This window comes from Tenrec ecaudatus, chromosome 13, assembly GCF_050624435.1.
Source record: "Tenrec ecaudatus isolate mTenEca1 chromosome 13, mTenEca1.hap1, whole genome shotgun sequence".
NCBI classification, from domain to species: Eukaryota; Metazoa; Chordata; class Mammalia; order Afrosoricida; family Tenrecidae; genus Tenrec; species Tenrec ecaudatus.
In genome coordinates, this window is record NC_134542.1 from 129,091,041 (window position 1) to 129,379,398 (window position 288,358).

The window sequence follows — 288,358 nt, forward strand, 5'->3', positions numbered from 1 at the left end:
AAGCTTGTCCTCAAATAGGAAGTCCTGTTCTTACCAAGTCACTTCATTAGGACCTAATTCAGAATTCATACCACTCCACAGTTCAGTCATATCAAGCTGTGTTGTACAATTGCTACCACAATCAGTTTCCGAGCATTTTTTTCCTTCTTGAATCCTTTGATGTCGGTTTCCCATTACCCTCCTCCCCTGCTGCCCCTACCCAAGTGCTCCCAGGAACTCTCAATAACTGATAGTTATTGTCTCTATAGAGTTGTTCATCCTGGATTTCATATACCGAAAAAACACAGATACATAACAGAGGATCAATAACATTACCAACAATAACAAAATATAGCAGAGCTAAGCCCCAGTTTGGAAAAATAAAAAAAACCTTGAAAATATTCAAAAGCACATCAAAATCAAAGTGTATCCAAAGGGAATACGAAGGCTTTAACCATTCGTCTCTCCGATGCTCTGATAATCAGAGAGGGGGGGGAATCACTAGGGACTTATTCCCTGTATAGATCCCACTGTCATTTGTAGCCTTCTGTAAACCAGACTTTCACAATTTCAGCTCTGATACCATTCTCTTCTTTGGATTTGAACTGTATCTTTTCCACCCCTTGAATCACAGATGTTGATGTGTTCTTCCATGCGGGATTAGTTGACGTCTGACTTATATGGCTGCTTATATGAAAACCAGCCTTCCAACCCCCATTTGCTATTCTTTCTGATAGCCGGGAACATCCAATTTCTTCCCAATAAGAGGTCAAGACAGCACCATTTTTTCACACATTACTAATCCCAGTTTCACATAACCAGTGGGGTTGCTTACTAATTGCCTTTATCTAAAGGGAAAATGTAAGTCTAGTAGCTTTGTGGCTGGAGATGGTCTTCCAGCTTGGCGCCTGCCTGCTAGACTTTTATCCTCTTGCACAAACTGGGGTGTGGGTGGGTGGGTGCTTGCTTCCTTACTGATTACATTTTAAATAGATGACTCTCAAGGATTTAAGGAAACATCTCTAGGTTTTCAGACAGGCCAGACTTTTATTTAGCCTTTTGTGAGGGCTTCTCAAAGGAAGTGTGTTAGACAGGGTTCTCTAGAGAGACAAACCAGATTGCTAGTAATTATATATAAATATATTTATAAAGATAGATATATAATACAAGAAATGAACCATTAAATTATGTACAGATAGATAATACAAGAAATTAACAGTTAAATTATAAAGCAGTGAGACACTAGCAGTCCTTTAAGGCTTGAGAGCCGCCAGTTGCCACTCCTCTTCTGTAGAGAGAGCTGGGCTATATATATCCAGGCAGCAAACAGCAAGGCAGGTCCCCAACTGTCATCAACTGTTGGTCACAAGCGCCAGAGATGAACATTCCAATCGTGTGGGCTTAAAGGGACCTCAACTTACAGCGACACAGTCCACAGGCTAGGCATCCCACAGGTAGTGTACCCCTTTAAATTGAGGCACAGAACAAGCAAGGTGAGGCTCACCAAGCCATTTATCCCTCTGCCCTTCAGTTAATCCTATTTGTGTTTATCGGCCAGGCTGGCACAATAAACTATCGCAGGAAGCAAGGGAAAAATTTACAATGGCAAAGTTCCGTAGGTAAATACTGTAAGAAAAAAATGAAGGGAGAAAGTTTCCCATTTTTTCACTAGAGAAATGGTAAATATGTTTGTTTTTCTAAAAATGGCATCGTGTCAGACCTCCTCATCTGGCTTCACAAGAGGGAAGAAGAATCAAGATCAACATTGGCCCAAAGATCCTTCCTGTGAAGCAGAGGTCAGACACACCACTTCCTCCTTCCAATTGTTTTACTAACTTTGATACCAACCAACCCTTTCGGGGTACTCTCTCTTTCCCAGCTGGGTATGATCATTCATTGCAATGGCCAACAGAACTCATAGGAAATTCTCATGATCCTGAGTTTATTAAGGAAGTAACTAAAGTCAAACAATCACTGCCATCAAATCGATGCTGACTTATAGTGACTCTAGAGAGTTTCAGAGAAAGAGCATCTTTATAGAAGCAGACAACCTCATCTTTCTCTGAATGTGTGGCTGGTGGGTTTGAACCACTACCTTTGAGGTTAGCAGCCTAGTGTCTATCCCATAGCACAACCAAGGTTCCTTTAGGGAAGAAACACTTGGAAGTAACAGGAGTAACTCAGCATACAGCTCATTCAGTGTAGCTGCCAATAGGTCCTCTCAGCCTGGGCACTCCTGTCCTGTGTGAGCTCTCTTTCTTGACCTGAACTACTTGGGCAAATATTACAAAGTTCTTTAGCTCTGATCATAGGTGATCAGAAACACCTCAGTTCACCAGGCATGCTCTGTGCCACCTTCCTTTAGGGGCCCGGTAGCCCTTCGACTGTTTTGTGCTGGTTGCCTAGTTCCTCGGTCACTGTTTCTCTGCCTTGCTTGCCTCTGGCAGTCTCACTATATCTCCAGTGTTACCCCTCTCCATTGGCCTGGTCAAGTTCTCCACACAGGATCCCAGAATCCCCAAATGTGCTCAGCTCCCAGCTCGTCTTCTTTATGGTAAAAGGATCCCCTCCAATCTCTGGGGTTGGCTCACTGTATGCCCAGTGGGGTAGCAAAAGTGACCAGTCCCCATCAAGGTTTCCATACATCTTTTTAGCATAATCCCACTCCATAGGATTCCATGCACCTTATTTGCATTAGCAGATCGTCTAATCCCTTGGTTGGCCACAAACACCTTATTTGCATAGTCTCACCCCATCATGTTATAGGTGATAGTAGACCATGACTAGAAGGGCCACACAGAAGCAATGTGTTGCTGTGTTGATTTGTGTTTATCCCTGCAGGGTTGAAGGCCAGGCTCAGGTCCACAAGAGTTAAGAAGACTAGACTTTTTCACTGGGCTTGGTTGTGCTGTGGGGAACCAGGGATTCTCATTCTCCCTCCCAAGCAAGTGGAGGATCTCTCTCCCATCCTACATGGAAATTGCTGTGCCCACAGAAACAGACCACCTGATGTAGCCACTGACATCAGTGGAATGGCCAGACTGGGAAACTGGAGGGAGGGCTCCCTTGTGAGCCCTTGGGGACAGTTTCCTGGGAAATACTCAGAAATGGGTGATAGGATTAGAGCTGGATTACTGGTGTAAAGGTTGGTGGCTCCGACCTACCCAGCAATGCTGAAGGACTGATCATCTGCTTCTGTGGAGGTTACAGCCAAGAGAATCCTATGGTGTGAGGTTTGCCCTGTAGCACCTGGGACTGCCATGAGTTGGAATTGACTCAATGGCACTGTATTTTTTCTTTGGCTTGGGGATTGGTGAACAGGTGGGCTTTGAGAAAGAGTGCATTTCTGTGTACTTGGGTTTTAATGATTTAAGTCTGAACACTGAGAGGGCTGGTTTTGGGGGCCGCAGAGCGGTGGGCTGTGAGAACCACATACCCTGACCCATTTCTTGCTCAGATATTGGCCCTTCAAACCTTAGTGGTCCAGAACGACTCACCTAGCTCAATATGATAGTGACAGAGGTTTGATGAGAACCAGCCAGGGCTAGGAGGCTTCTGACACTGCAAGGTCTTCGGGTTCTCTGACTACATGCTTCTTGCTCACCTTAGGGTTCTGGTGTTTTTTTCTGAGGCAACATTGACTTTGGAATTTGATGAAAAGGAGGGGGATATGGGCTGCAATGGTCTGGACTACCAATGGCAGGTAGGGCTGTAAGGATGTAAGAAGAGTTGGTTAACAGATTGGAGATGTGTCTTATTAGTTCTTGAAGGGACTTAAAAAGATAGGGCGCTAAAAGTAACAGCAAGCAAATAATTACCAGCGTTCCTTTTAGCAGGACATATGGCATTTTGGGAACTAAGGGGTGGTTGCTGCATTGCCTCAGCAGCGACTTTGGATTTCTTGGCCATGGTTTTTAATACTTTGACTTTTTCTTAACCATTTCTGACTCACTGATATAGTAGCGACACTTTTCTCCTAGAAACATGCACGTACTTTCTTTGTCATCTGTTAACAGGTCTAATGCACGACGGCTTTGAAGAGTTGCCTGTGCCAGGGATGTAAGCTGTCCAGTGTAAGGAGGTGAGAGACTCTGGGGTCAAGTCCATGACTCGCTGGAGTTGTTTGTTAAAGTTCTGTGTTTGGAGCATGTTGTGCTCTAATGCCTCACTGGAAATCTCTGCTGCCACCAGAGAGGAGGCAACACTGAGGCTTACCAGAACAGGTAAGAATACAGTCCTGCAGTCAAGGGGAACAGAACTAGTTTTAAAATTTTACAGCCATTTGAACTCTGTCTATACCTGGTGAGTTGCGGTACTACGGCAACTGGGAGACAGGGGTGTGGTGTAGAGATATCAACATTGTAACAGCACTCTTGTGCTATCACGCTAGGGAGGCTAGAGAGACAGAGATGGATTAGGAAGTCCTGCTATGGGAAAACTTACACATTTAGTTAAAGTTCGATTGCACTAAAATCTACACAGTTCCATTGCATTTAAAGAATTGTCCAGGTAACAATTATATTCTGTCTGCAAACTCCATGCAGAGAAAAGCTGTCAACATTCTGATTTGTGAAGTAACAGGCTATCATTGGGCAGTGACAAGGAGAGGGTGGGAGAGGGGTGGGGCTGGCCTGAGTTAGTTAGGCTGCGGGCAACCTTGTCCCCGTATTACTGGGGAACCACCAGCTGGAAGTTTTTCACATTTATCACACTGTAATTTCTCTCTTACAATGAACGCATTTACCTTTCCTTTCTCATTGACTTCTCAGCAAACAGCTCTCTGTAAACTTCCAAGCTTTTTCACATTCTGGCACAGCCATACATTCTATAGCAAGCTTTTCAACCTTTCTTTCTGACTATTGGCAACTTACTCTGACCTTCTGAAACTTACTGTCTCCATCTAAACTTAAAACAATCACTGAATGTGAGAACTGTATTAACTAAGTGTTAGCAAAGGGTTAAAGGTCTGCTGGGAGTCACCTTTTCTGCATCGCATAAAGGCTGCTGTGACCACCTGCAGGGAGTTTAGTGGTTTAGCTATAAAGGAGAAGTTGGGGATCTAATGTCTGAAAAATCCACAAAGCCAAGAAAGCAAAGTATCTGCTCAGCCGAAGTTGGTGGTTGGAGGTTTTTTACTACCTGGCATCTTTCTAGAGTTAAACCCTGAGTGGTGGGGGTGAGGCACAGGCCTAAGTAGCAGAATGAGATAAATGTGCTTTGGAGGAAGAGAGATGTTAAAGGAGTTGGGCTGTGTTTGCTTTAGAACTATTTTAGGAGGGGTTGCAGGTAAAGGCAAATGGGTTCTGACAAACTGGTTGACTAAAGGCCTGGAGGATGACCATCAATTTCTGTAACTGAGACCGGGAAAGGGGAAGTTGGGCCTGAGAAGGAGGAGAGGGTTTAAAAGGCAGCTCCCACATTCACCAAAAAGGAAACCAGCTTACCTGCTGTTTTGATTGTTACCCTGGGCTTGGCAGGGTGTGTGTGTGTGGGGGGGGGGGGGTGTCACTGAAGTTGCTGAGTGAGGGCCTTCTTAGTCGTCCTCAGTCTCTAGTTCCAGCAGTACCCACTGCAGGTCAGAGTTTGGAGGGACCAACCCTCTGAGGCTAGGCCGAGTGGCAGTCGCTTCTACAGTGGTCCTGCTGACCGCACAGTGGGCAGGGCTTGCTGGGTGGTTGGGGTTGTGGGCAGTGCTTAGTCCAGTGCCTTCTTTGTTGCATTTGAAACAGGATTCCAGTGGCAGCAAGTGATACTTCCTGGAGTCTTCTGACCCTTCCCTCCTGCCGGCTTTAGAGTGGCGATCAAGGCTTGGGTTTGCCAGTTACCTTTCTGGTGAGCCTGGGATTTCTGCCTGTTCCTCTCGGGCATTAAAAACTTAAAATGCCATGTTTACCAGGTCACGGATAGGAGTCTGAGGGCCATCGTCAGACTTCTTAGTTTAAATATTATGTCAAGTGAGGTTGTAAGGTTGAGTAAGGTATTGGAACTGTTTAATAAATGTGGTAGGGTCCTTTGATAAAAGACTTAGCCACTTCTTATGATGGCGATTTGGGGGCTTGGGAGGCTGTGGGTGTTGCTTCTGAGGAAGCCGAGTAGGGAGGGAGCTGTGAAGGAGGAGATAAAGTGACTCCAGAAAGTTTGAAGGGTCTGGCTCTGGGGAGGGGACAAGTGTCGGGAGCTCAGTCACTTCAGTCTTTTGGAGTTGATGGGGTAGCAGAAGGAGGTGATGGTGAGGGGCACCCAGAATATGGAGGAGGTCTTACTGGGGGTACAGACAAGGAGTCAGGGGGGCTGGATAAAGACGAAGGGGAGTACACTCAGGGGCCTGGTTAAGAGCCTGCGGTTTGTCCAGCAGAGAGGGACCTTGGATCAGAGAAAGACACAATGGAAGCCAAGGAGAGGGAGGGGGCCCAGCTTTATGGCTGGTAAAATGAAGCTTGGTCAGAGGCCTTTGTTCAGGGTGAGGAAAAGGTAGGGGGGTAGAAGATTTTAGAGAAGGCACTGCCAACCTCCAGACCCAAAGCACACAAATAAGTAGAAAAGGTTCAGAAATAACTTTTGTACATTAGTCCAGTCTGAAGGTGTAGTGACTGCCATGCCCAGAGTCAGGAGTCCTGTTATCGGCAGAAATCCCAGAAAGTAAGCACAGAGACAAAGGGCTGGGGGCCACATGAGGGAAGATAGACACAGGACACCCCTTTTGGGGAAAGGCAGTTATTTCCAGCTCCTCTTAGTACTATGGTGGGCGTATAAACTCCTTCTGAGTTGCCCCGAAACGGGGTCCCTCTGTTCCCATATGAGTTTGCTGGTCCCCAGTGTCTGGAAAGGCAAAGAGACAGAACGAACATACACAGAGAGATACTGACCAGAAGACACTCATCCAGGCAGGCTCCAGAGGTTCGAGAGGAGATGAAGGGTGGTGGACTGCATCCCAGCCAAAGCAGGCCCGGACAGCATGGGGTCCCTTGCCCCTACCCCTCCTGGGTTCCGGCACCAACTGTAAAGATAAAATGAGGCACAGGACAAGTGAGAGGTAAACTGAGGCACAGGGAGACGGACAACGATAACTAAAAGGACAAAGGGAGAGCAGAAACGGAAATACCTTTATTAGTGGGGAGCTCCTGGGCGAAGCCCCATGGTCTAGCAAGTAGTCCAGGGGAATCATGGGCTTCTCCGGGGTCTGGAGTTTTTAAAGGAAAGTGGGGAGACAGGGTTTGTGCTGCAGCAGCAAGGTTTATGGCCCAGGATGTAGTATATCAGCTATGGCAGGCAGGCAGGCCAACCGGTTCTCAGGGAGCCAGGCATTCCAATCATTGTTCTTCCGTCTTCTCATTTCAGAGGGGCAGCTGCTGACCTCTGGGAATGTGCAGGGAAGTGGGACCCTGACCTGCTTCAGCCCAGTGCTATCAGTAACCTAGCTTAACCTGAGGGCCACCATCTTGTTTTAAACTGCCTTTACCCCCTGCTAGCAGTTAGCCCCCCATTTTCCTCTTCCCTCTTCTGGCTCTCCCAACAAGGCACTTCCGAGTGTCTCCAAACCTGGCCTGCCCAACTAGCCAGGACTGTGCACTCTTATAAGACCTTGAATTAGCCCCTGCAAGTATGCCGTTCCCCTCAACGCTCTTACCTTGCCAACCTGGTAAGAGTGTAATGGCTAGAATATCCCTCCCGATGAGCCAGCCCCCTGTTTTGAACTGAGAAAAGTTTGGCATTTCTTTGTTCTGGATCCCCAGGTTTCCAGGCACCAGTCTAGTCTTGGCCCCACTGTTTAATAAAGGCTAGCCTAATTAATAAGATAGTGGTGCGTTGATCCTACCCATTTACAACACTTAAGTGCTGAGGAGGAGAGGTCTCTCTGGTGCCCGTTAGGCCCTCCTTGCAGGTCTGTCCTGAGCCCCAGGCTGTCAGCAGGTAGAAGGCCTGGCTCAGACCAATAGTGTTAGCCCAGGCTTCCGAGCTTGTTCACGATTCAGACCCCAGCACTCAACGCCACTTAACGGGTAACCCTCTTGCACATACGTGAGGTAGCCAGAATAGGGACTAAGGGGGGTTGTCTCCCCAAGGCCTGCATGGGGCAACGACAGAGGGGTTGGAAAGAAATCAGGCACCCATTGGACACCTATGGGAAGGTCCAAATTGAGTATGCTCAGACACAAGCCCCCTAAGCCCAGGTGGCAGGTCCACCTGGGCACTCAGACTAGGCCCAGCAACATGACATCACACAGGTGGGCCTAAATTCAGCCAGTAGGATCCGCTAGTGCCCTCAGCCACGCCTCCCCAGCCAGTGTGGAGGAGCGGCCCTGCCTCAACTTTCTCTCTCTTGTTCCGGTGAGTTCTGTAGGCGAGGGTGGGAGTCCATCTCACATGAGTTTGGTGCACACACCTCTGCCTCCCAGTCAGGGCCTGCCCCTGGGATTTCAGAGTGCCGCAAGGATGGGTTTGGGCTCCTGGTTCTGAATTCTTTCCACGTGTTTTTTTCGTGTTTACCTGTGAACTCCTGTGTAGTTTCCGAGCAGCCTCATGCACTTTCCTGAAACAGCGTGTTCTTTTGAGATTGTGATACTGGAAACTTCCTTTTTCCTTTTAAAAGTCCCTTGGATTACAAATGTGTTTCTGCCGCCTGAATTCTTTCAGCTGAGTGAAGCCAGAATGGAGGTGCCCTGATCCAGGAAGCTAACACATACAGAGGTATTTTGTTTGTTTATGCTTTAATAAGAAGGGAGGTGTTCTTAAGCCACAGCCTGCAATTTGAGCCACTGGGGTGAGGAGGAAGGCAGAGCTCTGCGGAGGGGGAGAGCGGACCGCTCCTTAGAGGGACCATCTGCATAAGCCACAGGAGGCCAGCAGCCCTGGGATCGCTCAGCTATGTCCCTTCACCTCAGGCAGAGAGACTGAGCCCAGAGGGACAAATTACCCTGCATTTTAAGATAGCAGGGACTTTGAATTTCAGGCCATCTGGAGAGAAGAGCGAGGAGCCCAAAGCACAGAGCCAGGTGGAAGGAATGACCCCGAGAGAAAGAAACTCCCTGAACAGAGTCAGACGTCACAGCTTCCTCTTTAGGCACCATGAGCTGGGACATCCCACTGGAAGTTGTTCCCAAGGCCACATGCCAACCATGCTCCATTTCTTGCTGACTCTGGTGAGTGTCTATCTTGTAAACCAGCCCGGTTGTGCTTTGGGAGCTGAAGAGAAGGGATCATCAAGTCCATATCTCTGCCGGGGGGACATGGATATGGACCCCTGGCTGTATGATGGATAGATATAGGCTGTAGTATGGACAGGCCAGGAAGACACAAGCCCTGAGCATCTATGAAATTCTGTTCCATAACATGTGGGCAGGAGACCATTGAATCAATCCTTGGCTAGACTTGCAGGATGGGGTCATGCCCCTAACTATCCCCCTTAAGCTAGTCCAGGGGAGTTCTTTGTCATGTCTTTTGCTAACTCTGCTTCTGATTCATTGCTGTTAAAAGAAAATTCGTATGCAAATGACCAGACCCTCCCCCAAAGAATCAGCACCTCTCACCCAGGGCATGCACCAGCCAAGAAACTAATGGGTCTGAGAATTCAAAAACTTTTAACCCAATTTCCCACCATGTTTTTTGTCAGTTTGTGGTACTTCCATGCATATAATGTCAGAGCCACCAACAATAGATAGGCTTCAGCAGAACTTCCAGACTAAGGCCCGGAAAAAGAGAGAGACAGTTTGTTTATGACTCTAGACACTGATGACGTTATGCTCAACGATGGAACATGGTCAGAATATGCGCCTTTCAAGGCCCTCAACATAAACCGGGCAAGAGCTGCATTCTCAAACTAGATCAACTTTCACTATGGGGACAGAGCAAAGCTTTAGGGACCTTCCATTGCACGACTCTAACTGAGAAGAAACAGCATTACTAATCCAAATTAGAATGCACAAAGTCTGGACCTAGGAGAGCATAAATAATGTGGACTGCATAAAAATGAATACCCTGTGGTACCGTGTGCTAAGCGTTTGGTTGCTAAGCAAAGGGTCAGCTACTTGGATTTACCAGCAAACTTCAGCAAAGCCCGAGGAAGCAGTATGATTTTTTTAAGACTGATCACTTCACCAAGCCTATGGAGCTATTCTGTAGTGGTCTATGGAGTCATTCAGAGTCACAATGGGCTCTATGGCTTTGGGGGGTTTAGTGGGCAAATGTGGATTGGTATTGATCATTATGAATTAGAAAGTCTATTGTGCTGGGGCTGCCAAATGGAAGACAAAGGGTGCTGCCATGGAAACAGCAGTCAAGAAATCAAACCACCTGCATCGGGCACGTCTGCTGCACAAGACCTCTTTAACGTGTTGAAAAGCAAGAATATCACGTTGAGGTCTAAGGTGTGCCTGACCCAAGCCATGTCATTTTCAGTTGCCTTACATGCATGTGAAAGTTGTATAAAGAAGACCAAAGGAGAATCAATGCATTTGAATTGTGGGGTTGGCAAAGAATATTGAAAGTGCGGTGGGCTGCCAGAAAATCAAATAAGTCTTGGAAGCAGTACAGCCAGAATGCTCCTTAGACACGAGTGAGAAGCTTCATCTCATGTACTTTGGATGTGCTATCAGGAGAGACCAGTCGCTGCCAAAGGATGTCATGCTTGATAAAGTAGAACGTCAGCGAAAAAGAGGCTGACCGCAAGGACATGGACGGACGCTGTGGCTGCAGCAGTGGTCTGAAACAACACCGTGAGAATGACACAGGGGAGCTGGCAGTGTTTTGTTCTGTTATGGGGTCGCTAGGAGTCAGATGCTCGATGGCATCTCACAACAATAACAATCACGTTGGGAATGACAGATGGAAAGGAATTGTGTCATGGCCTCTGTTAGTAAGAACATTTCAGCAAACACAGAGTTGTCAACAAGAAGATAATATCCGTATGCCTACAGAAAGAAAAAAAAATCAGTAGATGACACTACCTTGTAAGGAGGACTTGAAGATTAAAAACAGTCTAGATTGCAATTCAGTGTAAATGAAACAAAAACTCTCACACCTGGACCGATAAGCAACATCATGCTAAGTGAAGAAAAGATGGATGTTGTAGCAGTCCCATAATCGCCTGTCAACTTGAGTGAAGGGGTGGAGTCTAGCCTGTCAATCAGGTCATAGCCAATGATGCCTCTGTGTGGCCATGGCTTTCTCCTGAGGATTCTGGGACACACACTCTCTCTGCTTCACATTCTGTTGACAAGCCACATGAAGCTATGCTGATGGCTGCCCAGGCCCTGGAGCTGGAGGAGCCACATGAAGAGCTGTACCAGCGCGGAGATGCTTCCACAAGACTTTCCACCCTCTGGCCTGTGATCTTCCTGCTTTCAGCATCATTGCATATACTACGTGAGTCTCTAGAAGAATTTATGGACTAGTATCAGACATATGGGCTAAAGTAGGACTTATGGGCTAATATAGAACTTATGGACTTGATCTGGACTGGGCCGGGATGTTTTCTTAATGTACAGTTACTCTCGGGCATATAAAACTCTCTCTCAAAAAAACAACTCTCTTACACACATATGAGTATCTCTGGATTTGTTTCTTTAGTAAACCCAGACTAACACAGATGCTGTCCATGATGCCATCTGACTTGGATCCACAATTAATGTCCAGGAAAGCAGAAATCAAATGGCATATTCATTGGGAAAATCTGCTACAAAAGATGTCTTTAAAGACTTAAAAAATTTTTTTAAGTCTTAAAAAAATCAAAGATGCCACCTTGAAGACTAAGGCGTACTCATCCAAGTCGTGGTATTTTCAAAGGCTTCATATGGGTGGCCAATCTGGAGAACGAATATGGAAAGCAGAAGAAAATTTGATATCTTTGAATTGTGACTTTAGCAAAGAATATTAACAATTCCATGGACTGTCAGAGGAGCTAACACATCGCAGTTGGACATAAAGCCAGAATGTTCTTAGAAGAGAAGACTGTGTTTCAGGTACTTTTGCCATGTCATCAGGAAAGGCCAGCCCCTGGGAAAGGGCGTCACTGATGCTTGGTTAAGCAGAGGGTCAGTGCAAACGAGGAAGACCTTCAAGGAGCTGGGTGGACAGTGGCTTCAGCAATGGGCACAGGAAAGCCTAGGAGGACGGCGTAGGACTGGGGAATGCTGTTTTCTTGTGCATAGGATCACGATGCGTCATTACTGACTCCAGGGCCCCTCACAATAAATGCAAGCTGACCTCCCATCTGCATTTTTGCTGCAGTTGGTCCTGTCCTTGTGACAGGTCTCCTCCTCTGGCACAGCTGTCTGTCCTGGGGACTGTAAAGTCAGCTCTGGTTCTCTCTAGTCTCCAGTGCAAGGCAAGTGTCAGAATAGAGTAGATGCTCAATGAATTTTTCTCATCTGCCTGACAAAGGAGAATCAGTCTTACACAACTGATCATGCAGCAGTCTATTCTAACAAGGTTGCAACAATCTAAAAAGAAGCAAAGTGACCAAAAGCCCATGCGATTTTCCACCGGTGGGGACACTATTAATTTTTGAAATGAGTGGAATGAAAATGAATTATTTTATTAAGATAATTAATATGTGCACATGGTGCAAAATTCTAAGTGGGTAAATGAGACTCTTGTCTGTTGGCTCTTACATTTCTTTGCTCAAAGACAATTCCTGTCTTTAGGATCCTTCTAGAGCTGGCCTATGTTCTGCAAGACTATCACAAAAAGCAACAAATGCTTCACATATTACTAAACAAAGTACCTTGCTTTGTTCCCCTTAGTAATATGTCCTGGACATAGTTTCCTATCAAAGCATGCATATCTCTTGTTCTCTGTGGTGGCTGCAGAATGTTCCTTATTTTAGCCCATTTCCTTCTGATGGAGACGTAGATGGTGTGTTAGTCCAGGTTGACTAGAGAAACTAAGTCAGAGACACTCGTATGTGTGTAAAAGAGAGCTTTATATCAAAGAGCAATTGCATATTGAGGCAGCATCCCAGCCCAGTCCAGATTCAGTCTATAATTCTGATCTTAGCCCATCTGTCCTATATTAGTCTATCAATTCCTCTTTAGACTCATGCAGTGCATGCAATGAAGTCGAATGCAGGAAGATCACAGGCCAGTAGGCGGAAAGTCTTGTGGATCCAATGGCAGTGGAAGCATCTCAGGGCTCTGGCAGCCATTCGTGTGTGGCTTCGTTTGGCCAGTCAATAGGAAGGTGAAGCAGAGAGAGGTGATTGCAGAATCAACAGAGAAGTTCCCAGAATCCTCACGAGAAGGCCATGTTCACAAGAAGGGATCATCAGGCTAGACTGACAGGCTAGATTCCACTCCTTCATTCTTTCATCAAGTTGACATGAAATTGTATAACGACCACCGGTGGTTTGTTTGCTGTACTTTTATAAGTGATGCTCCAGGAGGTGCTCCAGGAGGGTTTGAATTGCTAACCTTTCAGATAGTGGCTTAGCACTTCTCCGATGGCTCCATCATGCATTTCTCTGGAGTGGCAGCTGTAGCGGTGTGCTTTCCCAACAGCGCCATAGGCACACGAGAATACTTGTTCCATGGAGGAATATTTGCAATGCGGGGAGTTAGGGAAGAGTCCAGTAAATTTGCCAATCTTCATCACTGTTGCCCAGTGCTTGGCTAGGGAGGTGTTTCCCTCGTTCTCTGACTGTGCTGTGTATGTTGATTTTTCTGAATGCGGAGTGTTTTGTGAAGAGTGTTCCTTTTAAATGTTCTTGAGGGCTTCTGTCAGCCCCTGGGTGATGCTGTCCAGAAAGAGGAGGGACCACAGGAGACCTGCCTCTGTCTGTCTGTATCCCTGCATTTACAGCTGTTTGGCCCCATGGCAAGCTCATTGCTCAGCCAACAGGAAAGAGCAGTCGCCTGAAAAATCACTCTGAAACAAACGTGTCGTCATTTGCTTTCTAGCTCCGGCCTATATTCTTCCTTCCTCCTTCCCTTCCTTGATACAGAGTCTGTATTCTTCCCGCCCATCCCTTCTTTATGGAATATTGATGGGCATCTGCTCGGGGCTAGACACTGTTTCACAGGCTTGCGGGCTTTAATGAGTGGGGAGAAAGTGGGAGGAGAGAAAGAAATCCAAACCAATAAGCACTATGAGTCGAGTCGTGGTTTGGTGGTAGAACGTCACTTTCCATGAGACAGACCTGAGCTTGACTCCCAGGTCTTGAACCTCATGCACTGCCCTCACCAAGCTGCCAGGGGAAGCTTGCGGGCCATCGTGATGGGCAACAGGAAGAAAACATCTCATGCAATTGATTTTCTTTTTAAATGAGCCTCTGAAAAACCCTGCGGATTACAACGATCCATTCCCATTCTGCCTGGGATTTCCATAATCTGGGAAGCAATTTGAGGGCTATCAGCAACCATAGGCAGACGTCAAGTCATTTCCAACACATAGCAGTGACCCTTTGTACAACAGAATGGAACACTGCCCGGTCCTGTGCCAGCCTGATAATTGTGTCCATGTTTTGAGCAGCCACTGTGTCAGCACAGCTCCTTGTCTTCCTCTTTTTGACTGACCCCTTCATTTATATTAGATGGAGGCTGGGAATATACCAAGTGATCAGCTGGCCAAGTACAGACCAAAGGAGAAACTGATTTCTGGACAGAGATTAGAAAGATACGATGGTTGAAGAACCAGTGAACCCTTATGAAAGACTTAATCATGCAGATGAGGAAATGCTTTTCTTAGCTAAAGATGTATAAACAATGTCTATAAGGAAAAGACCTAGCACAGGACTTTGTCTACATCTACCCAGGCGAGACCCACAGGAAGGGTTCTACTCCAGACCAAGGTACAAGTGCCCTGTAATGATGTTGTAACTACCTGGGAACCCTCCTTTTGCCATGCAAACTTGCAAGAATTACCTTATAATCAATCACTCACAGAGGAGCTTTAAAAAGTGTGTGGAAAAGTGAAATGAGACGATTATAGAATTTCCCATAAACCTTTTGGAGCCCCCCCCCCGCCCCCTAAGTGCATGAGACCAATTAATTTCAAACCCCCTCCTCCTGCTTCCAGTGATCCTGCCTGTGGTGATCTGAGGCTATAATTTCCAATCGCAACAGTAGATCCTGAGTTGTTTATTCTCGTCGGTGGTGGTTACATAATCTCGTGTCAACTTGAGAGTATTAAGAGTGAAGGGGTGGAGTCTAGCCTGTCAATCAGGTCACATCTTGGCGATGCCTCCTTGTGGGCATGGCCTTCGCATGAAGAGTCTGACAACCCCCTCTCTCTCCACTTTCATCTCCCTGCTGACGAGCCACTTGGAGACTGTGTGAGCCCTGTGATGGAGTCACACAACTTTGCACACACTGGCCTATGATCTTCCTGCATTCTGCACCATTGCATGTGGCTGCATGAGTCTAAAGAGAGACTTATGGACTAGTATCAGACTTATGGACTGGTACTGGACTTAACAGGCTTGATCTATACTGGGCTGGGATATTTTCCTGATATCCAATTACTCTTTGATATAAAGCTCTTTCTTATATATATGAGTGTCATTGGATTTGTTTCTCTAGTCAACCAACCTAACAAATCACCCTATAAACTGTCTCTGCAATCGGTCCATCTTAAAGTGCTGGATTTCACTTCATTGTCTCTGACTCAAGTGGTTACATGTTGGACTGTGATCTGCATAGGTGGCAGTTCAAACCACCAATAGCTCCCGAGGGAGGAAAACTAGGCTTTCTACTCTGATGAATAGTTATAGCCTGAGAAACCCCCAGGGAGTCAGCATGAGTCAACATTGACTTGATGAGTTTGGTTCTAAATTTTAAAAATAATCCTCTTTAAATTTTGATCTTAAGCAGATACTGCATCATTACTCTATGAAAGGAAAGAGATCATAAGGTCTTTTTTTTCCCTTGGGGGGAACTAAATCTCTAAAATTTGGGTTAGCAGTTGAGCACATTAACAATTTCCAGCACCCAGGAACTTTGGCACATAGTAACTACTCAGTAAAATTTAGCCGTCACCATTGTATATCTATGAGCATCGAAGGAACTGAAGATGGCGTACATTTATTTCAAGACCTGGGCCAAATGTGAAGATATCCTGATTTTATTACTTTTTCCTCCAACCTGGAATTGATCAGCCTTCCTTCAGGCCTTCCTGTACTCTGTAGTGGACACAGGGCTGTTCTGCCCAGAACCCCACTTACCATCCCCCAGATCTCCAGAGTGTTGGCTGATGATGGCTCACAGCTGCAGTCCTTTCTGAGAACTGCTTTCAACTTAAGGTACCTGCCTTCCCCTGGCCACCCCTTCTCAGGGAGCTTCCTACAACCCATGACTGATGGCTGAGAGGGATGTCATCTTGACTCAATTCCAGTTAAGGTTGATGGTTCAAGCCCACCAGCCACTCAGCAGGAAAAAGACGAGGCTGCCTGCTCCTGTTGAGATTCTAGTCTTGCAACCCCCTGGGGCAGGTTTACTCAGGCCAGTCAGGTCAGAATCGACCGATAGCAGTGGTGGGGAAGGAATGCTGGTGGCACAGGGGGTACTCGCTCAGCTGCTAACCAAAAGGTCAACAGGTGGAAGGAACCAGCTGCTCTGCTGGAGAAAGCTGTGGCGGTCTGCTTTCTGTAAAGATTACAGCCTTGGAAAGCCTACAGAGTAGTTCTTCTTCGATTCCTATGAGTCCAAATCCATTTGATGGAAGTGGGTTTGGGTTGTGTTTGGTGTGAAGGGCAAAAACAAACACAAACCAAAGACCACACCAGTATAAGACAGGACAAAGAGATCCTGGTGGTGCAGAGGTTACATGCTCAGCTGCTAATTGAAAGGTCAACAGTTCAAACCCACTGCTTTCTCTTAGGATGCGGTGATGCACTTCCTTAGAGATTTCAGCCTTTGAAACCTTGTGGGACAGTTCTGGCCTGGCCATTCTGAGTCAGAGTGGAATATTACACTGGGTGTTACATAACAGTACGGCAGTCTAGCTCTAAAGCCCCTCATTACACAGACTGAAGCCTCTGTTGGAACTTCATTCTGAGTAATGTCTCCCTTTGTTTCTGCCACTCCTTAACCATGGCAACCTCTGTCCTGCAAACCCAACCCAGGACGCACACCGAGTGCATTTCCTCTATGCTGACCTCTTTACTTGTTGCCTCCTCCAATGGAACATTCCAGAGGGAAGGTGCTATGTGTTCTTGTTACTGGTTCCTCCAGTAAGTGCCATGAAAAAATGCAGCATGCCCACGGTAAGTCCAGATGCGGTTGGAGTCCAGAGGAGAAAGCGTTAGGCGTGAGGAACGGCTTCTAATGGAGGTGACTTCTGAGTTGAGCCGAGTACTTTGACTCTGGGGAGAAGTACAAGGATCAGCATTCATTAGGAGGCAGCAGGTCCTGGGAGGATATTGATCACTTCCCAGATACCCTCACGGATACCTCTTAAACTGACAAGAGATTAACGTTGAGACAGCTGTAGGCAATGGGCTCCATCCTTGCAGAATCTGACCATAAACTGACTGAAGGCCCCAGCTGGAGTGATAGAAGGTTTGTCTGAGTGAAGAGGTGGTTCTCAGCCATATCCAGCGTCTCTCACTCCTTCCCCAACCCTGCGGAGCATAACGTGGCTCCTCACCTCCTCAAAAATGTCTCAGAAACCTTCCCCGCTATCTTTGCTGTTCCACTGGGGCCACAGCCAATGGGGAAGGTGCAGACAGATCCCTTTCAGGCAAAAAAGTTTTATCCCCAAAGCTTATCAACACAGGATTCCTTTGTTCTCTCTGACTTCCTTCACCTTCTTGTGTGACCGCATGTCTCTCTCTGTCTCTTCCTCTCTCTAGCGCTCCCTTTCTTACTTTCATCTAGTCTCTCTTGACTGTCTTCCAGTCTCCCATCACCCTGCCCCCTGACTCTCATTCCAATCTGAACACCCTGCAGATTGTTAACTGTAATAAAACTTGCTCATTAAAACCTGCACTCTGGCTCTGCTTCCTTTTATTCCTTTTATACAGTGGACCATTATCTGAGGCTCAGTTGTAAGAAGAAGGAGTGGAGAGAATGGGTGAAACATCTGGAAACATGGGTCCATGCTCAGAAGAAGTTTGGGGAGAGCAGGACAAACAAAACTGGCAGGCTTGGGGCAGAGATAAGAGTTGCAATTGGAACGACGCAGAGCGAAGGATGCCACAACTGACCGAGGGGCGGGGGCGGAGGCAGAGGGAGGAGAAAGAGAAGTCGGAAGAGCCTGTGGACAGAGACAGCTGCTGATTGAGGATGAAGGTTGCTTGGAAGTCGAGGAGACTGAGGCCAAGAGGAACCTAGACTTGGTTTGTGGGGAGCCACTGCTGAGAATGTAGAGAAATTGGAGTCCTCATCCCTTGCTGATGGGAATGCAACATGATTCTATCAGTGTAGGATACAGTTCAGTGGTTCTTCAAAAATGTAAACATTAAGCTACCATATAATTTAGCAGTTAGACTCCTAGGAATGTAATGAACCCCAAAGGCTTGAACGCAGCACCGTATAACATGCACACCGAGCGAAGTCCGCTGTAGCACTAGTCACTGTAGGTACAGGTGGAAACCATTTAAAAGCCCTGCAACAGCGAATGGTTAGACATGGGCTGTATCCCTACAGTGGAGGATTATGCCGACACAAGAGAAACAAGCCTGGAAAACATCTTGCTGAATTAAATAAGTCACAAAAGGAAACATACTGTAGGATCTCACTGACAGGAAACACCTACAATAATCTAATGCATTGAGCTCAGGTTTGAAAAGTTGGTTTTTGCCACTAAGGGAAAGAGGGAGGGGGGAAATGAGAAATTATTGTTTAGAAACTGATGAGCTTCTGTTTATCATTGCCAGAAAATCAAGTAATGGATAATTGGTGATGCCTGTACAAGATGATTGATGTCATTGGTCTCACTGAATTGTACACAGGAGCAAAGTTGTACGTCAAATATTGTGCTCCATGTTTATGGTGTAAAATAATAAGATAAATGAACAACTGGGTCGAAGTTGTGGCTGTTCATGAGATCTTGAGAACATCAGTTAGAATCTCTGATCTCTGTCTCTTCCTCTGTCAGGGTGTTTGATGTGGGGCTTCAAGGACACACAACTTGGAAATGTGTTTGGTGTAGTGCCCCACGGTGGTGAGTGCCGTCATTACAGCCAGCAGGGGAAGTGGTTTCTGGGTGGAGGGTAAGGAGCTGGGGCGAAGGTGAGGAAGTGGAGATGGAAGGGAGGGAGAAGAGATGTCTTGAACCTCAGAGGAACCTTGGGTAAGCAGGGCTTTGGGTGAGCCGAGTTTGCTGACTGAGGGAAAGGACCCAGGGTGGGGAGTGCGGAAGGCTTCAATATGAAGTGGTGGCAGGTGCCAAGCAGGAGCAAGTGCCTGCATGTCAACTGAGACCCTGCCAGCCGGGTGGTGGTGCTGGCAGAAGCAGGGTCCATCCTTGGCAGCGTAGTGAAGCTGTCTCCTCTTCGAATGAGCCTGCTTGTAGCTGTGAATTGTGATGCGACACTCGGTTTGGTCATTAAATAAATGGGATAAAGAAATAATTGGAAAATGGATCCCTGTGTGGAAGGAATAGAATTCGTTCTGTGCTATTGTATGTACCCCGCTCCCCGAATAATCTGTGGTACCCAGGAAGTAGGGGCGTCAGGCTTAGGTGTGATGAGAAACTCTGCCGTGAAAGGCACCCGAAATTACATGTGACAGAAGAGAACCTTTGTCCCTACAAAGGAGGGAAGAGAGGCCCTGCGTGTCCTCTGAGGGGGAGAAGCAGGAGGGAGGAGGACATTCACAGTGGCCTCCCGAATGTTACACATCTAGCTCTGTTGCCTTCCTTAGTCACTAATGCTCAACATCCCCTATAGAGGACACGGGAGGGGAAGGGGAGGAACGGGACCCTGCCAGGGGGTCAGGTTGAGGGTAGAACAGGAGAGTGGAGGAGGCAACTTTGTGTGAAGGGCCCCCATTTTTGTCTGCAATATTATTGATCATTTCTTGGCCTCTGTGATTTATACCCTCACCACACCTAGAGTTCCTCTGTCAGTTGTATTATCCAAGACATGGAACCAGAAGGAAGAATGAGATTTCTGGGGCAGGAGACCTGGGAAGAGTGGATGGGAAACACCCACTTCCACCTTCCCTTTGCAAGCATCCCGAGTGTGGTGTCCAAATACCAACCCAACAAGCCTCGGTGCTGCTTCTGATTGGGCCACCAGTCCCAGGTCTCACCTTTACACACCCCAGGACGTAGCTCTCCCCACCTTTGACTGCAACATGCGCCAAAGCAAGAGCTGTGCTTTCTCCTTGCTTAGAACTTCATATACACAGGCACCATGTTAGGCACCCTGCTGGTATTTAAAGTCTGTACTTTCTTTTGTTCTTATTGTTATTCTGCCACCGTCCCTGCTTTGACTTATGATACTTGGGGGACAAAACATTGCCTAGTCCTGCACTATCTTCACCATCATCCATGTGCTCGAAAACTTTATTCAATAACTACTTTCTTGGCTTGAAGGGAAACTCCATTTAAAGCGATGTGTCTCCTCCTAGCCACCACTCACCTGTTGTCAGTTTTCTGTACATTAGTGATTTGTGTGTTACTGTGATGCTGGAAGCGATGTCACCAATATTTCAAATGCCAGCAGAGTACACATCGGTGGACACACAAGATCCATAAACCCTGAAAGAAGAAAGAAGCAATCCGCTTCTGAAAAAAATGAGCTACTAAAAGAAAACCTTATGAATCACAGAGGTAGTGCCAACGATGAGCCTCCGAGGTTGGAAGTCTCTCTACATCTGGAATGAGATGATAGATAGTGAAGTTTAGCATCATCAATCAAAATAAAGGCGAGGGTCAATTGTAGAGCAGATAATCAGTCATATACAAGTCCAAGTGAAAGCTGAAGGAAATTAAAGCAAATTCACAAGACCCCACATATGCCCTTGAGTATATTCCACCTGATTTTAGAGACTATCTTAAGAAGAGATTTGAGACACTGAACTTTAATAACTGAAGACCAGTGAGTTATGAGACGACACTAAAGATAACATACATGAAGAAAGCAAAGGGACACCTGAAAAGAAAAAACAAACAAAAAACCCCAGAAAAGAGTAACCTAAGTGTCAAAAGGGACTCTGAACCTTGCTCTTGAATATACAATAGATTAAAAAGAATGAAAGAAATTATGAAATTAAAAAGCTAAGCAGAAGATTTCAAAGAGTGCTTTGGGACACACTGCATCATAATGAAGTATACAAAGACTTTGGGTTAGAAATCCTAAATGAATACATGTGGTATTTCTCAAACTGGAAGAATTGAATAAAACATTCAGACCTTGATTTGAAACATGGAAGGATTCTTTAGGCAAAATATTGAAAGATATGGCAAACATCAAAGAAGAAAGAAGAAATTCATGGAATTACCGTGTGTTCAACGTCAACAGATAGCATATGATCAAAACTTAATAGTACTGATGGAAGCAGTCACTTAGGGCATTGGGGACAAACGGAATACCAGGGAGTGACAGCACACCAGCTGAAATGTTTCAACACACCTACACAGAGCTCACTTCTCAATGCTAAGAAATTGAGACAATGGCTACCTGGCCAAAGAGATTGGTGCTCATGCTCATTCCAAATAATGGTGATTCCACAGAATGCAGAAATTATTGGACAATCCAGTTAATGTCACATGCAAGCACAATTTTGCTGACGATACTGAAAAAGCACTGGCAGCAGCTCATTCACTGGAAACTTTCAGAAAGCCAGCCAGCTCCAGGGAAGGTCGAGGAAGGAGGGATGCTACCGCGATGTTAGATAAATTTTGACTGGAAGAAGACAATACCAGAAATATCTTCATTTTTCATTGACTATGCAAAGATGTTTGGATGGATCAGGAAAAATTATGGGTAACATAGTAAAGAACGGGAATTCCAGAACACTTAATTGTATACATGAGACACCTATGCATAGCCCCAGAGACACTTGTTCTCACAGAACAGGGGACACTGCATGGGCTAAAATCAGGGAGGGGAAGGGTGTGCATTCTTCCACCAGGTTGATTCAATCCACATGGTTGGTAAATAATCTGAGGAATGGGAGTATATGAAAAAGAATGTGCTAGCAAGGTTGGAGGAAGATTCTTTAACAACCTACAATACACTGCTGACACAGCCTTGCTTGTTGAAAGAGAAGAGGACTGGAAGTACTTGCTGCTGAAGATCAAAGCCTAGCCTTCAAGCTAGGTTATACCCGAGCATAAAGAAACAACAATCCTCACAACTGGACAACCATTATGAAAAAAAAATAGTGAAGAGATTGAAGTGGGCAAGGATTTCCTTTTTCTTGAATCTATAATCAACACCCATGGATGCAATAGTCAGGAAGTCAAACAATGTATTGCATCGGCCAAATCTGCTACAAAAATATTTCTTAAAGAGTTAAAAACAAAGCTGTCACCTTGAAACCAAAGGTACACTGCCCCATGCCATGGTATTTCCAATTGCCTCATATGCATGATGGACAATATGCATATGGACAATAGACCAGAGAAGGACTGGTGCTTTTGAATGATGGTGCTGGCAAAGAATCTTAAATATAGCATGGACTTCCAGAAGAACTAACAAATCTGTGTTGGACGTACAGACAGAACACTTCATAGAAGTAAGAGTGGAAGGCACTTCTGAGGCCAGCACTGAAGCTGCAGCTTGGGAAGACGGGCATGTCTGATTTGAGTGCACAGGAGAAACGAAGAGGGATGGAGAGGGAGGGGAACACATCCTGACCCACTAAGCCCTGAGGATGATATTCCTGCTCAGAGCAGACAATGCACAGAGAGGACCTTAGGGCCCAGCCCACCACGAGATGCGACACCCCTTACTAAATCATAGCACTATGGGGGACAACACTGGAGACACAGTGCAGGAATTGTGCCCAATCTGACTCCATCACACTGGGGCAAAACACTAAGGGCATGGAACAGAGCAGCAAGGGGAGCAAAGTGATTAAATCCCCAGGGAATACCAAAAATAGACTTTGGAGACAGAGTATGGCACCCCATCAGACTCAACTGGAAAACACTTGTCAAGGCCAACAAACAGACCTTGAACTATTTATAGGCTTTTCTATTTGTGTCAGTGGCTTTCTTTTTGTTGTTATTTTCTTTTTGTTTTGTTGTTTTTCCCTTCCTTTGTTTTGTATGGATTTTCTTGTTCTTTTTTGTTGTTGTTGTACTTATTAATGTCTCTACATGTCTATCTAGATAAGATAGGTGGGATAAACAATTCGGAGATGAAAAGAATGGGACTGATGGTTCCAGGGGCAGGTATGGGAAAAGGGGAGGTGGGTGAAAGGAAGCAGGGACAAGGGAACAACAAGTGAACTAAAATCAATGGGAAGAAGGGTGTATGAGGCCTAGTGATGCTTATCAAGGGCAATGTAGCAGTAAGGAATTACTAAACCTGAATGAAGGCCGAGCATGGTGGTGGGACAAGAGGAAAGTAAAAAAGAAATAGAGGAAAGAACCAGGAGGCAAAGGACATTTACAGAGGTCTAAATACAGGCGTGTACATATGTAAATATATTTATATATAATGAGGTGAATAGATCTATGTACTCATATGTTCATGTTAAGAATTGAGGTTGCAGGTGAACATTGGGTCTCTTCTCAAGTACTCCCTCAATGCAAGAACACTTTGTTCTAATAATCCAGCATTCTGTGATGCTCACCTACCCAACACGATCACAAGACAAAATGGGTGCATAGCAAATGTGATGAAGAAAGCTGACGGTGCCCACCTATCAAAATATAGCATCTGGCGTCATAAAGGTGTGCAGATAAACAAGTGACCATCTAGCTGAGAAGCAACAGAACCCACATGGAAGAAGCACAACAACCTATGTGATTATGAAGTTTCGATGGAATCAGGTATCAGGCATCTAAGTCTCAGAACAAAATCATACACAGTGTGAGTGTGAGTGTGTGTGTGTGTGTGTGTGTGTGTGTGTGTGTGTGTGTGTGTGTGTGTAGTAGAGAACCAAAGCCCCTCTGTAGACAATTGGACATCTCTTCACAGAAGGGTCACAAGGAAGAGATGAGTCAGTCAGGGTGCAGTATAGCACCAATGAGAAATACAACTTTCCTCTAGTTTTTTAATGCTTCCTTCCCCCCACTATCATGATCCCAATTCTACCTTACAATTAGGATTAGACCAGAGCATGTACATTCCTACAGAAGAGAGCCTGAAACACAGGGAATCCAGGATAGATAAACGCCCCCAGGGCCAACAATGAGAGTAGAGGGGAAAGGTGGGGGGAGAAAGCGGAAATCGATCACAAGGATCAACATATAACCCCCTCCCAGGGGGATGAACAAGAGAAAAGTGGGTGAAGGGAGACAGAGGACGATTGTGATGGGAGATGTAAGAACCCCCAATAAAAGTATTTAATAAAAAGTTTTAAAAAGAAGAAGTAAGAATGATGAGACTTTGCCTCAGGTTCTTTGGAAATTTTGTCAGGGAGTACAAATCCTTGGCTAGAGACTTGCTTGGTAAAGCTGAGGACCAACAAAAGAGAAAGACCTGCAAGGGCAGGGATTTACACAGTGGTTTCAACAGTGAGTAGTGTTTTCACTATTGTGCACAGGGTCTCAGTGAGTCAGAATCAACTCTATGACTTCAAAGAAAGTCTGCCTCATCACTCAAAGGAGGTAGTGTTGGTTCTGTGGCAGATTTCTCACCTTCCATGGGGAGATCTGGGGCCAATTCCTGGGCAATGCACGTCATGGGCAGCTACCACCTGTCTGCAGAATGGAATAAGAAGAAAAGCCTGGCGATTTAATTTAGGAAATCTCTCTGAATTACAAAAGTTCGTTCCCCAACTGATCAGGGAATAGCGACACCTCCACTCCCCAAGGACAGATTGTTCTCCATGCAACCACCAAATAAGGAAAGGTTACACGGCTTTTGTTTCTATAACAAATGAAGACTATTGAAATTCCCTAGTCAAGTTATGTAAGGATGTTTGGTGGTGGTGGTTGTTAACTGTTGGAAGCAAAGCAACTTCCTGCAAGAGGAGGATGAAAGTTGAATTAACCAGCCCGTCGCAGAGAAAGGGCAACGTCCTACAGAGCGGATGTTCCCACGCAACCATCTCCAACCAAAGCCGGTACAAATATGCCATTGGTCGTGTAAGTAATGAATCAGTGTGCTCGGTATGTCCACTGGGAGCTTTATGTATAATAAAAAACCTGAAAGGAAAAGTACTGTTTTATAGGGTCACTCTGAGATTGAATTGACTCAAGGGCAGTGGGTTTGATTTTTGGTTTATAGCCCTCAGGTTATGCGAAGGCAGAGGGATGTGAAAGGACAGTGATTTGATGACGTAGAGGTGAAGAAGAAAAAATGAGGGAGGTGGTGTCAGCCTTTCAAGCAGGTGAGTTTGACAAAGGTTTCCAAATGGGCTTACAGATTTGATGAATGTATTAAGTGTAATGGAGAGTACTTTGAAGGTGATAATGTTTGGTAAAAAAAAATTTTTTTAAAGCAAAGCTTTGGGAAAAAAGATTCCCCCCATTTTTGGGGGGTGGTGGTGGTACCCCCTCAGATAGCATGCATCCTGGGTCATCAGGAGCTGTATAGAAACACAGTCAAAAGTGCCCAATCAGGAACATAATCCTCCCCTTGGAGGAGAATTTAGTAATATTAAGCGTTTGCCCAGAGGCAGGTTACCGCACCTGGTTTATACACCAACAGAAGAGAAAACACCTCAAAGACAGACCCAGTCCCAGTGCTCTCCCACACCCACCCCTTGCCACCTTGGGCTTGAATTTCCACCGAGACTCACTCGAAGGGCGCTTGTCAGAGTGCCTATTGATTCGAAGTGACTTTAGTACAATGTTAGATGGAAGGAACTGATGGGACTTCATTCCTCCCAACATGAGACATTGACTCCAGTTGATGTGATGCCTCACTATCAAAGCGGTTATTAAGAAGCATGAATAAAGGGTGATCTATGAGTCATGAGCATGAAGTGGGCATCCCACCTTGTTGCTTGAGAGACTGGATGAGACTACATGGCCTGAGAAGAGATGTCTGGCATTGGCTTGGGGCTCATCATTTGTATAAGTTATCTTCATCGTTGTTGGCTTATACAGCATTTACCCTTTTGTCGTTGACTGACTTTGCTCACCATAATGGTTTCCAGGTACATGCGTGTCACGAGGTGTGTGTTAGGCCGGGTTAACCAGAGAAACAACTCCAGTGACAACTGTCTATGGATAAGAAAGACCTGTGTATCAAGGGGCAATTGCACATCAAGAAAGTGTCCCAGCCCAGCACAAATCAAGCCTGCAAGGCTAGTACTAGCCCATAAGTCCCGCTTCAGACTCACACAACCACCTGCAATGATGCAGAATGCAGGAAGATCATAGGCCAGTGCACGCAAAGTCACATTGACCCAAGGTTGACGGAAACATCGCAGGGCTCCAGCAGCAAGCAGGGTGACGCGCAAGCCGGAAGGGAAAAGCAGAGAGTGGGGGAGGTTTCCTGGGTCTTCCTTAAGAGAAGGCCCCACCCTCAAGGAGGCACCCAGCATTCTAAGGCACCGGTCTGGGTTCCCAGGATATTCCCAAACCTCCTAGGTCAATTCTGTCCTCCGTCTATATGCCACTAAAGACCCTCCCCACCTAATGAGCCTAAGAGCATCCTCAGTCTCTCCTTCTCCCACCTGGTGGTCAGCCTTCCCTCTGCTCTGACGGAGAGCTGCCTCCCTCTCTGGGGAGGCTCCAGATCCACATGGCTATGGCTCAGCAGACATCTCCTGCTTCTCCCCCAATCATTTGATCCCAGTTTTTGTGACCTACACTATACTTACCTGGAGCAGATGATGTGTGGTTTATTGGCACTGGTCCAGCTCTTTGCCAGGCTGTCTAGTCCCTGGTCAGCAGATTGGAAGCCCTGCAAGCTTGAGCTTGTGCTGCTTGTTCCTACCGCAATGGACTCATGCAGTATCTGTCCTTTCATGCTTGGCTAACTTCCCTCAGCATAATGTCTTTCAGCTTCCTCCATGAGTTGAGGTATTTCATGATTTTGCTGTTTTTTAGGGACACAGAGTATTCTGATATGTACCAGAGTTTCTTTATCCAATTGTCTACTGATGGGAAGTTAGGCTGTTTCCAGGTTCTTGCTATTGTGAACTGTGCTGTGATGAACACGGGGGAGCAAATGTCTGTTCATGATCTGCTTCTTGTATCATTTGGGGATATGCCCAGTAATGGCACTGCTGGATCATATGGCAGTTCAATTGTCATCTGTTTTCGGCATCACCATATCACTTTCCACAGAGGCTATTGTTTTAAGTATCACCATATCGCCTTCCACAGTGGCTGTATGAATTACAAGTCCAGCAGCAGTGGATACGAGTTACTATCTCACCATATCCTTTGTACCATTGGTTGTTCTCAGTTTTAATTTTTTTAATGGGGCTGTAGTAATAGGCATTAGTTGGCATCTCATTGTGGTTTTGACTTGCATTTCCCAGATAGCTCATGATCTGGAGCATTTCATTGGGTGTTTCACCCTTTGTGAATCATCTGACCAAGTCTTTTGTCCACCATCGGTGTTCTTTTTGAGGGTGTATAATATTCCATTGTGGGTATGCACCAAAGTTTCTTTATCCATGCATCGATTGATTGAAATTTGGTCTGTTTCCAGCTTTTTGCTATTGTGAACTATCCCTAATGAACATGACAGGGTGTACATCAGTGTGTGCAGTGTCTCTGACTCAGCAGAGGTATTGCTGAGTCATATGGTAGTTCTAGTCCCAGTTGTCTTCGGTGGTAACATATCGCTTTCCCAGTGGACTTACATATTTACAAATTCACCAGAAGTGTATGAGTTCCAATCTCAAAAAAAAAAAAGAGTTCTAATCTCTTTACACCCTGTAAATCATTCTCCCCTGTTTTTCTGAATTGGGCTATGTAATATGATGTCTCATTGTTATTTTGATTTGTATCTCCTGGAGGACTAGCGATTGTGAGCATTTTTTCATGTGTTTATTAGCTATTTGGCCATCATTTTGGTGAACTGTTGGTTCATGCCTTCTTCCCATTTTTAAGTTGAATTACTATTACCTTTTCCTTATTGGGGTGTTGGAGAATTCTACAGATTTTTTTAGTAATTAGACTCTTGTCTACTCTACCATTGCTAAAGATATTATCCAAGTTCATGAGCTTTCCTTTTACTCTTTTGGAGTGTTTTGCTCTATTTTTGTCTTCTACTGAATTGTAGTTGGTAGTATGTAGGTGACCTGCAGTAGGGCCCTTAAATTTATCCTGGTTTCCTCATTGATGATCCTTATAGCTCTGGGATTTACATTTAGGTCTCTGATCCATCTTGAGTTCCTTTTTGTGCCTGGGGCAAGGTACAGGGCCTATTTCATTCTGCTGCAGCTTGAGAGCCAATTTTGCCAACACCATTTGTTAAGAGCTGTCTCTTTCACTTTGAATGTTTTTTTGGCCCTTGGTTGAAAATCAGTTGCATATAGGTGGATGCATTTATTTCAGGGTTTTCTATTCTGCTCTATTGGTCATTCCATCTATCATGTACCAGTACCAGATTGTTTTGATTACTGGAGCTGTGTATTAGGTTTGGGGGTCTTTTGTTTTGTTTTATAATCATAGCAATTCTAGTGAAGATGAGGCCGTATCTCCTTGTGATTTTCCTTTGCATCTCCCTATTGGATAATGACTCAAACAGAACAACCATCATGAGGTGGTTTCATTCTGTTGTACATGGGGGTGCTATTCATTGGAACCAATTTGATGACCCACCACAACAACGTCAATAGCTAATAAAATTGAATATCCTTTCCCCGGTTATTGGCCTCTTTCGTTCACTTAGAATTATCTACACACAATAAGATCAACATTTTCGCAAACAGTTCTAGGAACGTTGATAAATGCATACAGTCATGTAACTGTCCCCATAATCCAGATACCGGACAGTCTGTCACCCTCTAAATTTCCTTCTTGCCAACCTTTTCCAACTCCTAACTCAAAATCAGCAAACTACTGATTTGTTCTTATAATATTTTGTTCCTATAATTTTACCTGGAATCATACATCACGTGGTCCTTTCAAGTTCATTTCTTTCACTTACCACAACAGGTTTGAGATTCGGTGTGTTGTTCATGTATCAGAACTGTGTTTCTTTTTATTGCTGAGTACAGTTCTACTGTCTGTGTGGTTTGGGTTAAGGTTGCGTCCACCATGAACTTCCAAAAGAATAGACATGCCAGTCTCAGAAGAAATACAGCTGGGGTGATCCTTAGAAATGAGGATGGTGAGACTTGATCTTGCTTACTGTGGACTTGTTTTCAGGAAGGGAATAATCATTGGGATAGACATCATGTGTGGGTGGTAAAACGGAGGGTCAGTTAAAAGGAAACTCTTGATGAGATGGATCAACTGCAACAATGTATCAACTGCAGTAGCTGCAACAATGTATCAACTTTGATAGATGCAACAATGTATCTACTGCAATAGCTGCAACAATGTATCAACTGCAGCAACTGCAACAATGTATCAACTTTGATAGCTGCAACAATGTATCTACTTCAATAGATGCAACAATGTATCTACTGCAATAACTGCAACAATGTATCAACTTTGATAGCGGCAACAATGTATCTACTGCAATAGCTGCAACAATGTATCAACTGCAATAGCTGCAATGAGGGCTTGAACAATGAAAGCTCATGGACAATGGCTTCTTTGGTTATACATAAAGTCACCTTGCGCTGACTTGACATTAGTTACTAACACCAATAACCGCAACAGCAACCACATTCCAATATATAGCTGTAACCCTGTTTTCTTATTCATTCACCAGCTGAAGGGCATATTGAGCTGTTCCCAGTTTTTAAAATATGAATTAAAAACAAAACAAAAAATCCCTCACGGTGATCACATTGATTCTGACTCAGAGTGACTATTTAGGACAGAGTGGAATGGCCCCTGTGGGTTTCCAGGAGTGGGACGCTTGATCGTTGTAGGAAACCTAATCTTTCTCCCAAGTATGAGGACAGCCACTATCCATGTTTGCATACAGGGTTTTGATTGAACATAGTTTTTCTTTCTTTTAGGTAAATACCTAGGATTGTGATTGATGGGTCAGGTGATAAGATGATGTTTAACCTTTTAAGTAACTGCCAAACCCCTTTTCCAAAATAGCTGAAATAATTTGCTTTCCCGCAAGCACATCTTCCACCTTACCAGAACATATACCTTGGTTTGTTTGTTTATTTATTTTGTAATAAGGAGTTTGTTAACATGTAATTTGAAAATCCAAGGGAAGTGTACAAGAATTTTTTTAGAAACAGTTTTATTGGGTCATAATCCAAATATCATACAATTCAATAGTTCACATATCAAGAGGTGTTGCACAATCATTAACATAATCCATTTTAGAACATTTTCTTATTAGCTTCTCATTTCTCCCCAACATACTCCAAGAAACCCTTAATCCAGCTTTCGTCACTGTGGATTCACACATCTTGGATTTCATATACAAATAAGCATACAAAAATATAAAACAGAGTAAAAAAAGCTAACAACAATAACAAAATAAACAGAAAACCTCAGTTAGAAAGAAAACAGAAAATATTAAAAACTAAGAAATTTAAAAATTAGTCAAAAGGGAGATGAAATGATAAAGTGTTATATTTTAAGCTAGTTCATTGGTTTATTTTTTAAGTCATTCTAATAGGGTGTAGTCATATTCTGTAGCTAGTGAGCAGCAGAGGAGCCAGTGACCCCGAGCATACAGCCACTCTGCCAAGGCATACTCTGGACTCAAAGTTGATGTCACCCTACCTCTGAGAAAATTTAGCAAATAGATTTTGCCTTTGCACTTCCTTCCTTAAAACAAAGAGCTTATATTTTGTTGAGTAAATAATGAAACAGTCTTGTTGGTGTTGGAAGCAACCTAATTGCTTTTTATTTTTCATGAACTGTCTCCTATCACTACTTTAAAAGTAGGAACTTTGCGCTCCTTCATACCCTCTTGAACCCATTCACCTTCTCATCCAGGAGCAAATCTCTCCCTAAACAAGGAAAGCATGTTAGTCTGGGTAGACTAAAGAGACAAATTCATAGACACACTCATGCATGTATAGGAAAGGGCTTGAGATACATGAGCAGTTGAATATTTGGAGGAGAAATCAAACAAACATTCCATCCCCATTCAGATCAAGTTCATAAGTTCAATATTAGTCCATATGTCTGAGTAGTAACGATGAAACATACAATTTTCTTCTATTTTCCAAATTTCCTTTCTTAAATGCTTTTCCCCCTCCAGTATCATGATCCCAATTATACCTTATATAAATGGCTGAAGCACAGATAGGAACTGGAAACACAGGGAATCCAGGACAGATGAATCCCTCAGGATCAGTGGTGAGAGTGGCGATATAGGGAAGGTGGAGGAGGGTGAGGGAGAAAGGGGGAACAGATGACAAGGTCTACATATAACCTCCTCTCTGGAGCATGGACAGTGGAAAAGTGGGTGAGGGAGATGTCGGATAGTGTAAGATATGGTAAAATAATAATTATAAATTATCAAGGGGTAGGGGGAGAGGAGAGCAGGAAGGGAAGGGAAAAATGAGCTGATATCGAGGGCTCAAGTAGAAAGCAGGTGTTTTGAGAATGATGATGGCAACATATGTATGAATGTGCTGGACACAAATGATGTATGCACGGATTATGAAAAGAGTTCTATGAGCCCCTAATAAAATGATTAAAAAATAATAAAATTAAAAAATCTATAATGCTATCTTCAGACTCCTGAAGCACATGCAATGACGCCAAGTGCAGGATGATAACAGGAGGCCAGTGGTGGGAAGTCTAGTGGATCCAGTGGCATTGTAAGCATCTCAGCACTGGCAGGGGTCTCCACATGGCTTCTCCAGCTCCCAGGGCCGCATCAGGGTAGGTTCATGTGCCTTCTTCTCAGGGATATCTCAAAGGGAGTCAGCCTTATCAGTAGAAAGCCTTATCAAGAGTGAGCTGAGAGAGAGAGTGTGCCTCCAACCTCTGAGGAGGAACTACAGGAGTTCCCAGAATCCTCAGGAAAGGTCCACGCCCCTACAGAGGCCCCACTGCTATATAATGATTGACAGATTAGATTCCACCCCTTCACTGCCAATGCCCCAAACTGACAAATGATTATATAGCTACCACAGTAAGCACAGGCTCACTTGCGCTTACTTACTAATCTGTAGTGCTCAGTTTCGCATGGTTTTCTGTCACAATAAATAAACACATGTAATCCCACATGACTTGCTTGTTGAGTAATCACACTGCTCTCATCAGTGCAGAACTTGCCACTCACAGTGGTCATGGAAGCAGTGTGGCTGGGACGACAGCTAGCTCAGCGCCTCTGTGGTGACTTCTTGTGGCAAAAGAGTTTTGTTATTGAACTAGAGTGTGAAAGTCAATGGTTTCAAGATGGTGGATGAGAATGGGCCGAAAAACATTTCTCCTTGTGCTCTTTCATTCCATTGGTGTTATTGTTAGCTGCTGTTGAGTTGACCTATTGTGACCTTATGTAAAACAGAATGAGATGCTGCTTAGTCCTGCACCAGCTCTATGACCTGTTGGGAATCTGGGTATTGATTGGCCCATTTTCAGAGACAAGTCACCAGGCCTTTCTTCCTGGTCTTTCTCCATGAAAACCTGTTCAACATCATGGCCAGTTGCTGTTGTGGGCAATTGAGATCCAATACAGCTTCCTGAGAAGCCTTAGGTAGAAGATGTTTTAGACCTGGATGTGAAGAGTGTTTAGTCACTGGCTCCCACTACCACTGGTCAGAGATTGTTTTAAGGAAGGTTAAATTTTTAAAGTTTTTTTCAGGGCATCAGATGCCTGGAGCAGAAAGGAAGACACATGTAGCATAGCTGAGGTGAAGTTGCCAAGGTATACCTGGGAGCAGCAAATGCTGTATTAAAGGCAGGCCCAAAGAATGTGAAATGGGGCATGAAATATTTCCAACAGGTTAATAAAAGGAAGTTGTAAAATAAGAGTACAACAAGACACAGTTTATATAAACAGTGAAACCATCAAAATGCACCTGTTCCTCAATCACCAACTACCTTTTGATTGGACATTTCACATTTATGACAATAATAGTAAGCTTACTATCTCAATATTTTGCACAGTAACTATGTATTTCTGGCAGGATTAAATGCCAAGCTGCAAGGGGAGAGTACTGCTGGCTGCGGTGATAAAAGTATGTGTCTACTTGGCTGGGCCATGATTCTCTGTGGTGTGGTGCCTATGAGATGATGTCATCTGGAGGTTGTGTGATGATACAATTTGACAATTATGTGATAATGGTCTGATCCTCTGTTTTGCGATCTGATGTGGTCACCCTCCATTTTCGTAACATTTATTGCATGACCATGTGTTCTTTGGAACCGAACCGTGTTGATAAGCGAAGCGTGTGTTTACTAGTATATGTATTTCTGAGGCTACATATATACTTAAGTAAATCTATTTTAGAAGTTTTGGATTTATACACATTACATTTCTAGAGAAGAGATACAGATTTGCGGGAGGGCTCAGGTAAGAGAATATTCACTTTTTTTTGGTAAAGTTTTAAGTTTTTTTTTTAATCTCCTAGGCTGTGAAATATAAGATATTTCAGAAGTGACTCATTGAAGATGACTCATGATTTGGTTGCTTATTTGCCCTTCTTCTTGGGGATCAAGATAGGGGCCTCATGTGACAAGCAGGTCAAGAGGCTCCATGAGAATCCGTTTGGAATTTAGCGGCATCTCCCAGAGGTCAGGAGTCTCTGAGTGGTCCAAATGGTCCAGGAGTCCAACTACTAATCGAGTAATTGGCGGCTTCAGTCTATCCAGAGATGTCTTGGTAAAAGGACCTGGCTATCTACCTTTTGGGGTGAGAGGGGGGATCCACTATTGAAAACCCTATGGAGTACAGTTCTACACTGACACAATGAGATCTCTAGGGGTCAAAGTTGTCTTGACAGCCACTGGCTTAGCATAGGGAGTGATGATAATCTCTTCCTCAACTGAATACTGGTCCCCAAGGACCGGAGGAACTGATGCATGAGAGGATTCTTGGGTTGATGTAGCAAGGCTCCGTGCTAGTTTAGCGTAGATGATGGGTGGAGATGCTCCTTTGCTTTGTCTTTAGGGAATTCTCTCGGTATGTACGTAGATAATGATGCCAGGGAAGGAGAGACACGTTAACCTTGAGAAGCTGTGCTTTCACTGTTGGGCAAGAAAAGAAGCAAGAGTTTCTGTCCAAATGGACACCCCGGTAGCTGCCTTCTGCACCCTTAAATAAAGGTCACTCAACTGTTTTCCAGGAACTGTTTGTGGGTTAGAGATACCTTCTTGCAGAGGGAGCTCTGGGAAACGTATGATGGAGGCTCAAGACTGTAAAAGATTAGGGACCTAAGACTTTACCCCCACCCTGCTTTCTAGCCTCCTTTCCTTAGCTTCACCAGGGAGGGAGGTGGTGTGGGACCACTCCTCCTGCATTGCTTTCCCCGAGCCACCGGTTAGATCTGAGCTGGGAGAGAATAATTGGAGCTAGATGTTAGGCCGAGTTTTGATTTAGATGAACCTGTGCTTTTAAAACGGGAGAGATCAGGCTATCTCTTCCTCAACCGAATACTTGCTCCCATGAAGATTTGCAACCTCAGAAGCACACACAGAGAGAGTGTTGTGATGAGTTGGAATTGACTTGATGGCAGTGGGTTTATCAGATTCCATTGCTTGAAAATACTACTAGGATAATGATTGCCGAGTTACTGGAAATCTCTGGGACTGCCCAAGCTGGCACTCAGGACTGACTTTGGCAGAGCATAGCTGAAAAACAACGATGGGGAAAGCAATAAAGACATTTCTCATGGATGTTAATTGAGTTCTACCCCTTCAATAACTCAATTATCCTTATTTCTATTTTAAATACCATGCATAGAGAAGAAAAATTAGATAAAATCAAACAAAAAGCCCCTTTCAAAGGGAAAAATGCAAGAAATGCAGCGATAGAAAATAACCGTCCATTCCAGCTTACTGAGGCTGGGATGTCCATCTTGATGGGTTGCAGTTCATTTTTGAAGAGCTTCCAATTTTCCTAGATTCATACTTCCTACATTCTAAGTTCCGAGTATTGCTAGATTTTGTCACTTGCTTCTTCTGTCCTGGAGTTGTACGCCAGAGCAAATGAAGATCCCCAAGGCTCTGCTCTCTCAGGCCCTACTCCATTCATGCCACCATGGTTGACCCAGGAAAGGAGCCCCTCCACAATCACAGTCTGAGTGCCTAGGAGCCCAGGGGGCTCATGCTCCAGCATGCTCTCCAACGGTGTTCACTTTCCATTCATTCGGCCTTTGGTACCTGACAAGGGGTGGAAGCATTGCATGAGTTTTTCAGTGTCTATTTTCTCTGAAACGGGTAGCCAATTCCTTCTTCATGGCCCATTCTTAGTCTGGAAGTCCTGTTGACTCCTGCTCACCCTGGAGGACCTTACCAGCGTTTGCAATACCAGTGCCGTAGCCTCCAGGATCACAGCAACACACAAGCCGCACAGTAGACAAATGGACAGACAAGTGGTGGATTCATAGCACTGAGTAACCAACTAGTGGATGGGAGGAGCCATCTCTTTATAAAAGGAAATAAGGAAGGAATGACAGAGTTGGAATATCACCTAACGGAAGCAGCCCTGTGGCACTGTTGGGGAAGCATGGGACCGCTGACCTCAAGGTTGAGAGCTCAAACACACCAGCTACATTGTAGGCGGAACTTGAAGCTGTCTGTTCTCAAAAGCCCGATACAAAAAAATGACCCAGTACCTTCAGCAATCAAGTTGGGAGAGAGAGAGAGAGAGAGAGAGAGAGAGAGAGAGAGAGAGAGAGAGAGAGAGAGAGAGAAAACCATCAAGTATAAGACAATTAAAACTATTAGAGCCAGTAGCAGTGTGTAGACTTTTTGGATGTTGATTCAAGTAAACTTTAATAATTATATGACATTTGTGAGTTCAAATTGGAAATTTGAATGGTGACTAAATATTTGATGACACTAAGCAATTTATTGTTTATTTTTTAAGGCAGAATAATGGTACTCTAGTGATATTTAAAAGGAGTCCTTTTTCTTTAGGACACACTCCTAAAATATTCATATATAAAATAATGCTTGAGATTTGCTTCAAAGTAACAGAGGAGAGGAGAAATAGGTGGTGTTACCTATGAAACACAACTGGCTATGTGTTAGTTGACAGTGGTTGAAGCTAAAGGATGCAGGGAAAGGTTTTATTATATTATTCTGTTGACTTCTGTCAACTTTTCCATTAAAATGAATTAAAGACAGTTTGAGCGAGAGTTTGCAATCAGATTGATGTATCCATATCCTGATCTGTCACACTAGTTATATGTTTTGGGTAAGGTCCTTAACATTTCTGAGCTTCAGCTTGCTCATCTGTAAAATGGGGATGATAACAAGGTGTACTTCATATTGTTTTTAGTACAGATTAAGTAAGGTAGCTGTTTCCCTCCACTCTCGGCCCCTGGAAGTCTTTATTCTGATCCCACCAGCTATACCATCTGTTATGCGCCTTCTTCCTTGGAAATTCGGGCTTTCTTGAGTGGTCCCATGAAAGCTTTCTTCTCTTCCACAGTCTGGAAATGGCCATGGCCAAACTTGGAGGTGGTGTCAATGAACTTGAGGTCGATCTTCTCCAGGGCATGGTGCTTGGTCTGCACCAGCAGGGCCTTACTAAGAGTGAGCACTCGCTTCTTGGTCCCCACCACGCAGCTCTTCAGCATGACAACGTCATTGGTCACTTCCCCGTAGTGGATAAAGCCACCCAGGGGTTGATGCTGTTGTCAGAGAGATCGTAGTTGGTGGAATCTTTGTTCTTGATAAGGTAGCCCTGGCCGATCTTGTCGACATTCTCGTTGATCTCTGTGCGGTGGTGGTAGCCTTTCTGCCCAGCGCGTGCCACTGAGAACACCACCTTACCCAGCCCTTGGTGAGTCTTTTGGGGCAGCTTCTTGGTGTGTCAATGACTGGTGACCCCTTTGTAGCCTTTTGAACCGAACTTGGATTTCTGTTATTTCCTTGTTGATGGACTGTGGTAACTCATTTCAAATTATCCTCAGCAAAAATTTGTTTGTGATTTAATGGCATTGTTTGATAAATTCCACATTGTATTGGGTCACCTTTCTTTGAAATTGGGACAAATATAAATCTCTTCCAAGTAAGCTTCCAAATTTCTCAGCATACAAGAGTGAATGTTTTGAGTGTGCATTCATGTATTCAAACATCTCAATCGGTACTCTGTTAATTCCTGAGCCCTGCTTTTGACCAGTGCTGTTAGGACTTACATCTTCAGTTGCATACGTTCTTGCTCATATGCTACCTCCTGAAATGGTTGTACATTGACCATTTGTTTTGGGTATAGCGACACTGTGTTTTCTTTCCATTTTATTACGATTCTTCCTGCGTCATTCAATAGCTTACTGATAGAATCCTTCCACATTGCAACTTGTGTTCTTCCTTCCTTAAGTACTTTTAGCTTGAGAAATACCGTGATTGATTTTCATTTTCGTTTTTTCTAATTCCATAGTTTTCACATGGCATTACAATATTTGACTTTATTTTTTTAAAACCATTCTTGGGAATCTTCTGTTCAACTATGTTACTTTCGCATTTCTGCTTGCTCAAACTACTTTATGTTCAAGGGCAAGTTTCAATCTCTCCTGACGCCCATTGTGTTCTTTTCTGTCTTTCTGGGGACCTTGTCCTTTCTTCGTGTATAATGTCCTCGATATATTCCACAGCTCAACCTAGCCTTCGGTCATAAGAGAAGTCTCCAAAAGGTCTTGGGAAAATTCCATTATCTTAATTTAAAAAACAACAGTGAACTAGGTGAAGGTTCACAGTACAGATCATCAGTTTTTTTGTTCAACAATTCCAACACATTTTGTTTCAACTTCCCTAGTGTGTACCAGTCCTCTTGATGCATCATCCCATATCCTGATTTCTCCCTGTGCTTCCATTCTTCTTCCTTCCCTAACTCTGAAGTCCCTCCTTGGGTAAATGCTACCATTTTAATCTTAAATGGTTGATTATTCTTTCAAGGGCATGAGTTCAGTTCCAGACCGTGACGAAGAGCTGTAGTCTTGGGTCTCATTGGTCTTTGACCAGAAAGCTGGTCTCTTCCATGATGCAAAGTTCTGTTCCATCTTCTCACTCACTCTCTTCAGGACCTTGTGATGTGATCCTTTTCAAAGCAGTTGGTAATGGTAATCAGGCACCACCTAGTTCTTCTGCACTCATGGGTGTAGAGGTCAATGTTGACACGATTCAATCGTGCATTGTGCCAATTGTTTCCATAACTCTTTTGGATGTTGTCACTCTTCTTCCCTCTTGCCTGGGAGAGAATAATCGTTATACATTAGATATTTGTTCATGAGTTGTTAGATCACAGTTGATCCTCACCAAAGTAGGATGTGAAGCACTGTGTTTGTGAACTAAGTTAATCCAGGTGTCCCTCTGTGGCAATGGTTGTGCTGCCATGGGCTCAGAAATTCTTTCCCTCCAGGTGTTATATCTAAGACATTTTCATAACTATGCCCTGTATCCTCCACCTTATCATGAATATGCTTGCGGCCTTGGCAAGTATAGACATATAAATATCCTCTATCCAACCTGTACATTTTATGCTCCTGCTCTCCATCCCCCGCCTATTCAGTCCCAAGCATCCACCTGCGGATCACCACCATTGTGTGCCTTCCAGTATTTGCCTCTGTTGTCTTTAACTCTTGCAGTCCTTTCAGTGTCTTTCTCTGTCTCTACCTTTCATCCAGTTTAGCACTTGTCTGGTCTCTCGCCCATGATTTTCCCTCACTCCCACCCCCAGTGATCATCAAAGAATGTTTCTTTTCGTGGAAAAACCTCTTCTTGATTTTTTCATAATAGTAGTCTCATACAATATTTGTCTTTGGGGGGGCGTGACTAATTTCACTCAACATAATGCCCTCCAAGTTCATCCATGTTCTGTGGTGTTTGGTAGAACCTTGTTATTCCTTAACTTGGCACCTATTATTTCATGGTGTGAATGCACTGAAGTTGATTTCTCCACCTTCCACTACTAGCCACTTAGGTTTTTCTATGTTTTTGGTGTGACGAATGTGGATGTGTTTATGTCATGACTCTTATTTATAGTCTCTTTCATTATTAGATTTTTATTAGTTATATGGTTCTTGATGATATTATCCCAGTCAGTCACTTGTCTTTTTTAAAAAAATAAAGTCTTTTGATTACCAAAAGTTTAAAATTATCATGAAGTCCATGTACTCTTTTATCTGAAAAAAAAATTTAAAGGCTTTTTTCCTTTTTCCCTGTGGCTGTGTAGTTGGTGCCAGTTCATGGCAACTTCCTGTGTAATCAGAAAGCTTGCCTGGTCCTGAGCCATCTCCAGAACAACTGGTATTTGTGAGCCTCGTGTTGTAATCACTGGGTGCTTTGAGTGCCTTCCAAACTAGGGGACTAATTTTCTAGCACTATATTGGGCAATATTCTTTTTTATTTCAACCATTTTATTGATAAATAAATTCACATACCATACAACTCAATAGTTCAGTCTCACTGGGAAGAGTTGTACAATTATCACCAAACTCAGTTTGGAATGTTGTCTTCATTCTTGCACTCATCATTATTAGCTCCCCACTCCCCCACCACCTCCCCTGCCATAACCCCATGGGACCATGAATCCAATTACCGTCTTTAGAGTCTTCTATTTTGAATTCAGATAGAAACGTATTGGGCAATATTCAATTGGGATCACTAGGGGTTTTATGGGCTAATTTTGAGAAGAAAATTGTCGAAGCGTTCTTCCTCGTCTATTGGAGTCTGGACACTGTACTGAAACCTCTCTGCCATGAGTGATGCTGGTGGTATTTGCCATTCTGGAGGCATAGAGCCCAGCATCCCAGCGACACACAAGCCACCACAGCATGAGACTCTGACGAGAGGGAAAGGTAAGAAATGAACATCTCACAAACAGTGAGGCCTGGATGCTGCATGGTCCATCTCACAAACAGTGAGGCCTGGGTGCTGCATGGTCCTCCTCCAAGATATGTTGAGGGAAGCAGAGCCCCAGTCCAGGGGTAAGAGGAGGGTTCCATTGACTGGTGATTTGACTTGCTGGTCTATACAGCTCCATCAGGCACCTGCACAAATAAGGAGATCTGACCAAAGAAACCTCTCAGCCCAGACTGAGTTCTGAGGAGCCACCAAAGATTGACAATGGTGATGATATGACAATAGCAGATAAACAGGGGAGGAAAAAGAAGTGAGTTGTTGTGTTAGTCTGGGTAGACTAGTGAAACAAAATTTGTAGACAGTAAGTCATATGTGTATAAGAAAAAGTTTTATATAAAAGAACAATTATATATTGAGAAAAACATCCCAGCCCAATCCAGATCATTTCCATAGTCTGATATTAGCCCATATGTCAGATACCAATCTATAAATTCCTCTTCAGACCCACGAAACACATGCAATGACTTTGAATGCAGGAAGATCACAGGCCAGTGGGTGGAAGGTCTTGTGGATCCAGTGGCGTTGTAAGCATCTCAGCGCTGCCAGGGGTCTCCATGTGGTTCCTCCGGCTCCAGAGCTCTGAATCATTGACATAGCTCTAGCAGGCTTATCGTCAGTAATGTCTAGCAGAGAGCGAGTGTGTGTCCTGCCTCCAACGAGCTATGTCTCTCCATGAAGCCTCCAAATGAGGTCATCAAGCTGCGACCTGACTGACAGGCTAAACTCCACCCCTTCACTCTTAGGTCTCAAATTGACACCAGATTATGTAGTTGCCACAGTCACTAATTGGATCTGACATGCTCATTGCTCTCCCTAACAGTACGATTATTAATTAATATCTTTTAGTGAGGAAAGGAAGTGAGCTTCATGGGGTTCCATTGGCAGGTAAAAAAGTGCCCTAGGAGTGCATTGGTCAAAGTGATTGGCTTCTACCTGAAAGGTCAGTGGGAAAAGATGTGGCAATCTGCATCCAAAGATTTAGGAGCTTGGAAGCCCCATGGGACAGTTATACTCTGGCCTATATGGTCACTGTGGGTCATGATCTATTAGACGACACTAGATTTGATTTTGGTATGAACAAGCAAAATTAAAATATCATCTTGAAATATTCATTTATTTGATCATTACAACTTCTTTTAATTGATAATTTTGTGGGTGCTCTAGTTCGTGTACAGGAGCCCCAGGACAGTGCAGTGATTAACACTCTGTGCTATAATCCAAAAGTTGGAGATTTAAGTTCACACACAGGCCACTTGGAAGGAAGGCGTGGAGGTCTATTTCTGTGGAGTATATTTCTGCTTTGGCACCCATGAGGTTGCAACGTGTTGGACACAATGACAAGTGGTTTGGGGTATTTGGCTTATAGCAACTATGCATATATGAAGACGCTTCAAAAAGTTCGTGGGGAAATTTAATAGGAACATAATGGAAAATTTCTACTAACTTTTCAAAGCTCCCTTGCATTGAGGGATGTTGAGAAGTGTGCTCAGCCATGAAAGACAGGGCCTCCTTGTCCTGCACAATAGCACCCTGTATCTCTAAGATACTGATGGGGAACATCAGTATCTCCGAGATAATCAGTTCAAGAAGCAGGAAGAGGTCAATACCAGGAAATGCTCCACAGAAGAGCTGTCCTCCTGCTGCCACCAGTAAGTTGTGCAGGCCCTGAATGGCCAGAGGAGTTACCAAGCTCCTTATCTGGGAAGGGGAGCTGGAGTAGCCCCTCCCCCCACATATGTCACTTCCTTTTAGCCCTAGTATGTCACGGGATGGGAAAGGTTAGTATGCACTGTTCCAGGGAACTTGGGTAGGAGGACCTGGATGTGTGCATTGGAATTGACTGACCTAGAACTCTCAGTGACCTTGGAAGGAAGACAGAGGCAGGAGGGCAGAAGAGACCTGCACAGGACGTGATGAGTCTGGGCTTTCATGCCTCCAGATGGGATAGTCAAGCCTGGGGGCAGCAGACTTGGTCAGAGCCGGAGTCACTTACCAGGAACCTCTAAGGGTCCTTGCCTTGAATTTCTGTGAGCAGAAACTAGCAGAGAAATGGGACACATAGTTATCTGGTCCCTACTGTTACAGAAATGCCACAAATGGGTAGTGCTAAAAGAAAGCTATTTTCACATGGTTTGTTGTTGTTGCTAGGTGCCCTGACTGTGTACAACAGGTAGAAATACCGGCAGCTCCCGCATCATTTCACAAGCACAGTCATGGTTGTGCACAGAGTTGAAGCCACTGTGTCAGTCCATCCTATTCAAGGCCTCCTTCTTTTTCTCTGCCCCTCCACTTTACCAAGCGTGATGTCCTTTTCCAGGGACTGGTCACTGCTTAGAACATGTCCAGAGTACGTGAGACAAAGGCATAAAGCCCAGAATTTACAACATATATACCGTATATACTCGAATATAAGCTGGCCCAAGTATAAGCCGAGACACCTAATTATTACCTGGGAAACCAGAAAAACGGATTGACTCAAGTATAAGCCTAGGGTGGGAAATGCAGGATGTGAATTAACACAGAGACCAGAGGGGAGACACGTAGCGCAGCCACAGACACATCCTTACCAGTTCAGCCGCCTGCGTAAGTGAATCACTAGGGGTGCTTCTGCGAATTGGAGCCGTCCACGTCATAGGACAACTCTGATTGGTTAGACGTGAGTAAACAAACATTCAAAGCGCTGCAGTGTCAGTGGGGCTTTGAATGAGCAGAGGAGGAACGGCAATCAGCTGCGAGATGTTACACCTTGCTGGGGTAACACTGACCCGTGTATAAGCCGAGCTCCAGTTTTTCAGCACATAAGGCATCATCAAAAAAAAATCTTCCTATACTGAATGAAGGGGGGAGTGCAGAGTGGAGACCCAAAGCCCATTTGTCGGCCACTGGAGATCCCCTGGCAGAGGGGTCTAGGAGGAGATGAGTCAGTCAGGGTGCGATGTGGCACCGATGAAGAATACAGCTTTCCCCCAGATCCTAAATGCTTCCTCCTCCCCCTACTACCATGATCCGAATTCTACCTTGCAAAACTGGATGGGGCAGAGATTGTACACTGGTGCATATAGGAGCTGGAGGCACAGGGAATCCAGGGTGGATGATACCTTCAGGACCAGGGGGTGAGGGGTGATACTGGGAGAGTAGAGGGTGAGTGGTTTGGAAAGGGGGAACAGATTGCAAGGATCTACATGTGACCTCCTCCCTGGGGGACGGACAACAGAGAAGGGGGTGAAGGGAGACACCCGATAGGGCAAGATATGACATAATAATAATCTATAAATTATCAAGGGCTCATGAGGGAGGGGGGAGCGGGGAGGGAGGGGGAAAAAAAGAGGACCTGATGCAAAGGGCTTAAGTGGAGAGCAAATGCTTTGAAAATGATCGGGGCAAAGAATGTACGGATGTGCTTTATACAACTGATGTATGTATATGTGTGGATTGTGATAAGAATTGTATGAGCCCCTAATAAAATGTTTAAAAAACAAAACTTGGCTTATACACGAGTATATATGGTATATTGCTTTAGTGGGGTTTTTTAAATCATTTTATTGGGGGCTCATATGGCTCATATCACAAACCAGATATACATCCTTTGTACAACACATATTTCAGGGACCACAATTTATAATAGTGCATATTTTGGAAACTGTATTGGGGCGACAGGGCACAAGAGTTTTATGTGGGGGACTCAAGTAAGAATTGGGGCAGACGGCCTTCATCCCGGGAGCCATGCCTCTTCATTAACTCTTTGGAGGAAAGTGCTAGAAACATGAGTCTTGGAGCAGTTGACCCCTGCCCAGAGCCACCCCCTTCTTCACTGATGGCACTGACACTTGAACTAAGTCAAGTTCAATTTCTCATTTGACAAGCAATTCCTAATGCCCAGTGCCCAAGGCATTGGGGGTCTGAGAAAAGATCATGGGGGGATATTTGTCTCTTTTAATGTTTATTCTTGTATTTTTATGGATATCTTCTATTAATGGCACCCCCACCCCAGGCAAAACACAACAAAAATTGCTGTGATGGAATTGACCCTGACCCATGACGACAACATGAGTATAAGGTAGGGTTTTCAATGGCTCATTTTTCTGAAGTAGATGGCTGGTCATTTTTCACTCTGGGTGGCCTGGCGCCACCACCTTTCAGTGAGTGGCTGAGTGCTGACCTATTTGTGTCCCACGTTGCTGCTGTGGAGTGCCAACAAGTGGGTTATGACTCACAGTGACCCTATGCCTCACTGAACAAAATGCTGTGCCACCCGCCCAGTTGTTGCTGCCTTTGAGACCATTGTGTAGGCATATGTCAGTTCATTTTATCGAGCATCTTCTTGTTGGCTACCTCTCTACTGTACCAAGCATGATGTCTGTATCCAGGGACTAGTCTCTTGTGATAACATGTCTGACGTATGTGAGATGAATTCTTGCCAATCTTCCATCCATGGAGCATTCTGGCTGGACTGCATTCGAGATAAACTTGTTTGTTCTTTTGGAAGTCCTTGGCACGTTCACTATTTTTCATTAGTGCCATAATTTGAATGTATCAGTTCCTCATTGACTTTCTTTATTCAATGTCCAGTTTTCACATGCATATGAAACAATTGCAAATATGGCTTGGGTCAGACGTCCCTTACTTTTTGTGTCCCATAGCAAGGGATTCTCATTTTCAATTACAATATTGACCTTCTTAAAAGTAAGTGCTTAATGATAATTGATTGATATTCAAAGGCCATTGCACAAAAGGGGAAACTTCTAGAACAAGCTTGTGCTGCCTCTGGTCCCCAGTACGAGTGATCTGGGTCTAGCCCACCTCCCATCATTCCAGAACTCCTTTCTTAGGGAAAGAAGGAATGGCAAACTTTTCCAATCTCAACCAATTTTCGTAAACACCTTACTGTGGGATATAAAAAGCCTTTTCCGGCCAGATTTGTTTCCCTCAAAGATAAGCCAAACATTAGAGGCTGTTTGCCAGCACATGGTTAGAGGTCAGATGCTTAGAGATATTCTCCCTGAAGGCATCAGGTCCACTGTAGGTGGGGCGCACACCCTACTGATAAGGGTAGTAATTGTTTCCATGGAAAGCCAGAGAAGTGGTCAAACCTGCTTAGTGACTTCCAAAGTTAGGCTGCCATCCAGAATCTAGGATCCGCCCATCTTGTCACATGTGTACCCCCAATCCCTCCTCTTCCTATTGCCTGTATACCCCTAGATCATCCCTCTCTCATCACTGTATTACCTATAGCACAACCCCCTCCTGTGATGTATGTCCTTACCTGTAATTAGGGGGCTTGCACACCCCCAAAAGACATAAAACCTTGGTTAGAAATAAAGAGCTCTCTCCCTTGTAGCCTCTCTCCCTGGCTTCACCCCTCCTCCCCACCTCTTTGCTCCCTTGTCCCCTCTCCCCTTGCCCTCCCCACACAGCCCCTCTCTCCTGTCCTGCCCTCTCATCTCCCACCTCCACGTGAACCACTAAGTGGGGCTGAGGTGTCACTCAACCATGAAATGTGTCTGACTCCATTATTTCGTTCTTTCTTCTATCTCCCCTTATTTTCTACGACTTTATTATAATCTTTAGATAGCTCTACAGTACAATTGCTCCTAAAGAACCGGCAATTCATTGTGGGAGGCTAGGCTTCCCCCACACGTTGCCCCCTGACTTCCTTGCTTGTATTTGCTGTCAAGGAACTTCCTGTCTACCTGAGACTTAAGAGGGTGTTGGTTCATGAGTGAAGGACAAAGCTCAGCCCCCAGCTCCATCCTTTGACAACCACCAGAGCAGCACAGAGCAAACCAAACCAAACGGAACCAAACTAAACTCAGTGCCATCGAATTTGTTCCGACTCATGGCAATTCCATGTTCTGTACAGAATAGAACTGGAGGTCCATGGAGTTGTCTTAGTTTTAATCTGAGCAGAAGAAGACACCAGTTCTTTCTTTTGCAACCGCCACTGAGTGGGTGTGAGCATCTATTATTTAGGTTACTGTCCTTCTGGCTAGTAGTTGAGCATAAACTATCTGTGTCCCCAGGGGCCTGTCTGACAATCTGGTTTCATACAATGCCCATCCCCATTTCCAATTGCAAAGATGACCTCAGAGAAGGGAACACGTTCTTCCCCTGCTCCTCAGCCCTTTCCTGCTCCAGGCCTCTGGAAACAGCACAGAGAGATGCTCCTGGGCTGGGTGTTCAGGTTACAGGTTGTGGTAGTTATGAAATCGGTTGTCAATTTGAGAAGATTGAGAGTGAAGGGGTGGGGTCTAGGCTGCCAATAAGGCAGCAGCTTGATGACCTCATTTGGAGGTGCTAAGGAGATAAATGGCTCTCTGAAGGCAGTACAAAGGCTCACTCTTTGGCAGACATTGCAGCTGACAAGACACATGGAACTATGCTACTACCCTGAGCTGGAGGAGCCACGTGGAGACCCCTGCCGCCACTGAGATGCTTACAACGCCACTGGATCCACAAGACTCCCCACCCACTGGACTGTGATCTTCCTGCATTTGGGTCACTGCATGTGTTTTGTGAATCTGAAGAGGGCTTTATAGATTGGTATCAGACATATGAGCTAATATCAGACTTACGGACTTTATCTGGACTGGGCTGGGGTGTTTTCTCAATGTGCAATGGCTCTTGATATAAAGCTCTTTCTTATACCCATATGAGTGTCTAAGAATTTTGTGTCTTTGGTCTACCTGGACTACCACAGGTCCTGGTGTCACTGTCACCAGGCAGGTAAGGATTCTTTATGGTAAAAGGAGAAGAAACTTGGATGAACAAAATCACATATAACAAGTACATCACTCTAAATCAACTACTTTTATTTTCTTTATTTTTCCTTCCCTTATGCATACAAACGTTAAAGAATTCTAATCAAATTATGCACCGTTATATCCTGCCTTCCTCTTATCCCCCAAAAGGGCCAGAGTCCATACCCTCTCTGTGGCTCTGTCCTATGCACTCTGGTCTTCTAAGATGCTGTACGTGGTCCCCTCGTTTTGCATATGATCATGTGTCAACTTCCCCTTCACTTAAATGGGTTCTAATCTTTCATAAATATGGACATTACAATGTGCTGCCTTACTAAAGGGAGCTATTAAGGAAATTGAAAATATTGTTAAAAAAATAATGATTTTTTTTGTTCTTCTTTTTAATCTCACCCCCAAGCTTCCCTTGGTCTCTTGCTTGAGCCAATGCGCACCTCACATGATGGCCAAAGGTCACTGGATGTGGAGGGGTCAGCAGGTGAGATCCCAAATGTTGAACTGTGTCCCCCCACAAAATTACAACCTAAAAAACTCACTGCCAGCAAGTAAATTCCCACTCACAGCCACCGCGTAGGAGAGCATGAGCTGCCCTCTTGGGTCCCCGAGGCTGTAGTTTTAACAGGAGCAGACAGCTTCACCCTTTCCTCTTGGAGCAACTGGTTGGGGGTCTGAGGCCACGGACCTTGTGGTTAGCAATTCAATGTGTAATGCCCGGTACCACGAGGGCCGCTTAATTCCCTCCAAATACGAGTTGTGCATTGTGTTCCAGGAGTTCAAATATGGTTACATAAATACACTGATAGGAATTTGACAGAGATTTAAGCAAGATTCAGAAGAGGATGCAGAACGAGGGATATCATTGCTGATATCACGTCGGATGGACCTTGGCTGAAAGCAAAGAAAACCAGAAGGATGTTTGCCTTGTTTATTGATAGCTGCCTGTGTTAGACATTCATCTCTGTGGCCCAGAATAAATTATGGATAATATTGAAATGACTGGGATTTCTGTCCCATTTAATTGTGCTCACGCGGAACCTGTACATAGGACAAGAAGGAAGCAAGGGGACAGCACAGGGGTGAAAGTCGGGAAGGTCTGTGTCACCATCCTGATTTAATCGGTATGCTGAGTAACTCATCCAAGAAGCTAGACTCCATAGAGAAGAACAGGACAGCAGGATTAGAGGAAGACCCATTAACAACCGGTGGGAAACAGAAGGATTTCTCCCAAGCTGTCTCCCCCAAATAGATGCCAAACTTAGCTGCTTGCAAATGACTATACACCTGGAGGTCATCAGAAGTAGATCAAGGGTTATTCTCCCTAAGGGCTATCAGCCATCTAGAGCAAGCAGTCACCACTGTGTATCCCACAAGTAGGGCCCACTCTGCTCTGATAAGGATAGTAGTTGTCTGCGTCCTTGTAGGAGACCCCAGCGGTCAAGTCTACCCAAGGGTGGCCAAGGTTAGGCCACCATCATGACTCTAGGGTCTGCCCATCTTGTCACATTTATACCTCTAGTTCCTCCCCTTCCTATCATGTGTACAGCCCTAGGTCATCCCCTTCCTGTTACCCCTATGCTCTATGCCCTTCCTATAATGTATATGCCTATGGTACTGCCCCTTCCTGTGGCATGTGGTTACCTGTACTCATGACCCCGAAGTAGATATAACCCTTGGTCAGGAATAAACGGGGTCCTTGAGCATCCTGCCAGGTCTCCGTCCCACCTTGCCTCAGCCCACGCTGTGCGTGGACCTGGCCGGTAAGATCATGGCCATCTAGGAGGTGAACATGCGACCATGAAATGTGTGCAATTCCATGATTTGACTCTTCTATCTCTCATGCTCTCAATAACTTTAATATAATATTTATGCATCTCAACCATACAATTGTGCCTATCAAACCCGTGATTAGTGGTGGGGGCTGGTCCTTTCCCCCGCAACAACCTGAGACATATGGATTACATAACCTTATATGAATGACATAACCCTACTTACTAGAAGGCAAGATAATTTGAAGATCAAGAAATGCTGCTTTCCAGTATGGATTACACCTCACCATCGAGAAAACAAAAATCCTCATAAGTATATCCTTAGACATCATAAACAGAGAAAATATCGAGGTGGTAAGGATGCCTCTTTACTTGGATCCACTATCAATGTCCATGGAAGAAATTCAGTGTGTAACATACAGTACCCCCAGGGTCGCTTGACTTAAAAAGCAGTAAAAAAAACCAAAAAACAAATAACATACTACATTGGGCAAATCAGCTGTGAGAGACCGGTTTAACGTGCCAAGAAGCACAGATGTCACTCTGAGGACCCCGGTGCCCCTCAGCCAAGATGTATTTTCAATTTCTTCACATGTGTAGGAAAGATGGGCAACGAAGGAAGACAGAAGAATCGATGCATTTGAATGATGGCGTCGGTAAAGAGCATTCACGTCCCATGGAATATCAAGAAACGAACAAATCTGTGTTGGAAGATTAAGTGCTCCTTAAGTGGGATAGCAAGGTTTCGCCCAGAGGGCTGAGTCTCTGGTGTTAGTGATGAAGAGGAAGACTGGGCTCAACCATAGCGCCCATAGTGAAGCTAGCAAAGGACCGGGGCAGGATTTTCTTCTGTTGAACACACAATCACTATTACCCTGAGCTCACGTGAGGACATCTAACATCATCTCTGTAGATGTAATCCCATTCAGACCAGGCTTTAAAGTTATGTCAATGAGGCCATGGCATGCCCGGTGTGTTTTCAACCAAATACTTTGAAACACAAAGGAGTAGATTAGGCTGAGAAGCAAGCACAGGTGGAGAAATACTCATATCAATTCCATTCCAGGTAACGATCGCTGAAGTATCAGGAAGAGAAAGCTGAAAAGTGACAGGACCTTCCTCTGGAAATGACTTCCTACTGGTACCTTGACGTTGGACTGCTAGCCTCCGAAGCCAAATTCCTGTGCTTGAAAAGCCACCGCTTGAGGCATTTCTGTTACACAATCACCAAGTGAAGTTGAGGCCATTGCTGGCTGTACCACTTCTGAGTTGTATGAACTACATGTCCCCCATCCCAACAGGGAAAGTCACTTAGTTTTCTCCAGCCTCATTTTATCCTCATCTGTACAAAGAAAACAATCAATACTAGCCCTAAACATTTCCACCGTATTATTTATAATAGTGAAATTTTAGAAATGCACCAACTATGCCTCAGTAGAGACCCGGTTCCATGAATAATTATGCATTAAATATAAATAAAATGTGTAAAACCAGAGGCATATTGGGGGGAATACTGTGCCTCTATTAAACAGCATAAGGTTGATGTTTGTGTGCCCACAGGAGCATGAGCACAGTAAGCAGCACAACCATGAGTGATAATATGCCCAGTACTACCCCTTTGCTAAGCAAATACAATATATTAACACACACACATCCATAAGCATTCACAACAACTTATTAATGACTACAATCCCTGGGAATTGCAAAGAAGGGAGAGAAGTATGTGAGGAGTGCTTTTACACTTGATAGGGACCCTGGTCACATATTGAGTTATATATGGCGTCACTCCCTTGTGCGGGAAAGGAGGCCCCCCAACAAGTCATCACTGGTCCGGCAGGCACAATTGTACGGTGATAATAAGTAAAGATTATAGTAAAGTCATAGAGAGCATGAGAGAGAAGAGAGATTGAAGTAATGGAGTCAGACACCATTCATGGTAGCATGCTCACTTGGTGGTCCTCATGGGGAGATCCGCTTGGTGGTCCTCATGGGGAGATCCTCAAGAGTGAGAGCAGGAGAGCCCCACTTTATTACTAACCAAGGGTTATAATTATTTAGGGGGGTGTGATTACAGGTAACCACGTGGCACAGGAAAGGGCCGTTCAATAGGCAGACACATCATAGGAAGGGGATGAACTAAGGGTGTGCACATAGGAATGAGAAGGACTAGAGGTATACATGTGACAAGATGGGCGGACCCTAGATTCATGATGGTGACTTAACCTTGGTCACCCTTGGGTGGGCTTGACCTCTTTGGGGTCTCCTACAAGGAAACAGTGAACTACTATTCTTGTCAGAAGGGAGTGGGTCCTACTGGTTGTGGGATAGGCTTGCTCTAGATGGCTGATAACCCTTAGGGAGAATAACCCTTGAGCTTCTTCTGTTGACCTCCAAGTCTATAGTCATTTGCCACATGTAGCAAGCAGCTACGTTTGGGATATATTTTGGGGAGGCAACTTGGGAGAAATCTTTGTTTCCCACACTCCCCGCAAGTCTAGCAGTTCAAAACCTCCAGTTGCGGACACCCCCTTACTGAATGGTTGTAAGGAGGAGATGAGCCAGTCAGGGTACAGGGTAGCAATGATGAAACATATAACTTTCCTCTAGTTCTTAAATGCTTCTTCACCCCCAGTATCATGATCCCAATTCTGCCTTACAAATCTGGCTAGACCAGAGGATGTTCATTGGTACAGATAGCAACTGGAAACACAAGGAATCCAAGACAGATGATCCCTTCAGGACCAGTGGTGAGAGTGACGATGCTGGGAGGGTGGAGGGAAGGTGGGGTGAAAAGGGGGAACCGATTACAAGAAACTGCATATAACCTCCTCACTGGGGGATGGATAACAGAGAAGTGGGTGAGGGGAGACGTCGGACCTTGTAAGATATGACAAAATAATAATAATTTATAAATTATCAAGGGTTCATGAGGTAGGGGGAGGGGAGGGAAGGGGAAACATGAGCTGATATAAAGGGCTCAAGTAGAAGGCAAATGTTTTGAGAATGATGATGGCAACAAATGTACATATGTGCTTGACACAATGGATGTATGTATGGATTGTGATAAAAATTGTACGAGCCCCCAATAAAATGATTAAAAAAAACAAGCAAACAAGCCACCAGTTGCTCTGTGGGAGAAAGATGGAGCTTTCCACCTGATAGAGAGTTGGTTTCAGAAACCCACAGGGGCAGCTCACTCTGTCCTATAGGGTCCTTGCAAGCTGCATTCAACTCGATGGCAATGACCTTGGTTTTGGTTTCGCTGCATACTCTTGTGCCTGATTTAAATGTTTTGCAAACAATCTTGGGTTCATTTTATATTAACAATGGGGAGGGTTGATTTGGTCTTTTTGCAGAGTGCTGAAGATTAACGGGCTAGATGTGAGAGATGTCACACAGGGGTGTGCATCATTAATTACTGATACCCTTGACACTGGTTCTTTGCTCCCCTCTCCCCTGCCTCCCTGAGCCTTCTTGTCTTCTCCCAGCTCCTGGCACCTTCCCTGCCCAGCCTTTTTACTTTTTGTGGATATGGTGTGTGACAGATGTGGCCGCTTGGGAGAAGAAGACTCCGAGACTCCCTCCCTTTCTTGGCCCCTTCTCTTCCCATACACTTCCTCACTTCCTGTTCTGCCCAGATAGGACCTAACTAGAAGGTAAGTATGCCAATTCCCTGTTCTGGTCCCACCCACCTGCCTTCCATCTCCCAGAGCCCCATCCTCTGTCCCTAGGTGTCCTCTGGAATGTGCTGGCTCCTGGCCCGCAGTGAGGGCCTTTGGAGTCTTCTGCTCATCAAGAACGTGGGATTGCCTGCAGCTGTCTTGAAGCCCATTGTCTCCAGCCATGTGGGAACAGCACCTGGAGCAGCCAATGGGTCAAAGCCTTGGGGATCGGAGACATGGCATTGAGCACAGCGCTGACAGATGGAGTCATATGGGTAAACTAATTGCATTTTTTCCTGGGCATTTATAAATCTGCCAGAGCTTAATTTATATATTAATTACACTTCAAAGCTAAGTGAGAGGCTGAAACTTCTTGAGTAGTCTTTGCTTTTTATTAGGAAACATTGCATGCTCATTTGTCTTCCAAAGGAAACAGCCATTAAATCTTCCTCCCGAGAACCTTAGTGGGCCGAGCGAAGCAGAGCGCCCTGTGTGGTGACTTTATTATTTTAGGTCAGGCGTCATAGTCCACCTGGTGAGTAGACTCAACGTCATCTGATGACTCTTGCTCACCTCCCCCGTGTCACCTTCTCCACTGAAGGACAACAGTCCCCTGGCTGTGCCCCGGCCTCCACAGTCCCAGTCCCTGGGATGGCTATGTGGGTCCCTCCAGATGGAGTGGTATAGCTTAGCATGGAGGCCATAGACCTGCCCACAGAGGTGGGGCTTCTAGAGGGAACCCTGGGGGCCCAGTGGCTAAAAGCTTGTCTGTCAACCTGAAAGTTGGTAGTTGGAACCCATCAGTCACTCTGTGGGAGAAAGGAGAGTCTGCTTTTGTAAAGATTTACAGTCTTGGAACCCCTGTGGGGCAGTTGTATTCCACCCCATGGGGTTACTATGAGTCAGAATCCACTCACTGATATCGGGTAAGTCTGCTTTTGGTCTGGGCTTCCAGAAGAGCCCCAGATGGTGCAAATGATGCTGCTGAAAGCTGCTGTCTGGGGCGTTGAAGGTACAAGTTGCCCCTGGAGGCCCCTGAGGAGGAAAACCAGTGGTCTGTAAGGAATCAGCCACTGCACACCCCCAGGAGGGCAGCTCTACTCTGACGCATGGGGCTGCCATGAGAGGCAATGGCCCCCCACAGATATTTTTGATGGGGCTTCTGGGAGGGAATCCTATTCTACTCATTGGGCTGCTCTCATAAGCATATGGGGTGACAGAAAATACCTGGCTTGGATCAAGGGCACCATAATCCATAGAGTGACATCACTTCTTTGTAATACTTTTAGGAGGTCTTGGCAGCATACTTGCCCAAGGTAGACCTGTTGTTTTTTTTTTTTTTTTTTTGCCCTGATGGTTCAGGAATTGAGCAGCAGTTCTCAGCCTGTGGGTCGAGACCCCTTTGGCTTAGGGTGTCGAATGGCCCTTTCACAGTGGCCATCCGATTCATAACAGTAGCAAAATGACAGTTATGAAGTAGCAATAAAAATAATGTTATGGTTGGGGGTCACCACCACACGAGGAACTGTATTAAAGGGTCGCGACATGAGGAAGGTTGAGAACCACTGAGTTAAAGGCACCAGCTGCTCCTCCTGTCCAGATTGATGGCCTTGGGCACTGGATGGGGCAGTTCCACTCTGTCCTGTCCAGTCACTGGGGCCAGAAGCGAACTGAGAGCACTGGGTGTGGTGAGTTTTATGCAGTGGGTGCTCACTTGTTCAAATTGTCACCTGATGAGAAGTGACTGTCAATGATCCCCTTAGGAGACATGTGGATATCACAAGCACCTTAGGAAGAGGCAGGATGTGTTTGGGCACCTCGGCCAGAATGTGATCTCTGGAAGGTCAGGGCTTTCTGTTGGCTTGGTTCACGGCAGTTCAAGAACCTAGGAAAGTACCAGGTATAGACTGAAACCCAAACCAACCTCATAGCCATCGAGGCAGTGCTGGCTCACAGCGACCCCCTGTGGGTTTCTGAGCCTAACTGTTTACGGGAGTAGAAAGCTGTTTATGGGAGTAGAAAGCTTAGTCTTTTTAACTTGGAGCTGCTGGTGGTTTCTAGCTGCTGCCCATGCAGGTTCCAGCCCACCACGTAGCCGCTACGCCACCAGGGCTCCTTCCAGGTGGACGTTACATCAATAAGCTACTAGCTGAAAGACTTGCCTTTGTGATTCCTCCCAGAGGCACCTGTGAAGAAAGGCCTGGCGCTCTACCTCCAGAGAATTAGACACTGAAAACGCTGTGAATGCAATTCCTCAGTGACCTGCAAAAGGAGCAGCACCCTGAGTCAGAGTTAATGAAATGGCAGTTCTTGGTAGGAGATGGTGTTAGGGAAGTGGGCCACAACTTTTCTTCCCGGATGTCTTTTGTGCAGAAACAGATACATAGGAGGGCAAGGAGTCCCAAAGAGGCTTCATTGTGCAAAACCACACAGGGGACACAGTCACACAGAGGACAGGTGGAGCCAGGAACAGCAGACTTCTTTTTCTTCAGGAACCCACTGAGGCTACAGGGGCTGTGATGAGGACATTCTTGGCTGCAGGCCCCATCAGCTGGTTGACAAGAAATCTGCTCTTCTTGATGCCGGGGGTGAGGGTTTCCCAAGATTCCCCTTGATATGACATGCTTCACGGGGATTTTTTTATTAGTATGATTTCATTACCACGGTGAGACTTTGGGCAAGAGAGCAGGGAAATCTGGCAATGAGAGAATGACCTTTCATATTTAGGGTGCTAAATAGGATGGATGGGTGGCTGGGTGCTGCTGGATGGATGGGTGGCTGGAGATGGTGGCACAGCTGCTGAAAATTGCCAATTTCAACAGAGAGGACTACAGGCTGGCCCTAATTTGAGATCTACTGACCCCCTCCCCAGAAGTATGTGGTAGAGAGGACAACAATGAACCTACAGGTGGGGAGAGGAGCTGGCCTGACTTGGGAGCAAATAAGGAAAGAGAGAGAGGGAGGGACTAGACCCAATACTGGCACACAAAGCCCTGTGGACGACATCCCTGCACGGAGCTGCTAAGGCACAGAGAAGTTTGTCGGGCTGAAAACAGCTCAAGATGTGCTGTCCCCTCACTGGAGCCTCCCACGCCAGAGGACAATACTGGGGACACACTGTGGGGAGTGAGCCTGGTCTGACTCTCCCACAGTGGGGTGAACCAAGAAGGGGGCATAACACAGATCAGCAACAAGAACAAAGCCATGAATCCCCCGAGCAGCACCGAGAATAGACTTCAGGCTAGGGGCAGTTCTCAGGACCCCCCAGGAACAGTGGGGAGATAGTCCTAAAGATCAGCAGACAGACCTGTAAGTGTGTATGGACTTTATTTCTCTCTCCTTTTTCTTTCTCCCCTTTGATCTTTCGTTTTCTTTTTGTTTTGCCTTCATTCTTGCTGTTCTGTATAAGATAGGCATGAGAAGCAAGCCCAAGGAGAAAGTCACAGGGGGAACTCGCAGAGGAATTACTGAGAGACAATGAAGGGTGAGCATGATAGCAGGGCAGGAGGAAGGTAACATTAAAACAGAGGAAAGATCTAGGAAGCAAAGCCATTGATAGAGGTAGAAACATAGTTGTGTACATATGTAAATATATTAATTCATAAAAATGGAGGTATTGACCTGTGTACATATATGTATATGTCAATACATTGAGGAAGTGGATAAACTTTGGGTCTCTGCACAAGCCCTCCTTCAAAACAACAACGCTTTGTTCTAACAACTGGGCATTCTGTGTTGCTCACCTTCCAGACATGATCGCTGAAGACAAAGTGGGTGCATAAGCAAATGTGGTGAAGAAAGCTGTTGGTGTTCAGCTATCAAAAGATATAGCATCTGGGGTCTTATAGGGTTGAAGATGAACAAGCAACCATCTAGCTGAGAAGCAACAAAGCCCACATGGAAGAAGCACACCAGCCTGTGTGATCATGGGGTGTCAATGGGATCAAAGATCAGGCATGAAAGGCCCAAAACAAACCAAAAAAAATCATATCTATGTGAATGAGGGGGAGGGCAGAGTGGAGACTCAAAGCCCATCTGTAGACAATTGGACATCCCCTTTCAGAAGGGTCACAAGGAAGAGATGAGCCAGTCAGGGTACAGGATAGTACCAATGAAACACACAACTTTCCTCCTGTTCTTTAATGCTTCCTCCCCCCCCCCCCCCCGCCCAACTATCATGACCTAAATTCTACATAGACCAGAGCATGTACACTGGTACAGATAAGAGCTCAAAACACAGGGAATTCAGGACAGATAAACCCCTCAGGACCAATGAGAGTAGTGATGCCAGGAGGGTAAGGGAAAGTGGGGGGAGTAAGGGGAAACCACTCACAATGATTCATATATAACCCCCTCCCAGGGGGACATACAACAGAAAAGTAGGAGACAGCAATGGGGTAAGACATGAAAAAAAAATTATCAAGGGTTCATGAGGGAGGGAGGGTGGGGAGGGAGAAAAAATGAGGAGCTGATACCAAGGGCTCAAGTAGAAAGAAAATGTTTTGAAAATGATGATGGCAACATATGTACAAATGCGCTTGACACAATGGATGGATGGATGGATGGATGGATGGATGGATGGATGGATGGATGGATGCATGGATGCATGGATGCATGGATGGATTGTGATAAGAGCTGTAAGAGCCCCAGTAAAATGATTTAAAAATATATATATAGTGTCTTAGGTCTTAAGGGCTTGAAGTTAAACCAGCTCACATGGAAGAAGCACGCCAGCATGTGTGATTACAAGATGTTGACGGACCAGGTAGCAGGCATTAGAAGACCCAAAACAAATAATCATATTGCTAAGAATGAGGGTGATTGGAGTGAAAACCCCAAACCCATCTGGAGACAATTGGCCACCCTCTCACAGCAGGGTTCACAAGGACGGATCACAAGCCAGGATGCAGTACAACACTGACAACACACACAATATTGGTCTGGTTCTTTGAGGCTTCCTCATACCCCACTATCATGACCCCAGGCCTGCCTTTCAGTTCTAGGTAGACCAGAGCATGTCCACTGGTACAGACAAGAGCTCTCAATACACAGAATCGAGGACAGAGAAATTGTTCAGGAACAGAAATGGGAGTAGCAATTCTAAGAGGGTAGGGGGAAGATGGGGTGAGAAAAGGGGGAACTGATTACAATAATTGACATATAACCCCCCACCACCACCACCACCACAAGTAAAGGGGAAGAACAACAGAAACAGGGGTGAAGGGAGACAGCAGACAGTGTAAGATATGAAAACAATAACAATTTACAACTTATCAAGGTTTCGTGATCATGAGGGTGGGAATGTGGGGGAAGGAAGCAAAACAGAGGAGCTAATACTAAGAGGTCAACCAGAAAGGAAATGTTTAGAAAATGATGATGGCAACATATATGCAAATGTGTTTGATGCAATTTATGTATGAATTTTTAGAAGAGCTGTAAGAGTGCCCAATAAAACGATGAAATAATAATAATGAATAAATGAAATTGCCGATTGCAAGCTCACCCTCAGAGACGTGCGGAAGTAGATGGGGCCAATAGAATGGGACGGCTAGTTCTAAGAGAACCATTTTTATCTGTGTCGACCCCACACCCTCTTGGCAAAGTGTGGGGATCCTGGAGTCTATCTCCCTAAAATCAATGCGAAGGAGGCCTGGTGCTCTGTCAAGCAGGTACCGGACTGCTAACCACAAGGTTGGTGGTTTAAACTCACCAGCCAGCCACTCTGAGGGAGAAAGCTGGGGCTATTTGCTCCTGTAAAGCTTTATAGCCTTGGAAACTATCTATCTATCTATCTATCTATCTATCTATCTATCTAATCTATCTATCTAATCTATCTAGCTACAGCTTTAAGTTAGAATCAGCTCCATGCCGGTGGAATAAAGTTAACAGGAGGCAGTGTTGGTTCAATCCTTGCCTACCTTTCAGGACACCCAATTTTAATTCCTGGCCAAAGTGCTTCATGCACAGCCACTACCCATCTGTCCTTGGAGGTTTGAGCTTCCAAAGTAGGACAGAATAGGAAGAAGGTGAAACACTACAGATTGCAAAGGTCCAGTCCCCTCTGGTCATGGGGAAGGTGCAGGACCAGCCAGTGCTTTGCTTCCTTGTGCCTGGGGTCTCCATGAGTCAGGGATAAATCAATAGCAGCTACAACCAATATTAACGGACTCTTCCAATCACATTTTTTTTGTTATAAGAAAGAATTTAAAAATATTGATGAAAATATTAAGTAGCTGACAAAAAACAACGAAACTGTTATTTAAGATATTTCCATACTGCTTCTTTAGAATAACTGTTTTATTGGCATATCACTCGTAGATCATGGAATTCAAGAGTTCTACAATCACCACCACAATCAATTTTAGAATGTTTTCTTCATTTTTGTACTCACTGCTTTTGGCTCCCCACTTCCCCCCACCTTCCCCTGCTACATCGCCAAGGAACGATTACACCAGGTACTGACTCTATAGATTTATCTACAGTGGATTTCATATACAGAAAAATAATTTTTAAAGGCTAACAATAACAAGGTAAAACCTCAAAGATAAAAACTTTTCTCAAAGATAAAAATCTCAAATGAAAATAAATCAGAAACTATTAAAAACTAGAACAAATTTAAATGAATCATAAAGGATATCAAATGATAGGGTGTTAAATTTTAACCTAGCTGCACCTACAACAATCCACTTTTTGGTGCATTTTGCATCATATCAATGTTATTCACACCCCTAGTCTGAGGTCAGAGGGGATTCACCAGGTACTTAATCCGCATGTATTTCCCCATTCTCTTATTTCTTTTTAGCTGAAACAGTTTTAAAATGCATCGAAGGGAGATCAAATGATAAGATATTGCATTTTGACTTAAGTCCACCATAACTGACTTTCCAATGCTCTCTGATTCACATCCTCAGCTGTGATTGGAGGGGGTCCACCAGAGGTCCCTGTAGGGACTCTGCTAATGGATTTGGGGTTTCCACTGTAATTCTTAGCCTTCCACAAACTAAGTGTTCACAACTCAAGCTCTGATGCCATTCCCTCCTCCAGATCTGGATTATATTATTGACAGTCCTCGGATCACACAGGTTGGTATGCTCCTTCTATGTGGACCTAGTTGGCGCCTCATCTCCCAATCACCTGTTAATGGCCAACGAGGGCCTCCTGACACAGTTATGCTGCTGTCAAAGGAGAAGAATTTGAAAATAGTCATCTATCCCAGCCTACTTGTTTTATATCTTTCTTTTTTCCTTTCTTTAGTAATCATTTTATTAGGGGGCCCTTTTAAATTTTTTATTTTTTTTATTTTTTTTTTTTTTTTCATGAAGTAGATTTGTTTATTAAAAAAATCTTTAAAATCTCTAAGCTACCTTTCATCTCTTTCTTTGTTTTGTTTTTAAATTTACAAGTTTATTAACTTATTCATAAATATAAGCTTTCAGACAAAATATGTGGTTATTATCTATGTGGATTTTTTTTTTTTTTTTAACATTTTATTAGGGGCTCATACAACACTTATCACAATCCATACATAGACATACATCAATTGTATAAAGCACATCTGTACATATTTTGCCCTAATCATTTTCTTTTTTTTTCTTTTTTTTTTTTTTCTTCTTTTACATTTTATTAGGGACTCCAACAACTCTTACCACAATCCATACATATACATACATCAATTGTACAAAGCACACCCATACACTCCCTGTCCCAATCACTCTCAAGGCATTTGCTCTTCACCTAAGCCCCTTGCATCAGGTCCTCCTTTTTTTCCCCCCCTCCCTCCCTTTTCCCCCCTCCCTCATATGCCCTTGGTAATTTATACCTCGTTATTTTGTCATATCTTGCCCTATTCGGGGTCTCCCTTCCCCCCTTCTCTGCTGTCCCTCTCCCAGGGAAGAGGTCACATGTGGCTCCTTGTAATCAGTTTCCCCTTTCCAACCCACTCACCCTCCACTCTCCCAGCATCGTCCCTCACTCCCTTGGTCCTGGAGGTATCATCCACCCTGGATTCCCTGTATCTCCAACCCTCCTATGTACCAGTGTACAGCCTCTGTCCTATCCAGCCCTGCAAGGTAGAATTCGGATCATGGTAGTTGGGGGGAGGAAGCATCCAGGATCTGGGGGAAAGCTGTGTTCTTCATCGATACTACCTCACACCCTAATTAACCCATCTCCTCTCCTAAGCCCCTCTATGAGGGGATCTCCATTGGCTGACACTTGGGCCTTGGGTCTCCACTCTGCACTTCCCCCTTCATTTAATATAATATATATATACACATACATATATACATATACACATAAATACACATACATACACACACTTATATCTTTTTTTTTTTTTTTGCATGATGCCTTATATCTGGTCCCTTGGGCACCTCGTGATCGCACTGGCCGGTGTGCTTCTTCCATGTGGGCTTATTTGTTTCTGAGCGAGATGGCCGCTTGTTCACCTTCAAGCCTTTAAGACCCCAGACACTATCTCTTTTGATAGCCGGGCACCATCAGCTTTCTTCACCACATTTGCTTATGCACCCATTTGTCTTCAGCGATCCTATCATGGAGGTGTGCAGTCAATGATATGATTTTTTGTTCTTTGATGCCTGGTAACTGATCCCTTTGGGACCACTCGATCACACAGGCTGGTGTGTTCTTCCATGTGGACTTTGTTGCTTCTGAGCTAGATGGCCGCTTGTTTATCTTCAAGCCTTTAAGACCCCAGTCACTATCTCTTTTGATAGCCGGGCACCATCAGCTTTCTTCACCACATTTACTTGTTCGCCCATGTTGGCGCCAGCTGTTGTGTCGGGAGAGTGAGCATCATAGAGTTCCAATTTAATAAAAGAAGGTATTCATGCATAGAGGGAGTGTTTGAGTAGAGGCCCAAGGTCCTTCCGCCACCTTAATACTTGACCTATAAATTTAGACACAAAGATCTATTTCCCCAACCTCCTATATATATTTGCATGTACATGTCTTTGTCTAGACCTCCATGAATGCCCTTTGACTCCTAGCTCTTTCCTCCATCTCCCTTGACCTTCCTCCTGCCCTACTACCATGCTTCATTGCCACCTGGGCTAGAGTATACCTCTTCTCTAAGCAACCTTACCCTTGATCATTTCCCACCAGGCCTGCCACTCCCCCTTCTCTACCCTTTGGGGTCCCATGTTTTTCCCTTGTCCCTGGGTTTGTTAACACCACTTCCTTACCCCCCCTACCCCCCACCCCAAGTCCCCCCGGAACTGTCGGTCCCGTTGTTTTTCCTCCAGATAGTTCATCCAGCCTGTCCTATTCAGACAGACCTGTGGAGTCACTAACATGCACGAAAACTAGACAGAGGAACACAAAGCAACAGTATATAACCGGACAACAAAACAACCTAAACAAACCACTGAAAAAGAACAGAACAAAACAGTTCACAAGAGAAAAGCTTGTAGTTAGTTCAGGGATCTTTGCTGGCCCTTAGGAGCGTTTTCCAGTCCAGTCTGTTGGGGCACCACGCCCTGGCCCCAAAGTCCACTTTCAGCATTCCCTGGGGACCTTGCCACTCCATTCCCTTGCTGTTCCGCTGCACTCCCCCAGTGCATTGCCTCGGTGTGGTGGGATCAGGTCAGGTGCAATTCCCACACTGTGTCTCCGGTGCTGTCCCCTGTATCGCCCTTAGTCACTGAGGGGCATCATGTCTCATAGTAGGGCCAGCCATGTTGTTCTCTCTGTGGACTGGCTGCTCTACTCAGGAACATCATCATCACGGCCTGGTGGGCCAGGCTGTGCTCCACTCTCTCCTCCTGCCCCTTCATCTGCTCCCGTGTGCTCTGGTCAAATATGACCATCTCCCATAGCTGCAGGGTCAATGTCGTCCTTTGGAACAAGTTCTTTTCGGGGGAGGGGCAGGAATACACTTAATTTATGGTGCTGGGGCCTGCCTCCCAGACCTCTCCACCGGTTCCGTCCTCCACGCCGGGATAATGCATTCACACCTTGCGTCACTGGGTTGAAGTCTGGTCCCACTTTCCCTGTGGAGATATAAACAATACCCTCCCCTTGGGTGGATTAATGCCCCATTTCTGTCATGCTGATTGTACTTACCTCAGGGGACTCATGTTGTACCTGTCCCTTTGGGACTGGCTTACCTCGCTTAGCATAATTCCTTCCAGCTCTTCCCATGAAATAACGTGTTTCATGTGCTCATCGGTGCTTTTCAATGCTGCATAATACTCCATTGTGTGTATGTGCCAAAGTTTGCTAATCCACTCGTCTATCGATGGAAACTTAGGCTGTTTCCAAGTCTTTGCTATTGTGAATTGTGCCGCAATAAACATTGGAGCGCATATGACTGGTCGTGTTTTATTTGCTGCTTCAACCGGGTATATGCCCAGTAGAGGGATGGCTGGGTCGTAGGGTAGATCGATTTCCATTTTCTTTAGGTATCGCCAGATTGCTTTCCACAGTGTCTGTACAAATCTGCACGACCACCAGCAGTGGAGGAGGGTTCCTATTTCACCACAGCCCCTCCAACACTTGTTGCTCTCTGATTTACTGATCTGGGCTAGCCTCAGGGGTGTTAGGTGGTATCTCATGGTTGTTTTGATTTGCATTTCTCTTATGGCAAGGGACTTCGAGCACTTTCTCATATATTTATTGGCCATATTGATCTCCTCTCTAGTGAAAGTTCTTCTCATTTCTTTTGCCCACTTCCTTAGGGGGTTAACTGTTTTCCTCTTTTTGCAGGTCATGATGGTGTTGTAGATTTTAGTAATGAGCCCTTTGTCTGACATGTCATTACTAAAAATCTTCTCCCAGTCTGTGGGTTGCCTTGTCACCCTCTTGGCAAAGTCTTTCGAGGTGCACAGGTGTTTTATTCTTATTAGATCCCATTTGTCGATTTCCAGATCACCTGTGTGTGTCCCCTTCCCTGTTGCAGTGAGCCTATGTGCTCCCTGGGCCAGTGCTCTGAGATTAGTCCCGATTCCTTCCTTAATGGTCCTGATGGTTTGGGGTTTGACTTCTAGATCTGTGATCCACCTTGAGTGTATTCTTGTGCATGGGGTGAGGTAGACGTCTTGTTTCAACTTTCTACATGTGGATATCCATTGTTTCCAGCACCACTTATTAAAGAGGGCATCTGCTTCCCACTTGACGTTTTTGGGGCCCTTGTCGAAGATCAGTTGTCTATATGCTGATGATTTTACTCCTGGGCTTTCTATTCTTTTCCACTGGTCTGAGTGTCTATCATTGTGCCAGTACCATGCTGTTTTGACCACTGTAGCTGTGTAGTAGGCATTGAAATCAGGCAGGGCGAGTCCTCCAATTGTGTCCTTCTTCTTGAGGAGTTCTCTGCTAATTCTGGGTTTCTTCCCTCTCCATATGAAGTTGGTGGTCAGTTTTTCCAATTCTTTGAAGAAGGTTGATGGTAATTGGATTGGTATAGCATTGAACTTGTAGAGTGCTTTAGGAAGAACTGTCATCTTTACTATGTTCAGCCTACCTAACCATGAGCAGGGGAGCTTCATCCATTTGTGAAGGTCACTTTTGGTTTCCTGTAATAGGGTTTTATAATTATGCTTATATAGGTCTTTAGTATTTTTTGTTAAGTATATTCCTAGGTATTTCAGTTTGTTCTTGGCTACTGTGAAGGGTACTTCCCTCTTAATCGCCTCTTCCATGGCCCTGTCCGATGTGTATAGAAACCCTACCGACTTCTGTTTATTGATCTTGTATCCTGCTACCCTTCCGTATTCCTCTATTGCTGTAAGTATTCCAACTGTGGAGTTTTGGGGGTCTTCAATGTATAGGATCATGTCATCTGCAAATAACGATAGTTTCACCTCCTCCTCTCCCAACTGGATCCCTTTGATGTCCTTCCGCTGTCTTATGTTGTTAGCCAGAACCTCCAAAACGATATTGAATAGAAGAGGGGACAGGGGGCATCCTTGTCTTGTACCCTTTTTCAGTGGTATTGTTCTTGTCTTTTCTCCATTGACTATGATGTTGGCTGTTGGTCTTTCATAGATAGCTTGTATGAGCTTGAGGAACTTACCTTCCAATCCTATCTTCATGAGTGTTTTGATTAGGAATGGATGCTGGATGTTGTCAAATGCTTTTTCCGCATCTATGGATATTATCATATGGTTTTTATCCTTTTTCTTCTCGATGTGGTGTATGATATTGATGGATTTTCGGATGTTAAACCATCCCTGCATCGCTGGGATGAATCCTACTTGGTCGTGGTGAATGATATGTTTGATGTTCCTTTGTATTCTATTGGCCAATATTTTGTTAAGGATTTTTGCATCTATGTTCATTAGAGATATTGGTCTATAATTCTCTACACCTGTGGGGTCTTTTCCCTGTTTGGGTATCAAAGTAATGCTGGCTTCGTAAAATGAGTTTGGGAGCTTGCCGTTCTTTTCTATGTTCTGGAATACTTTGTGGAGGATCGGTGTCAGCTCTTCCCTGAATGTTTGGTAAAATTCTGCTGTGTAGCCATCTGGCCCTGGGGCCTTTTTCCTTGGTAGGTTTTTGATGACACTCTCTATTTCTTCCTTCGCTATGGGTTTGTTGAGGTTCTTGATCTCTGTCTCAGATAATCTAGGGATAGATTGTTTTTCTAAATATTTATCCATGTCTTCCAGGTTTCTGAATTCATTAGAATACAAACCTTCATAGTACTTTGTGATTATCCTTTTTATCTCATTGGGGTCTGTTGTTATTGCCCCCGATTCATCTCTTATCCTGGCTATTGATGATTGTTCCTTTCTATCTTTGGTAAGCTTTGCCAGGGGAGTGTCAATTTTATTAATTCGTTCATAAAACCAGCTTCTAGTTGCGTTAATCCTTTGCATTGTTCTTTTGTCTTCCCACTGGTTTAACTCCGCCCTGATTTTTATTATTTCTTTTCTCTTGCTATTGGAGGGGTAGTTCTGTTGACTCTGTTCTAGTTGTTGGAGGTTTTGTGTTAACATATCTGTCATACGCCTTTCTTCTTTTTTCATGTATGCATTCAGTGATATCAAGCTACCTCTGATAACTGCCTTTGCAGTGTCCCATAAGTTTTGATATGTTGTATGCTCGTTCTCATTAGTTTCTAGAAATTTCTTGATATCCTCTCTGATCTGGACCTTAACCCATTCATGTCGCAGGAGATCGTTGTTTATTCTCCAATTGGTGACCCTTGCTTTTCTGGGTGCCCTCCTATTAATCTCCAACTTTATGGCATGGTGGTCTGAGAAAGACGTCTGGATAACCTCTATGTGTTTGAATTTACTCAGGCTGGCCTTGTGCCCCAACATGTGATCTATTCTTGAGAAAGATCCGTGTGGATTGGAGAAGAATGTGAAACCTTTTGCTTTTGGATGAAAGGCTCTATAGATGTCTATCAGGCCCTGTTGCCTAATTACATTGTTTAGCTCTCTGGCCTCTTTGCTGAGCTTCTTTCCCTGTGACCTGTCTTTCTCTGATAGTGGAGTGTTGAAGTCCCCCACTATTATTGTTGTTTCCGTGATTTCTTCTGTCATTTTTTTAATAGTTTGTTTGACGAAATTTGCCGCACCATTATTAGGTGCGTAAATATTCAGTATGCTTATTGCTTCCTGGTTTACTGAGCCTTTGAGCATTATGTAATGTCCCTCTTTGTCTCTTTTTATGTTTTGGATCTTGAGATCCATTTTGTCGGAGATTAAGATAGCCACTCCTGCCTTCCTGGAGTTACCATTTGCTTGGTAAACTTTCTTCCAGCCCTTTATTCTCAGCATATGCTTGTCTGCTTGCTTAAGGTGTGTCTCTTGCAGGCAGCAGATTGATGGGTTATGTTTTCTAATCCAATCCTCCAGCCTCTTTCTTTTAACATATGAATTGAGCCCATTTGTATTCAAAGTGATTATTACAATCTCTGGCTTCATGGTTGCCATATTCTGTTTTGTGTTTTGGGTCTTTGCCTATCTTCCTTCATATCAGTGTACTGCGTTTGAGTGGAGGGTTTCTATCCTGTCCTCTTTTCCATCTGAGACCGTGTTGTCCTGGTACGTGTTGCTGGCATGTTGGCTTCTAGATGGAGATGGGCTATATGGTGGTCTCCTGGAGGTTCTAGTTGGAGCTTGATCTTCTGGCCATAGTGAGTCAGCCAGTATGTTCTGCAGGGTCGGGTGACTTGCAGTATATTTTTTGAGTTCTTCCTTGTCCTGGAAGACCCTTATCTTACCCTCTATCTTAATGGATAACTTGGCAGGGTATAGGATTCTGGGGGAGGCATTTTTATCTTTCAGAATTTGGAAGATGCTGCTCCATTCTCTCCTCCTCTTCATGGTTTCAGCTGATAAGTCTGAGCATACCCTTACCTGCGCTCCTTTGTATGTGACTGTCTTCCTTTCTCTTGATGCTCGAAGAATTTTCTCTTTTTCCTCTAAGTTGGATAATTTTACAATTATATGCCTTGGCGTGTTCTTCTTGGTGTTTAGCTTAGCCGGCGTCCTCTCTGCTTCCTGTATGAGAGTCGGATTCTCCTTTGTTAGGTTGGGGAAATTTTCTTCCAGGAATTCCTTTGCTATCTTGGCGGTCGATTTGTGTGTTATGTTGTGTTCCGGTAGACCGATTATTCGAATATTATTCCTCTTCATAGCATCTGTCATTGATCTCAGGCTGTCTTCTGTTTCTTTAATTTTCCTATCTGATTGTTTTTCTCGCTTGCTTCGTTTGGTTTGAGCGTCCTCGAGTTCACTGATACGGTTCTCAGCCTCCTCAAGCCTAGATATAGCTTCTGTGACCTTTTGTGTGGCATCTGCTACCTCCTCTGTTAGTTTCTGCAGTTCCTTTTGGTGGATAGTATTCATCCCCTCTATTGTGGACTTCATCCCCTCTATTGTGCATTTCATCCCTTCTATCGTTGCATCCTTATTTTGGTTTGCTTCTCTTAGCTCCTGTATTACTGCAAGCAGAGTTCTGAAGATTTCCTTTTGTGGCTGATCTATATCTGTTTCTTCTATGAGTGACGTTAGGTCTGTTAAAGTGCCTCGTTTTTCTGATTTTTTTGTTGGGAGTGATGTGGTCTGTTGATTTTTCCTTGATCCTTTAATAGGCCCCATGCTTCTGGGAGACAGGAGTAACCTTATTGTGTGGAGGCTCAGGCCACTGTGCCTTCTCCTGGGGTGTCTGGGGCAGGCTGCGGCAGGCTTAGGGCTGGCACTGGGGACCCAACAGGACCCCAGGTGGTGAGAGCTGGCTGGAGCTCACTGATGGCTCCTCAGGGACTGCAAAGTCGAGACCCAGGCTCCACTGCAGGTCGAGTGTTTGATCTGCCCGGGCTGTGAGCGGGCGCGGGGGGGGGGGGGGGGGGGGGGGGCGGGCCTTGGATAGCTGCACAGGCAGCTGGGACACTGCAGGGAACAATGGTGTTCGCTCTCCGCCCTTTTGGCGCGAAACCGCGGGGGGTAATGGCGCCGGCAAAGGAGGCTTGGCGCGAAACCGCAGGGGGCAATGGCGCCCTTCTTCTGCTCAGGCTCAGAATCGCGGCTGCGGGGGTCCCCTCAGCACCCTGGGGAGGGCACCTACTCTTGTGCCTTGCGCAGGGGGGGGCCCTTGGTGGGCAGACTCAGCAGCGCGGGGCGCGGCGCTCCGCGGAAGCTCAGGGTCCGGGACAGGCGCGGGTTGGGCTATGGCTCCTGTTGGCGGGAAGTGCTCAGCGCAGGGTCCCCGCCAGGAGTGGAGCTGGCGCTAGGCTGCCAGGGGCTGGCGGGGGCGGGCGGGGGTGGGAGGCCAGCGCACGGAGGGCAGGTGGAGAGGTCCGTGGCAGCGGTGCGGGTGGATGGTCCCCCGTGGGTGTCGCCAGACAACCCGCGGGTCCGCTCCCCTGAGCTTGGATGAATGGAGGGAGGGACGTGGGCCCGAGGGCAGATCGCTGCCCTGCGGGGAGAGGGGAACTGCGGGAGAGGAAAGCTTCTCTCCCAGTGGAGATCCGCGTATGGGGAGTGGGGAGTGGGCCGCTGGAGTAGGGGAGCGTGACCTGCTGCGCCTGTCTAGGCAGGGCAGGCAAGTGGCTCTGGGCTGGCGTCCGTTTGGGGATGGAGCCTAAGCCGGTCGCCAGTGAGCTCACGGCAGCTTAGTGGCCAGAGATGTCCCACTAGTCCGGTCCTCATTGACCTAGACCCCTGCTCCGGACAAATACGTGGGGTAGGACTGGGGTGCTGTCCCAGGGGGATATTTCACTCACCAGACTCTTACTATTCAGCTACCTGGTCGCCAATCCCGCTTTGTTTGGAGGAGCTCTCAGAGTATGCGGGTGTCCCTGTCGGCCATCTTCCCCCTCCTCCCTAAATTTTTTATTTTTGTCCTTGGTTCAGCTCCTCTTTTTGTTCCCTTTCCCTCCCCACCCTCATGGCCCCTTGATAAATAGTAAATTATTACTATTTTCATATCTTACACTGATCGCTGTCTCTGTTCCCCCAGTTTCTGTTGTTAGTCCCCCTGCAGAGGAGATGGGGGGAGACCATTATGTGTGGATTGTCACTATCAGTTTCCCCTTCCTCCCTTCATCTCCCCACCTTCTCCCTGCCCATCATTCACTTGTATCAAGCACACTTGTACATCTGTTGCCATCAACATTTCCAAAACATGGTCTTTCTACTTGAGCCCTTGGTATCAGCTCCTCTTTTTTTTGCCTCCCTCACCCACTCTCCCACCCTCGTGCTAACCTACTTGTTTTAGAATGAAGGCAACTGAGAACAGGAAAGGGGAAGGCCTTACCGCTTCCTCTAAATTTCCAGTCAAGCCACACAGGTTGAGGTCTGTAGAACTGGTTTGGGGTCAGAATAAAGCGCCACTGAAGTCATAGCCTCCAGCCCACCTTCTTGGGTCCTTGGGAGTCAAGGGGGCGGGGGGGAATTACCCAGATATTTAAGGACCAACACTGAGGAAGTTGACTAAGGTTTTCTGATCTCATGGCCTGGTTCTGGGTGTAGAACGATGGATACTCCACGGGTCATTTTCTTTATGGGTTAACATTTGAATTTAGCATTGCACCTATATAAGCTAAACAGAATCTGGGGCCCAGGGAGCAGGAATACAAGTCTGAACCATATTGGATTCACTCAGACAGGAGGCAGCTGTCTGACCCACTCCACTCTGTTTGCTACTCCAAAGCATGGACAAAGTTGCTTATAAATGTGTAAGCATGTATCTCCTGTGTGTCTGTGTGGACATGCATGTATTCCTGTAAGGATTCACATGTGTATATCTGTGCATGTGTTAGTGGGCATATGTGTCTATGTGTGCATTGGGGTGCACATGTGTACATGCACCTGTGGGGGGGAGGGGTGTAGCCCTCAGCAAAGACAATGGTGGTTCCTTTTGTGCAACCTGCTCTGTAGTCCCCAGAAAGAACTACATTCTGATGGTGACAGCACAGATCACTTGCTCAGGTGTGTATGGCCTGCCCCTCACGCCACGACCTGGGTCATGGCTCTCCGCAGCCTCTGTTCCAGTCTTATAAATGGTCTCTTTCCAGCTGAATCTGAAGCAATTTTTCCTGTATTGCTGCTCTCAATAATACTCTATCTAAAGTGAAATTTAACTTCTTTGTAGATTGAATTCTCTCACATTATGTGTCTTATTTCTAGAACCCTCCTGCCATGGTATCCTTGGTCTCTTTGTGTCCGTTTCAGGGGTGCTGGCCAGGCAACAATTGCCCAGGATGCCTGACCTCATTCCAACCTGGGAAAACACATCTGCAATGCCTGCTAGCAACAGGAAATGCACCTGTAGCCTGTCCCCAGTGATTGAGCATCCCAGTCTGACGTACCCAAAGTGGCTGTACACATACCTCCATCTTTGAGACTTCATCAGGAAGAGGAGGGGACTTGTGGGCACCTGCCCCCAGACCCAGAGCAGGGATGAGCCCTTTCTTTGAGCCGGCGTTAAATACTAGCTAAGTAGGTGGTAAGAGGGACTTGGGCGGCTGCCTATCTTCCTTTGAGTGCCATAGTTTGCTCCTGTTGATAAGAGGGATAGCTGCTTCTCAGGGTGAGTGGGCAGCCTCAACAAGCTACGGCCCGCGGCCCAGGCAATGCCCGACACATATGCATTCAAACACTATACCCCATCCTAGCCTCAGAGCCTGCCTGGGCAGGGCAGTGCCTGGCTTGACAACCAGGGAAAGGTGAGCAGCAGTGTTCAGTGGACTGTAGCTTGGTGCTCGGATCAGGCACAGGCTGTGGATTGACTTCTGCTCTGACACACCGCCATTGAGTCAATGCCAACTCTCAGTGGATTTGTACCACAGCGGACAACCACCCCTGTGGGTTTCCAAGGCTGTGAATCTTCATGGGAACAGAAGGCCTCGTCTTTCTCCTGGGGAACTGCTGGTGGTTTCAATTGATGACCTTGCGATTAGCAGCCTTACACAACCCACTGTGCCACCGGGACTCCTTGCCTTCCTTTATCCATCCCATCTGGGCACCACAGGGCAGGGCAGAGCAGGTGCTTGTGCAGCTTTAATTTCTCAGGCATCCGTGGGTGCTCAGTCTCCACCTGGTTCAGAAAGAAGGTACACCCACTATGGCAATGAGGAAGACGAGGAACCCATCTGGATGCCGTCTCCTGGGGCCTTTCACACAGGGCTTCCCTGCAAATCCTCCCTGCAGCCTCATCCCCCGGTGAGTTAGTTTATTGTGCCAACCTGGCCGATAAACTCATGTGGGGTTAATTGAAGGGCGGAGGAATAAAGGACTTAGTGAGGTTTGCCTTTCAAGTTCTCAGATCTCGTGCTTTTTGATGGTCGGTCCAAGGTGCAGCTGCCTTTGTCAGTTCCCTGCTTCAGCTGGCAAGGCTCACTTCCTGCAAGACATACCTGAGGAGAAGCCACATAGACCTACCCCGATGCAGCCCTGGGTGCTGGAGCAGCCATGTGGAGACCCCTGCCAGCACTGAGATGCTTACACATTCACTGATTCGGCTTTCCTCCTGCAGTTGGCATCATTGCGTGTGTTTTGTGAGATGGAGAAGGACTTTGTGGATTGGTGTTGGACATCTGGGTTAATGTTGGACTTATGGTCTCGGGCAGCACTGGGTTGGGGTGTTTTCTTGATGTGCACTTAACCTTTATATAAAACTCTCTCTTATTCATGAGTTACTGTGGATTTGTTTCTCTAAAGTACCCAGACTAACACACCCGGTGGCAGTCTTCTCCAGGCAGGATAAACAAGGCTTTTGCTGTTTTCTTAGGGGGAGTGCTGCCCATCCAAGAGTGGGCAGCAGGTTTGACAGATAGTGGTCTGGACCAGGCTGTCTGAATGCGTTTGTTCTGCCCCCTCACATCCCACCGCCCCAGAGCAAGGCTAACCCTTCCTGACAGAATCAGTTCATTCCCATCCTCAGAGAAGGACCCAGGGTGGGTGAGAGCTGCCAGGGTCACCTGGGTTCTCTGGCCATTGCTTCCAGGGGCCTGCTGGCTGGGGGAGGACACATTCCCTGCAGGGTCAGGTGGGCCTGCATACAGGTCAAGGTCAGGAAAAGGATTGGTGTGGCAGAGGGAGGGGGAGGGTTCCCTGCCCTTGCATTTACTCTCAAGAGGAACTTGCTTTATTTGACTGTGCACCGTCGCTATTCCTATGCTGCAGGCCCACTCGCCTGGAAAGCCCACACATTTTGGGATTAGACTGGCCTCGGGTGGAATCCTGAAGACACAGGATAAAGGGACATGAAATCCCCCAGCGATCTGACCTGCCTACTGCAAACTTGCTGGCTCTGCTGCATCTGAATAATCCCCTGGAGCAGGGGTCCTCAAACTATGGCCCGTGGGCCACATGTGACCCACCGAGAATATTTATCCATGCTTCAAAATATATGTGCAGTGTGCATAGAAATTTGTTCATAGTTTTTTTTTAAACTATAGTCTGGCCCTCCAACAGGTCTGAGGGACAGTGAGCTGGCCTCCTGTTTAAAAAGTTTGTGGAGCCTTGCCCTGCAGTGTCCTACTGTCAGTATCTGATAAGCCACTATCAAGGACCACCCTCCTGCCTCCCCAGTCTTTAAAAATGGAAAACTTTTAAAAATAAATAAATAAAAATGGAAAATTCACCAACACATATCTGTGTTAGTCTGAGTTCTCCAGAGAAGCAAAACCAGTGACTTTTGTCTGTAGATGTCTATAGAAAGATATTTATGTCAAGAAATGACTCACACAGTTGTAGAAGTAGGTCAAGTCCAAGTTCATTGGTCAGATGTCAGCTGAAGGCTTCTCCTGACTCCTGTAAGTGCAAGGGCTGATGAGTGGGAAGCAGAAAGATGAATCCGGAAAGCCACAGACTGGTGGATGCTGAGCTGAGTGAATCCACGTTTGACCAAAAGAATTCCAGGCGTGCTGGGATAACTTCCACACACTGTCAATTTATAGCAAGAGTAGGCCATACCCTGAGTGAAACCTCCCTGGTCGTATCACGGGTGCAACCATATTATGGAAGTCTATTCCACCCCTGCCTGCTTGTCTGCTTCACAGAAGCATGGAGGAATCCTGCCCCACCCAAGCTGACAGAAAGCTTAACTATCACATCTTCGAAGGACTTTTCTTTGGAGAGGATCAAGGGTGGGACAGAGAAACAGAAGGTGGGAGGACAGAGGGTTAGCATGATGTCCCCAAAGAGTCAGGTTGCTCAGCAAAGCTCAGTCCAGTCCCCTTCTGCCTGCTCCCTGGCTCCAGGTGCTGAGAGGGCACAGAAGGCTAGTGGCCCCAAATGGCTGGAGACATACCTCCCCTGCTCCACTTCGCACCTCCAAGCCCTATTATGGTTTGGTGTAATGGTGTGGAATTCAGCTCCATGATTCCCCCCTGATGGACATAGGCCTCTCTCACCCACTAAGGCACTCTGGCCGCAGGACCACTCTGTGACTGGTGAGCTGGAGTTACTTCTACCTGAAGGCTGTTTTAATGGGAACCAAACATGGGTCAAAACATTATTGAGGGGACCTGATTCTCCAGTTTCCCGATTTATGAGGCTGGAGTGACCCAGTGTCAGACAGCAGCTTGTTCCCACTTCCAGGGATCACTGTGGACCTCAGAATCCGCTTTTTCACTGGAAAATTTCCCTCCCTTTGTTTAGTCTCTGATGCCCCCTTTTCTGATTCCTCCCCAGAGTTCAACTCCTAACCTTGATGAATTTGGCCAAGAAAGGATTGGATTGCAATGCCTGTCGTCTGCCACCAGGGGGAACACCACAAGGAACCCGTTGGTGCTGGCCCAGAGTGGCTGGTTAGAGAACAGTCCCCTGAATGACCTGGAGTGGGAGAATGCCCAGCCTGGGACTCCATCACCACCATTCTCTGCAGGAATTTTCAGAGCCCGTGGGAGGCAGGCTGCGATCCATAGAGACGCAGCCCTCCTGGTTGCTCCTTGTGAAGCACAGGCTGAAGCAGAAACGCAGATTGAACATGACTGGGACTGAGACTCATCTGCACAGGCCCCCTCAAGAGGTAACGGGAGCCCTAAAATCCCGCTGCATAGGTTTTTATTTTAATTATTAAATACTTTTATTGGGGGCTCTTACATCTCTTATCATAATCCATGCATTCATCTAGTTTGTCAAACACATTTGCACATATGCCGCCATCATCATTTTCAAAGCATTTTCTTCCCATTTGAGCCCCTGATATCAGCTCCCCACCACCCGCCCTCCCGAACCCTTGGTAAGTTATAGATTATTATTTTCATATCTTACATCGTCCTTCATCACTCCACACTCACTTTTCCATTGTTCACCCTCCTGAGATGGGGTAGTGGGTTGATCTTCATGATCTATTCCCCCTTTCAAACCCCACCATCCCCTAATCCTACTGGCATTTCTACTCATTGTTGGCCTTCAGTGGTTTATCTATCCTGGATTCCCTGTGTGGTGGGCTCTTATCTGTAGTAGTGTGCATGTTCTGGTCTAATCTGATTTTTAAGGTAGAATTGAGGTCATGATAGTGGGGGGAAGGAAGCACTAAAGAACTAGAGGAAAGTTGTGTGTTCCATCAGTGCTATACTGCACCCTGACTGGCTCATCTCTTCCCTGTGACCCCTCTGTAGGGGGATGCTCAACTGTCTACAGATGGGCATTGGGTCTCCACTCCATGTTCTAACAATCTGGCGTTCTGTGATGCTCACCTTCCAGGCTGTATTAGTCTGGTTACTTTAGAGAAACAAATCTGCAAAAACTCATGTATAAGAGAGAGTTTTATGTAAAGGTTAAGTGCGCATCAAGAAAACATCCCAACCCAGTGCTGTCCAAGCCCACAAGTTCAACATTAACCCAGATGTCCAACACCAATCCACAAAGTCCTCCTCCATCTCACAAAACACACGCAATGATGCCGACTGCAGGAGGAAAGCCGAATCAGTGAATGTGTAAGCATCTCAGCGCTGGCAGGGGTCTCCACATGGCTGCTCCAGCACCCAGGGCTGCATCGGGGTAGGTCCATGTGGCTTCTCCTTAGGGATGTATGTCTTGCAGGAAGTCAGCCTTGTAAACTGAAGCTGGGAACTGCTAAGTCAGCTGCACCCTTCTCCGACCATTAAAAGCAAGAGACCTGAGAACTTGAAAGGCAAGACTCACTGAGCCATTTATTTCTCCACCCTTCAATTAATGCCACATGTGTTTATCGGCCAGGTTGGCACAATAAACTAACTAACTCACAGACAAGATTGCTGAAGACAAAATGGGTGCATAAGCAAATGTGGTGAAGAAAACTGATGGTGCCTGGATATTGAAAAATATAGTGTCTGGGGTCTTAAAGGCTTGAAGATAAACAAGTGGCCATCTAGCTGAGAAGCAACAAATCCCAGATGGATGAAGCACACTGGCCTGTGTGATCATGAAGTGTTAATGGGATCAGGTATCAGGCATCTAAGACCCAGAACAAGATCATATGCTACTTGGGTCCTTAAGGGTTCTTTCCTGAGTGAACTGAAGGCAGCTGGGCCGACTACTAAAGGCCCTTCACTTGTGACTGGGGGATTGGAGGGGAGGGGTGTCCAGATCTCAGGTGGGATGCTTGGCGCCCACCTTTTTAAAAAATAAAGCTCTCATTTTCTATCTGGCGACTCTCCCAATACAGACCCCTCATCACTGGTCTGGGTTCTGTTCTTGCTGCAATTTAGCAGGTGTCAAAGGACACATCTCTGATCATGGGGTTGGATGGTCCCCATCTGGGCCATAGAAAGAAGAGCCTTGCTGAGCTTGGCCTCCGATCCCTGGGGAGATTGACTGCTATGGGAAAGAGGGCAGATGCTTTTGAAGCAGGTCCCCCCAACCTCTCACCCCATAACCACCTCTCATTGCCATTGTATTCATTCGGACTCATAGTGACCCAACAGGACCGGGCAGGGGTTGGATGGTCCCCATCTGGGCCATAGAAAGAAGAGCCTTGCTGAGCTTGGCCTCCGATCCCTGGGGAGATTGACTGCTATGGGAAAGAGGGCAGATGCTTTTGAAGCAGGTCCCCCCAACCTCTCACCCCATAACCACCTCTCATTGCCATTGTATTCATTCGGACTCATAGTGACCCAACAGGACCGGGCAGAACTGCCCGCTGTGAGTCTATGAAACTGTAGCTCTTTACAGGAGTGAAAAGCTACATCTTTCTCCCGAGGAGTTAACTGGTAGTTTCAAACAGCTGACCTTGCTGTTAGCAGGCCTAGTCGAAACCATTGTCCTCCCCTGGCTCCCTTACAATCACCTAGAAGGTCAACAGGCAGGGGTATCCCCCACAAAACCAGAATTGCACTAAGCAAAGTGGAGCTTCCTTTTTTTTTCTTCCTTTAAAAAAATCACTTTATTGGGGGCTCATACAACTCTTATCACAATCCATACACCCATCCATTGTGTCAAGCACATTTGTTGCCCTCATCATTCTCAAAACATTTTCTTTCTACTTGAGCCCTTGGTATCAGCTCTTCCTTTTCCCCTCCCTCCCCACGCCCTCCCTGGCGAACCCTTGATAATTTATAAATTATTATTATTTTGTCATGTCTTATACTGTCTGATGCCTTCCATCACCCACTTTTTTATTGTCCGTCCCCCAGGTAGGGGGTTATATGTAGATCATTGTGATTGGTTCCACCTTCCCCCTCCCCCCACCTTCCCCTCCCCCTCCTGGTATCGCTACTCTCATTACTGGTCCTGAGGGGTTTCTCTGTGCTGGATTCCCTGTGTTTCCAGCTCTGACCTGTACCAGTGTACACCCTCTGGTCTAACCAGATCTGGAAGGTAAAATTGGGATCATGATAGTGAGGGGGACAGGGGGAGGAAGCATTAAAGAACTAGAGGAAAGTTGTATTTTTCATCAGTGCTATACTACACTCTGACTGGCTCATCTCCTGGAAACCCTATTGAAAGAGAATATCCAATTGACTACAGATGGGCTTTCAGTCTCCAATCCGCACTCCCCCTCATTCAGAACAACACAATTTTTTGTTCTTTGATGCCTGATCCCTGATCCCATCGACACCTTGTCATCACACAGGTTGCTGTGCTTCTTCCATATGGGTTTTGTTGCTTCTCAGCTAGATGGCTGCTTGTTTATCTTCAAGCATTTAAGACCTCAGATGCTATATCTTTTGATAGCTGGGCACCAGCTTTCTTCCCCACATTTGCTTATGCACCCGCTTTGTCTTCAGCCATCCTATCAGGAAGGTGAGCATCATGGAATGCCAGTTTAATAGAACAAAGTGTTATTGCATAGAGGGAGTACTTGAGTTGAGGCCTAATGTCCATCTGCTACCTTGATACTAAACCTATTATTATATGCACATAGATCTATTTCCCCATCATCATATATAAATATATTTACATATGTACATGCCTGTATTTAGACCTCTATAAATACCCTTTGCTCCTAGTTCTTTCCTCTATTTCCTTTTACTTTCCTCTAGTCTCACTATCATGCCTAGCCTTCATTTCGGTTTCAGTAATTCTACTTGCCTACATTGCCCTTGATCAAGCCCTACCAGGCCGCCTACACCCTGCTCGCCATACATTTTGGATCACTTGTTGTTCCTTTGTTCCTGGGTTTATCAACACCACTTCTTTTCCCCTGCCTTCCCCTCTCCTATGTCCCCCTGGAACCATCGATCCCATTGTTTTCCCCTCCAGATTGTTTATCCCTCCTATCTTACCTAGATAGACCTGCGGAGATAATAATATGCACAAAAACCAAGACAGCAAAATAAAGCAAGAAAAGAAAACAACAGCAACAGAAAACCAATGATACGAAAAAGAAAAGCCTATAAATAGGCTTCAGGGTCTGTTTGTTGACCTTTAGGAATGTTTCTGGTGGAATCTGATGGCGTACCAGGCCTTGGCTCCAAAGTCTATTTTTGGTACTCCCTCGGCACTTCCTTGCTTGTTCTGCTCCTCTCGCTGTTCTGTTGCACACCCTTAGTGTTTTGCCTCGGTGTGGTGTGGTTAGATCGGGTGCAATTCCCTTACTGTGTCTCCAGTGTTGTCCCCTGTGGTGCTATAGGTCAGTGAGGGATGTCGTGTCTCGTAGTGGGGCCAGTCCTATGGTCTTCTCTCTGCATTGGCTGCTCTGAGCAGGGATGCCATCCTCAAGGCTTGGTAGGCCAGGATGTGCAGAGCAGAGCTTTCAGAATGCGCATTTTTCCTGCAAGTTGAGCACCCAGCAACTGTGGTAAACTACGGGACTGGTTGAGAATGTAATGCAGCTAAATCATCTGTGATTATAATTATGGGTTTGGAAAGCCGACTCCAATAGGAGAAGACCCTCACGGTTATGAGATATGAATGAATCTTAGTATATATTCTCATGACTGGACACAGTTCCTCCAGTATCCCCCCCCCCACCCATTAAAAAAAACTGTCATAAAGGAGCCTACCATATGAGATGAATCATTCGTGCATCTGGATATTCCCTGTACCTGGAGGTTTTCTGCGGATTAGAGCAATCCAGTCCTAGAACCAACCCACCATAACTGTAGAAAACCCCTGGGCTGGACTCAGGGAGGTTTGAGGTCAACTAGCACTTGGCCAAGACAATGACTTACTTTATTGCTTATTTACTATGTTATTTGCTTATGATATTACCCATCGACTTTGTGATATGTTAGCTGTATGTAATATGATGTGCATGCCTTATGAAAGATCTGTAAGCCCCATTATATATATCCATTGGAAAATATATTCTCTCAGTCCTGAAATAGGACGAGGAGCCCCTGTACCCCACTATCTGTCTTTAATATTTTCCACAATCTCAAAGTCACTTCTGAGGACCTGTTTGAGTTTTGGGGACTCCTCTAACCCCAATGGAGCAACTTACTCTGAGTTAGTGCACCCAGGGGTGTCTCCTGGAAAGGCTCTCTCTGGTCACTGTGAATTTTTTCATAAAACAGTTTCACTCGAACCTCGTTTTTTTGTGATGGACAGAGAACAGTGTGCAGCTGTGAAATTTCATTTCCTGCTCAGAAAAATGCCGCAGAAACTGTTGTGATGTTGAACACAGCATACAAGGACAGCACTATGGGAAAAACTCAAGTGTACTAGTGGTTTTCTCATTTCAAAAAAAGGTGAAATATTGATTGATGATAAACCATCAATTTGCCAGACAGACAAAAAAGTCGACTTATAGTGCATTTAGAGTTCATTCCACCAGGTCAGACTGTTAATCAAGCTTTCTATTTAGAAGTTCTGGAAAGATTGTATAACAGTGCGTGACAAAAAAGGCCTGATTTGTGGCAGACGGGAGACTGATCTTGCCACCATGACAATGCACCTGCTCATTAAGCCATCTCAGTGTGCCAGTTTAGGGCAACAAACAGCATGCCTTTCTTGTCACCAGACCTTTCTCATCTGACTTTGTTCCATGCTTCTTTTTGTTTCTGTGAATGAAGAGGGACGTGAAAGGACATTGATTTGACTGTGTAGAAGAGGTGAAAAAAATGAGGGAGGTGCTGTCAGCCATCCAGCTGAGTTTGAAAAATGATTCCAAAAATGGAATCTTAGATTTGACAAATCATTGGTTTGTGGTTGTTGTTGTTTTGTTGTATATTGTTGCTTGGTTTTGCTCTGTCTTGTTTTTGTGCATGTTATTATCTCCACAGGTCTGTCTAAATAAGATAGGCTGGATGAACAGCCTAGAGGAGAAAACAACGGGACTGACAGTTCCAGGGGGACATGGGAGAGGGGGAAGTGGGGGAAAGACAGTGGTGTTAACAAACTCAGGAACAAGGGAACAACAAGTGATCCAAATCAGTGGTGAGGAGGGTGTAGGAGACCTCGTAGGGCATGATCAAGGGTAATGTAGCCAAGTAGAATTACTGAAACCCAAATGAAGACTGAGCATGATAGTGGGACAAGAGGAAGGTAAAAGGAAAGAGCTAGGAGGCAAAGGGCATTTATAGAGGTCTAGATAAAGACATGTACATATGTAAATATATTTATATATTAGAATGGGGAAATAAATCTATGTGCATATATTTATAGGTTTAGTATTAAGGTAGCAGAAGGACATTGGGCCTCCACTGAAGTACTCCCTCAATGCAAGAATACTTTGTTCTATTAAATTGGCATTCTATGATGCTCACCTTCCCAACACAACCGCTGAAGACAAAGCAGGTGCATAAGCAAATGTGGTGAAGAAAGCTGATGGTGCCCAGCTATCAAAAGATATAGCATCTGGCGTCTAAAGGCTTGAAGGTAAACCATTGGCCATCTAGCTCAGAAGCAACAAAGCCCACATGGAAGAAGCACACCAGTCTGTGTGATCACAGGGTGTCAAAGGCATCAGTTATCAGGCATCAAAGAACAAAAAAAATCATATGATTGTGTGCTCACCTCCATGATATGATCATTGGAGACAAATGGGTGCATAAGCAAATGTGGAGAAGAAAGCTGATGGTGCCCGGCTATCAAAAGATACAGTGTTTGGTGTCTTAAAGGCTTGAAGGTAAACAAGCGGCCATCTAGCTCAGAAGCACAAAGCCCACATGGATGAAGCACACCAGTCTGTGCGATCATGAGGTGTCGAAGGAATCAGGTATCAGGCATCATCAGAACAAAAAAATCACATCATATTGAATGAGGCGGGGAGTGTGGAGTGGAGAACCAATGCCCATTTGTAGGCCACTGGATATCCCCTTATAGAAGGGAGGAGATGAGTCAGTCAGGGTGTGATGTAGCAATGATGAAACATACAACTTTCCTCTAGCTCCTAAATGCTTCCTTCTCCCCTACTATGATGATCCGAATTCTACCTTAAAAATCTGGCTAGACCAGAGGATGTACACTGGTACAGATAGGAACTGGAAACACAGGGAATCCAGGGCGGGTGATCCCTTCAGGACCAGTGGTGTGAGTGGCAATACTGGGAGGGCGGAGGGAGGGTAGGTTAGAAAGGGGGAACCAATTACAAGGATCTACATGTGACCTCCTCCCTGGGGGGATGGATAACATAAAAGTTGTTGAAGGGAGACATCAGACAGAACAAGATATGACAAAATAATAATTTATAAATTATCAAGGGTTCTGAGGGAGGGGGTAGAGGGGAGGGAGGGGGAAAATGAGGACCTGATGCCAAGGGCTTAGTTGGAGAGCAAATGTTTTGAGAATGATGAGGGAAATGAATGTACAAATGTGCTTTACACAATTTATGTATGTATGCATTGTGATAAGAGTTGTATGAGCCCCTAATAAAATGATTTTTAAAAGGGGAACCCCCCCCCACAGATTTGACAAATATGTATAATGGAGAGTACTTTGAAGGTGACAAAGTTGTTTTGTAACAAAATTTAAATACATAGCTTCGAAAAAGTATGACCTTGGAGTATGCAGGTCAACCAGGGAAAATAAACTAAATATCAGACCTTGTGGGAGCTGGTGTTAGTGATTGTCAAGTAGATTCTGACTCGTGATAGTCGGAAGGTGCTACAGGGTTGTTGAGGGGTGACCTTTAGAAGCACATCACCAGCCCCATCTCCCAAGGTGCCCCTGTTTGTGTTTGAATTGCCACCCTTTTGGCTGTTAGACAACTATGCCACCCAGTGAGGTGGGGCAGGGCCCATTGGTTTGGCTGGTAGTTAAATGTGCCCCCTTTGGAGGTGGGGTAAAGGCAAGGCCATTCCCATCCTGATCTAAGGACCTTTGTGTTTGAGCCCAATGTTCTTCCTCTGTGTTGCTGATGGCTCCACCCCATATGGTTGTAGAGGAAAAGGCCCATGGTACCCTGTGGCACAGCAAAGGGATTGTTTCTTACTGGGTGTAAACCCAGGCTTCTCAACCCACACAACATACTCATGGCTCTCAGCTAAGGGCTTTCACATGTTCAAGAACACCTGGTAGAAAATCTACGGGCAATGAGAATTAGAAGTCTGGTTCAGAATGGGCCAAAGCAACTCAACTGATCTTTCCCAAGATCCCCTCCCCAAAAGGCTCTGGACTCTGCAGGCCCCCGAGCTGATGCCATGTGACTACCGCACTTTGTGTGTCCTTTGCAGGGGCCCTGGATCCCCTACTTGTCTGTCATTCCCACCACATGGGACCCCACAGAGGCACAGACCACATCTTGCTCACTCCGATATCCCCAAGTGGGCTCTTGCACGAATGGCGGTCCTGTAATATGGGAAATGAGTCCCTCGGGGTTCTCCACAATATCTGTGAGCCTGTCATCTCTGTGCAGGCCTTGAAGCCAGGGGCTGCTCTGCTCTTTGCCTCCTCAACCAGTGCATCATGTCTCTTCACTGTAGGCACACTGCCAGGATCCACATGTCCTCAACCTCTGGGGCCCTGAGTGAGCCTCCTGAGTGAGCCTCCATTTACCCCCTCCATCCCCTCTCTCCTCCCCCTTCCCCCCTCCCCCCACTGCTCTCTCCCCTCCCTCATGAAACTCCCAGGGCCTTGATGTCCTCTCTGTAGGTGGTCTGATATGACAACTTGGTTAAGCTATGGTCCTAGTTAATCAAATGCGAATCTCAGTTTGGCCTTGACAATATTTTCTATATGTGATTAGCATCTAGAATCGAGTGACTTTAAGTGAGGAAGAGCATCCTAGACAATCTAGGTAGCCCTGACCTCACCACTCAAAGGCCTAAGAGCACAACAGAGCTTTCCTTGTCAAGAAGCGATTCCACCTGTGACCGCCTTCACCTGGTGCCCCAGCGCTCCAGCCTGCTCCTCCTGTGGGCCCAAGCAGGATGGGCCAAAGCAGGATGGGCCTAAACAGCTCCCACGCTTGCGTAAGCCTGTGTTTGAACTCTGCTCCTAAGGAGTAAGGGGAGTGGTGGTGGCAGAGTGGTTACACACTGGGCTGCTAACTGCAAGGTCAGTATTTCAAAACCACCGTACCAGAGAAGGACTTGGTTTCTACTCCTGTGAAGAGTTACAGTTTCAGTCACTCAGGAGCAGCGCTCTTCTGTCATGGGTCACTGTGTGTTGTCATCATCTTGAGGGTAGTGGGTGTGAGGTGTTTGTTGGTTGGTTGGTCCGCTATGTAATATCTGTATGACCTTGGGTGAAAGCCTACCCTCTCTGCGTCCAGGTCTCACATCTGCTAATAAGAAGAATTAACACCCACAATTTCTGGAACACAAAACTATATGGCAGACGGCTCCCTAAGAGCTTTCACCAAACCTTAAGCATCCCATGTCGCAGGTACTCTTAGGATCCCATTTCATAGAGGATACAATGGAGGCACACTGGGGACATGTTGTCAGGAGTGACCAGATGGGGAAAAATTAGCGGGGCAGCAAAAAAGAGGAAGAACTTTGGCAAGCTGGATCGGCACAGTGGCTACATGGATGGGCTCGAACATAGGAACAATTGTGAGGATGGCCCAGGACCAGCCTGTGGTTCCTTCTGTGGCTCAGTGGGTCACTGTGAGTCAGAACTGAGTTAATGGCACCTAACGGCAACAATGATGGAGGCATTGATGTGCCAAGATGACACTGTGGGCACACTGTCGCCTGGGTCAAACTCACCAGCCTGACTGGAGCTGTCAGCACCAACAGCCTATGGGCTGGGGAACTTATTGTGTTCATAGCTGTGTGTGTCACGACTCCTCAGGCAGCCTGGTGAACACTGGAGCAGCTCCTCTGAGTATTTCTTTAAATGTTAAAAACAAACAAAAACAAAAGACATGGTAGTTACAAAGCAAATTATTTTTTAACTATCGAAATATTTTTAAAACAAAAGTTAGCTTACGATAATATGTGCTTTTTATTAATGCATTCATTACTTAACCAATGAGGGTCTAATTCTATCGTGATTTCATAGGGGCGATGAGGTCCACTCTGTCAATCTCTAAGTATTATGAAGTGATTGGAAAATGTCTGAGTCTTGTCAATGAAAAGCACAAGTCATACTCTATGGCTCCTTATATGTATTCATAATGGATTGAAATGCTGAATTTCAAGTAGAGGCTGGTGATAATAAAGATGTAACTCTTCCTCCTTCAAGTTCATGGATCTCTGGGATAATCTCTGATCCAGGGCAGATATTTCACCACTGCATCGGGGCTCCTTCCTTGCAGGGCTGCTGATGGAAACTGTCCTCTTGGATACCAGGGAAGCCAAGCACCCAGCAGGGGCACAGTGGGGGCACAGCAAAGGTATGGCAGGCACACACGTAGCAGGAGTATAGCAGGCACACAGAAGGAGCACAGCAAATACACAGCAGCTACACAGCAGGTGCACAGTAGGCATGCAGCCGGCACCCAGTAGGGCACAGTGGACTTTCATTGAGCATGCATTTTACTCCCTTCCCTCTGGATCTCAGAGGGGCCCAGGGCAGACACAGTATACTGGAGTAGCTCTGGTGCTAAGCTCAGTTCCTCCCCACCTTGCTGGTCCCCAGGTCAACTACTTGCATTCCATACACGTTAGTGTGTCACATGGTCCCTGGCCCTGCCATCCCCTCACGGCTCCTCTGGGGACAGAGGCCACAACCGCCCTGGTTTCGCAAAGACCCTGCCGGTGTTTGTGTCAACACAGCCGTGTGCTCAGCCACCAGGCTCGCCCTCCTGCATACAGAGTGGCTTTGCTAACTGGCAGCTGAGAAAGACTAGGTGGCGTCTCCAGACGGAACGCTGGGTGTGTGGTGGTGGGCGTTGTGCTGGTGGGAGGGGGCAAGCTGGGAGGCAGGCTGATTTGGGGCTTTGCCAACACATCTTACCCCTGCTCCCCAGGTGTCTGCCAGCAGATCCTGAAGGGCCTCCCCATGACACCCCACTAGCCTTGGTGAAAAGTCATCTCTCAGTGCAACCGTTTGGGTTTGGCTTGATTTTAGCTCCGACCTCATCTCCCTTTTCCCCTTGTTGTCATGCTTCTTGCTTCCAAGTGGGGTGGGGGGTGGAGAGAAGGAGGGAACAAAAACACCCTGTGTGCCTGGATGGGCCAGGGGCTTTGAAGGCACCAATCTGACCTGTGAGGCAGCTCAGGCACAGAGAGGTTGTCTCCAACCCTGGGAGACCAGGGTCTGAGTAGAGGTCAGGGTCTTGTTTTCCTTTCATTCACTGCCTTCCTCTGATTGGCCTGTTACAATCCTCGGCACGCCGAGGCTTTTCCGACTCAGAAAGCCTCTATGCTATTAATTGAGGCTAACGTATGAGTGACTGTGTTCCCTTCCCTTGGACCCTTTTGGATGTAAAGGGACTTGAATGTAATACATCACAAATTAACTCAGGACAGAGAAGAATTACCCTGCAGGAGTTTGGAAGCTGTAGGCTTTGTGGGAAGCTATCCTCTTCAGGGGAGCAGACTGCCTCGTCGTTTTCCAGTGGGTTCCAACTTCTGACTTTGGGCTAGCTAGCAAGTGCTTAATGTCTGTGCCACCTCACATCGTTGAGAATGGCTCTGTCACGGACAGGTGCCTGAGGCAAACGGTGGAGGGTTTCTGAGGGCAAGAAAGTGTGTGAGCCTTGAGTCTGTGCAGGACGGAGGTGGAGACTTCCTGTGAACTGGCTGGAGCATAGGACGATCCTAATTACCAGTTCCTCTTGAGCCACTTTTGCCTAAGCTGCCCTAACCATTCCCATCCTCCTAGCCTGAGTTCTCCATGAGTGGACTATCCCAGCCTTTGGGGGTGGCCTTATCTCTAGGCAGGGGCTCTGAATCCACAGGCTAGAGTTATACATTGCAATTTTGCTTTTGATTAAGGAGGAAAACTGTGGTGGTGTGCACTTTTGAACTTGACCTTGAACGTGAACTCTATCCATGTCTTGGAGCTCCCATCAAATGATTGGGTGGGACCATACAAATAGGGTGTGTGAAACGCGAATAGAAGGGCTGGGTCTGTTTTGCTGCTGTCCTGTATGTGTAAGGGTGAGTTGTCTCAGAAGCACAGAAAGAAATCCCATTACCGTCAAGAAAGAAGAGTCAGCAGAGCACAGGCAAGATGACTTCGTGAAGCAGTGGAGAAAGCAGACATAGCAGAGCACACAGAGGTGCAGGATCTAGACCGTGAGACTGAGCTGAGGAGCACCAGTGGAGGGCAGGCTTCCCGGTGCATGGAGGCAGAGGCCACTCCAGGCAGGAGAAGGGAACTGCTTCTTAGCATTCTTAATATTCTTAGCATTGGCTTCCCAAGAACCTGCCATCACAGGTGTTTGCTGTGAGTTGTGCGGCCACTGCAATGGGGAAGTAGAGTGCTGTGGGAGGAATGGAGGGATCACAATAGGCCAGAGAAAGTTGGAGGTGCAGGCATGTCTGATGTTTGACAATTCACATGTCAATGGCCTTATGGCAATTGACCTTGGGCTGGTGTGGAGTTGGATTTTCCTTCTCCTTTGTGAACTGTAGCAGGCCAAAACCACCATTCACTCCATAAGAGACAGATGGGGCTTTCTACCCCTGTAAAGACTTACAGTCTCAGAAACCCACAGGGCAGTTCTAGCCTGTCCTAGAGGATCGCTGTGAGTCAGCATTGACTCGATGGCTGTGAGTTTGTGTAGCCAGATGTCAGACATGACCCTATGCCATTTACCTCAGGAGGACAGGGGAAGACTAGCATTCCTTGGAGACAGGTCTTGGGAGCAGTAGACTGGCTTTGCCTTTTCTAAGGGAGCCCTGGTGGTGTAGTGGGTTAGGAGTGTGCTGCTGAGCAGCTGGTCTGCAGAAGGGAGAGGGCTCTCTATCTACACCCATGCAGAATGGAGAGAGCTCTCTATTCCCATCCAGAATGGAGAGGACTCTCCTCCCATGCAGAAGGATGAGGGCTCTCTCCTCCCATGAAGCGTTCTGTCTCAGAAACCCACAGAGGTAGTTCCCCCCTGTGACAGTGTGCCTACCAACGTCTCTCCTGGGGGATTCTCACTCACTCCCCCTACTTCTGAGTGAAGTAGGGTTTCAGTGATCATGCCCCGCTGACAGGACAGAACGAAGACCTAGTGAAGGAAAGTGACTGAGAGTCTTGCTAGGGCATACACATACTTGCAAGTTGGAAGACAGTGGGAGAGGAAGGCTCCATTTACTGAAGTCAATGCCATCCCTCACCCCAGGCCATTTCAAGGTCCTCTCTTCCTTGAAGTTCCCGTCCACTGTCCACTGTGTCAGGTCAGGAGTACTCCCAGTATCAACTGCCTTAGGGCACACGCTGACTCAGGCCACCCATGTGTGTCATTGTTGAACCGTAGGGTTTATAATGACTGATTTGGGGGAAGTAGATCACCAGACCTTTCTTCCAAGGCACATCTGCATGGACTCAAGTCTCTGATCTTCCTGTTATTCACTGACTGCTTGAACCATGCACATCACGCAGGACGCCAGGTGTGCTTTGGGAACAACTATTAGGCTATTTGAATGTGGGATGGCTATTGTCCCCCTGCTCCAACTCCTTTGGAAAATCCCTGAATCACACACACACACACACACACACACACACACACACACACCCTCTTTCTGAGAGCAAACACAGAAAGAGGAGGGACACATATAGAGAAGCTGCTGCTCAAGGGCACACAGAGACAAAGCCAATTGTACTTTTCACTACATCCTGGAGCAACTCCTCCCGGACAGCATGCCAGCATTCGCTTAATTAGTGGATCAACTAATTAATTAAGCACACACAGGAGGAGCACCAAGTGTCTCTCAGAAACGGGAGCTCTGGAGAAATGCTGATTCTGGCCCTCAAAGAGCCCACAGGACATTCAGGACGTGAAAGACATGAAGTAATAAACATTTTAATGTGACAATTTTCTCAATCAAGGCAACTGGAAGCCAAAACATCATAGCAATAAGTAAGATAGTTATTAAGTTTGGCTTGAGATGTTCACAAGAGGGCGAGCCATTTGAATTGGCTCTTGAAGGCTGAGAGGGACACCCCGGAGTTTGAAGCGGTGAGAAGGAGGGTACCCAGGCGGAGGAAATGAAACAAGCTGTGCAGAGACGGCCAGCAAAGCCTCGGGGCCAGCGGTGTCTGGGGCTCCCGCAGACAACGCCTTGTGCTGCCAGAGTGAGTCTCCCAACCCGAGTGGTTATTGCCCCACGCATCTGACATCCTCTTCTGGCGATGCCAAGAACACCTGTCAGGCTTCCCTAAGGATCTGCTCACTTGATTCTCCTAACAGCTCCATGAGAGAGAGGCAGAGACAGATCCTGATTTGCCCCATTTCATAGATGAGAAACCCATGGCACAGGGGGATGGAGGCATGGCTCAAACGCAGTTAGCTAACGTCGGAACCAGATCTGCAGCTGCATGGAATCGAGGCAAATAAATTGGGGAGCAGAACAAACAGACGCACGAACTAAACGTTTTTTTAACTGCAAGTTTTCTAAATCACTAAAGTTGTTTTTGATTTTCAAAGATGGATGGAAAGCCGCCCCCCTCCCCCCAATGGAGGCCAGAGTCTTTGCTTTCCTGGCTCCTAGTGATTCCCAAATTAGACCTCACAGAGCTGCCCTCCCTCCCTGTGCCCCCCGGGTCACTCTGCTGGGATTACGTGCGCCTTCCATATATTTCAACACCTGAGAAAATAAAAAACCTGCTCAGAGTTTCTGGGAAGGCCTTTGCATGCCAGTAAAGGACATTTTTCACCTAAACTCGGTTTCTCTTCCTTCTGACTGGAAGGGAGATTTCTGTTGGAAGGGTTTGTGGGAGCTTCATTAAAGGTGTACTTCACGGGCAGTGAGTATGCATGTGCGAGACTGCTTGTGGCTCAGAGCGCGTGTATGTGTTTGTCTGTGCGTGTGTGCTAATGTGTGTGTGGCGGTGAGAATGTTGAGTGTGAGCCAGTGTGTGTGGAAGAGAACGTAAGTGCCTGAGAGAGTAACGTGGGAGTAAAAGAAATGAAGCTGCCTCTCAATCTCCCCGGGGGGGCCTGTGGGGGGGGAGAACTGAGTGGGGAAGGTCAGGTGCGGTGCACTGCACAGCATTTCTATGGAGATTTCTGTCCTCATTTCAAAGCCTGGGAGTACCAGCCGATTCTCGGTTTTCTGAAACCAGACCCTCTTTTGCCCAGGAGATCTGCCTCCCAGCCACCAGCACCATGGACAGAGGCGGGCTTACCTGCTGGGGCCTGGGGAGGGCTGCTCTCCCTTCTAGGACCCGAGGCAGAGGCAGATGCTGAGCGTCTGTGTCCCCAGACACAGGTGCGTTTAACTCGGTAGTTGGAGTCTTTGATAGACTTGCTGCCATTGCTCCTTCCCTTCTGTCAAACGGCAAAGTGCCAGAGGAAAGGGACCCATAGGGTGGTGACAAAATGAGGGTGATGGTACAGCAGGTGAGGGCCACGCTTTCCAAGAGTGCCCAGGGGATGTGCCTTCCCTCCTACAACCATGAAGGTGACACATGGCTTGAATTCCCTGCCTTATCTGTTTACTTGCTTCAATGACCAGTGTTGCCAGTGCCGGCCACAGAACAGCTGCCCAATTACAATGGGGACAGAGAAGCCGCAGCCCCACTCTATGGCTAGGATGTATATCAGCAGGAAGGAGGGGCTGTGAGCCCCCGTGATGGCCTCCTGGAACTTTTCACAAACAACTGGCACCCCAGCAGCTGTGCACTCAGGGTGTGGATCTTTGCTTAATTCACAGCCCCACACAAGCAAAAACCTTCTACACAAAAGCAGCAACAGCATGTGGACGCTCTTTGGTGGCTGGGGGAGGGGCTGTGGACCTCATGTGCTGGCAGAGGAAAGCCGCACCAGTCGGGCCTTCCCATTGTGACCCATTCTAAAGGTGGGAAGCTCCAGCCCTGTAGGGGGATGAGGCGACACAATGACAGCACCTTTGCCTGGAGAATGCCCAGCCTCTTAGAGAGGAAGCACCTCAGACCAGCCAGGAGGGTGTCTGGTGACTGTCTCTTGACGTGTGTTGCTCTTTCCAGGTTCTGGAGAGGCCAGGTCTAGGTTGACAGAAGGTATCAGGAAGGCAGGGACAAGGTTGGCATTTGGCTCAGCTTACTCAGCTGGTGAGGGCAGGGCAGTTTTAGTTTCTGGTAGAGCTTCACATTTTGTGTGTACACGTGTGTGTACAGGTGCATGCACATGCGTGTCCCAACCCCCCAACACACACAAGAAAGCAGACAAAGATAACACTGCTGCTGTTGAATCGACGGGAATCTTAGGGACAAATAGAACTGCGCCACAGAGTTTTTGAGATGGTAAGTCTTCATGGGAGCAGACAGACTCACTTGTCTCCCGAGAAGCAGCGGGTGGATTTGAACCATTGGCCTTGCACTTAGCAGCATAGCAGTTAACACGCTGCTCCACAGTGGGTGTGTGTGACGTGCTTGCTGCAGGGATGGATACATAACGGCATCTCTCTGCCTGTGAGAAACTGAGAAAAGCTGAGGGAGGGGGCAGTCTATCCTGAATAATGGAGGACCACTTTAAATCACAGTTGCTGTGGGTTACTGACTGAGCTGGCTTCTGGAATTGGGGATGCCAAGGGGGCCACTGCCCTGGAGACAGCCAAGCAGACTTAGGGACAGCACCACATGCATCGCCCTGAGGAAAGCCAGCCAGGGCCAGCTGCTCCTAGACGAGGTAATTAGAGCTCAGGCTGCCATCTCACCGAGGGCCGATGAGAGCTTGTTGGGACTGCCTGACCCTCTCCATTCAAATGTGTTGCTGCTGCTGCTGGTCTAATGGACTGGCAGGGAGCTCCTCATTGGCCGGCCACTGGGCAGGTCTAGCTGAGTCCCTACCCCATTCAGCTGTGAGCATCTTAACAAACAGAGGTGGAAATGGAAATGAGACCCTGGGTCACGGTGGCCCAGGCCCTCAGAATAGCAGGTGTCTGCACACTCGGCATCCCGCACGCTCTAGCCCGTGACTGTGGGGAGCTTGACTCCACTTGAAGGTCCTGGAAGAGGCTGTGGTACTCATAGCCGAGTGCCCAGAACATATTAGAGAAGAGTTAGTCTTTCTTTTATCTTTCTTACGAAGTGATCACTCCGTGGACTCATGCAGAATCATGGGGGGGGGGGAGGTATGATTCTCATCTTTCATGCATGAGAATTAGACTCAATGATTTGCAAGTGAACCTCATGTGTTGCTGTCAGTCAGTCATGCCGTGAGTGTTGCTGGGATGTGGAATAGCCTTCAGCAAAACTTTCAGGTCTGGGCAAGGAAGAAAGGCCTGGTGATGTTTCTGAAAACCAGCCAGTATGACTTCCTGCAACCAACCTTATTGGGAGAGCCCTGGACTGGGTCGCACTTCATTCCATTGTTCATGGGGTCTCTGTGTGGGGCTGATTCAGTGATAGTTAATAACTACAAGGGTGTGTGGCTATATATACTGTACATGCATAGTTATATACAGTATACATACAGATAAAGCTATAAATATATATTGCATATATACAAGGGCAAGAATTGTCAAGTCTGCTTGGCAAGACTTCAGGTGCGAAAGCACCACTTCACAGGGGACACTGGAAGATAACTAGGAATGAGTGCAGAGCAATGAGCAGAAGGCCAAACCTTCCAGGCTGCAGAGACTCTAGTATAGATGAACAAGGAGCAGGGCCCGTTCCTGGTGGGGAGGGGCATTTGTGGACCAGACAAGACTGTGATCGCCAGTTCACTCTAAGTCATGCATCACAGTGGTCATTGGTAAAAAGGATGCAGGCAGTGCAGGGCTGATAGACAGCCTGACTGGGCTTTGAAATGTACCAATGCAATCCAAATGGAGGACAATATGCTAATGAGCCCATATTAATATTGATAGAAGCTCGTCACTGATGACACTCAGGGAGAGCAAGAGCCAGGCGGGCGAGGAGGTGTGTCACCCACTCCGGCAGGTCATTCTGTCTGGTCCTGCCACAGAGGGAGGGAGGGCACAGGAAGGACCTCTGACTCACGTGGTGGCTGGTGGGAGGTTGCCTTTCCCCTGGCTGATCTAAGCGTGCCCTGCCATGTGGTGGAGGGCTGGCCATGAGAAGCTTGGGGTGCTTTGCAGAGCCACCGGGGGTGGGGTGGGGTGGGGCTCCCAGGAATGGTGAACCTAGGAAAAGGTTTGCTCTGCCTGAGGGCGGTGAGGGCTAAACCTGGATCTCAAACATTAACCCTGGCCTGCTTTGCCCTGCCCTTAACCTGCAGGGTGAAACTGCGGGGGCTTTGGGGTGTCCATCTACAGAGGGTGTCTCCTTGCGTGATAGTCTCTGAAAATGCTTACCCAGCTAAAAGGTGGACGGAGCACAGGAAGCCACCTTGGGAAGTCGGGAGCTGGATGTGGACAAGAGAGGGCAGACCCCTCGTGTGCATTAGAGAAGGCTAGAAGGCATAGATGCTCTTTGGCTTCCTTCCTTCTTTCCTTCCTTTCTCTCTCTCTCTCTCTCTCTCTCTCTCTCTCTCTCTCTCTCTCTCCTCTCTCTCTCCTCTCTCTCTCTCTCTCTCTCTCTCTCTCTCTCTCTCTCTCTCTCTCTCTCTCTCTCTCTCTCTCTCTCTCTCTCTCTCTCTCTCTCTCTCTCTCTCTCTCTCTCTCTCTCTCTCTCTCTCTCCCCGATGTAATCTGCCCAAAGTTCCGATGGATAGGAAGCTGTGGGAAGCAGGCAATGTAGCTTCTGGTCTCACCGTGGCTCATTTATTGTAAGGGCGATTCTAACTAAGGGAAAACTGAAGGTCAGCATCCAGGAAACCATGCTTGGTGCATTCACCGGCACGTTCTCAGAGACCCTGGTCAGAGTGTGAAGAATGTTCCAGCTCTGTTGTATGGACAGAGGGCACTGGGCAAGCGCTTTCACAACTTTTGTTTCCTCGTCTCTGTGATGGGTTATCCTAACGAGTAAACCATGACAGTACATGCAACAACCACACACACAAAAAATCAAACCCTACTCACTGCCTTTGAGTGAATGCTGACTCATAGCAACCCTTTAGGACTGGGTGGAACCGCCTTGTAGCTCTCTGTGGGAGTAGAAAGCCCTGTCTTTCTCTGGAAGTGAGGCTGGTAGTTTTGAATTACTGACCTTGCAGATCACAGCTTGGTTATTTGTTACTGTTAGCTGCCACCAAGTCAGCTCCAGATTCATGATGACCCCACTGACAGATGGTGGCTGTGCATGAAGTGCATTGACCAGGAACCCTACCTCGTTTTCCCATCCGGAAGGGGAGAATGCTTCCACTGGGCCCTCCTTGATACATAGTAAAGCCAACGACTCATTGCCCTCTACTGGCTTCCAACGCGTAGTGATCCTGCTGGCAGGGTAGCGCTGCCCTGGAGGCTTTTACGTGAGCAGACTGCCATGTCTTTGGGTTGGCAGCTGGGTGTACACTAGCTGTGCCAGCAGAACTCTTTGATATATATACTGCTCGCCACCATCAAGTGGATTTCGACTCATAGCGACCCTGTAGGACAGAGGAGAATGGGTCCTATTGGTTCCTGAGATAGTCAATCTTTACAGGAGTAGAATGCCTCATCTTTCTTGCTCAGGGCAGCTGGTCGTTTTGAACTGCTGATCTTGCAGTCACAAGCAGCCCACCACATAACCCACTGTGCCATCAGGGCTCCTTTGATACATAATAGGTTCCCTATCAATGCATTATTCAACTCCCTTCTAGCCAATGTAAAGTTGATTCAGATTAGGCTGCTGTTCTTTGCATGGAGATTTGAGAAATCTTCTGTGGTGTCTTCTAAAACAATAGCAAGCTGACTGCCATGGAATCAATTCTGATCCATAGCAACCCTACAGGGCAGGATAGACCTGCCCCTGTGGGTTTCCAACATTGTCAATCTTTACAGGAGTAAACAAACTCTTCTTTCTTCCTCGGAGCAGCTGGCAGTTTTGAACCACTGACCTTGCTGTTAGCTGCCCAACTGAGAGCCCACAATCCCACCAGGGCTCCCTGTTTGTTGTGTCTTGTGAAATGTGAAAAACAATTAAGAGCCTGCAGCAATGGTGGTGAGGGGAAAGATCTCAGAATGACCGGAGGAAAACAAAATAGATTTCAGTCCAATCCAAGAGAGCGCAAATACCTGACAGTGAATGTTCTCTCACAGCAGTCGCCACAGGAGGATATGCCGTTGTTCCCAACACGATGCTCATGCTATAAAATCCTATACCCCGGTCCCCAAACACACGCTCCTGAGGGTGCTCTGGAACCAGGGTCAGCTTTTCAAATCACTGAGATTCATAGATCCCTTCCATTTACAGAGGATAGGCACATCTCACTGAAACGTATGCTCAAAGTCCCACAGCTGCTCAGGGTCAGGGTGAACATGGCCTATGACTGCTGATGGGGGTTCTAACTCATGGGGAGGCCATGTGTCCCGGGGTAGACACCCTCCACACCATTTTCTTGGCTTTAAGGAAACGGATCCCCAGGTTGAAATTTTCTCTATGGCTCCACTGGGTGCGTTTGAGTGGTTCGCCTTTGTGTTAGTAGCTGAAGGCAAATCCATGGAGCCTAAAACCAGAACACAGGCCTTTTGATATCTGCTCTGTGGCTCTTTCCAAGACATGGCTTTCTCTATCCTTCCTCTCTCCTTAGATTCGGCTCCTCCAAGGCTTTATTCAGAATGACTTTGGGGCTATTACTGAGAAAACAAAGTAAAGCCACAACTGAACCCAGGGCGTGGGGTGGGGCAGGAGCTGGAGCTGTGGAAGGGACAGATGTGTCCATGGAGTTGCTGGCTGCATCCTAAGGGGGTGGGGGGCGGGATGCAGGGAGAGGGCAAGCATTTGCATTTCTAAATAAATGGCATGCAGCCAGTAAGGGCCAGGCAGAAAAGACCAAGGCCAGTAGACTCTTGGTTTGGGCACTTTTCAGAGAATTGGTGGCCCTTGGGCTTCTGGAAGCTCTGTCTGTTCACTTCTGAAGAAACCTCAGAGAACTGCAGAAAACCCTTCCCCAAAGGGGCCCCCAGGACTCAGAACTTCCCTGACTTGGAAGGTTGAGGTCTGGTCCTATTTGCAGGCAGGTGACCTCTGAGGGACCTTACCGGCACCAGGATTCTGGGTGCTTTCCGGACCACCTGGAGGTGCCTTGCCTTGGGCACCCCGTGAGTGCGCGCGTGGGCCCTTGTGTGGCTGTGGGTGTGTCTGGGGCCCGGGTCTGGGGCAGGGCTACTTGTGGCTCCGGGGCGCCGCCAGGAAGAACTCGGCCTTTACCGCCTCCGTGGAGGACGCCGCCCGCCGGGGAGGAGGAGGAGGACGGCTGGCTGATGACACGAGGGCGCCGTCTCCCCAGTGATGGCAGCGCGCGCTGCCTCGCCGCCTCCGCCGCTCGGCCCCGGACTCCTTACGTCAGGGTGGCTGGGTGCCCCCTCCGCGCGCCAGGCGGCGAGCCGCGGAGTCGAGCCCAGAGCAGAGCGGAGCGCGCCGCGGAGCCGGGCGCCCTCCCTGCGCGCCGAGCCCTGCCGAGCCCCGAGCGCAGAGCGGCGTACCAGAGCCGGCTAGGGAGCCCGACGCCGCAGCCGAGCCGATTCTCCCTGGCCACCGCCGCCGGGACCCGTAGGGCGCCAGGTTCATCCTGCGCGCTCTCCGCCATGCGCGCCGGGCCCCGCGGCTTTCCTGAGCAGCCCCAGCACGGCTGGCACCCCAACCCGGGCCCGGGCGCCGATCGCTAGTCGGGCGATCAGGGCAGGGGATCGCCACGTCGGGGACGCGGTCAGGATCCGCTGAATCGGCCACGGAGGACGAGGAGCGGGGCCGCCCGCGCCTTCCCAACATTACCTCCCCAGGCGGCAAGCAGGAGCTGGTGGCGGCCGCCTCCCGACTGTGGCAGCGGCGGCGACGCGCCTGCCTGGCGGCCGTCGGCGTGCTCCTGGCCATGGTACTCGGGTTGCTCATCGCCGTGCCACTGCTGCTGCAGGCGGCGTCCCCGGGCGCGGCGCACTACGAGATGATGGGCACCTGCCGCATGATCTGCGACCCATACACCGTCGCGCCCGGCGGGGGGCCCGCGGGCGCCAAGGCCCCGCCGCCGGGACCCAGCACTGCCGCCCTGGAAGTCATGCAGGACCTCAGCGCCAACCCTCCACCACCTTTCATCCAGGGACCCAAGGGCGACCCGGGACGACCTGGCAAACCCGGACCGCGGGGACCTCCTGGAGAGCCGGGGCCGCCAGGGCCCAGGGGGCCCCCAGGGGAGAAGGGAGACTTGGGGCGCCCGGGGCTGCCTGGGCTGCAGCTGACTGCTGGCACGGCGGGGGGCGGCGGGGTGGCCGGCGGCGGAACCGGGGGCGCAGGCGATGCTGAGAGCGAGGTGACCAGCGCGTTGAGTGCCGCCTTCAGCGGCCCCAAGATCGCCTTCTACGTGGGTCTCAAGAGCCCCCACGAAGGCTACGAGGTGTTGAAGTTCGACGACGTGGTCACCAACCTGGGCAATCACTACGACCCCACAACAGGCAAGTTCAGCTGCCAGGTGCGAGGTATCTACTTCTTCACCTACCACATCCTCATGCGTGGCGGCGACGGCACCAGCATGTGGGCAGACCTCTGCAAGAACGGGCAGGTCAGTGCCCCCCCATCCTGCCCCTGCCCAGCAGACCCTCCCCCATTCGCCCCCGAGGACCCCTTTAGCCCCACCTTGCCCCGACCTTGGTCCTGAAAACCGGTCTAACCCTAACCCTACCCTGAAGCATTCCGAGACCCGCAGGCAGAGCGCTGGCCGGGGCCCCTAGTACCCCCGCGGCCAGTGCGCCCCGCTGCTGCGCTCCAGGCAGCAGAGCGCGGGAGAGGGAGGCTGGACCTGGAGCGCAGGTTCCCTACCATCCAAACTGCACTCCCGGGCTGCCCTTCTACTCGCCCGCACCCCCACTTGACTAGTAGTTGGGAGACTCCACTCTCACATCCCCACTGGACCCCCGCCCCCTTCTCTAGCCTCTTTTCCTAGGTGGGTGTCCGGGTTCCCGCCTTTCGCTGCTGGGCTGGGTCTGTGTATGAGAACTGACCTTTGCCTTACCCTGGGGTTCACAGGCTGTGGAACGGAGGGAGCGGGGGTCCGGGGGTGGGGGCGGTAAGCTTCGCCAAGCTGGAGAGAGGCATGAAGCCCAGTGGGGGCGTCCAGCCGGGAGCCGGGGGCACAGGGCCAGGGAGGGTGAGTCAGGTGGGAGCTGGGAAGCGTTTAGGCTGAGGGGCCTTTGCCCACCCGCTCCCGCGATTCCCTCTTAGGTACGCGCCAGCGCCATCGCTCAGGACGCGGATCAGAATTACGACTACGCCAGCAACAGCGTGGTCCTGCACCTGGACTCTGGAGACGAGGTGTACGTGAAGCTGGACGGCGGGAAGGCTCACGGGGGCAACAACAACAAGTACAGCACGTTCTCGGGCTTTCTTCTGTACCCGGACTAGACACTCTGGCTCCGGGCGCGCAGCAGTGGCCTGGGCGCTCGGCTTCGTGGCCATGGCTATTCGCCACTCCTGACAGCTCATCCCTCCTGCCCCCGTTCCTCCCGCCCTCCTGGACTTCATGTACCTGCGACTCACCGCACTTTGAGCTGTGCCCTCAACCCCACCTCGCCCAGTCCCCAACCCGGGGAGAGAAACGCAAGCGGGCAAAAGGCGAGCTGGGCGGGAACCTACACCCCTGTCCGAAGACAAAAACTTTTCAAACATGATTGCACTGGACAGGCCACCTCGCGGGTCACCTGCCCTCTGTAGGTCCTCTTTAGTTAGGCCCCTGGGCCCTGGAAGGGGAGGTTGGCTAAAGAAAAAGGGGCTCCCTGCGGGCGTCCTTCTTGACCCGAAATACTTGTGCGAATTTCTTGTCCATCTGCCAAAAAAAAAAAAAAAAGCCACCCGCATCAGAATCAAAGCAAAGGAAAATCCACCTCGCCACACTGCACTTCCGACTCAGCCCCCCTGCGCTGTGCCACGCCGCATTAAATGATGTTTTTAAACTTGGGCTTTCGAAGTCTCTGTCAGTGTGACCCTGGGACCAGGACACCAGTTATCCACCTTGGCAAAAATACCCTAATTGGGTTCAGAATAGCCTCCTCTACCTGGGATGGATGAAGAGATAGGCCTTATTGGGAAACAGCCCCCTGCTCTTAGAAGAACGGCTCCTTCCTGTAGGCAGAGGCAGGTGCCCAGGATTCTGTCAAGGGTCTTGGCAGGGTACCAGAGCGGGACTGGAGACAACCCTTGGGTCTCTAGCCTCAGTTGTGGGTGGATAACAGAGGGGACCAGTTTCTGGGGAAGGAAGTAGGAGGAGCCCTCTGCAGAGTGGGGTGCCAAGGCAGGTGGCAGGAGGGGTTGGACATGGTAAGGGGCTCTTGTCAAAGGAAGTACAGAAATGCTGCAAACACTCACCCCTAAGGCACCCGGCTTTCAGCTCATACCTCCCCTTCCCCCCCCCCCCAATCTCTCTAAAGCCTGTGATCCCTGGCTCTCTTGATCTACCCTTGCTCAGTGAAGGACGCCCTCTTCTCTGGCCTCCACTTCCCTGCCACAGGGTGTGGGTTCTGCCTTGAACCTGAACATGCATGTTTGTGCTCCTCCCTCCAGGTCTGTTTGTCGTCCACAGGCACAAGTTAGGATAATGCCTCTCACTTGGTTTGGGGTTTCTTCTTTGTTGCGAAATAATCTAGCTCCCACAGCAAAATAACCACCTGCACATACTTATGGGCGGGAGAAAGACCTGGCTTTCTACTCCGTAAACAGCGACAGTCTCGGAAATGCGCTGGGGCAGTTAGTTCTTCCCTGTCCTGGAGGGTCCACATGAGTCTGCACCGTCTGGGCGGCAAGTGAGTGAATGCATACTGAGCTCGTTTCGTCATTTGTAAAGAAATGGATGTGAGTGTGTATGTCAGAGACAACCTTAGAGTATGCACACAACGAGCTAGTATCTGTGCGAACGGGAGTACAAGTACATATAGCCACACACACCTTATGTTACATACATCCACACATACCTGGGTATGCACTTGTCTGTGTGAGATTGGGATGTGACAATGCTGTCTGCCAGCTACCCCCAAATCGCATTCTGGTTGACTTTGCTTCCTGGAGGGAAAACTGGGCCTCCCATTTAAAAGACAATTACACCCCCTGCCTGCAGGCCTGTGGCTACTCCTCTTTATGCTCTTCTTTTATTTGAATAATGTTTTGCTGCCATTCCTTTGAATATGAGTGATGATTACTTCCTCTTTGAGTCCCAGGATAAAGTGTTCAAAGGGACACACACACACACACACACACACACACACCACCCCCCTCCGAATCCCAGGCCCAAACAAATTCTAACTCTCTCCACCTCCCCTGCTGATTGCAGATTGCAAACCCAGCTGGACCAAGGAAAGGGGGCCCATCAGAATAGGGGCCAATATCGGATGCTTGTTGATTGTATCATCCAGACATGCGATTAAAACCAAATATCTAAGACCCAAATGAAGTCTAATTGCTATGGATCTGCAATCCCCAGCGGGTCCCTAATCCTTCTTGACTTATCCCTCCCCTTTCTCTGATGAGATGAAGCTTAGAGACAAAGCCCTTGGTTTAAATTTCAAAAATTAAAATTGACATGCAGCAGTAGCTTTCCTGGGAGTGGGAAGAATTTCTAAGGAGGTGCCCAAGCCCAGCTCAATCCTTTGCATTAAGAAGCAATTTGTACTTCTAACACAACCCCGGCACTCCCCTTTGGCAGAAGGGCAGTGGAGACGCCTTGCACGGGTCTGGCTGTTCACAATACTTAGACAAATTTGAATCTGAGATTCCTCTATCTGTATTCCCCGGTGCAGCCAGGCTTCCTGCAATTCTAATGCCCGGCGACTGCCAGAGGTGTCAGTTGCTAACAGGATGATAGATTGATGAGCTGATTGTGGGAGGCTGGGCCAGTGGCAGAAGCTTGCTAGATCAAGAGCAATCTCTTGCTGCCACTGCACACTCCCCAGGTCCCAGAGATACCCTCCCTCCCCGCACCCACTCCCACTGAAGTTGGAGGATTCCCTGACAAACGTGGGGAGACCAATTTCCCTCTACTGCCTCTAGTCTAGAGGTGGGCCAGGAGAGCCAAAGTCCTTTGCCCCTGGCACCATTCTCATCTCTACTTGAGTAAGGAACCACTATCAATTGTAATGAGAAAGCACTGCTTTCATTTACTAATTGCTTTTAGTGCATTTTCTAATTATAGTTTTAGATTGGGATGGCCCTACTGGCATTGCTCGCCCCCCCCCCCACCTCCCCCGTCTGTGTTATCAAGTCCATTTGAATTGTAGGGAAGTCGGAGTTCAATGGGAGCTCTTGATCAATTTTACATAGCTTGCAAGAGGCTGAGGTGGGACTAGGACTGAGACTTCCAGGTTACACTGCTACCTGACTCTGTTAGAGAGACAGGCGGGCTCACCTTCCAGAGAGTGCTTTAGGCCCTAGAACCAGTGGAGGAGGTCACGTGGGTGAAGCACACATATATCCTACTCCCTCTGCTGATGTTGGGATTCTCAGTTATCATCTGAAGGGCCAGGCAGCAAGAGCCCACTCTGCTCCTTTGGCTTGGGCTGCCCCAGGGCCCCCAAGAACATCCCAGTCAGAGGCTCCCACTCCTGAAGGATTCGGCTGAACGTGAGTCATGAAATCCATAGCGATGACCCATAGGTCAACAAACTCTGAATACTCTTGTCAGAGCTATCTTGATCAGCCATCCTTAGGCCCGATTTTTCCTGTAACTATCTCTTGGAAGAGGGCGGAGGCAAGCTGAAGGTGCAGGGACTTAGCTACAGTGAGTACTGGCTCCCCCTATTGTGGTGAGGACCCTTTTCACATTCGACCCTTTTCACATTCCCAGAGTTGGGCATCTCTGACTGATGCCCACACCTGGCCTGGCAGCTTGGAGGGAGGTTTTGCCTCCTGTTACATTCCTCTCCCAGCCCTGTGAGCACACTGCTTCCTTGGATATTTCAGGCCCACCTCCCCTCGGGCTTCAGTGACTCAATTCCCTCATCATGCAGTCCCAGCTGATTGAACAATCTGGGAGCACTCATACCCAGCACAGCTATCTTCCTTGTGAATAATTTATGTACACTACTAACAAACTTAAACACCTTTCCATCTTTTCTATTTATCTGCACATTTATCTATGTCCTGGTTAACCAACAGTCTGGAGATAAGCCTCACTAAATAAAAGAAGAAGAAAGAACTGCCCCCTTCCCCCCCCTGGGGGCGTGACACTGTGGTTAAATACTTTCCCTGGTGTTCTACTGCAGAAAGATGTGGCAATTGACTTCCATAAAGATCTGCAAGTTTTCCACCCCACGGGTTGTCCCACTCTGTCCCCTAGGGTCATGATGAGTTGGAATAAACTTCGTGGCAGTGGGTTCACTTGTCTTTTTTTGTTTTCTGATGAAATCTCAGGCCAAAATCAAACAAATTACTAAATGAGCACATTCTTCTACAAGTGATAGGTAGCCCTGAGCACTTTAATTCTTGGGGTGCGTAATTTCAATCAATATTTCAAGTATTGGTTATGCTTGTTTTGTTTTTTTGCCTTTTCCTTTTCTGTTTAACTTAAAACTAAATCAAACACAAGTTACAGCAGTTCTTTCATATGCCAGTTTTGGAGTGTCTGATGTTGACATTGAAGTCAACATTGACATCAGGATGGGCCCGGCTCTCTGCAGGGGCCTCTGAGCAGCCAGAGGACAAACCTGCCATGGGGAGAAGGAGGGTTTTTAGGGGGGATGTGCTTGCTTTTTTGTTATTACCCCAGTCAGTTCCTCTCAATGAAGGGCACCCTCCCCAAAGGAAGATGAATCAGCATCAATTGGAGCAAATGTGCAGCAAATAATTCAAGCGGTAGTTTTAAAAATGAAATTCTAAATAAATTTCAAACGACAAAAATAAATCGACAAGTGTGACAGGCAACATGCCTCTCATCTATTTTTAATAATCATCAAGTTGTGGACCAATCATGTAGCACTGGTGCTTTTCTTTATTAAGACCTTACCATGTGCCAGGAATTGTGCTTGGGCCCCACTGTTTCCCTACAACCCCCTATGGCACTATGACCGCAGGAGGAGCCCTGGGGTCACAGCACGTTAAACATCTGTCCTCGGTCAGCTAAGCAAAGAGAGGTGGGTGGCTGGAAGCCCTACGGAGCATTTGTGCTCAGTGCCCTTGGGCTGCTGTCGGTCAGAATCCGCACCCACTGCTGAGGAGTGGGTGTGGTGGGGTGGCTGGGGCAGGATTAGTCCAACTGCACAGAGGTGAAATGATTGCTCAACGACTGGCACGGGGGCGGGGGTGGAAGGGTGTGAGCTCAGAGGGGGTATGGGTGGAGGGGATGTGAGACCTTAAAAAGCAGGCCTTGAGGGGGGACACACATATACAAAGGAGCCTCATTAAGCATGCCAGAGGTGAGGTCTGTGCCCAAAGCCCCTTCCTGGACTGTTCTCTCTTAACCTTGCACAAGCATCCCCAGGGTTACGCTTCCCCACAACTCATCCTTCCACGCCAAGGCCCGTAAAGCCTGTCACATGAAAAGTTTGAGGTCCATAGAATGGTTCATATGAACAAACGGGTGATACTTTGCAAACACATCGGCTCATTGTCATTCAGTACTGTGTTATTATGTTAACTGTTATTAATGTAGCTGGAAGTATTGCTCTAATGTTTTTATGCATAGAAAGGTACTATACACAAAGGCAAGCATTTGACTAAGTGGCATATAAACTATGCCGAACAATTCTAAGTGACGTATACATTGGGTTTAAAGACAGATGTAGAACCCATTTCTAATCCACGGTTGCCTGGAATCTATTTCCTTCCAAGACTTCTTCTCACTCTCCTCGTTCTAAATGGTCCTTGCACGAGGCATGCTGTTCTCCTTACCTCTTCTCTAGGTTGGCTCCCACTCCTTCAAGGCTCAAGTGGACCCTCTTCCAGGTGGCAGTACCCCTCCCCCTAGCCTCTCCTTGAGTTCCCCCAATGACCCTTCTTCAAGGGTCTATGGAGCCTTGACCATCCCCTGCCATGAGGCTTGCTACACTTTGTAATTCCATGTTAAGGAAGTTTGACTTTCTCAGGACCTGTGGGACTCACAAGGAAAGATCCAGGGTCACCTCTGAGCCCCCTGGCACTTAGAATACTGCCTGGAGCATAGAATCAGGATTCCTGGTCTTTGGGTCAGTTCCATTGCAGGATGACCCATGTGTGTCAGAGTGGAATGTGCTCCGTAGTTTTCAGTGCCTGATGCTTCAAAAGTAGACAGCCAGGCATTTCTTCCCAAGAGTAGACTCAAACCATCAACCTTTCAGTGAGCAACGGAACATGCTAACCATTTACACCGCTCCGGGACTTGGACATAGCAGATTGTTCAAACAATTTGTGGAATGGAAAGCGTGATGGAGGTGTCCTGGGGGATCCTGAGAGGGTAAGTCTTAGAGAGAATTCCACCCCGGGCCTGACCTTGACTCTGAGGGGATTCTTCCAGTAAGCGAAGTGCTGCCTTTTAAACACGATGTCGCACCGCTAGGAATCAGAGAGCCCCTCAGTTGTCCGGAACTTATGGTCTCTGCCACCTGGCAGCTTTTGGACTGACTTAGGCTTCCTTCATGCGACCGTGGTCACTAGCCTTGCTCCCAGCAGGGTCCTTTAGCGAGCTGTCCGATTTCTGTTATTTTTCCCAAGTTAAAACCAAACTTCCGAAGGCAAGAAGGGGGAAACTGAGGGCAGAGGGTTTGGGCGGATTGAGTGTTGTTACATCGTGGGGATTCCCATCAATGACCGTCAACGAAACTGCATGAAGCATCGAATGGAAGGCGAATTTGCTAAGTGAGCCTCAACCAATTCACACTGCAAGCACGTATAAAAAATCTGCGGAACCGTGCAACCCCATTAACACAAATATCTTTTGAAAAATGTACTGACACAACATACACTTGCAAGACATAAGCATCGCGCAGAAAGATAAAGCTTTAAAAGATAAAAAGCCCCCTCCACCTTTACAGTCTTTCCACCAGAGAGAAATTCTGTTGGCGGCTTTGTTTGCACTCAAATGCATGTGTAAACATATGTGTGGATTTGTGCACAGGAATATAAAACACCACCATGGGCCAAACTTGCTCTCCCCCCTCGGTAGCCACTTGTGAACAAGGCTGCACGCAGGCAGTGCGTGGTCCCCTCGTCATGTGGCCAAGGTGCCTGCCACTGTGTCATGATGGTGGACTTCGGCTGATGTAATGCACCTTCCTTCCACCATGAGAGTAATTCCTGGTCCTGCTCTCGCTTCCAGGAATGGCCTCTGCCAGCAGGATTCCGATTTCTTTTCCACAAAGAGACAAGATCTTCCTTCGCAAGGAGAAACTGACCTGATTTCCGAAGCACAGAAAACAATGTCTTTATCCAATTTTCAGATGGTCTGAGTGCGTCCCCTCCTTTTGTTCCTACTGTCTACCTCTTGGCTGATTTTCTACACGCAGCACCCCTCCCCATACAGAGGGAATTAGAGACAGAGACCAGCTGCAGCCAGCCCATTTGTGCTCTGATGAGTGCAGGGAGAAGGCAGGAGACTCCCAGGAGGAGGGAGGGGCAGGGCGGGGCAGGGGAGCTGGATGGGCCTCCTCTAGACAGCCTGGACTCTAGGGAGAATGGGGCATGGCCATAGCCTGGGTTGGCACCAGCATTTCAAGCCTTGTTAACAATGCAATATATCCAGGAGAGGGTGCCCTGGGCGGTACGAATGGTTTGTACTGGGCTACTCACCTAAAGGTTGGCGGTTGAAATCCACCCAGCAGCACCACAGAACAAAGGCCTGCTAATCTATTTCTATAGAGAGGACAGCCAATCCAAGCATATGGAGCACAGCTCTCCTTTTGGGGTCACTATGAGTCAGAGGTAAGAGGCTTGGGGTTTGTGTCTGAGAGAGGGTGAAGGTTCCTGGGGACTCGTGGCTTGAGCTTTGCTGGAGGATGTCCTGGAGTCACAGCATTTTGACTCTTGGACAACAGATTGGTGCGCTGTACAGCACCTCAAAGGACTAAGGTTTCCAAGGGGCAAAGTAGTTGGGGGACTGACTCAGCTCCTGCTTGCCTCCACGGCTGCCCTCTGCCACTCTCTCTGTCTCCCCACAGTTCCTGTACCACGACTGGGTGCCACGACTGGGTGCTGCCTCTCTGCCTGCTGTGCAGCTCAGGGTGGAGCAGGAAAGGGGTGGGCTCTCTGCTCGGTCACCAGAGGACTCCACACCAACTGAAGGGACTGATGCAGGCAGCAAGCCCAGTCACTCCGGCCTCTGATGTGGCTTCTAGAACCAACTTAAGCAGTGGGCAGCAGATGAGTGCCCAAAATAGCCCAGTCCTTTTAAAGCAATCAGGTCACACTGCAGAGTGGACGGGGGTGGGGTGGGGTGGGGAGTGTTTTTCATAATTTTTATATTGAACTGAACTCTTGATCTATGTTATCTCTCTTAATCTCAGCGGTGGAGTGAGACCCAGGAGTGCAATAGCCCAACAGTTATTTTAACAACTCTGTGAGAAGGTTAAGTGAGCCAAAGAGCGGGGCACAGAGAAGGCTAGTGATTTGCCTAAGGTCACACAGCAAGCAGGAGTCCCAAGATGGAAGTTCAGGTCTATCTGATTCCAAAGGCCCTGCCTGTTACAATCCAATGCACTGTTTCTCCTATTGGGCCAGGTGGGCCCTCTGGGGCTTGACTCTTAAACTTTCCAAGTAATGGCTTCTTCTGTAAAATGCTATTTACTGTTAGAAACTGGTGTGAGGATTGAAGGAATCAATAATTTCACTGAAAGTGATCAATAAAAGTTAGTAATCAGAATTCTTATGCTTATGTTGGAAATGGCCCGTTTTTCCACTTCTACCATCTGATCAATTTCCAAAGCTATCCTAGGTTTTGACCTTGGGTTCAAATCCATTTTTGCCATAAACAAACTCCGCAGTATTTTAACCATGTATTTAACTTGCGGAGCCTCACTGTCCTCAGCTGTGCAATGGGGCTGATCCTCCCACCACATGGGTGGTTGGGAGCATCTATGAGATGTCATTCAACAGTGGGGGGCACAGAGTAAGTGCTTTGAGAAGTGGGAATAGTAGGTGCCGAAATTATTATGGGCTGCTTTGTTCTTTCCTGAGCAGACACCTTTCCAGAATCGTTCAGTCAAGGTTGCTCAGAATGAGGGGGTGCAGGACTGTCATACTAACATTGTCATGCGTGATCAATCACAAGGGGCATTGTGCAGACAAGCCATCCCATAATCCTTTCTGGAACACTATCAGGTAGAGATAATTGCACCCATTGCACAGATGAGAGACCACTTTCAACAGCTATAATATTTCCAAGCTAACATTCATGCCAGGCCCTTTGCAGAGCCATGGTGTGAAGCCTGGCCTGTGCTCCATAGATGGCCTTGTTTGCAGTTTCCCATTGCCCTGCGGAGCCTGGTGGGCTTATTTGTTGACTTCCAGGCTAATAACCCCCTGTGTAATGAGACTTGGAGCTTGACTTAATCTCAGACTCTGCTGAATGAATATGCAAAACCCCCTGATGGCCCAGCTCCATCTCAGCCCCATTTCAAAGGGATGCGCACAGCCCTGGGGCTGGGCCTCTCCCAGAGTATCTTAAAAACACCCTCAAATCCTGCTCAAGCTCCCAGTTTGTGGCTCAATGAAGGCCCAGTCAGAGGACATGAAAACTTGGAGTCTAGGCCACACTCCGTTGCATGGTACCAATTGAAAGTGGAAAACCAGTGCTTTATTCAAAAATAGGGCTCCGCTGTGTGCCTGCCGCTGTGGCAGGGGGCCTGTCCCTGCCCTCTTTCAGCCTCTCTGGTGTGGGAGTAATAATCAGCATGGACCAGTAACAACAAAGTCTTCCCTCCCATGTCAATATCAATGGAAGGAGGGCAGTCCTGGGTGGTGCGAAGGCTTCATTCCCTTGACTGTGAAGCTCAAGTCCACCCAGAGATGCCTTGGGAGAAAGCCCGGAGAGCTAATTCCAACACACTGGCACTGAAAACCCAGAGGGGTCTCTGTGAGTCAGAGTCACACAAGCTGGTTTGCTAAGACGAGCACTGCAGTCGCACCCCTCATGGAAAACTCCCAGCACCCTGCAGGCTGGAAGTGATTCTGTCCATTTACCAGATGAGGGCACAGACACTCAGCAAAGTCAACGGGAGTCCCACTGCTCAGAGGTGCTGGAGTCAACATTCCAAGCCAGGCGTACTTGACCATGAAGTCAAGGTGCTGAGGTCTGTGCTGGAAAGACAGTGGACACACTGAGGTGGGGGTGGGGGCTGGAGGTAGATCCCAGTGTGGGAGACCTGCCTTCCTAGGAGAGGTACTTGGGAGGGCATCCAGGAAGTGGTGATGCCCCAGTTAAGGCTTGTTGAATACGAGTTTCTTATCCCCGCAATGAAGCTGAGTAAAACGACAGGCTTACTTACTGTATTTGTTCTGTAAACCTTTACTGAGTCCCCCAAACAAGTGCAACATTTCATCAGGCTGATGCTAGGGCTACAGGGTAGGTGGTGGGTGCTTCCCAGAACGGGGAGAAAGCAGCACCAAGGAGAAGTTGCTGAGCACAGGGCAGGGCCAGGAGAACAGAAACCAAGAGGCGTGGCTGTTTCCCCTTCTTCAACATCAACACTGGTGCCCCCTCATGACCCAGAGGAGGGTGAGATGCCATTCTGGGGGGCTGCTTACTTGTCGGCACCAGTGTGTGTGTGTGTGTGTGTGTGTGTGTGTGTGTGTGTGTGAAAGAGAGCGAGACAGAGAGAGAGGCTTATATGGGCGATGCATTATAGGTATGCACATGCATGCTTGGACATATTTTCTGGGGCTGATGAGGCAGCCACTCTTAGGGTTGTGTACGCGGCCCAGAATGCCTCACCCCTCGGGCCCTTCTCACTGCCCCTGGGAGACTCGGAAGCATTTTGTATCATTGGTTGTGTCCCTCCACCCTCTTCCTCCCCTGCCTCCACACATACAGTGGACTTCATAGCTGACTCACTTTGAAATGCATTTGGAGTTGATAGTTGGGATGGGGTCAGAGGGTGAGGAGTGGATGTGGCGGGGAGAAGAGCTGGGGGTAGGAACATCTGGGGAAGGAGGGAGGAGTTAGGGAATTAGGAAAGTCCCTGAGTTGCCAAAGGAGCTCAAAATCCTAGTGTTTTAGAACACGGTGACAAATACCCAGGCATGCAGCAGCAGGAGCAGCAACTCCACAATTTTCTATCACTTTGACCTTTTGAAAGTCATCATTGGCTACATCCTCTCTCTTTTGCCTGTGGTGACAGCCAGGCCCACACTGACCAGACTGAAGAGATTACAGGGAGCTCTGGGTCCCTTCCCATTTCTCCAAAGACCCTGTTTACATGGGGAGGGTGGGTCAAATATAATATCCCAGTTACCAGAAGGAGAAACTGAGACCAGGCTCCATGAAGCAATTGACTTAAGACCATACAGTGTGAGTACCAGTGTTAAGACTAACCCACAGTCCAGGGCTGCTTCTGCTACTAAGGGCTTTAGTTGGCCTCTCAAAGTCTCTGATGCCTGGACATTCAAAGAGACTTCCAAAAGTTGGTGGAAGAATTCCATTATCTTGACATTCCAATTTTCCACGAACTTTTGGAAGCCCCCTTGTGTGTGTGGTGGCCCAGATTTGGTACTTCTCCTGAGGCTCCCCTCGAGGTGTATCCAGCATTATCCAGGCCCCCGTCTGCAAGAGTGGGCCTTTTGTTGTGCCGCGTGTGTGCTGTTTGAAGTAGTGGAAGAGGGTGTGGTGGTACTTCGTGTGGGTGGTACTTCACCTTTGCAGAGGGGCACACCATGACTCCCCACCGCAGTGAGTCCTGTTGGGAGGTCTGACTGCTAAAGAAGAAACTTGGGCCTGTGTTCTATTCAGATTTTACTGCTAAGTAACTTATGGGACCTGGGGGTCTTCTTGTAAGAATAAAGAGGGTCAACCACCAACCTGGCCAGTGGACATGAGGAGGCTGGGAGCAGAGTAGATACGCTGAGCTCTAGGACGTAAGGGCTGTGAAAGTTTGTCCACACTGATGTGTGTCTTGGGGAGCTGGCTAATTGGACCCCATGACTCTGCTGCCAGCTGCCTCCCTTTATATCACCGGACACCTGGGGCTGCCAAGTTTGGGACTCTGGGCTCCAAGTGCTCAAACAGCCAGTCCTTGTTTTCACTGTGTGAGAAGGCGGCACTTAATGCGTGTTTGCCTGTAGCTGATGGGGACACAGCCTCAGCCCCTCAGCCAGGGTTTTCCGAATTAATTCTCATTATTCCCATTCCAGGAGTAAAGGAAGTCTACGTGTGATCAAATCATAGACATCATTCTCTTAGCTCTTGGTCGTGAACTTCCCGTGTCTCCCAAAGCTTACAGGAAGATCCCCCAAGTCCCAGCCTGGCAGCTGGTGCTTTTGCTTCAGGCTTTCTCTCCCCTTTGAGCGCCCCCCACCTGCTCTACAGCCAAGTGGAGCTTCTGGTCTCCCTGCAAGGGGGCTGGGACAAGGATGAGGGATACAATGTTATTTTAATGATCAATAATTAAGAGACATGATTTAATGCAATCTTTTTTAGAAACCCACATTAATTTAAAAAATATCTGCAATAGCTAAACTATGAAACATTTAAGTAAAAAGGGCATCATTTCAGAGGCTTTGGCTCATGTATCCCAGAGGAGTACTGATTTGCGGGCCAGTAAGTAGAGGAAACGGAAGTATCAAGGATATACACAAGATCGGGATGATTACTGAGTCCACCCTATTCACTCACTCACTCACCAACTGCCATGAGGCGGTGCTGACCCACCACGACCCCTGTAGGTTTCTGAGACGTAACTGTTTACGGGAGTAGAAACACCAGCCTTTCTCTGGAGGAGCTGCTGGTGGTTTCAAACTGCCAACGATGCGACCCAAAGCATAACCACTAGCCGCCCATTTTTCAGGGAGAACTGAGCCAGTGCTGGCTGCTGGGCGACTGGACAGGAGCGGTGTCACACAGGCGCTCTTGTTCCTCACAGTGCCATTGCCGCAGAGGCAGGTGTGAGCATGCTCCTTTCATGGACTTGGAATCAGAGCGGCGGAAACACCAATGGGCTTGTTCTGAGTTACTCAGCTGGGCCTGGGGCACTGGGGCTGGAGTCCAGGTCTGAGTCCAAAGCCCATCTGCTTCTAAGACATCCCGCTGCTCCCCAGGGCCACTTCTGCTTTCTTTCATCCTATCTCAAAAGATGACATTTAACAAACTTACTGCAAGTCAGAATGCTTCTCGGTGTTTTTGGAAGATTAAGTGGTAATTTCTTTTCATTCTTCCCTACCACCCAATAACCAGGTAGGAATGATCCCAATTTTACAAATGAGGAAACTGAGGCACAAAGAAGACATTGGACCCACAGTCCCAGAGATAGACCCAGTGCAGGCTGGTAACAGAGCCCGAGCTGGAGTCCTCTGTGGTAAGCAGGGAGGTGCGCCACGAGCGGAGCGGAGGGGGATGGCCCCCAGGACGGGGATGGTGAGATGCTGCTGTGCCCACCTGCCCTGAGGGCTGGGAGGGGCTGGCCTCTCAGAGTGCCCGTGCTGGAGCCTCGCCCCGTCTGCTGCACGCAGGAGGGTTGACAGCGCCTCATCACCGTGGCCCCTGCTCGCAGCAGACTTCATCATGCTCGGGGAAACTGGCCAGGGGACAATGAAGGCATTCAGGGGCTGTTATTTATTTATTTCCCAATAAAGAAACTTCATGAATAGATGGATATTTATTCACCTAATTCACTTTTTGCAAATGCAGTGTCCTTCAAAGGATGATTTGTTTGCCGAGCGGGGCTGAGGCGGGAGGTTAAAAATAGCTCCTGGCAGTACCGTATTTCTCAGTAAATCAGGGTTGATAATTTAATAATAAAATTACTCTTACATCAGGTACCAGATAACGTTGCTCTGACATGCAAATCGAATTCAGCTTCCTAGCCAACAAGAGTCATTTGCGAGGCTGCATATGCACCAGGCTCGTGTTTTGGCACTACAGCTAGAACCCTTCTTCTGTGGGTCAACAGGAGGGCCTGGAGATTGCCTGTCTTACTAATGTGGTCATTTGTAATACTCACCAAGTCCTAAATGTAGACATTCCGCCCGTCTCTCCTTCTCCACAGCAAGGTGGGGAAGATGCCTCTGTCCTGGACGACGCTGCTTAATTTGGGGAGAGGACCCTACATCACTGTGTAGCTCAGGGCGAGGGTGGTCTTCATGATGTGTTTAATTTCTTTTCACAAAAAACTTCTCAACTAAAGCTAAAAACAAAACAAGACTCGCTATCATTGAGTCGGTTCTGATTTATAGAGTCCCTACAAGTCAGGACAGAAAGGCCTCCGTGGGATTCCTAGGCTTCAGATCTTTGCAGGTGCTGAAAGTGTTACTGCTTTCCCACAGGTTGGCTGGTGGGTTTGCACTGTTGACCTTGCAGTTGGCAGTCAAGCACATACTTCATGATAGCACCAGAGCTCCAAGCAAAGACAACATAAATACTGCCTTTGAGGAGCTCAGTGTGTTCTGGTGGAGGGACAGACATACCCAAGAGAAGCATATTCAAGGCCTAGGGACCACGGCAGAGGAAAGACACGGGATCCTGGGGATGTACAATGGTCTAGGATAGATAGGTATTTCCAGGCAGTTGAAGAGGATATAGGAACATGAGGGAAGGCATTTTTCAGGCAGTAGAAAAAGTATATACTGAGGTACGGAGGCATGAGATTGAATACTATTAAGAAGTTAAGGTGGGATCTGTATAACCGAAGACGAAGGAGCCTGGGTGTCGGAGTGGTTGTGCACTGGGCTGCTAATGGCAAGATCAGCCTCTTGCCTCACAGGAGAAAGACAAGACTTTGTGCAGTCTCAGAAACCCACAGAGGAAGTTCAACCCTGTCTTGTGGGAATTCCAGTTTGAATTGAAATGGACTCGATAGCAGTTAGTTCGTTTTGGGCTTTGGGAGCCAACGATGAGCAAAAGGAGGCTGGAGATTTGGGTGGGGCCTGAAACAGGGGTCTTGTGTGATGTGCTAGAGAACAGAGATGTTCAGAGAACTGAGGGCACCATCGAACTGTTGGGAGAAGGGGAGAGGCGTGAGGAACGCCTTCAGGACACAGTGTGGATGAAGGAGGGCAAGATGATTCCCTTCTCCCTAAGGAATGAGGACCCCCTTTTCTGTAGGAGACGGGGAGCGGGATGCTTTGTGAGTGGTGCTGGGCAAAGCAATGAAAAACAGCAAGAGAACCCTGAGGGCTGGCTACGAGGAAGGAGGAAAAGGTGGCCTATGAGAGCTGAAGGAGGAATGCAGAACGCTAGGCATTCAATGAGCCCCACCCCGGATTCGTGGGACATGTGAGTGACAAGGCATTTCGGGGCGGCCCAGACCACACCAGCCCTCTGAGAGTGCCATACTGCCCATTTTACAGATGAGGAAGCCAAGACTCGGAGAAGTGACTTACCCAAGATTACATAGCTAGAAAGTGGCCCAGCTGGGATTTTAGGTCATGCCCTATTGGGTCCTCAGCCCGGCTTTTCCCAGGGGATCATTCTCGTTTAAATAACTTGGCCACTGATCCTTCCTTTTTTATATATCAGGAATGGGGACCACAGGGAAGTGAAGAGTGACTTGCTCAAGGTCGTGCAGCTGATTCAAGGTCTGAGTCTAGAAATTTTCTCCCGAGGCCCCCGCCTATTGGTACATTGTATTATCACTACCCTCTCCCCCTGCCCACGTCTCTGGCCTCTTCCTCCTCTGTCTCTGTGCCCAGCCCCAGTGGCCTTCCTGACACTTTGTAGCGCACTCCCGCTTAGTTTTTCTCTTGCTGCCCCTCTATTGGGAATGCTTTTTCCTTCCGTGTCACCATATCTCTGTCCCTTGGTTCATTCACATTGCCCAGAAACGTCACCTCCTCACCTCTGACCTCCCTGTCTCCACAGCTCGAGCCATCAGGACTTCGTGTCTTCAGTGACTGTAGTTTTCTTGGTAATATGCACCCCTATTTCTTGACATGCTTCCCCTGCTGGAACGCCGTGTTTCAGGGCAGGGAGTCGGCTTGCTCCTGTCTTTTAAAGTCATTCCTATCTATTGTTATCATTGTTATTCATTTCCCTCAAACTGCTTCTTAGGGTGGCCCATGCCACTGCATCCAATGTCCGAGTTGTGATTTCAACTGACGCAGGCCGGTAGGCCTTTCTGCTCCAGTGCTGAGGGTGCAGAGGTCTAAGCACCCGACCATTAGATTGGTGGAAGGACAAACTCTTTGTGGGGCTCAGGAACTTGGCTTCTGCCTTTTGTCTCTGTCTTGAAGCAGAGGCGACACTGCTTTAGTGTTTGCCTCATAAAGGAAGGGGAGGCACCGCACTGGGAGACAAGATGAACTCACTCTACAGGAGCCGGCTGGCAAGAGGATGGGGAGACCGGCTGCAGGGCCACCCACCCTGTGCCAGAGTGATGAAGGCTGCAGCAGTAGAGGCAAGTGATCTACTCACGGATCATGAGCACTCTGGGACTCTTCCCTACAAAGGAGCTGCGTTGAGAAAGTGAGGGATGACAGACTGCCTTGCACATGGTACTCTCACCCAGGCATGCCCAGAGTATGTGGGCACAGAGAGGGCATACATACATACCTGAAAGGATCCAGAAGGCTCAAACTTCATTGTAACACTTTCTGGTATTTGGTCAAATCCAGAGCTCTGGGTCTCAGTTTGCCCAGCAACAAACTGGGTCAAATTTGTTGGATGTAATTTAGCTCTCAAAGTTTGAAATCCCTAACACTCCTAGTTTGAGGTTACACATTTTGTGAATGCCAACTTGTGTCCTTTACCCAGTGCAGTTGCAGCCCACCAAATAAACAACTTTTTGCTGCCTTGGGAGATAATTGAACCTAGCCTTTTCCCTCCCAGAGAGACTGAGGAACCTGGAGCTTGGGGCCCTCTCCCAGACCCTGAAGGTCACAGTGGAGGGGGAAAGGAGCTCAGCCCACGAGCAGGCAGATTTAGAGCCCTGAGCATTGGCTCCTAAAAATGCAGTTAGATGATGAATGCATTTTATTCTATAATAAAGAGGCTTTTAAGAAAAATACAGAAATGCTTAGGGGAAAGTTAAGGGAGGGAAATAAACGGAAGGCGATGGAATTGTTCACAGCCCATCAATGCCGAAGAAGAACCAGCTTCAATGACACACTTTTCTTGGTATTAGAATGGAGAGTGTGTGTGTGTGTGGGGGGGGAAGAGGGGGTACACAAACTCCCCAATGCACTCCATCCCCCAGTGCTACACATTTTGCTCCCAGCCTCCTGCACTTAACTCTTCCACTGCACCTCAGTTTTTAACACATTGAAAACAACCCCTGAGGCTACACAAACAGAATGGATGTTTAGCTAGTAGGCAACACTAGGGATACATTAGCAGTTAGAATAGTTACCAATTATATTCCAATAGTTTCTATCTTGGCGAATGAAAATCCTCTGTCCCAGAACAACACTGCAGCTTCCCTGGCTTTCCCTCCAGGGCCATGAACTTCTCTCTCCATGATCTGGCAACTCAAGTTTCACCCGCACACAGTTGGGGTTCTTTTTTTAAAAAAATAATTTTAACAATTTATTAGGGGCTCATACAATTCTTATCACAGTTCATACATATACATACATCAATTGTATAAAGCACATCTGTACAGTCTTTGCCCTAATCATTTTTTTCTCTTTTCTTCTTTTACATTTTATTAGGGACTCATACAACTCTTATCACCATCCATACAGATACATACATCAATTGTATAAAGCACATCCATACATTCCCTGCCCCAATCATTCTCAAGGCATTTGCTCTCCACTTAAGCCCCTTGCATCAGGTCCTCTTTTTCTTTTTTTCCCCTCCCTCTCCTCTCCCCCCTCCCTCATGTGCCCTTGGTAATTTATACCTCGTTATTTTGTCATAGCTTGCCCTATCCGGAGGAGCTGGGGTTCTTGAGAACCTCACTCCAACGGTGTCTCTTCTACTTGGTCCATGTTAAGGCTTACAGGTTTCTAAACATGTCCAGCTTCTCTCCTACTCTTAATCCCTCATTGGTACCCACAATCCACCCTTCTTCAGTTTATATGAATGATACCAACTACCCAAATGCCCAAGCAGATGTCTGGGATGGTCATCGACTCCTCTCACATTCTCATACATGCGAAGGCCCAGGACACTGTATCAACTCAAAGGCCCCTGTGGACAGATGTTGCACTTGCTTGGGTCATTGCTGAATCTCCTCTCCAGAGCCTGGCACTCAACTGTCACCTGAAAATTGACCTGGTGTGCCAGAAACATGTCTACATCCTAGTTCTGGCACCTGTAAATGCTACCCTATATGGGAAAAGTGACCTTGCATGTGTGATTAAGTTAAGGATCTTGAGACAGGGAGATTATCCTGGATTATTCAGGTGGGCCCTAAATGAAATCACCAATCTCTACATACAAGAGAAGGAAATGTAGACACAGAGGCAGAAATTGGAATGATGCAGCCACAACCAAAGGGATGTTGGCAGCCACCAGATGCTGGAAGCAGGGAGGAACAGATTTCCCTTCGGGCTTCCAGAAAGAACCAATCCTACCCATACCTTGATTTTAGGTTTTGAATTTCAGTTTGTGCTCAGGGCTCAGAGCTGTGAGAGAACCTTTTGTATTACTTTAAGTACCTGTTGGTGGTGATATGTTCTACCAGCCATACACAGCTAATATACACACCCAACTGATCCAGACCACTTGGTAAACCCCACGGGTAACGGTGAGCACTGCTCAGCACTTGGGCCGATGGCTTCTCTTAATCACAAAACCATCTTCTTACTTCATACTTCCTGGCCTTAAACATTCATCAGGGGCTCCAGATTCCCGACCTGGAAGAGACCAAGTGTTCTTCTGGCACCCAAGGGCCTTGTGTGCTGACTCCTTGGGTCCTACTCTCCCCACACCCCCACCCGCACACCCTCTGCCAGCGGAGCTTCAGCATCTTCACCCCACACGACTCTGCTCTGACCTGGAAGACACCACCTTCTCCACTTGCTGACTGTCTGCTTGTGCATGAGGAGACCACTTCTCCAGGAAACCTTCCCCTGACTGTCACAGGGCTGGGCGTTGTCCCACTCCTTCCTGCCACTGTCCCCTGCATGTCCTCCGCTTCAGCACTGACCGCAGGGCACCATCCCATCAGCTCCTGCCAAAGGCTGGAGCCCTTGACGCCTGACCATCCATCCACCTGCCCTCGCTGGCCCAAGGAGACGGTCAACAGCCAGGGGCTCACAGAGCTGGGATGTGGTCGGTGTTCTGTGAGTCGCAGCTTAGTGGCTTCTGCTCAGGACAGCCAGGCAGGAAGGTACATCCGGGTCTGTTGGCTGGTGTTGAGGCAAAGAGACTAGCTTCTCTCCCACCCCCTAGCCCCCTACCCCTCTGCCCCAGGCTGTTGATAATTTCATTACAAATAGGATCAAACCCCCAAACTCACTGCCATCAAAGGAGTCGATGCTGACTTATCATAACCCTGTAGGACAAGGTCGAAGGGTCCCGTTGGGTTCCCCAGACTGCAACTGTTTACTGGAGTAGAATACCAATTGTTCTCAAAGAGCTCAGCTGCTGCATTGGAGGATAGAATGTATTTTTATTTTGCCTTTTATTTTTAACCCCTGTAATCCCATAGGGAGGAGCCCTCATGGGAAAGTGGTTAGATACTGGGCTGCTAACTGCAAGGTCAACAGTTCAAAACCATAAGGCACTCTTGTGAGAAAGATGGGACTTTCTACTCCCATAAGGAGCTATAGTCTCAGAAACTCAGAGGGGCAGTTCGACTTTGTCCTATAGGGTCACTATGAGGGGCAATCAACTCAAAGGCAGTGAGTTTGGTTTGGAATCCTATAGGGTTGGTTTTGTTTTTTTTTAACAGAAATCAGTTGTCATTGGGTGTGTGTCAAGGTGGAAAGGGGGGTCAGAAAACCATGAGGTTTCCAATGGCTGGTTTCAGAAGTGAAGCACCGGGACCGGACTTTCTTTTGAGGCATCTTGGGTGGACATAAACCTTCAGCCTTCCCAGTATGTTAGGATTCCTAGGGAAATTTGGAGCTGTGTTCCAGGCTCCTAAAAGTCACACATGCACTCACTGGAGGAAGTGTGGACACTAACCAGCCAATGGCCTTGCTCTGAAGGGGGAAGTGTGAGGTCCAGCACAACTTACTTCTTGTTTTTCAAGCCAGCCGTGAACCCCACGACTTCACTTCCAGTGACTTCAGTTCAGTGGCTGCCCTTGGGCACTCTGTGACTCCTGCCTCTTTACCTCCATCTCCGGCGCCTCGTTGTTTTCTCCCCCTCAGCTGTCTAGCGGAGCCGCTACTGCCCTCTCCTTCTCAGAGTTTCTCTCCTCACCCAGCGCTTCTCAACCTGCGGGGTGAGACCCCTTTGGGGGTCAAATGACCCTCTCACAGGGGTCTCCCGATTCATAAGGGTAGCAAAATGACAGTGATGAAGTAGCAACGGAAATCATTTATGGTGGGGAGGTCACCACCACATGAGGAACTGTATGAAAGCGCCACGGCCATAGGAAGGTTGAGAACCACTGCCTAAGCTATCTGACTCACCACACCAGAGGGGTTGCCCAACTGTCCCACCTTCGCCCTGCTCCTCTCTGCCCCCCCACACCCACCAGTGACCCTGACTCTGGGACACCACCCCTGAGGCCTGACCTTGGCTGTCTCATCACTAGCCGAGAGCTGGTCCTTCTCTCATGCAGTCAGCACCCCCTGGGCCCTGGGAAGGGCTCACCCAAACACTGCTGCTTCTGGTGTAAGTTCTCTTGTTTTTCTCTTGTTCCTTCACCTGGCATGACTTTGGAGCATAAGAAATAGCATCCCTGCCACTCTGGGCCACGCAGGGTTAGAGGGGAGACCTTCTAGGATTGGGAAACAGGGGAGGGTTAGGAAAGTGCTGAAGGAAGCAGGAGCCTCCAGGAGGTGGTGCAGCCCTGAGCAGGGGAAGAAGGACTGAGATCCCCACAACTCCTGACATGTCCCACCTGAGGGTCCAAGGACAGGCACAAAGGCGGCCCCAGCACACTGACAGCTGACTGGTCCCTGGGGAGAAGAATGCAGGTTAAGCAGGTGGGCAGAGTCCCAGAGAGGAGGCAAGACTCTCATTCTCACTCCACATGGGCAGGAAGTGGCCCAGGAGATAGGAGTCAGTTAGGGATGTTCCTTAGAGCTGAACTCTTCCTTCGGCTCTTTGCTGGTTGCCTGCTGAGGGCTTCTCTACGACTAGCCGGCTGGGTGCGGGCAGTCCCTTCTGGCCATCCCGTCACTCAGGGGCTCTACATATGGGCCTGTGCTATACATACAGGCATATGGTATACACATGGGCCCATGGTACACACATGGGCCCCTCTTATACATATGGGCCTATGCTATACATATGGTGTCACGGTATACATATGGCCCCATGATATACATATGGGCCTGTGCTATATATGTTGGACTGTGATATACATGTGGTCCTGTGCTATACATGTGGGACTGTAATATACATGTGGGCCTGTAATGTACATGTGGGACTGTGATATACATGTGGGACTGTGCTATACATGTGGGCCTGTAATATACATGTGGAAATGTGCCATACATGTGGGCCTGTGATATACATGTGGGACTGTGCTATACATGTAGGCCTGTAATATACATGTGGGACTGTGATATACATGTGGGCCTGTGCTATATATGTGGGCCTGTGATCTACACGTGGGTCTGTGATATACATGTGGGACCATGGTATACATGTGGGACTGTGCTATACATGTGGGCTTTTGATATACACGTGAGCCTGTGATGTACATGTGGGACTGTGGTATACATTTGGGACTGTGATATACATGTGTGACTATGATATACATGTGGCACTGTGATGTACATATGGGACCGCAGTATACATTTGGGACTGTGGTATACACATGGGATTGTGGTCCTGTGATATACACGTGGGCCTGTGCTATACATGTGGGAATGTGATATGCATGTATGTAGGCCTGTGATTTTACATGTGGGACCGTGGTGTACATTTGGGACTGTGGTATACAGATGGGCCTGTGTTACATATCAGGGCACGTGGTCTACATAGGAGAAGCAGAGCAAAGAGCTCACATGATCTGAACACTCGGTGTGTGTGAGACACGGTACAAAGAAGTCGCACATTTTGCATCGTTTAATGCTCACATCAGTTCTAGGCGGTGATAACTGTGATGATTTCACAGATGAAGAAATGAAGGCTTGGCCGCTAATTCGGGAAGAGCAGGGAGCAAACCCATGTCTTCCCCACCAAGGCAGAGGTCCTCTCCGAGTCCTGACGATGGCTGGCTGCTCAAAGAGAGCATCCCTACCAGGAAACCACTCTTGGCTGTGTTCACGCTTTTTGCTCAAGAAGTGCTGGCTGCTCGGGACCCACAGGGGAGTGCATGAAAGAAGGAGACCATGTCAGCCAGGCCTACAGAGAGACCCTCAGGGTCAGGGCAGGAAGTGGAGAGTGGAAGGCCTCAGTGGGCAGTGGGAAGGGTCCAGATTAGGTGTCAGGTGGCCTTGAACTGTCACTAACTCTGTGGCAGAGGGGGGTGGGTTTGAGATAGCAGGGGAGGGCATGTGGCTGTGAGGCATAGGACATCGACTCAGGGGTGAACCCGGAACCCTCCTAAAGGGAGGGGTTGAGCCAGGTGAGTGGAACGCTCTACCTAGCTCTTACTGCTGAGGTCCTCTGGAAGTCTGGGCCTGTCAAGGTCACCAAGCATGGCCAAGAGTTCCTTAGTGCAGGGACAGGTCTGTCCCATGCACATGACCTCCTCCAGGTCTGGACTCTCACCAGACACAGCAGGTGCTGACTGAGAGAATGCGAGCATGCAGGAGGGGAATGAATGAGTGAATACACCCCTGGGGCCAGAGCTTCCATACTTTGACCAGGAAGGATGGTGAGTGGGGCCCGATCCACATGACAATGCCAACATTTGGGGAGATTGAAGGAGAAGGGGAATTGGTTGTCCTTTACATTTTCATCCTAAATCCAGGCAGGGAGATGTTACTCAAGCTTTGGGTACCCTTCAGTAAGCATTCAGAAACCAGTGCCCTTGTTAGCAGTTAGGAGCCCAAGGGACTCCACCAGGAGCTCTGGGAGTCAGGATGGTGTGCATGGAGACACGTGCATCTTCTCACTCTCGTCCTCTCCCAGCAATCTTTTCAAGAACGCACTGTCAGTGCTCAGCTGGTCTTTGTTGATTGGCAGGCCCAGTGGGGAGGGACAGCAGGAATGAAGGCTGTGGCCTGGGCTGCAGGTTACTGTAGCACACCTGGAGCCTGACACAGACAAGGACCTCTGGGAAGGATTCCACTGTCCCACTCTGAGCTTCCTGGTGGCTAAGCCGGGGAGGGAGTGATGAAGGATGGTGACTCCAGTGGCAGCCCGGGCCACTTGGGGGGTCTCGGGGCCATGAGACCAAAGTCTGATCTGGCCTCTTAAAGAAACAGAAGACAACAACAGGGGGCTTAGGAGGTCCCACAGGCTGCCCTAGATAAAACTTTTGCTCCCTGGAGGCTGAGGTATCAGAGAGGGTCCCGGGCTCTTTCATGGGCGACATTTGTAACATGGCTGTTGACCTCCTTCATTCCACAGCCTGAGAGGAGACTGAGGTGTGCTGTTTCCTGTTTAAGAAATAATTAAGATGTGGCCACAAATGGGGACCAGAAGCCAGGCCAGATTTAGCTTCTCAGGCCAATGCCGGTATTGTCAGTGCTGCTGCAGCAGCTGCCAATGAAACTGAGAACGATGATGAGGAATTCATATCGGACATAACAGAACAAATACATGGCTGGCAACTGAAAAAGGAGGTACCCAACGCGTAAAATCAAAACAGGGTCAAAATGAGTTTGGAGGTATTTGGGGTACCAGTGTATTAAGGTTTTAAGGGTATAATTCTTCTTCTAAATTTGCCAAATGATGTACTCTGTTTCCTTAGAGTCTCAATGGCCCGTGTTTCTGATTATAGAACACATGTCTGTGGTGGGATTCTGGAGGAAGAGGACCCAGCCCAGAGCAGAAATCTCAGGTTGCTACACATTTTAGTCTCTACTTCAGCTGGAGACATCCATCCCCCCCAGTCCAGAAAAGGCCTCTACCACAGGCTATTGATTTTTTAGAGTGACTGCTGTTTGTGGGCAGGGCGGTCACATGATTTCTTTTTCATTGTCTACAGACACCTAGTTGGCCCAGTAAGCTCCTATCGCTGTCCCAGAGGATGGGCATCTCTTCCTGTGGGGTGTGGGGAGGGGTTTTAGGGAGACCAAAGTGAGAAAAATATGGTTCAATGGTTCTTGGGTTCATGCTGGCATATAAACAGCATACCAGTAAGATAGTCCTACCCCCAAAGAGATGATCTATAAACATTCCCATTAATACAACATGTCATCTTTTACGTGAGCTGTCTTTGAGATCAGACACCTTGCTCGACACCTGCTCAGCCCCATGAGGTTGATTAAGAAAAATGTCAAAAACGAAATGATGCTATTAGACAAGCAAGGGCCCTGAACTTGGACTAATTAGGCAGGATTTGCGTCTTGGAAGAGGAGTCCGTGACTTCCTGCGAGCAGTGCGGTGGCGTGCAGTGACCACTGGGCAGTGGAGGGCTGGGTCTGCCCACTTGTGAGAGGTCTTCTCCGGCTTGTTGTGTGACTCGGATGAAACCATTATCCCGGGTTATGTTTCTGACCTTACAGAGAGCTGCTGTCTCTAAGTTCTCTCTTTCTCGGAATGGCTAACATTTAGCATGCTTGTGCTGCATGCAGCTTTAAGGCATGCTTTTTTCTTATTTTGGACTTAGTCTTTTGGAACAAGTAGCTCTTCATCCAGGCGCACCTCCGACCAATTATTAGTTAGACTTTAGGGAACACGTGACAACTTTGTTCTTATTCTTCGTTGTTATTTTCAGTAACTCCTCCCCCCCCCTTTTCTTTGTGGGTTGAAGACATCTGTCCTTAGGATAAAGAACAGTACAAGCACAGATAATGTCACTTTGGTAATGCAATTGGCTGTGCGACTCCATAGCACATGTTTTTCTTTGTATTTGTTCGATTCCACAAAGAAAAGGGGGGTGGGAGTTACTGAAAAATAACAACAAAGAATAAGAACTAAGGGTTAGGTCTTCCAGGTGGTGTGCGTTAATCAGACACTCATTAAAGTTCTTCTGATTAATCAGAATAATCTTCATAAGGGGATGAGCTTTGGCTTTAAACAGAACTCATTCTTCATCTTATCCCCTAACCATATTGTTGGTGGTGGTAGCTGTCCTGACTCATGGCCACCCATGTACAATGGAACAAAATGCTGCCCAGTCCTGTAGGATCCCCATGGGACCATTGTGATCCCTGAGGTTTTTACTGACTGATTTTCAGAGGAGATCAGTAGGCCTTTCTTCCTAGAGTGTCTTCGTTTGAAAGCTCTGTCGATCCCTGTTTAGCTTTATACACATGCAAACCTCTACTCACAGATGGAAGATGGCTGTCCATGAAGTGCACTAGCCGGAAATGAAACTCAGGAAAGTGATAATTCTACCACTGAATAACCCATGTCCCTAATTCAGCCATACTGAGCCTCAAGTTCCTCATTTATGCAATAGCACCAAGATCAATGACCTCCGGGACTGTCAGAGGGTTAAAATCGCATGAGAGGCACCTGGCCCAGGCAAACTCTGGATAAATGGCTAACGGATCAGTAATAAAACATTTGCACGTGGCTCTTTACCCTTCTTATTAGTCACCGGTTTTCATTCTTTCACTTCGTTCTTCCAAGTAGATGCTCAGGTCTCAGGGCTGGGGGACAGGGTTGGGCAGTGGCAGGAACAGGGCTGTGATTGTCTTTGTAGCCTCAGGTGGAATACAGCACACAGCCTTGCAGACATTGGTGTTTAGCGGTCCTTTGTTTTATGATTGGTGTAATTAGATTGGTGTAATTTCAAGATAGTCTGGCCCCACCCAGGAGCCAGCATTGCATTCCTTTTGCACATACCATGAATTGTGTTCCTTCTTTTGGGCTCCTCCTGCATCATGTTGTATTGTGTCTTAATGTCATGTTGAGTGTTTGAAGGATGATCACGCTGGTTTAACAAAGCCAATCAGATTTTGTATTGGAGTTTGAGCCTTGTCATGATTCTATGCATGAGGACCAGAGACCTAAAGGTACAATAGTTAGGTGTTAGAATGATTACCAAAATGTCAGGAGAAACAACCTAACAATTCAGTCTAGGAAACTGTGTCAGTCTGGGTAGACTAGAGAAACAAATTCATAGACACTCATATGTATATAAGAAAGAGGTTTATCTGCAGCTCCGGGAGATGGACATATCTGATCAGAGCACACAGGAGCAGATGAAGGGGCAGGAGGAGAGAGTGGAGCACAGCCTGGCCCACCAGGCCGTGATGATGATGTTCCTGAGTAGAGCAGCCAGTCCACAGAGAGAACAACATGGCTGGCCCCACTATGAGACATGATGCCCCTTAGTGACTAAGGGTGATACAGGGGACAGCACCGGAGACACAGTGTGGGAATTGCACCTGACCTGATCCCACCACACCGAGGCAAATCACTGGGGGAGTGCAGCGGAACAGCAAGGGAATGGAGTGGCAAGGTCCCCAGGGAATGCTGAAAGTGGACTTTGGGGCCAGGGCGTGGTGCCCCAACAGACTGGACTGGAAAACGCTCCTAAGGGCCAGCAAAGGATCCCTGAACTAACTACAAGCTTTTCTCTTGTGAACTGTTTTGTTCTGTTCTTTGTCAGTGGTTTGTTTTTGTTGTTTTGTTGTCTGGTTGTATACTGTTGCTTTGTTTTCCTCTGTCTTATTTTCGTGCATGTTAGTGACTCCACAGGTCTGTCTGAATAGGACAGGCTGGATGAACTATCTGGAGGAAAAACAACGGGACTGACAGTTCCGGGGGGACTTGGGGTGGGGGGGTAGGGGGAGGTAAGGAAGTGGTGTTAACAAACCCAGGGACAAGGGAAAAACATGGGACCCCAAAGGGTAGAGAAGGGGGAGTGGCAGGCCTGGTGGGAAATGATCAAGGGTAAGGTTGCTTAGAGAAGAGGTATACTCTAGCCCAGGTGGCGATGAAGCATGGTAGTAGGGCAGGAGGAAGGTCAAGGGAGATGGAGGAAAGAGCTAGGAGTCAAAGGGCATTCATGGAGGTCTAGACAAAGACATGTACATGCAAATATATATAGGAGGATGGGGAAATAGATCTATGTGTCTATATTTATAGGTCAAGTATTAAGGTGGCGGAAGGACCTTGGGCCTCTACTCAAACACTCCCTCAATGCATGAATACCTTCTTTTATTAAAATGAAACTCTATGATGCTCACTCTCCCGACACAACGGCTGGAGCCAAAGTGGGTGAACAAGTAAATGTGGTGAAGAAAGCTGATGGTGCCCGGCTATCAAAAGAGATAGTGTCTGGGGTCTTAAAGGCTTGAAGGTGAACAAGCGGCCATCAAGCTCAGAAGCAAAAAAGCCCACATGGAAGAAGCACACCGGCCAGTGCGATCATGAGGTGCCAAGGGACCAGGTATAAGGCATCATGCAAAAAAAAAAAAAAAAAACAACGATATAAGTGTGTGTATATATGTGTATATGTATATGTATATATATACTATATTAAATGAAGGGGGAAGTGCAGAGTGGAGACCCAAGGCCCAAGTGTCGGTCAATGGAGATCCCCTCATAGAGGCGTTTAGGAGAGGAGATGGGTTAATTAGGGTGCGAGGTAGTACAGATGAAGAACACAGCTTTCCCCCAGATCCTGGATGCTTCCTCCCCCCAACTACCATGATCCGAATTCTACCTTGCAGACCTGGATAGGACAGAGGCTGTACACTGGTACATATGAGGGCTGGAGGTACAGGGAATCCAGGGTGGATGATACCTTCAGGACCAAGGGTGTGAGGGACGATGCTGGGAGAGTGGAGGGTGAGTGGGTTGGAAAGGGGGAACTGATTACAAGGATCCACATGTGACCTCTTCCCTGGGAGAGGGACAGCAGAGAAGGGGGGAAGGGGGACTCCGGATAGGGCAAGATATGACAAAATAACGAGGTATAAATTACCAAGGGCACATGAGGGAGGGGGGAAAGGGGAGGGAGGGGAAAAAAAAAGAGGACCTGATGCAAGGGCCTTAAGTGGAGAGCAAATGCCTTGAGAATGATTGGGGCAGGGAATATATGGATGTGCTTTATACAATTGATGTATGTATATGTATGGATGGTGATAAGAGTTGTATGAGTCCCTAATAAAATGTAAAAAAAGAAAAGAGGAGAAAAAAATGATTAGGGCAAAGACTGTACAGATGTGCTTTATACAATTGATGTATGTATATGTATGAACTCTGATAAGAATTGTATGAGCCCCTAATAAATTGTTAAAATTAAAAATATATATATAGCAAAAAAAAGAAAGAGGTTTATATACAAGAGAAATTGAATATTGAGAAAGCATCCCAGCCCAGTCCAGATCAAGTCCCTAATTCTGATATTAGCCCATACGTCTGACACCAATTTATAAAGACCTCTTCAGACTCATGAAACACATGCAATGATGCCAAATACAGGACCATCACAGGCCAGTGGGTGGGAAGTCTTGTGGATCCAGTGACATCGTAAGCATCTTAGCGCTCAGAGGGGTCTCCACGTAGCTTCTCCAGGTCTAGGATTCTGGCTGCATCAGGGTAGGTCCATGTGGCTTCTCCTCAGGGATGCCTCACAGAGTCAGACTAGTCAGTAGAGAGTCTCCAAGGAAGTGAGCAGAAAGAGAGAGAGAGAGAGAGAGAGAGAGAGAGAGAGAGAGAGAGAGAGAGGTGTCTTCCACCTCCAAGGAGGAAAATACCAGGAATTCCCAGAATTCTCTGGAGAAAGCCATGCCCACACAGAGGCCTCATTGGCTATTATCTGATTGACAGACTAAATATGCCCCTTCATTCTTAATCCTCTCAAGTCCCAAATTGACACTAGATGATGTAACTACCACAGAAACCTGATAAGGCAGTTCTACTCAGTCCAATAGGGTCACTATGTGCTGAGTGAACTCAGCAGCACAACACAGCAACAACTGCATGGGGCTGGAAATGAGGGTGGTCTCATTGGACTCCGAACCTGGTCTGAGGAGGGAAAGGAAGTAAGGGTGAGAGACTCACACAGCGACTCTGTGTCTTTGGGCTCACCCTCTTTCTACATGGCCTTGAGCTTTCATGAGACTCTTCCTGTTGTAACTAGTTGTAGATGACATCTAGTTACCTTTTCTTAACAGGACCATGGTTAAAAAGAATTGTTGTTTGGCAGGATAAAACATCCAGAATTTAGGTCTTGATGATATTTAATTAAGCTAAATTTTATAAAGGTTTGAAGATAAACAAGTGACCATCTAGCTGAGAAGCAACAAAGCCCACATGGAAGAAGCACACCAGCCTGTGTGATCATGAGGTGTCAATGAGATCAGGTATCAGGCACCTAAGACCCAGAACAAAATCATACCCAATGTGAGTGAGGAGGAAGGCGTGGAGTGAAGAAACAATGTCCATCTGTAGACAATTGGACATCCCCTCACAGAGGGGTCACAGGGAAGAGATGAGCCAGTCAGGGTGTAGTGTAGTACTGATGAAACACACAACTTTCCTCTAGTTCTTTGGTGTTTCCTTCCCCCAACTATCATGACCTCAATTCTACCTTACAAATCAGATTAGACCAGAGTATGCACACTGCTACAGATAAGAGCCCTAAACACAGGGAATCCAGAATAGATAACCCCCTCAGGGCCAACAATGAGAGTAGAGATACCAGGAGGATTAGGGAAAGGTGGTGGAGAAAGGGGAAATCGGTCACAAGGATAAACCTATAACATCCTCTCGGGAGGACGAACAACAGAAAAGTGGGTGATGGGCGATAGAGGACGATGTAAGATATGAATATAATAGCCTATAATTTATCAATGGTTTGTGAGGGAGGGTAGGTGGGGGGTGGAGGGGGAAGAAATGGGGAGCTGATATCAGGGACTCAAGTGGGAAGAGAACGCTTTGAAAATGATGATGGCAGCTTATGTGCAAATGTGCTTGACACACTGGATGAATGTATGGATTGTGATAAGAGATGTAAGAAGTCCCAATAAAAGTATTTAATAAAAAGAATTATTGAGGACAACTTAAAAATAAAGATAAGTTTTATTCATTACCTTTAAAAAAGATCTCTTTCTATATTAAAGTCTCTAGTGCCCTTGCATAAATTAATTTAAAACTTTTCTACTAGCTAAACTTCAGATGCTTGCCAATTAATTGCCAAGTACTATACTTCTGAATTTCAAAATATCCATTTTGAAAAATTTAAATTGTTCATGAGCACCTAAATTTTTTTCCATTGAAGAAAATGGAACTAATGCCTAGGTGTTATAAAAAGTTTTTAAAAAATGGTGCCCAGCTAGAAGAAATAGGGTCTGGGTTTTTCAAAGCTTGTTTTAAAATAAGCAGCATTTAAGTGAGGTGCCAGTTAAGTCCACACAGGAGCACACCAGCTTGTGTGATCCAAGGACTGTAAATAATGAAATCCAAGGTCAGATGAGGGAATTGCGTTACAGCTTAAATTCTGAGCATGCAGTGTGCAGAAGGCTGGGAGAGTCAAAGCCCCAAATCCATTTGCAGAGTCCCCATCTTATCCTTTATTCGCCTGTCGACACATTTAAATTTTATTCTAGTTTTATTATTTTCTGCTTTTTTATTGATTTTTTTTCTGTTTTATTTTGTTATTACTGCTGTCGGGGGAAGGATGTTGTATGATTTTCTTTATATGAAATCCAGGTTAGGTAAATCTGTAGAGATAGTGTGTTAGTCTGAGTAGACTAGAGAAACAGATTCATAAACACTCATAAGTGTGTAAGAAAGAGGTTTAGATATGAAAACAATTGAATATTGAGAAAACATCCCAGCCCAGTTCACATCAAGTCCATAAGTCCTATATTAGACCATATGTCCAATCCAAATCAATAAAGTCCTCTTCAGAGTCACGAGACACATGCAATGTTGCCAAATGCAGGAAGTGCAAAGTCTTGTGGATCCAGTGGTAGAAGCATCTCAGCACTGGCAGGCATCTCCACGTGGCTCCTCCAGCTCCCAGGGGATGGGCTAGTGCCATGTGTCTTGTCAGTAGAGTGCTTCTCAGGGAGTGAACCAAGAGAGAGAGAGTGTGTCTCCTGCCTCCAAGGAGGAAAACACAGGAGTTCCCAGAATTCTAAGGAGAAGGCCATGCCCACACAGAGGCCTCATTGGCTATGACCGGATTGATTTACAGACTAGACTCCACCCCTTTGCCTTAATCTCTCAAGTCCCAATTGACACCAGATTATGTAACTACCACCGATAGTAATAAGAAGGATCATTTCTTAGGGTATGGCAGGGGAAACGGGGGTTAAAGAGGAGCAAGTAGCAGTGGATAGAAACATGAAGAAAATGTTCTACAACTGACTGTGGTGACGAGTGCGCAACTTTTAACAATATTGACGTGTTTGGTACATGAATTCTATATCAATCAATCAATAATTGAAATTAATTAATTAGAACTCAAACAATAGAGTGATAGTTGGGTGAAAAAAAGCCCCTTCTTTATCTTCCTCCAGTTCACTTCTAGCCCCAAGTAACCATAGTGACAGTTGTCCAGACTTTTCCCCTCCATGTTGCAAACTATTTCTGTAACACATCTACATGTACACAATTAACATATTGTAAAAGCGTAAAGTCATCTTGAACATTTTCTGAGATGTTCATGTTGTGAACAAAATGTTGCTTACGTCAGGTGTGTTGCTCTTTAAAAACTATATTTAAAATTTTATCATACTGTAAGATCATCTTTGGAGGTATATCCCAAACTGCCGAACTCACTGCCATCCAGTAGACGCTGACTTGTAGTGACCCTGCAGGACGGGGTAGAACTGCCCCTGTGAGTTTCCGAGACACGAACTCCTTACAGGAGTAGAAAGTCTCATATTGCTTCTGATCTCAGTTCAACATATAACCACTATGCTAGCAGGGCTCCTCCTGGGGTATAGCCCCCAAACACAACCAAATTCACTGCCCTCACATTAACACTGACTGCAGTCAACACTGACTGCAGTCAACACTGACTCATAGTGACTCAGAGAAACCCCTGTGGATTTCTGAGACTGTAACTATTTATAGGAATAGAAAGGACAGCCTTGGTTCTGCGGAGATGCTGGTGGTTTCGAACTGCTGACCATGCGAATCGCAAGCCAACTCGTAACCACTACGTGAATATGCGAACATGTATAGATTTGTATAAACACTACCATCACAATTCTCTAGAGCAGTCAGTCCCTGTCCAGTCACCCCCTATTTACTTCCATCCCTAACTCCTGCAACATCTCCTCCAGCTTCAGGGCTCCGACTCCATCTGTAGCTCCATGTGGCTCCATGTGGCTTGTCAACAGGAATGTCACAGGGAGAGACTGTGTCCCACCTCCAGGGAAGAAGACAGGAGTTCCCAGAATCCTCAGGAAAAGACCAGGCCCACACAGAGGCTTCGTTGGCTATAACCTGATTGACAGGGTAGACTCCACCCCTTCCTCAAGTTGACAGATTATGTAACTGCCACATTGCCATTCTTGGTGACTCTGAGTAACAAAAGCACAAATGTTCATGTAGAAATCTTTGGGCAGACCTGTGTTTTTATTTCTCGAGAGGAAATACCAGAATTCCATGGCTGGGTCATGTGGTAAGGGTATAGTTAATTAAGTCTATTTGTATAATTATGCATATATGAAACTGCTAACCTGTTTTCCAGAGTTATCCTATCATTTTGTACTCCCAGTAGCAATGAAGGAGACTTTCAGGAGCTCTGCATTCTTGCTGACACTTCATATCATCAATATTTTAAAAGTTTGCCTATTCTAATAGGTGTCTCGCAGTAGCTCATCTCCCTAATGGTTAAAGATGCTAATAAGCTATTAAGATTTAAAAATAAAACATTGAGAAGTTTCTGTCCTCTGGCTAATTGTCTTAACCCACATGCACTTGTCATTTCTGTCAGTTCTTCATTGAGGCGAAATGTGACCAGCTGTGGGGACAAGGGACTGAGGTGCTGTCCAGTGTCCAGTCCATCCCCAATCTAGACCGGCTCCTTCCATACATAATATATCTCCGGAGCAGATATGGAGGTTTAGTCAATGAGGTGTAATTGATGATATACTTAATGGTGTCCACCATTAATGGAGACAGAATCTCCAGATAAACAGCTCTCTCTCACAGTCAGGTGCAAGCAGACATTTTCACATTTGCTGAGTGCTTCCTGCCACCAGACTCACCAAGAGGCAAGCAAGCATTAGGCTGAGAAGACAAAACCATTTTCAATCATCTGGTGTTTGCAAACAAATCGGCCAAGTTCCAAATCATGGGCGGCGTGTACAACTTGTGTCCACGTGTGTCTAACTTGTGGTCAGTCAGATATAGTTTAGGGCACTGCAATCTTTTATATTTAACTTCCAAGCACAAATGCCATCACTGAATAATAGATCTCTAGAGTGAGAGGATACTTAAAAGTCATTTTTCATCTCATTTTAGATATTCCCCCTCCATGACAGCACTTGGCCTTGGTGAAGGGGCACTTCAGAACCAGGCAACACATTCTTGCCCCAGGCAGCTGGGTTGTTAGAAAGCTGTTCCTTCTACTGAGCTGAAAGTTACCTCTCCTGGCTTTCTACCATTAGTCTCAAGATTCACCTCAGTTCCCTCCGCACTTTCCTTTGATACCTTTAAAAAGAGCCATCCTGTCTTTCCCTCGTGCCCATAGCTTCCTCATCCCCTAAAGAACAGCCAAATGTCCTAGCTCATTTCCCAGTGTTTAGAGCCTCTAGACCAGTGGTTCTCAACCGGTGGGTCACGACCCCTTTGGGGGATTGAACGACCCTTCCATGGGGTCACCCGATTCATAGCAGTAGCAAAATTACAGTTATGAAGTAGCAACAAAAATAATTTTGTGGTTGGGGGAGGGGGTCACCACAACATGAGGAACTGTATTAAAGGGTTGGGCATTAGGGAGGTTGAGAACCCCTGCTCTAGACCCTTAACTTTTCTGGGCATCCAAGTCTAGGATGATAGAAGACTCCAGCCGCTCTGGTTTGTTCTGGTTTCATATGTAAATCTAGATTATTTTGGGGGGACCCAGCTTGGGAAGACATGGCTTGGAATCTTAATATAACATTTTAAATATGATTATCAAAGCACAGTATTTCCCCATGTTTCCTCCAACATGATATGGCCAATTACTTACTGTGTCCCATCTGGTCATAATCCTCCGTGATGTGGCACATTGTAAATTCTAGCCTGCCCATGTGGGTTTATCCAAACCTGCAAACCCACTGCCATAGCATCCAGTCTGACTTATAACAACTCCACAGGACAGAGTAGAACTGCCTCTGTGGGTTTTCGAACTATAAATCTTTAAGGGAGTAGGAAACCTCATCTTTCTCTGGCCTTGTGGTTGTCATCTATGCTAAAATAAGAACTAACTTCTGGTTTTAGTTTATGCCCTTTTTAGGCAAACCTCTAGCTGCTTGCTTAATTGAGAAAAGTAAGCTGGGATCACAGAACTGGCTCACACTAGACCTTGACCACCTTCAGTGTGAGAAGAAAATCAATATGTCCTCTGCTTACCCTTTTGACATCAGAAGAGGAAAAAAACCACACCTCCATCAAAGACCCAAGTGTGGGCAACAAGCTATCTTTGTGGCCTCCCCTTCCTGACTGAGCAGATTAAGACTGGGGTTCAGTCCCTGGCCGTGAACACCAACCAGATCATAGTTACTACTGCCCACTGCTGGTCCAGGACTCGGTAGTCCCCTTGACCTGAGTTCCAGCATGCTCTCTGGCCTGGCTAAGCAAATAAAACTCCCCTTTGGACATCTCACATCTCTGAAGCTGCACTGAGCAGCTCTGGCAAAGTTCACTCTCTTGCTGTGGATTCTTCATCTGTCTCGCTTCTTTCTGCCTGACCTTCAGTTTGGGGAACTTGAGCCAATCGATCCACCAACTTCTGTAGCCTTGCAAGCACTGGTTTGGTGGTGTGAATGAGAGGATCCTCCAGACAGATGGTTGGGACTTATCAGCCTCCACCACCAGGTGAGCTATTACTTTAAGGATTCAAGACACTGCGGTGAGATACAGAACCCTGAGACATGAGGGAAGATTCTAAGACGAGGAGTGGTGGTCGATTTCAGGGATGATGGAGGGGTGTAACATTCTGGAAAAATTGGGACATCATTAGTCTCCAGTTCATTAGGACCAGTCTTGTGTTAATCTTTTACAAAATTATTTTGCACCATTATGAATGTCTATATTGCATGTACCTAGAAGCAAAGGATCTTTATTTTAAGAGACACCGATACTGAATTTGAGATGATTAAGGAAACAAGCAGCCTTGGGGCTACATGTCTGTTCAGGTGACCCCTGACAGAAGAGCTTACGTTAGATGTTGCATTCACCATACGGTTTGCCCACATCAAGTGTGTTAACTAAACTTCCAAGATGCTCGTTTCCTTCCTGTGAACTTTTTAGAGAAAGGAATTCAGTGGGAATTGAAGCAGTGGTCCAGGTAGGCAGAGGGAGAAGGGCGATTCCATGCAAAAGGGGGCGAGTAGGCCAGCTGTCAGTGGTGGGGCTTTGTAAGGAATGAGGGTGCCACTAGCTCACTCACGAGAGGCAATGGGGTGCAGGCCAAAGACCACAGGCTCTGCAGCCCTGAACTTGGCCTTCAGCCTCTCTGGGCCTTCATTTCTTCTTGTGTACAAGAGGGCTAGGAAGACTTCCCCAGAACTACCACGGAGAGCACAGAAAGTATAAGCCACATGCCTTCCCCAGAAAGCACCCAGGGAGAGACTGCCTTTGACCCTGGGTGGTGCCTTGTGCAGAGAAGTCACAGTGGTTCCAAAGGCCACTTGCTGTCCCCTTGCCTCTCACCCCAGGGAAGCAGCAGAGCAGTGTTTCCCTACAGTGGATTATACCACTCCCTGGGGTGGGGTCAGGTGGGGGATGTGCTGGAACAATCCCGAGGAGGCCTGGAAAGGCAGATACCTACACTTTATCCTGAATGATGGGCGAGAGTACAAAACTATGTAAGCCAAGGGAGTGCTGAGTAATTTCTTTTATCCCCTGAAAAGTGGGTGGTAGGCCAAATAAGTTTGGGACATCTAGGCAGGAGAAGAAGGTGGTCGTGAGCATGGCCACTGGGGGCAGGTGAGATGGAATTGTACCTCTGTGCCTTACGAGCTGTGTGACCTTGAGCAAGCATCTCTCTCAGCTGTAGCTGATAGCAACAGTACCAACCCAGGTGTGCGGACTCAAAGGGCAACGTGGATAGATGCATGCCGACCTTGCCTGGACATAGTGCTATTCAGACACCAGCTAGTACTTTCGTGTAAGCTACTGTTATTCTCTGCTGACCTGTCACAGGGCTGGAAATCCCACTGCTGCAGCCATCCTTTCTGGTTAAGACCCACTTCTCAGTTTACACTTAGATCTCCACCCACGCTTGAATCCCTTATCCCATAGGCAAGTTAGTTATAAGCCATGGACATTTCCGCAGTTCAAACCCACCGGGTTCTCTGTGTGAGAAAGACAGACAGGGTTTTCTGTTCCTGTCAAGAGTTACAGTCTTGGAGACCCACAGGGATACTTCTACCCTGTCCTGTGGGGTCACCATGAGTCAGAATGGACTCGATCCAGGGAGTTTTTGTTGTTTTAAAGTCTGGTGGACTATGAAGGTTCAGGAAGCAAAAAATAAATTTTCAATTTTCTATTGCAAATGAAGTGGAGGGTTTACATGTCAGATCATCCACTTTGTATTCAGCAATTGCAGTTATGAATGAAATACCCCAATAGTCCACCCTTCAACTGCTCCTTGACTCTGCTTCTCCCTCTCCTGGACTTGCACCTTCCATTACGCACATTGCCACCAGCTAACCCATTGCTTTATCTCCTCCCACCCTGACCCCCCAGTCCTACCAGCGGCAGCCTACAAGACCTGTTCTTTCAGATATGAACGTCTTTTTCTAATTTTGAAATATTTTTTTTCAGGAGAAGAACTGGTTAGATGGAAGTAGCTGGAACCTCTTCCAGAGTCTGAACCCCAAGAATGTTGTAGGTGTTTGGGAGAGATGCTCTGACGAAGGTTACTCAGATGGTCCTACACTTGACATTCCTAATGCAGCTCAAGATAGATGCAAACAGCAGCCCAGCCAACCCAGACACTTGGAACCAGGGGGCCTGAATGCAGAGGCTCTGGTGTCTCTCCCCTGTCACCCCAGGCCTTCATCCTGGAGCATCCCAGGGCTCAGATGTTGGAATCTGAGGGGACTCAGATTTTCCAGTCCCCCTCATGGTGTCCTCTGGGCCAGCTCAGCAGCCAAAGTTTCCACTTGGGCTGAGTTGTAGGTGGCTTAGCTTTGGGGACAGCAGAACAAAACAAGCAGCGTCTTCAATAGTGTATCTCCCCTCCTGGCCCCACTTTTACCTGATTAAACGAAGGGCCCAAGCTTTAAGTTTGTTTAATAACCTCATGACACTAAACAAACCATCTTGCAAAAGGAGTAATTTGCAAGGCAGAAAGAGAACAAATAAGTTGCAAGGCCACCGTGCGGTAGCGGCCAGGCTGATTATATTCGGAAGGCCACCTAAGTCCTGCAGCAGCCCAAAGCATATAGATCTTGGCTCCTTTCCACTGTGGGAAGACATCACAAACACGGCCAGGGGAAGCTTTGCATTAGGCCTGTGGCGATGGCGTGCCATTAGGATTCTGGGGGCATATTCAATGCCATCGAGTTGCTAACGCGATGCATCATTTCCTGCTAAATAATTGATCACGGTGCAGAGATTGTGTTTGTGGAGTTTAAAAAAGTGATTAGAGCAGCGAGCATTTCTGGAAGCCAAGTTGCATCTGTAACCCGAGAGTGCTTGTCACACATCCCCCCAGGGACCTCCACCATTGGGGATTCTTGCCACACCTGAGCTGGGCTTCAGTGCAGGTGTCCTGATACAGCAGGACAAGACGGGCACTGGTGAGCTCTAAGACTGACAAGCCTCACACTCTATGCTTGCTTTCGAGCTGCCGGCAGTCCAGAGAGGAGGTTTTGAGGGAGGAAATTCAGGAAGGTGGTGATCCCCACCTCCCTCTCACAGTCCCATACCCAAATGCCATCTTGCAGTCCCGGAAAGCAGGCCTGATCCCGAGAAAGCCTGTTTGGGAATTCCCGTCTCTTTTTCTATCTTGCCTCCCCACTCTGGTTGAGAGAGGATTTGACTGTGTCTGTGTACATCTTGAAGGAAGGGTGTGCCGCCAGCTCCAGGTTTGTGTGAAAACACTTCGATTGCTGTCAGTGGACGGAAAGACATTTCAGAAATGCTTGCATTGGACGGGGTTAATTTTAGGAGGGAAGCGGTGTACCTGGGACGAAGAGGTGGTGAGGCTTTGGCAGCTTACTCAGGCAGCAGGGCAGTGGGGAGACTGCACAGAATGGAAACTCAAAGCCAAGTCTATTTTCTCAAGTAGATCTAACTCAAGACAACCTCAAGTGTCCCAGAATTTCTCCATAGGGTTTTCTTCACTGTAATCTTTAACAGAAACAGATCGCCAGACCTTTGTTCCTTGGTGCCACGGAGGAGGGGGTTTGAATCATCAACCCTTCCCAGCTAAACAAATCCAAACCCACTGCTATTGAATCGATCCCAACTCATAGCACCCAGATGGGGCAGAGAGTTGGACCGCTCCCAAGCGTGTCAGAGATTGGGAAGCTTAATGGAAGCAGGCAGCTTCATCGTCCTCTCGTGGAGCGGCTGGTGGGTTTGAATTGCCGACCTTGTAGCTGTTGATTCAGTGCTGAACCCATGAGCCTGTGACTCCTAGAGATCCTGGTAAGACACAAAGTTACTTCTCAGATAGACAGAGAGTCTCAGCTTCCCCACTGCTGTATGGGCCCTTGAGTAAACCTTCAAGCCTCACTTTCTCTGAGTGCGTGCCCGTGCCCGTGTGTGTGTGTGTGTGTGTGTGAGAGAGAGAGAGAGAGAGAGAGAGAGAGAGAGAGAGAGAGAGAGAGAGAGAGAGAGAGAGAGAGAGAGAGAGAGAGAGAGAGAACAAGACAGAGAGTTCCTAAGTGCCCTTCTGGTCCTGAAACTGTGATCCTAAAAGAGCTGGTCTCCTCCCTGGCTGTACTTTACTCTCTCCTGAGGACCTTTAAGAAAATACAGATTCAGGCCTCAGGGTGGATGGATCCCGAGCAGGGTCTGGGTATCTGTACTCTTCAGTTGCTGCCCCATGATTTTGGTTCCAGCCAGGGACCATAACTTGTACCCAGAGACGGGGCTGGGGGTGTGGGCCCTCAAACTTTTAAAACAGGGGCCACTTCACTATCCCTCAGACCCATTGGAAGGCCAGGTTATAGTTTAAAAAAAATGATGAACAAATTCCTATGCACCCTGCACATATCTTATTTTGAAGTTAAAACACAAACGGGGCAAAAACACCCCGGCGGGCCGGATAAATGTTCTCGGTGGGCCGCATGTGACCCTCGGGCTGTAGTTTGAGGATGCCTGGTCTAGGGGGTATGTAGAGGTCTTTGAGAGTGGTCAAAAAGACCATTGACCTTCCTTTCTTCTCCCTAAGTGGCCTAAGATTAGCTCAATCCCAGGGTCCCAACACCCACTGCTCAGACTTGTCTTCATCACACACGTCAAGGAAATGTTAGTGGCTGGCAGCTCCCTGCGGATCCAGACCCATTTGCCCACCTTTCTGGAGTTACCAAGGCTCATTCCGACTCTCATCCCTCCACACTGCCTCCACCCCAGCTCTGCCACGAGCCTGCCCCGTGTCTGTCTCTCATCTGAAAAGAGAGAGGGCCTGTCTTCTCAGGGCTCCAACAACAGGCAGTTTTGTGGTGCTGAGGGGCTGCCAGAGACGACCACCACCATCTCCATTTTACAGATGGAATAACCGAGACGCAGAGGTGATTGGACTTGACCGAGGTCATTCATCCCGCAGCTGGGGAGTCAAAAGCAGAACCATTGCCCCGGAATCCCAGTCCCAGACAGTCAGCAGCTGAGAACCAGAAAATGCAATCCCAGATCACCAGGACTCCCAAAGCCTTCCTCCCTGAGTCAAGTCTGTGGAGAAAACTCATTTCTCGCAGGGGACAAGCTGGGCGGTGAGCTGGCTCCCTCTCACTGCGGGTAACTGGCTGATTCACCCCCTGTCCCCATCTGGGCTCTGGCCTGTCAGTTGCCTCATCCTCCTTCAGGGTCACACCTCGGGTCCTAGCTTGTCCTGTCATGAACTGCCCTTGTAACGAGGCTGTGTCATTCCCTCATCCTCGGAGGGAGACTGGCCTTAAACTAAAGGTCACAGCCAATTTCTTCGGGGATCGGAAGGGGAAGTTGTCCCGGAGGTTCACGATCCTCCTTACTAGCAGAGGGTGTGCCCTAAGTCCTAGATCACAAGGACCACCTTTGTCAGGAGCAGGAGTGGGGTGTGGGGTGTTGGGGGTGGAGGCAGGGTCAGAGTTCATGTCTAGGGTGCTCATGTGGGTAGTCACCCATTTGCCCCAAAGGGTGGGGTGTTTGATAGCCATCATGTCCCAGTCCAGCAGATCTTTTTAGGGTGACGTTGAGAAAAACTTCCTTAGAGTTATGTAAGTTTGAGGTGCATAGAGCCCCACACTAATCTTCCTCTTCTTCCTCCCCACTGTCCCTGGGAGCTGGGGTGGTTTGACCTGGTCTCGTACAGCTCCAGTATGCATTTTGTCTCGTCTACAACTTTGGTGAGCACGAACATTCCCGGACTCATTAAAGCACAGTCTCTGCCCTCCAACCTCGGCTTCCCAGGCAGGCTGTCTCGAGTGGCCCCGAGCTTCAAGATTTCCATCGGGCTTCTAGGTGATGCCGATGCTGCTACTGTTCAGCCTCAGTTTCCAGCCCAGACGGAGCAACGTCCCAGGAGTAAGGGCATGGCTGGAAGATCAAACAGACTTAGGATCCCGCCTCTGCTGCTGCGGTCTAGCTGTACGACCTTGGGCAAGTTTCTTGTTCTCTCTGCACCAAGGTTTTTTTTAAAGCTACAGAAAGCAATGCCCACCTGCTAGGTTTCATGTGCTGAATGAGTGTAAGACAGCAAAACATCTGTAAAGCCTGGGCACAAGCAAGCATTCAAAAATAGTATTGTCTTAAATGGTAGTGGCGGTGGGAGTGGGGTGGGGGCAGAGCCACCCAAGCCACCCTACCCCTTGTGCACACAGGGAAAGTGGGTAGAGGGAGCCACATTTGGAGGAGTGGCCAGGCTGAGAGACCCATCTTTCGCCCAGGGGGCTGGGCAGCCACTGCACACAGCTCCTCCGGAGGCACTGCTCTGAGCAAGCATTAGCATTAAAAGCAGCCTCTCCCCCACTGCCAGCACCCCACGCAGGCAGTCACTCACCACTCAGCTGGCCGCTGAGTCACTGCCACGCTGAGAGGCCACCTTTTTTCCAGCTGGAGGACCTCATGTCCCCTCTAGGTCCTGCTGGGGCAGGAAGCAGGGGAGATGAGGGCTGTTGGGCTCACCCCCACTTCCTGCAGGTGCGTGGGGGCCTGGACGGAAAGCTCAGCCAGGAAAGGGCCACCTAGTGACTCTGCTCAAGCATCTTCAAGGTTCCCCTCCATGTCCTAGATGAGGACCATCCCACCTCCAGCGCTTCATCCCCCAAATCTCTGGAGGAGCCCTGGGGAATGTGGGCCCTGTGTCCCTTTGGCTTTGTTTCCCTCAATTCCCCGTCAGGAATGCGGAGTTCTGTTCCCTCACAAGGGGAAGTCATTCTTTCCCAAGCCTCAGTTTGCTCATCTACAAAATAGGAAACCACAGGGGCGGGCATGCACCTTTTCTTCTGCCCTGGAAATGCTGTCTCAAGGCTGGCCACAGGGGTCGGATGATGGACGGGACTGGGCTTAGCGCCTTGGCTCTCTGTGTGAGAGAAGGGAAGTGGCTTTAGGTAAAGTGAGCCCGTCGGTGATGCAGACAGTAGTGTGCTTAGGTGCTCAGTGAAAGGTTAGAGGTTTGAGTCTTCCTCAAGGAACCTAGTAAGAAAGTCCTGCTGATTTACTTCTGAAAAATGAGCCTGTGAAAACTCAATGGATTACAGTCCTACTTTAGTATAAATGGGGTCACTGTGAATGGGGATTAACTTGATGTCAGCCTGTTTAGGATAAAAATAATTTTTATTTAAATTTTCACATCCATGGAGGTAATTTCTACCTTGATTCTCTTCTGACAGGAATTGGAATACCTTGACTGGAAAACCAGTCCCATTTAATCTAGGCTATTCTGTTCCTTTGACCCTGGCCTCATGGAACCTCTCTCCCAGGAGTGCCCTTCCTATCTCCTGTGCACCCTGGAGATCCTGGCTCACCTTGGGAAGCAGAACATATACTCTCTTTGAAGTGCTTCCGGAATCCTGCCCCAGCTCCCTGTGAGGCATCCTCTAATCCCTGGTGGCAATGTCACTGCAGAGCCTCCTGCTCACTCTCAGTGCTTGTCTCTCTGTCTCTCTCTCTCTCTCCACTAAACCAGTGTCCCTTAAAGGCAGGGTCTGCGGCTCACTGGGTTCCGGAATTTAGCACAGTGACTGGGAGGGATGAAGCGGGGCACCCAGGACACCGGGTGCAGGAGCCTCGGAGGAGGAAGGTGAGCACTTTCTTGTCTGTTGCCCTGTTCCGAGTTCTGTGAGGAACCCAGCTGGTATGTCCCCGGGTGCACCATGGAGGGGGGCTTCTGCCCTGTCCCCTGCATTTCCCTTTTGCAACTTTTATTAAAGGGAAAAAGCATGTGCGGTCCGCTGATTCAAATGCTCGACCCTGCGAGACAGGAATTCCTGTTTGCAGCGTGACCTAAAGTTGAGAGAGGACAGGAGACAACTGGAGAGGACATCCTGCCATTTTCCTCTCAAGCCCACCACCCATCACACCAGCCTCTGTGGCCCAGCGTGCACCCTGCACGTGCATTCACATCAAGGCAATGCTGCGCCCTTGGGTTATGCAGGGCCCTTGGAGAGTGTCCTCCAGGAGTCCCCTCAGGGAAGAAGACTTCAGCCCCCCCCCCCATCTTGCCTTGTCATCCGCTGCCATCTCTATTCCAGGCATGTGGGCTCCTTATCTTCCAAAGACCCTCTAGTGTTTAGCTCAAAGAAGCTCTTTGATGTCTTAAATGACAAAGGCAGGCCTCATGGTGGCTCCCGGGAGGGGTTGCTGGCCTTCTGAAGTGTTGTGTCTCAGAGCTGCGCAGGCCTCTTTGTTGCCAGAGCCTTGCTGCCTGCCTTTGCTGCCTGGCTTCTTTAGCTTTCCTTGAGCAAGTGCAGAGTGGGCCGGCCCAGCCCTTGCACTGCGTGGGGAAAGACAAGGCTGGTGTCCGCTCCTCTTGCACCTTACCCCAGATGCTCAGCCCCGTGCTCCTGGCAACCGGCACCTTCCTTCACCTGCTCCTTCAACGTGAGCTTGTTAGGCAGATAAACGCAGGGATGGGATGTCCGTTGGGCCTTACCCAGAGAGCCAAGCACGAGAACAAAGGGCGGCGCACCGCACATGCTCAGAGGCCCAGGGTTTCCCGTCAGTGGGCATGGGTGGGCGTTAAACCTGGATTGGTCCACCTGGGCCAGGTGAATTCAGTTCAGCCAATGGGGTCGATCTGGGGTCATCCACCACGCCTCCGTGGAATCCTTGAAAAGGCAGGAGCCAAGAGAGTCGGGGGAGAGAACTTGATGGGGAACTTGGGAGAACTTGGGAGAGATCCAACAGAGCGCAACAGGGAAAGAGCTCTTTGTGCGACGTCGAGCAGTCTCTGCCAGGCCACATGGTCAGAGGAATCCTATGGGTGCCGTGTAAAACCTGAAACTTCTTTTAACTCTCATTAAACTCACTTGGATCACGAGCCAGGCTTTGTCGGTGTGAATTCTTCTTGTGTGGAGCCAAGGACCGAGGTGTAACTCTATCTCCAGAGAGATCCAACAAGCTGTCTTTGAGCCACCCTGTGGGTCCCCCTCTATAGGTCGTTCCTGCTGTTAGTTGCTGTCAAGTCGATTCTGACTGGTGGTAGCCTGGTGTGCGCCCAGGAAAACTTTCCCCATAGACTTTTTTTCATGGTGGTCACCTTTTGTCATCAAACCGCCAGTCCTTTGGTTAGTGAGTGGTTGAACACACGACCATTTGTCACACCAGCATCTGTCGCATCCTAAGGGGATGATGATGATGAGGACATCTCCCCCAGAGGCGTTAGGTAAGAAGTTGGAAACACCTGGCTGAGTCGCTGGAACATACAGGCTTTCAGTAAGTAGGCCCTCCCATTCCGTTTCTTTCATCTTTTTCTTCGTGACTGGTTCGTGTTGGCTGCCACTGAGCCAGCTCTGATGCACTGCGACCCAATGCACAATGAAGCAAAATACCACCCAGTCCTTTGGCATCTGCACGAGCCTCTGATTCACAGGGCTTTTACTGGCTGGTGTTTGGAAGGATATGACTAGGCCTTTCTTCCTGGTTTAACTTAGCCTGTCAGTGCCACTGAAACTTGTTCAGTCTCATAGAAACACAAAGCAATACAGTGTTTTATCCACTCCTGTAGGCGGGCAGGAGCCCTGGTGGTGGGGTGGTTATGGGTTGAGCTGTGATCCTCATGGATCCTCAGTTTGAAACCACCAGCAGCTCCTCTGGAGAAAGACAGGGCTTTCTACTCCTGTGAATAGTCACCATCTCAGAAACCCACAGGGAGTTGTTGTGGAATCAGCATTGACCCGGTGGTGGCGAGGGAGAGGCCTTATCTTGGACTCGTTGAGGGGATTCTTTGAGGGGATGCGTGTCACCTTCGCAGCCACCCACAAAGTGAGCACTGTGCAAATAAGTACCGAAATTGTCTGAAGCTATTTCAAATGAAGAGCCTCTTTTTTTCAAAACAATTGTTCTGTGTTGTTGTTTTTAAGAAAATAAACGGAACAGGTACCTGTTAGTTCAAGTTTCTACCTGTATCATGTGGTGACATTGATTACACTCCTCACATCTGTAACCATGCTCCTCCTCTTTACTGATTCATTCCTCCCCATTAGCATAAGTTCATTGCTCCTAAAGTTGATATCTAGGCTTTCGAGATGCTGATGTAAACTTGAACCCATATATCCCAAACCCAAACTCACTGCTAATGAGTCGATGATGACTTATACTGATTCTGGAGCCCAGGATAGAACATCCTTTGTGAATTTCTGAGACTGTAACTATTTAGGCCAGTGGAAAATCTCATCTTTCTCCTGAGGAGCAGCTGGTGGTTTCGAACAGTTGACCTTATAGTTAGAGGCCCAATGCATAACCACTTCACCTCCAGGGCTCTTTTGATACCATATTCGTAGATCTCACAAGAGTATATTGCTCAAGACAGACAGTCCTTAATAAAGCTGAAACTTTTTCTATTTTTGGTCGTTATTATCTTTGTTTCTTTTTGTTTTGTTTTGTTTTGCTCTGTCTTATTTTTGTGCTTATTATCATTTCTGCATGTCTATCTAGATAAGATAGGCAGAATAAACAACCCTGAGGAGAAAACAATGGGACTCATGGTTCCGAGGGACACGGGAGAAGGGGAGGTAGGGGAAAGTAAGTGGATGTTAAAAGACCCAGGGACAAGGGAACAACAAGTGATCTAAAATTGATGGTGAGTGGAGCATAGGATGCCTGGTAGGACTTGATCAAGGGCAATGTAACCGAGAGGAATTACTGAAACCCAAACGAAGGCCAAACATGATAGTAGGACAAGAGCAAAGTAAAAAACTAGGAGGCAAAGGGCATTTCTAGAGGTCTAAATACAGGCATGTACATATGTAAACATATGTATTTATATTGATAAGGAAATAAATCTATGTGCATATATTGATATGTTAAATATTAAGGTAGCAGATAGACATTGGGCCTCTACTCAAGTACTCCCTCAATGCAAGAACAATTTGTTCTAATAACCTGACATTCCATGAAGCTCAATTTCTTGACATCATCGCTGAAGACAAAATGGGTGCATAAGCAAATGTGGTGAAAAAGCTGATGGTGCCTGGCTATCAAAAGATATAGCAATAGCATCTGGGGTCTTAAAGGCTTGAAGGTAAACAAGAGGCCATCTCGCTGAGAAGCAACAAAGTCCACATGGAAGAAGCACACCAGCCTCTGTGATTATGAGCTGTCGATGGGATCAAGTATCAGACATCAAAGACCCAGAAGAAACAATCATATCTCTGTGAATGAGGGGTAGAGCAGAGTGGACACCCAGAGCTCATCTGTAGACAATTAGCCATCCCTTTACAGAAGGGTCACAAGGCAGAGATGAGCCAGTCAGGGTGCAGTATAGCACCGATAAAACACACAACTTTCCTCTAGTTCTTTTTTTTTTAATTAAAAAAATCATTTTATTGGGGGCTCTTACAGGTCTTACAACAATCATTTGAATCAAGCACATTTGTACATATGTTGCTATTGTCATTTCCAGAACATTTCCTTTTTTAAAAAAATCACTTTATTAGGGGCTCATACAACTCTTATCACAACCCATACATACATCCATTGTGTCAAGCACATTTGTACATATGTTGACATCATCATTCTCAGAACATTTGCTTTCTACTTGAGCCCTTGGTATCAGCTCCTCATTTCCTCCCTCCCTCCCCTCTCCCCCCTCCCCCACGAACCCTTGAACATTTATAAATTATTATTGTTTTGTTCATGTCTTACACTGTCCAATGTCTCCCTTCACCCACTTCGCCGTTGTCCGTCCCTGAGGGATGAAGTTATATGTAGATCCTTGTAATCTGTTCCCCCTTTCTCCCTCACCTTCCCTACACACTCCCTCCTCTAGTTTTTAATGCTTCCCTCCTTACACACATACACACTATCATGACCCCAATTCTACCTTACAAATCTGGCTAGACCAGAGCAGGTGCACTGGTACAGATAAGAGATGGACAGGGAATCCAGGACAGATAAACTCCTCAGGACCAATAATGAGAGTAGTGATACTGGGGCGGGGCGGGGGGAGAAAGGTGGAATCGATCACAATGATCTACATATCCCAGGGAGACAGACAACAGAAAAGTGTGTGAAGGGAGGCATCAATCAGTGTAAGAAATGAGAAAACATTTAAAAAATAAATTATCAAGGGTTCATGATGGAAGGAGGGTGGGGGAAGGAGGGGAAAAATGAGGAGCTGATACCAACAGTTCGAGTAGAAAGAAAGTGTTTTATAAATGATGATGGCAACAAGTGTACAAATGTGCATGACACAATGGATGTATGTATGTACTGTGAAAAGAACTTTACGAGCCCCCAACTAAATGATTAATAATAATAGTTTTTTGTTTTTTTTTAAATAATAGTTTTAAGAAGACTTTAGGATATATGTTTGACCTAAGGGCACCAGTTTGGAGAGTTCAACCAGCCTCTATGAATCCAGAGTATCTGGATTCCATGAGAGTTTGAAAGTCTATTCGTTTTGGTTTGTTTGTTAATTTAAGATTTTATGAGAAGCTCTTCCAGATATCTTTACAATCCATAGTTCCATTAGATCAAGCATAATTGTATAATTACTGCCCTCATCATTTTCAATACATTTTCTTTTCTTTTTGAACTCCTTGTTATCAGTTGCCTTTTATTCCCTCCCTCACCCAGCCTACCAGCCCCCGGAACCCTCAGTATATTATATATTATGATTAATTGCCTTAACTTACACCGTCCCATGTATCCTTTCTGTCAGTCCCATTATTGTCTCCTTGGGATTGCTTAACCTGTCCTTCGAATGTCGAAAGCATAAACATACACACAGTTCCAGGTCAAACTGCTGACCTTTGGGAATATCATCCAACCAGTCCAGATGAGATGCCTGAATCAGGTCTACTTTGGGGGGGATCCTCAGGAGCTTCATGGGGTTGTTCCCATTGCTGTTCTGTCATGCTTCCCCCTTAGTTTCCCCCCCTGTGGGAGGTTGGACCAGCCGCCCTCCCCACACTCTATCTTCAGTGCTGTCCCCTAGATGTCTGTCATCTAGGGAGGAAATGTCATGTCCTGAATTTTGGCTGGCTCTCTAGTCCTCCCTTCTAGTTAGCTGCTCCAGGCAGGAACATCATCCGCAGGGCTTGGTGTTCCAGATGTGGTGGACTCTCTCTCTCTCTTTCCCTCTTAGTTTGTTCCCATGTGAGTTGGACAGTCTGGTTTCCTTCCCCGGAGTTTGTCTTCAGTACTGCCCTCAGCATCACTTCCACATGGAGAGAGGGGCACTGTCACTGGAGCTGCAGCTAATCTTGCAGTCATCTCTGTTAATGGGCTGTCCCATGCAGGCCCATCGCCTTCGAGGGTGGGTGCACCTGAATGAGTTCTGTTCTCTCCCTCCCTTTCCTGAGGAGACATAAGCGATACCCTCCCCATGGGTGGATTAGGACCCTGTTCCCCCAAATTGCCAACTTTTTCTTCCCTTCTCGTTCAGTGGGCCTTAGAGACATGCGAGAGGAGGATGAGATGTCTTTCAGGCATGGTGCTATCTGCACCTTTTTCGTTTCTTCTTTTTATTATTGATGTGCTTGCATCCTTGGGTTTGGTCGGACCCCTGCCACAATAGCTGGTCCATTGACTGGAAGCTATTCAGTGTGTTCATTTTCCTCTCTAACAGCTGTACTGTTTGAACTTACCTCCGTGGACTCATGTTGTATTTGTTCCTTTGTGCTTAGCTCACTTCTCTCAGCATACTTTCCTCCATCTGTTTCCACGAGACGATATGCTTCATGTTTTCATCGCTGCTTTTTAGGGATGGGTAATACTCCATTGTGGATATATGCCAGAGTTTTTTTAATCTATCCGTCTCTTGATGGATAGTTGGGTTGGTTGTAATTCTTTGCGATTACAAGCTATGCTACAATGAACACTGGAGGGCAGATGTCTGGCTGTGGTTTCTCCCTTACTTCTTCTGGGTGCATGCCCAGTAGAAGGATCCCCGGGTCATAAGGTTACTTGATTTCCATTGGTTTTAGGTATCGCCAAATCACTTTCCACAGTGGCTGTACATATCTACAAGACCACGAGCGGTGCATGAGAGTTCCCTGCTCTTCATACCCCCTCCAGCATTTGTTGCTTTCTGATTTCTTGAATTGGGCTATCTTTAAGTGTATTGGTATCTCATAGTTGTTTTAATTTTCATTTCCTGGATGGCTAATGATTGGGAACATTTTCTCAGATGTTTATTGGCCATTCAGGTTTCCTCATTTTTGAATCGTTTGTCCAGGTCTTTTGCCCACATCCTCAGTGGGCAATTCATTTTTTTCTTTTTTTTGCAAAAAAACCACTTTTATTGGGGGTGCTTACATCTCTTATCACAATCCATACATTCATCCAGTGTGTCAAGCACGTTTGCAATATGTAGCCATAATCATTTTCAAAGCATTTTCTTCCCACTTGGTCCCCTGATGTCAGCTCCCCATTTCTTTCCCCTCCCTCCCCCACCTGCCCTCCCTTATCAACCCTGGATAAATTATAGATTATTATTTCCATATCACCCATTATCCTCCATTGTCCCTCATCCACTTTTCTGTTATTCGTCCCCCTGGGAAGGGGTTCTAGATGGATCCTTGTGATCAGTTCCCCTATTCTCCCCCCACCCTCTCCTAATCCTCCTGTATCTCTACTCTGATTGTGGGGTGAAGGAAAAACCAAAGAACTAAAGGAAAGTTGTGTGTTTCATCAGTGTTATATTACACCATGACTGGCCCATCTCTTCCCTGTGACCCCTCTGTGAAGGGTTGTCCAATTGTCTACACATGGGCATTGTGTCTCCATTCCATGCTCCACCCCCCACCACATTCACATTGGTATGATTTTGTTCTGGGTCTTAGATGCCTGTTACTTGAGCCCATCGACACCTCATGATCACACAGGCTGGTGTGCTTCTTCCATGTGGGCTTTGTTGCTTCTCACTTACACGGTCACTTGTTTATCTTCAAGACTTTAAGACCCTGGATGCTATATCTTTTGATAGCTGGCACCATCAGCTTTCTTTACCACAGTTGCTTATGCACACATTTTGTCTTCAGCGATCCTGTCTGGAAGGTGAGCATCACGGAATGCCAAGTTGTCAGAACAAAGTGTTCTGCTTTTGAGGAAGTACTTGAGTAGAGGCCCAATGTCCATCTACAATCTTAATTCTGAACATATAGATATGAGTACATAGTTCTATTCCTCTCTCATTATATATATATTTACATATGTACATGCCTTTACTTAGATCTTTATAAATGTCCTTTGCCTCCTGGTTCTTTCCTCTATTTCTTTTCACTCTCCTCTTGTCCCACCATCATGTTCGGCCTTCATTTGGATTTAGTAATTCCTTGCTGCTGCATTGCCCTTGATTAAACCCCACCAGGCATCCTACACCCTTCTCTCCATTGACTTTAGTTCACTTGTTCCCTTGTCCCTAGGTTGATTTCTGCCGGCCCGCCTGCCCTTCCTTTCTCTCACCTCCTCTTCTCCCATACCCCCCTAGAACCATTATTCCCATTATTTTCCTCTTTGAATTATTTATCCCACCTATCTTATCTAGATTGACATGCAGATACGTTAATAAGTGCAAAACCTAGGCAAAGCCAAATAAAACATCAAAGGAAGTCAAAGCCAACAAAACAACAACCAAAAACAAAATAACAATAACAAAAAGGAAGCCACTGACAAATGGAAAAGCCTATAAATAGTTCAAGGGCCATTTGTTGGCCTTTAAGAGTGTTTTCCAGTCGAGTATGATGGGGTCCCACACTCTGTCTCCAAAGTCTATTTTTGGTATTCTCTGGGGTTTCATCACTCTGCTCCCCCTGCTGTTCTGCTACATGCCCTCAGTGCCTCGCCCCAGCCTGATGGGGCCAGACGGTGCACTATTCCCTCACTGTGTCTCCAGTGCTGTCCCCTGCAGCGCCATGGTCCAGGGAGGGACACAGGGGCCGGCCCTACAGTCCTCTTTGTGCATTGTCTGCTCTGAGCAGGAACATCGTCCTGGGGGCTTGGTGGGCCAGGATGCCCTCTCCTCTTTCTCCATCCCTTTTCATTTTCCTTGTGTGCTCTAATCCAAGGAGCCCCTTTCCCCCAAGCTCTACCCCAGTGCTGTCCGCTGAAGTACATTCTTCTCAGGGGGTGGGGTGTCCACATAGTTGGGATTGGGGCCGGCCCTGCTGGCTTCTCTATTGGTTCCCTGGTACATGCTGGTATGTGGTATTCATGTCTTGGCATATCGGGCTGAAGCCTGGTCTCTCCCTGTCATGTGGAGATATAAACAATACCCTTCCCTTGGGTGGGTTACTGCCCTGCTCACCCCTTCCCATGTCTTTTTACATTTTTTTCCCTCTTTCTCCCTCTTATTTAGTTGGTTGCCATACGTATCCCTGGATTAGGTTTGGCCCCTGCCATAGTTACTGGACCTCACCCCAGGGATATATGTGTTTACTCTTATTTTTTTAATCTTCCTTTCATTGATTTCCAATTGTATAGTGTAGTGGTCTGAGAAGGAAGTCTGAGTGACCTCTATATAGTTGAATTTACTCAGGCTTGACTTGTGTCCCAGCATATGGTCTATTTTCAAATAAGTGCCAGGTTTACTTCTGTAAGTCTGGGTAGCCTAGAGAAACAAAAATTCACAGACACTTGTGTGTATAAGAAAGAGATTTATATACAAGAGCAATTGAATATTGAGAAAACATCCTAGCCACATACAGATCATGTTCATAAGTCTGATATTAGCCCATATGTTTGATTCCAATCTATAAGTTCCTTTTCAGACTCACACAACACACACAATGGCACTGAATTCAGGAAGATCATAGGCCAGTGGGTGGAAAGTCTTATAGATCCAGTGGCTGTGGAAATAATCTTGGCACTGGCAGGTCTGCACAAGACTCCTTCAGCTCTGGGGCTCTAGTGTAGCTCCATGTGTCTTTTCAATGGGAATGTGTCACAGGCAGTGAGTATGTGCCCCATAAGGTATTTATCTGTTTAGTGCCTCCAGATGAGGTCCTCAAGCTGTGACCTGATTGACAGGCTAAATTTCCGCCCTCCCCGCCCTTCACTCTTAATCCTCTCTAATTGACATCAAATTATGTAACTACCACAGCACTTGAAGAAGAATCTGATTTTTTTTTTCATTTGGCTGAGAGCTCGAATTATGTCTATCAGGTCTATTTTTCTGATTTTAGAGTTTATTTCTGAGCTGATTTTAGAGTTTAGTTTAGAGTTTAGTTCTGAGCTGCTTTCTCATCTATCTTTCTTGGAGAGTAGTGTATTGAAGTTGCCTATTATGATTTATTAAACTTGTGATCTCTTTTTCATCCTTTGAAGACTTTGATGGACAAATTTCTTGGGCCTCCTATTGAGCGTATATATATTTATTATGCTCACTGGCTCTTGGTCTATTTATCCCTTGAGAATTATATAGTGCCCATCTTTATTTCTTATTATGTGTTGTACCTTTTGATCTGTTTTACCAATTAGGACTTCAGATTTCTGCTTTCTTTAAATTGCCATTTGTTTTGCATAGTTTTTGCCAACCTTTGTTGATGCTCAACGTATTTTTGTCTATGAGTTTAAGAAGTGTCTCTTGCACACAACAGATTGATGGCTCTGCTTTCTAGTCCAGTTCTGCTAGCCTTTGTCTTTTAATGGTGAGTACAGACCATTGGTGGTCAGAGTTATATATCCATCTGTGGGTTTTGTTGTCATTGTGTACCCTTTGTGTTAAGTATTTATCTATCTCCTTTCTTATTAGTGTGTATGTATTGCTTCATGACTTCTTTTCAATATTGGGCCAGTGTAAACTTGGGGGTTGTTTTCAGTGTTTTGACTTCTGGATGGAGTTGTGCTTTGTGGTAGTCTCCTATTTGTGCTTGGTGAATGTTGACCTTTGGTCCGCAGTGATTTGGTGAGAATTTTTTGTAGTCCTGGGTTTCTTTTTAACATATTCTCTGAGTTTTTCCTTGTCATGGAAAATTTTTACCTCTCTGTCCATATTAATGGACAGTTTGGCAGGATTGAGGATTCTTGGGTTGGCATTATTCTCTTTCACCTTTCAGAAGATGCTATACCACTCTTTCCTCCTCATGATCTCTGATGAGAAGTCTGAGCATATTCTTATTTGAGTAACCTTATAGTAGATTGATTTTTTTGTTTCTCTAGCTGCTCATATGATTTTCTCCTTTTCTTCAAAGTTGGATAATTTGACTACCATATTCCTTGGTGTTTTCTTCCTGGGGTTTAGTCTAATTGGTGTCCTCTATGCTTCCTGAATGGTCTGATTCTCAATCATTATCTTGGGGAATTTTCTTCCAGGAATTCACTCGATAATTTTCATTTTGCTTTCTTCATTGTGTCCTGTTCTGGATTCCCAATTATTTGAATGTTGTTCCTCTTCATTCATAGCATCAGTCATTCTTCTTGTTTGCTTCAGCTCCTTTGTTTGATTTGCATGTTTGACTGCCTTTCCATTTTGTTGAAATATGCATGACAATCTTCAAGATAGATGATATGGTTCTCTTCTTCTTCTATTCTGTTGGTGAGGTCTCTTATCTTGTTCTGTCCCCTAACCCTGTATTTCCCTTTGGTATGTGGACTCTATCTTCTCTATTGTTTCATCCTTTTCCTCTATTGATTCCTTCATGTCCTGTATGACTCTAAGCAGCATTCTAAAGATTTCTTTCTGTGACAGATCAACATCTGCTTCCTCTATGAATGTTGTTAGGTTCAGGTCATCCTCTGGCATTGCCTTTTGTTTCTCTTGCTTTCTTGATGAGCTTGTTGTGTGAATTGCTCTCTGAATGTCTTTTTGGAGTAGATAAGCACCATTTTTCCAGGAGTCAAGGAACCCTGACTTTTCTCTCTGGGATACTGTTTTGAAGGCTGGTTGGGTGGTCTCTCAGGCAACTCATCAGGAAGGTTGTGGGCAGCGTGGATGATACTGTGCAGGCCTATCACTTGGGAAATAGTAGGGGGCTGCTGGTGGCTTGAGGCTGCAGATGTTTGGCTAGGGCTGGCAGTAGTATGCAAGCTGCCGGGACTGGCAGGGTGACCGTGGATCTGGGCCAGATTATCTGGAGGGGGACGCATGGGGTTGGGCTGGCCAGTATTGGGTCTGTGGGAATGGGCTGGGTCAGCATGAGAGCCACGGGTGGGCTCCGGTCATGGCTGTAGGGGCCATGGGTGTGCAGTGGGTGGATTCTGGTGTTGGCTGTGAGAGCCATGATTGGACAGTGAAGGGGATTTATTCAGGGCAGGGAAAGCCATGGGAAGACTGCAGATGAACTCCAGCTGTAGTGACTGGGGCCAGAGGCAGCTGGAAGATGGGGGTTGGTCATGACTGGAACTTCAGGAACACATGTGACGCAGGCTAGGGTAGCCCTAGCACCAGGCCACAGACTAGTGGTGCACCGTGGTGAGATCAGATGGCAGGGGGTGGGGAGAGAGGGGAGGATGACCCTCAGGTCAGAGAAGAGTTCCAGGGTTCCGGGAGTCTTAATTATATGTTCTGGCTCCCACACTCTGCCTTTCAGTCCCCAATCTAATCAATCCCCTCGGAGCTCCCTGCAGGATCCTCTTATCTGGTCACCATCTTGGCAGAAGTCTTGAAAGTCTATTCTTGATGGAGTGCTTACACATAGTGCTTCGGGATTTAGGGAATGCTTTCGTACACACACTCTCTGATGCATCCCAAAGCTCTCTGAGCTGTAGTATAATCCTCCAGTTGACTAGGAAGGTGGTCGCAAATCTTATAGTTGATGGTCTTATAGACAGTGCTAGACATTGGGTTATATCTTGTATGCGATGACCATATTCCTGGACAAGTGCCAGTTGTATTGGTCAAATAGTCTGATTGTCTCTTGGGAATAAGTAGCATGTCCCCTATTTCTGTTTTGCCCACCCTCCACTCATGTCCCCCCAACCCCACCCTCCACATGTTAGTAGAGGAGGAGGTTGTCTGAATAATTTGAGTGGTCCTGGAATGAATCTCTACTTGGAAACCTGGGCTGGAGTTTCACACAGTCACTAACTCCTCACTGTTCCAGCATCTGTGTGGCCACCCTCCTTCCCAATAAGTATGGGAAATTATTCACCAGGGAAGGTTTGTGCAACCCCCTCCATCCAACACTAGTGCCATCATAAACACTGATAAGTCATAATAGATCATAGCCGATTATGGCCAGGAGCTGGACAGACAAGAACTCACTTGTGATAAGGGACTATGGATGAAAGAGCAGGCTCACAGTAGATGGTGACCAGGGTGAGGCAGGCAAGCAAAGGCAGGGCTGTGTGAAGCCAAGTTGCAGGGGTGAGCCAGGGAAAGGATTCTGAGGGTTTGGAAGGGTTGAAAGAGCCAGTCCCCCTCTACCTTGGCACACTGTGGAGCCAAGTGTGCAGTGCAGCTGACAACTTATTCTGGAATCAGAGGAATGAATCCTAGATATCCATGGCATCTAGAGCTATGAGTGTATGGAGTCCTCATCAGATTTGTGTCTTATGCTTTTAACGGATGTAAAAGCCTAGTAGGCTTTAAGGGAGTCCAAGGGCCTGGGGATCCAGTTTCCAGCCTTGGGGAATTGGGCAGACTGGACTAATATTGTCCGCTCTTGTCTGGCTCCCGCAAATGGTAAAACTGCATCTTTAGGTATACAGAGGGTGGTACATAAGAGCAGTTCACCAATACACTCACAGCATGTGGTTTTTGTCCTGTTTGTGCCTTCCCTGGTCACCTTTCTTTCCAGCCTCTGGTTCCTGTAGCCTATGTGAAACCTGCTTCCAGTGTCATCCTTATCAGAGGTACTTCTCTCTGGCCTCTGCTCTGACTCCATGCCAGTAGTTTTCCCCCTCTAACTCACCACCTTCCCCAGCCCAGGTGGGAGCAAGCTCCCTCCACCCCCACCACCCCTGGTTCTTCTAGACCTCATTAGTGGGAAGGCCTGACCCCAAGGCTCCTCTCTGATAACTTTAGTCTGAGTGACACTGGCAGGGGACATGATCTATTTATGGCCTCCAGCAGATTGTCCAATTCAGAGACCGTTGGTCAGGGTTGCACTGGTCAGTGTTGAACTGGTCTTTCTTTCTTTTTTTCCAACAGTTTTATTGGCATATAATTCACATATCACACAATTCAATAGCTAATCACATCAAAAGCTGTACTATCATAATCAGCTTGTTAAAAAAATCATTTCATCGGGGATCATATAACTCTTATCACAAGCCACACATCCATCCATTGTGTCAAGCACACCTGTACATTAGTTGCCTTCATCATTCTCAAAACATTTCCTTGCACTTGAGCCCCTGGCATCAGCTCCTCATTTTTTCTCCTCCCTCCCCGTTCCCTCTCCTTCATGAACCCTTGATAATTTATAAATCATTATTACTTTGTCAAATTTAAACTGTCCAATGTCTCCCTTCACCCACTTTTCTATTGTCCATCCCCCTGAGAGGGGGTTATATGTAGATCCTTTTGATCAGTTCTCCCTTTCTACTCCACCTTCCCTCTACCCTCCGGGTATCACCACTCTCACCACTCATCCTGAGGGGCTCATCTGTCCTGGATTCCCTGTGTCTTAAGCTGTCCTTTTTTATTCATCCAACAAACACATCAAATCCGAACCCAGTCCTAGCCTGTGGCCTTCCATTTGACTGGCCCCACCTGCATGGAGTGGTTTTGGATAATGGGCTAATGCAGCAGGATCATCCAAATGACTTTCTATTGCATTGAAGTGCTCAAATGCCAGGCGGCTCTGTTCATGGACTCAAAGCATAATGATCCCTCCTAGAAAATCATAATCCATCAATCTCTCCTTTCACGACCATCAATCAATGTTCTAGTATCTGTGGCCGTGTTCTCATCCCAGGAGTTTTCAATCACTTCCCTTTTCCCTCATGCTTGCGGAACAAGGCAGTGACACTAAGAAATTGTGTTTTGACATGAAATCATTATGCGTTTTAAAACCTCTCCCTCAATGCTGGTCTTTTTCTGTCTTCTGCTTCCCCTGACACATCTCCTGCTGAGACGTGCACCTTAAACCCATTTCCTTTGTTAAACTCCCAGGCTCAGTCGAGGGAGGCATACATAGTCCAATAGAAAGAAGCAGAAAGATCAGTTGCTCCTTTTCTCCATCACTCTTCTATGCAATCTATCTCCTCCAGGCAAAGCCCTGCCAAGATGTTTCCCTGCAGAAATATTTGAGGTGCGTGTGTCCTGGAGAGCTAGCGGCAGGGGTGTGTGCACAGTAAAGTCGAATCCTGACTCTCACTTACTGTGTTGAGAGGCTTCCCACCCATCATGACTCCATTACTCAACCAAACTCACTGCCAAGTGATGCTGACTACAGAGGCCCCGTAGGATATGGTAGAACTGTCCTTGTGAGTTTCCTGCACTATAACTCTGTAATGGGAATAGAAAGTCCCATCTTTCTCCCAAGAAGCAGCTGGTGGTTTTGAACTATTGATCGTTCAGATCACAACCCAACAGGTAACTACTGCACCATCAGGGTTCCTAAGTGCAGTTCATATGCAAATGAAGTGCCTGTGTGGTGGAAACTGTCAACCTGCTCAACTACTCATTAAAAGGCTGGAGGTTGGAGTCCAGTCAGAGATGCCTTGAAAGGAAGGCTTGGTACTCAACTTCCAACAGATCAGTCATGCAACACCCGTGGAGCACAGTCCTCTGACACACATGAGGCTGCAACTTACTGGTTAAGGTGCAAATTTGGCAACATCCATTCAGAAACATTAGAGACACGTGAATGGATGAACAAATGAACGACTAGACAGATGGATAACAGTGGGTGACAAACCAAGCAGTCTGCAGTGTGGTAGACACATCCCGGGCTGCTACCTGGATCCCGGTTCCTGCAGCCTCTGAGTGAGAGCAACTCTCCTCCACGTCACCGTGTCTAGCGTTCCGAGGCATGTGTTCTGCGTATCGTGAAGCCTTCAATGCACACACACACTGTAGTGACCGGTGTGGCTCATTTCAGGATGAATGCTGGCGATGGCTTCCGGGAGGTGCTGTATCTATCGCGGTGTACTGTTCAAGCTGTATCCAAGGGCAATTTTGATTCCAAGAAATTCTCAACAGGCCTGCTGCCTTCGATCTTCACCCCTTTGAAGGTGTGGTGGACAATATTCAGGAGGGTGGGAGCAGCATAGTCACGTCTGGCCGGCGGAATGGCAAGGGTAGCAGTCTCTGCTAGCAGGCTGAGGTATTGGGGAGTCAGTGGTAGAATTGTTGCCTTCTGGAAGGAAAGCTCAGGGTTAATTCCAAGTCAGTGTGCTTCGTGCACAAGCACCACCCATCTGTCAGGGGCAGCCCACGTGTTGAACAGATTTCAGCAGAGCTTTCACGTTAAGGCAGAGGAGGAAGAAAGACCTGGCAATTTGCTTGCATGAAACGGTCAGCCGCTGATTTTGCGGACAGGGTCTGACTGGGCAGCCCTTTGTCCAATTGTGTATGGAATTGCCTGTGTCAAGGTCTCATCGGCCGGCAGCTAAGAATGAACTTAGTGGTGTTTTCCAGGCACGCTGCTTACCCTCTCAGTTCTGTTGTTGCTTCATTTGGAATGGGGGCCAGTAGCATCTCCTTACAGACTTTAGCGTGAGGGTTAGCTATATCCCAGTTCTTGCAGTCTCTCGGGTTAAAGCAGGCTTCTCTGGAAGCTAATCAGGGTAGTGAGTGGCGGGTCTTGTTATTGTTATGGATAAATGACTCCTTGCGGAAGAACTGTCAATGTCACCAAGGTGCTTCCTTTCGAAAAGAAAAGATGTTGTCGAGTTTCTGCCGAACAATAATAAATAACTTGCTCTAAATAATTGATGCCGTGAGCAGGCGCCCCCCCCCCCCCTGCGCTCCTTCAGGTGAGGTTCAAGAATGATGGTTCCACAAGCGAAATCACCCTGTCTTTCCTTTGTTAAAACTATAGCGTTCCCACTGCTGGCGGTCAGAATGAAAGTCACACTGGTGTGACTTCCAAGGTGTCCCCCGGGAGAGTGGCAACTTGCACACTCAGGGCTAGGGATAGAGGAAGCACTCTGGCGACAGGCACAATGCACATCTATCTCCCAAAGCTCGGTCTCAGGGCTCCTCCCTCCCTTTTTGGCTTCCTGGTTTCTCAGTCCCATGAAAAGGTGCTGTCCTTGGCTGCCTTTCCTAACGGTCTTCTCCCTTCAAAAGGTGCCCCAGGCCCGTAGGCCTTGGTCTTGGTGAGGATCACCCCATGGATTTTGTTATTTATTACCAGGGCTGTAGAAGCATGCAACATCAGCTGGGGCAAACAGCTAATGTGCTGGGAGGTAGGAGTCCATGCAGAGCTGCTCCGAAGAAAGGCCTGGCAATCTACTTTCAACAAGCTCAATCACTGAAAATCCCATAGAGCACAGTTTAGGAGTTCTCTGTGCCTGATAGCATCTGGTATGCTGGGACTGTTAGGCTTGGCGGGCATTTCATGTAGGTCACCTCTTCCCCAATGTTGCAATTGAGGAAGATCAACCTGAGGTTCAGAGAGTGGTTTGCCAAGGTCTTACAGCCGAATGTACCTGAACTTATGCTCAGCTCTAGGATGTACTAGTATCTTGGTGACCGGCTGGGGAACTGGCCTGTGGGTGGAGATGCCATAAGACAGTATTCAAATGTGTGTGAAGTGGTGTGGATTCTTCCTCTTGGGTGTCACTCTGTCTGTGTAGGGGGTCTGACTTCAAGGGCTGAGTGGCAGCAGGATTTTGTTGGGTGGGGGATGGCAGGTGAAGTTCAACAGCCATCTAACCATGGAGATCAGGATGCTTGGCAACCCAGGATCCAGAAGTAGTAGTGGTTTCAGACTAGGAGCTGGTTGGAGCAAGGGAGAGTTTTAGAGATGCTCCAGGGGTGGGGTGAGCCCTTCTATGTATTGAACACCTACTTCGTGGTGGTCACTGCTCTACAAATGTGTGTGCATTCACTCCCGTGACCTCACAGGAACCTTTTGAGGTTCATGTTCAAACTTAAAAGATGAACGAGCATATCCCCAAGCGGGCAGTAACTTGTCCAGCACCATACAGCTGGGAGGGACCGAACCACAAATCCAGCCAAACTTTGTGTCTTTCAAAAGCCCTGCTTGCCCTCCCAGCCCTCACTGTAAGCCTCCAGGTCCCACAGGGAGAGGGACGAGGAGGAAGCCACGCAGCGTGTTCGCAGGCAGGGCAAGGCCAAGAAGGGGGCAAAGAATGGCTGCCAGGGGTGGCATTGTGGGTGGCTGTCGCATGTTTCTGGACTGGACCAGGTGACCTCCTGGTCAATCCCAGCAGAGTCCCAGTCTAGTGATTGTCTCACAGCAGGAACCGAGATGCAGTTTTAACAGGCAACTCCTGGAGGAGGCGGCTGACCCTGAATCGCAGGGTTTTCCTGATGGAAAAATTACATGGCTGAGGGGACCCCCTGGCTGGCCAGCATGAAACAGCAGCCTGCAGGTGTCCAAGCGAGGCCCCTGCCACTGCTCTGTTAAAGGAAGTGGCCTGCCCCAGTGCTTTTGTCAAACCAGGAGCAAAGGAGCCACCTGCTTTCTAGTTCAATGAGACACCCTGGAGAAAGAGCTCTAAAAAGATTTCACATCCTAACAACTGTTCTCCTCCGCTGAAATCCAACACGTGCTTTCTTCTCTGTCACGGCAAGGGCACACAGGGAGAAGATTGAGAACATTGAGAAAATGCCTTTTCTGGCTGTCACGCCGAGCAGGACAAGGAACCCTTGCTGAGTGCATTTCTTCCAGTGCAAATGCCCTTTGTGATGCTCTCAGGGGCAGTTTCCATCATCCCTCCTTTTCCCTTCCTAGGAGACTTGTCCCCAGAGGACCCTGATTTTTCCCCTCTCCTCTGTCTGCTGTCTTCATCTCACCCTGGGTCTCTAGGACCTAAGTCACGGCCCTGGCTGCATCCTCCTCCTCCCTGCTGCATTCTGCAGTAGCCTTGTGTCAGAATGCTCTGCTCATGACACTTTCAGGATCAGCACCAGGAACTCCTTTGGGAGCTCCACTTTTCCCTTGAACTAGGACCTGCTGGGGGGTTTACCCTGCTGCCCTAGGGTCCATCCAATCATAGCACCCCATGCTTTTGGCCAGGGTCTGGGACCCAAGGGTGGACTGGAAAGTCCTTCCTTGGAATTGTGGCCATATGGAGGAAGACTTAGTCTAAGAAGAGGGTGGTGGAGGGCTGCTCTTCTGACATGGCGATGCCAGTGCTTCTGGCCTCCGGCCCCAATGCCATGGTGTCAAGTGACAATCAGCTCAGTTAACAGTCTCGTGGCCTGTCTGTGGGTTAGTCCTGGTCTCTCTGTTCTTGGTTTAGCATGCTCTGAGCTGCCTAATGTGTTTTCCAAGCTATCTTATCCTTAAGTCACTAAAGACAACATGGAGAAACTCCCATGACAGCCCTTGAGCGTCTGGGAGCAGCCGTGCTTGACACTTGGCCTACCACCTTCCTTTCCAGCTATCTCAGTCAATAGGTTGCTAAATTTTTTTAGGTTTCGTCTACATAGAATGAAGCGCAGTCCTGACACTTGTCACACGATGCATACTGCATCACACCACAGCTCTTATGAAACTCTGTCCCTGCTCAAGTGTCTTCAGGAACAACCATGGTATCAAGTGCAAGGGCCTTGCAAAGGCTGCTCTCTTTTACCTGTACATAGCGTGTCCCCATCATGTCCCTACTGGATTAGGGCAGTCCCTCATTTCCAGCTCTGGGCTTTGGCTATGCAAGGCCCCTGATGGGCTGACCTCATATCTCGCTCCTCTCTGCTTATATTAAGCTCACGTGTTAGTCCAGCAGATGTCAGGGACCTCTAGTCTCTAAAACCTTGAGTTTCTGCAACACACAGGCATTATTTAATTTTGATGTCACCATTAACAGATCATATTTGTGCAGGGTAATATTCTGAATATAAGACCACAACAAGACTTAGGAGAAGGGCTCTTAGGAGGGGTGTCAGTACCTCCATGATGAGAGTTTTTATTTTTTAATACAATCTCATTTCTTTTTCATGATCTCATAGGGAAAGAAAAGAACACTATTGCTGTCATTTTGGGACCATCGAAACTAAAATCCTAGGAAGCTGAAAAACATCACTAAAGTCCCATAGCTTTGGAGTGGCAGAATCAGCTCCTTCTGGACTTGATCCCTGTGTCCATCCCTAGAGACACAGCCTTGAGGCACGGCCCTTGCTTGGAGAGCAGTCGGGCCCCAGCATCTTTTTCTTAAATAGGGAAATAGCTACTACATTCAAGTGAGCGACCAACCTTAGAGTACCTAACCAACCCATCAGTTGCTGTCAATCCCACTCTGACTCCTGGTGATCTGTGTCTGACAGTGGGGCTGCTGCAAAGCATTTTCAATGGGTGGGTTTTTTGAAGAAGAAGATAGCCAGGATTCTCTCTCTCTGGAATTTGGGTAAGTTGACAGGGGAAATCGGTTGTCCATTCAAAGATTCATATTCATTTTTTGTGAACATTGATTTCAGTCTCCACATCGTAGCGGCACACATCCCACTTCCCCCTGTGTTTCTCTTCCCCACGTTTTCTATTGGTTCATGCCCCGGGACTTTTTCTCTGAGGAAAGGCCGCCCTTTGGATGATTCTTTGCCCTATTAAGGAGCGTGGACCTCCCTCGTGCTGTTGTTCACCTTATAGAACGACCTGTTGCTGGGCCGAAAGTTGAACTACATGTGGGGCTCAGCTCTGGGTTGAAAGGTTCTTCTTTTAGGGATTGCATCAGTCTCTATACAACCAGTGAGCATGCTATTTTTTAGGAATTCGAGGCTTGTTTCACATTTTCTCCCACTCTATCCAGGAATCGGATCCCTTTTACAGTGTTCAGTATAGGTATTGAAAACCGCCCAGTTCTGGTTTCAGGTTCATGGAAGTTTACGCGGTCTATTATTACTTTGGACTAACTGTTTCCTGTGTCTTTAAGTTTTTCCCTTGCTCCAGAATCAAAGAGAGACCAGCCATTTCCCTTAGATGGGCTTTTACAAGTTGTTAAGACTACAGTTGTTGCTCATCAAAGTAGGGCTTGGGACACAAAACCAGGAACAGATCAGCATGAAGGACAGGGTGGCCTGAGATCTCCCAGAACAACTTAAACATTAAGTGAAACAAAACTCCTGCATCCCAAAGGTTGGGGGGCCCCACAGAGAGAGAGGAGAAGAGAATTGACCTGTGTGTATGAGACACTCAGTGCGTCCCCACATCAGCTCCCAGCCACCCACACTCCTGGGTCCTCCCCTGGCATCAGCAACCAGGTAAGGTGTGCATCTCTTTGGCACCAGAGTCCAGGCCCCCAATCAGTGCTTTGTAGTCCCAGCAGCCAGGCTCGAGGGCAGACCTCTATAACACTGGCAACCAGGCTTCTGCTGGGGTCCCTGCAGTACCAGTAACCGGGCTAGGGAGCAAACCTCTATCGAGTCAGTGTCCAGGACTCTACTTGACCCACAGAGCCAGTAACAAGACAAAAAGCTGTTGCTCCAAAATCCTAAGGGATTTGTGATTTACTAACATGGGTCTGCAAAGACTCAGACCTGCATCTCTGTCTGTTTGAACCACTGGTGGATCACCTGGAAAATACCCAAGAGGCAGAGCAACTTATATGGCAGCCTGCCCCTGGGCTGAGCCTTCTCAAAACTAGCTGTTTTTCAGGCCTCTCAATTAATCAGCTGGAGGCAACACTCAAACAAGGGATGTGTCACCTCCAAAATTCAAGTGAACCTACTAGACATTGTGCTTGCTTTGTAGTTGTAGGAAGCACCAGATGAAATAATTTGATGCAACTTCTGGAGGTATGAATACTTCTTTTTCAGTAGGTTCAATTAGCATGTCAGCATACAGGACCACTGCGATGTCTTATGGCAGGAAAAGATGATCATGTTCCTTCCAGACTAAATTATGACACAGTGAAGTACACACTATATATGTCTAGAGGTAAGATAGTGCAGGTGTATTGTTGACCTGGACAGATGAAGCTAAACTGCTTCTCAGGATCCTTTAAAACTATATTAAGAAAAAGGCATTGAAGTCTGGCTAGACCAGAGGATGTACCCTGGTACAGAGAGGAGCTAGAGGCACAGGAAATCCAGGGCAGATGTTACCTTCAGGACCAGGGGTGTGAGTGGTGATACTGGGAGGGTAGAGGGAGAGTGGGTTGGAAAGAGGGAACCGATTACAAGGATCTACATGTGACCTCCTCCCGGGGGGATGGACAACAGAAAAATGGGTGAAGGGAGACGTCAGACAGGGCAAGATATGATAAAATAATAATTTATAAATTATCAAGGGCTCATGAGGGAGCGGGGAGCAGGGAGGGAGGGGAAAAATAAGGACCTGATGTCAGGGGCTTAAGTGGAGAGGAAATGTTTTGAGAATGATGAGGGCAATGGATGTTCAGATGTGCTTTACACAATTGATGTATGTATGGATTGTGACAAGAGTTGTACGAGCCCCTAATAAAACGATTTTTTAAAAAGGCATTGGCTAGATCAATAGCTTTATACTGGTCACTAAAAAATGCATTAATTTGCTCAAGTAAGCAAAGCACATCTGGAACAGAAGCTGCTGTTGAAATCACCACCTGGTTTAGCTTAAAACAATCCACTGTCATTCTCCAAGATGCATCCATTCCTTTGTGTGCAGGTCCAACAGGTAAATTAAAGGGGGATTTTGTGGGAACCACACCCCCAGGCCTACAAACCCTTGATGGTGGCACTAATCTCTGCAATCCCTTCAATACAGTATTACTTTGGGGTTACTATTTTCTTAGGTAGGGAAAGTTCTAACAGATTCCACTTGGGTGTTCCTATCATAATAGCACATATTGCATATGTGAAGGATTCAGGGTTTTTTTTTTTGATTACTGAATATGTCTATTCCAATTGTGCTCTCTTTCTAGAACTGGAGAAATCATTACAGAATAGGTTCAGGGACCCCTAAACCCACTGTTAAGTAAACTTGAGCTAATACTTGATTAATAACTTGCCCTCCATGTGCCCACTCCAACTGGGCACAAGTACATATTGACTCTCTTAGAATTAGCGTCAATGCAGAGGCAGAATACAGCAATCCCTTCAAAGTCTGATTACTTCCATTTTGCCAAAAGAATAATCACTGCTGTAAAAGTCCAGAGGTCACCGACATTCACTTGACCTACAATTCTCTCACTTGTACAAATCAGACACACATTTCCGTTTTCCATCTATTGCACTCTTAGGGATACCATACACAGTGGCCAGCGCCATGAGTCTATATTTATATATATGGCTTTATTTATTATTAATACAATAATTTATTATAATATGTAATAAATATTATAATATTTATTATATAATATATTATATAACACCACATCATATCATATTATAACAATATATTATAATTATAGATACAATATATTATGTATTATACTGTATATTATATATTTATTATATACACTTATTATATATGGCTATATTTATTATTGTCCTTTATGGCAGCAATGCCCACCTTGTCTTCTTTCGATTAAGGCTGCCTCTTGTCCCTTACAAGGGCTAATCAGTCTCATGGTCCTTAGGTATCTTGATTCAATTAGAGCCGTTCCCATGGTCAGATCTCACTTATATCAAATAGCAACCACAGTAGTTGTCAAGGATGCTATGTCTCCCTTCACTAATTTGTTCTTCATTCATATGGTGAAAAGTTTATCCCGTGTGTGTCCTCTGGACACTGCATGTGTCGGTCTATCGGTTTAAACTAATACATCGCTTCTAATATGTCAATTTTCCTAAGTCTATGTATACCGACTTTTACGATATACCAAGGCAGGTCTGGTACTTCAACCTGATTGAACGTAGGTCAATGCACAATCTGCTTCAGTGAATCAACCAAATAACTCCCCAGACTTCACCCAACGGGAAATCTCAGTGATAATCAGGGCCAGCTGGGTTAAACTCATTCTAAGAGGGTCACAGAATGGCTCTTCTTCCTTGGCAGGAGTGATTTACATGAAAATGAGGACTCAGGGACACAGCGTCTTTGTTGTCAATCTGTAGATCCTCATCCCAAGTCTTAGAATCCTCATTTTTTCACTCTTCAGACAGAATTCAAGGTTGGGAATTCGATTGGCATTGTGCATCAGTCAGCCTTAGGAGCAGACTGTAAGGCGATCGCTACCAGAACCAAGGCTTTCATTCAGGGCACAAGTGGAAACTGAGGTCTTTTATGTGGCCCTTGAGCTGTGGCTCTCTTTCATTGACTCCGTTTTCTCCTTTGTCCTTCCAACATTAACGATTTCTGAAATTTGATTTAGAATTTCTATTTGCTGTTTTAGTGTGACTTCTGTTTCAGCACTTGCTTTGTTCCCTTGCTCTTGTGTTGTTTCCATGACCTTTCCTAAAGTTTTGCCTGTGTTCTCCTTTACCTCCCCCTGAATCCATTGACTGGACTGAAAGATAAGTCTTTCGAATTGCCATGAGATAGTTCCAATATCATTTCTTCCTCAGGGTTTTCTGACTCTGAATTTTGGTCCTTTGCCTTCCTTGTCTTATTTCTTTGTGTGAAATGACTTTTCTGAATGCCTTAAAGCATCATGGTGATGTTCTGTGTGTACTTAATGCTGATTGTGTATTGGTGTGTTTCACTCAGGCATTTTGCTTTATTTTTAAAGTGTATCTGGGTGAGAGAAGCAGGTGTACGATTCTGCTTGCTCCCTTGGCAGCACATACGTGCTGATTTTGTATCTCCTGCTGAACGAGGCCAAGGATGGGAATGCATGCCATTTTCGGTTTGCTGCTTGTGGAGAGCAGTTGGCGCAGGGCTGCCCTGGTGTTGACAACGATCGGTTGTTAATCAAGTGGGACACGTGGCAATCTTGATAGTGGTAGGAAGGGTGGGATATGGCTGGGGAGTGTGGTTTTCTGCTGAGGGGAGAAAACAAAAACACATTAAAAAATTGAAATAAAGGAAGGGAAGAAAAGAGAAAGACCATGGGGGATGAGAACAAGGGAAGAGAGATAAAAGGAAAGATAGTAAAAGAAGAGAAAATAAAGAAATGAAGAGGGAAGCAGGGCGTGGGAGGGAGACGGCATGGCTATTCTGGAATGTGCACTCTGCGTAAAGAGGTGGTGAGGCTGAGGTGTCCAGTTTAGGACAGCATGGTCTGCAGGCCGAGGAAGTAAAGAGCATGCGCTTTCAACTGTGGAGGTACTAGGTATGCAGTGGCCAATCCACGAAGGTGTGTCTGCAACCTCAGGCAGGGCTGGGTACTTAGCAAGAGCATCCTTGGCTGCTGGGTGGATCAGCATGAGGGGTGGCCAGTAGGGTGTGGAGAGTAAGAGGGAGATCACGTCTTTTAGATTGTCGACTACTGGTGCAAGCACTAGGGGGGTTTGGGTGAACAGAGTCAATTATCTTGAATGCTGCTTGTAATCATTAAAAATGGCTATGCTTCAGGGATCAGGCATCAAAGACCAAAAAAAAAATAATAATAATCATAGCATTGTGAATGAGGGGGAGTGCGGAGTGTGGACCCAGGGCCCATCTGTGGGAAATTGGACATCCTTTTGCAGAAGGGCTGCGGGGAGGAGATGAGCCAGTCAGGGTGCAGTGTAGCAATGATAAAATAAACAATTTTCCTCTAGTTCTTGAATGCTTCTCCCCATTTCCCCCCACTATCATGATCCCAGTTCTACCTTACAAATCCAGCTTGACCGGAGGACATACACTGGTACAGATAGGAACTGGAAACACAGGGAATCCAGGACAGATGAACCCTTCAGGACCAGTGGTGAGAGTGGCGATACCAGGAGGGTGGAGGGAAGGTGAGGTAGAAAGGGGGAACCGATTACAAGGATCTACATATAGCCTCCTTCCTGGGGGACAGACAGCGGAGAAGTGGGTGAATGGAGACATAGGAGAGTATAAGACATGAGAAAATAATAATAATTTACAAATTATCAAGGGTTCATGGGGGTGGGGGGAGTGAGGGGAAAAATGAGCTGATACCAAGGGCTCAAGTTGAAAGCAAATGTTTTGAGATTGATGATGGCAACATATGTACAAATGTGCTTGACACAGTGGATGGATGGATGGATGGATGGGTTGTGATAAGTTATACGAGCCCCAATAAAATGATTTTAAAATCTGGCTATGCTGTGATGCTGTGCCCAGTTAGTGGACAGTTCAGTGCTTCCTTTATCTCTTTGTTTATTGCTTTCATTCAGTTTCTCCTTTTAATTGCAATTTCATCTACTTCTTCATTCTTTCTTTTGAAGTTCAGGGTTCCAGAATTTTCAATTACACTTGCTTTATGTGTTGTCTCTGGTTTTTATTTATTTACTTTAAAAATAATTTTATTGAGGGCTCTTACAGCTCTTATAACAATCCTACATCCACTGTGTCAAGCACATTTGTTGCCATCATCCTTTTCAAAACATTTTCTTTCTACTTGAGCTCTTGGTATCAGCTAATTTTTTCCCCTCCCTCTTCCACTCTCCCTCCCTCATGAACCCTTGAAAATTTATAAATTATTATTATTTTCATATCTTACACCAACCACTGTCTCCCTTCTCCCATGTTTCTGCTGTTCATTTCCCTTGGGGGCCTTGAGGCTATACATAGATCACTGTGATAGGTCCCCTCCTTTTTCCCCCTACCACCTCATTCACATCAGTATGATTGTTCTGTATCTTCTAATTCCTGATACCTGATCATCAACACCTCATGATCACATAGGATGGTGTGCTTCTTCCATGTGGGCTTTGTTGCTTCCCAGCTAGATGGCCACTTGTTTATCTTCAAGCCTTTAAGACCCCAGATGCTATATTTTTTGATAGCCGGACACCATCAACTTTCTTCACATTTGCTTATGTACCCACTGTGTCTTCAGTGATCTTATCCGGAAGATGAGCATCACAGAATGGCAGGTTATTAGAACAAAGTGTTTTTTAATTGAGAGAGGCCTTGAGTAGAGGCCCAATGGCAATCTGCTACCGTAATATTTAGCATATATGTATATAGATCTATGTCCCCATCATCATATATAGACAGATTTACATATGTGCATGCCTGTATTTAGACCTCTATAAATGTGCTTTGCCTCCTATTTCTGTCCTCTATTTCCTTTTACTTTACTTGTGTCCCACTATCATGTTTGACCTTCATTCAGCTTCCATTAATTCAACTCTGAGACATTGCACTTGATCAAGCCCTACTAGGCATCCTATGCCCTCCTCGCCATCACTTTAGATCACTTGCTGTTCCCTTGTCCCTGGATTTGTTGACTCCCCTCTTCCTTTCCCCTCCCCCTCTCTCATGTCCCCCAGAACTGTTGGTCCCGTTGTTTTCTCCTTGGGATTGTTTATCCTGACTATCTTTTTTAGATAGACATGAAAACAAAACAAAACAAAAAACATCAACAAAAAGAAAAGCCTATAAATAGTTCCAAGTCTGTCTGTTGACTTTTATGAATGTTTTCTGGTCGAGTCTGATGAGGTGCCATGCCTTGACCCCAAAATGTATTTTTGGGGTTCCTCAGGTACTTGATTGCACTGCTCCCCTTGCTGCTCTGTTGCAGGCCCTTCATGTTTTGCCCCAGTGTGGTGGGGTCAGATCAGGCACAATTCCTGTACTGTGTCTCCAGTGTTGTCCCCTGTAATGCTATGGGTCAGTGAGAGGACGCCATGTCTCATGGTGGGGCCAGCCCTGTGGTCCTCTCTGTGCATTGGCTCCTCCAAGCAAGAATATTATCCCGGGGATTGGTGGGCCAGGATGCATTCCACTCTTTCTTTCTCTCTCCTTCCTTCTTAGTTTGTGCTCACATCTTCTGAGCAGACACACCCCTCTCCCCAAGCTGTAGCTTCGGTGCTGTCCTCTGTAGTGCATCCTTCAGGGGAGGGCGTCCACGGTAGCTGGGATTGGGGCCGCCCCTGCATACCTCTCTATTGGTTCACTGTTTCCTGCTGGTATGTTGCTTTCAAGTCTTGGTGCACCAGGTCTGGTTCCTCTCTACCTTTCCTGTGGAGATATAAACAATACCCTCCCCATGGGTGGGTTAGTGACCTGTTCCTCTACTACCCATGTCCTTTTCTTTCTTCTTTTTCTTTCCCCCTCCTTTTTAATTGGCTGTCATATGTATCCCTGAGTTGGGCCTGACCCCTGGGTCCGACCCTGCCAGAGTACCTGGACCTCACACGTCTCCAGTCTTTATTGCAGAGGATCTGGGTAGCCTGTCAGCCAATCAGTCATCTTGTCTCCAGCCCCCCGCTCTCCAGGCTATTCTAACAAGGCACTTCTGGGTGAACATGAACCTCCAATCTCTTAATTAGCAGCCATAACCACTGACAATTTGTACGACCAGGTACCATGTGAAGATTTCTAGGCTGTTTCTCTAGTAGCAAAATAAACGAGTAATATTCAGTCCCTGGTATCTGGGAGTACAGTGCAGAAAAGAGGAATGATGTGCATTCAGGGGTCTGTAACTTGGGGATGGAGGGCTGTCAAATAGGACCCAGAGAGGAGACAATGACTTTGAACTGGGATCCCTTGGGCTGAGTCTTGAAGACTCCTCAGGATGAGATAAGCAGTAAAGGCAAGTCAAACTAAAGGAAGTTAGGTCGGGGAACTACAACTTTTCAAGGACTGGGTGGTCAAGGACGGCTTCGTGAAGAAGGGGTATGTTATCCCCAACACCCCAAAACTGGGAGGATTGCAGTCATTATATGTAGCACTGCCTCGTCTTCCTTTGTCAGCTCTCACGTGCATAACAGAACGAATCATTGCTGGTCTGAACTACCTTCACAATTGTTGTTACGTTTGAGCGCATTGGTGAAACCATTTTTAAGGGTATCCTTCTATGCCCCTAGCTCTCTAATTTGCCAAATAAAATATACTTCTCCAGCAACTGATCCCTTCTGATGAGGCAATCAAATTAAGTGAAACAACATCGCATCATCTTTGCTTCTAAGGAGCGTTCTGCCTGTATTTACTCCAAAACTTATTGTTAATTCTTCTGGTAGTCCTATTATGTAGTAGGTGCTTAAGTTATGAAAACCCGACTTATGGAAAACTTGTGCTTTCTGCATGTTATGTGAACTTGTCCTCACTTTGAACTTATTGAATCAACCCATATGGTTGCTCGCGTCCACTGAGTTGGGCTCCATGCTCGCAGTGACCCTGATGTGCAGCAGAATGAAGTAGTCCCCAGTCCTGCCCCACCCTCACAGTCGTTGCTACATTTGATGCCACGCTGCGGTCACTGAGTCAGCCCAGCTCTTGAGGACTTCCTCTTTTTCAGTGATTCTCTACCTTCCCAAGCATGATGTCCTTCTCCAAGGACCAGTCCTTTGTGATGCATGTCCAAAGTATGTGAAACCAAGTCTTGACACGCTCACTTCTAGGGAACATTCTGACTATACTTCTTGCAAGACAGATTTATCAATTTTTCTGAAACTTCATGGTATATAAGACATTCTTGGAAAGCATAATGATCCAAAGGCATCAATTCTTCATACTCTTATTCATTATTCAGCGTTCACATGCATATGAGGCCATTAAAGATGTCATGGCTTGGTCGGGTGCACTTGGTCTTCTAGCATTTGAACATGTTAAAGACATCTTTTGCAGCAGATATGTGCGCTGCAATGTGTCCTTGATTTCTTCATGGCTATTTCCAAGCGTGTTGATTGTAGAGTCAAATAATATTTAATCCTTGATAACTTCAACATTTTTTCTCTTTATCATGGTGTTGCAGCTGTGTGGATTTTTGTTTCTGGTTTCCTTTCTTTTTTTTATGTTGAGCATAACTCATTTAGAAGGTTCTAGTCTTTTATCTTCTTCTGTAAGTCCTCTTCAAGTCTTCTTCTCTTTCAGCAAACAAGGTGAGTCAGCTGCATATTGCAGGCTATTAGTGTGTATTCCTGCAATCACGATGCCATGCTCTTCATATTGTTCAGCTGCTTGGATTATTTGTTCAGCATACAGATTGAAAAGCGTGATTCAAAATAATTCAAGCTTGACACACAGCTTTCTAACCTTGAATCAGACAGAGCCCTTTTGTTTCTTTCAAACAACTGCCTACTGATCTATAAATAGATTATGCATAGGTACACTGCACTATTCTGGAATTTCCAGTCTTTGCAATCTTATCCATGATTTGTTATGATCTACACAGTTAAGTGGCATTGTATAATCAATAAAACACAGGCAAATAGCTATCTGATATCCTTTGTTCTGTGTCATCTTCTGAACCTGACTTGAATTTCTGATAATTCCGTCAATCTACTGCTACGATCACTTTTCAATTGCACTTAGCAAACTTTTACATCTACGTGATGTTGATATTGTTTTTTCCTGCACTTTTGGATCACCTGTGGAATGGGCACAAATATGGATTTCTTCAAGTCAGTTGGCCAATTAGCTGTCTTTCAAATTTCTAGACATAGACAAATGAGTGCGTCCAGTGCTGCACCTGTAGAAATACCTCCATGGTCAATACCTAAAGTGCTATGTTTTGCCAAAGCCTTCAGTGGAGCTTGAGGTTCTTCTTTCTCTAATTCTTCATCATATGCTCTCTTCTGAAATGGCTGAACATTTACCAAATCCTTTTGGTACAGTGACTCTTTGTATTCCTTCTATTTTCTTTTGACGTCTCCTGCGTGATCCAATATTTTGTCCATCGAATCCTTTACTATGGCAAGTCGAGGCTTAATTTTTTATCAGTTCTTTGCTTGAGCTATGCCAAGTATAGTCTTCCCTTTTAGTTCCCACGTCTTTGCCCATTTCACTATAATACTTTGCTTTTTTTCAAGCTGCCCTTTAAAATCTTCTGTTTAACTTTTTTTTGTTGCATTTCTTTCATTCACTTTGGCTACTCTATGTTCAAGAGCATCTTTCTTACATCTATTTTTGGTCTTTTCTTTCTTTCTAGTTTCCTCATCACAGTCAGTAGAACGTATACATTATGGAAACAGCCTTGAGTTCTTTCTTGCATTAAGACTCACCCAAACCCACTTCCATAGGATTGATTCTGATTCACACCAACCCTGGAGGAAAGAGTAGAACCACCTCTTTGAGTTTCCAGAGCTGTAAATATTTCCTGGAGCATTCTCTAATGGAAAATCATCACAAAGAAATAATAGTGAGGAAAAAACAAGTTTTATTTGGTAGAAGTAGTAAAGATAAAAGAGGTGGGGAACTGACCAACAAGCCATCAAAGCTATATCTGACTTAGCCCAAGAGCAATACAGGATTAGGATTTTATATACAGTCAGTAATGGTCTGGGTCCTTCAATAGCTAAGCTAAGCATAATTCATAACTTCTGTAAAGATGTTAAGAGTTTTGTGATAAAAAATAGGAGGACCTTAAAATCTGATTAGAGCAGAGGATGTACACTGATACAGATAAGAGCTGGAAACATAGGGAATCCAGGACAGATAAACCCCTCAGGACCAATAATGAGGGTAGCGATACCAGTAGGGTAAGGGAAAGGAAAGGGGAACCAATCACAAGGATCTACAGATAACCCCCTCTTTGGGGGGTGGACAATAGAAAAGTGGAGGAAGGGAGACATTGGAGAGTGTAAGACATGGACAAATAATTATTTATGAATTATCAATGTTTTATGAGGGAGGGAGTGTGGGGAGGGGGGAAAACGAGGAGCTGATACCAAGGGCTCAAGTAGCAAGCAAATGTTTCGAGAATGATGAGGGCAACAAATGTACAAAGGCGCTTGACACAACGGATGGATGAATGGATTGTGACGAGTTGTATGAGCCCCCATAAAATGATTTAAAAAGGGGGGGGATGACAGTAAGAAGGAATTTTTTGTTGCTCTAGCAGGCCCAAAATGAGGAGAGCAAAAGAGGTAGCGTTCTTTTATTTACATGCCTTAACTTTGAGGGGAACGCCTTTTGTTCTACCCTCCTTATTTTGCCCTAAAGCCCCCGCACTCCATCCATATCTATCTGTCTTCCCCATAAGCAAGGTGCTCTGCTGGGCCTTCTGGGGTGAGCAGGCAGGTTGCTCCGGGCTGCTGCCTCTCCCAGTCTCTTTATGACTTCAAAGGGCAGTGTGGAGTGGGAAAATTAATGTGTGCTACTCAACTTGGCACTAAGACTTGTTTCAAGGCTTGGGATGAAATAGGGGTGTCGTTTATTTTAGGCACAAACACAGCAGAAGCCTCATCTTGCTCTTCTGGAGTAGACAGCGGGTTCCAACTGCTGGCCACATGGCTCACAAACCAGCATACAAACCCACTATGCTACCAGCGCTCCTTCTTGCATCAAAGCAAGGTTAAATAAGAATTATATTAATCCGTTCCAATTCGCCTACAAATTCAATTTAAATGTATATGTAGGAATAAATCCTGTTCATAACTCAGGGACTGGTTGTATTTAATATTCTTTCCCAATAACATAATTCAAGTGTGTCGATTCTCCTTGATGAATGCTATCAACCACTATCCTCTAGTGAGGTGTTTTGTTTTCCCCCAGTTTTCTTTCTGATGTGGGTGTGATGTATTTGCTGTGAATTAAGTGGAGGTTTACATTTCAGATCATCACCTATGCATTCAACAGTTCCAACCACTCATCCCCCCGCCTTCCCCCACAATAGTCTACGCATCTCACCCCACTCCCCTGGTTGCTCTTGTCCCTCTCATGGACCCCCATCCTCCTTTGCACCCCTCTCAATTGCTTTATTGTCCCACCCTTGCGCTCACCTATGTGGCAATATCCATAATCTTTTACCTTTTGTAGCCAAATGTTTGTCTTGGTTTTTAGTCTTATAATAGTGTACAGTGAATTTCTTTCTTTTTAATAAACAGTTCATTGACATAATTCACAGAGCATACAATTTAGTCATTCTATCATATTAAAAAGAGTTTTGCAGTTGTTACCATATTCAATTTTAGAACATTTCCTTCTTTCTTGTACTCATTGTTGTTAGTTTGTTTTTTTTTACCCCAATCTCCCCTGCCATGCTCCAAAGATACTATGAATCCATTTACTGTTTCTATAGATTTACCTCTCCTGGATTTCATATACAGAAAAACATACTCCTGCCCCCAGAAAAAGGCAAACAAAACAGAGGAAAACCTCTATCAAAATGATAGCAGAAAATATTAAAAACCAGAACAAATTTAAAATGGTAAAAAGGGAGATCAAACGGTAAGGTGTTATATGTTAGCCTAACTGCCTCTATAATAATTAACTTTATAATGTTCTCTGGCTGATAGCAAGGCTATCCACATGCCTGCCTTATGGTCAGAGGGGATTCACTGGGATCTAATCCATGTGGGGACCCTGCAAATGGATTTGGGATTTCCACTGTCAGTCATAGCCTTCTGCAAACAGGGTGTTCAGAATTTAAGCTGTCATACCATTCTCTCCTCTGGTCTTGGATTTCATTATTTACAATAACTGGATCAAGCAGGCTGGTGTGCTTCTGCCATGTGGATTTAGCTGATACCTCACTTAGATGACTGCTTGTTTTAAGATGAGACTTTTAGACCCCAGTCTTTCTTATAGCTGGGCACCATCTTTTTTCTTCACTACATTTTGCTATAGCATTTATATCTTCAGTGATCTCTTCATGAGGGCAACACTTGGCCACGTCATAAGAATGAATTGTTCCCAGATAACAGCTATGATTAAGTGTGAGCTCAAGCTCCATTCATGTATGTGTGGTTTATACATGTCTCTGGTTCACTTTAGATGTACCATTATCATTTTATTGGAGAACATTATAACTCATCCCCATAAGGCATATGGTAATTATATTGATAGTATTAACTTAGCAATGTTATAGAATACTGCTTAAAAAGCAAAATCAACACATATAGGGCAGCTTTTTAGACATGGATTTTGGACCTGTACAGATTAAAAACTGAAGTGATTGAACGCTGTTTGCACAATAAGGATTGGAGATAAGGCAACATGTTCAGTAACATTCATTCACAAAAGGCAGAGCCATGTCTGCTAGAATAAGATATGTCCTACAAAATCAAAGAGAATGAAGATAGTATATATGGTAGTATTGAGCTGCCATTCCCTTGCATCCTCAAAGCCAGAGAGCCTAACCCAAGTCCAATAGCCTGCAAATCCATGACTTTGGAGTAGCAGCCAATCTGCTTCTTCTCACCCTTGGGCATTTCAGCCTTAAGTCCAAGAAATTATTTCAGTCCCTTACATCTCCTGTAGGTGAGTTTAAGGTAAAGTTCAGTTCACTTAATAGGGTTTCCAAATTGGTTCCTTCAGCTGTGGTCTATAAAGGATGTGTTGTACTTTTAAGGGACAGTCTAAAGTCCCTGGTGTACATAGCACACAGCCTGGGTCACTAGGACAGAAACTAAGCTAAAAGTCTCCAATTAGGAAGATAATATTGGACATATGTTCCCTTTGGGGGGGGGTCAATATAAATAACGTCGTGCTTTTCCCAATGGCAAGTAGCCCCACCCAAGGGACCCACCAACCGAACTATACCCGCCTTCTCTGAGACAGACATGTCTTCCCGCACCCTACCTCTTGACTTGACTTTCCAGTAAGGTTCACTAGTCACTCTTGGGGGAATGGCTGTTGCTATGCGCTATCTGTAGAATAATATTCTATGAAAGGAACTGATTGGTCTTCTCCCTCTCACTCCATTTTGAGAGACTGGCGATATCTGAGCCGATGCTTCCTGTCAAAGAGTTAAGTAAGGGGAGGATATATGACTCATGACCACTAGGTAGGCTCACAATCGCATTACTGTGGGGATTTGAATAGAAGACTACATGACCTGAAAACAGAAGTCTGCGAATCCCTGCAAACCATAAGATGCTATTACAATTGTATGCTAATGGTCTACATTCCAATGAATGTATTCCTTAAATGATATTGGAGGGGTTGGATCTCTTTTTGTACCCTAAAATACAGACTTCCAGACTTGGGCCTAGAGGGCTCTATTTTCCAGTGTCAGCCATTCAATGGGAGTAAGTTTTCCAAGTGAAACTCAAACTTAAGTCTGAGGTCTAAATTCAGCACATTTGGGATGTAGATATGGATGGCAACGGTCCTTGTGTGGTTGATAGGGAGGGTCTTTGGGGCAGTGGCCTTTGTCCCTCCCACGGACAAGCATCTGTTTCTTGATAGCAGGTGGTATGGGGTGGCCTCCACCTTCAGATCTCATGAAAGGAGGATAAGTGGCTGTCCTTGAGTTGACAGCATTCTCTCAGTTTGGAAGAGTTAGAACTTCTAAGTAGGCTGGGGTCTTAGGGGGAGGAAGAGGACAGGAAACAACAGCACAAAGAGCGGTGGCACCAGCAGCAGCGGCGCAAGGAAAGGACTTCTTCATTGTGTTTCCTGAATCTCTTCAAAAGGAAGCCATACGTGAGGGGAAATAAATGATGGCTAATGTGGGTGGCTCCGAGAACTTTCTTGAGGGCAGTCTTGAGAGCATGGTAGTCACTTCCGGGAATAGTCAAGGAGACTTGAAGGGTAGGTGAGGGGTTCTGAAATAATGGGTCAAACCTATTCAAGAAAAGCTTCATTGGAAAAGCTCTACCTAGCAAGGTGGTGGAGTCTGATACTGCACTGGGCTTCCTGCACTTTGCTCCCTTTGTTTCCATCTGTGATTCTGTTATCATTCATGATCAACTAACAAACCTTTGCTATTTCCCCTTAGAAGTTAAAATTAACTGGACTCCATCTGAAGGACAAATATCACTAACCATACCTGCAGCTGGAATGTTGAAAATACCCCTCTGTGTTAGTCTGGGTAAACTAGGGAAACAAATCCACAGAAACTCATATGTGTAAGAGAGAGTTTTACATAAAGGTAAGTGTACATTAAGAAAGCATCAAAACCCAGTGCTGTCCAAGCCCACAAGTCCCACATTAGCCTCTATGTCCGACACCAATCCACAAAGTCCTCCTCCATCTCACAAAACACAGGCAATGACACCAACTGCAGGAGGAAAGCCGAATCAGTGGCAGTGTAAGCATCTCAGCTCTGGCAGGGGTCTCCACACGAGTACTCCAGCACCTGGGGCTGTTTCAGGGTAGGTCCATGTGGCTTCTCCTCGGGAATGTCTTGTAGGAAGTGAGCCTTGCCAGCTGAAGCAGGGAACTGGCTAAGGCAGCTGCACCCTGGTCTGACCATCAGAAAGCAAAAGACCCGAGAACTAGAAAGGCGAGGCTCACTGAGCCCTTTATCCCTCCGCCCTTCAATTAATCCCACATGTGTTTATCGGTCAATTTGGCAGCATAAACCTTAGCTATCTCACCCTCGAAGCAATAGGAACAGTCTTAGAGCCAGATAGGCCAGACTGCTCCAGAAGATTCTTTCCCTTAAGACTCCCCTATTTACAAAACATTCCTTAACCTGTTGCTCCAAGAAGTAGATCTTGAAGGAAAAGGTCCACTCTGTCTTCCTCGAGTGCTCTCCAAGTCAAACTACTGCCATCAAGTCGATTCGGACTCATAAAGAGCCTATAAGACAGAGTAGGACTGCTGCTGGCAGTCTCTGAGACTAACTTCTTATGGGAGTAGAAAGCCTGATCTCTACCAGGAGAGTGGCTGGTGCTTTTGAAATACTGACCTTTCAGGTACCAGCCCAGCCTGTAATCATCTGGGCCAACAAGATTCCCCTTGAATGTTCAACAAATAAACCAACACAATAGTATATAATAGATCCAGGATTCACCAGGGTGGAGCGTGGGGAAGGGAGGGGGAAAAAGAGAAGCTGATGCCAAAGGTTCAAATAGAAAGAAAATGTTTTGGAAATGTTGATGGCAACATATGTACAAGTGTGCTTAATACAATTGAATGGTGGCTTGTTATAGGATTTGTAAGAGCCCCCCAATAAAATGATTAGTAAAAACAAAACATAGAGCCCCTATAGCAGTGCTCTTGTAAGTTTCCAAGACTATAATTAGTTAGGGAGTAGAAAGCCTTTCCTTCTCCAGAGGAGCTGGCTGGTGGTTTTGAAGAGCTGGCCTTGTGGATCACAGCCCAACAAGTAACCACTATGCCTCTAGGGCTACCCTTGCTCTCCCTTCCACCCCACTCTCATGAATTGACGAGAGACGGGTGACTGAATCACTCATATTGCGTGAAGAATCCATCCCTGGGTAGAACAAACAATGAACTGCATGGCGGACAAATGAAAGGTTAAAAATTTGAATTCAGTCAGAGGCACCTTGGGAAATAGATCGATCGGTCTACTTCTGAACAATCAGACATGGAATGCCCTGTCAGCGTAGTTGTACTCTGAGGGTTAAGGTATGGGTTGGCTTGGTAACTTTTTGGATTGGATTGTATAACATGGTGCCAGGCACATGGTGGCCTTCACAATGTAGTTTGGTTGATGAGGTAACCGAGGGCCCACCCATTCTATGGCATGCACAGTGACTGTTCTCTGCAGCAAAATCAAACAGAAACCTGCTTCGAATGAAGAGTCCGGAATGTTGAGGACACTCTTGGCCTGCTGTTCTTTTACACTTCCTCCAAGGGGTTTGCGCTGCCTGCTTCTCCCGCTACCTGGGGGCAAAACTGCTCTGCCCAGCTCAGTCTACCTACCCCTGCTTACCTGGAACCAGGAAGGCTTAGCCCCTGATGCTCTGCTAACACCCCCTTCAAGGTTTCTGGAGGGTGTGAGTGCTGTTTTGAGCGTATCTCTTGTTTCTTTCCCAAAGCAAAGATTTACAGTGGTTCCTGTCTCACCCACTCTCCTGACAAACCTTGTCTCAAAATGGACTCAGAGAAATGATCACAGGGTGCACTGGGGGACTCCTCCAAGCAGTAGGAGCCGTGATGGGCGAGGGTGGTGAGTTGTCTTTCACCCCCAAAGCAGAACTGCCATTCCATTCCAGTCAATTAGACTCAGAGGCACAAGTGGTTTGTTCCTCTCCCAAGAAGCATTTGAATTTTAAAAGAGGACCCTGGAGAGGGAACACTTAACCCCAAGGAATGAATATTTAATGCTGGCATTTCTGTTTCTGTGGAGGAGAGATCATAGAGAGGCCTTTTCCATGGCTCCCCAAAGTACACCCAGACTTCGCTTGCCTCTTCTGCTCAAGAATAGGGCCACCCTGGCAGGACACCCTGGAAAGAGCATGGGGGAAAGAATAAATAAGATGCCTGGCTGGTCTCAGTTTTAGATTAAGCAACTCTGTGTGTTCCCAAGTAGACCATGGCAGTATTTGTGGGTCCCAACTTGTTCCCCTCTTGGGGCTCTCAAAAGGATGGCTGGGGGACCAAGAGCTGTGGTGTGTGTTTACAATTGGCGGTTGTTTTCCCCTTGTGTTGGCTCCCTTCAACACCCTGTGTTGGGCAGTTTTCCATATGAGTGCAGCAAGAGCCTCCTCCCTCGCGTTATGCCTGTCTGCTTGCTTTGTCAGGCTCGACCACCAGTCAGTCTGCTGATGAGCATGTGCTTACAATAGTTTGCGATGATGTACAAGACTGGAGCGACTAGTTTTGGTTATTAGTTTATGTGTCCATATCCTTTATTATTATGAATATGCTGTCCCTTTCCTAGCAATTCTCTCCTCCTCCTCCTCCTACCCTGTTTCCCTGAAAATAAGACAGTGTCTCATATTAATTTTTGCTCCCAAAGATGCGGTAGGTTTTATTTTCAGGGAATATCTTGGTGTTTTTTTTTCATGAAGAATACAATACACATTTATTGTTTATTGTCTTATTAAAAGAGACCTTACACTTCCTGTCTGTTCCAGCTGCGCTGCAACCAACAGTGAGCTGCACGGTGGCACTCCGCTGCTACGGTTCAGAGGCCAGAGTTCCTGTAGTTTCGGGGAGCCTTATTTTTGGGGAGGTCTTATTTTCGGAGGAATGCCTTATATTTCAGCGAGAGGCAAGACTGTAAGTAGGTCTTATTTTCGGGGGATGTCTTACTTTCGGGGAAACAAGGTGTCTATTTAGTGAAATCAACTCACTGATATTTCAAGGTCAACTCAGATGCTACCTCCCCCATTAAGCCTCTCCTGACTTTTCCCAGAGTCCCAGAGTCTGTGGTACCCACACATATCTCTGACAGACTCAGATGCTTGCATTTTAATGCAAACCATTAACTGGCTTGGTTGCTGATTGAGAGGCTGGAGGTTTGAGTCCACGCAGCGATACAATCTGAAAACAGTACTTGAAGGCCCTGTGAAGTAGCTTCATGGTGACACACGGGGTCACCACGAGCCAAGGTAACTTGACAGCAACTGGTGTGTGTCTCCTAAATATGTGGACTTCTTGATGACAAGGACACACTCTGCAAATGCACCCTGTGCCTAGCCCAGTAATCCTCACACAGTAGGCACTTGATAATTTTTTGTCGCCTAAATGAATTGCTATCCTCAGGGATCTTATGGTAGAATAGAAGAGATCAAATCATGTACAAAAGTACTTATGATTATAATGCAAGTCAGGAAGCCTGAAATGCCAGCAGAGGTACAGATTAATTATTCTATTAAATGGTTCTCAGCGGCGACTGCAAATTACAGTCACTCAGGGAGCTTTTAAAAAATATTTTACCTGGGCATAGTCTAGCTGATTTGGTGTTGAGTGATGCCCAGTAACTGATCATTTTGAAAGCTATCTAAGTGGTTCTGCTGGCAGCCAGGGTTGAGAACCACTGTACTTCTGCTCTGGGTCAGTGAATCTCCTGATAATCTTGTTCAGCTGCAGATCTGGAGTGAACCCTGGGCTTTGAGCCTCTCCTTTCCTGTTGAGCCAGGCCAACAAAGTGAAACAGAACAAATGCGAAGTTGTAAAAATCTGGGTTCACCTGAACAAAGCAATTAAACCCAGTTCTCTGGAGGCATGTTGTGAAATGAGTCCCTTTATGGGGCCTTTTGCTTTGGGTCTTTGGAACAACAGCATGAGAGATGTTTCTTGGAAGCCTAGTTTTCTACCTCAGAAAGTTTATTACTTTTATACAGCTTGATCGACATTTTCTAGATAAGGAGTAAACAACTTTATGGTTTGGTACTTTTTTGTATGGCCCTAAGCTGCAAGCCTGCTCAGTGATTGGTCTCCGATTGATTTGGGCTTTGGAAGGACTGGTCAATATACTTATGCACATGAAACGACAGTGCTTACTGGGAGGAAGTTTATCAATGTGTGGTCCTGGTGAGAGGGCCTTGCCTTGAATTTGTCAAGGAATTTGTATAACTATACAGCCAACCCCAGAGAAGGTTCAGAAGGAAAACAAACCGAAAGAGGAGAAAGGACAAGAAGAGAGAAAAAGCTGAGAGAGAGGAAGCATGGAACGCCTGCAAAAGATCTGGAACTTGGATCAAGAGCTGTAGCACTAAGGTTGGTGAGCTGCTCAGAAGAGGTCCTGCCTCTGGGCCAACACCAGGAAGCCAGAATGGTCCCTGTGACGGGATCAGGGCTTACTGATGCTACTAGAAATTCAGCTCTGACGACTGTGACACTCCGATAAGCGAGGTCAGTGAGTAATGGAGAGAACGATGTCCATGGGGCTCAAGACAGCACCACCTGTCCTGGGGAAATCTGCATGGCTAAGAGGATGCATGCACTGTAGGGAGAGAGACATGCCTGCTTCCATAGCCAAGAGGAGCTAAGAGGCTATTGTAGATGGAAGAGGGGAGAGATAGGCTCTGTTCTTCGAGGGAGCATTTCAGACATTGCCCGCATGCATCCTGATCCTGATCCAGAACTGTAGCCTGTTCCTTCCTTAACCAATCACTCAACTTGAAGTAATGACTTATCAAACCCAGTGAAGAAATAGACAAAGAGTGCCATAGAGAGGCCAGCTTATATTAGAATTGGTTAAAATAAAATAAGACTGGAGAGTGGAGGGTTGTCTGCTCTCCAACTCACAGGACTCACCATCCGCTTTGAGCGGATTCTCATCATCCACGTGGATGTTCGACAGGTCTTGACACGCTTACGGGAACACCAGAAGACGATCCTCCAGGCATCAATATATTTTTTAAAGCTTCTCGGTGATTCCAATATCAAGAAAGAAATGCTTTATAGCTAAGTGAAAGACAAGACTCATAGAAGCGGTGGCATTTATGGAAGATGGCACCGCAGGGAAGGATCCTACTCAAATGTTGCCTATATTTTCTTCTGTCTCTAGGTAGTGCAAACTATTAACAGGCGTGGCTTCTAACTTAAAAGTTGGAGGTTGAAGTTTATCCAGAAGCACTCAAAAGTCCTGGTAATCTACTTCTGAAGCATCAGCCATTGAAAACCCCGGAGCACAGTTCTATCATGATCCACATAGGGTAGTCATGAATTGGAATCACTTGGATGGTAACCTTAAAATTTTGAAAACGTCTCCTTATAAGCTAACATTTGATGATAAACACAGTTAGGGGACATGGGACCTGAGATCCATTCCAGGTCTTGCAGGAACCATCTGTATATTCTCCAACAATTCATTCAACCCTGTATTCATACCAATAGTTCTTGAATTCCAAGTATTATCTTGGGTCCTAAGGGATCACAATGAACAAGACTTATCTAATACTCTTTCCCAGAGCTCATGAACTAGCAGTGAATTCAGAGAATTTAACTAGTCATTGCCACAGTTCATATGATAGGACAACACTCCAGGCACCTCGCCATTCAGATGGTTGGAGGTAAGGGGACCTTTTCTACTCCACAAGGTGTTTGAATATCACACAGGACAGGGAGTTTGGGGCAACTCAGCAAAATTTTCTAAAGGTCATAAAGAATGACACATGAGCAATAGCAGTGTGTATCTACTGGGATAGAAACTATCCACCGGACTGGCAAGTGCACCTACAAGGTCCTAGCCAACACCATTCCTTTTTTTTTTGCTTGCTTGGGATTTTTGTCAGGATACCTGACTTTAACCTCAATGTTTTTCATGGTCACCAACATCCACACAGGCACTTAGTGTACTGTGGTTTTCAATGGGATTGCTTTTATAGAAAACCGCCATTTACCACAGCCTCTGAAGTGACGCAGCTGTTCTGGAAAGGTTTGGCAGAGTGACCCTGGAAGACAGTGGTACGGCCACCTGTTCACCTGCCACCTGGTTAGGACCCTCTCATTACCTTTTAGCATCATCTCTGAGCTGTTTAGCATTACCTTTTAGCATCATCTCTGAGCTGCAGAGCCTGGGGATTTCCAGGTGAACTTGACAATGATCCTAGATGAAAGACTGCTAGGTGAGGTGGCCTTCAGATGACAGTGCTAATGTGCAGGTGAAAACATGAGCTCTCGTTATCTGTCTTCACATGCCCAAGGCTCTGGCATCCCTCCCAGCTCCATTGTCTCACTATAGACCATGGAGTGCTAGGGAGGGTGGGGTGTGAAAAGAAAGCAGCCCCCCCTGGGGAGAAGATGGATAGGGAGTGAAGAGAGAAAAAATGAGTTAGGAGGAGCAAACATAAAAGGTGGGAAGAGTGTAGGACATGAAAATAATCATAATTTATAAATTATCAAAGTTTCATGAGGGAGGGAGTGGGGAAAGTGAAGAGCTGATACCAAGGGCTCAAGTAGAAAGAACATGTTTTGTAAACGATGATGGCAACATATGTACAAATGTGCTTGACACAATGGATGGATGCATGGATTGTGATAAGAGTTGTATGAGCTCTCAATAAAATTTTTAAAAAAAGAAAAGAAAATTCAATGAGAAGATTTTTTTTTTAAAAGGTGGGAAGAGAAAGAAAGGAGGCGAGAACTCAGTGGAAAGGAGTAAATGGCGGGAATAGATGGGTAGGAGAAGAGAATGGAAACTGGGAAGAGACACATGACGTTGTGGAGAGAGGTGATGAGAAGGGAAACTGGGAAGAGACACATGACGTTGTGGAGAGAGGTGATGAGAAGGGAAACTGGGAAGAGACACATGACATTGTGGAGAGAGGTGATGAGAAGGGAAACTGGGGCAAACATAGGTGTCAGAGCTCTGACTGTCATGTACCAGTGAGTGTACAACTTATCTCTCGCAAAGCAATGTCTCCCCTTTTGCTTTCTCCTCCTCCCAAGACTTGATGTCTATCAAGGCCATTGGTGGGGTGGTGGTAGAGGGGTGGTGGGTGGAAAACCTAGACAGAATCATGAAAGCCTGCAAGTTCATAAGAACTGCCAGACCTTCTCTCTCTTTTTTTTTTTGGACACAATCATACCTATTTCCCCACTTTCCAAACATGGCCTCTTGAAGAAAGTTGTTATTTGCTACTGCCCTCTGAACCTTGTCCATGAGTGTGGAATAAAAAAAACATGATCTTTTATGGAAATTTCAGCAAGTTAGCAAGAAGGATTTTTTGCAGACACCATTTGGTCAACTGATAACTTGACCCAGAAGAAACCCTGCCTGGATAAGGAGAAAACTGTGAAACATTGATGCTTCTTTATCGAATGTTAGTCTTATGCGCTAGGGAGTGGAAAGAGGCACGGTATTACCCAAGCCCTCACTTCTTCTGATTTAGATGCGCATAATTCTGTTGGTATCAGGACTATAGTACATTTATGGAGCATTTATGCGCTTGCTTTGTGTCACGTGTTTTTACATGTAGTGTTTCATACAAGCTTCACAAAGACCCAAAGAGGTAGGCATCATTAATCTTCAATTCGTGGATTAGAAGCTGGGCCTGGGAAAGGTGAGATAATGCATACAAGGCTACACAGTTGGTGAGTGATGGAGCAAAGAACCCATCTACGCCTTCTCCAAGGCTTGTGTTCTTCCCACAACGAGGTAAAATCATGTCGTACCACTCTTTCCAGAAGGGAGGATTCCATGTGGCACACAATGGGGAAACTTGCATGTGAAATGGTTAAGATCATAACAGGCTTGCCTATAAAATTTCCACATGGCATAAACATCATTGGGCCTGGCTCTGCTTGGACTTTTCAGTCCTTGGCACAGAGATGTGTAGTCTGTGCTTAGCTCATCTCATCTCAGGGTAAGTGTTCAGATTTCTCCCGATCCTCAAGTTGTTTCATAACTCATTACTTGGGGACCCTCCCTAACCCCAGGGTAATATTCACCAATTTGGCAATGCCACACTTCCATACCTTATAAAGAACTATGGTTCTATTATCAAGAAAAAAAGTAAAATTGAAGTATCATAATCAAGAATGGCCATTTGCCCAGGGCTGCTGACTACTGCTGTGTAGTTTATAAACTACACAAAATTACCAGACCCAGAGGTTTTAAATAAGGGCTTAAAACCAACAATGACCCCCCCTTTCCAAACTCTGTATTCCTATATGGTGCTGCATCAGCTCCTTGAAAGAGGAATTGTACTGCTAATTGCTCTGTCTAGAACAGTGATTCTCAACCTTCCTAATGCCGCGACCCTTTAATACAGTTCCTCATGTTGTGGCGACCGCCCCCCCACCATAAAATTATGTTCATTGCTACTTCATCACTGTAATTTTGTTACTGTTATGAATCGGGTGACGCCTGTGAAATGGGTGGTTTGACCCTCAAAGGGGTCGCGACCCACAGGTTGAGAACCGCTGGTCTAGAGGCAGCATTCTTTTAAATTCCAAGCACTCCGCCAGACCTTTTCTTTTGATTTCCACAAAGCCCTCAACAATGTGTTAGGTTCAGCCTGATCCGTCTTCCTTTTCTCTTTCATATCAGAACTTCTCTTCCAACTTCTGCTTCCAGCCATGATGAAATAACTCATTTTAGACTTCTCTTTCCATAATAAACAGCTGTAAGGCTGGGCGAAATATACAAGGCCATGGTTTTCAGGAACTGGACAAGAGCCAATGCAGGGCTGCAATTCTGTAAGAAGGACATCTCTGAAGTGTGCCTCACGGTCTTTGACATCTGCTTTGGGACAATCTTTCTGATCTTGGAACAGGGAGTTGAAGTCCAAGAAGACAGTGCGAGCGGTGGCCTGCCTGGCCTGCGGAGTCAGAGATGTTAGTTTGGAGATTTCGAGGTGTGCAAAGGAAAGGGCACAGGCGGAGTGTGTGAATCGGTGGAGCTTGATGGCCATCTCTTTGTAGCTCATGGAAGGCAGCCCGTGTCCCTCTGCCTAGCATTTGCCATCAATCAGATCTACTGCCCATCACCTTGCTGGGGAAGTAAAGGCCACATAGATGAATAGCATGGATATAATAACATGTATGAAGAGGAGCCATGCATCACTCAGGCAGTGTGCTGGGGTCCCTGGTCTGCGCCGAGCAGTCTCAGGGCTACTGTTGTGGGGTGCTAGAAAGGTGGAGCTCAGATCCCTTCCTGCTTCCACCACATCCTAAGCCTCTGTCAAGTCCATGCTGACCCAGGTGGCCCATGTGTGTCACAGTAACAGTGTGTGTGCTTCATATTGCTTCCAATGGAGGATCACCAGACTTTTATTCTTGTATCTCCAGGCACCTCTGGGTACCTCCAGCCTTCTGTTTAGCAGATGAGCCTGTCAATTGTCGTACTATCAACTGGACCAGCCCTGTTGATTTCTGTTTCATGCAAATGGACTTCTGGCAAGATTTCATTCAAACCCATGTTTTGGTTAAAGAAAAAAAAGTTTCAGGTGGAGGAAATTAGAAGTGTTTGTGCCCATCTTATGTCATTTGCTATAGGATGCCAGCATGTGCTAGAAAAATGGAGAGACTAGGAATAAGGTGTGGGGGAGCTGTCACTACGGACAGGATCAGAGAAAGAAATGAGGGAGAGTTCAAGTCCCCACCCACACTTCAAGGATTCCAGGTTCCCACCAGGACTGCTACCCTCTCACTTGCGCTAATAAAAAAATTTAAATTTCTTCTGGTGGGGCCTTCCGTGACCATTGTCCTGAAGGAGCCAGAGGCTTTGGGGGAAAGTCTGATAAAAGTGACCGGAATCCAGGCATCCTAGTTTTTCTTTTAAGAGAGAGTCTGGACCATGGGCAGGTCTTGCTTAGGGTAGCGCAGACCCAGCTCTGGGAGGTAGAGACCTTCAGTCAGGGATCTGGATCCCCACAGACAACCGGGCCCCTGCTTCCCAAGACAGGGCTTCCAGGAGCACCTGGTGCTCAACTGAATCCCTTCTCCACTTCTGAGCAATCAGTATGCTACTTCACACCTAACCAGAAGAGCACTCCAGCAAATTTATCTTTGTTAGGGCTCACAGGAAGTGGGTGTGGGGTAGTCATTGTGCTGCCTCTCTGTGGGGCTGCACCTGGGGCCACCAGGTAATCACTCAGTCTGCCTCAAGCACCCAAAAGCATTTGGCAGTCTCTTCTAGCAATTTAAGTCAATGTGCTCCCATAAAGATTTATAGCCCCCCCCCCCAAAAAAAAAAAAACAAAACCAAAACCCTAATAGGGTCACTGTGGGTTGGAATCTACTCTGTGGCAGTGGATTTGGATCCAGGTCAGAGAGGCAAGAGCTTAGCTTGGAGGAAGCTGTGCATTGAGCCCTGGCGCTGGACCCAGCCCATTGTCTGTCTCCACATATGCATGCGTATGTATAGTGAGCTCACTCAGTGCACACTGGTCATGCTGAGTTCCAGGGCCTCTGTGGGGAGTGGATAATGAGCCACATCCTCAAGAGGCCCCAATACGAGAGAGTCAGCTGAGGCCCAGGAGTATTATAAATGCTAGACCTGGGGTGAGTATGGAGAGGAGGTTTCTTCTAACCACGCCCGGAGAGAGGGCAGAAGAGGCCCCTGGAAATTGGAGGCCTGGGAGTGACCCCAGCTCAGAAAAGGCGACAAGGATGCTGTTGCTGTTGGGTGCCATTGAGTCCGCTCCCACCCCAGCGACCCTGTGGTACAACCGAAGGAAACATTGCCCCGGCCTGGGAAATCCTTGCCATTGTTTCAATGCCTGAGCCCACTGTTGCGGCCGCTATGTCAGTCCCTGTCCTTTACCAAGCATGGTGTCCTTCTCCAGGGACTGGTTTCTCCTGACAACACACCCCAAATATGTAAGACGAAGGCTGGCCATCTTTGCATGTAAGGAGCAGCCTGGCCACACTTCTTCCAAGACAGATTCACTTGTCCTTTTCGCAGTTGATGGTGTGTCCAACACACCTCTCCAGCAGCGCGACTCCGATACATAGATTCTTCTTCATTCAGTTTCCAACTTCCACATGCATATGGGGCAATGGAAATACCATGGCTCAGGTCAGGTGCACTCTATACCTCAGAGGAGCATCCTTGCTTTTCAATCCCCTAAAGAGATTTAGGGACAGAGGCTGGGGAAGGAGGCATTCGGTGGTTTGGTTTGTGACACAAGTGAGTGTTCATGAAGGACAGAAGTTTCAGGTTTTACACAGACACCCCCAGGGCACTTCACATCCAGATGTGGAAACTTGAGGCCAGAGAAACCGCAGCATGGCCAGCCAAGGAAGCAGCTGGCAAAGAGAGCGGCGGTCTAGATGGTACTGGTTGACTCCGTTGGCTGAATTAAACACACCTGGTCTAGATTGGGGTTCTCCCAAGTGTACTGGCTTCCTGTCTCAAAGGCCTGCATTGTGCATGCAGACTAATCTTTATGGCTGGCTGGGATCACCTGATTCTCTGCAGCAACCTCTTATAGGGGTGCCTTGGCACAGAGAGGGACAACTCCCTATCAGACTACCTAACAGATAGTTTGAAAATTTTCTTTTACTTGTGTTGTTGTTGCTGAGCATATACAGTGTAGAACAAAAGCCAGGTTCATGTCTACCGGTGCAATTGAGCGACATTGATGGTATTCTGTGAGTTGTACAACCATTCTCACCGTTTCTTAGTTGTTTCTTCGCCATTAACCTATATTCATTGCCTTGCTAGCTAATCTTTCAAATTTCTGATGTCAATCCGATCCCATGTGGCTAGTTCTTTAAAAAAGCACAATACTTAGGGCAGATTTTCTTTACTAGTTAAGCTAAACTATGATTTGGTTTTAAGAAGACTTCCGAAGATATAGTTGGTTTAAGGTTATCTAAGGGAAATCATTAGCTTCATAGAACCTTTATAGTGTCAGAAATTCTGAATTCTATAATAAATTGAAATTTATTTCTGCAGTTTCCCCCATTTGATCAGGGATTTCCCTAGCCGCTTTCATTAAAATGTTCAGAAGTTGCAGGTGGGCTCCAAGAAGCTCTGCCGGTCTCATGGAAAAGGGGACAGTCTTTCATGGAGGTCACACATTTCACTGCTTCCTCTCACCATCGTGTGTTTTTTTAAACATAATGTGCCTATATATAACATGCCTCTACATATAATGCTCATAGTACATACAAAATCAATGCATGAAGGGATTCTATGGTTGGCAAAACACAAATAAAGTGTGCATTTTACTTGTGTAAAAATATGACATTCACAACTCTCCTGTTTCTTCTTTTGCTCCAGGCAAATAGAGGCTAATTTTTTTTGTCCCTTGAATGACTACTTGTAAGTTTTAAAGATTGCAGGCACTGAATTGCTATGAATTAGGAAGTAGCGCACCAACCCTAAACATGATGGTAAGTCAAGTAACTGGGCTGCCCCATGATAGTATTACCATAAAACTCCAAGTCCAGAAAACCAAATCACAAGAGAAATAAGATGGTATTTAAGTAGCCTCAACATCCACTCTTTGTTTGTTATTTGCCAATTCAGCTTTTTCCAAGTTTACACCTAAATGCAGCAGTTATGTTAATTGGTTGTGCAAACCTGTCCTTGTTCATATGTGCAAAATAAAAGTCAGAATTCCATATGGATAACACTCTCTTTGCCCCTCCCTCCAGACCTTTGGAACCATTAATAAACTTTGGTCTCTCTATATTTGCCTATTCATGTCTTTTTATATAAGTAAGGTCATTTAATATTTGTGTTTTTTCTTATAATTGCGATTGACATATGTTACTTACCATATCTTCAAGCTCCTGTATTTAGACCTCTATAAATGTCTTTTGCCTCCTAGTTCTTTCTTCTATTTTCTTTCACTTTCCTCTTGTCCCATTATCATGTTTCGCTTTCATTCATACATTTCCCTCGATCAAGCCCCATCAAGCATCCTATGATCTCCTCACCATCAATTTTAGATCACTTGTTGTTCCCTTGTCCCTGAGTTGACACTCTCCTATCTTTCCACCACCTCTCCCTCTCCTGCGTCCCCCTGGAAGGACTTCTCACATAATTTAGAGGTGGTAAGAGTGTTCCCCTGGTCTAATGACCAATTTCAAAAGAATAGCTGTCAATCTTTCTCCATTAAGTATAATGTTGGCTTTTCATATACTGAATTTTTACACAAGTAACCTGTATCTTCTGTGTTTGTTTGCCAACTGCTCCCTCCTTCCAGGGGGGTATTTTTGTAACTATGATCATTACTTTACAGCAACAGGAAAAAACTTAACATAGTGTCACATACAAAAAAAATCCTTACGGGTTATTTGGCAAACAAAAGGAGAAAGCGCGTGCCATTTGTGTTGCAATATGGTATGCTCTTAAAAACTTCTAGGAACTTCCTTTCTGTTCCCATTTCCTTGAGGGCTTTCAAGAAAGGGTGTTGGGATTTATCACATGCTTTTTCTGCATCCAGGAGATGATCATACTGTTTGTTTCCTTTGTTCTATTGTGCTGACTTGCCAACATTAAATCATTCCTGAATTTTTGGAATAAATCCTACTTAGTCATGCCATCTGACTTGCTATATGTGCTGTTGGATTCTGTTGGCTAGCATTTTGTTGAAGACATTTACATCAATATTCATAAGGGATATTGGAATGTAGTTGGTTTGACTTGTGATTTCTTTCATTTGTTTTGGGAATACCATTCTGGTTACATCATAGAATGAACTAGACCAGTGGTTCTCAACCTTCCTAATGCTGCGACCCTTTCATGCAGTTCGTCATGTTGTCGTGACCCCCACCATAAAATTATTTTCGTTGCTACTTCATCACTGTAATTTTGCCACTGTTATGAATCGTCATGTAAATATCTGATATGCAGGATGCATTTTCATTGTTAAAAATTGAACATTTTGTAATTAAAGCATAGTGATTAATCTAAAAAACAATGTGTAATTATATATTGTGAACTATTTATTTCTAACAAATAAGTGAAATTTTGTCTTGAAGCGTAGTGTAGCATGGGTAATGGTCTTCACTCCGGGTACTTGTATGTGCGCGTATCTGCATGTGGGCGGAGGACTTGCCTGGAGACGGATAGAGGGGCGGTGTCGGGGGTTCTAGAAATAGGTGTTTTTCGATGGTCTTAGGTGGAGACCCCTGTGAAAGGGTCGTTCAACCCCCAAAGGTGTTGAGACCCACTGGTTGAAAACCTCTGAACTAGACAATAGACAATATTCCTTCCTATTCTATCTTTTGGGATGGTTTAAATGGAATTTTAAACAATTTCGATAGATTGTATACTTCAAAACACATATCAATTCATCGAATCTGTCCAGTTTGTTGCTGTGCAATTGTTGATAATATTATGTTAAAATTCTAGCATGTCAGTTGCAACACCTTGTTTTTCATTTCTTGTTTTTGTTATTTATACCCTTTTTTCTTTGTTAGTCTAATGAAATATTTAGCACTTTTGCTGATTTTTTCAAAAGACAGACTTTTGGTTTTGTTGGTTCTATTGTTGCATTTTCAACTTTATTTCTTCTCTGATCCTGCTCCTTAGAAGTGAGAATGGTGAGATTGTCTCACATACTTTGGACATATTTTCAGGAAAGGATATCATGTTTGATAAAAGAAAAAGTCAGAGAGAAAGAGGAAAACCATGAATAAGATGGATCAGTGCAATGACTGCAATAATGGGCTCAACATAACAGCAGTTATAAAGATGGCACAGGACCAGCAAGTGTTTTATCCTGTTGCACATAGTGTCTGTGAGGTGCAGCCAACTCAATGGCACCTGAAAATGACAACAACAATTTTCTGCAAAAAACTCTTAGGCTGAATCTTCATTCTTAGCTTACCATTTTCTCTTCCTATCTGTAATAATTCCTTCTCCATCCCTGTTTTATTTAGGATTTAAAAGTTCTAGATCTTGGATTTCAACTTTCAGTGTCTTCCTAATATATTAAATATCAGGCTTTCATCAATTCACCAGTTGTCACTGCCATTTGGTGAGATATCATACACTAGTCAATATTTACGGGGTACAGTCCTCTCCATGGTTAGCACTCCCTTCTCCTCTGTGTTTCTGTGGTCATGTTGTCCTGACTGGAATATTATTGAAATATCATACAACAAAAACAGCGACTATACAAATGAACTTCACCAGATGGAATACACAGGAATCCAATTGATTATATCCTGCAAGATATCATCCATTTATCATTATGTAGCCACTTTCCATCAATACCTACATCTCTATCTACTTTCTCTTGTTCTCTTTACATGGGTTTATCTATTACTTTGTTATCTATTCGGTTATCTATCTGTTACTTATCTGTCATCCATCCATCCATCCATCCATCCATCCATCCAAACATCAATATATCATCTGTAGAAGTTTTTAAGTCATGGTCCAAAACAAATGATCTTCAAAGAGCAATCTCAGTTTATATAATGCATGAAATCAGTATTAGGATTTTATTTTTGCCTTAAATGTGGAGAGACACAGAAATTATGGTTATTTCAGTATGTGTTTTTTTTTAACCAAATCACATTTCTCATTTACAGATGGACCCTGCTTCCTTGAGGTACAAGTAGGAAGAAGGATGGACCAGGCACCAGGACCAACTTCAGAAGGTGAGATTCTCTATTGAGAATTTTCTCTTGTCCCTGTCGATATGACAGTCACCCCAGAACCAGAGGTAGCCTTATCCTGGCCATAAGTTCCACGGAGCCAGAAGTGGTATTTGTCTGCCCATATATTACAGCGATGGTGTATGCTGTTGTTGTCAGTTGCTTTCAATTCACACCACACTCATGGTGGCCCTAAGAACAATGAAATGAAATGCTGCCTGGTGCTGTCCCATCATGATTTGTTATAGATTGACTATTTGTGTTAGTCTGGGTTGACTAGGGAAACAAATCCAGAGACATTCTTACGTGTGTAAGAGAAAGCTTTATATCAAAGAGCAATTTTATATTGAGGAAACATCTCAGCCCAGTCCAGACCGAGTCTGCAAGTCTAATATCAGTCCATAGGTGTGACACTAGTCCATACATTCCTCTCAGACTCTTGCAGCATATGCAATAAGCCACATGCAGGAAGATCACAGGTGGTCTGTGGAAGGTCTTGTGGCTCCATTGGCAGTGGAAGCATCTCCATGTGGCACCTCCAGCTTCTGAGTGTGTCTCTTCTGCAGGAAGGTGAAAGAGAGAGGGAGAGAGAGAAAGAGAGAGAGAGAAAGAGATAAAGAGAGAGAGACACAGAGAGAGAACTTTCCAGAATCCTCATGAGAAACTCATGTTCACAAAGAGGCTGTGACCTGATTGGCAGGCTAGACTCCACCCCTTCACTCTTAATATCTTCAAGTTCACATGAGATTATGTAACCACCACACTATTGTACTCTGTAGGGTTTTTAGGTGACTGGTCACAGATATTGAAAAGAGAGCACTAGGACTGTTTTTCTAGTCTTTCTTAATCTGGAAACTCCACTGAAACCTGTTCAGCAATATGATGTGCATTGGCCAGAAACTGAACAAGGTTGTTGTGCATAGGGAGCCCTGGTGGTGTAATGGCTATGCATTAAGCTGCTAACCGCAGTCTGTAGTTCAAACCCACCAGCTGCTCTGAGGAAGAAAGATGAGACTTTCTGCTCCCATAAAAATTTATAGCCTTGGAAACCCAAAGGGGTAGTTGGGCTCTCTCCTACAGCATCACTGTGAGTCAGAATGAGTTTGATTTGGATTTATCATGTATTAAAGTGGGAATTCTACCCCTGAACCACCAAGGCTCAATAAAGACTTTTGAATGAATGGATGCTCTTGAGCTTTGGGAATAGATATTAAAAACATCTAGCATGTGCTATGTCCCAGGTCTATCAATCATGCAGCACGCAGGTGCTGCCCTGTAGAAATCATGCAGAGTCCCTGAGCTCCCTGATGCGATTCACATGAATCAAATTCTTAAAAACTTAGACTCAATTATAAAACTGGTTGTATGATTTGTGCATAATCCATAGCCTCCCCGAGGCTCAGTTCAATTACAAAATGGCATCAATAATATGTATTTGTAGGATTAAATTATTACTGTATTTGTGTTCTGTAGGTATGGTGTATGTACATGTATTGTTTATGTATTGGTATTTGCAGGATCAGTGATTGTGGTTGGCATATTTTATATGTTTATCTAAGCCAAGGCCATCAGGATGGCTCTTTACTTCTCTCAAAAGGGAGGAAACATTCTGAAAGAAATTGTCAGTGGTCTCTGGGTTTGGGTCTAGCTCCCTTCAGGGTTGTCTCCTTTGAATAGTGGAAAGTTCTGTATTATTTAAAGAGAAATCCTGGATACACCCCCCCCTCCACTCCTGAAATGTTCTTGCTGCTAGATGACTTTGAGTTGGGTCTGACTCATAGCAACCCAATGTACAACCGAATGAAACACAGCCTGGTCCTGTGCCCTCTTTGTGATTGTTCTTACATTTGAAGCCATTGTTGCAGCCACTGTGTCAATCCATTGTGTTGAAGAGCTTCCTCCAGGAGTCATGCGCTTGTGTTTGTAATCACAAAATTAAAGATTCAGGTTTCAAAAAGAGGTAGTTCAGCTAGCTCTCCTGGGGAAGCTGTATCTTGGGTTTTATTACATAACATTTGGCTTAGTTCAAAAAGGAAGAGAGAAAAAGGGGGCAGGCGTGAGAAGATGGCCTTTATGGAAATGACTTCCTTCCCCACGAGCCACTTCCTGGGACAAAGATGTGGCAGACCCCTTCTGAAAGGACCTTAGAAACCCTGGTGGGTGACTCAACCCCGTCTTCTAGGGTCAGCGTAAAGTGGAATTGACCTGATGGCAGTGGATTGATTTTTGTTTTATGCTCACCTCCACTGCACCAGCTACATCAGAATCGCTGTGGGTAGGAATCAGTGCGTGGTTAAATGACCCGCTTAAGGTCATACTGCAAGGCTGAAGCTGGGCTAGGTGGAAGAGGCTCTGCATTGTTGGAAAAGGAGGGACTAAACTGGGCCTGGTGGCCTGAATAAATATTTAGAAATAAACCAACAAAGGAACAAATAAAGAAAAACTAAGGACACTTCCACAAGCAGATTAGGTTATGAATCATTGGGCTAACTGAACAAGTAGCAAGAAAGCTTCACCAAGTTTCCCAGGCACGCTTTATTTGCAGCTAGAGATGAGAATGCTGAGTTAGTCCAAGACCTAATTTGACTATCGTTTTTAACACACACACACACACACACACACTTATAGACAAAGCTACTAATTCATAGTCTGTTAGGCTGACATTGGCATTCCTCTCCCACCGTTTCTTTGCTTCCTCAATCCAGAAGGTGATTTATTTCCTACATCTGTTATCTTGTAGTACTCTCATCAGCAAGCTAGAAGCTGGAGTGTTGTCAGGTGCCATAGAGTCGTTCTAACTCACAGAAACAACAGAAGGAAGCACTGTCGGGTCCTGTGCCAGTCTCACAATTGTTTCGTTTGGGCCCATTATTGCAGCTATTGTGTCCATCCTCTCACTGAGATCATCTTTTTTTTGCTGACCCTCTAGTTTACCAAGCATGACAATCCTTTTCAGGAACTGGCTACTTGGTAATGTGTCTAAAATATGTAAGATGCAATCTCACCATCCTCATTTCTTTCCTTTTTTTTTAAAAAACATCATTTTATTGGAGGCTCATACAATTCTTGTCACAATCCACACATCTGTCCATGGTGTCAAGCACATATGTACATTTGTTGCCATCATCATTTTCAGAATATTTTCTTTCTACTTGAACCCCTGATATCAGCTCCTCATTTCCCCCCTCCCTCCCTACTGAAGCTTTTATAATTTATAAATGATTCTTTTGTCATATCTTACACTGTCGGACATCTCCCTTCACCCACTTCTCTGTTGTACATCCCCCAGGGAGGAGGTTATATGTAGATTCTTGTAATCGGTTCCCCCTTTCTCCACTCTCCAGGTATTGCCACTCTCACCACTGGTCCTGAAGGGATCATCCATCCTGGATTCCCCATGTTTCTAGTTCCTATCTGTACCAGTGTATATCCTCTGGTCTAGCCAGATTTGTAAGGTAGAATTGGGATCATGATGGGGAAGGGCCAGGGAGGAAGCATTTATGAACTAGAGGAAAGTTTTATGTTTAATTGTTGATACCCTGCACCTTGAATGGCTCATCTCCTCCCCACGACCCTTCTGTAAGGAGGTGTCCAGTTGTCTACAGATGCACTTTGCACTCCCCCTCATTTACAATGATATGATTTTTTGTTCTTTGATGCCGGATACCTGATCCCTTCGACACCTCGTGGTCACTCAGGCTGGTGTGCTTCTTCCACGTGGGCTTTGTTGCTTCTCAGCTAGATGGCCGCTTGTTTACCTTCAACCCTTTAAGACCCCAGATGCTATATCTTTTGATAGCCGGGCACCATCAGCTTTCTTGACCACATTTGCTTATTTCTAAGGAACATTCTGGCTGTACTTCTTCCAAGACAAATCTGTTCGTGCCTCTGGAAGTTTAAGGTACTTTCAATATTCTTCCCCAGCACCATCCACTCACATACATCAATTATTCTCCTGTCTTCTCAGTCTTCACAAGTGGACCAATAAGCAACTCCATAATAAACAAGGAAAAGACCGAAACTGCCAAGGTGTATCTATCACTTGGACACACAATCAATGCCCATGCTAGCAACAGTCAAGAAATTTAACTCCATATTACATTGGGCAAATCTGTTGCACAAGATTTCTTTAAAGTATTAAAGATCGCCGATGCCACTCTGAGAACTAACATGGGTCTGACTCATACCTTGGCATTTTCAATTCCCTTGTATGCACATTACATGTTAAAGCTGGTCGATGATTCAGGAAGATTTGGAGAAGAAATGATGCATTTGAATTCCAGTCTTAGAGAAGAATTAGGAGGTAGAATTCCATTCTTACTTTCCTGATGAGGATCAGGAATCAGTGCCTAGTTAAGTGCCTGCTTAAGGCTATCCTGTGAGGCTGAAGCTGGGCTGGGTGGAAGAGATCGACATCCTGTGTCAGCCAGCTCCAGCGACCTTCACAATCATGATCCTTTGGCCCCTTCTACTCTCGAGGTCTTGATAAGAGGAAAAGCAAGGCAGGCTCCTCAGGCCTGTCCCCAAACTTCTCAACTTTGTCCTTAGCCCACCACTGAGAGTTCAAATTGAACGCCTCACTCCACTGTCGAACTTCAAGGTATCTTTGTACAGAGCTCATCAAAAAGCAAACACTCAGGCACTTGAATAAGATAAGCAATTTGTGGCTTTGTGAAAAGTCAATGCAATTCAATTTAGACCTCTTAAGGCGTTCTGCCTCCTCTCACTTTTATTGTTTCCTTGTATAACCTGCTCCAGCGAAGGGACTGCAGATCTGTCTTCTGTTTGCAACGTGGGATGGAGGCCTTGGACAAGTGACCTTCAAGAGTCGCTGGGAACTTACAAATGAAGCTGTCGCCCAGAAACCTCATTCTTGCCTCAGCTCACAGCTTTCGTTCTTTATATAGATTTGATTTTTCAAATGGCAGATGACAAAACTAGCTACTTTTGTTCCTCCTAAACACAAATGCTTGAATTTGGTGGCTTCTTTTTAAAATCCAAGAGTGATGTTTTAAGAACACAATCCCCAGTCTCTCTCTACCACTCCTGAAAAGGTCCATTTTGGTTATTTTTATTTTTTACCCAAGAAGCATCTCTGGTGCCAGGGTCAATGTCTCTAAAATGCCCCTTTGTCCTCTCAGCCCTCCTGGGCGGAGGTTGGTGTTTTTCCTCTTTGTCACAGGACAGATTGTTCTTGACTATTTGCTCCTTTGCTGATTTATTTAGAAACATTGTTCTCATCCTCTGGGAGCAGTTTAGTCCCACCTTTCAGACAACCCCCAGGCAAAGAGATTATGATGATAATGGGTATAGCAACAATAATGATCATAAATCACTATTAATGATTCAGTGTATACTATGTATCAGGAACTGGTTGTTCTTACATATACTTAAAATTTTTTGTAATATTTTAAAGTATTCTTAGTATCTATGAATTTTCACCTTTTAAATCTTTTTGTGAAATATACATAGCACATTTGGTTTCCTGTTAGCAGTTTCTACACATGCTGTCCAGTGACGTGGGTTACGTTTCCCACATGACATCAGCATTCTTGTTAGTTCCACCAGGATCGTTCCCTTTTCCTTATTCTTATCCTCTCCCCATCCCCCAACGTTCTCATCTTTGTTCAAGGGCCAGTGCTCACCGTCTGGTCTCAACCAGATGGAATGCACACACCTATGTCTCACAGCAGACACAGACACTGCCGTCCATTTGTGAGCGGCTCTGTTATTTAGTTGAAAGGTGACTGACCTCTAGGAGTAGTTTTAGTTCAAAGCTTAAATAGTATCTCCGAGAAATAATTTTGGGGGTTCCGTAGGTCTCTGCTAGTCCAGTAAGCCTGACCTTCCATTTTTAAGATTTTGAATTTTGTTCTATCATTTTCTCCTATTCTATCTGGGCTCATCTTTCAAAATCAAGTCCTTGCAATAATCCCATTGATAAGACATATAGAGGTTATGCCGTTTTCTCAAGGTCTCACAGCTAGCAAATGCCAAAGCTAGAAGCCTGGCTGAATCCAGATCAAAACCCAAGTGCTCTTCATATATTGCTTCCTGCTTCCATTTCTGACACCTCAGTAGTGCGTGCCTGGTAGGGAGGACCCCCTCCCATAGAGTTTTTCCCGGCTCTTGTTCCTGCTCATTCACTGTGTCCTCACAGACCCCAGGGAGCAATAGTGGCAGGTTTGAAGCTCTCTTATTCTTTTCCTTAGTGCATGGTCATTTCTATCTTCGTTGTAGGTTTTTGTATGATTTTTAATATTAACAAACTCTCACGGACATGTTTTCCTTCACTTTAGAAATGCATCAGCCCAACAGGTAAGCACTTTCTTTGCTCTCTTTTAACCACCTTCTGGGACAAATCATCAGTCCTTCTCTTGGCTCACTCTTAGCACCTAGGGACAGGGTCAGGCTGTGGTCCTTTACCTTCCCATCATCTTGGGTACAATCATCTTGGAGTTGGCTGTAAATTGGGCAGAAGCAGGCCTATCTTCCTGTAAAAGCCAAGAGATACCCTATCTTCTCCCCCAATTTCCTAGAACACCAAGAAACTCAAAGACAGAGGTACAAGATATTACAGAACCCACATTTGTTGACAAGAGAGAAACAAGGAAAATACTGGCCTTTGAAATTTTGTTTAAAGTTTCCAGTAGCTTTCCCATTTTTTCATTATAAAAAATAATTTTATTGGCATATACTTCACCTATCACCCACTTTAATCATCCAGTCATATTAAGAAGAGTTGTGCATTCATTACCACAACCAACTTCAGAACATTCTCTTCCAATACTCATTGCTAGCTCCCCATCCACTCCCTTCCAACCTCCCCTACTGTGTCCTTAGGTAATTATTAATGCAGTTATTGTCCCTACAGATTGACCTGTCCTGGATTTTACATAGAGAGAATCACAGTATCTCTCTTTTGGATCAAAAGCAGTCCCAGACAATGCTGATGAAATTTCAGTTATCCAATTCCTAGTTATGGGCTCATTACCTTGTCTGTGGGAAGAGATCCGCTGTCTTCATACTTCACAGTTTTCCACCAGCCCTACCCAGGTATGAGGAGGGCTTCAAAAAGCTCTTGAAAAAATAAAATAAAAGGCTAATGAACATTTCCACAAACTCTTTTTAAAATCATTTTATTGGGGGCATGTACAACTCTTATCACAATCCATACAAACATCCCTTGTGTCAAACACATTTGTATATTTGTTGCCCTCATAATTCTCAAAATATTTTCTTTCTATTTGAACCCTTGCTATCAGCTCAATTTTTCCTTCCCTCCCCACTCTCCCCTCCCTTATGAACCCTTGATAATTCACAAATTATCATTATTTTGTCATATCTTACACTGTCTGACATCTCCCTTCACCCACTTTTCTGTTGTCTGTCCCCCAGGGAGGAGGTTATAAGTAGATCCTTGTAATCAGTTTTCCCTTTCTACCCCACCTTCCCTCCACCCTCCTGGTATTGCCACTCTCACCACTGGCCCTGAAGGGATCATCCACCCTGGATTCCCTGTGTTTCCAGTTGCTATCTCTACCAGTGTACATCCTCTGGTCTAGCTAAATTTGTAAGGTAGAATTGGGATCATGATAGTGGGGAGAGGAAGTATTTAAGAACTAGAGGAAAGTTGTATGTTTCATCGTTGCTACATCACACCCTGACTGGCTTGTCTCATCCCCATGACCCTTCTGTAAGGGGATGTCCAGTTGCCTACACATGGGCTTTGGGCCCCCAATCTGTACTCCCTCTCATTCACAATGATATGAACTTTTGTTCTTTGATGCCTGATACCTGGTCCCTTGTATACCTCGAGGTCACACAGGCTGGTGTACTTGTTCCATGTAGGCTTTGTTGCTTCTGAGCTAGATGGCCGCTTGTTTACCTTCAAACATTTAAATCTTTTATGTTCCTTGTACTGATGACCATGCAGCATCAGGATACCTTTTTAAAATTTTCATTACATTTGTTTTCATGGCTACCACCTATTTAGGAAAAATGGGTTTTGTTTTCCATGGAGCCCTAGTGGTGTAGTGGTTACTGGTCAGGCTATTAATTGGCAGTTCAAAACCATCAGACACTTGACAGGAGAAAGATGATCTTTTCTACTCCTGTAAAGAGTTGAGTCTCAGATACCCACAGGGGCAGTTCTACCCTGTCCTATAGGATCACCACGATTTAAAATCAAGTTGATGGAAGTGAGTTTGGTTTTGGGTTAATGGATATTAAAAGTTTTATAAAATAATGCCATTTGATTTAAGCAGGAATAGGGAGTACATTAAAAAACAAAGGTATTATTACACACATGTCTTTAGGCTATGAAGTAGTCCCTGTTCTCAATCGGTTAAGTGTGTGCTGTTAACCGAAAGGCCAGCAGTTTGAACTCACTGGCCACTCAGCAGGAGAAAGATGAAGTTGTCTGCATCGATACGGATGAACAACTTGGGAAACCGTGTGAAGCAGCTCTACTTCGTCCTATAGGATCATCATGAGTTGGGCTGGACTTATAGACTAGGTTTGGTGTGATGGTATGACAACAGCATCTAAATGGTTGGCAAAGGTGGACTGTAGTGACCTGTGTAGTCCTGAAGGATGAACGTGTTAAAGGGGAGGAGACCGTGGGCAGAAGACACTATCAAAATGCTGCACAGTGAAAAAACTAAGAGGTTGGTTGTTGAGAGAATGGTTTATGGTGCTTCGTACTGGTGTGAGAAGTTAGGAACAGTTTCTTGGAGGCAAGAATGAGTAGACTTGAACTGAGAAGAGAAACAAGATCACAGGGGAGGGACTATTTTTGGATGGAATAACAATGATCTAAACCACCTATGCTGGTTGATTGTGGTGGGGTGGCCCCTACAGAGAGCATAGCTATTCCTTGCATGTTCAGGATTCAAAGCCCCCTTGATTATCCATAAAGGGTCCCTGATAGTGTATTGGATTATGCATTGAACTGCTAATGGAAAGATCAGCAGTTTGAACCCACCAGTCACTACACTGAGGAAAGATGAGGCATTCTGTTCTGGTAATATCTACAGCCCCAGAGGCACAGGGTCAGTTCTACTCTGTCCTATAGGCTCACTGTGAGTCAGGATCCACTCCACGACTCTGAATCTGGTCTTTTGGGTTTTGATTACTCATAGCTTAGTTCACATTAAACAACATCTGTAGTTGAACCAGCAGCGGAATAACAAAATTTACCATCCTTATGCTCTAAGTTGCTGATTTCTGCTTTGATAGTAGATGCAGTCCCAGAAAAGAGTGCCTAGCTTGTCATAGAAGAAAAATCGAATGAACCCGAAGACAGGGCCTCCGGGTTCTTAAGCTGAGATGAATGAATGGCGCGGTACACGTGGTATATGTGGTTGGAGTTGATTCCTGAGCAGCCATTTCTCTCCACAGCCTTCTGGCTTCTTCACATCTTCCCTTACATCAAGACCATGGTCACTTTCTATAATTATGGCCAGTGGACTCTGAGGTAGCATCAGAAGAGCTCCCAGCTAACAGAGAGACGAGGAAGAATATGCTCTTTTTCTTTGATTACCTCTTCCAAGTCTGTAGACGATGTCTAGATTTTAAGGTCAATCAATGAACAAACTTCAATACCCAACCCGAACCCCCAAAGTCAGGAAGGCCATGAGTCTTCAGTGTTGTTGATGAGCCCCTAAACCAAACACATTTTCCTCCCATTGAGGTTCCTATTGCCTTAGATAATAAGCCCATTTTATAAGGCACTCTGAAATATCTATTCACTTACAACGTGGAACATCCTCATTTCGAGGACAGGATACTGGGACACTGAATTGGACTTAGCCATACAAAGATGTATAGGAAAATAGCACTTATGAAAGGAGCTGAGGGGAAGCAGGATGGGGGGCAGTTGGACGTTGATTTATATTTTCAAAGGCTTTGTTCATTCTGAACAAAGATTGCTTATTAGAGGACTCCCAGAGGACTGGACAGAAATGATACCTTTTTATTTTGGATCTGCTCCATCGTTGACCAGGGCTTGCCTTCTCAAAAGAATTAAAAAGAATCATGGTCTAAGCCTAAAAGCGGTGGCAGATTTTGAGGGAGACCTTAGCTGGAGCCTGTCATCTGCCTATACTCCTTGCAGCCCTACCCTGAACCCTTCACTGAAAGAGGACCTTAGTGGTGTATCTGCACTGTCTTTCCCAACTGAACAAAGCTGGAAAGATGAATGGCCTAGTGGCAAGAGGTAAGGAGGAAGCCCGTAGAAGGTAGTTGGGTTTGTGCGGGTGAGATGAGCAGTGTACTAAAGGGAAAAGGTTTGGTAATAAGTTCTCTATTCATGAGCCTAGAGAGCTTAGATATGGCCTCAGCCTTGCCTTGGGCACACATGCAGGAAACCTGAATATTTCACTACCTCTGAATCCTAGAACTAGGGTGACTGCTGGCCAAACGGACTCCCTGTGACAGTCATCAGCTACTTGGTGGTTACGATGATTAGGGCTCTGAGTAGAAACTGGCAGTTTGCGTAATCTCTGTCCTATCCTGCTGAGGAATCTCAGGCCTGTGCCTGAATTGATGTATGGGTCTTTGACGACTGTTACAGAGGGTGACGGGCCTGCTGGCAGATGGAAGCCAAGGCCACATTGTCTTCTTGCATCTTGTGCTTGAAGGCTTCACATCTGCAGCTGATGGACTTGAATCAGGAATTGACCCGAGGAAAGGAAACGAATAAAATGAACATCTGGAGTTGCGTAAAGTTGACAAGCAGAGGGACGTAAGAACCTGTTGACTTTTGCCCAATCAAAACACTGACTGAACCATGAAAATCAGTCAGATTTATGTTGATGAGGGGAAAGACTGAATTGGTTTTTAAAGGGAGCCAGAGTGAGAAAAGGCAATAGGCAAGGTAAGAGGGGGGAAACCAGGGGCAGTCATGGCTCAGATGTTGAGCAGTGTAGTGGCAAGATGTGATAGGTCGCAGGGCTGAGAGCCCTAGAGAACTCCCCAGATGCTGAGCACTGAGGCTCTGGTGGTCTAGTGGGATACACACCGAACTGCTAACTACGAGGCTCATGGTGTGACCCCAACAGCTGCTCTATGGGAGAGAGGGGAGTTATCTACTCCTGTAAACAGTACTGTCTTGGAAACCCACAGGGGCAGTTCTGCTCTGTCCTAGGGGGCCACTATAGGTCAGAATCAACTTGATGACGGTGAGTGGAGTCAGCACTGGGAGGGGTGTTGTCTAATTCCCCGAGTCAGATAGGGCTAACTGCGGAATGCCCACCCATTCATTTTAGCCTGGCTGACAGAATTATAATTTAACGGAGCAACAACTTTCTGAGCAGAGGGGTTTGGTTGCTCTACCCGGGTCATGGCCATTCTGTTAGCCATTTTCCAGATGCTTGCCTAGCTAGGGAGGGCGGAGGGGCTGTCAGGGGACTGAATCATGACCAGTGAGACGCCCTTTCATATCTGGTGCAGCTTTACCTGTCTAATCAAAAGTTCAGATGAAGCTTGTGTTGTCCTCTAACTTACTTTTCGCCATCTAGAACCATGGCAGATATCTTGCGACCCCCGGGAGACAAGACAACACAACCATAATGGCAGAGCAGAAAAAGACAGAAAGAGGCTGAATCTCTGACAATGTCATATCATTCATAGTTTGCTTTGGAAGCCATTGCTTGTCAACTATTTCATTATGCATTTGCAAGCATTCCCAGGGCACCCGCTTTTGATTTTACACAGAAGAATACCGGGATCCAGCAAGGGGCCAGTGCCTGCCCATAGCCACACAATGATGATACGTCTTCCCCAACAGACTTCGGGCTGCTTCTTGAGACACCCTCCTACTAGCCACCACCACACCAGTAAAAGTTTGTGCCACTAGCCCCTCCTCAATGTCAGTGCATTTCCCAAATGTGTTCTGTGCTTGACATATTTTTCTAAAATGCATTTTTTCATCACATTGCCTTCATCACCTGCGCCCTACCTGGATCACAAGAAGATAAGATACATTTAAATTCAAGATTCTTGAATGAACATCACTGGCCTCTCATCCTGGCTGAATTTATACACACTTCCAGGGTTTGGTGTCCATTGCCAACTCTGCTCTCAGATAATCTCTTCTGTGCTTCCTATGTCCTACCTTGGCTCCTCCTTTCCTTCCTAAGCCACTGCTGTTCTATGAGACTTGTCTCTTACATGAAACTTACTAAAACTGCAGTAATAACTGACCGCGATATAGTATAACATATACTTTATAAAACAACACTGTAACATTTTCCTGTTACAATTTTAGTTCAATTGTCATCTAAATAAAAATATTACATTAGGCCCAGGTCTCCACCCAGAAGCTTAAAATTCCCTTGACCCTTACCACAATTCTTATGTAATGGTATATAGAAGGTGATCAAACTAGACTAAAAAAATTAAACAATGCTTTACTATATTGTAGAGGACCCTGGGGGTTTAGTCATTATCAGTTGTCCTGTGATCCACATGGTCCGCAGATGGAAACTATCAGCCGCTCTATGCGAGAAAGATGGGGCTTTCTACTCTCCAAACACTTCCAGGCTTGGAAACCCACAGAGGTCCACTAAGTGTCACCATCAAGTTGATGGCAGTGAGTTAAGTGACAGAATATTAGAAAAGTAGCACTTTAAGTTTTGTTATTGTGTAAACATTCTTCAAAGCCCCCCAAATCAGAATATGACCACTCATAGAAATCAATAGTTTGGCCTATGTTCTTTTAGCACTTTGCTACTTCTACCTTGTCTTTTTGTTAAATCTGTATTGTGGCACAATCTTGTACATAGAAAACCCTAAAGAATACACACACACACACACACACACACACCAGTAGAAGTCATGCATGCTACCAGTCTGGTTCTCAATCTTGGTATACTCCCCAAATTGATTCTATTTGATCTAATAGAGAAAATTTGAACTAATAGATTCTATTTGAATGAACAGAATTAGTCTTTCTTACAATAAAAAGTTCAACAAAGCTCAATATATAGAAATCAAACACAGGGAATCCAGAGCGGATGATCCCTTCAGAACCAGTGGTGTGAGTGGTGATACTGGGAGTGTAGAGGAAGGGTGGGTTGGAAAGGGGGAACTGATTCCAAGGATCTACATGTGACCTCCTCCCTGGGGAATGGACAACAGAAAAGTGGGTGAAGGGAGATGTCGGACAGGGCACGTTATGACAAAATAATAATTTATAAATTATCAAGGGTTCATGAGGGAGTGGGGAGTGGGGAGGGAGGGGAAAATGAGGACCTGATGCCAGGGGCTTAAGTGGAGCACAAATGTTTTGAGAAGAATGAGGTCAATGAATGTATAAATGTGCTTTACATAATGGATGTATGTATGGATTGTGATAAGAGTTGTATGAGCCCCTAATGAAATAATTTTAAAAACCAACATTCAAAAATCAATTATAATTCAATACACCAGCAATAGGCAATGTGACAATGAAATGAAAATAATGTCATTGATTTTTTTAGGTCCAATATTTTAGAACAGTTTTATTGACATTTAATTCACGTACCGTGCAATTCAATAACAAGGGCACCGAAGTTCACACTGCACTGAAGGCAGTAGCCAAAAACTAGGCTTCAGAAATCAAAATGTTCCAGCAACATAATGAAGCACTGGAAGCACTCGCTCCTCTAAGCCAAAACATTTGGAAGACCCAGTGAACGGACTTTCAGAGCTATGTATTTGTACCTGTGCCCAAGAAAAGGTGACCGACCGGATGTGCAAATTGTAGAACAACATTGCATCACATGCAAGTACAATTTGGCTGAAGATCACACAACAGTGGTGGCCTGGGTACATTGACGGAGAGCCACTAAAGGGTCAGGCCAGATTCAGAAGAGGTCGTGTGTGGACCAAGGCAAGTCATCGCTGACGTCAGGTGAATCCTGGCTGAAAGCAGAGAATGCCTGAAAGATGTTTGCTTGTGTTTTACGGACTATGTGAAGGCATTCAACTGTGAGGATCCTAACAAACTACAGGTAACCTTGAGAAGAATGGAATTCTGGAACCCTACTGTGTGCTCATGGGGAATCTGTACTTGAATTAAGAGTCAGCAGTTTGAAAAGAATGAGGGATACTGAATGTCTTACAATCAGGAAAGGTGGATGCCAGGGCTGCACCCTCACCGCCCTTATTTCATCTGTGTGTTGCATAAATAACCAGAGAAGCTGGATGATCTGGAGAAAAGCGCAGCACCAACGTCGAAGAACAGCTTGCTTGTTGAAACTGAGGAGGCCAGAAGCGCTCGCTGGGGAAGACCAGGGATCACCGCCGTCAGTGTGGATGAAAACTCACTGTATAGAAAACCCAAATCCTAAGAACTGGACTGGCCAATAACACGATAAACAGAGAAAAGATTAAGGTTGCCGAGGATTTCACCTTGTTTGGATCCACTGTCGATACTTACGGATGCGGCAGTCAAGCGATCAAGCAATGCATTGCCCTGGGCAAAGCTGTTTTGAAAGACTTCTTCAAAGTTCTGAAAAGCAAAGCTGTTACTTTGAGGACTAAAGTGCACCTGACACCAACCACAGTACATTCTATGGCCTCCCACACATATGAAATTGGTACACCGAAGAAGAAATTCCGAAGAAGCATCAATGCATTGGAACTGTGCTGTTGGCGAGGAATATTGACAGTACCATGGACTTCCAGAAGAACAGACAGATTGATCTGGGAAGAAGTACAGCCTGAATACTCCTTAGAAGCTAGGAGGGTGAGACTTCTTTGTTTCACTTAGTTGGGACTGGAGGGATCAGTCTGTGGAAAATGACATCATTCTTGGTGAAGTAGAGGATAGTGAAGAACGAAAAGAAGACTCTTGACAAGAGAAATTGGCAGAGTGGCGGCAACAATGGTCTCAAACATCACAATTGTGAGGATGGTGCAGGGCCATGCTGTTTCGTTTTGTTGTGCATCGGGTCTTGTGAGTTAGAACTGGCTTGATGGCCCCTAAAAAGAACACAACTCAATGGTTTACATATATTAGAAAGAGTTTTGTAATTATAACCACAATATTTTAGAATATTTTCTTCGTACGGGCACCCCTCATTATTAGCTCTTCATTACCCTTACCTTTATGTCATGTACCCTAAGGAACTATTAAGTTACTGTCTGAGGTAGTTAGTTTATTGTGTCAACCTGGCTGATAAACACATGTGGGGTTAATTGAAGGGCAGAGGGATAAATGGCTCGGTGAGCCTCACCTTCCGAGCTCTTGGCTTTCTTGCTTTCTGATAGTCAGACCAGAGTGCAGCTGCCTTAGCCAGTTTCCTGCTTCAGCTGGCAAGGCTCACTTCCTGCAAGACATCCCTGAGGAGAAGCTACATGGACCTACCCCGATGCAGCCCTGGGTGCTGGAGCAGCCATGTGGAGACCCCTGCCAGCGCTGAGATGCTTACACATTCAATGACTCGGCTTTCCTCCTGCAGTCAGCGTCATTGCGTGTTTCGTGAGATGGAGGAGGACTTTGTGGACTGGTGTTGGACATATGGGTTAATGGGTGAATGTTGGACTTGTGAGCTTGGTCAGCACTGACTTGGGATGTTTTCTTGACACGCACTTAACCTTTATATAAAGCTCTCTCTTATACATGCATTTCTGTGGGTTTGTTTCTGTAATGTACCCAGACTAACACACCATCTTTATAGATTTACCTATCCTAGATTTTATGTAAAGAAAATCATAATAAAAAACCCAACAATGGCAACAAAATAAAACACATGAAAACCTCAATCTAAGAGAAAGGGGAAGGTAATAGAAACTAAAACAAATTAAACGTGGTCAAAAGAGTAAACAAATGACAATGTGTTAAATTTTTACCTAACAATATTTACAGTAATCCACTTTCCTATACACTCTGTCTGAGGGCAAGATTGTTCCTATCCCTGGTTAGTGGTCTGAGGGTATTTAGTGGAGGCTTAATTCAAGAGGGGACACTGTCCATGAATTTTTGGCTTTCATCGTCATCCCTTTGGCACATTCGGTGCTCAGAATTTAAGCTCTAATGCTGTGCCCTTCTCTGACCTTGGATTTTATTATTTACAATCCTTGGAACACACAGGCTGTGTGCTCCTGCTGTGTGGGTTTAGCTGACAACCCACTTTTAAGACAAGCCTTTCAGATGTCAAATGCGGATCTTTCTGATAGCTGAGCATCATCAGGTTTCTTCATCACACTTTGCTGTAGTGCCCATATCATTTTTTAATCATTTTATTGGCTCATGCAACTCTTATCACAAGCCATCCATCCATCCATTGTGTCAAGCACATCTGTACATTTAGTACCCGCATCATTCTCAAAACCTTTGTTTTCTACTTAAGCCCTTGGTATCTGCTCATTTTTCCCCTTCCTCCCCACCCCCTCTCCCTCATGAACTCTTGATAATTTGTAAATTATTATTATTTTGTCATGTCTTACACTGTCCAATGTCCCCCTTCACCTACTTTTCTGTTGTCTGTCCCCTAGCGAGGGGGTCATATGTAGATCCTTGTGATAGGTTCCCCCTTTCTACCCCACCTTCCCTCCACCCTCATGGTATCACCACTCTTACCATTGGTCCTGAGGGGTTCATCTGCCCTGGATTCCCTATTTCCAGCTTTGACCTTTTACCAGTGTACATCCTCTGGTCTAGCTGGATTTGTAAGGTAGAATTGGGAACATGGTAGTGCGGGGAAAGGAAGCATTTTAGAACTAGAGGAAAGTTGTATGTTTCATCGTTGCTACACTGCACCCTGACTAACTCATCTCCTTCCATGACTCTTCTGTAATGGGATGTCCAGTTATCTACAGATGGGCTTTGGGTCCCCACTCTGCACACCCCCTTATTCACAATGATATGATTTTTTGTTCTTTGATGCCTGATGACTGATCCCTTCAGCACCTCGTGATCACGCAGGCTGGTGTGCTTCTTCCATGTGGGCTTTGTTGCTTCTGAGCTAGATGGCCTCTTTAAGCCTTTAAGACCCCATACACTATATCTTTTGATAGCCGGGCTTAATTAGCTTTCTTCTTCACATTTTCTTATGCACTCATTTGTCTACATTAATTTTGTGGAGAAGGTGAGCATCATGGAATGTCAGTTTAGTAGAACAAAGTGTTCTTGCATTGAGGGAGTACTTGAGTGGAGGCCCAATGACCATCTTCTACCTTAATACCAAACTTATAAATATATGCACATAGATCTATTTCCCCATCATCTTATATAAATCTATTTACATATGTACATGCCTTTATTTAAACCTCTATAAATGCCCTTTGCTTCCTAGTTCTTTCCTCTATTTCCTTTTAATTTCCTCTTAATTTCCTCTTGTCCCACTATCATGCTCAGCCTTCATTTGGGTTTCAGTAATTTCTCTCAGTTCCATTGGCCTTGATCAAGACCTGCCAGACCTCTTACACCCTCCTCACCATCAATTTTGGATCACTTATTGTTCCCTTGTCTCTGGGTTTGTTAACACCACTTCCTTCCCCCCTACCCCCCCCATGTCCTCCAGAACCATAGTTCCCATTGTTTTCATCTCCAGATTGTTTATCCAGCCTATCCTATCTAGATAGACATGCAGAGATAATACTTTGCACAAAACAAAGCAACAAAAGAGAACAAAGCAGCAGCAACAACAAATCCAATGACAAAAAATAAATAAATAAAAAGAAAGAATAGCCTGTAACCAGTTCAAGATCTGTTTGTTGACCTTTAGAAGTGTTTCCTAGTCAAGTCTGATGGGTGCCATGCCCTGCCCCCAAAGTCTATTTTTGGTATTCTCTTGGGACTTCCATGCTCTGCTCCCCTTGCTGTTCTGTTGCACGCTCTTCGTGTTTTTCCGCAGGGTGGTGCCATTCCCACACTGTGTTTCCAGGGTTGTCCCCTGTAGGGCTATGAGTGCCATATCTTAATGATCATTTTATTATGGCAAATATTGAGCAGTGCCACATCATAAGAACTAATTGTTCTTAGATTAAAGTTTAAGTGAAAACTAAAAATCCATCTTTCAATCAAAAGTTTATCTCCCTGGTCTACTTCAGAGTTAGCATAATCAGCTTTTTGAGAAATAATTTAAGTAACCTCCATGAAATATTTGGAAACTCTATTGATAGTGTCATTCATCTAGCCAATGGTATAGAATTTAAAAATGGAAAGAATTTTAAAACTATTGAGAAAAGGAGCATACTCATAAACACACAGGAAAGCTTGTTAGACTAAAATACACTGGATGTTCACTTACACAGGCTGAAAACTTAAGTAACTAACACTGATTAAGAAAGCAGTGAGGATTAGACACAAGGCAACAATTTCAATAATGCTCATTTATAAAGCAAAAATATGTTTGGAGAACTAAGACATTCGCAAAAAGCAAAGTATGAAAATAGCAAGTATGTAGTCATCTTAAATTGCCAATTTTGGGGCAGCCTCAAAGGGAAGTGATTTGTACCAGAGTTCACTGTTTTCCAAATCCACAACCTTGGGATAGCAGTCTTCTGCTTACTGTCACACTAGGGTATTTCAACGTTACGTCCAAAGGAACATTTTAGCTCCTTTCATCTGTAATGTGTGTGTTTAAAGTAAAGTCTAGTTCCCTAAGTGGGGTTTCCAAATCAAATAATTCTTATGTGATAATGATAAAATATAACATCTAGGTGGCATATCAAATCCAGTCAGGGTCACTGAGTGCTGAAAAGAATGTTCATCAATTATGCATGATTAGCAATATCATACAGGGCAGGTTCTTCCACTGAGTGGAAGTAATATAAAGTGCTGTCCTTAAGGGTGATACTTAGTTTACTCACCAACAGAAGTGGAATCACCTTATTAGAGACAGACACAAGGCCCTCTCTCTAGTCAGGAATTCCCATCAGTGTTACTGATCACAATTATAGGAGTGTCTTAATTTGGGGTGACCCATGCATGCTATATGGCAGAAACTATTTGTCCTGTCAAGCTCCTCCTAAAGGACTGTCTCTAATAAAGAAGTGCTTTTTAAGATGTACTCCCAAGGGAGTGATAAATGGACCTTACGCATTAGACAGACACACCACTACATTGTTTGGGAGACTAGATTAAGAGATGACATGACCTGAGACAAATGTCTGTCTTTATTTTGATATTTGTCCTTATAGTATAAGTCCCATATGATATTTGTCCTTTGATGACTGACTAACTTTCCTATAACTTTGGGAGTATCATGTCTTCCATGTCCATCCATGTCATGATACGCTTCATAGTTTCCTTGTTTTTTTTAAGGATGTGTAGTATATGCATGTCCCCAAGTTTCCTTAGCTATTCCTTTACTGAGGGACTTCGCAGCGGTTTCCAGCTCCTTGCCTTGTGAACGGTGCTTCCATGAACAGGGGAGTGCATCCATCTGTTCCTGTCATGTCTTTTAATCTTTAGTATACATGCCCAGCAGAGGTATTGCTGGGTTGTATAGGATTTCCATTTCTGTTTGTTTTAGGTAGTAATATTTCACTTTCCACAATCGTTGCCCATAATCAAAGGTCAAGCAACAGTATAGAAGAGTTCTAATCTCTCCGCGCCCTCACCAATACTTATTGTTTTCTATTAATTGTATGTATAAGATCATACATCATCATTGCTTTGATTTGTATCTCCCAGATGGCTAATATTTGTAAGCACTTTTTCATGTGTTTGTTAGCCTTTTGAATGACATTTTCAGTTAACTGTTCATGTCTTTTGCATGTTTTTAAATTGGATTATTTGCTTTTCTCATTGTAGATCTATATAGTTCTGGGATTTATGTGTAGGTCTTTGATCTATGTTAAGTTGACTTTTACACATGAGGTGAGATATGAGTCCTCTTTCATTCTCCTGTAGATGGGGATTCAATGCTTTCAGCACCATTTGTTCAAGAGACAGCCTCTTTCCCATTTAATAATTTTTAGCCCTTTGTCAAACATCAATTGTCTGTGGCTGGATGAGAGTACACTTAGAAATGCATCAAAAGGGATCAAATATCTAGGATTAAATGCAAGAAAATAAATACAAGATCTGAACTCCAAAAAATACAAAACACTGTTGAATGAAATGAAGGAAGACCTATATAAATGGGTATCTCATGTTCCTGGATTGGAAGATTTAATGTCGCTGAAATGGCTGTACTCTCCAAACGAATCCTCAGGTTTAGTATAATCCATGCTATAGAATCCCAATTGGATGATTTTCTTTTCCCAGAAACTCATAAATTCATACTAAAATTAATGTGGTAATACAAGGGACCTGGAATATCTAAAACCATCTTGCAAAAGAAGAACAGTTGGAGGACGCCTGCTTCCCAATGTGAAGACCTCTAATGGTAATCAAGAGAATGTGACATGGGCTGAAGACTAGATATACTTGTATAAATCAATGCAGTACAATTGAGAGACCAAAATAAGCCCACACACTTACGGTCAATTGATTTTCGACAAAGGTGCCAAGACTATTCAATGAGGGAAAGAATAACCTTTTCAACAAATAGTGCTATAACAATTAGATATCCACCTACTATTCCTTCCTTATGCTATATACAGATGCTAGCTCAATATGGTTGATAGATCTAAATATAATGGCTAAAACTATAAACCTTTTTGAAGAAACATAGGAGTAAATCTCTGTGATTTTGACGTAGGCGAAGACTTCACAGATATAACAGCAAGAGTATAAGCAACAGATAAATTTGACTTCATCAAAATTAAAGCATTTGTGCAGCAAATTTTACCATTAAAAATAAGGCAGACCACAGAATGGAAGAAACTTGCCCAATAAAGTATCTGATAAAGGAGTTGTACTCAGAATATACAAAGAACTCTTATAACTCAATAATAAAAAGATATACATAACCCAGTTTAAGAGTGAATAAAGGATCTGAATAGCTGTTTCTCCTAAGAAGATCTACAAGTGGCTGATAGGCATATAAAAAGATGCTCAACATTATTAGTCACTGGAAAAATGTAAGTTAAAAATCACAATAAACTATCACCACTTCAAAATGTAAAAAAAGAAAAAAAATTCCAGAAATGAAAGAGGAATAATATATATTTATGTATGAATTGAATGCAAATGAAAAATAAAATGTTCAATGCAAAAAACAAAACAAAAAAAAACAATCACCACTTCAAGCCATTAGGATGGAATCCTCTTATACTGCAGGTGTTGTAGCTCCTTTGGAAAACTGGAGCTACTTGTAAACACAGAGGTACCAGAATTTTCATTCCTGGGCATATACCCAAGATTAACAAAACCATATATGATCTGCAGATAAGCTTGCATATGAATATTTATAGAACCATTATTCATCATCGCTCCAAAGTACAACCACATAACCATTATCCGCTTAGTGGATAAATAAAATAAGGTACATTTAGACAATTAATTCAGCAATGAAACGCATGGACGCATGCTACAAAATGGATGAACCTTGAAAAATTACACAAAGTTAAATAGACCAGTCTCAAAAGACTAGTTTGTATGATCCCATTGATGTAAAATGTTTTCTGTTTTTGCTTGTTGTGTCGTGTTGGCCACCAACTCACACACAATGGAAAGAAACACTGCTTGACCCTGTGGCATCCTTGTGATCAGTTGTAGGTCAGACAATTCGGATCCCAGAGTTTTCATTGGTTGATTTTCACAAGTATATTGCCAGTTGCGGTAGGTAGGTTTTGTGTCAACTTGAGTAGGCTAGTATTCTTAATGGTCAAGCTCCAGTAATCCCCCACGATGTGATCTAACACAATGTAACCACCTCCCAACTGGCATCTGTTAGGAATAGTCAATCAGTTGTACAAAGATTTGGGTAGGCTACAACACATTTAACTCAGATCACAGCCCTAAAATGGAAAGGAAGTTTCCTCAGGAGTGAGGCCTGCTTGTTTTTTGCTGGATCTGAATCTTGCATCTAGCTCATTGACCTGCTCTATTGGACAGGAGCCAACAGCCTCCAATGTTGCTTGCCAATCTTAGGAGTCAGCAGTGGCCTGCCATCTGACCTGTTGATCTTGCATTCATTTGTCTCTGGAGCTAAAAGCCTGACCTCCCAGCCTGACTTGCATCCATTTGCCTCTGCAGCCACACATATCTCATCTTTCTGTTGATCTGGGGTAAAGCTACCCTGCAGCTACATGAGTTAGGAGACATTGGACATTCCATGGACATTGAACTTGCCCAGACATGGCACTTGCCCACATCTACAGCTGTGTGAGCCCTTTCTTGATATAACTTTCCTGCTACATATACATCTTTAAAGCTTTGCTAGTTTTGCTTCTCTAGAGAACCTGGTTTAAGCACAGAACCGTTCCATCCAAGACTGGAAGCTCCTCAAAACCTGTTTAGCATCGTAGCCTTATGAAAGCTTCACTACAAGCAGGTGATGGCTGAGCCGGAGATGCACTGACTAGGACTGAAACCTAGCTCTCATCTATGGAAGGTGAGAATCCTACCACTGAATTACCACTACCCTCAGGACATTTTTAGAATAGGTAAATCTGAGGGAAAGAAAGTAGATTGGTGGTCACTGAAAGTTTGGGGTTTAGGGTGGAATAGGGATTGACTGCTTTTGGGGCTCAGTGATTCTTTTTGGGGTAATAAAATGTTCTAAAATTTACTATTGCACAAATCTGTGAACATCCTTAAAAACACACACACATACACACACACACACACACACACTGAATTGTACCCCTTACATGAATATATTGCTTTTGTATGTGAATTATATCTCAAAACTGTCAAAATACATTATAAGTAACTTTCTTTGGTCATGAAACATTCTTTCAAAGCATACTTATAATGGCTGCATAATAGTTTAGCATGTGAGTACATGATAATTTGCTTAGTCAAAACGTTATTGCTGGCATTTAGTTTATTTTATTCTAATAGTACAAAGATGCACAATCTTGAACATAAATGTCATATGTATCAATGATTATTTCCTTATGACAGATCCCCAAAAGATTTTAAACTTTGCTATCAATTGCCAAATTATGCCAGAGCTATTCCTCCAATCAGAGTGCCTACCTTGTCATACTTTCTTCAATGGAAATTGTTGTTAGACAAATACAGAAACAAACTTTGCCATATTTTTGGGAAGGAAAAATATTCAGTTATTTAGATTGGCTTTTTTTTCCAATTCAATAGTGAATTTAGCCATTTTTTCAGACAGATACTGGTTAATAAATTGCTGTATGAATTGTCGGATTGTTTTCTTTGCTTTTTGTTGTTGTTGATTTGTGAGAGCATTTTAAGGATGCAGATATTAAGAATTTATTGCTGTAATGCCAGTGTTTTTCACAATTTCTCTACTTGTCTTTTAATTTTGTTTTGGTGTTTCTGATTCAAAGTATAGATGTTTTTTTAATGTAATTCAGTCAAATGTATTGATTTTGTTTTGTGGTTTCTTCCTGTCTTCTATCCTTAGGAAGCTCTCTCATCCTCTGTTCTCTTCTAGATTTGTGCCTTTGTATTTCTAATTAACTTTATGTTTATCTGAAATTGGTGCTGGTTTATGATGCTAAATTAAGATCTAAGCTCTCTCCACAATTGTTACCGATATCCTTTATTGAATTCTGCTTTCTTTACCTCTATTAATTTGCAGTAATATCTTTATTGCATAACAAAGATATGCTATATTTACACATTATATAACAAGTATTAAATAACAAATACATGTATATTTATGGACTTCACGTTTTGGAAGCTTTAGAAATACAACCCCCTAGTTGGATTTACTAGCCTATTACTGTATTTGTACTATTTGTTAAAATTGTATTTGTTATAAATTGTGTAGCTTTATAATGTGAGTCAAACAAATATGTGTCAAGCAAAACAGATCATCTGTCAAAATCATCCACATTACTTTATCAAATTTATGTGGATATCCTTATACTTTTATTCTTTTCAATGACAATAAAGAACTTTTCAAGATCCTCAAAGAGCCATCTTCTTACCTGCCGAGTTCTTGTAGGAATTCTTTCATGAAGAGTGCCGATGTAAGTTCATGTGGGAAGACGTGCTTTTTACAATATTGAATTTGGGATCACTTTGTAACCTACCCGTTTCTTCTCTGAAAAGTGACTTGTCGCAGGAATGAGTCTGGAATTATGCTCTCTCGAGGGACCCAGCTTCCCTTAACCCCCCGCCCCCATATGGAACAACGGAAGCAAGCTGGGCTAACTGAAATGGAAAATTTGGATTTGGAGGACTGGAGCCCTAGGGCTGGTGGCCTTCAATCTGGGAGGTGACCTAATGCTGGTGGCCTTCTTCTCCCAGGTATTAAAAGAAAGAAATCCAGGTAAAGAAGATGGAGCAGCAGCCACGAGGGAGCAGAGTCCTTCGGAGAAGAAGCTTCGGTTGCCACCCTATCATGAAGTCTCGCATCCCTGACCCCCAATTCTCGGAGACAGTTCTGCTCCTTTCCAATAGTTTGGCTTTGCTGAAACGAATTGAAGACGAATTTTTAAAAGTCATGTGTTAGGTGAAGGCTTAGGGAGCAGACCCGTTTTCCATTTCACAATTCATATACATTTTGTTTCCCTTATTGACTGCGGTCCCCACCAGGTGACATCACTTGTTCTACTTCTTCCCTGCATTTCCTGTTTCCAGTCTTCCGTCTTTTCTAAGCCTTCTGAACTTTGTATTTAAGAGACTGCTTTTGATGTCAAATGCTAACTTATTCTAGGGTGTGTGTACCGCATCAGTATTATGGCTCCCCTTTTAAGCCTATTGCTTGGCTGAAGATGGAGTCGAGGGCAATGAGTTCGCTTTCAGGCCTGAAAGGTGAGTTAGGACCATAGTCTTCTCTGGCTATGGATGGAGTTATTTCCCTCAAAATATGCAACAAAGACACTCTCTGGAGATAGGGAGTTTCATTTGTCATGTTAAGAGATCACACAAGATCCCAGTTATGTTCAAGAGAGATTAGAGAGCAGAATCAGCACAAAGACACACATTGGGAGAAGACATGTGAGGTTTTCTGGTAGACACCAGAAACTAGGACTGCGGCCCGTACAAAGAATGAACGTGGCCAAGGCCCTGATTTGGATTTTAGACTCCAGAACTGTGAGGAAATAAATTCTGTTCTCGAAAGCCACCCATTTGTGGTATTTCAGTTACGACAGCACTAACAAATTGAGACCTTTCTCATAATCTAAATAAAGCAATGTTCTCAGTTTACTCCTCAGGCAGCTTGTTGGATACCTTTCTCAAATCCCTTACCCCTTGACCAAGGATATGCTCTTCTCTGTCTTTCTGGAAAGCTTTCAAGGCCTGGTGTAGCCAAGAGCTGCTGTCATCCTCCGGTGGTTCACGAGCAACCAGAAAGCAACATATCCATCACAAGAGGCCAGCAATTCTGCACGGATAACACTCCAAATTGATGATTTTACATTTTGCATAAGTCTAGGACATGGGGTGCCAAGAGAATGCTATTGACCACCAGTGGTTCTTGAAGTTATGTGGGTCATTAATACTTTTGGGATCTTTAGAAATATAAAGACCCCCTCTTGGAAAAAAAATTAATAAGCAAGCACACACACATGCTTGCACATTATTTGGGGAAAGCGTTCACAGACTTTTAAATATCCAGCCACATGGTCACAAAATCAAGGACTGCTTCCACAGGTATGCTTGAGATTCACCTGGTCAGGCAGTGATATATCTCTCGCTCTTTTTTGAAGGCAGGACAAGCTTGAGAGCTGGTGGAGAAAACATTCTCTAAGTGTTTTGATTGACAAGCAGTTATTCATCTGGAAGAAAAGTCAAAGTAGGGTGTTGCAGGTTCTCATTTTGGCATTCTTCTGTGTAACACATATTTTTTAATGGGAAGCAGATTTAGTTGATGATGTAAAATTTACCCACAACCTACAGGAGCAGTGAGCTAAGACGCTGGATAGTAAGATCAAGATGGAAAAATTTCCCGTCTCTAGATGACTTGCAATTAAAACAAGATCAAGATGCTATTGATTGATAAATACAATAAATCATATTGAGATTAGAAGTCACTGTCCAAGCACAAAGTAGGGAATCCTATTTATCGGAAACAGGCAGAAGGGGCAGTGCAGCCTGCGGGCTCAGTGTGATGTGTCCAGGAGACAGGCGTGCCCAGAGCTTGGCGGATCTCAGGTTGTGTGACGGCTGGAGTGTTGCTGAGGTCCACGGAGAAGCACAGCCCCATACATGGAGCCGTCCTCCGAAGGCTGTCCTGATGCCTCAAAACCCCAAACGACCGAATCATCTGCCATTGAGCCCATCCCAACTCACAGTGAGCCCACAAGACAGGGTAGAACCATCCGTGGGGGTGTCTCACACTGTAACTCTTCACAGGAGTAGGCAGCCTCATCTTTCTCTCTCAGAGCAGCTGGTGGTTTCAAACTGCTGGCCTTGCAGTTAGCAGCCCAACTCATAGCCCACAATGCCACCAGGTCTCCCAGGTCTAGGTGCTATATTTGGCAATGTGATTTGAGGAAGATGCTTAAGCCCAAAAAAAGGTGGCTAGGACGTTGGAATATGTCTGACACATGTGGCTTGAAGGCAGTTTGGAAGAACAAATGCATTTTATCCTGAAGACAAGATGGCTTTCCTGGGGCAGAGAGTAGAAGTGTCGGAAGTAGTTAGTTTATTGTGCCAACCTGGCCGATAAACACACGTGGGGTTAATTGAAGGGGGGAGGGATAAATTCCTCGGTGAGCCTCGCCTTTCTAGTTCTAGGGTCTCTGACTTTCTGATGGTCTGACCAGGGTGCAGCTGCCTTAGTTAGTTCCCTGCTTCAGCTGGCAAGGCTCACTCCTTGCAAGACATCCCCAAGGAGAAGCTACATGAACCTACCCCGATGCAGCCCTGGGTGCTGGAGCACTCATGTGGAGACCCCTGCCAGCGCTGAGATGCTTACACATTCACTGACCCGGCTTTCCTCCTGCAGTCGGCATCATTGTGTCTGCTTTGTGAGATGGAGGAGGACTTTGTGGATTAGTGTTGGACATATGGGTTAATGTTGGACTTTCAAGCTCAGGCAGCACTGGGTTGGGATGTTTTCCTGATGCACACTTAACCTTTATATAGACCTCTCTTTTATATAGGAGTCTCTGTGGATTTGTTTCTTTAAAGTACACAGACTAGCACACTGTCCTTAAATATATATAATAAACTTCATATGGAAATATGATTAAGTCCATCAGTGAGGCTAAGAACTTTCTGACAATGCAATTTGTCCATCAACAAAATTGTCTGCTTTAGAGAGCAGGGAGCTTCCCAGTACTGGGGGTGTCCACCTGTTGGGAGTGGTGCAACATGGGAGACCCAAGCCCCAGTATTTTCAACGGCTTCCTGTGCATGTGAAAGACAGAAGGAAAGCCAATGCCTTTGAACTAGAGTTTTAGCAAAGAATAGTCCAAAACAGCCAGCATGTTCTTGAGAGGCAGGAAAGACCAGTTCCAGGAGAAGGACATCATTCTGAGGAAGTGGAGAAGAGGAAAACCCTCATCAAGATCGGTCGACACAGTGGCTGCCACATGGGCTTCAGGAGTGAAGATGGCACAGGATTGGGCAGTGTTTTGTTCTGTTATGCATAGAGTTCCTATGGGTCACAATGGACTGACAGTGGCACCTCACAACAACAATGGCATGAGCAATGTGCACCTGTGTCTGGGCAGAGAGTTGGAATTGACCTGGGAAAGCCCTTCTAGTTGACTGTCAGTAACTGTCGAGTGTGTGGATGAAAAAGCCCGTGCTCAGCAATTGCTGATGTAGACGTGGATAGTAAGTAAAAGCACTTGTACGGTTTCTCAGTCAGCCCGTTTCCAAGTTTCCTTACTGCTTTCGGGCTCTATAATTCACTTCTTTTGTATCCGCATCAAACTTGCTTTGGCATCTGTCTGTGAATACACACACTGCTTTTGTATCGCACATAAACATGTATTTTGCATGTCAATGCATTTGCAAGTGTGTGTCCCTTATAGTGATGCTATGACACTGGCAAGCTGTCTGTGGTCAGCCACTATAGCACCATCTGACTTCATTTCCCACTTTGGGCCATGCTTGATCTTCACTTTAGCTGCTGAGGTCTTTTTCCCGTCCAGTACATAGGCCACACTCATTCCTTCCTCGGTGGTGTCACTCCAAGCTTGTTCTCCTGAAATTATTCTTCAAATCTTCCCCATATACCTGGCACAGCCAGTGCCTCTGAAGTTCCATGAAGCCTGCCCTAGCTGTCCCAGATCCACAAGCCCTCTTGTCTGACAGCTGCATCACCCAGAGATAGCTCGGCAGGGCCTCACTGAGGTCAGTTCTTCGGGAGGAATGAAGATGACCTTGAGAGGCTGATGGACATTAGTCTCTCTAAGTGTCTCCATTAAATTTCCTGAAAGTAAAGCCTAAGATAAGACTTGGGTGTGGGAAGTTTATTTGGGAGATGATCTAAGAAGAGTAAGTTGGGAGAGTAGAAATGGGAAGACAAAGCCAACAGAGGTAGGTTTTCAAGGTTGTCCACCATGGTGTTGATGTTGGAAGCTATGTCACCAGCATTTCAAACATCAGCAAGATCGCTCATGTTGAACAGATTTCAGTGGGATTTCCAGACTATGACAGAATAAGCATGAAGAAAGGCCTGGTGATCTACTTCTAAAAATTAGCCAGTGAAAAGCTTATGGGTCATAATAAAATATTATCCAACAGAGTCCTGGAAAAGGTGGCTGGTAAGTTGGAAGGCACTTAAAATACACAGTGGTGGCAACAATGATGTCCATGATGGTGAAGACGGTGCTGGACTAGGCAGTCATCTGTCCGATTGTACATGGGGTTGCTGCAAAGGAGAGTGGGATCAGCAGTAACGACCAAGAACAAGAACAATCGAGAAGGAAGGGACTCAGTTTGCGGGGGCTGTTGAGAGCTCTATAGAATGACTCCTGCAACTGTCCGACTCAAGGTGAAGCCTGAGACATTTCTATGCTTGGTCACAGCTCCAAGGCTGGGAATTGCCCATGGAAGCATTACTTGCCAATATCCCTAGTGTGTGGGTGCTTCAGGTTGGATGGAGCAGGCCCCAAGGCAGGAAAAGAGAATCGTGTGTGTTTCAAGTGAGCTCTTGTTAGCATGAGCCTGAGCTTGCTTTGAATCCTTCCAACCCCTTGGCCCTGAAGCTGCAGTCCAAATCAGAAGTGAGCGGGAGTGGCTCAGGGTGCCAAAAGAATGTGCTACAATAGGCCCGTATTTTCCACTGGATGTTTATATCCCATTTAGATGGGAATCTTTTTGACTGCTGACAGCAAAAATTCTGTCGACATCCAGCAGGTAGTCCCAAAGACTGATAGATTAGTTCGTTGATTGAAAAATTTACTAAATGAAGTATACACCTTTTCTGTACTCAAAGGAATTGCTCATCTTAGGAAAACTTTCAAGTTTCTTTCCAGTCGTCTGGAGCATTCTAACCTCCGGTGTATGCTGTACACATCCCAATGATAAAGTCCTTAATAACTACAGGATGAGTTGGCAGAATGATTTAGATCTAAAGTCCAGAGCAAGGCAATTACATCAAACTTCCAGCTTTAAAAATTGAAATAATCTTTATCTGAATGTTCGAAGGTATGTTAGAATTATAATATCAAATGTCAAGTGTGGCAATGACTTATCCTGCCCATGTGAGAGGTGGCATCCAGGAGGTTGGGCCTTAATATGCATGCAGCCACCACCTAAAGGTTAAAAACATCTGATGCCATCTGCTGTGTTAATTGTGCTTTTATCGATCACACTGGGAATCTGAATAACATCAGGGCAATGAAATTCTAGAGGCCAGCCTTCTGCCATAGACCGTCCTCATCTCTTTTGGACAAACGAGACGTTCAGCGAGGGAATTTGTCTCTAGGGGCTTGCTGTTTTGCTAAATTATTTCTATTATTTCTAGTTCTCATTGGTTCTTGTCTTCCTCTTACCCATGCCACCACCCCCTTTGTGCCTTCCCCTGCCTGTCCAAGTCACAGCAAGCTGTCAAACTCACCTACTTTGAGTAGCCCCATCTCTCACTGCATCGAGGAGCTTTCTTCCTCTGAGAAACCTGGTCCTGGGACCAATCAATCTGGGCTGACTTATACCCTTCTGCCATTACTTGCTAAGTTAGCCTAATTTATGGCTCATACCTCCAAGAGTAGTTTGAAAATACATTGTTAAAATATTTTTAAGAAAATATAAACTGATGCCTGAAGAAACTGCTATGAAACTGTTCAAGGGACAGTGGAAAACTGGCACACATACACACAGAACAACAGTGTCATTGGGTAGCCCCCCATGCCTGGCGACCCTACATATGTCAGAGTAGACCAGTACTCCGTGTTATTGCTAGGTGCCATTGAGTCAGGTCTGATGTATAGCAATCTTATGCACAATAGAATGAAACACTGCACAGCCTTGTGCCATCCTTGATGTTGTTTCTATGCCTGAGCCCATTTTTGCAGCCACTGGGTCAGTCCACCTTGTTGAAGGCCTCCTCCCCACTCCCCACCCCCAATGTCCCACTACCCCTTCATGTGACCAAGCAAGATCCTCTTCTTCGGGATCTGGTCTCTTGGCAATATGTCCGAGGTCTGTAATAGTTTCCCATCCTTCCCTCTCTGGAACACTCTGGCTGTTGTGAGGATTTTGGTCTTTTCTTTTTCAATCATGGTGCTTGTATATTACATTACATAACAAAAGTCCAGGTGATTTTATCACGCACAACAATTCCATGACAATAACTGCACGAGTGTTTAGTCAAACAACTGGGAACCTACCCTAGCCAAGTTCACACGCAAAATCAGCCTTAGCAAACGGATTTGAAATGTAAGTGTTGATCAACTACACTATAGGGAAACTTTTCAGCATCTAAAAATGAAGGCTCAATGCAACGAGACCTTTTCTTTAGATAATTATTCATATGTAAGAATGACCCAAAAAATTAAAAAAAAAGAATGACCAACTGTTTATCTGGCTAAATATAATAATAAGAAACACAGGGTTTTTTTTTTTTAAGCTGTTTTGCTTGGGAACTGTGTGCAAGAAACCTTTCCTTTTTCCTTTAGTAATGCATCAACACATGTGGCTGGGTCCTGTAAGTCAATCAGACCCTGGTCTTTTTTTACATTGAGGCTCAATCCATACTGTAGGCGATAAACTTCATCAGCATGTCCTCCTCGCTTTCAGCAAGTAAGATGTGTCATCGGCATATCTCAGGTTGTTAAGAAACCTTCCTTCAATCTTGATACCCATTCTTCTTCATATAATCCAGCTTCTTTGATTATTTGCTCAGCATACAGAGTAAATAAGTATGATGAGAGTTTACAACCCTGACACGCACCTTTCTTGGTTTTAAACCACGCAGTACGCATGTTATGCTCGCATAACTCCCTCTTGATCCATGTACCACTTCCGAATGAGCATAATTCAGATGCAGTGCAGAAATATGCAACAATTTAAGAGCTAGTGAGATGTGGGCTCCTGGTCAGTGGAGACAAAGTGATGAGGGATGGCTTCGCTGAGGAAACCTACAATGAGAAGCCATTCTTGGAGCAGGGGAACACAATATAGGCAATGGGGTGGATAGGGCAAAGACCCTGAAGTGGGAAGGAAATGCTAGGTATTATCACCTACGTGGTGCCATAATTTTGTTGTTAGAAGGCCATTCCATTGTTCTACCAAGCCAGCTGCTTCAAGATGATGAGGAACATGATCAATCAGTAAATTCCCATCCTTCACTTTCATAGGAATATCAATGAGTTCTGTGAGCATGGGCACATGAGGCGAGTTCCTTAATTTGAAGCATTGCTGTGGGGGGTACCGTGCCAGTGGATAAGACATTCTGCAAGTTCATGACTGGTAGCTTTGGAAGAAGCATTGCATGCTGGGAAGGCAAATCTGTATCCAGAGTAGGTGTCTATCCCAGTAAGAACAAAGCGCTGCCCTTTGCATGATGGAAGTGGTCCTATGTAATTAATTTGCCTCCAGGTTGATCTCTCTAAGGAATGGTCCCATATTTTGGTGTCTGCTGATAGCAGATTTGGAAATTCAGCAGCAATAGTAGCCATGTCAGCTGTGGCGTGGTGAAGTCCATGTTGTTGGGCCCACACATAACCTCCATCCCTGACACCATGTCCACTTTGTTCATGCTCTCAAAGGGGAGTAGTCACCTGCAGAGGATGGCAGAACTTTACTCGAAAATCCCAAGGGTCTGTACTGTGATTCACCAATCAGATCCTACTGAGGACTCCAAACTGCATTTCTATCTGCCACTGACATCTCAAGCTTCATTGATCAGTTGGATCATAGGGACCAAGTGGTAGAGCAGCCTGTATGGCAGCTTGAACCCATTGTATAACCTTCTCCTGTTCTGGGCCCCACTCAAAGCTGACAGCTTTTTGAGATACTTGATAAATAGACAGGAGTAGCACACCCAAATGAGGAATACGCTATCTCCCAAATCCAAAGAGACCCACAAGGTGCTGTGCCTCCTTTTTAGTTGGGTCAGATGCAATAACTTTTCATTCATTTTCGTAGGAATATTTGGCATGCCGCCGATCACTGGACCTCTAGAAATTTCACTGAGGTGGATGCTACCTGACTTTTCGTCGGGTTGCTTTCCAACCCTCTTGCATGTAGATGTTTTACCAATGAATCTAAAATCATTATACATCTCCTTTACTGGCTCCTATCAGCCTAATTCCACCAATGGATAGACCAGTGGAAGAGAGAAGTGATCAAGGTCCCCGTGGACTCAATTATGACAAAGGGCTGAAGCTGTGAAAGTGTACTGATGCCCCTGCGAGCTCAAGGCAAATTACCGCTGGTGGTCCTTGGAAAACAACTGAGACAAAGGCATTGGCCAGCTGAGTAGCTGCATGCTTTGCAGTTACAGGAGAAGGAGTAATTTTCGGAAGCAATCAAACCCCATGTGGAGCAGCAGCTGCAATTTCAGTTACCGCCTGGTGAAGTGTTGGTAATCCACTAGCACTCTCCCAGATCCACCTGTGTTTTTCCACAGACCAATTAGGAGAGTTAAATGAGGATGTGGTAGGCATGCCCACACCTGCATTCTTCAGTCCAGGATGGTGGCACTACTCTCTGCCATCCCTCCAGGAAGTCATGTACTATTCTCTTAGGCAAAGACAGTTCTAATGGTGCCCATGGGGCCTTCCTGTCATTGAAGCCCTCAGGAATAACATGACCTTCATATGCCCCCATTCTAACTGGTGGGCCTTTAAAATATTTGAGTTTCCTGGAATTACTGTGAGTTCAGAGCCAGTCTTGAGTAATACGCCTCAAATCGGATTATTTCCTTTTCCCCCCAATGAATAGTCACTCTTGTAAAAGACCATAGGTCCCTTTGCGGAAGGCTGGAAGAAAGACTAACAGTATAAATCGCCGACGATGTAGCAGGGGCGGGACCCGGCATCCCCTTCAGGGACTCAAGCCAGGAATTGATTGAAAGTTCATGACTCTCTATTCTGGTGATTGATGTCGGATTGCTGTATCCCTGGATACCTGATTTAGAACTCTTCCGCTTATACAGATCAAGTAAATATTTAGTATGTTTCCCACCTAGGTCCCTCATAGGGAAACTGTGTCTAAGTAGACAATGCCTTAAGTGTACATGAGTCAGGTGATTCTGATTATCATGCAGACCCTGCTCTCCATACGATAACCGCACCCACTTTGACTGCAGATTAAGTGCTGTCACTTGCCCCCTAACAAGCCTAGGGAGGGGTGGCTCAATCAGCCTCATTGTAGGTATGGATCTTCATTTAATTAGGGCAGTTCCCACTGTCAAACCTGGTATACATAAAATAGCAATCAAAGGAGTCTTCAGGGATGCTGGGCCACCTTCACAAACTTGTTCCTTGTGGTTTGCATACAAGGCATGTCCTTAAGGCACTCCATTTATGGATCTATAGGATTTTTCTGATAAATCCATTCCAATATACCAAATGTCTGGATAGCTTCTTCTACCATGTAGAACCAACAGCTGTTCTCAACCTATGGGTCGCGACCCCTTTGAGGGGGTCCAACGACTCTTTCACAGGGGTTGCCTAAGACTATCAGAAAACGCATATTTCCAATGGTGTTAGGAACCGAGACACCACTCCTCTATCTTCCAGGCAGGTCTGCCCACATGCAGATACACCCACATATGAGGACCCGGCGTGAAGACTGTTACCCATGCCACACCATGCTTCAAGACAAAATTTCATTGATTTGTCATTATAAATAAATATTTCACAATCTATAAGGACGTATTGTTTTTGTGATTAATCACTATGCAGCATTAGGAAGGTTGCGAACACTGCTCTACAGGGTAACAAAATAGGTCGGGTACCTCAAGTTGGCTTCATGTAGGCCAGCTGGCCACCCATGCTTCAGCGAACCAACCAAATAAACCATCAGCTCCTCTCTTAACCTCTCAAGCTGAAACACTGAATGAAGAATCTCTGCTTAGTCGGCCCAGATCCATGAACTCAGACTGATCGAAGCTTATGTTCCCTGCAGCAACACCCCACACCATTAGGAACCATTCTCGGGCATACTGTGCAGGTTTCTTTCTGTACGTATCAGAAAACTCCAGCAGGGAGGGCTTTCTGAGTAAACTTCTTGGGTTACCATCGTGCCTCACCTTAAGCTCTCTCTGAGACTTAATTTCAGTTATAGATCTAGAAGAAATAATGAGCGATGAGAGCGTTTCCTTGAGGCACTCGGCACTATTTTATAAGGCATCTCCCCCCAGGCAACGCTCCAAATGCAATCCGATGTAACGTTTCAGCAGGCAGACAGGTTGGGCTAGGCTGCTCAAGTGTGGACTGTGTTTCCGACAGTGGATTCATTCCCTCAGGTGGGATGGATGGAGCTATTGCCTAGGGTGGCTCCAAAGCATCTAAGGGCTCAAGATGCTCATCTGCCCGATAGTCGGCCCATGTGGCTCCATCCCATGCTGCAGGGTCGCATTGCTTTCCAGTTAATGCCGTTAGTTTCATGCCGGGCACTGTTCACGACTTAGAATTCAGCAGGTGCAGTTCTGTAATCCAGCTACTCTTATGATGAGACATTGCATTTGGTTTTTGGCACTATTCAGCTCTGTCACTAGAGGAGAAAGGTTCCTTTGTAGTACAAGTAGAAAGTTTTAGGTCATGAGGGTTGCATTTGAGATGTGCTTCTGAAGTTCTGAGTTCATCCCTTCCCGCTACCATTTTCTTTCCAGTGTAAGGAGGACCAGCCTATACTTCCCGCCTGACAAAATTGGTGGAAAATATCAAACAAAGGGTCACCCAGAGCTTTGCTTCTCACCAACATTTCATCTACGCATAGTGGTATTTAGCTTATTAACCTCAAACCGTGGATTAACAACACCATCTTTACAAAGAGTGGCAGACTTATTCATACATGCAGGGGCAAAGGCAGCCTCCTCAGGCTGTTGGCCCTAGTCAGATGGGAGAGCCATGTTAGAAAGCTCCTGTTTGCAATTTTGCTTCTCTAAAGCCACTCTCAGTATCAATCGCATTAGATAAGATTTCGCCCATATCTTCTTGGAGGTGCCATATTGGCACAAAAGATACCTAACCATTACATTCATAACATGGTTTTAAGCCCCTTTGGTAATTCCCAAAGTCCCCAGCCATTAAACCCTACAGAGCACAGTTCTATTCTAAAGCATGGGGTCGCCATGAGTTAGAATTTCCTGATTTGGAATAATGTGCACTGGTATAGCTACGGATGCATTCAATTTATAATGTTGAAGGATGTGATCAGAAATGTTTCTGATGGGTTAAGCAACTGAATATACTTGGAGTCCATTGGCCTTTGGAGTAAATAAAATAAGCCTCTTTACCACGACTTACAACCACCCTGGCAGTCCCTATATCATGCTTCCTTCTTCCACAGCATTGCCTTCTCTTCCACACAGCATGATTTCATTTCCTTTAATACAGCATGCCATAGCCCACAAATGCAAGCCTCCCCTTTGACCTGTCTGCTGAGCTTTTCTTGGGGCAGGGGGTATTGGTGGGAAATTATTAATCAGTTTTCAAAATCCAACCTTTCCTGAGCCATCTTCCCTGCCCTACCCTCAGGTAGACTGGTCCCCGTTATCCTAGCCCCCACCTCCTCTCCTTCTTCCATGTGCAACTCCCTACTTCTTCTATACCTTAGATAATGTGTCCTATCTTTAGCACAGCACCCGAAACACTTTTGTCACCCCATTAATTTCTAGTTTGTCTCCTCTGGCTGTGAACTACTTGAGGATAGGGTGGTGATTTATTAGTCCTTGGAGCCCAGGATTGCTGGATTTGGAAAATCAAAATACATGAGGCCCAGAAAATATCATTTTTAGTATAGATAGTACAAATATCTGGAACATATTTACACTCAAAATTATTCGTTGTTTATCTAAAATTCAAATGTATCCACAGATTCTATGTTTTAGTTGGCAACTGTATTGGAGCCTCTGAACCTAGTAAAGGTCATGCCATGGTGGAAATTTTGTTGATTACTTTTTTGAATGAGTCAGTCAAGTGGCAGTGGTAAAGAACACCCCCCACCCAAAAAATGCCATTGAGTCAATACTGAGGCATGACAATTCTGTGCGTAGAACTGCTCCATAGAATGTCCTTGGCTGAAATCTGTTACAAAGTATATCAACAGCCTATCTTCTACGGTGCCACTGGATGGATTCTTACCTTTAGGTAAGAAGTCAAGTACGAACGACACCATCCAAGAGTCTGATAGCAGTGTGGGATAGTTTATTGTGCCAGCCTGGCTAATAAACACAAGTAGGATTAATTGAAGGGCGGAGAGATAAATGGCTCGGTGAGCCTCGTCTTGCTTGTCTCTCGTTCTTTAATCATCAGACCTGCGTGTGCTGCCTTGCTTGTTCTGTGTCTCAATTTAAAGGGTACACTACCTGTGGGACGCCTAGCCTGTGGACTGTGTCACTGTAAGTTAAGGTCCCTTTAAGCCCACTCAATTGGAATGTTCATCTCTGGAGCTGGGGACCGACAGTTGGTGACCTGCTTTGCTGTTTGCTGCCTGGGTATATATAGTTCAGCTCTCTCTCTACAGAAAAGGGACTGGCAGCTCTCAAGACTTAAAGGACTGCTAGTGTCTCATTGCTTTATAATTTAACTGTTAATTTCTTGTATTATATATCTGTATATAATTTAACAGTTTATTTCTTGTGTTATATATCTATCTTTATAAATACATTTACCTATAATTACTAGCAATCTGGTTTTGTCTCTCTAGAGAACCCTGTCCAACACACAGTGATACAGATTCCCCCAAACAGAGAGACTCAAGGTTTGAAAGAAAACTATAATTCTTTGTTTTTTAAAAAATAAGCTCAGCAATTTTAGAGGTAAGTTTTGCCCCAGTGTTATCCACTGAACAGGATGGTGGCTCCTCAAGAACAAGGAAGACACCAATAGAGCTGGCTTTCCAAGTTTCCTTCCTCTTGAAGTCAGAAAAAGTGATTGAGAGCACAGGGCTGCCCGGAGCATCTTGTTTTATCAGAAAACAAAGGAGAACTTAAAAACAAAGTGGGTCACAAAAAAGGGCACGGGGCTCAAGGAAAAGAGGCTCTGCTATACAAATCTGAGACAATTAGAGCATCAAAAAGAATCCCCGGTACTGAATATTAACTCACTGGGAAACTGAGTGCACTCCGTGTTGACATAATCAATCACTTAAGATAAAAAAGGCAGCATTTCCTCAGGACAGCGACTGTGGAGGGTTGGACGATGACTGCAGGACACACTGGGAGGAACTGGGGTGAGTGATGGCAGATGGAGGGGGTTGAAAGGAATGAGTTGAGACAAAATGTGGATCAATCGTTGAAGGTAAAGCTGATGGTCTCTTCTGTAAACCTTCACCTAAATCACAATAATTAAAAACAAATTAATGACTCTCTAGTGAGGAGAGAAAGGAAGAAGAGCATAGGACGAGAGGCAGAAAAACTTCTCTTTCTGATTCTAGCTAATGGAAGAAATCGATCACCATTATATAACTGCAGTGTAATAATTGATTCAGATGAAGGTAAGTACAGGATGATAAAAATCATTTGGCAAGAGGTAATCTGAGAGCAGGAGATTCATCTGGAATAAAACCATCCCCTCTCCCCTCCCCTGTACAGGTTAGTGTAAGTTACCAAGAAGAAATAGATGGCTACAATTGTGGCATCTGGCAGACCCCATCCTAACTGAACCATCACACGTCACCCAGAGTATTACCTGAGATAATGCACGTTCATCTTGATGCAGTATGTCCCACAGAATGTCAACACCACCTGCACTATATAGAATCTAATATTGAGCACATAGTCAGACAAATTCAGAATGAGAGGTCATACAGGACAGCTGTCCTGAACACTTAAAAATGTCAGTGTCATGCATGACAAAATTTACAGGTGGATTGTTCTAGAGTGAAAGACACCAAAGGACTGGATAGGGCAGAGGCTGTACACTGGTACATATGAGGGCTGGAGGTACAGGGAATCCAGGGTGGATGATACCTTCAGGACCAAGGGTGTGAGGGGTGATGCTGGGAGAGTGGAGGGTGAGTGGGTTGGAAGGGGGGAACTGATTACAAGGATCCACATGTGACCTCTTCCCTGGGAGAGGGACAGCAGAGAAGGGGGGAAGGGAGACTCCGGATAGGGCAAGATATGACAAAATAATGAGGTATAAATTACCAAGGGCACATGAGGGAGGGGGGAAAGGGGAGGGAGGGGGGAAAAAGAGGACCTGATGCAAGGGGCTTAAGTGGAGAGCAAATGCTTTGAGAATGATTGGGGCAGGGAATGTATGGATGTGCTTTATACAATTGATGTATGTATATGTATGGATGGTGATAAGAGTTGTATGGGTCCCTAATAAAATGTAAAAAAAAAAAAAGACACCAAAGGAATTTAGCATGGGTGAGCACCCATCATATGCTGGGTAGAAGGTGGAGGAGGAGGAGGAGGAGGAGGAGGCAGAGGAAAGAGAGAAGGAGAAGGACAAAGGTTTTAAAACCCTAAATATCTGTGGGTACATCTAGATCACTTGGTCTAACATAGTGCAAAACGATAATGTTCTAAATCGTGGATGGGTCAAGAATGGTGGTGACTTTTGAAATCTTTTAAGTGCCCACCTAAGATATAATCAGAGCAAACAGTGAAAATAACCGAAAACTCAAGGACGTAATTAGTTCAAAGGACTAATGGCCCACACGAACCGGCTTCTCTTCTAGGGTAAAAGCCAAAGAATGACGTGGTGTCTGGCTACTGCTGCAGACTTCTGACTAGGGACACAGGGATTATCTGAGTTAGAATGAGAGAAAAATATCGAATGAAGTGTAAATTCATGAAACACACACACACACACACACAAAACCCCAAAAACCAGTGTTAGGGGTCTGATAGAGACTGGAGGAAACCACGAAAATCTTGCCCAAAGTGAGTCTTCCAATGTGGACCTGCACCCACCCCAGAGGCCACCTCTCAACCACGTAACAGACAGACCTATAAAATAAGCAATAATAACATGCTCCTTACAATAAGCAACTCGACTCCTGTAAGCCCCAAAGGGTAACCATTACTGCCCCCAGACAGAAAGGGGCAGAAAGGGGCATGGAAACTGGCTGAATGGAAGCAGGGATATCGAGGGTTGGAATGGAGAGCATGCTAACATACATGGGGTACCCCAAAGCCCCTCCCCACTCCCCCCATAAAAACAACAAAGAAGCTTCATTGGGCGGAGCTTTGGTAGAAAGCATTCCCCCCCCACCCCACGCCAGGTGAGCATCAAGCAACTTGCTATTAGTGCAGCCAGTGGTATTGCCTGGGAAGGGTCTTTCCGGCCATGGTGAATTTTTTTGTAAAAGCAATTTCACTCGAACCTCGTTTCTCGTGCTGGCTGATTTGTGATAACAGCGTGCAGCTGTGAAATTTTGTTTCCTGCTCTGGAAAAATGCTGCAGAGACTGTTGTGAGGTTGAACCCAGTTTACAAGGACAGAGCTATTTTAAAAACCCCTCAAGTGTACGAGTCTTCTTCTCATTTCCAAAAGGTGAAATGTCGATTGATGACAAACCTCGTTTCGTACATCCGTCAGCTTCCCAAAAGGACAACAATGGCGACAAATTGTGTGCCCTTATGCTCGAAGACTGATGACAGGCCATCGAAGAGATGGGGAAGTTGCATGGACTATCTCGAAGCTCTTTTCAGTGAAATGTAACGGAAAATTTGGGAATGATAAGGGTCACTGTGAAATCTGTGCCTTGGGTTCTGACAGAAAAAAGATCGTGGAGTGGAAACATGCCGTGCTTTCAAAGAACAGCTCCAAAGTGACCCTGACTGTTTCCCAAGGTCATTACTGGTGATGAGACACGATGCTCTTCTTATGACCCCCCAAACCAAACATCAATCAAGCCAGAGGAAGGCACCATTGTCAACTCACCTCTAAAAAGCTCTTATCAAGTGAAATCAAAGATTAAGATGATGATCTTTTTAAAATATATATTTGTGAATGGGATAGTGCATTTGAACTTAGTTCCACAAGGTCCGACTCTTAATCAAGCTTTCTATTTAGAGGTTCTGAAATGATTGTGTAACAGTGTGTGACCCAAAGGGGCCTGGTTTGTGGCAGATAGGGGACTGGTTTTGCCACCATGACAATGCACCTGCCCATGAAGCCATCTTTTGTTTGCCAATTTTTGGCAAACAAACAAACCAGCATGCCTCCCTTGCCCCATACACCCTACTCACCTGACTTCACCCCGTGTGACTTTTCATTTCTGAAAGAACAGTGATTTGATGATGCAAAAGAGGTGAAGAAAAAAAAAAAAACACGAAGGAGGTGCTGTCAGCCATCCAAACAGCTGAGTTTGAAAAATGTTTCCAAGAATGGAATCACTTATTTGACAAATGTGTCTAGTGGAATGGAGAGTACTTTGAAGATGCTAAGGTTGCTTTGTAAAAAATAATAATTTAAATACTTAGCTTGGAGGGGGAAAATTTTGTAGAACAATTTGTGTGTGAGCTACTCAATAGAAAACTAATTTGCTGTGTCAACTTTCACCTTAAAATGACAAAAAAAATCACAACTAACTGAAACCCACTGCCATGAACTTGATTCTGACCCATGTATTGTTGCTAGGTGCTGTTGAGTTGGTTGGGACTCCTTGCGTCCTTATGGACCAGAGACCCAAACACCAACCAGTCCTACTCAACCCTCACAATTGTTCTTCTCTTTAAGGCAACTGTTCCAACCACCATATCAATCTAGCTTGTTAAGGGCCTTCCTCTTTTTTGCTGCCCCTCCACTTCACCAAGCACGGTGTCCTTATCCAGAAACGGGTCTCTCCTGAAAATATGTTCAGAATACCTGAGACGAATCCGGTGATTCTGGCCTCTAAGGAGCACGATGGCTTTACTTTCTCTAAGACAGATCTGTTTCTTGTTCTGGCAGTCCACGGTACTTTCAGTTTTCTTCACCAGCACCACCATTCCAATGCATCAATTCCTCTTCCGTTTTCCTCACTCAATGTCCAGCTTTCACACGCATAGCAGGAGCTCAAGCCCTTCCTTAACATTTTATTCTAACAACCTGGTGTCCTGTGGTGCTCACCCTCCTGACACGATCACTGAAGACAAAAAAAAGGAGCATAAGCAAATGTGGTGAAGAAAGCTCATGGCACCCTGCTATCAGAAGGGACAGCATCTTGAGTCTTAAAGGCTTGAAGCTTAAAAAGTGGCCATCTAGCAGACAAGCCCACATGGAAGAAGCACACCAGCCTTTGTGATCACAAGATGTTGACGGGATCAGTTAAAAGGCATCAGAAGACCCAAAACAAAACAAATAAAAGCATATTGTTGAGAACAAGGAGGGTCAGAGCAGAGACCCCAAACCTATCTGCGGACAAGAGGACATCCCCTCACAGAAGGATCACAAGGAAGGGATGAGCCAACCAGGGCCAATACAGCACCGATGAAACACAATATTCCTCTGGTTCCTTAAGGCTTCCTCACTCTCCACAATCATGATCCCATTCTTTCTTTTTTTTTTTTTTTCAACTCCACACTCTTTATTATCCACTCTTTTTTTTTTTTTTAACATTTTATTAGGGACTCATACAACTCTTACCACAATCCATACATACATCAGTTGTATAAAGCACATCTATACATTCTTTGCCCTCATCATTTTCAAAGCATTTGCTCTCCACTTAATCCCTTTGCATCAGGTCCTCTTTTCCCCCCTCCCTCTGCGCTCCCCCCTCCCTCATGAGCTCTTGATAATTTATAAATTATTATTTGTCATATCTTGCCCTGTCCAACGTCTCTCTTCACCCCCTTTTATGTTGTCCGTCCCCAAGGGAGAAGGTCACATGTAAATCCTTGTAATCGGCTCTCTCTTTCCAACCCACTCACCCTCTATCCTCCCAGTATCACCCCTCACATCCCTGGTCCTGAATGTATCATCCGCCCTGGATTCCCTGTGCCTCCAGCTCTTATCTGCACCAGTGTACATCCTCTTCTCTATCTAGACTTGCAAGGTAGAATTTGGATCATGATAGTTGAGAAGGTGTTGGGGGGGGGGGGAGGAAGCATTTAGGAACTGGAGGAAAGCTGTATTCTTCATTGGTGCTACATCGCACCCTGACTGACTCATCTCCTCCCCTAGACCCCTCTGTGAGGGGATCTCCAGTGGCCGACAAATGGGCTTTGGGTCTTCACTCTGCACTCCCCCCTTCATTCACTATGGTAAGATTTTTTTTTTCTGATGATGCCTTATACCTGATCCCTTTGACACCTCGTGATCACACAGGCTGGTGTACTTCTTCCGTGTGGGCTTTGTTGCTTCTGAATTAAATGGCTGCTTGTTTACCTTCAAGCCTTTAAGACCCCAGACACTATTTCTTTTGATAGTTGGACACCATCAGCTTTCTACGCCACATTTGCTTATGCACCTTTTGTCCTCTGCGATCATATCATGGAGGTGTGCACCCGATGATATGATTTTTTGTTCTTTGATGCCTGATAACTGATCCCTTCAGAACCAAGTGATCACACAGGCTGGTGTGCTCTTCCATGTGGGCTTTGTTGCTTCTGAGCTAGATGGCCACTTGTTTACCTTCAAGCCTTTAAGACCCCAGATGCTGTCTCTTTTGATAGCTGGGCACCATCAGCTTTCTTCACATGCAAATGTTCACCCGCTTTGCCTTCAGCGGTTGTGTCGGGAGGGTGAGCATCATAGAATGCCAATTTAGTAGAAGAAAGCATTAATGCATTGAGGGAGTGCTTGAGTAGAGGCCCAAGGAATCATGACCCCAATTCTGCCTTTCAGTTCTGGCTAGACCGGAGCATGTAACTGGTACGTACATATAAGAGCTCATGGCACATGGAATCCAGGTCAGATAACCCCTTCCCTCCTCCCAGGAACACAAATGGGAGTATCAATACCAGGTGTGTAAGGCAGAAGGTAGGGGGAGGAGGGGAGGAAGGAGGAACCGATCAAAATGATCGACACATTAATCGCACCGTCCCTCTCCCACCCCCTCCAGCGGGATGAACAATAGAATTGTGGGTGAAGAGCAACAGCGGTGGGTGTAAGATATGAAAACAATGATAATTTATAATTTACCAAGGGGTCATGAGGGTGGGGGTGAGGAGGGAGGGGAAAAAAGAGGAGCTGATCCCAAGGGCTCAATGGAAAGTAAATGTCTAGAAAATAAAGATGGCAACATGTACAAATATTCTTGATACAACCAATGTATGGGTTGTATTAAGCCACTTCCATGAACATTGATTGTGGATCAAGCAAAATGACGTCCTTGACAACTTCAATCTTTTCTCCATTGACCCTGATGTTACCTACTTGTCCAATGGCGAGGATTTTGATTTTCTTTACTTTGAGCGTAACCCATGCTGAAAACTGAAAACTGAAATCCTTGCTCTTTATCCGCAAGTGCTTTAACTTCTCTTCACTTGCAGCAAACAGAGCTGTGTCATCTACTTACTGCAGGCTGTTAATAAGCCTTCCTCCAATCCTGATGCCACCTTCTCCTGCAGATCATGCATCTCAGCGTACAGATTGAATAAGTATGGTGAGAGGACACAACCCTGACACATCTCTTCTGATTTTAAATCATTCCCTTGCATTCAAACAACTGCCGTTTGATGCATGCATTGGTTCTTTTATCCCCTTCTTCTTCATTGTTTTATATGCTGCTTTGTAGGGGGAGACATGAGATACTGGTTTTATTTTAGGATAGATTTCTTTTATTTATTTATTTATATCATTTTAGTGTGGGCTCGTACAAAGCTTATCGCAATCCATCCATCCATCCATCCATCCATCCAATGTGTCAAGCACATTTGTTGCCCTCACCATTCACAAAACATCTGCTTTCCACTCGAGCCCCTGGCATATGTAGGTTCTGTGGGAGCACAATGTGTTCTGGGATTTCCATTTTGCTCCAGGCTCTCCCTGGTTTGTGTGGTCCACACAGTTGAATGCTTTGGTATCATCAATAAAATACAAGTAAGTGTCTTTCTGGTATTCTCTGTTTTCATCCAAGATCCATCTGACATCAATCAGCAATGCTATTCCTTTTTCCATGTCTCCTTCGGAATCCTGCCTAAACCTCTGGCAGCTCCCTGCCAATGCATTGCTGCAACCTTTCTTGGATGATCTTCGGCAAAATTGGATTGCATGAGATACTAATAATCTTGGAATTTGAGCACTGAGTTCTGTAATTTGAACATTCTGTTGGATCACTTTTCTTCAGAACTAGGTACAAATATAGATCTCTTTTGGTCAGTTGACCAAATAACTGTCTTCCAAATATTTTGGCATAGATCAGTGTGTGCTGCTGGTGCTTCATCAGCTTATTGAAACATTTCAAGTGGTAATCCTTCGGTTCTTGGAGCCTGATTTTTGGCTGATGCTTTCAATGTAGCTTGGACTTCTTCATTTAATACCATTGGTCCTCGCTTACACGCTACTTCGTGAATGGTTGAATGTTGACCAGTTGTTTTGGGCCAGTTACTGTGCGTTTAGTCTTTCCATCTCCTTTTGAGGCTTCTAGCATCCTTCAATATTGTCCCCAAAGACTTTTTCAATATTGCAATTGAGGCTTGAGGTTTTTCTTGAGTTCTTTCCATTTAAGGTATGCGGAGTGTGTTCTCCTTTTTTAGTTTTCTAACTCTGGGTCTTTGTAAATCATAATATTGGACTTTGTCTCCTCAAGATGCCCTTTGAGATTTTCTGTGTATCTCATTTTCTTCACAATTTCATCCATGAACCTCAGTTACTCTACAATTGAAGAGCAGGTCTCGGGGCATCTTCTAACACCCACTTCGATCTTCTCTTTTGTTCCTGTCTTTTAAGTGACTTTTACTTTCTTCATGTGTGATGTTTTTGGTGTCCTCCTAGAGCTCTTCCGGTCTTCTGTCATTAGTGATGAATTCATCAAATCTGTTCTTGAGACGCTCTCAAATGTCAAATGGACTAGACTCAAGGTTGTCTATTGGGCTTTTCATTTTCTTCAACTTTAAACTGAACCTACATATGAGCGATCGATAGCTTATTCCACAGTCAGCCTCTGGCCTCCTTTTAGCTGCTATTCTGACTCACAGAGACCTTATACAGGATTTTGGAGATTTTGTAAATCTTCATGGGAGCAGACACCCTTTTCTTTCTCCAGTGGGCTGATTGGAGGGGTGAAGTGAATAACAATGCCACCAGACATCCTGAAGCCCAATAACATGTTCAAAATGACCATAAATATTGAATAAAGAGAAATGGACAATGAAAGGTCATGAGGATGCCATAAAATTAAGATCCAGAAATCAGAGGAAGGGTAGGGTAACTGGGGGGGTCTATGAATTGCTAAACAGGATACAGAGAGGATTGGTTCTGGGTCTTTCTGCTTTCTTTAGTCTTTCTCCATCTTCCACCTTCTCTGGGAATTTAGCAAAGCCTCACTCTTGGCTGTGGGGGTATTCTGGGAGGTACCTTCACCTCCTTTATCAGAGTAGCACCCCATTGATTGAAATTAAAGCTCCTGTGATAAAGTTACTAGTTGCTGTCAAGTTCATTCCAATGCATGTGCCCCATGTTTATCAGAGTAGAGCTGTCCTGCAGAGGGTTGGGTTTCAATGGCTGAGTTTTCAGTCACAGATTGCCAGCTCTTTCTTCCTAGGCACCTCTTGATTAACCCAAACTTACATCTTTTTGGTTGGTAGCCCAGCGTATTGATTATTTGCCCTAAAGAACTTCTATGATAAATTAGACCTTCCTTCTCAGAGCACGGTTTCTCCAAACATCACATCCCTCGCCCTTTAATTTTATGATTTAAATATTCACACACATATACTTGATGATATACAAGCATTTAACAGCTCCCCTCCCTGTATCTCCTCTCCCTCCTCTTGACTCATCAGATGACAGGATGCAATGATTCTTTTCAAGACACTAATTATAAAACACATGGCAGTATTTCTAAATGATGGTACATTTTATTTAAATATTTATCTTTCTCAAATCTGACTTAAAATCTATAAGTAATTAGTTATCAGACCTGCTACCAGGGTGACAGGCAGTTTCCTTAATTTTCTATGCAGTCGACAGGTTTTAGCTTGGAAATTATTCTAGGCACAGCACACTTCAAAGGTCTAAATGAGAAAAAAAAAGTTAAATGCCTTAATATCTTTGAGATTTGCAAAGATATTTGAGGATTTGCTGAGGGATTCAGTGTAGGATGAAGAAAGCGTTTTGTTAGCAAGGAGACTAGCTTGCAACTCCAATTTGAAAGAAAATGTGAAATGCAAATGCTCAAAGATTATTTAGATGAGAGAGCACTGAGCAATCATTGGTATTCATCCTGCAGCCCTCAGCCCCTGCCTTCGAGTCCTAGGTTACACTGGTTCAGAGAAACTGGGGGAAGACAAGTTCCCCCCCTGGGGCAAGAGTACTCACATCTATAAGGCAGCCTAAAACGCAAATGGAAAACGCTAATCATAAGGTGTCTAAGCTCTAATTGGAGTCTCTGGATGGTGGAAATGGTTAACAGACTCGCTGCTAGCTGAAAGGTTGGAGGTTTGTGTGAAGCCAGGGATGTCTAGGAAGAAAGGCCTGGCAAACTACTGGAAAAGTCAGCCATTGAAAACCTCCCAGGGCACAATTCTACTCTAACAAACAAGGGGTCATCTTCATGAGTCAGAATGGGCACAGTGATCACTGGTTTCTGCCCCCTATCAGTTTGTTGCACGGTGTTGGCTTGCATAGTGTTGCGGAGCTGGAAACTCTGCCACTTATACTTCAAGGGTCAGCCACGGTGGATGGGACTTAGCAGCACTTCTGGGCTCATGCAGAGTAGGAAGAAAGGTCTAGTGATATATTTACAAAATTAGCAGATGCAAACCTCCCACTGTCAGATTCACTCACCTTGGACATACTGCCAGGAAAGATCAGTTGCTGGAGAGCATCATCCTTTGTAAGGTAGAGAGCCAGCGGGGGCAACGGGGACCATCATTCAGTTGGAGTACAGCGATGAATTTGAACACGTTGGTGATTGTGAGAATAAAGCAGGACCAGTCTATTTCATTCTGTTGGTCATCCTGAGTGGAAATAGACTCAAAAACAGCTGCCTACAAAAAAAATAAACAAACTATAAATGGAGCTCAAGCTTCTTCCTAAACAGACACACCCACAAACAGGCTATATTTTCAAGGCGGCCCTATCCACTCCCTGTGGTGAACTTGGTGTGGGTCTAAGCAGTGTGACATCTTGGTGCTAACTTGCTGGTGCCCACCACCCATCCACTTGTGACAGTCTAGTGTTTAGCTGTCCGAGCCTTCTCTACTCCCCCAGTTCTCTCTCCTGCCCTACCTTCCAGAAGCACACGACAGGAGCGCATCACAGCTTGTTTGTGTGTGTGTTTCCAGTGGCTGACCAATCAGAAGCAGATCACTAGACTTTTCTTCTGAGACGCCTCTGGCTAGACTCAACGCTTCACCTTTCAATTAGTATCTAACTGGGGTAATTATTTTTGCTACCAAGGGACTCCAGGTAGATATAGCAAGGGTTCCTTAACACATATACTTTATATATATAAAATCAGTTCCTATGATAGCTATATAAAAAAAGAGACACACAGAAAACCAATATGACTGCTATTGAATCGTGGATGACTCACGGTGACCCTATAAGGCAAAGTGGAAATGCTCCATCGGGTTTCCAAGGCTGTACATCTTTGCAGAAGCAGCTAGTCTCAGCTTTCTCCTCCGAGGCAGCTGGTGGATTTGAACCACTGACGTTTCAGTTAGCAGCCCACCATGTAACCTACTCCAGCTTTTTAGGATGATTTTAGGATCTGAAATCAGAGTTGTAAACATATGTAATGTTTAAAGTCTCAGATATCTACTCTTCTAGGTTTGGGCTTCTCTGTGGAAGTTGAAACATAGTCCCTACTGTTCCATTGAGACCCTTTCCCTCTTGGCCACTTGGTCCCAGGTGGAGAACTCTCCCAGAGGGACTTCATGAATAAGAAATTGAGGTCTGTCTTAAATGAAGTGCTGCGTTTCCCCTGTGTCTGCTGTAGGCCAGAATCTTCTGCTTTTCAAATCCCATTTATTTTGTGTGGTGGACATGCCAGTTCCTGGTGATTAATCCCTGAGGTAAATTTGTGTGCATGTGTGTGACCTGTGCACAGCTATGTGCCCATGCACATGTATGCTGTGTATGACGTAACTATGTACGTGTATCCGTGTGCATTGGTCTATATATGTATGTGTACCCACATGTGTGCATGTGTGTGCATGAATTCCAAATAGCATGCTACCTATTACCCCTTTCCCTTCTGAAGGTCAGTAAGTAGGTCTTACTGATTTATAATGCAGGGAGCCTGGAACAAGGGCTAGAGCAGCAGTTCTCAACCTGTGCATCATGACCCCGTGGGGGGGTTGTCGAACAACACTTTCACGGGGATTGTCTAAGATCATTGGAAAACATGTTTCCGATGGTCTTAGGAACCGAGACACCGGCCCTCTATGCGTCTCCAGGTGGGTCCGCCCACATGCAGATGTGCTCACATGCTAGTACCAGGCGTGAAGACTGTTACCCACGCTACACCAAGCTTCAAGACAACATTTAATTGATTTGTAATTAGAAATCCATATCTCACAATATATAATTACATATTATTCTTGTGATTAATCACTATGCTTTATGTTTGATTTGTAACAATGAAAATACATACTGCCTATAAGATATTCACATGACGATTCATAACAGCAGCAAAATGATAGCTATGAAGTAGCAACAAAAATAATTTTATGGTTGACATGAGGAATTGTATGAAAGGGTGGCGACATTCGGAAGGTTGAGAGCCACTGGGCTAGAGGAAGTGGGGAGGGGTGGGACACGGGGGACGACTTGTTAATAATGGTGAGTACTGATTGAAACCGTGAGCAGCTGGGCTTTGTAGGTAGTAGGCATCCACAAGGTCAGCATTTTGAAACCACCAGCTGCTCTCGGGGAGAAAGACAGGGCTTTCTATTGCTGTCGTTACTTACGGACTTGGAAACACCCAGGGGGCAGTGATGCCCTGTCCTGTCGGTTCTCTATGGGTCACACGGCCTCCACGGCAGTGAGTGAGAGGCATATCCCTCTTAGTGCATACACTTGTACGAACCCATTAATTCTCAGATCATCTCAACAAAAGAGGCCCTGTTGCCCTCTTTACAGATGAGGGAAGGCATTGAATATAGAGAGACTAGATCACTTGCCTCTGGTCCCTCATCTTTTGAATGCCAAGCATTATGATTTGGAAACAGCCTGGATTCTAAGCCCAAAGCTTACATCCTAAACTAGTGGATGTTCTGAGCCAGCGTTGCTGGGAGTTTCACTGGCAAAGGCAGGGAAACTCGCCGGCTGCCCTAGTGGGGAGAAGGCAGCAAACCGGTGAATACAGGATTCGCCAAAGCAGGCAAAAGTCACTTGGCCACAGTCACGATTGCCAGAATAGATCAGAAATATTCTGATTTTCCTAAATAAGCTAGAAGTCCGAATGTGAAAGAGAAATATACACATTAAAAATACTTTTTTAGGCTGGGTAAAATGTCTCTGCTGTCCAAATTCGTCTATGGGTTCCACTTTGCAGCTCTTACTGTTCCATCTATAACTCCCACGTGTATATGTGCCTAGGTATAAATGACGTAACTTGGATCCAAGGAAATAAGGAATAAGGGGTGATCTGGAGGATACAGGGAGAAAGATGAGGCTTTCTATTCCTGTAAAGAGTTACAATCTCAAGACCCCATAGGGCCACTTCTACCCTGTCCTATAGGGTCACTATGAGTCGGCATCAGCTCGATGGCAGGGAGTTTGGTTTGGAGGACGAGTAGGCGCTGACTCGCTGAAAGGGAAGGAATGTCCCAGTGCGAGGGAAGAACGCGTGCAAGGCACTATGATCAGAGGAAGTGTGGGAGCATAAGACACTGGAGAAAAAGAAGGCCCATGGGATTGGGGGAATAACAGGGGAGGAAGAGAGGACAAGAGAAGATGCTAGAAAGGCTGTTGGGCTCAGATCATAGAGGCCTTGCTAGCCACATTCAGGTACCTTGTCATTATTTTAAGAGTACCGAGAGGTCATTAAAGTGTTTTAAACAGAGGGACGGCAAAGACGGTCAGTTGTGCATTTTGGAAAGATAACTCTGTCTGAAGCGTGGAGAATGGACTGAAGAGGAGCAGACTGGGAAGTCCTAGTCAGGTGTGGGATGGTGTAAGCACACTGAGAAACGGACAGAAGGACGGCGTCATTAGGAGGTAGGAAAGTCATCGGCACTCTGCAATGGGCTGGCATGGCGGGTGAAGACAAAGGACAGAAGGATTGAGTCTTTTAATCCTGAGTATAAACAGATGATAGGAAATTAAGTTTAAGGACCTTGAGAAAGTAGCTGAAAATTCTTAGCGAGAAATGGCACATAGTTTCCAACACCTGTGTTGCCTTGTTTTGGCTCCCGGAATAAAGACCTTGAGCCCTAAATCCTTTATAGCATGCTTGAAGTGTCTCAAGGAAGAGAAAGGAGGAATCGCACTATGGGAGTGCCATGCGCATGGGAGGCAAGTGGAGCAGTGGGATTCAAACAGAATGTATAAAGGCAGCCGTGCCTGGCCTTGGGTGTGAATTCTGCCACCAGATAATGGTGTGAAGTTGGTGAGTCACTCTAGTGCAAGACGCGGGGTCTTTGCCTGAGAAATACAAATTACAGAATTGACTCATAGGATTGCTTGTGAGTGTTGAATGAGATAGTGCATTCAAAGTGAGTCCCTGGTACTTAACAGAGAATCACAACAGGTCACTGTTGGTGCTGTCAAGCAGTTTCTGACTGTTCGTGACCCAATGTACAACACAACGAAACCCTGCCCAATCCAGCGTCATCCTTAAAATAGCTGCCATGCCTGAGTTCATTTGTGTCGTCACTGTGCTGATCCATCTGTCTCATGAGGGTTCCCTAATTTTTCAATAAGCCTCTATTTTACCTAGCACGATGACCTCCAGGGTGTGGTCCTTCCTGATAGCAAAGCATATGAGATGAAGTCTCCCCATCCTCACTTCTGAGGAGCAATCTGGCTATACTTCTTCCAAGGTAGATTTATTGATTCGCTGGCTCACCAAAATTATAAAAAAACAAAACACCGCCATTCAAGTTGATTCCAACTCATAGCAACCCTGCTATCTACCCCATTTTCCACAAAATAAGACAGTGTCTTATATTAATTTTTGCTCCCAAAGATGTGCTAGGTCTCATTTTCAGGGGATGTCTTATTTTTCCATGAAGAAAAATATGGTAAACACTTATTGTTTATTGTTTTATTAAAAGAAACCTCTCACTTCCTGTCTGCTCCAGCTGCACTGCAGCCAACAGTGAGCTGTGCGGCAGTGTCCGCGGCTACGGTCCAGAGTCACGGTAGCTTGGGGGGAGCTTATTTTCGGGGAGGTCTTATTTTCGGGGGTGCCTTACTTTCTGGGAAACAGGGTAAGATGTCAGAGGTTTTGTAAATCTTTACCGAAGCTGGAAACCTCATCTGTTTCTCGTAATGCACCTGGTGGGTTTGAACTGACAACTTGGAAGTTAGTAGTCCATCACTGGGGCTCTGGCAGTCCGTAGTAGATCCAGTATTCTTTCCCAGCACCACAACTCACAAGCAGCAGTGTTTAGTCTTTCTTATCCACTGGAGGGGTTGATTGGTGGTTTGGAGTATTAAAAGCCAAGCCAGTCATCTGAAATGTAACACCCACCTAAATTACAATAAAAATTGTTTTAAAACAAGTTATATCTTTGGTAACACTTTAAAGAGGTCTTTCACAGCAGGTTTGCCCCATGCAATCTATAGCGTGATTCCAGACGGCTGCTTCCACAGTCATTGATGGTGATTCCCAAATAGAACGAAATCCCTGATAACTTCCGTCTTTACTCTGTTTCTCATAATGATGCTTACTGGTCCACTTTGGAGGGTTTCTGTTTTCTCTCTGTTGAGGCGTAATCCAGATGGAAAACTGCACTCTTTGGTCTGCATCTGTTAGTGCTTCAAGCAAGATTGAGTCCTTTGTATATACCAGGTTGTGAATAAATCTTCCTGGAACCCTCATGCCACGTTCTTCATATATTTCAGTTTCTCAGATTATTTCAGCATACAGATGGAAAAAGTGTTAACTATTATTATCGTTCAACATTTTGCTACTATTTATCAGAACATCCTACTACTTTAATGCCCCCTTGAATCAGTTAACTCTTGCAATAATCATGCTGCATAACAAACTGCACCAAACCCAGTAGCTTAAAATAACAATAATTTACTCTCATCCTCATGTGTGAGTTGGCTGGACTCTGCTGATCTAAACTGACCTCTAGAATGCATCTGGGTTCAGCTTTGCTCCACAGGTCGTGTGCAGGTTATTCTCACACTGTTGCAGAAGTTCAAGAGGGCAAGTTCAAGTGTACAAGCATTTCAAGCTTCTGGTCACATCATATGCAATATTCTCTTTAAAAAAATCATTTTATTAGGGGCTCATGCAACTCTTATCACAATCCATACATACATCCATTGTGTCAAGCACATCTGTACACATGCTGCCATCATCATTCTCAAAACATTTGCTTTCTACTTGAGCCCTTGGTATCAGCTCCTCATTTTCCCCCTTCCTCCCTGCTCCCTCTGTTCCCATGCACCCTTGATAATTTATAAATTATTGTTACTTTGTCATATCTTAAACCATCCGACGTCTCTCTCACCCACTTCTCCACTGTTCATCCTCCAGGGAGGAGGTTATATGTAGGCCTTGTAATCTGTTCCCCATCTCTCCCTCACCTTCCCTCCACCCTCCCAGTATCGCCATCTCACTACTGGTCCTGAGGGGTTCATTTGGATTCCCTGTATTTCCAGTTCCTATCTGTGGCGGTGTACATTCTCCGGTCCAGCCAAATTAGTAAGGTAGAATTGGGATCATGATAGTGTGGGGGAAGCATTCAAGAACTAGAGGACAATTGTATGTTTCATCATTGCTACACTGCACCCTGACTGGCTCGTCTCCTCCCTGCAGCCCTTCTGCAAGGGGATGTCCAACTTCCCCCAGATGGGCCCTGGGTCCCCACTCTGCATTCCCCCTCATTCACAATGCTATGATTTTTTTTGCCTTTGATGCCTGATACCTGATCCCTTCAACACATTGTGATCCCACAGGCTGTTGTGCTTCATCCAGGTGGGTTTTGTTGTTTCTCAGTTAGATGGAGCCTTGTTTATCTTCCAGCCTATAGGACCCCAGATTCTATATCTTTTGACAGCCGGGCAAGAGGGAGGCACTAAAAAACTACAGGGCAAAAGGTGTGGAGAGGGGAGACTGGAGAATGGAGGCCTATCACATCGCATTTCAATACCTCTTATTCTTCCATGAAGATTATTTGTCTGGAGATAGAAAAACAGCTATAGAGACTGAGGTCCCCATTCCACTCTAGTTTCTTCCATTACTCTGTTAGTCATTTACATGGCTGAGAATTTTAATTACTGTAAAGGAGTAGTAATCAAACTACTTTGATTGTAAGGCACATAAGACCACTCTGGTAAGTTTTATCAAAAATGGAAAAGAATAAAGGGCTATCAGGCAGCTCGTAAAAACTGGTAGAGCCAGGACGGAACCATGATTGCTGCTTCAGGACAACTTTGGAGATGGAGACTCAGGCAGAAGAACCTCACAGACTCTCTGCATCTGTCATTGATGCTAACTAAGGCCAAGGATCTCCAATGGACTTTCTGTCATTGTGTCTTGGTACTCAAAGTCTGAAGTTCTTAATCCTTCCTTTTTGATTACTAAAGTCATTATATTTGTAATCACCTAATGTGCTGAAAGCTGAACAATATCAAGATAAGGCTAAAGAATTGATGCATTCAAATTTTGATAGGGATGGAGAATGCAAAATAAACCATGAACCCTCTGACCATCTTGGTGACAAGTACAATTAGAATTCATCTTAGCAGTAAGGAAGGTGGCTTTGTCTTATTTGTTTGGGATGCATTAGTAGGAGGTTCCAATTGTTGGAAAAGAACATTGCGTTTGGTAAAATAGAGGGTCAGTGAAAAAGAGATGGATTGCCACAGTGGATGCAACAAGGGCCTCAACCCTGTCAATGACTGAGGATGCGGCAAGACTGGTGAGATAGCTAAGGTTTATTGAGCCAACCTGACCGATAAACACATGTGGGGTTAACCGAAAGGCAGAGAGATAAAAGGCTCAGTGAGCCTCGCCTTTCTAGTTCTCAGGTCTCTTGCTTTCTGATGGTCGGACCAGGGTGCAGCTGCCTTGGCCCGTTCTCTACTTCACCTGGCAAGGCTCACTTCTTGCAAGACGTCCCTGAGGAGAAGGGAGAAGCCACATGGACCTCCCCTGATGCAGCCCTGGGTGCTGGAGCAGCCATGTGGAGACCCCTGCCAGCACTGGATGCTTACATGCTCACTGATTTGGCTTTCCTCCTGTAGTCGACATCATTGCGTGTGTTTTGTGAGATTGAGGAGGTCTTTGTAGATTGGTGTCGGACATACAGGCTAATGTTGGACTTATGGGCTTGGGCAGCACTGAGTTGGGATGCTTTCGTAATGTACACTTACCCTTTATATAAAACTCTCTCTTATACATGTGAGTCTCTGTGGGTTTGTTTACCTAGTTTACCCAGACTAACATAACTGGAAATATTTTGTTCTGTCATATATAATATCATTTCTAACTCATTAGCAATTAAAACAACCGCAGGGTATCACAGTAAGCATCTTATCTGTGCCCACAATGCAAAACAGTAACATCTCAAAAGGAAATCAAGGTACTATTTTGAAAGGAGAATGAAAAATGATAATTAAAACATAAGGTCTATGCCAGTGTACATCCTCTGGTTCAGCCAGATTTGTATGGTAGAATTGGGATCATGATAGTGGGGGGGTGCGGGGGGTGGGGAGGAAGCATTTAGGTCCTAGAGGAAAGTTGTATGTTTCATTGTTGCTACACTGCACCCTGACTGGCTCATCTCCTCCCTGAGACCCGTCTTAAGGGGATGTCCAGTTGCCTACAGATGGGCTTTGGGTCCCCACTCCACACTCACCCTCATTCACAATGATACAATCTTTTGTTCTTTGATGCCTGATACCTCATCTCTTCGACACCTCATCATCACACAGGCTGGTGTGCTTCTTCCATGTGGGCTTTGTTGCTTCTGAGCTAGATGGCCGCTTGTTTACCTTCAAGCCTTTAAGACCCCAGACACTATAACTTTTGATAACCGGGCACCATCAGCTTTCTTAACCATATTTGCTTATGCACCCATTTGTCTTCAGCCATCGTGTCGGGAAAGTGAGCATCATGGAATGCCAGTTTAATAGAACAAAGTATTCTTGTATTGAGGGAGTACAAATCTGGCTAGACCAGAGGATGCACACTGGTACAGATAGGAACTGGAAACACAGGGAATCCAGAATGGATGATTCCCTTCAAGACCAGTGGTAAGAGTGGTGATACCGGGATGGTGGTGGGAGAGTGGAGTAGAAAGGGGAGGACTGATTACAGAGATCTACATATAAACTCCTCCCTAGGAGACGGACAGCAGAAAAGTGGGACAAGGGAGATATCGGACAGAGTAAGCTATGACAAAATAATAATTTATAAATTATGAAGGGTTCATGAGGGAGGGGGAAAATGAGGAGCTGATCCCAGGGGCTTATGTGGAGAGTGCGTGTTTTTAGTATGAGGAGGGCAATGAATGCACAATGTACTTTATACAATTTATGTATGTATGGATTGTGATAAGAGGTGTGTGAACCCCCAATAAAATGATTAACAAACAAAATATAAGGTTCTCAATATAAGACTGGCAGGGCAATGGTTATAACAAAAAGAGGCCAGAACAGCCCGGAGCCTACCTTCTGCTGCTCTGTCACCAACTGACTTAGAACACAAAATCTGAAATCAAGTAATCCTTCTTTAACAAATGGATGCCACTTTCAAACCTCCAGCCACTGTTCTAAGAGCTTGGGAAATATGACCTTAGCAGTCCCTCATCTTGAGCTCTTGTTAGGAAGGGTGATGGTCTGAACTGACCTCACAGCTTGGTGGTGAGAATGACGTGAAACAGGGTATGTAAAATAACTAGCAGAACTGTAGTCATGCAGAAAGTGCTTCAGCCATCCAAGTTGTCTTTTTTCAACTGTACCCCCACTTCCATCCTTAATTCTAAATGAGGTCTATATGGCTGTGGGGAGGGGAATTCCATGAGAGAAGAGGATACCTGAGATGTGAGGGACCTCTCTACATCTACCTGCAGCATTCATCTCCAGTTACACAGCCGGACTCCTCTGCCCGTCAGAGGCCAAGAGGAGGTATGGGGGTGTTGTAAGATCTACAGAGACCCCTTTAGTATGAACTGATGTGACCCTCAGGGGTCTTGTTATCTTCCTTGTTAGTCCTTTCTGATGCCAAGGCAACTGTTGACCCTAATCTCTGCTCTAGACAGCATTGTACATTCCAACACGATGGTGGATATGTTCTCTAGCTGGGCAGTCCAATATAGTAGTTGATAGTCTCATGTGGCTAGTGAGAACATTGAAATGTAGCTAGTTTCACCGAGGACCTGAAATGATCATTTAACTCCATAGGAATAATTTATATAGTTGCTGACGGTTATTGTGGACAATACAGCTAGACCATTTGAAGGTCTGGAACACACCTGAGACCCTCACATCTGAAATGGCGAGGTTTCCTTTCTGTGACTCGGAGGCAGCCCCAGAAGTCTCCGATCCTGATCCTCTCCCAGCCCGCTCCTGCTCCACCTTGAACACTCTGCGCTTCTCTCCTCTCAGCAACAACACCCCAGGGTGGGTGGGGGCAGTCAGCAGGTGACTTGGGCACATGAATCCTGCTTCAGACCTGCTCCCCTCCACAGCGGTTTCTCACAATCAACAGACCCAAAGGTTAATGGAGGTGAGATAAATGGTAGACACGTGGAGAAGAATTAATTAATCTGGGGATTTCAGTTCTTCCAGCATGACTTATCCCTTTAGAGGCACCTGCCTCCAGGCTGGTTTCTGTTGTACTTTATAGAAGAGCAACAACAAAAATTAGGTCTACACCAGTAATAGTTAGCACGATTGAATGTCACAACTGGAACACGCAGGAGCTTCTAGCTCAACATCCTTATTTTAGGAAGGTCTGGGGTGGGCAGCCTGGTAAGCTTGTCCTGTAGGTGCTAGCAGCATGGAAGTGTGGGGAACAAGACTTTCTTGTCCACAGCTGAGCCGATAAAGCCAAAGGGTGAGTTCCAGCAGGTACACCAGAGAATAGTGCCTTCCCATGTGGTCTGAGACAGGTGTGGAAACGGAGCAGCCGGCCCAGGGTGACAGAGCACCGGGCAAAGTCAAGGCAGCAACAGAGGGTAGACCCCGTATTTAGATAATTAGAAGAAAAATCTCCAGGACTTTTCCAGGCTGCTGGTAGTCCATTAATTGAGCATTCTAGATCAATTTTGTGAACTGAAATAGGCGAAAGACTGGACAATAGTGAAACTGTGCTGCATTCACCTGGGCAGCATGGAGATTCCCTCTCCAGCCCTTTGGTGCCCTCTCCAGTATTCTGTTGACAATTCTGCTTCAACCATAGCCTGGGTTCCTCTCTTCCTCTCTCTCTGTTTTTTAGGAAAAGAATTTAATAAATATGTTTATTAGCTGGTCAAAAAAAGAGAGGACCTGATGCAAAGGGCTTATGTGGAGAGCAAATGCTTTGAAATTGATGAGGGCAAAGAATGTACAGATGTGTCTTACTCAATTGATGTATGTATGGATTGTGATCAGAGTTGTATGAGTCCCTAATAAAACAAGTCTGGATAGAGCAGAGGTTGTACACTGGTGCATATAGGAGCTGGAGGCACAAGGAATACAGGGTGGATGATACCTTCAACCAGGGGTGTGAGGGACGATACTGGGAGAGTGGAGGGTGAGTGGGTTGGAAAGAGGGAACCAATTACAAGGATCTACATATAACCTCCTCCCTGGGGGACAGACAACAGAGAAGGGGGTCAAGGGAGACACCGGATAGGGCAAGATATGACAAAATAATAATCTATAAATTATCAAGGGCTCATGAGGGAGGGGGGATAAAAGAGGACCTGATGCAAAGGGCTTAAGTGGAGAGCAATGCTTTGAAAATGATTGGGACAAAGAATGTACAGATGTGCTTTATACAATTGATGTATGTATATGTATGGATTGTGATAAGAGTTGTATGAGACCCTAATAAAATATTTTTTTAATGTTTAAAAAACCAAGACAGAAGTCTAGTTAACCTATGTAGAAACACAGTGCACTTCCTGGTCCTGTGCAATTTTCACAATTGTGTTTGAACTCATACTTACAGCCCTCATCTCATTGAGGAGTCACCCTCTTTTTAATGAGACATTCTGTTTTCCTAAATATGATGTCTTTTCATGGACTGGTCTCTCCTGATAACACAATAAACACATGTGAGATGAAGTCTCCCCATCCTCGCTTCCCCAAGACACGTTTGCTTGCTCTTCTGGCCATCTGTGGTCTTTTCAATCTTCTCTGCCAGCACCATAATTCAAAAGTATCGGTCCCGATTCACTGTTCAGTTTCCACATGAATATGAATTGACTGAAGTGCCATGGCTTGGGTAGGTCCACCTTAGTCTTCAAAGGGACATCTGTGCTCTGTAACACTTTAAAGAAGCCAGTTTGCCTAATGGAGTACATAATTTGATTTCGTGGCTGCTGCTTCCATGGAGCCCAGCAAAATACAACCCTTGACATTGATCTCTTCTTCATTTAGTATGTTGTTGTCTGTTAGTCCAGCTGAGAGGATTTTTGTTTCTAATAATATTTAGAGCCATCAAGTGAGTTGTGAACCATAGTTGTATTAGTCTGGATACTGTAGGGAAACAAATCCACAGAAACTCATGTACAAGAGAGTTTTATATAAAGGGTAAGTGCGCATCAAGAAAACATCCAAACCCAGTGCTGCCCAAGCCCACAAGTCCAACATTAGCCCATATGTCCAACACGAATCCACAAAGTCCTTCTCCATCTCAAAAGACACACGCAATAACGCCGACTGCAGGAGGAAAGCCCAGTCAGTGAATGAGTAAGCATCTCAGCGCTGGCAGGGGTCTCCACATGGGTGCTCCAACACGGGCTGCATCTGGATAGGTCCAAGTGACTTCTCCTTAGGGATGTCTTGCAGGAAGTCAGCCTTGCCAGCTGAAGCAGGAAACTGCTAAGGCAGCTGCACCCTGGTCCGCCCATCACAAAGCAAAAGACCCGAGAACTAGAAAGGTGAGGCTCACTGAGCCATTTATCCCTCCACCCTTCAATTAACCCCACATGTGTTTATCGGCCAGCTTGGCACAATAAACTAACTCAATACTGAAGGCTGTAATCTTTCATTTTCATCAGTGAATGCTTCAAGTTCCCTTGACTTTGAGCCAGCAGCCTTGGGTCATCACATATTCAGGCTGACACCAAGCCTTCTTCCAAGACTGATGCCATGTTTTTCTTCATAGTCCAACTTTCTAGATCATTCACTCGCTCAGCATGTAGACTGAAGGCGTATGGTGACACAAACCTCCCTTGATTTTAAACCATAGAATATCTCCCCGTCCTGTGCACACACCCGCCTCTTGGTGTCTGTACAGAGTCCATGTGAGCACAGGTGAGTGTTGTAGGATTCTTCTTCTTCTCAATGTTACATCCACAGTTTGTTGTAATCCACACAGTTGGGTGCCATTTGGGAACCAATGAAACGAAAATTAACATTTTTCAGGCACTCTTTTTAGCCAAGATCCATCCGATAGCAACAATGTTTCTTCTCCCATGCCCTCCTGTGAATCGGACTTGTTGGTGTAGTGCTGCACTCATTTTTAAAATTCCCTTCAGCAAAAGTTTACTGTATGATACGTACCTGGCAGGGGAGAGACCCTGATCACGAAGCTGGTTTTCCCAAGGCAAGGCTTATCTATTGCACTCCGGATGTGCTGACCCCTGCGATTTTCCCAAAGGTGGGAAACTCGGATGCATTATTTGAGGTAGTGGGGGACTGCATTTGCACTCTTCCCAGATTAAAATAAAAGTTTACTGTATGTAATATTAATGATGTTGTTTGGTAACTTCTACATTCTGTTTGGTCACCTTTCTTTGGAATAGGCACGGATCTCTTCCGGTTGGTTGGCCAGGTAGCTGTCTTCCACATTTCCTGACATAGATGAGTGAATGCTTCCATTACTGCGTCCGTTTGTCATGGCATTTCAATTGGTATTCCATGGATTCTTGTAATTTTCAGCAATTCCTTGAATGCAGCTTGAACTCCTTTCATCAATATTCTTGGATCTTGATCATTTACTACCTCTTAAAAGAGTTGAATGTATAGGCTGACCATCTTGATATTGCTTCTGCAGTTGGAGTGGAAGTTCACTGTTTGTTGTTGTGAGTTGCCTCTGATTCAGGATGACCTTGTGTGAAACAGAGAGGAACCGTGCCTGGTCTTGTGCCATTTTCATGGCTGTTCCTATGTTTGAATGCATAGCGTCAATCCACTTCACTGAGGGATTCCCTTGTTTTCATTGATCCTGTATTTTACCAACCATGATATCTTTTCCTAGTGATTAGTCCTTCCTGTTACATGCCCAGTGTAAGTGGTCAAAGTTTCACCACCCTTGCTTCTAAGCAGTATTCTGATTGTATTTCTTCTAAGATTGCTTTGCTCATTCATCGAGCAGTCTGCTGTATGAGAGGGTCTCAGGAAATTAATGGAAACATGTAATTAAAAGATAACAGAATTTTTCATCATCTTTTTTGATGACCCCCCCTTATAAGCAATACTCTCGGCTAAGACTACAATTTTTTATGGTATGCAGTTATAACAATAACATGGTTGGCTGTTAAGATTCACCAACCACTCAGATGGCCAAAGGTGAGAGACTATTTGTACCCCCCGCCCCCACCCAATACACACCAAAAAAAAAAAAAAAGATTTACAGCCTTGGAAACTCTATGAGTCAGAATCAACTTGATGGCAATGGGTTTGATTTGGGGGGATAATAGTTTCACAGGTTATTATGTTACTTGTTAATCCTGTCAGGTAAATTTATTCTATCCATTTTAGAGATTTAGAAACAGACTCCAGGAGACAAAGAAACGTATCCAACTAGTACGCAGCTCTGCTGATTTTTAAAAAAAAATTCTTGTAAAGCTATATATAGCATAATATTGGTCAACTCAGTCTTTTCCACATGTACAATTCTGTTTTTGAATGTTTTATTAGGGGCTCATACAACTCTTATCACAATCCATCCATATACATACATCAATTGTGTAAAGCAAATCTGTACATTCATTGCCCTCTTCATTTTCAAAGCATTTGCTCTCCACTTAAACCCTTGGCATCAGCTCTTTTTTTTCCTCCCTCCCCGCTCCCCCCTCCCTCATGAGCCCTTGAAAATGTATAAATTATTATTTTGTCATATCTTGCCCTGTCCGACGTCTCCCTTCACCCCCTTTTCTGTTGTCAGTCCCCCAGGGAGGAGGTCATAAGTAGATCCTTGTAATCGGTTCCCTCTTTCCAACACACTCTTCCTCCACCCTCCCAGTATCGCCCCTCACATCCCTGGTCCTGAAGGTATCATCTGCCCTGGATTCCCTGTGCCTCCAGCTCCTATCTGCACCAGTGTCCATGCTCTGGTCTAGCCAGACTTGCAAGGTAGAATTCGGATCACGACGGGGTGGGGGGGAAGGGGGGAAGAAGCATTTAGGAACTGGAGGAAAGCTGTAATCTTCATGGGTGCTACATCGCACCCTGACTGACTCATCTCCTCCCCTAGACCCCTCTGTGAGGGGATGTCCAGTGGCCGACAAAAGGGCTTTGGGTCTTCACTCTGCACTTCCTCCTTCATTCACTATGGGAAGATTGTTTTGTTCTGATGATGCCTGATACCTGATCCCTTCAACACCTCGTGATCACACAGGCTATCCACATGTACAATTCAATGACACCTATTATATCAATCATGTTGTACAGCCATCATGAACGTCTGTTGACAGAAATTCAGTGCTTCCTAAACAATGACTCTACATACCCCCAACTTCTCTGCTTCTTGTAACCACGATTAAAGGTTAACCTCGTCGCATTTGCCTATTTTGGGGACTTCATATAAGTAGGATTGTATAATATTTGTCATTTTGCGATTGGCTTACTTCACTTAGCGTAATGTTTTCAAGGTTTATCCAATAGTATGTTGTAGTAATATCATCTGTTAAAGGGCTTTATAACTGACATCTGAAGGCCGATTGACCTTTGGGCCCCTGCTCTCATAAGTCCAGTGAGCTTGTCACTGCACTGTGAGCATGACAGGCTGGACAGTTCTATGATGAATGACAGCAGGAGGGCCCAGGGCTTGATAGTCACAGCCAGCACAGAAACCGGGCCTTTACCATTTTCCCAAAGACCATGCTTCCCCCTCTTCATACGTCGTGTTCGGGGACTCACTCTTCTTTCTGAGCACCTTTGTTGGCAAGTGGGGAGATCTCTCTTGCAATGTCTGCAGAAGTTATCTGGACACTGAATATTGATTTTCGAGTCATGATTGTGGTCTTCTTTCTAAGTAATGTCTGAGGCTGCGCTACTCCTCAAGTGGCATCCCCAGCTAAATTATGGTACCCTGTCCTTTTGGCAGACTCGTGGCGGGTAATGGGAGGCAGAGCTCCCAGCAGACTGCCAGCAAAAGGTCAGGAGCTCCACGCAGCATCCTCCATGAACATTGGGCTGCTCTTTGCAAACAACTGTCTGAGAAAAGAGCACTCCTGCCTGATTAATAGGTACACACTTTGCCTTGCCGAGGCCTGGGCCCAGGGGGCTGTTCATCATCTCTGGATGATGTCCTACATCAGAGCACAAGAGAAGCTTTGCTCTCCCAGAGGATGAAGAACTCTCAAGTGAGACGGAGCCACCAGTCTCCTGTCCATTCTGATCCCCAGAGTTTCCCCCGAGGAACAGGATGCGTTTACAAGAATGGCTTCTCCTCCCACCGCTGTGTGTGACTCACTGAGCACCTTTCGCACCTCCACAGGTACCTGCTCAGTGGTCACCGCTGGGTGGGGTCCTCTGCCCTGGGAATAAAGGAGTGAGAGGAAGTGGCAAGAGGCTGAAAGGCAGGGGCTTGCACCACCAAGAGGTTGGGTGCAAAAATTCACCATGTTTCTTCTTCCAAAGTAGTGAAAGGAGATTTTATTATTGTACCTTTGGATCTGAAATATTGAATATGGGAGCCACTGACCTCATGTGGTCTTTTAAATTCAAACTTGATTTAATTAAGTCAAATGAAATGTGGCTGTTTCTCACTCGTGCTGGCCATATTATCAGTGTCCTTTAAGTGACTACTTCACTAAGTGTCGCTCATCACAGAGCACCTGCTGGTTCAATTCCCATCTAAAATGTACTACTTCACTACGAAAATCCAGTCAGTCTCCCCCAGTCATGTCAACTTTCTGGTGGCTCCTGACCCTGAGAATAAGCAGAACAGTTTGAGGGAGCCAAGTCCAGAAGGCAAGTCCTAGAAGTTTTTCCAATTGAGTCTAGACCACATGGACACCTCCTGGGTACTGGGTACTGAATATCCCGAGTTATTCTCTGGAGAGAGGTTCACTAACAGAAGGGAAGCTTTTCTCTAGTTGTCCTTCATTTTCTCTTTACCCAAAACAACTGAAGGTAGAGCTTTCTTTTATCCTTTTGTTTGCATACTTATGGAGTGAACCAGCACTCGGTCTGTTTTTTTAATATTAAATAATTTTATTGGGGGGTATTACAGATATTATAACCATCCTAATGTCACGACCCTTTAATAGAGTTCCTCATGTTGTGGTGACCCCCCAACCATAAAATTATTTTTGTTGCTACTTCATAACTGTAATTTTGCTACTGTTATGAATCGGGCGACCCCTTTGAAAGGGTCGTTTAACCCCCAAAGGGGTTGTGACCCACAGGTTGAGAACCGCTGCATTATATCAAACAAACTTGCACCTATGTTATCATCATCGTTTTCAAAACATTATCTTCCTACTTGAGCCCTTTGATACCAGCTCCTCTTTTCCCCTCCCTTTCCCACCCTACCACCCTTGTGAACCCTTAATATATTATATATAATTATTCTTTTTCATATCATATTGACTGCTGTATACCTTCACCCACATTTCTGTAATTTGTCCCCCTTGAGGGGGGGTTATACATCCATCATTACTATCAATTTCCCCCTTGCACCCCTTCCTGTACCCTCATGTAATCACTACTCCCATTACTGTTTCTGAGAGGTTTGTCTATCCTGGATTCCATGTGTCAATAGCACTTATCTGTACCAATGTGTGTATCCCGGTCTAGCAGAATTTGTGGTCTAAAACTGGAGTCATGAGAGTGGGAGTAGGAAGCATTAAAGAACTAGAGGAGTGTTGTGTGTTTCATTGGTGCTGTGCCTCACCCTGAATGAATCATCCATTGTGTGCGTCCCTTCTGTGAGGGAATGCCAAATTATCAACAGATGGGCTTTGTGTCTCCACTCTGACCTTCACTTCGAAATAATTGTTTCTGGTTTCTGATACCTGATTCCCCTCGACACTTCAAGATTGCTCAGGCTGGTGTGTTTCTTCCATGTGGGCTTTCTTGCTTCCCTGCTAGATGGCTGCTTGTTTAATTTTAGGCTTTCAAGACCCCAGATGCTATATCCTTTAATAGCCGGGCACCATCAGCTTTCTTTACCATATTTGCTTATGCACCCATGTTTTCTTCAGCCATCCTGTCGAGAAGGTGAGTGTCACATGGTGTCAGGTTATTTGAACAAAGTGTTCTTGTGTTGAGGAAAGACTTAAGTAGAGACCCAAAGTCTGTCTGCTACCTCAACACGGTATCTAAAACTGACAGCAAGGAGGGTGCAGCATACCTGGTGATGCTTGATTAATTGTAATGTAGCCAAGAGGAATTACTGAGATCCAAAGGAAGGATGAACATGATAGTGGGGCAGGAGGAAAGTAAAAGGAAATAGAGGAAATAACTAGGAGCTAAAAGCTATATAGAGAGGTATAAACATAGAGATGGTTACTGACCTGTGATCATCCTGCATTTAGCACCATTGCATGTGTTTCATGAGTCTGAAGAGGACTTTGTAGATTGCTATCAGACATATGGGCTAATATCAGACTTATGGGCTTGGACTGGATTGGGTTCAGATGATTTCTTAGTGTATGATTACCCTTTATAAAAAACTCTCTCATACACATGAGTGTCTATGAATTTGTTTCTCTAGTCTACCCAGCCTAACACACTTGCATATATGTAAATATATTGATATATAAGCATAGGGGGTTTTGGCCTATGTACATACATTTACATGTTAGAGTGTTAAGGTAGCAGCACCCAGTCTTTTCGCCTCTTTGTGCCCATGCTTTGTCCAGTAGTGGCACCCCCGGGAACCCTGGCCTGATACCAATGCGGCCCAGTCTTGGAATGGTAATGCAGTCACAGCAACACCAATTTCTGTAAGGTCCTATTATTTTTGCCTCTTTCTGCACGTTCCCACCACCATCAACGTATGTTCAACAGGGTGTTCCATGTGCATGGTGATGGTGTGCCCGCAGCAACCACCTCAAGAGGCCCCAGGCCTCTCTGAAATTCTAGAAGCTCCTTGTGTCTACTGTGTGCTCTGATCATCGGAGGAGAGCTCTGCCATCGGTGGCCTTTGGAAAAACACCAATGTTCTCTGAGGAAGGAGGGGAGGCTGGCAGTGGGCTTCTACTGAGGATGCTCACAGCTGGGACAGAATCAGGACATGTCGATGGGTAAAAAGAAGGCTTTTGTCTGCAGGTTGCTTTTGTATTGCTGACAGAGAGGTTGGGAATGACAAAAGACAGGACCAACTAAGCCATCTACTCATGACCCGGGAGAAGACCTTCACCTGATCGCTTCCTGTTGTGACAGTAGCCTAGCAGACCCCTTAATCTAGTTCTCTATGTGTAGGCTGGGTTCTCTAAAGCCAAACCAGTGACACTTATATGTCTATGAACATGTACATGCATTTGCATATAGAAAAATATTTATATCAAGAAATGACTCACCAGTTGTAGAAGTGAGTAAGTCCAGTCCGGTTCAAGTCCGTGGGCCAGATATCTGTTCAAGGCTTCTCCTGACTCCTGTAGCTGCAGGGATTGATGAGAAGGAAAAAGGAAGATGTAGCAGGAAGATCACAGGCTGGCTGGCACCGAGCTGAATTAATCTGAGACCAGCTGAAAGAATCCAATGTTGACCATTTGCTGGTGACTCCCGGGATCAGCAATTGATATAACTGGAGGCTGGGTCCAGTTGCAGGATCCAAATCTGGCAGAAGTCAGCTAGTTTCCACATACTGCCAATTTATACTAATTGTTGGCCACACTGAATGAAATCTCCCTCAATATCAAGGCTGTACCCAGATGAGGAAGGTTTAGTCTCCCCATGACTGGCTGGCTGCCTCACAGAAGACCTCCCACGGTGCTAACCACACTGTTCGATCAAATGATGGGTGACTCCTGGCCCACTTACACTCCATTTGACAGATAGAGATTTAGGGCCAGAAATTAAATTGGTAGCATGAGCAGAGAAGGAAGCCCAGGGAGTCTAGCATTGGCCCACTGAAGCCTGGCCGCCCTCACTCAACCTGGGGAGGCACTGCTGGTCTGTAGTCATCATCAATACTCGCCTGAGCAGAGAGGCTTGAGTCCAGAAGCCCTCTCTCATCCAGCCTGCCCCTAAAAGTAGCTGCTCATGGCCAGCCCTAGACATTCAAAGGAGACTCGTACTACCAGAGCGGCTAGTAGGGACCAGCATATGGATGGATCAAAGCCAGCCACACAGTGCAGTGTGGAAATGTGGAAGATAGGATTCAGAGAGACTTATGCCCTGGCATAATTACCCGCCTTTATTATGTCTCACTCTAAGACAATAACCAGAGTGAACAATACAGGAGGGAGCCAAGGTGTGCTCCAGGAGGTAAGTCCCCAAAAAGCTGTGTAAGTCTGGGTATTATAGAGAAACAAATCTATGGAAGCTCATGTATAAGAGAGACTTTTATATAAAAGGTAAGTGCGCACCAAGAAAACATACCAACCCAGTGCTGTCCAAGCCCACAAGACCAACATTAACCTGTATGTCCAACACCAATCCACAAAGTCCTCCTCCATCTCACAAAACAGACACAATGATGCCGACTGCAGGAGGAAAGCTGAGTCAGTGAATGTGTGAACATCTCAGTGCTGGCAGGGGTCTCCACACGGCTGCTTCAGCAACTAGGACTGCATAAGGGTAGGTCCATGCGGCTTCTCCTCAGGGATGACTTGAAGGAAGTGAGCATTGCCAGCGAAAGCAGGGAACTGGCTAAGGCAGCTGCACCCTGGTCCGACCATCAGAAAGCAAGAGACACGAGAACTAGAAAGGCGAGGCTCACTGAGTCAGTTATCCCTCCGCCTTTCAATTAACCTCACGTGTGTTTATTGGCCAGGTTGGCACAATAAACTAACTACCTCAGGAGCTTTCCCAAAGGAGCCTAGAACACATGGACACCTCCTGAGTGCTGATCCTTCAGGTCCCAGGCCTCCTGGGCTGGAAGCTGTGGTACAAATGCAATTTTCAGGAGAATTGACAACTGGGAAATGCCTGTGAGTGGCTAGACTCTGAGACACCATTGCCCTCCACCCCATGGGCAAAGGAGACTCAGCTGTACAGTAAGGTTACAGGAAAAGGCAACTAGGGAAATACAAGTCTCTGGGCATCATGCTCCTGAACACCACTAATCCTGTTCATCCTGCAGATGCCTCCGCAGCCCTACAGTTAAAAAAAAACAAAAAAAAACCCGAAAACACAAAGATATCAAGGTAACAGCCACACCAGCTGAAAAAAATCATCTCCCAAGACTAATCAGGGCAGAGCTGATCAAATGCTCATTGTTTCTGTGGAAAGACAGCGAGGGTAACAAATATGAGATCTCACAAACAAGAAACGAGCAAAAGAGGTCGGTGTGGAGGCTCTGCCTGTTGACAAAAGTCACTCGAATCATCTGCTCCAGCCGTGCAGCGTGGGGATTCTCATGTTGACCTTTAGCCTTTCAGTGACACCAACATGGTGCTTGAAACACCTTTGTTTGCTTCTCATCTTATCAAGGTAAATTTTTAAGGAGATTTTAGCAAGAAAAACGTTGGACCGAGGCACTCCCTTCAGGAGTCCTGGGTCATCAGAGAAGGAATACAGCTCCCCCAAACTGTCAGGCTGCGAGGAGACTCCAAAGGCTCTGTGTACACAAAGCAACCATGAGATTCCACCTAACACCCATGACTGTAGCCAACATTTTTTTTCAAATAATATATTATTTTTCAAATAAATTTCAAATAATATTTTATTCATTCGTCCAAAAAACCCTTTCCCTTCCCATTGTAGCCAAAGTTTTGTAAACTGAGATCCACAAATGCTGGAGAGGATGTGGTGAAATAGAACCCATATCTACTCATGATGGGCCATTATATACATACGGCCACTGTGGGAGGCTATATGGTGATACCTAAACAAATGACAATTGATTACCATCTGATCCAGTAATAGCATTCCGGAGCATATACCCAAAGGAAATAGGAAACTCAAGGTGAGAGGGGAGATGGAGGGGGAAAAGAGGAGCTAATAACAAGGGCTCAAATTAAAAGTAAATGTTTAGAAAATGATGATGGCGGCGTATGTTCAAATATGCTTGAAACAATTGGTGTGTTGAATGTGATAAGAGCTGTAAGAACCCCAATAAAAAGATTTTTACAAAAAGAGGAAACAGATCATGAGCAGATGTTGGCTCCCCCTTGGTCATCGCAGCACAGTTCACAAAAGCAAGAAGCTGGACATGGCCTAAGTTCCCCTCAGTGGAAGAGTGAATAAAAAACAAAAAATCTCAGGTACATCCACACAATGGAATACTATGCATCCCTCAAAAACAGCAACGGATCCAGGAAACACCTCAAGACGTGGAGCGAACTGGAAGGCATGCCGAGTGAGGTCAGTCAGGCACAAAGGGACAAACACTCTATGAGTCCACCCCTGCTGGGGGACTGGGCAGCAAAATGGGCCAAAGCTCAGGTGTGGAGGGCATCCGGTCTTTCTGCCAGGCGACCAGTTAGCCTGGTAGCGAGAGAGAGACTGAATTTTGTCAATGAACCTTACACCACATGCTCTAGGTATGCATTTTGAAGAATGCTAGGTCGGTAGGCACCTCATGTCAGCCGGGATCAAATGGTCGGGTGGGGGTGGGGGTGGGGGAGAGGGGGTGTTTTCGACAAAGTGGCTGACATGCAAATCATTGAGAGGTCTCCCCAGACAAATAGACAGCCAGACAGCCCGATCAGAGAAAGGAGGGATACAGATGGGAAGAACCATGCGGCAGAGAGGAAAGGGAGCAGAAATGTCCAGGGGAATGCAACTGCACATCTGCTGGTAGGAAACGAGGCAAGACTGACTTCTAGTTGTGGATGAGTGACTGAACTTGCTTTGGGGGACACTTGGAGCAGAAGACAATGCCTTTGATGAGATGCACCAGATGGACAGCATTGACCCGGGCTTCTGAGTGCATCTGGGGGATCCAGGCTGGGTGCGCATATGTGCTTGGGCACGGAATCCTGGATTTTCATGGCACACCGCACACCCCAGAGGCTGTGTCAGTGAGATCCTATGCAGGAATCTCATGGGGTGAATTGGAACCTACCTCAGACACACCAACAATTTCAGGACTTAAGTCAGAAACTAGATAGTGTCTGAGGAAGCAGAAGACAGTGGTACCAAACTGCCTACTGAACTGTTGGTAGGCAGACAAAGAAGGCCTTGCTACATCAGTGAGTGCTGTATTAAGATGTGCATGATTCTGGCATATGTGGTACAAGCCCTCTGCTTTATTCGGTGTTTGTTTGTTTATTTATATTAGGGTGTATCACAGAGGTGCGATGTCACAGGGGATTATTAACTTTTTGAAGTTACAGTATAAGTTTTTTTCTGGTTTTTGGCAAATGAAACCCAGGATTGATGAACCTAGAGGGATGGTAAGCAGAATAAGGGCTTTCGGGGTGGGGGGTGAGATAGTTTATTGTGCCAGCCTGGCCGATAAACACATGTGGGATTAATTGAAGGGTGGAGAGATAAATGGCTTGGCAAGCCTCACCTTTCTTGTCTATTTTTGATCATCGGACCAGTGTGTGGCTGCCTTGCTTGTTCTGTGCCTCAATTTGCAAGCTACACTACCCATGGGACACCCAACATATGGTCTGTGTCACTGTAATTCGAGGCCCCTTTAAGACCTGCCAAGCCAGAGAATTGGAATGTACATCTCTGGAGCTGAGGACTAACTTGGTGACCTGGCTGATGGTCAGCGACCTGCCTTGCTGTTTACTGCTTGTGCCGGGATAGCCTAAATCTCTCTACAGAGGACTACCTGGCAGCCCTCAAGACTTGAAGGACTGCCAGTGTCTCACAAATGTCTCATGGGAGTGAGTTGCACTGAGTCATTTGTACTGCTTTATAATTTAACTGTTCATTTCTTGTATTATATATCTATCTGTTTATAATTTAACAGTTCATTTCTTGTGTTATATATCTATCTATCTTTATAAATATATATATTCTGCTGATGTGATTGAATTGTGGGATGCATTAAATCCAAATTAATAAAAAATAAAATGATCAAGGGTAAGGGTGCTTAGAGAAGAGGTATACTCTAGCCCAGGTGGCGATGAAGCATGGTAGTAGGGCAGGAGGAAAGTCAAGGGAGATGGAGGAAAGAGCTAGGAGTCAAAGGGCATTCATGGAGTTCTAGACAAAGACATGTACATGCAAATATATATAGGAGGATGGGGAAATAGATCTATGTGTCTATATTTATAGGTCAAGTATTAAGGTGGCGGAAGGACCTTGGGCCTCTACTCAAACACTCCCTCAATGCATGAATACCTTCTTTTATTAAATTGGAACTCTATGATGCTCACTCTCCCGACACAACGGCTGGAGTCAAAGTGGGTGAACAAGTAAATGTGGTGAAGAAAGCTGATGGTGCCCGGCTATCAAAAGAGATAGTGACTGGGGTCTTAAAGGCTTGAAGATAAACAAGCGGCCATCTAGCTCAGAAGCAACAAAGTCCACATGGAAGAACACACCAGCCTGTGTGATCGAATGGTCCCAAAGGGATCAGTTACCAGGCATCAAAGAACAAAAAATCATATCATTGACTGCACACCTCCATGATAGGATCGCTGAAGACAAATGGGTGCATAAGCAAATGCGGTGAAGAAAACTGATGGTGCCCGGCTATCAAAAGAGATAGTGTCTGGGGTCTTAAAGGCTTGAAGGTGAACAAGCGGCCATCTAGCTCAGAAGCAAAAAAGCCCACATGGAAGAACACACCAGCCTGTGTGATCGAGTGGTCCCAAAGGGATCAGTTACCAGGCATCAAAGAACAAAAAATCATATCATTGACTGCACACCTCCATGATAGGATCGCTGAAGACAAATGGGTGCATAAGCAAATGTGGTGAAGAAAACTGATGGTGCCCGGCTATCAAAAGAGATAGCGTCTGGGGTCTTAAAGGCTTGAAGGTGAACAAGCGGCCATCTAGCTCAGAAGCAAAAAAGCCCACATGGAAGAAGCACACCGGCCAGTGCGATCACGAGGTGCCCAAGGGACCAGGTATAAGGCATCATGCAAAAAAAAAAAAAAGATATAAGTGTGTGTATGTATGTGTATGTATGTATGTATATATCATATTAAATGAAGGGGGAAGTGCAGAGTGGAGACCCAAGGCCCAAGTGTCGACCAATGGAGATCCCCTCAAAGAGGGGTTTAGGAGAGGAGATGGGTTAATTAGGGTGTGAGGTAGTATCGATGAAGAACACAGCTTTCCCCCAGATCCTGGATGCTTCCTCCCCCCAACTACCATGATCCGAATTCTATCTTGTAGGGCTGGATAGGACAGAGGCTGTACACTGGTGCATATGAGGGTTGGAGGTACAGGGAATCCAGGGTGGATGATACCTTCAGGACCAAGGGTGTGAGGGACGATGCTGGGAGAGTGGAGGGTGAGTGGGTTGGAAAGGGGGAACTGATTACAAGGATCCGCATGTGACCTCTTCCTTGGGAGAGGGACAGCAGAGAAGGGGGGAAGCGAGACTCCGGATAGGGCAAGATATGACAAAATAACGATGTATAAATTACCAAGGGCATATGAGGGAGGGGGGAATGGGGAGGGAGGGGGGGGAAAGAGGACCTGATGCAATGGGCTTAGGTGGAGAGCAAATGCCTTGAGAATGATTTGGGCAGGGAATGTATGGATGTGCTTTATACAATTGATGTATGTATATGTATGGATTGTGGTAAGAGTTGTATGAGTCCCTAATAAAATGTAAAAGAAGAAAAGAGAAAAAAATGATTAGGGCAAAGACTGTACAGATGTGCTTTATACAATTGATGTATGTATATGTATGAACTGTGAAAAGAATTGTATGAGCCCCAATAAATTGTTAAAATAAAAATTAAAAAATAATAAAATAAAAATAAAAAAATAAAATAAAAGGCTCTGTATACAACCAGCTTTTATGTATGTATTTATTTATTAACAATCAGCCTTTTAAATGCCAACACCCTGGACAACTAACGCCTTCAAATGAACTGCAGCCCCAGTGATTTCCAACTTCACAGTCCTGCATGAAACCCTAAACTAGAATTGCCCAGTCAACCCCTTCCTCAAATCCCACCCCACAAGATAGCAAACTTCAATAGCTCTCTAAAGCCAGTTAACAGCCACTCACCCACAAACAACATTTGTACAGCCAGCGGAGTCCCTGAATGGCCTGATTGGCTAAGCATTCAACTAGTAGCCATGAGCCTGACCCTTTGAACCCACCGCTAAGAACCTTAGCCCTTGATGATGAAGGTCAAGGACTGCAAGCTGCGTGTTTGCACCGTATTTATTCGATCTGTATGCCGAGTAGACGGTCCAAGAAGTTGGACTATACGAAGAAGGATGTGGTGTCAGGATTGGAATGAAACAGGTACAGACAATGCCCCTGCAGCCCTGAACTTCAGAGGCAAGGATGGAGAAGTACACTGAACACTGAGCGAGAGTAGAGTGAGGAGATGGGCAGAGCAGGTAAACTGTCCACTGTCCGGACACAGCGGGGCCATCTTGAACTCATGCCGCTCATCTGATACAAACAGCAGCCTGACAGCACAGGTGCCCACACCAGTGGCTGGCATCAAGAAATATGTCCTCCTTTGGTCCCCACACTGCCTAGTGACCAAAAGTGCAGCCAGCCCTCACCATCACCCACCAAGCAACTGGTGGCACCCCCTTCCCACCACACACACACAGCCCCTGCTCTGCCCCAGGCGGGAGCTGCACTGCTGTAGGACAGGCTTCCGGTGCACCCACGCCTGTGACTGGAGATATAGGACTTCCACCTGCTCAGACCAGCAGAGCTCACAGGCTAGGGGTCCCAGTCACCCCTGGGAAGGCAGGACTTCTTTCCAAAGCCGGCCTCCATGTCCATGTCCTCAGTTGCCTCTGGGCCCCAAAGAGTTTCTTTTCGGAAGAAGTACCCTGAGCCAGCACAAACTACTTCTGAATCCGATGTTCTGACCCAGACATCTTCTACAATGATAGATGCTCTCTTTAGGACTGGCTGGCCTTATTCCACCCCGTGCCTGCATTCAGTGGGTTCCTGGAGGCAGAGGACACTGACCCATAAAGGGTACCCAGAACTCCACAGCTGCCTTCTCTTTGAGGCCTACCTCCACCCCAGTTTCCTTCTTATTTCCCCCCTTTCCCTTCCTTTGTCTTTTATCTTTGTATTCTGTTTCGTTTTCTTCTCTAGCTCCCTTCCATCCCAGTTCCTGTTCACTGTTTTCCTTCCCGATTTTAGTTTTATACAATCTCTCGCTTGGGCGCTATGGATTAGGGGTTGGGCTGCTAGACACAAATCAGCGGTTCAAGATCACAGTCTAGTGGGAGAAGTATGGGAGTGTCTTCTCCTGTCAGTAGTTGCAGCCTCAGAACCCCATGTAGGGCCACGGTGAGTCAGAATCAACCCACGGCCAGTCGATTTTCACTTTTAAGAAACAGCAGTAACAAAGAAGATTTCCAATAAACAAACAAAAACCCGCAAGCAAAATAAGCTCAGCTCAGAAAAGTATGTGAACGAAAGAAACCAGCAGCCCTCCCCACAGAAACACACTCACACACACAGCCAACAAGGCAAAATGATAGTCCTAGAGTAACAGCTATCACTGAATGGATTAAATATACTTGTCAAGAGTCAGAAAATAGCACCGTGGATAAGAAAACAGGGCCTATTAATTTATCATCAATAAGAGATGCACCTTAGGCACAAAAAGACCAAAACAAACTTAAACTTAAAAGATGGAAGAACATCTGTCAAGTTAATGGTGATCAAAGAGAGAGGAAGAGTGGTAATACTAATTTAAAATAAGTTCTTACTTTAAAACCTTTTTACTCTGAATAAGGTGTAAGTTCACTAAGAAGGTCATTAGTTTTACATTCAACAATCGAGACACATTTTGTTTCAACTTATCCTTTGCAATAGCCTCAGTTTTCTCCCAAAGAGCATCTGGTCGGCTTGTACTACCAACCTTATGGTTAGCAGCCAAATAACTAACCCACAATAACACCAGAGCTCCTTAAGGCACATCCGGTGGTCTCTATTCTCCTGGAACAACAGAGGAAAAAAGAGTCGGGAATAGAAGGGGCTGGGATGCATAACTAATTGTGTTCACTCCATGAACACAAGATCAGAACAGGATGGTACCCAGCTATCATTACTGAATCTCTTGATCCAGGGTTGCATAGAAAATTCCTGATCAAAGGCGGCAGAGGGGACGGGGCGGGATGCAGAACATAATATCAATTTCTCATGGACTCCAGATCTGCTAGAGCCGCAAAAGTTGGAAAATTTTCTGAAACTATTGCCTCTAGATATTTTTTTAAACCTGAAAACAAAAAATATCCCCTGCAGTCTTTATAAAACTAAACAATGGTTTAGCTTCACTAGTAAAAACTGTCTGCCTTGAGCAATGTGCTCTTTTAATAGACATCTATGTGGAGTCAAATAGACAACTTGTAAGATGAGACAGAAGCCTTGGGGACAGTGGGTATATGCTAATGGGGGAGTAACTCAGCAAAGGAAGGTGGGAATGCTGCACAATTATAAAAATGCCATTAACACCCCTCAATGGTACATTGCAGAAACTGCTGAATTGATGTCTATTCTGAAAAATAATCAACCAAATAAAGTTATATTCAAAAACAAAACAGAGAAGAAACCCCTATGAAGCTCAGTGTTCTACTCTGCAGCAGGGGGCCAGTCACAGGGTGCATTTGATTGGATGGAAACTGGTCTGGTTTGGGGTTATCCACAGCCAGAGGTTTCATCAAACCCACAGTCTGGATGTTCTTGTTCGCGAGGGCCTTGCTGTTTGAAGAGCTGAAAGAATTTGAGACTCCCAAAGAAATTGAGGCTGCCTGTCCCAGTGGCGAGGGCCAGTCCATGTCACCCTGTCCCCCGTCTTGGTCAGCTCACCAGACTGGCACTAACTTAACAGAAGACATCTTCAATCCAACCACTCTCCTGCAAGATGGGAATATCAGTGAGTCAAAGGAAGCCCATTGCTCAGGGACCTATGTCAGAGTACAATATGCTCCGTGGGGTTTTCAATAGCTAATTTTTCAGAAGTCCATCACTGAGGCTTTCTGCCCAGGTCCTTGCACCTTCGAGTTTTTTGGTCAGTGGCCAAGTGCATTAGCCATTTGCACCACCAGGGACTGCACCCCCCCCCCAATCAAACTAGCTGCCCAAACCTGGGGTCCCTGTCTGTTTCGGAGGATGCCCAGTTTTGCATGACCAAGGAGACAGTGCAGTGGTGAAGGCAGAGACATGACAAGCTTCTCTGGTCTGGGTCGCTAGGCCAGCCTCCTGTCAGGAGGGGAAGTGGGGGACAGTGCTGAGCCCGCATCACTAAATCAAGTGAGCGCAGAGCAAAGCCAACCAAGCAAGCAACACTTCAGCTGCCCTGGCCCCACAGGGGGGCTTCAAATGGGCTTTTAAGTATTTCGGGAGTGTGCTGGCCTCTGGAAAATCCGATGCACTCAGGAAAGATTGACGGGTTTTCTGGAGGCCTGCTTCTGCTTCTCTGCCCAGCCCGCTCCAGGAAGAAAAGCAGCCCGTTGGGCACTTAGAAGTGAAGGCTTTGGGCACACCTGGCACCTGGGCCCAGTGGGGGAGAGGAAGGTCTGAGGACTTTGGAAACCTCCTGGTAGGAGGTCACATGTCACAGGGGAAGTCTATGTGGCTAGTGGTCCTAGGTAAAGGTCCTGGATGGATCATTGGGAAATTGGTGCCATTAACCACTTTCATGGGCCCCTATTTGTCTCATTTACATAATGGGGGTTGAAGGCAGGGATGGATGAGGTAATTGTTTTTAAAGCTTTTTTTTCTTTGTCCTGTAAATAATTTATTCAAATGAAATCTTTTGAAGAACAAGACAAAGACACTCTGGGTGAAGGCGGTAGCAGTGGAGGAAGGTGTACAGACCTTAAATACCTACACCCTACAAAGTCCCTTGAGTTTCTAGCTCAAAGTGCTGGTCAGAGTCCCTGGTCGCCACTATGGTTAAGCACTTGGCTGCTATCCAGATCTACACAGAAGCCCCTCCTAAGAAAGGCCTGGCAATGTACTTCCCCCAAATCACAGCCATTGACAAGCCTGTGGGACACATCCCACTCTGACACACACACAGGATCAACTCCAAGAGGAGTTGGAGTATGCTGGACAGCAAATGGCTTGTCTTTTGCAGTAGTGTCTGTAGCTGGGAGGCGCCATCATACAGTTTCCAACTACAGGGACCTATGTGCATCAGGAAGGCCCTGGGCTACCCCCACAGTCTTCGCTGTCTTTAGGCCAATCATTACAATCACTCTGACAAGTCCTCCTGTGGAGGGTCTTCCTTGTTTTTGCTGATCCTACACTTTACTGAGCCTGGGGGCTTGCTCCAGGGAACAGTCCTTCCCGAAAACACATCCAAAGTGCCTGAGATGAAGTCTCACCATCCTTATGTCTAAGCATTCTGTCTGTACTTCTGATAAGACATCTTTGTTCATTTTTCTGAAAATTCATAGTATAGTCAACAATCTTCACTAATACCATAATTCAAAGCTTACCTTCTCCTTTTTATCTTTACACATGGTCAATGTGGGCTGGAATCAACAAGATGGCAGAGAGGGTCGTTTGTTTGTTTTTGTTTAAATTGCCCAGCTTTCACATGCACATGAGGCAAAGGGAAACGCCATGGCTGGAGCCCCCTTAGTTCTCAAATGGAGGGTTTTGCCTTTAAACACTTCACAGAACTCTTTAGCAGATCTTTTATGTCCTTTTCATTTCCTGGCTATTTCCACGGACCTTGGTCTGGGTTCCAGTAAGATGAAATCCGTGACAAAGTCAGTCTTTCTCCATTGAGCACGATGTTGGTTGTTGGTCTCATAGTGAGGAGGTTTCTTTTCCTGATGCCGTGATACAATCCACACTATGGCTCCAAGCTTTGCTCATCAGCAAGGGTGCCAAGTATTGTTCATTTTCAGCCAGATTGTGCCACCTGTGTATTGAAGGTTATTAGTGAGCTTTCTTCCAATCCCTAAGGTCTGTTCTTGGAATATTTCTTCATCATATCGAGTGAACAAGTGTCTATAATTTTCAAGCAACACTTGCTGTCTATGAGTTTCCTATAGGAATTTTGTAATCAGACAAATCTAGGCGATCCATCTCTGCTCTTCTTTCTGGTGCTTTGTATTTTAGGATGAGTAGTAACACAGCCAGTTTGACCTTCAGTTTCTGCAGATCAAATTGAACCTAATAAGATCTATTTTCTGGGTTCCTGGGAGGCTAAGATAATCCTGGCAGAGAATCTGGCCTACAGTAGGTGCCCCTTCACATGAACATCCTTCCTGTCCTCTGCAAAGGCGAGCTTTATATTCTATCCATCCGTATTCTCTCCAGGCTTGGATGAGCGCAGATGATGGGCCGGGCACTGTCCTGGTGGTGTTCTCAGTGAGATGATTCTAACTCATGGTAAGGTTGTTCCCAAGGATAACAGAATTAATTGCTTCCTGGTCCTATGCTACCCTGTGATTGTTGGTGTGTTTGAGTCTACTGTGACCAAACTTCATTTTGGGTGCCTTCCAAACTAGAGGGTTAATCTTTCAGCTTAATATCATGCAATGGGCTGTTGGGAGCCAGAGGATTTTCATGAGCTAATTTTGTTGTGAAACCTGTATACCATGGGTAATCCTGCTGGTATTTGAAATAATGATGTCATAGCTTCCAGCAACATATTAAGACCAAGTCTCCACCAGATGACAGATAAGTGTTCTTGAGGCCGATTGCTCTTGGGTTAATTCACACTCTCATCACCACTCCATGCATGTCAGAGCAGAACTGAGCTCCACAGGGTTTCCAATGGCTGCATTTTCAGAAATGGATTGCCAGGCACCTCTGGGAGGATAAAAGCATCAACCTTCCAGTTAGAAACCTAGTACATGAATTGTTTGTACCACTCTGGGACTCTGATTTACAGATATGCAAGACAAGCCCAATGACTTCAAAGAGTTAGAAATAATAAACTGTTAAATTTCACACAAAGTGGTTTCAGTAAAGGTGTATGTTTCTTACCATAGTGAATGAAGGGGGAAGTGCCGAGTGGAGACCCAAAGGCCATTTGTCAGCCACTGGAGATCCCCTTGCAGAGGGGTCTAGGAGAGGAAATAAGTCAGCCAGGGTGCAATGTAGCACCGATGAAGAATACAGCATCTAGTTCCCAAATGCTCCCCCCCCCCCCCACTATCACAAACCTAATTCTACCTTGCAAGTCTGGCTAGACCAGAGGATGTACACTGGTGCAGATAGGAGCTAGAGGCACAGGGAATCCAGGGCAGATGATACCTTCAGGACCAGGGGTGTGAGTGGTGATAGTGGGAGGGTAGATGAGTGGTGATACTGGGAGGGTAGAGGGAAAGTAGGTTGGAAAGAGGGAATTGATTACAAGGATCTACATGTGACCTCCTCCCTGGGGGATGAACAACAGAAAAGGGGGTGAAGGAAGATGTCAGGCAGGGCAAGATATGACAAAATAATAATTTATAAATTATGAAGGGCTCATGAGGGAGGGAGAAGTGGGGAGGGAGGGGAAAAAAGAGGACCTGATATCAAGGGCTTAAGTGGAGAGCGAATGCTTTGAAAATGATGAGGGCAAAGAATGTACAGATGTGCTTTATACAATTGATGTATGTATGGATTGTGATAAGAGTTGCATGAACCCCTAATGAAACATTTTTAAAAACAAGAATGAAAATTAAATAAATAGTTTTAAAAAGGAGTCCCTAATAAATGTTAAAAAAAAAGAAGTTCAAGCATAGAGGGTATAGAGTTGAACTGAGCAAAGACCACTGACACAGATTTAATACTTCTTTATGGAACTCACTCCTATCTTAGAATAATCAACCATTTACAACCAAAAGGGCAAAATTTACCCCAGGACAAAGTTCAGAGGGTTAGAAAAGGAGGAACAGAAACAGGACCCACAGGAAGTAGGGTAAACAATGGTACATTGAATGAGTTGAACTGGAATGTGTATGAATTGTTTAATGTAAACTTGATGATTTGCTCTGTAAGCCTTCATTTAATTCACAATAAAAGGTATGAACAAATGCGAAGAAATCAAAGAAAAAAAAAGAATTACCTTATACCTCTAATGATATCTGTAAAATGAACCAGAGACAAATATAAACCATAGATATATGAAAAAGAGTTGTATGAACCCCTAATAAAGCATTTTTAAACCCATAGAATTTCATTTTATATATATGATAATAATATTATATATTTAGTTATATAATATAGTACATACATTATATACAATATGAAGTCTTGCATCTAGGTTTTAACATAGAGTTAAACACAGGTTTTAGCATGTGTATATTATACCTTTATAGCCAGGGGTTAAAATTTCTGGCTTGTTTTAAGTAGCATTTCTCTCTTCAAACATAAAACCTTTCCCATCAGTCTTCCCTTTATCTTCAAAAGTATAACAAGGCCTGCTGGGAGGAGATAGAGTGCCAGCAGAGGAGGAGTGTGACTAAGTAGCACACACTCTGCAAGGAACAGTGCAAAGGAGGCTCCGAAAGAGATATCACAAGGGCTTCCTGGAAGATGGTACTGAAGTAGATCACCCTCCTGAAGAGCTTGCTGTGTGAATTCTGAGTGAGGAGGTCAAGTTGGGGGACTGGGACATGAAACCAGGTTGTGGTAGACAGTGTTCTCTATAGAAACAAAACCAGGATGCTATTAATTTTGTATATATTTATATAGATAGATAACATAAGAAATGAACAGTTAACTAATCTATAAAGCAGTACAAATGGTTCAGTGCAACTCACTCCCATGACACTGTTAGTACACTGGCAGTCCTTCAAGTCTTGAGGGCCACAGGGTAGTCCTCCATGGAGCAATTCAGGCTATCCGGCCACAGGCAGCAAACAGCAAGCAGTCACCAACAGTCAACCAGATGATAGGGCCCGACAGCCCTCAGCTCAAGAGATGTACCTTCATTCCAGTAGCGTGGTGAAGCAGGTCTTGAAGGAACCTCAAGTTACAGTGACACAGTCCACGGGTTAGGTGTCCCACAGGTAGTGTAGCTTGCAAATGGAGGCACAGAATAGACAAGGTGGCCGAACACTCATACGATGATCAAAGAGCAAGCAAGAAAGAAAGATGTGAGGCTCACCAAGCCATTTCTCTCTCTGCCCTTCCACTAATCTCACAGGTGTCCATTGGCTGTGTTGGCACAACAAACCTACCTATCACAGGTCTTGCTGCACTCTGGAGTTCTTTTGTCAGTTCTCCCATAGAGGGCACAGCTGTGCTCATCGCTTGCACCCACCCAAGCTGTGCCTCTCTTGTCTGTGGGAAGGCAATGCCTGGTGTCTCACATACACCTTCCCCCCGCCCCCACCCCCTACCTTGATCAGTGGCTCTCCAGCATGGGACGGTGGCCCAGGACAGTATACCACTCAGGGACATCCCACGGATGCCCAAGCAAACTCAAGGCGGCCCTGGATGCTGGAACCCACGGAGGCGTACAAGGTAGAGTTCCCTTAGGGCTAATTCCCAGCTGAAGCCTATCTCCCTCCCTTGGCAGCAGAGCACTACAGATTGATAGCCCCAGCTAGATGGAGAGCGATCTGGCACCATGGAGACAGAGGTGTGGTTGGAACCTGCAGCACGGCAGGCTCCAGGTTGTTTGATTTGTTCCTATTTCTTTTGAGCAAGGAAGTACAAAACTTCTTACCTGGCCAGAGGAAACTGAACCCGGCGGGCAATTCTGAGTTTCTCTGTAGCTTTCCCGCTGCACATTAGGTAGCTTGTGGAACTGGGGCCCACAGTCCTTAGCCATAAAGCTCTCTGGTCAGAAGCCCCATCCACTGTAATAGCCCATTTCCGTCCTAGGACCACAGGTAAGGAGGGGATGGCTCTGAGTTGGGCAGGAATCCACTGTCATAAGCACAGTAGTGGATGGACTGCACGCGTCCTAAACAACACACAGGGTCCATAAAGGGACTCTGGTCGATTCACTGTACCTTTTTCTTACTCCAGCCACCATAATCTTTTGAACCTGTTCCCTCCGCCTAAGTAGCACAAACTCTCCTTTAACCTATCAAGTAAAATTGCATCGCCCATGACCCTCTTCTCCAAAAATTAGTATACTTAATGGGAAAGCTTCCTATTATTAATGCCATCACTTAACACCTTCCCCTGAACATCTAAACCCTAATCCTCCTACGTACCCAACTAAAACTACCTCCTCATGTAAACACAATCCACTTTCTAGTACCCATCTGATCCCCACTAACCTAAAGAGCCAGCCCCCACCCCCCACACACATCCCAGAAGCCTGCACACTACCTTCAGCTCAATCAAGATGTGACACACAGCCAACACCAGAAGTGACTGTATGAAGTCTAGATAAATAAAAGACATTTACTGATGATGACCCCAAACCAACAGTTTACACTGCTAGAAGAAGCAACCCTTGAACTTCAAGAGAATGAATGCATGGGAATATTGTTTAGGGACATACAAGAAATTAGGGAATTGATCCTGAGAAATAATAAAAGAATAGAGGTACTGGAATCTTTACACCAAAGGGAAATCCAGGAGTTAAAGTATGATGTAACCAAAAATAGAGAAAAAATGGAATGTCTCAACAACAGAATGGAAGAAATGGAAAACCATATCAGCAATCTCAAAGATAACCAAATAAGAAACAGATCACGAACAGACGTTTGCTCCCCCATGTCCATCGCAGCACAGTTCACAGTATCAAGCAGCTGGAAACAGCCCCAGGTCCCTTCAATAGAAGAGTGGATTAAAAAAAAACAAACCCTGGTGAGGGGAGATGCCGGGCAGTGTAAGATAAGATAAAATAATTATTTATAAACTATTAAGGGTGCAGGGGGAAGGAGGGAGCGGGGAGGGAGGGGGAGGGAAAAAAAGGAAAACGAGCTGATTCCAGGAACCCAAGTGGAAGGCGAATTTTGAGAAAGACGAGGACAACAAATGTATAAGCGTGTGTTACTCAATTAATGCATGTATTGATTGTGATAAGAGTTGTATGAGCCCCAATAAAAAGATTTATTAAATTTTTTTAAAAAAAGAAAAGTTAAAAAACAAAGAGATTCTTGTTCTAGCAAATGGACAGACTGCATTCAGTCATGCATATATGTATCCCACTTGTACAAACACATATTATTCCATATGTATTAAGATGAATAAATCCACAATCTCAAAAAAAACCAACCATGGAACACACACAATGGAATACTATGCATCCCTAAAAAACAGTGATGCAACCATGGAACACCCCGAGACGTGAAGTTAGTCAAGCACAAAAGGACAAATACTATATGAGTCTACTCGGTAGGCGCAAGCAACAGAACATGACCAAGCTCAAGTTTGTAGGACATCAAATCTTCTGGCTGGGGACTAGACAGCCTGGTGAAGAGCCAGACCAGTGTCAATAAACCACACACCATCCGCTCCAGGTAAGTATAATGCAGGTCACTTGGCCGGAGCGTGTCTCACAACAGCTGGGATCAAATGGTTGGGGAGAATGGGTGGTGGGGTGTTGTCTTCTGAGTGGTTGCCATGTGGATCTGCAGAAAGGCCTCCTAGAGAAGGAGGTGGACCTGCCAGAGGGAAGAGACTTACTGATAGGAGAGGCAGCATAGGAGAGGGGAGAGGGAATGATCATGTTTGGACATGGATATAGGTACATGTTTGTTGTGGGAAGGGACGGGCGGCTGACCTCCAGGTTGGGGAAGAGTGAGTAAGTGTGTTAGACAGGGTTCTCTAAAGAAACAAAACCAGAATACTAATAATTATATATCTATATCTATACATACAGATAGATATATAACATAAGAAAGAAACAGTTAATTAAATTATAAAGCAATACAAATGGCTCACTGCAACTCACTCCTGTGAGACAGTTGTGAGACACTGGCAGTCCTTCAAGTCTTGAGGACTACAGGCGGCCTCTACAGAGGACTACAGGCGGCCCTTAAGTTAGGAAACACATGGTGTCTGAGGAAGCAGAAGACAGCCGTGCCAGGAGAGGTGGCCTGTTGGTTGGCAGACAAATAAGGCCTTGCTACACCAATGCCCTATATGCTGTATTCAGATATGCATTATTCAACGATGCTTGGACAGGCCTTCTGTTGTAATCTGCTCATGCTTGCTCATATTAGGGTGTATGTCAGGGTTACACTGCCAATGGGAGACACCCTCTTGAAGTGGTGTAATTCGTTTTTCTGTTTGTCAGCAAATGAAACCCAGGGATGTTGAGTCTGTAGGAAAATCAAATAGAATGAGGGTTTGGGGAGAAATAAAGGGGCAAAATAGATAAAAGGGAGATGATGCAAAGGAGTCCAGGAAGGTAAATTCTGTTTGGAGACTATTTGGAGACTGATGGGAGTAATTATACAATTTAGTTTGACATGATTGAACTATGGAATGATAGGACCGATGTGCTAACTCACAAGTTACAGTAAATTTAAAAAAAAGCATAGATACAGGAAAAAGTTTGGGGCTCACACTAAATCCTAGCTCCAACTTAAGAACAATGAGTTCTTACATCATGGCCCTGCTCAATACTTGCCTCAAGGATGGACCACAGAAGACACAGGTGCTATAGGAAAATGTGGCAAAGCATCTAGATGGTGCCCGGCTATCAGATAAAATAGTCTCTGGGGTCTTAAAGACTTGTTTCCAAGCAAGCATCCATGTAAGTGAGATGTCAACCAAATCCATGTGGAAGAAGCACACCATCATCAGTCACCAAAGGATTGGAATCCATATAATCTGAAGTCGAAGGATGGATCAGTATCAGAGCCTAAATTGTGAGAATCTGGTGTGCAGAAGTCTATGGATGACAGTGAAAGCCCAAGATTTATTTATGAAACGACATAGGAAATAAGCTTCCTGAGGACTCCCCCTCTCCAAAATTGAGGGATGGAACGAGAGTGGTCACTAACCAGAGTGCTTGGAGGAGTCTAGAAGATCAAAGGCATAAATCTGACCCAAACACTTAAAACGTTGTCAGTAGATCCACGCTAGGTCTTATTTTCAGAGGAGGTCTTATTTTTGCATGAGGACGTATACGGTGCACATTTACTGTTTATTAAAAGAGACCTCGCACTTCCTGTTTGCTCCGGCCAATAGTGAGCTGTGTGGTGGCGCCTGGCGCTATGGTACAGAGTTACGGTAGCTTCAGGGGGCCTTATTTTTGGGGAGGTCTTATTTTCAGGGAATGCCTTATATTTCAGCAAACCTGTAAGTAGGTCTTATTTTCGGGGGTGTCTTACTTTCGGGAAAACAGGGTAGCACCTAAATCTGATACTAGTCCATAAATCCCATATTCAGACTCATACAGCATATACAATGATGCAAAATTCAGGAAGATCACAAGCCAGTGGGTATAAAGTCTTGTGGATCCAGTGCCATGGAAGCATCTCCAGGGCTCTTGCAGGTCTTAGTGTGGCTAAATGTGCCTTGTCTACAGGAAGGCAAAAACAGAGAGGGAACCTTGCTGGTCTCAGCAAGTCTTCACGTGGCTTGTAAACAGTGGGAAGAAGGCAGAGAGAGAGAAAGTCCCTAGAACCCACTTGAGAAGGCCACATCCACAAGGAGGCATCATCAGGCTGTGACCTGATTGACAGGCTAGAGACCCAGATTTTTTTATCAATGTGACATGAAATTAGGTAACTACTACACCTCCTTACAGAGGTTTTGGTTTTCACAAATATTACTGTTTATTAAAAGATTGATTTTGAGGGACTGATTTCCACATCTGTAGGACTGCTTTGAAGTTTGCAATCCTTAAGGAAGACTAGCACTCTCAGACAAGAACTAAAACAAGGTCATGAGTCAGATTTTGTCTTCCTCAGAGAAGCCTCAGTTCTGCTTTCCAGATCTTCCATCGTCTGTCCAGATTACCTGGATATTCTTCCTTACTTGAACTAATTCTAAACTTGTGCTACCTCTACAAACACCTTCACGGAAACATCTAAACTAATTGAATAACCAGGACCATCTTAGCCAAATGGACACATAAAACTGGCCATCACAAGGTGTAAGGTTGTCATCCTCTGGCAGAGACTGGGTGGTGTAATACAGCATCCACCACGGATGAGCTAAGAAGGATCATTATAGTCTCACGAGGGTGGAGGAGTCTCCCCACTACAACAGCAGGCAGGCTGGACATCCCCTTCTAAGTTATCTGGAGGCCATTTCCTCACCCACCCCTATTTCACAGCCATCAGGCAGCAGTGACTTAGTCTACTTATCTCCCGTGACCTGGCATAGGGGAGTGAAGAAAAGGTGGGTGTCATATCCCGAGTTAGTCTGGGTACATTAGAGAAACAAATCCACAGAAACTCATGTAGAAGAGAGAATTTTATGTAAAGGTTAAGTGCGCATCAAGAAAAGAAAACTAACCCAGTGCTGCCCAAGCCCACAAGTCCAACATTAACCCATTAACCCATATGTCCAACACCAATCCACAAAGTCCTCCTCCATCTCACAAAACAGATGCAATGATGCCGACTGCAGGAGGAAAGCCGAATCAGTGAACGTGTAAACATCTCAACGCTGGCTGGGGTTTCCACACGGCTGCTCCAGCACCCAGGGCTGCATGGGAGTAAGTCCATGTGGCTTCTCATCAGGGATGTCTTGCAGGAAGTGAGCCTTTCAAGCTAAACCATGGAACTGGCTAAGGCAGCTGCACCCTGGTCCAACCATCAGAAAGCAAGAAACCCTGAGAACTAGAAAGGTGAGGCTCACCGAGCCATTTATCCCTCCGCCCTTCAATTAACCCCACATGTGTTTATAGGCCAGGTTGGCACAATAAACTAACTACCACATCTCCTCAGAGTAGAAAGCTTTCTCAGACAAGCTCTTTCCAGGACCTGCTGCTCCACTATCCTTGTTATGGCATGCCTGGCTGGGAAAGGCTTCATCAGTTATCTCCATCAGGACCCCATGGAGCTGAAGGGCTCCCACAGGCCACCCCCAGGCCCCATCAGTTGATTGTTAGCGTGAAGTCAGATGGCTCAGAGCTGAGGAAGAGGAAGGTTGCTTCTCAGAGCCTTCTCAGAGTCCCTTCTCTTGCCTTTCTCATCTTGGCCATGGGGAATCATGCTAAAATAAACTGCTAAGAGATTAAATATGCTCCATTTGGAAGTGAGGGATAAGATTAATTAGTCACTACATAGTTTTCCTAATTTGGAATTCCCAGCCCTAGGCCAGAAACTTTGGGGAATGGTAAGAGGAACAACATGCAATTTCACAGACATAGCATTGGCTGTGTGAATTTCCATTTGAGACATCGATGGTATGTGTTTAATTGAAGCCTAGATTCTTCTATACAAGTGTTCAGCCTGACTGCCTGGTTGCAGCAAGTCTCTGTGATCCACATTCTTTGACATCAAAATGTATGCATGAGGTTAAAACATTGAGGCTCCTTTTAGGCTGTTTAAAACTATAACTCACAACACAAAGCACGCATGCATAGAAAAGAACATGTTCATGAAAGTATGACAATAGTGGAGGATTGAGGAGTTCGTGATGCCCTAGAAGGGCTGCTTTGAGCACATAGTCCCTTCCAAGAGAAAGGAACAGAAGCAGTAAGGACATGAAAAGGGGAGCCCAGGGTGCTCTGTCTGGAGCAAAATGTTGGGAAGAGGGGTTTAAGTGCAGGCCTACGGCCAAGCACAAATACTAAAGTGTGCTCAAGGTGTAAGAAGAGTGGCAGGAAAAGCTATGGATTGAAAGAGCTGAGATTTAGGAGAAAAGCCAGGACAAGATGTTAGGATACCTGCCCTAACACATCATCACGGGTCCCGTAGGCGCAACTGTACAGCGATAATAAGTAAAGATTATAATACAGCCATAGAGAGCATGATAGAAGAGAGACAGAAATAATGGAGTCAGAATGTTTCATGGTAGCAATGCTCACCTCAGCCTCACTTGGCGGTACATGTGGAGAGAGAGAGATTGAATGCTAACCAAGCCTTTTATCTTCTCTGGGGACATGCAAGTCCCCTAATTACAGGTGAAGACATACATCCCAGGAAAGGGTTGTGCTATAGGTAATACAGCACCAAGAGGGGGTGATCTAGGAGTATACAAGCAATAGGAAGAGGAGGGATTGGGGATATGCATGTGGCAAGATGGGCAGATCCTAGATTCACGATGGCAGCCTAACTTTGGATGTCACTGAGCAGGTTGGACCTGTTCCCTGGCACCATTATCTGTAGGGTGTGAACTCCACCTACAGGAACCAAAAGGACTGCAAGCCTTTAGGGAGAAGTAGCCCATTGTCCTTAGCAGCAGGGAGCAGGCCTACCCATGGTGGGACAAGACAGTAGCCTGGCAGCTTACTGCCTACAGGGAAGTAGCTTAACAATTATTCACCATTAGCTGCAAGCAGTGTCCTAAATCTAACATATTTGGGGGAGATGACTTGGGAGAAAATTTTTCTGTTTTCCACAACAAGAGAGAGCATTTTTTAAAAATCTTTTTTTGAAACCATTTTATTGGGGGCTTGTACAATTCTTTTTTTTTGCATTAATTTCTTTCTTTATTTTTTTTCCTTTTCTTTTTTTTTACATTTTATTAGGGGCTCCTACAACTCTTATCACAATCCATACATATACGTACATCAATTGTATAAAGCACATTCCCTGCACCAATCATTCGAGAGAGCATTTTTTTTTTGGTCTTTTTTTTGTCAGGAGTCTGAGAAAATACAAGATTAACTATTGCTTGTGGCCTTGAGGTTCTCTGATGCAGGTAACCAAATATTCCACAGCCCCATAGCCCACAGAGAAAGCAAGTATGTATGTGGACACAGCTGTGTTCTCTTCATGGGAGGTTGTCACATAAAGATCAAGGAGACTTTGGTGTTGAAGCTGAAGCCTATGAAAAGTCAAGGTACAAGGTGGGCAACCGGATGAATAAACAAACGAGTCTTAGAGGAAATACAACCAGAATACTCTTTGGTAGGGAGAGTGGAAAAACTTTGACTGCTTACTTTGGACACCACTTCAGTAAAGGACAATCACTAGAAAAAGCATCATGGTTAGTGAAACTGAGGGACACCCCTCAACACAATGGAGTGACTCAATACTCCCAACAGGGGGCTCAAATACACCCAAGGGCCTAAAAGATGACAGTGGACCAGGCACATCTATTTTTTTTCTTTATAAGGTCACCATAGGTCAAAAGCAACTCAAGGGCAAGTATAAACAACATGAGAACAACACAAAGTCAGGGAAGGAAGGGACTAGTGAGCCCTATCCTGGGGGAGCTCTCCTTATGGTTCACACATAGCTCATTCAAGTCCTTGGGCTCAAATCATTATATTTCAAATACCCAAAGTACTACTAGCTTAATATGTTATCAAAGAATCCAGTATCTGGAATTGCTGAAGCCTCGGAAATACAAGGGAGGTAGGAGAATGCTCACAATGCACACATGTAGTCCTGATGTTCTAAATTAAAAAAACAAAAGATGGAAACTTTTGACAGAAAAGAAACAGAGGCTCAGAAAAGAAGAGAGAACTCAAGAAAACATTACAAGAACAATCTGATAAAATAAACAGAAAAATTAAAAAGGCAACCATTAAAATATTAGACCTAAATAGCATTTGAAAGAATAAAACAGAAGAATTGAAACAATGGAAATATGAATCAGTGATCCTGAAGACAAATCTCTCAAGACTAAAATACAAGATAATCAAACTATTAAAAAAAGACCCAAAATCTGAAGAAAACCTAAGAATTTTTTGGATACTACCAAAGGGAACAATTTACGTTTGATAAACCTCCCAAAAAAGAAAGAAGAACTGTAGAGAAAATGGTTGATGTATTGAAAGAGAACTTTCCCAATATTATGAATAGAAAATAATCTTCAAAGAAACCCAGAGAACTGCAAACAGAATTGATACAAAAAGAAGAACATCATCCACAGGACCATTTGGAAGAGCACTTTCGAGATCCCTGCCTGATGTGGGAGATGCAGCCAAGACCAGATTCCCCAGAGACTGTGGTACAGAGGCTCAGAGGAGCACTGGCTGAGATGGTCTCGTTTGGCCTGAGACTATGGAACTGCGAAACAGAGAGACAGACTGGATTCCTGGGCCATGGAAGCAAAGACCAAGGGACCAAGGGACTGAGAGACTGAGAACCGGAGAGAGACTTGGCTGCTGACTGAGGAGAGATGTTGCTGTCGACCAGTGACTGTATCCTTAATGCTGGCTGATTTTGATTTGTGGTACTCTATTAACTTCCCTAATAAAACCCCTTCACTGGGGGCGAGGAGGTGGGGGGCAATTGCCATGCCACAAAATAGTCAAAATTTCTAACATCAAAGAAAAGGAAAGAAATCCTGAGTTCAACATGAGAAAAAAAGAATAATCACGTGTAAGGGTGAATCAGTTAGAATAACCTAAGATTTTTTTCCTATGGAAAACCATGCAGGCAATGGATTGATATATTCAAAATCTTGAAAGAAAATAATCTTCCAACTAAGAATCCGTTATTCAGCAAAATCATTCATAGACAGAAACAATAAAGAAATTTGCGCAAACAAGGCCAGCCTTACCAAAAATACTAAAAAGAGTTCTTTGGACAGAGAATCAACAACAGATGGAAACCTAAAATTACCATACAAGACATTACTATCGATCAATCATCCTTTTAAAGTAATACATAAAGTGAAACAAAGCACAAATCAAAATTAGAAGCCACATTTCATAATAACGGTAACAAAAATGGAGGGAACAGAATAGATAAGCAGTCAAATGAAGAAGATATTGTGTCATTGGAAAAGGAACATATCAGACATGAAACAATAAGAATAATTTATAAATTATCAAGAGTTCACGAGGGAGGGTGTAGGAGGGAGGGGGAAATGAGGAGCCATATGACGGGCTCAAGTAGAAAGAAAATGTTTTGAAAATTATGGCAACAAATGTACAAGCGTGCTTGACACAAATAGATGAATGTACGGACTGTGATAAGAGCTGCACATGCCCCCAATAAAATGATTGAAATTAAATTAAGTTAAATTTAAATTAAAATAACAGCAAAGAAACTATAGCTATCAAAGCAACACTGAAATTAATGTGTTAAAGCAGAAAAGTGGGTGAAGGGCGACAGAGGACGGTGTAAGATGTGAAAATAATAATTTATAACTTATTAATGCTTCATGAGGGAGAGTGGGCTGGGGAGGGAGGGGGAAATGAGGAGCTGATATCGAGGGCTCAAGTAGAAATAAAACGCTTTGAAAATGATGATGGCAGGATATGTAGAAATAAATGTGCTTGACATAGTGGATAGTGGATGAATGTATGGATTGATAAGCGATGTAAAAGCCCCCAATAAAAGTATTCAAAAAAAAAACCCCACAGACTTAACAGAACGCATAAGAAAACATGAACCATTCATATGCTGTTTAAAAGAAGCACACATCAGATATAAAGAAAAAACAGAGGAATGACCAAACTATGGAGGAAATATATCAAGCTAATGGTAGTCAAATGATAGCAGGGATGGCCGTATTAATCACTGACAAAGTAGACACCAAAGTAAAAGCCATAATGAGAGAAGATGAAAGGCATTATATAATGATTAAATCCACAATTGAACAAGAAGACATAACCATAATAAACATCTATGAAACCAAAAAGAGACTCTCAAAACACATTAGTCAAACTCTTATAGAATTAATACAAAGTGCCCATAATACAATAATACTAGGAGACTTTAAATATGTCACTTCTGAGCAAAGACATATTCACTAGAAAGAGTATCAACAAAGACATGAACAACTGCAAACCACAGTAAACTTGATCTCAACAAGAGCACAATATACATTTTCTACTGTACATGCTAGGCACTCAAGAAATGATCATATGTTAAGCTATAGAGCAAGTATCAATAAATTTTAAAATCTCAATATAATACAAGTCATTTTCAGATCACAATGCTATAAAATTATATGATCAACAACAACAATCATTTACATGGAAATTGGACACTTTACTTGAAATACAATTTTAAAATTCCTTGAAACAAAGGAGGATAAAAATACAACATATCAAAGTCTCTGAGACCCAACAAAAGCAGTTACCAATGGCAGGATACACTTAGAGCAATATGTGGCCACATCAAAGGGAAAAATAATTAAAATAAAAACTTTAGCACATCAGTTACAAAACTTAGAAGACCAGTAAGAAAAATCCTCAGATATTAGAGGAACAGAAATAATAAAGATTAGAGCAGGAAAAAAATTAATCAGAAAATTTTTTTTAATTAGGGAAAAATCAACAGGTCAAGAAGTTCATTCTTCAAATGGATTAACAAACCTGATAAGCCAATGGCAAACCTAACAAAGGAAAGGAAGGGCAAAAAGCAACTATTATGAATAGGATTTATAATGAGTGATATCACACTAGAACCAACTAAGATTAAAAAGATAGTTCCACATATTATGAAAAATTGCATTAAAAAATCTGAAAATCTAAGAGAAATGGGTAAATCAGACTGATACAGAAAGCCTTATAGAACTGTGTGGTAGTTTGGGTAGTGTAGAGAAACAAATTCATAGAGACTTATATGTGAATAGAAAAGAAGCTTATATATAAGAGCAGTTAAATATAGAGGAAACATCCCAGCCCAGTCTAAATCAAGTCCATAAGTCTGATATTAGACTATATGTTCAATACCAACCTATAAATTCCTCTTCTGACTCACAAAACATGTGCAATGATGCCGAATGCAGGAAGATCACAGACCAGTGGGATGGAAGCCTTCTGGCTCCAGTGGTGTTGTAAGCATCTCAACACTGGCAGGAGTCTTCATGTGGCTGCTCCAGCACCCAGGGCTGCATCAGGGTGGGTCCATGTAGCGTCTCCAGCTCAGGGCACTAGCATCGTTCCCTGTGTCTTGTCAACTGCAATGTCTCCCAGGGAGTGAACAGAGACAGAATGTGTCTTCCACCTCCAAGAAGGAAATCCCTGATTCCCCAGACTTCTCAGGAGAAAGCCATGCCCACAGAGAGCCCTCATTTGCTATGATCTAATTGACAGACTAGACACCACCCTTTCTCTCAAATCCCAAATTGACACCAGATTATGTGACTACCACAAACTGTAACACAAAAAGAAATAGATCTGATCATTAAAAGATTCAACACCAGAAAATCTGAGATCGGATGGCTTTATTGGGGAATTCTACCAATGATTTAGAGAAGAGTTAACACCAATCCTACGTACACTATTTCAGAATATAGAAAAAGATACTATATTACCAAATTTATTTTATGAAGCAAGTATAACCCTGATACCTAGCCCAGATAAAAACATCACTAGAATTGAAAATTATAGACCAACATCCTTTAGGAATATTTGGCGTTAGGTGCCATTGAGTCTGCTCCAAACCATTTGGCCCCTGGGCACAACAGAACGAAGCACTGCATAGGCCTATACAATCCTTGCAAATTATTTCTACATCTGACCCCATTGTAGCAACCACGGTGTCGTCCCATCGCATGGAGAGTCTTCCTCCTTTTCACTGCCCCTCCACTTTACCAAACATGGTGTCCTTCTCCAGGAAACGGTCTCTCCTGACAGTATGTCCAAAGTCTGTAAAAGGAAGTCTTGTCCTCCTTGCCTCCTAGGAGCTATCTGGCTCTTCTTCTTTGTAGAAGTCCATGGCACTTTCAATATTCTTTGCCAGCACCACAATTCACATGCATTGATTCTCCTTTAATCGTCTTTATTTAATGTCCAAGTTTCACATGCCTATGAAGCAATGGGAAATACTATGGCTTGGGTCAGGCACACCTTAGTGTTCAGAGTAACACCGTGGCTTTTCAATGCTCTAATGAAGTCTTTTGTAGCAGATTTACCTAATGCAATACATCTTTTGATATCTTAACTGCTACTTCCATGAGCGTTGCTGGACAAAATCTTTGGCAACGTCAACCTTAACTCCATTTATCATGGTGTTACCTATTGGGCCAGTGGTGAGGATTTTGGTCTTCTTTACATTAAGTTGCAATCCCTGTTGAAGGTTGCAATCATTGATCTTCATCAGCAAGTGCTTCAAGTCCTCCTCACTTTCAGCAAGCAAGGTTATGTCATCTGTGTATTATAGGTTGGTAATAATGTTACACTCTTGTTCATACACACCCGCTTCTCTAACCATTTGCTCAGCATACAGGTTGAGCAAGTGAGAGGGTGAAATCCTGACACATACCTTTCCTGATTTTAAATCATGCATTATTTCATTTCCTATTTTCATAACTGCTTCTTGCTCCAGGGACAAGTTCCTCATGAGCACAATGAAGTGTTATGAATATACACACTACATTTTCAACTAAATTCCAGCTAACAGAATTCAACAAAATACTTTGTAATCAATTGAGATTCATATCAGCTATGCAAGGGTGGTACAATATTGAAAAAAGCACAGCCCAATATGCCACTAAATAAAACAATGTACAAGCATTATATGATTACATCAATTAATGCAGAAGAGGCATTTATTAAAATCCAACATCAAATCTTGATGGGAAAAAAAACCAATAAAATAACAGCAGGGAAATTCTTCAACATAATCAAAGTCTCTGCCTGGCTCAAACCATGGTATTTTCCATTGCCTCATATGCATATGAAAGTTGGACATTGAATACAGAAGATTGGAGAAGAATCTGAATTCGATTTGTGGTGCTTGCAAAGAATGTTGAAAAGCTCATAGCCCGCCAAAAGGACAAACAGAATGGTCATGGAAGAAGTACAACCAGTGTGTTTTTAGAGGCAAGGATCCCAAAGCTTTGTCTTACATACATTGGACATATTGTCAGGAGACACCAATTCCTAGGGAAGTACATTTCGCTTGGTAATGTGGAGGGGCAGTGAAAAAGAGGACGTTCCTCAATGAGATGGGTTGACACAATGGGTGCCACAATGGGGCCAAGCATAGGAACGATTGTGAGGAGAGCACAGGACTGGGCAATGTTTAGTTCTGTTGTGCATAGGTTTGTAGCAACCATAAGGGACAACCTAACTAATCTCCTACATTCCAGATATATCCTTCTTTATCTCTATCATGAAATTCCAATCCAATTTCTTTTGGGCGATCAGGACCAATTACACCTCCCAGTGCAGTCACTCCCTCCTTTGACTGTTGATTCAGAGGCATGCAGAGCTCAAAGTGGTTAGGAAGCATTCTTAATTTTCAATTCAATGGAATCAATGTCTCCAACACTGATTCCTCCCTGTGGGACAAAATCACCAGAGAAAGAGCATAAGGTTGCAGGAACACAAAGCAAAAATAGGTCAAATAAGGTCACTAGAAATAATAATGAATGGTGGCATTGTCATTTATACCCCTTGATTCTTAAACTCATAGATCCTGCCTATTAGAAAAACAGTGCCATATACTGGCCACTGGTTTATAGCATATACCATCTCCTGAAGAACATTTCACCAACCCTGCAAGATATTCCTCCTAACTGGCACAGTTGTGTCTTTAGAAGGCCATTCTATCTTTTAATCAAGCCAGCTGCTGCTTCAGGATGATGGGGAACATGGTAGGACCATGAGCCTCAGTCCATTGCCACATTACATTTTCTTTGAACTGTGTCCTGTGATCTGAGCGGATGTTGTGCATGATACCATGCCAGTGGATTAGGCATTCTATAAATCCACAAAGAATTGTCTGGCAGAAGCATTGTGTGCAAGGAATACAAATTCATTTCCAGAGTAAGCGTTTATTCCATGATGGAACTGATCCTGTAATCAACCTGCCACCAGGTTGCTGTTTGAATCCCTCAGGGAATGGTCCCATGGTGTGGAACTCAGCATTGGTCTCTGCGGCTGGCAGACTGGGCACTCGGCAGTGCCAGTAGTCAGCTGGCCTTGGTGAGTACAAGTTCATGTTGCTGAACCGACACAAGACCTCAATTTCTGCCAGTATGGCCTTTTAGTTCATGAGCTCAATGGGCAATGACAGGAGGGACTGGGAAAAGAGAATGAATGCATTTAACAGAAGGTGTGATACTATCCACCTGATTGTTCACATCTTCTTCTGGGTTGATAACCCTTTAGGGATATAAAACGCAAGGGTCTTCCTTTTTCTGGCCCATTCACAGAATCCTGTCACATACCTCTTCTCACTCCTCCTTGTCACCAATTTTCCAATCAATGCTCCTTCCAAGTGCCTGACCATCCAGCCAAACCACTGGCGATGGCCCGTGAATTAGTATACAGTCATACATTTGACCCTCTCTCCTTCCAAGCCAAATGAACAACCAGCTGTACTACCCAAAGTTCTGCCCACTAGGAGGATTTCCCTAGTGGGAAATTTCATTTAGGAAGGCCCCAGAAAGGAACTCTACTGCTGATGCGGCTGTCCATTGAGTGGTACCTGCATATCATGCAGAAATTTATAAAATGTATAAAGTATTCATTTTCTCTTCCTCAGTCAGCTGATCGCAAGGCCCTAGGTGCAGATTTGGGGAAGGATGAAACTACAAATGGAGTGAAGACCAATAGCATTTGAGCTACTTCTTCATGCAGCTTACTTGCATATTCAGGTCTTGATTTCCTATAACCATTTTCATTTAATGATGGAGTGACGCTGGGCACCTCCAACTTTCTGACTCTGTGGGTCAGATAACACCCAGTTCGTGATGGACAAATCAGGCTGCATGGTCACCTGGTGGTCCATGGCGAGACATTTACACTCGACTGAGGCCTGGTGACAAGAAAAGCTGATTCTCAAAAGAAAGTTAGTCTGCAGAGGATGACAGAGCTCTGATCCAAAATCCTAAGGGTCTGCCCTGTGATCCACCAATGGTGACCTACCAAAGACTCCACGCTGCATCTCTGCTACTGACACTTCAAGCACATTAGATTAGCTGGATCAAATGACCCAGCTGGCAGAGAAGCTTCCATGGGATCCTGAACCTCTTGAGGACCCTCATCTCATCCCCACTCAAAGTTGGCAGCTTTCTGAGTTCCTTGATACATATGTTAGAGTAGCAGACTCAAACGAGGGATATGTTGTCTCCAAAGTCCAAAAGGGCCCAGCAGGCATCATGCCTCTTTTTTAGTTGTCAAATCGACCAGGGGCAATTAATTATCATTCACCTTAGTTGGAATATATTGATAAGCCTCACACCACTGGAGCCCTAGAAATTTCCCTGAGGTAGAAGATTTATGCTTGAATTTATGTTGAGTTAATTTCTCATGCTCTAGAATGCAGATGTTTTACCAACGAGTCTAGAGCCATTGTTACTTTTTCCTCACTGGGTCAGCATGTAAGACCAGTGTGACATTTTATGGTAAAGAAAGGTGATCAAGATCCTTGCAGACTAAATTATGACAGTGTTGGGGTTTGTGTAGGTTAATGAGGGGGAGGGGGTGACATAAATGTGTATTGTTGCCCTTGCCAAGTGAAAGCAAAATACTTCTGAGGGCCCTTCAAATTTAGAGTTGAGAAAAAGTCCTAAATGGGGATGTGGTGGGAATCATCAACCTGTGTCCTTTAAGTCCTTGATGGTGGCACTAGTCTCTGAAAATCCCTTCAGGAATCCAATATTGCTTTGCTACTTCCCTAGGCAGAGGCAGTTCTAATGGCTTCCACTTTCTTTTTCCTACCATAATAGTTCTTATTCCACATGTCAGAGTTTCATAGGGGTTTCACCCCTGATGAGTGTATCCACGCTCCCATTCATAACATT

The 288,358-nt window shown here is 45.5% G+C and overlaps 1 protein-coding gene and 1 non-coding gene across 3 annotated transcripts; both read left to right on the forward strand.

Annotated features, from left to right (window-relative positions):
• The first annotated feature begins 95,424 nt into the window (after positions 1-95,424).
• On the forward strand, positions 95,425-96,947 carry C1QL2 (complement C1q like 2). Of its 2 annotated transcripts, XM_075529898.1 has the most exons (3): positions 95,425-95,814; positions 95,860-96,108; positions 96,768-96,947. In XM_075529898.1, exons 1-3 carry the CDS (start codon positions 95,425-95,427, stop codon positions 96,945-96,947), a joined length of 819 nt encoding a protein of 272 aa, XP_075386013.1. The 2 variants fall into 2 exon arrangements, with proteins under 2 accessions (XP_075386013.1, XP_075386012.1); XM_075529897.1 differs by having other exon boundaries at positions 95,425-96,108.
• A 153,849-nt stretch (positions 96,948-250,796) lies between these two features.
• Positions 250,797-250,958, forward strand: LOC142425000 (U1 spliceosomal RNA). Its single transcript, XR_012779406.1, has one exon. It is a non-coding gene; the product is annotated as a U1 spliceosomal RNA (small nuclear RNA).
• The last annotated feature ends 37,400 nt before the right edge of the window (positions 250,959-288,358 follow it).

Excerpts from the sequence above, each read along its gene's own strand:
- C1QL2 (XM_075529897.1), top strand. The coding sequence starts at position 95,425 with ATGGTACTCGGGTTGCTCATCGCCGTGCCACTGCTGCTGCAGGCGGCG. Across the intron at positions 96,109-96,767 it reads ACCTCTGCAAGAACGGGCAG|GTACGCGCCAGCGCCATCGC; the intron begins GTCAGTGCCCCC and ends ATTCCCTCTTAG.